Genomic DNA, 288358 nt, shown 5'->3' with positions numbered 1-288358 from the left:
GGCCTGCGACATCATTGTGGCATGTTTAGTTCTCCATAATATTGCCATTTTTAGAGGGGAACCACATCCTGACCTAAATAAACAAGCTCCAGAGGAAGACCCCATCCACCCTTCAGATTTCCAGGATGGAAGGGTGGTCCGAGACCTTATATGTCATTCATTTTCAAATTAAATCAGCCACCACAAAAATAAAAAAAATAATTAAAGAAATAAATCAACAAGTTACAACAATTTATTTGGTCTTCTTTATTTCCTACAAATTAAAATGCAACTGTTAAATTTCTATATTCTTTTAAAAGTATAATCCACTAAAACACAATATACACCTTACCTGTAGCTTGTGTTTGAGTATCTCGATTTCCAAATCACTCTTTAGGATCTGCCGATCCAAGTATATAATTTCTTGATTACTTTTTTCGATTTGTTTTAGCAGATGCAGCCTATATAACTGCTTTACTGGTAACTGAAAACACAGTAGTTTAGGGTTATGTCATGTTGTACATGACTTCCATTGAATTAAACTCTGGCATTTACTGTACATCACTGAACTGAGTTCATGTGCGCAGAAGAAATAGATGGACCCTCCTCCTCCTCTTCCTGTTGTTCCTCACTCTGGAGGGTGGTGATGGGGAAGACAAGAATATGTTTATACTTAGAGATACTTACATACCTTACTGAACACAAAAATGTGAAGAGTTGATTGTAAAAATTGTTTGATGGCTACAGACAAAACATTACCTCTATAGGCTCTTCTGTATGAGCAGAAATGGTGTCGTCATCCACTACATCCTGAGAAAATGAGCATTTGGTTGAGCACACTTTATACTATTACTTAGCCTACTCAATACATAAGAATTTAGGATATTTACAACTGCCTGGGGATTTGTTAACAAAGTAGGCTCCAAAAGGCAGATATTGGCATCACAATCTATTGAGACCAATGCAAAAGTGAAAGTAAATTAATTAATTAATTTATATATATATATATATATATATATATATATATATATATATATATATATATATATATATATATATATATCTCTGTGTGTGTGTGTGTGTGCGCGCGTGTAGCCCTCTTACATTGTATGTAGGCACTTGTGTCCTGGGGAGTGACGGGCTCTGAAGAACACCCTGTAGGTATTCCCTCAGCCACTGGCCTTCCAGTGTTCAGACTCAGGCCCATCTCCTCAGCATTTGTAAGGGGTGGTGGTGCAGGGCCTCCTCCTGTCTTGCGAGCCTCTGCCTTCTTTCTGTTGGCTGAAGAGACGTCCATTAAAAAAGCACCACATGAATACTGCATTAGACATGTATTGGCATTTACATGATAAATGTCATTTGTTAAAAAAAAATTATGACATGCTCAAACCTTACCTGATTGAATTATGTTTTTATATTTCATTTTCAGCTGCTGCCATGTTCTTTTAATGCCTGCAGGATTGCACCTACATGAAAATTACAAATATTTTATATTTAATACCATAGTTAAGTTTTACCTTTCATATTATAGCAAAAAAAAAAAATTATATATATATATATATATATATATATATATATATATTATAATAAATAATTAGCTTAAATAAACTGACCTTCGACTGGGACATGTGCTGTAAATAGATTAGGGGATTACTACTCTTCTAAAAACTATTTTTAAATACTGCTTACATTCTAAATGTCATATAAACCTATATCACTCGATTCATAAAAAAAGACAGGCACACACTTTTAAATGTCAATTTTAAAAAGTTTATCTTAAACTGATCAACGTTTGTAAAAGTGGGAATGTTAAATTAAACATTTCTACTGAACAGTGAGTTAAAGTTATAGGCCTATGCATTCTTGTTTCGTAAAAAAATTGTTGTAGAAACTATGCAGTAGCCTATTTAATGTAATTTAATGCAATAACATCTGCTTCAAATAAATAGCTGCAAAATTACCCTCGTTTTCAAATAAAACTTCAACATAAAATGCTTAAATATTTAAATACTTTAAATATTTTAAATGTTAACTTACGCATTAACTTGAGCAGCTATGTTTTCCCATGCTAACTGTCTCTGTTTTGCTGATGCAGTGGTGTAGCTTTTTTTTTAATATAAGCTCATACTTCCTATAGGCTTGCATGAGCACATCAAGTTCCGCTGGAGAAAAAAAAATCTCTTTTTTTCAGATCTTTCCATGGTGACTCGTAATATCTGCGCTCCATTGATAATGCCTTTTTATAGTCGCATTGTGCGCGCTTAACTCTGAGTTGGTCTACTCAAAGTTGATTGACCCAACTCAGATCAGCTGTTCTGAAACCGAAAACTCAAAAGAGTTTTTAATCACTCGGTAAATCAACTCAGAGTTCAAGTTTAAACTCTGAATTGATTGAACCTCCTTACTGAAACAGGTCCCTGATCCGCAAATGCAAAACTTTCTTTTCGCACATGTAAATTAAGATGCATGAATGCTAAACATATAATTTGTTTTCACGAACATGTTTATGTTTGCGCAAATCTTAAATTCACAGACTCAGATGGAAAGCCATTCATTTGTGGATGTAAAACTGCAGAAACAACATCAACAGAGCACGTGGATGACGAGTTTGTGTTTGCAAATAATATTGATACTAAATTCATCAAATACATATCCACTAAACACAAGTAGTTTTGCGCACAAACCTGGGAGATTTGAAACCTGCGGCCCCGCCCACTAACACAGAAAAAAAGCCACACACACACACCAGTCAAATGTGAAGTAACGCTGTGCAGATGGATATTATTGAGTCTCTAGGCAAGGCAAGGAAAGTTTATTTTCTACCCAAAGATGAAACCTCAGCATTATAGCCCAGCCTTGAGCAGTTCTTCTGGAAACTACATGCTTACAAAGAAGACTTTACTGGCTGTTTGTTAAAGTAAGGATTAGTAAAGAGTACTGATGGACTATGTCAGATTATGGATCGGTTTCTTCCTCCATTTCACAAGAGTAAGTACATGCGATTAAAGTTGTTACCTCATTTACTCTAGCTTGCAATTGTATTTAGTTTTGATTTGTTACTTGTAACCGTGTGTACTGTATCAGGTTAACTCGCTATATTCTCATTTCGTGTGTAATGCCACGTTGAAATCACAACGCATGCTGCTTTGTTTACGGACCTCTGAGGAGGAGGGTAATGTGTGTCTGTGTGTGTGTGTTTTGTCCTCTGAGGTGGAGCGTAATGTGTGTGTGTTTGTGTGAGCGCATGTGTGTGAAAAGAGCAGGTAGAGTGTGCTAGGAGATCTCCTTGCCAGTTCTTGGAGTTTTTGCTCATAAAAATAGTTAGTCGTCGGTATTTTCAAGTCCATCGTCTGTATTTACATTCACCCACTGGCAGCCAAAATCCATGCCTTACACTATGAAGCGCGTATGCACTGTGACTACTTTTATATTTTGAAATGCTGGACATTTCACTCTGTCTCGTGCTGAAGGCTGACAGTGTCGACGAATTGCAACAGGCTGTCATCGTTCTAATCAGCGCAGATTAGCTTTGCGCTAAGAAAGGGTTTGGGAACAAATGAATCACTGAACGATTCATATGGGAGTCGCTGGAATAATTAGGTGAAAATAAATGCAGATTATAAGACCATGAAAGTGTTTTTAACCTTGCATGGATATTAGACTGTTGTTAGAGACCCTTTCAACCAAAATATGACCCTATTTCATGTATAATAGGGGCTCTTTAAATGATCCCATTGTTGAGCCTTTCCTTTTGAAGTGTGTTTTGCAGGAGCTCTGTCAGAGAACTGGAATTGGACGTTTCTCTCCCTGGTGAATTAATTCCTAGGTGAGAGGAGTGGAAAAAATAATTACTTTAGAAAATAGATAAAAATAGATATTTTACTGTTCCAAGATGTTACCATCCTCCATTCTTTAGTAAGATTGTTTGGACAGAGTTACACCATTGCTCAGATGCAAGCAACTTTGGTTATGATGCATGTTCTTACTTAAGATTCAAGAGTGACAGAGATGAAGTAAATTGTTGTCTGGTAATGACCAAGGCTCAAGTGGCACCTATAAAGATCAAGAATACTCCAAGACTGGAGTTGGCTGCTGCTGTGGTTTCTGTTACACTGTTTTTCTAAAAGCTGAACTGGAAATGAAAATTGATCAAGAGTTCTTTTGGACTAATTCACAAGTTGTCCTTGCATATGTCTATAATGAAGCAAGAAGGTTTCATGTGTTTGTTGCTAATCATGTTCAGTTGATCAAAGAAATCTCAAATACAAGCCAGTGGTATTGTCAACATATCTCAAAATCCTGCTGACCATGCCTCTAGAGGCAACCTCATTTCACAACTGGGATCAACAAACTGGATGACGGGACCTAAATTTTTATGGAAGCAAGTGTGTCCAGTGTGTCCAGCTCCAAACACTTTAGCTGAATTACTTGTGGGAGATCCTGACTTCAAACTTACACAGGTATGGTTGACTAAGGCTGCATTTACACTGCGGATCTTGATGGTCAATTCCAATTTTGTGACTGTATCTGAATTTTTTGATGATCCGCTTACATCATCTTTTAAAACTGACTTGTATCCGATCGTCTGCATTTACACAGCACATGGCAAAAGGGCAATGACCAGGGTGCTGACTCGTATTCATTGTGTATACTGTACACAGCAACGCAACGCACACAGCCCGGAAAAGGAAGTGAGCGAGTACGCAGTGACGTTGCTGAAAATGGCACGAGATTCAACTCAATGCAATGGATGAATCTGAGATGATTGTACAATGTTTTGCTTTCCATACCATATTTAAAGGAAAGCAAAACAATAATTGTACAGCAAAAAAAAAAGAGAAGAGCTGTGGCAGCTTGGGCGAATGTTGCATTTATCATTGCAACAGTACAAAGAGGCGTTTGGATGGAAGATCTCGTGACTGGTGGGATCAAGTGCTTGGAATGTGGGGTCAAGAACAGTGGGTCAGCAAATTTTGTATGAGGCGAGAAACGTTTGATATGATGTGTCAGCGACTATCACTGAGGCTGTCATGAGGACACCAATTTTTTACAGAGCAATACCTGTGCAGAAGAGCGTCGCAGTGTGGTGGCTTGCCACCGTCACTGGTTATCACACACTGGGAAATCTATTGGGCATAAGTGATGCGTCAGTATGCCTTATAGTCCGGGAGTTTTGCCAAGTAGTGCGAGACGAGATGATGCGCGAAAACATCAAGCTTCCAGAAAAGGAGCAACTCCAGTCAATCTTTCAAGGTTTTTAGAATCACTGAAGTTTTCCTTAGTGCGCGGGGGCTATCAGCAGGAGCCACATCCCTGTCATGGCACCACCGGAAAACCACACAGATTATTTTAATCGTAAGGATAGCATTCAATGATACAACAAACCATTGTGGACCACAAATTCTGGTAGGGACAGTTATATTTAATGTTACCTACCTTGTTGTCGTCACTTCCCGACTTATGTAACATTTTACACACTCTCTTTCCTTAGTCGTTGCGTTGTATTCAGTTTATCCCCCGAATAGTTTCACAAACATCAACATCGGCTGGCCAGGAAGTGTACACGACTCCAGGGTTCTTCGGAATTCCATAATTTACGAGAAAGCAGAAAGCAGAGTCCTCTTCCCAAATGTGAGTATTTTTCTTCATCTAAACTGCCTACAAGTGTTAATGTCAAGTTGTATAAATAAACTATCAATTTGAACGCATATTATTAATATTTCAAGGTAGACTGTGCATAAAAAGTAAAATTATGTCTTGACTACCCCTGCTTTTTTGTAATCACATTACTTGTCATTGTGTTGTCATTCAGTTTTAGTTTCTAATTACTTTTTACTCAAATTTGATACTTTATTTAGTTTCTATATTTATTTACATAGTCAAGTTTACTTGTAATTTTTTACTCATTTTACTATTGTAAGATCACTGAGGAGATCCAAGGCACCCAGGTTCCAATCATGCTGCTAGGTGATCCAGCATACCCACTTCGGTTCGGGCTTATGAAGGGTTACACAGAGACTGGCAACATGACTGAGGACCATCGCTGCTTTAACAAGGCGCTAAGTGGAGCCAGGATGACTGTAGAATGTGTTTTCGAAAGGTTAAAGGGTCGCTGGAGGTCCTTGGCAAAACGTCTCGGTGTGGACATATCACTGGTTCCCACAATTTTATCAACATGCTGCACACTTCATAACTTATGTGAAAAACCACATCAAGGCCTACAACGAAGATACAACTTTGGCTGAATCTCTTTATGTACCACCTCCAAGGGTAGTTGACTCCCTGTGTAATCCAGAAACTGAGCCGGTACAAATCAGAGAAGCCCTGACCAAACATTTTTCTGAGATACGTTTAAAATGCAACAAAAGAGGTCAACATTCAAATTATGTGTTTAATAACCTGTTTATTTAGCTTGTAATCTAAATTTTTCCCAGTGTTATCAAAATCGTAAATGGCAAAAAAATAAATGAAAAATAAAGTTAAGAACAGAAATAAAACTGGCATTAAATGCACGTGTATACATAACCCCCAGCACCCCCAGTATTTCGAACAAGGTTTTCCAGAGCTGTTGAAGAACTGTACAACTGTTTTAACATTACAGTGACTGAACATTTTACCATATTTACTAGTAATATTGCCAAAGTGCACTTAAAACGAAGTAGCAAGGTAACAAGATCTATAGCTCGAGGCAATAAAGCTCATAAACAAGAACACAGTTCTTACAAAGTAAGAACAAAGACTTACTGAGCTACACTACGATACATGATACTAACTACATAATAAGCAAACAACAAACAAACGTGCACACACACATTCACATATACACACAGAGGCAGTTCAGAGGATGCAATGAGTTGACAACCGTCCCAAATTTATTCTAATACTTCTTACAAGATCTTAGAATAACACCCGAGAAACCACAAAAGCAGAGATATGGCTTATCTTTAACTCAATCTGCACCAGATCAGCAAGAGACAACGTAAGTTTGTTACTTGCGCCCTTTTACTGGAAGTCGAATCTCCCTCAACGGCTGGCCTTGGGGAAACACAGTGCTCCTGATTGGCTGTTGGCTTCGGTGACGTCCTTGGGATTCCCTCGCTCCTGAGTGGGTCGTTCTGGGTTACCTAGGTGACAGACTGCTGAGAGTCGGTTTGCAGAAGTTCGTGCAGTTTCAGTGGTCCAGAAACTTAAGAGGTTAAGGGTCCACGGGAAGTTCGTGGTGACCCAATCGCGTGGCGGCGCTGTGTCTGAGCAGCCGAGAGGGGGCAGATAGCAACAGCAGGTGCGAGCCAGCTAATGCAAAAAGCAAAGTTTCTTTGTTGCAGGGTGTTTTTAAATGACCTGGTTCGGTCCATCGCCATGGCACTGTCTGCCAATGAGCAGCTGCCATGAAGGGTGGGGCCACGCCCTGTAATGACGTAGGAAAGGTCAATAAGAAACAGACTGCATGTAGATTTCACGTGCTAAAACTCTTGCAAGATTAAAACTATCTTACATCAAATGTTACAGGATGAATACTGTTTGTACTACTAGTTTTACATTCACATCAACGTATTGCAAATGTCACTAGCTTTCATTCAATACCAGACATCATACATTTCAGACACATACAGATAATTTTAATCTGCTATAACGGTTAAAACATAACATTGATTAACTTGGTTGGTTGGAATAAACAGCATATAAGGAAAATTATGGCATATTATTCAAAGATACATTTGCCTTAGTTCTAACATTTTAAGAGATTGTCTTTCATTCATATGCATTAATTTTTCTTTATCTCTATGAAATTGTACATCTAGCAAAATGTACCATATTACCAATGCATGACCGCGAGTCATTCAAAAGTCTCGTAAGGCAGTTTCCTCTGAAAATCCTGTAAAGCCCCTTTGTTTAATTTAAGTCATTTACTAATCTCGCTGAAGGGTACCAGAACATCTGCGGCCAAAGTACTGGTCAAAACAGTCAAAATCAACGTGCGCTCTGTTATCCTGATGGTATAAGCCCTCAAGTTAGTTCAATGAATGAGACAATTTGGCGACAAGTTTTTTGGGCCTGATTGATTTGAGTTCCAACAGTTACGTGTATATTTGCAAGTGTTGTGACTGATTTTTTTTTTTTTTTTCAGTTTGTGTTAGAATTTGCAACACGTGTGCTGTCAAATTGATAAAGATCATTTCTTTATTTTCTGGGTTTTTTTTTTGTAATTACATGTGCTTTCCTAAATTGCAGTGCGTAACACTCTCAGTCACCGTACATTACAAAACTAAAGTGAGAAATTAATTAAAAAATAGGGTTGGGGTATTAATCTTCTAATTGTGGGGGAGATGCATTTTTTAACTGTTGCTGTGGAGAATTGACTGACTGTGTGCAAATGCGGCTCTAGTGAGAGAGACCAGGTTAAAGGGTGGTGAAGTTTTGTTGAGGTGACCTATTAGGAGGAAAGGTTTTCGCTCAGCTGCAAAGCATGGGGAACGGAAAGAAAAACCTCAGCATTTCGTGACTGGGTGGTCCTTTAAGGTAATCAAAAATCTCTGTTTTTACATGGTGGACTCTTAATAAGAGTATTATCTTAATCATATTAAAATCAGAGTATTGGTTTCCATGTAAGTGAAGTCAGCGCATTCCTCTGCCTTTCAGCATGCGTTCTCCAATGTTTCATTAAGTTTGACGTGTTTCCCGCTTTAATGCAAGTTTTGTGAAATGTCTGCTTTGCGTTGTTGTGTCCGAATCCTTGTGAAATAGGCTACAGCCATACTTTACAATGCTTAGTTTAAGCAAATTTGGTGAACGTAATCATGCGTGTTGAATCTGAAAAGAATTGCTCCGGCTGCCCTGTCCTGCGTGCTGTTTGTGCACGCTTTGGTGTGAGACAACGCATACCTGTATGCCATTGATGTACCGCTTGATGCTTCTTACGTCCTTGTCGCAGCACCAGTGGCCACAAAAATAAGCACGGAAATGCATACGCTGATTCAGTAATCCTGCTTGTGATCCTGCCTGTTCTCACTCTCAGCTCACATCATTCAAAACAAAAGGTCCACATTGACCCCTGATAATGTAAACAGACTGGACTGTCTTAGCATCTGTCTGAATGTAAAGGAGGACTAAGCAAAATTGTTTCTGCTTTATAATTAATGTTCTTAACTCACAGCAATACAGCTTTTTAATGAGTACAATTGTTTGTATTCAATAATTTATTATTAATATAATTTTACATATTTGCAATGCCTGTAATTTGGCATTTTTTTGCAGTCCACTTAGAATCTAACTTGGAAATCAATTTTTTTTTATTGGCATTGATTCTTTTGAAATTCAAATAGCAATAACATGCCTGTGTTTTTATTTCTTTAATAAATATGGCTGTCAAGCCAGGATCTTGATGGTTTATTGTGGGTATGTTGTTTACATAAATAAATCTGTGTTACTAGTTAAACAAAAATTCTATTAAATAATTATATTATTAATTTATGTAATTGTTGTCTTGTGTTTACAATAAATTTACATTTGAATAGCCAAAATTATAAGTTTCATTCTTTTTAATGTGATTAATCATGATCAAGTTTAAAAAAAAGTGTGATTAATTAGTTAATTTTTTAAATCGATTGACAGCACTAATATATACAAATATATATATATAATATATATATATATATATATATATATATCAATCACTATATATATGTTACATGTCATGTGTAGTTTCCCTAGTAATGCGCAAGTTACACATTTACAAATAACCTAAATAGCCTCAATTATAATATTATTTTCCTTATAATACCTATTTTTCATGCAAATATAGGTGGTTTTTGTAAAACTGAAATTACAGTAGCTAAGTTGGTAGTTGGTGAATGTTTAGCTATCGGAAAGAACATTACCTTGCTTGTCAATGCCTTAATTATTTGCTTCATGCTTACCTTTTACCGTGGTATTATCAGATTCCAGCCCTTCGCAGTCTAAAGATGAACCAATGTCCTCTTCTGTGACACTATCAGGTGGTCGACAGCTAGGCTTATCACCTAATATGGCATCAATTTGATCGTAGAATGGAAATCAGGGCTTGACAACTTTTGGCTTTAGCTTGGAGTGAGAATTTATGCCCAGCCTCTATGCCCACAAGCCACGCCCCCATTTATTTATAAATCTATAAAAAATTATATTATTTTAATAAATACTTTTTATAAAATATTTATTTTAAATAAAAGTATTATTATTATTATTTTTATCCAATTATTATTCTTTTCTAAATAAATTTAATAAAAAAATCTATTCTAAATGTAACTGGAAAACAATGTAAAAACTGAAGTAACATACTAAGATCATTTAAGATTTTTTTGCATAAATATATTAATTTCATTAAAATGAAATTCTATAGACTATTGTATAGAACACAAAAAATATGTTTTATAGAATTGTGTGTTGTGTTTAAGACCTGACTCATGGCTGAGAAATTAGGTTTATTAAGTCTTAACTCCAAATCGCCCCTTGTAATCGTGTGTGAATGAGAGTGTATGGATGTTTCCCAGTGATGGGTTTCAGCTAGAAGGGCATCTGCTGTGTAAAACATATGCTGGATAAGTTGGCGATTCATTTTACTCTGGCGACCCAAGACTAATAAAGACACCGAAAAGATTATTAATTAATGAATGAATGAAGTCTCCCTGACCTCATGCCTTCTTTCTGCTTCATACAAAAAAAAATCTATCAGGAGCCATTAGTCAAAATAAGATTATCACATTGTTTAAACTTTAGACCAGGGGTGTCCAATTTTTTTGGGCCGAGGGCCAGATACAAAAAAATTTTACATACATCACACACACACACACACACACACATGTATGTATGTATAATATATATATATATATATATATATATATATATATATATATATATATATATATGTATATATATATATATATATATATATATATATATATATATATATATATATGTACAGATGTTACTACTTCAATGTGTTCCTTGTGCCGCCATTCATGCCGCGGCGACGGCGGTACTTGATGCGCCAGCAGCATTTGACCGCTGGGTGGCACTTTAACCACAGATATTCAGCTTTGCCTTTTCACAATGCTAAACAGACTGTTCTGTAGGCGTAGCTTACTGTATGTGATGTGATGTGTTCAATTAAAATATCATTTTAATTTAGTTTTTCTGGTAATAGACATGCTCTTACACTATACTATGCTGTAGAAAAGATACATGGTGAGAAGTCAAAAAGCAAATATAAGAATTAAGTTATTAGCCTTCAGTGCCCGATTAAATTGCGTTGGGGTGAAAATAATGTTTGGATTTCTTTGACTATCATGGCAATGTTATAATCTCAAATCTTAAACGTGCGCATATAAAAAACAGCAAAATAATATAGATTATTCTGCCGGTAGAGCACATCACCTCACAGTTGTGAACTTGCGATCACCTCAACTTACATTTAAAATTTGTTTACCTGGTTTATTGTAAACTTTTTAAGTGCAAAGAGGATTCGTTTTGGAAAATAGAATTGAAGAAATGAAAGACAACTAAAGTGAAAGCACAAACATTCAGTACAAATAAGTAGTCTTAAATAAATAAATAAATAAATAAAGCAGTCTTTTAGTCTAAATATAGAGAGATGTAGTTTGTTATTTTGATAGGACTAAGACAAGATATTTTCATTTATGTTTTTAATATACGTTTTTATTTACATTTTCGTTGTTGATTATATTTTACTATCTCATTTTATGTTTCAATTATAGTACATAATAATAAACGAATAATGAAAATAAATAAATAATGAAAATAGGACATAAATTAAGTCTGGCAGGTTTATTTTTAATAATTTAGTATCAGTTCCGTTTTTTTGTTTCAAAACGTCAATGTTCTGCTTTAAAGTATAACTGTTTTGTTTTGTTTTTTTACTTAATGGCTCAGTAAGTTTTGTATTTTAATTTCATATTCAGTCACCTTGCATATGCGTGTGAAATATAATGCCGCATAACCGCGGAAAAAGAAGAAAAGGCTGTCAGTTAAAGCTAATCAAAATTAGCTATATTAAAATACAGCATTTATGTTAATACAGGCAGAGTGTGAACAAACTCAAGGCTAAGATATGCGCTTGTTTTTTTAATGCATTTAAAAATAAATGCTATATAAATAAATGTTTTTTGTTTTTTTTTACTTTTTTTGTATGGTAAAGGACAATGCACATTATGTTATTGATGTAAACTTAGGCTAAAACTTACCATTGATTAACGTGACCTACCTCAAGCAGATCACTTAAAGTGTAATAAAAATAATGTTGCCGCAGGACATAAACGAAGTCCCGCAAGTTTATTTTTAATAATTTAGTTTCAGTACTGTTAACTTTTTTTTTCTCAAAACATCAATAGCACCTTCAATAATCTAAACATTAAAGATAGACCGCAAGATGTGTTGAGTGGCTATATGTGGTGAAGAACGATGGCAAAGCTAAGTGTGATTATTGTAATAAACTAATAAGTTATAAAGCAGAGAGTCCCGACCAACAGGACTGACTTAGCATATGCGGTTGGCTCATTCTTCACGAATATAGAATTAAAATAATGGCGCGTTAGGTTCATTGTGCATCCCGCAGGTGCAACCAACAAGAGTTGTGCATTTTAGTTTAACTTTTTTGAGCGTTATAAGCAGCTCGGTGTTAGTTTTTAATTAAATATATCGAGCCGAAACTAAGCAGCGCATTCTCTCCGCCTCCTCCTTTATAACCAGCGGGACACGCTACTGAAGCAGGAGAGACACTCCGTCGTTCATAATCTTAGCTGATGTGTCGGAGTCGAAAGAATATATCAAAGAGGAATGTTCTTTTTACAGTGCCGATATGTTTAATCTTTTTTCCCCTGTCATTTCTCTTCAGCAAATTATATTTTTAAAGCTGCTTGATTCTTTTAAAACCGAAAGCAGAGCCCGTCAATTGGTGTTTTTTCATAAGATACTCCTTTATTAATGTTTTATTTTATGAGTGTCTTTAATGTGCTTTTTAATAGTTTTATTTTATTCAAAGCAGCGCCTAAAAGCGAATTTATCCTCAAATCGTGGCATGAGAGCGATGTCATGTCGCATATATTGCCTTTTTTTCTGATCTTTTTGCATAAAGGTTTTAATCAAAAGACAGGTAATTTAATTACTTTCGATGTGCTAAAATATTTGTTAAATAAATGTTATTAAAAAAGGCATATGCAATGTGCTCTGACGGGTAAAATCAGATTCTTTCTCTCTTTCAAGTTCAAAGCAAATTTGAATGCCAAAGGATTTTAGATGCATATACAAGACTATATGTAGTATATCAACAAATTAATAAAATAAGTAGCAAATGAGAAATAAATGACAGACAAGTTGATAAAAACAGACATTATCTCTAAAAGTTATCAGAATTGCAAGATTAAAACAGCTGAATATAGGCCTAAAATAAATCTAGAAAGCTTGCGCACTGATATTTATTCTTTTTTTTTTCGAATAACGAACAATTTCAACCGCGGGGAGATACCGACAGCTTGATTTGCAGTATTTTCTAACATGTTAGAAGAGGGCAGCGGACATGGCTGCCGGTGGGGAAGCGGCTGTGCCCTCAGCAGCTGATTGAGACGGAGCTGCATATCAAGTGCACTAAATACTCCGAGACAGGCACGTGCACACACAGGGCTCAACCTGTGCAGTGCACATGCCCTTTTTAGTCTTGGATAGAAAGTGCCCTTCCAAAATGATCAAAAGTGCCCCCGCGACGCGGCACACCCTCGGTCCCGCCCTTCAGTAGGCGCGCAACAACACCGCTCTTGACAACACCACGTCAACACCGCTCTTCAGTACTCGCGCAACAACAACCCCCAACCCCTAAATAGTCTAGGCAACAAATAAATAGTAGTCTAATAATAACAAAAAATGCCCTTTTCATTTTCATACAATAGGCCTATGTGTGGGTTTTGACAATATGTGTTTAATTAAGCTATAAAGATTTGCCTATCAGATGAAATGCATAGTAAAATATGAAATAAATGTCTCTTTTGCTGAATATTTAATTAATCTATATATTTAATATTTTAAAAATCAACTCCTTTTTGCCCAGAGAAAAAGGCGCGCGGCACTAGCGGACATGGGGTGCTTTCCCAAAAAAAGACGTACAGTAACTTGCGGCTGAACTATGCACAGTTTGGGGGAAAAAAGGATATAGTGATGCATGTTTCCCAAAACCCCTAGTTTCTCTGTCGCAGATCCATCATTTGAATCACGTTATAAGTAAAACGCACATAATGATAAAGCACACCATCATCACGAGGGCAATTAAATAAAGACAACCTAAACATATTTTTAATTGTTTATTTATGTAATGTGAGTTTTTATAACTTTGTTCTTTAAATTATTTCAATATAACTTAGGCTATTCTATCGTGATGACACCATAAAAGGCCTTCAATGCACTGATATAGGTAATAGGGATACAATGAAAAGCCGATTTCACTATTGACCCTGTTTTTATTCATTGACGGCTTCCCAACGCCGCATTTCTGTTGCGCGAAAAAAAGCTGCTGCAAATAAGCAAATTTATGACAATACACATTTAATAGTTTCATGAAAGTAGTTGCTGGTGTGCTTCATCTGCGTGATACTGATTTGACATTCTTCCGCTAAACTTGCTCTGTGTTGAGGTGTGAATGGGCTGTGCTCTTTGCTATTGAGGCTAAGGTGTATCAGACATCAAGGTGTAAATGAGCTATAGTTCTCTTTGCAACTTTCAATTTTGAGGTGGGGGAAGTGGGAAGAGGCAATTCAAATGTACCATCTCTAAAAATAAAATGGTCGCTTACGCGGAATTTGTGTTTAAAGATTATTACCTTATTTTTATTTTATTATTATTAATTTATTCATTCATTCTTCATTCATTTTCTTTTCGGTTTAGTCCCTTTATTAGTCTGTGATCGCCACAGCGGAATGAACCGTCAACTTATCCAGCATATGTTTTACGCAGTGGATGGCTTCGGGACGGAGTGAAAGGAAAGGCGGAATTTGCCCCGAGTCTGGGAAAGATGGCTTGCCGTAATTACACTAGTTTTCCTATCGCACACATGCGCCAAACACATAAACAAATAAATAAAAAAGGGAAAGAAAACATCTAGCCTTGAGGTCTTTTTGCTTATAATCGCCCTTATGTTTCCGTTTTAAATGTAAGGCTGTTGCATAAAATAATACAATTTTACAAAGTTACTTTGCTGCGTCCCCCTTGATGTTTCAATAACGCATAATAATCTACACACCATATTAAAGACACAGCAGACGTAAAGGTTGTGTGTGAGAGCCCGAGCAAAAAAGGATCAGAAATTGATCACGCACGCACAGGAAAAAAGGCAATTATGCAACACATGACATGCATCGCTCTCAATTGACGGGCTCTGCTTTCTGTTTTAACATAATCAAGCAGCTTAAAAAATAATTTGATGAAGAGAAATGACAGGAAAAAAAGTAATAAAAAAATTAAAAGATTAAACATATCAGGACTGTTAAAAGAACATTCCTCTTTAATATATTCTTTCGACTCAGATACATCAGCTAAGATTATGAATGACGGAGTAGGCTATCTCTCCTGCTTGCCTCAGCAGCGTGTGTCCAGCTGGTTATGAACGAGGAGGCAGAGAGAATGCGCTGTTTAGTTTCGGTTTGATATAAAAACTAACACCGAACTGCTTATAACGCTCAAAAAGTTAAACTAAAATGCACAACCCTTGTTGGTTGCACACGCAAGTTGTGTTATTTATATTTGTGGCTGTGAAGTTTATTACTATATATATATATATATATATATATATATATATATATATATATATATATATATATATATATATATATATATAGCCTATATATATATATATAGCCTATATATATATATATATATATATATATATATATATATATATATATAGCCTATATATATATATATATATATATATATATATATATATATATATATATATATATATATATATATATATATTGAGATACTGAGCCATTACAAGTAAAAAAACAACAACAAAAAACTAAAATTTTACTTTAAAGAAGAACAGACGTTTTGAGAAAAAAACTGAACAGAACTGGAACTAAATTATTAAAACTAAACTTGCAGGACTTCGTTTATGTCCTGCGGCAACTTTATTTTTATAACACTTTTTTTTTTTGCCCCGAGTCTGGGAAAGATGGCTTGCCGTCATTACACAGATCGCACACGAGTTACATGCGTCAAACACATAAATAAATAAATAAATAAATAAATAAATAAATAAATAAGGGAAAGAAAACATCTAACCTTATAGGCTGAGGTCTTTTTGCTTATAATCGCCCTTATGTTTCCGTTTTAAAGGCTGTTGCATAATACAATTTTGATTTATAAGTGACTTTGTTGCGTCCCCTTGATGTTTCAATAACGCATAATAATCTATACACCATATTAAAGACAACAGAAAGACATAAATCTTTACAAATTACCTGTCCCCTTTTGTAGACTCAAAACAAGTGTCAAATCTTGAAAAAATTGCCTGAGCCATATTAAAATATAATTTAAAGAATTATTATCGGATAAAACCGCATTAAATAAATAAACCAATATAAAACAAGCAAAAGCAAGCTATAACAGTTTAGGTATAGGTCTATGTAGCCTACATAAATGAAACCGTTAAAGTCAAATTAAACTTTCATTTTACAAGATATTTTTTTTTAAAGATTTTAGATATTTTCTAAAAACAATAAACACCAGAGAAAGTTTAAATAATTATATAGTGGTTACGATGATAATAATTAAATCGTTCAAACAGAGCATTTTTTGGGGAGAGTGAAAGCAGAATGCGACCTTTTGATGAATTAGCTCTAACCTTTGACAGTTTTTTTTTCTTTCCGCGGTTATGCGCGCATTATATTTCAAATGCATATGCAAGGTGACTGAAATTGAAATTAAAATACAAAACATACTGGGCCATTAAGTAAAAAAACAAAAAAAATAACTGAAAACTATTAAAAATAAACCTGCGAGATATGTTCTGCGGCAAAATTATTTTATGAAGCAGTATTCAACTTAAGCTCTTTAGACCATGCGCCTGACCGTTTCTTAGTGTTTCACCACATGTCCTTAAATACATAAGGCCTATTTTTATTATTTTTCATTATTCGTTTATTATTATGTACAATAATTGTGACATAAAATTAAATAGTAAAATATAATCAACAACGAAAATGTAAATAAAAAGGTAAATTAAAACATAAATGAAAAGGTCTTGTGTTAGTCCTACCAAAATAACAAACACTGAAAATCTCTTTACATTTAGGCTAAAAGACTGCTTTAATTTTTTAATTTAGGCATACTTAGAATATTTGTACTGAATGTTTGTGCTTTCATATTAGTTGTCTTTAACTTCTTCAATTCTATTTTTCAAAAAGAATCCTCTTTGCACTTAAAAAGTTTAGAATAACAATAATTAGTGTTAACAAATTTTAAATGATTAATAAAGGAATTATAATGCTTTGACTTATTGTTTAATCTCATTTACAAGCACAATAGCATATTTAAGGCTGCTGTGTGGGCTATTTCTGTCGGTTCGCATCCCGTCCCTTTGCGCCCCCTGGCGGCTCATTCACAAACTGCGGTCATACACTATAAACAAAGCAGCTCCTATTTCAAACGGCGGCGGTATATGACGCGGCGGTAATAGTCACTTTGAACTCTCACCTACTGTATGTATGTATGTATGTATGTATGTGTGTGTTTGTGTGTGTAGTTTTATGGAATGTAACAGAAATTAGCTCATTTTATGAATATTAATAATCAACAATAACGGTTTTTTCTTAATTATTAATATTCCGGCTTAAGCTTCAGTCAATTTGGTCGAACAAACATATGATTGTATATAATCCTGCCCGCTTGACCGAGCGGACTCTCAGATTATGAATATTAATTATCAACAATAACAAATTATTATTAATCATTAATATTCCGGATCAATTTATTGTTAATTTGACCAAATAAACAAGCAGAGCTCTTCCGAGCGGCCACGGCAATAGTCTATTCATTTAGAAAAAGGGAATTTAATTGCTACTTCTTGTGAAGTAGATTAATCATTCAAAAGTTTTAAACAACTTATAATAGCAAGGCAGGGGAATCTGTATTTCAGTGACATTTTCTCGTGAGGCAAACAATACAATTCATTTGATTATAATGGAATTTATTGACTAGTCAGACGTAACGAACAAACAAACGCACAAACATACATTAAACACAAAACAAAGGTAAACCACGTGGAGATATCGGGTCTATAGAACGTGTAAAAGCAAAGAGAAATAGTAAAGCTAGAAAATATAGATTTCAGATTAAAGAGTGACAACTTTCAGTTCCACCCGCATCATTAAGGACCACCAAGGTTATAAAAAACACCTTTTTGATAAAAGGGGCACAGCTTAATCGCATAACTAAAATCACCTGGTTTTTCATGTCTGGAGGTCTCTTTTATGCGTCTCTCTTCCGTCGTGATGAAAACTACTCTTGATGTCCTTTGATGCGTGGAGTTTGTAATGCAGTTCGGACGAACACGATCGCAAACTTTAAACTGAATTTACTTTGCCGGAAAATAAAGAAAACGTGGCGGGAAAGTCCATGCGGCTGTGAAGAGCCGTGTGGCCCTTAAAGGGACCACCGTCGATGATGTTCCTTTTAGGGACGTTCTCTTTCTGCCCAGATGTTTGGGAGGGCAGAATGAGTTATACCTGCGGGTCACGTGACGACCCGTACAGCATTCTGACCAATGATTTCAGGGGAAAGTTTGCGCGCGAACCTTCCTTTGTCTCTGGGCTGCTCGTATGCAAATTTGAGCGTCCGCCTAAAGCATGCGGACAGGCATTTAATACAGGGCTTTAAAGAATAAAGCAATGCGAGTTATGGTCTCGGTCTATGCATCATGTGTTGTAAAATGTCAGCAGAAACCCATCGGTACCAAACATGGGGGGGTTGAGAGTACATCAACATAATTTTTCATATCCTTACAATATTTCTGCTTTACAAAGGCCTAAATGGAACATGCATACAGGTTATAAGAGATGTTACACAGGTAAGAAAAGTCAGAAATGAGATACAAAGTTTACAAAACATAACACATTGGTTTTGTGCTGGTTCTGGATTTGATGAGTTCATTTTCTTTCTTATCTTATCTGTCATGTTCTTTTGAAGTAGGCAGAGAGTGGTTCTGTGAAGTCTCCCAGACTTGTTAACATGTCACCACGGATTACTAAGCCAGACTTTTCGTCGCCAAGTGATTTTATTGTCCTGGCGATTCACCCAGATTGTTTTCTGGAATGTTAAATGGAATGTTTATCTCCAGAATGCAGGTTACAATATGTTACATTTCTTTAAATACAGATTTATTTCCATAACAACCCTGCATTTTTGTTTGCACTCCCTCTTCTCCCAAAAGGTTTAAAAGACATAAAACCTCTGAGCAGCTCCACTGAAATTAGCTTTCATTCTTCATTGCGGCATGCGATGATACAGTATTCCGCAAATGCATACAGACTCCTGGATGCCCACAAATGAATAAATGACAATCTCCTGGAAATTGCGCTTCTCCCGCCTGGTCCTTAAATATGTTGCACACCCCTCTCTCCACCGCATCCCTCCTAGCTCTTCAGGTTTGTTGCACGCAACTTACCCCCACTACTCTTCAGGTACGTCTCGTACGCACAGATTTCAGATTTGTCACTCACTCACCCCCCTTTAGACACCCACTCTTCTACCACCTACAGCAAAACAACTCTGTATCCCCCGGCAATGACTTTTCTTAACTTGGGAAGTCTGCAGTGTGGCGCCTAGTGTTGACGTCGCTCTTTCAGTAGCATACAACTCACATTGAGACCTGATTGAGACATAAAATCCGATATACCTGCTTACATTGCAGAAACGAAATTTCCACATATGAACAAGTCCTGAATCTGATTTGAGTCATTCGTAATCCGTGTGATTTGTTCCTGCTTACACGTACATGGGCCATATCCGATTTGTGCCACATGAGAGAAAAAAATCTAAATTGGGTCACTTGAACAGTGCAGTGTAAAAGCGGCCTAAAGGTAATAGTACTGCTGACTTCCTTAATCGATTTGGTCACTTCTGTTCCCTGAGAACTTTAAAGGTGCAGTAGGTGATCTGCCAAAATGCTAACCGATTAACATATTATCTTTGGACGGCGGGGAGGGACTGTGATTCAAAGCCACACCCACTGATATTGCGAGCGCGCGGACCGCGTCACAACAGCAGACAGACAACCCACTAGTTCGTGTCATTCGCCAGTTAGTTAGTGCCAGCGCCGTGCAGGAATTACATGAAATACTTTGCCACACTTACATGCTATTTCAAAGCAAATATTCAGAGTAACGTTAGCGGTAAACAGTATAGGAAGGGTGTCATTGTTTTAAAAAAATTACCCAATGTGAAAATAAAAGCAACTTCAGCTCAATAAAGCAGGTTAGGCGGAATAGCGCTATTTACTGGTGTTTTGTCGTTAAACTAAATATAAATATACATTATAGATGCTGTAAAAGGACCTTATGAAACTGAAAATAATCACATAAATCTTTCACTGGGAGATTTCAGTGGCTGAACAACACGTCTGTGCATAGAAGTCATTCATAACAGAACACAATCTAACATAAGCTTAGCCTGACTAAAATAGTTTTAAAACAGAACATTACCTGTCTAACAGTAATACTTCACCCATGGTCTCGTCCTTTGTCCAGCGTGCGAAAGTAACTCCAATACTGATTCAGGATTTTCAAAAGTTTCAATGCAGCATTTGATTTCTCCCAGTCCGTCTTGTGACCGCGTGGTCGCTTTAAGGGCGAATTATACCCGCGCCTGGCTTTACAGTAATCGGCCTGAGCTCGGCTGTCCTTTGGCGCCTCCGGCTCCAACTCGGCATCTGCGAGCGGCCCGCAGCTTGCTCGCACACATGCGTTTGTGATGCAGACAGGCACGCGCTTATAGTGGATCTGCGTGAACAGATGCGCAGAAGTCGGAATCTACATTTGTTGACAGAGAGTCTGACCTGCCTATCGGAATTAGGGGGGATGACGGTCCGACTCTATTTAATTGGATGAACATTTTTTAGTTTTATGCTTTACCCTGAATATAAGAATACATATAAACAAATTTAGATCATTTACTGTAATCATTACTATTGGACTGTGAAGAGACTTTCAACCAGCACAACAAAAAATGTTTCTGAAGACAATCACCTACTGCACCTTTAACTAATGACAACCAATTAAATTCTTATTTTATCTAGTAATTTTTTTGTTTAAAGATAATTTGAGAAAATATCCACGGTACGACAGCAACAAAATAATAAAAATATTTAGTGTGGATGGTCAAAACAAAACAATATTATTTATAAATTAATGAAACATATTATCTAGGGGAAAATGGTGTAAAATGCGCTTATTTTCGAGATGGGATGCTAGTAAAAGTTAGTAAAAACTCCTGATCCAAACTCCAATCCAGGTGGTGGCGGTAATGCTCCAAAAAGCTGGTTGCCAACCGCCACGAAGATCACAAGAAGAAAAAGAAGTTTCGTTGTTCAAAACATTGGATGGTCAGATCTTGGGGCGAGACTCTCGAGGCGGTTGGTGAGACGAGCTGGATTGTGACTGGTGCGCTAATGGCGGAAGGTAGTGTGGATTCCGGAAGTGATTCGATAATGGAGGAGGAGAGGGTAGACGGAGATAGTGGAGGTAATGCTAGTAATGAATGGAACGTTGTAGAAAATCGTAAAAGAAAGAAAAGTTGGGCACAAATATCTGAATCGAACAGCGAAAAGGGAAGTCACCAGGCGAGAAGGAGAAGAGAAGAGTATAAGGTAATGCTGAAGTTTGCTAGCGACTCTGTGAATACCATCAACCCTTTGAAGCTTACAAAAACTCTTAAAGAAATGTTAGGAACGATCGAGAGTGTTAAGACCTTGAGAGACGGGAAAATGATTCTATACTGTAAAGATCATAAGCAACAGAAGATGGCCTTGGCTATGAAGACATTATTAGGGCATAAAGTAATATGTTCTATCCCAGAAGAAAAAAAATGGTTTAGAGGAGTAATAACAGGAATCCCTACTGATGTTACAGTTGAGAAAATCAAACGAAATATCACTGGGGCAGCAGTAAAAGAAGTCAAATGGCTAAAATGCGTTAGAAATAATGAAAAAGTAGACAGTCTGTCTGTAATGATTCATTTTGATGAAAACAAACTACCGGAGAGGGTGTACTTAAGATATTTGAGCTACAATGTTAGGCTATATGTCCCCCCGCCAATACGCTGTTACAAATGCCAAAAGTTCGGACACGTAGCGGCAGTTTGTAGAGGGAAACAGAGATGTGCGAGATGTGGGGGAGACCATGAGTATGGTAAATGTGGGCAGGAAGTAAAGCCAAGGTGTTGTAATTGTGGTGGGGAACACAGTGCGGGCTATGGAGGATGTCAAGTTAGGAAAAATGCAGTACAAGTCCAAAATGTCCGAATGTCTGAGGGAATTTCGTATGCTGAAGCTCTAGAGAAAGTTAAACAGACATCAAGAGAACCAGAAACCAGAGTAACAGAATCTCAACAAAAAGCAACGATGAAAGAACAAAATAAAGATAATGAAGTATGTATTGACAAAGTATCGTTCGTCACATTTATAGCAGAAGTAGTTAATTGCTCTGCGCAGACGGAGAGCAGGACCGAGAGAATTAAAATTATTATCAGAGTTGCTTTAAAGTATTTGGAATTAGAGGGTGTTACAGTAGATATGATAAACGATAGACTCAAGATATATTCAGGAACTAGTCAGACAGTATATAGTCAACCATGTGGAAGTATATAATGGTATTAACAATACTGCAGTGGAATGCAAGAAGCCTAATTGCAAATGGACAAGAATTTAAAAAATTCATAGTAGATCATGAAAATAGCCCTGACATTATATGTGTTCAGGAAACTTGGCTTAAGTCACATTTAGATTTTGTAATTAATGGATACACTTCGGTAAGAAAAGATAGAGACAAGTCTAATGGTGGTGGGGTAGCTACATTTATTAAACAGAGTATTGGGTATAGGGCAGTTGAGATCACTGGGCAACAAGAAGCTGTGGCAGTTGAAATATGCGATGGAACACAGAAAGTTTGAATAATAAACTATTATAATCCATGTGATAAATTAAGTAAGGACAATCTAGAACATATCCAAGGGAATGGAAATCATAAAATCGTGTGGTGCGGGGATTTTAATGCTCACAACACTTTATGGGGGAGTAAAAAAACAGATTACAATGGACTAATTATAGAAGATATGCTGGATTGGGGAGGATTAGTATGTATCAATGATGGAGGTTACACAATAGTAGAGTTAATAAAAGGAAAATACTCAAATTTAGATTTAACACTAGTTTCTGAAAGCCTAGCTGGAAGATGCGATTGGAAAGTATTAAAGCAAAACACAATTGGTAGTGATTATTATCCAATTCTAAGTTCAATTGGAATACAGATAATTCGAACTGTGGTAGAAAGAATGCCAAGGTGGAAATTTAGAACAGCCGACTGGGAAAATTTTAAGGAATTGTGTAATAATAGATTGTCTGAAATAGATAGATGTGAGGATGATGTGGAAGTTATTAATTCTAAACTTTGTGAAGTTCTTAAGAGCACTGTGGAAGAAGAAATAGGAAGAAAGAAAGCTAATGGTAAGAAGAAAGCAGTTCCTTGGTGGAATGAAGAGTGCAGCGAAGTAGTAAGTAAAAGGAATAAAGCATTAAAAAAAGTTAGAAAAACATTAAATTATAATGACTTTATAAATTATAAAAGAGCTCAGGCAATAGTGAGGAAAATAATTAGAAGGGCAAAAAAGAATTATTGGAGAGAGTACTGTGACAGTATTGGGGAGGATGTCAATGTATCTGACATATGGGTTATGATAAGGAAAACGGCAGGAAAACAAAGAAATAATAATATTCCTACATTGACAGAAAATAACAGATTAGTAATTTCTGATATGGAGAAAGCTGAAGTTCTAGCAAAAAAATTTGCCAGAATTCATAGTAACACTAACCTATCTGAAGAAATTAGAAGAAATAGGGAACAGATCTTGATCAGGAATCCGTGGTTGTTGGAAAACAAAGGGCCATCTGAAAGTTCATTAGATAGGGAATTTACATTATTTGAGTTAAAAAAAGCATTGGCAGAAGGTAAGAAAACCTCCCCTGGAAAAGATGAAATTTGTAATGAAATGATTAAGCATTTATCAGATAATTCATTATGTATAATACTAAAATTATTTAATAAAGTATGGGAGTCAGGGATTTTACCAGCAGAGTGGAAACACGGTGTCATAATACCAATTGCAAAACCAGGTAAGGATCATTTACAACCAAATAACTACAGACCCATAGCATTAACTTCTAATATTTGTAAATTAATGGAACGCATGGTATTGAGCAGACTGGTTCATGCTATCGAGAAGGAAAACTTTTTTGCCGCATATCAAAGTGGTTTCAGGAAGGAACGTAATACAATGGATTCAGTGATTTGTTTGGAATCAGAAATAAGAAAGGCACAAGTAAATAAGGAAGTGTTGGTGGGAGTATTTTTCGATATTGAAAAAGCATATGACATGATGTGGAGAGAAGGACTTTTAATTAAATTAGAAAAAATGGAAATTAATGGGAAAATGTATAATTGGATCAAGAACTTTTTGTTAAAAAGAACAATACAAGTTAGAGTGGGTTCTGCATTCTCCCAAATATATAATGTAAGGTAGAGAACGGAACACCACAAGGGAGTGTTAGTAGCCCTATTCTATTTAATATCATGATAAATGACATCTTTTCAAAAATGGAGTTGGGGATCGGGAGATCTTTATATGCAGATGATGGTGCGCTATGGAAGAGGGGAAGAAATGTAGTTCATGTTGAAAGGTGTTTGTAGAATGCAGTTACATTACAGTTACAGTACAAGATTGGGCAGATGAGTGGGGGTTTAGATTTTCTACTGATAAAACTCAGGTTGTTTTTCAAAACAGAAAGTTAATCCAAATATAAATATTAATATATACAGACAGAAAATAGAACAGGTATCAGTAATTAGATATTTAGGAATGTGGATGGATGTAAAACTGAATTTAAATATGCATATTTAAAAAATAATAGATAAATGTAAAAAAGGAATTAATGTAATGAGGTGTTTGGCAGGAGCTGAGTGGGGTGCATGTCGTTTCTCGCTTAAAAGTATCTATAATGCACTGGTAAGATCTACTATAGATTATGGATGCATAGTATATAGTTCCGCAGCTAAAACTCAGTTGTTGAAAATAGATGCGATTCAATCTCAGGCACTAAGAATATGCTGTGGAGCATTAAAAACTACACCCATTATAACATTACAAGTAGAGATGGGGGAAATGCCTTTAAAAGTTAGAAGAATTAAGTTAAAAATTAGATATTGGGTTAGCATTAAAAGCCAAGAAGAGAGGCACCCAGTAAAGACAGTACTAAAGGAATGTTGGGAATATGGACATAAAAAGATAGATAGTTTTGGTTGGACAGTAAATGAGGAGGCTCAAAATATGGGCATAAGAGACATCAATTTAGCCCCTACTGTGCCAACCTCTGCGATTCCGCCTTGGCTTTTCCATATGCCAGTAGTCGATTTATTACTACATGAGGAAAAACACAAAAATAATATGTTAAATAAAAAAGAAATACAACAATACATAAATCATGCATATTTAAATTATTTACAGATATATACAGATGGGTCAAAAGATCCTAAAGATGAAAAAACGGCAGTAGCAGTTTACATCCCAAAATTCAATATTAAAATATCAAAAAGAATATTGGACCGACTTTCTGTGTACACTACAGAAATAGTAGCTATACTTCTTGCTCTTCAGTGGATAGAAGAAGTGAAACCATTAAGATCAGTAATATGCTCAGACTCTCTGTCAGTACTAAACAACTTAATTACTGGAACATCTAAGGCAAGACAGGACATAATGAATGAGATAATGCAAAATTTATTTAGAATCAGACAGGGTGGACTTTTTGTAAGCTTCTTGTGGATTCCTGGTCATATGGGAGTAGTAGGTAATGAAGAGGCAGACCAACTTGCAAAGGAAGCATGACAACATAATCAAATAGAAATAAAAATAAAAATAAGTAAGTCAGAGGTAAAAAAAACAAAATTGCAAAAGAAACAGGTAGAATGTGGCAAAGGGAGTGGGATAATGGAGAAAAAGGCAGACATATGCATAATATTCAAGGATGTGTGGGTGGTACTAGAAATAAGTTTGGTAATAGAAGGAATGATGTGGTAATAACTAGGTTGCGTGTTGGTCATTGTTTGCTAAACCAGTAGGGATGTAACGGTATCAGAATTTCACGGTATGGTAATACCTCGGTATGAATGTCACGGTACGGTATTTATTGAATCATTTACAGGAAAAACAAAACTTATGAAAATACTCCAAAAAAGTGCCAAAAGTGTCAATGACATACAAATTAGCCATCTATCTGTAAGCTTTGAAACAGGAACTTCAATTTTAATAACAAAAAAATATTAAACCATGTAAAAAAAATAAAGTTTCAATTTAGTATTGTTGAAAACTCATCACATTCAACATTTAATCACTCACTCACTTAGATAGAGATGGGTTTAAAGGAAAGTTATCATATAAATATAATCTAGTAAAAGCTGGTATCTCTGGGCATTTACAATGTCCCCTGCAACAGAAAAAAACCCTCTCATTTGGGACTGAGGTTTCTGGGACAGAGAGATATGACTTGGCCCAGGTTGACAGCAGTGGGTAACGTTGTGCATAGTCTTTCCCCCACTTGAGAGGACAAACCATGAGTAAGATAGAGGTCTCATGTCTGCATCAATCTGAACAGTGTGCTGACAACACCGCTATTCAGTATGCGCGCGACAACACAGCTGATAAGAACTCGCGTGACAACACCGCTATTCAGTACGCGCGCGGCGACAACACCCGCTTTAGAGTTTTCCAGCTCTTTTTCATCCCCGCTTCTAGCAGCACACTCCATTTCCGCATTACTGGATCTGTAGCGACAACAGACCGCAAGGGATGATGGTCAAGCATGGGCTGATGGGAATTGTAGTTTTCGCTACCTCCCGTTCGCTTCATTCGCCTGAGCAAATTTTCTCAGAAGACCTATAGTTTTACCGAGTCATGCGTACCCGCCTCCTATTTCGTATGATGAAAACGGAGAAATATTAGAAGACCTATTAGAAGAAAAGAATTTGGTTTGTATAAATGATGGTAGCGGAACTAGATTAGATCTATATAGAGGAAAACTATCAGCATTACATTTAACTATTGTATCAAAGAATTTAGGAGATATATGTAATTGGGAAGTATGGGAAGAATCAACATTAGGTAGTGATCATTTTCCAGTGATTAGTAAGTTAGCATGGAAAGGGGAGGAAGAGCAAAGAGGAAGAATAGAGAAATGGATATTCAGTAAAGCACAATGGGTTAAATATATGTATTTATGTAGTGTGAGAAGCGAAGAAATTGATTTAAATGATGAAATAGAAGAAATAGATAGAAAGATCAGAGAAGTTATAACAACAGTTGCTGAGCAAACAATTCCTAAAAATGAAAGTAATGAAGAAGAGAGCAGTTCCATGGTGGACAGATGGTTGTAATAAGGCTGTTAGGGAGAGAAACAAAATGTTCAAGATTTTAAGAAAAACGCACAATATTCAAAATTTAATAAAGTATAAAAAAGCACAAGCTTTAGTGAAAAAGACTATTAAGGAGGCAATGAAGCAAAGTTGGAGAGATTATTGTAGTAAAATAGGAAGAACAGTTCCGATTGGAGAAGTGTGGGGTATGATAAAGAGTATGCAAGGAATTAAAAAACAATGGCAATATCCAGTGTTAAAAACAGGGGAGGAATTAGCGAGTACAGAAGAGGGAAAAGCAGAAATGATTGCAAGAGAAATTGTTAAAGCATATAGTTCAAATAATTTGACAGAAAAGGGACTGAGAAGTAGAGAAAGAACAAAAGTAAAATATCCAGGCGTAAGTGATAAAAAAGAGAAAACAGATCGTTCAATGGATGCTCCGTTTACTTTAGGAGAACTGAAGAGGGCATTAGAAACATTTCAGGCAACAGCACCAGGTAAAGATAATATATGCTATGAGATGGGAAAAACATTTAGATGTATTAGCTATGGGTAAGTTGCTAGGATTGTATAATAAGGTATGGGAGGAAGGAAAAATTCCTATGAGCTGGAAAGAGGCTATTATTATTCCTATTAGAAAACCAGGAAAGGACGCTACAAATCCAAGTAATTATAGACCAATAGCACTTACTTCTCACATTGGAAAAATTATGGAAAGAATGATAACAGAAAGACTAAACCATTATGTAGAAGGCAGAGGTTTTATATCAATGTATCAAAGTGGATTCAGAAGAGGAAGAAGTACTATGGATCCTATAGTTTATTTAGAAACAGAAATTAGAAAAGCTCAGGTAAACAAAGAGGTAGTATCGGCAGTATTAATTGATATAGAGAAGGCATATGATATGGTATGGAAAGAAGGAGTATTGATTAAATTAAACAAATTAGGAATTACAGGAAGAATATTTAACTGGATAAAAGACTTTTTATTTGGAAGAATTATTCAAGTTAGAATAGGTAAAGCATTATCAAAAAGATATGTGGTAGAGAATGGAACCCCACAAGGGAGTGTAATAAGCCCAATTCTCTTACAATAATGATAAATGACATATTTTCCAATATTCAAAGTGATATCGGACGGTCACTGTTTGCAGATGACGGAGCTCTGTGGAAGAGAGGAAGGAATGTTAAACATGTTAAACAAAAGATACAAGAAGCTGTAAAGTTAGTGGAGGAATGGTCATATTCATGGGGTTTCAAGTTATCAGTTCAAAAGACAAAAACTGTATTATTTACTAGGAAAAAAATCTGCGACATAGAAATTAATATGTATGGACAGAAACTGGAGCAGGTAAAGTCAATTAAATTTTTGGGAATGTGGCTTGATACAAAATTATCTTGGAATGAACATATTAACAAGCTAGTTAACAAATGCAAAAAAGTATTAAATATAATGAGATGTCAGTCTGGAACTGAATGGGGAGCGAGTAGAAATGCGTTAAGAAACATATATGTAGCATTGGTTCGATCAGTATTAGACTATGGGTGTTTCATATATGGAAGAGCTTCTAAGTCTAATCTGCAAAAAATAGAAGTTATACAAGCCCAGGCATTAAGAATATGTTGTGGAGCTTATAAAACTACTCCAATCTCAGCACTTCATGTAGAAATGGGAGAAATACCACTGGAGCTAAGAAGGAAACAAATAATGATGAATTATTGGATAAATCTACAAGGGCAGGAAATAAATAGTAATCCAGCAAAAAGAGTTCTTATTTCAAGATGGGAATATGAAAAAAACAAAACTCTCTTTTTTGGAAGGGATAGCATGGAAGTAGCTAAAGAGATGGAATTAATTGATAAAGGCTTTAACAAAACAGTACCAATAGCAACAACACCACCATGGTTATATCCTTTAGGATTAGTTGATTTTGAATTACTAAGCAATAGCCAGGACTATAGAAACATCGCTAATATGTCTGGAATAATTGAAGATAAAATTATGACAAAATATAAGGAATATACTGAAGTATACACAGATGGGTCAGTAAATTTGGATTTGGGCAGAACAGGGTTTAGTGTATTTGTACCAAAATTAGACATATCAATTAAGAAAAGAACAACAAATTACCTAACAATATATACAGTAGAACTGATGGCTATAATTGCTGCGCTTTATTGGATAGAGGAAAGTGGATTAAAGAAAGTAGTTATATGTTCAGATTCCTATTCAGCATTAAGTTCAATCAAGTCAATGACATCAAAGAACAGACAGGATTGCATATATGAAATATATGAAATTTTATTTAGACTTCAGAGAGCAAATATTAGAATAGTATTTATGTGGATTCCAGCACATATAGGAATTAAAGGTATTGAAACAGATTTTTTAGCTAAAGAAGCATGCAAACTAGACAAAATTATGAATATCTTGTTAAGTAAAACAGAAGCAAAAGTTATAGTGAAGAAGGATATATTAAAACAGTGGCAGTATAATTGGGATAGGGATATAACGGGTAGATATTACTATAGATTACAAGAGAAAGTAGGAAATTGGAGGAAAGGTAAAGGAAATAATAAAATAGAAGGAATAATAACACGGTTAAAAATGGGACACACAGGCTTAAATAAAACATTACATTGGTAACAATTTAGAATAACTATCCGTTATAGCTAGTTTATAAATCATTAATAAACTGTTAGTTAACGGGTTATAAGTGACTTGTTATATAATAGTTAATAGTTTGTTAATTGTTAATAGCTATCCGTTATAACTAGTTAATTGACTATTATTAAACTGTTAGTTAACGGTTTATAAATGGCTTTTTAAATTATAGTTAATAATTTGTTAATTGTTTATAACTATCCGTTATAACTAGTTAAGAGACTATTAATAAACTGTTAGTTAATGAGTTGTAAATTACTTATTAAATAAAAGTTAATAGTTTTTTAATTGTTTATAACTGTGCCTTGTAGACGGCCAATAGATAACTTACAAGCTGTTAGTTAACAAGTTATAAATGACTTGTTAACAGTATTTTAATGATTTATAACTATACATAATACATTAGTAATAGATCATGAACAAGCTGTTAGTACATTACTAACTAAAGGATTGTTAAGTATCAGTTAATAGTTTATATATGTTATTGGGACGTTATTCTAGTTGCAACTGTTCATCATTTATTAACTGTTAGTAAATGAGGAATAGTTGCAACTTTAGAATAACGTCCCAATAACACACATAAGCCAATAACTAACACTTAACTTATATATTAACTTACACTTTACAGATCAGTTGTTCATAGTTTGTTAACCAACTACTAATACCAGTGAAATATTTTAGAACAGCAAATGATGGAACAAGTTCAAGCTACAGAAATTTGATGTGATATTTAAAATATTATTTTTTGTACCTTAATCTTGTTCCACTCATAGGCTTTTCTGTGTACTGTATTTTACAAAAAAAAAAAAACTCCACAGATGAAATGTTGAACATTGTGTTTAATGTATAGAAACACACATGGCAGAACAGCAGTATACAACAGAATACAAACCCATGAGGTTTGGGCACTTTTGGTGCTAAACTCTGCATAAACAGAAATTCTGAGGTACATGTCCATACATCACAGCAATGTCATGAATTATCCTTCCTAATGGCCCTTTGCGATGTTTACGGGCAAGCCACTCATGCCATTCAATAACTCTGAGATGGTCTACCAGTAACTCCTCTGTACGATTCCCCCTGAGTCTCCACACATTTTCCTTAACCGTTCTCCAGGCCCTCTCTATGTGCTGAGTATGTGCACCTGTTTGGGCATCAACATATGACACACTGTGATTGACAGTGAAATGGGTGTAACCTAGCTGAGGTAAAGCATTGCGATAAGCCCACCACTCATCACTTATTATTGTCGATCCTACTTTGACATGGTGAGCTATAAGTGGCACTAGATCTCCCCTTCTTCTTCTCTCGACTGAGCGAAGAACAGTCTTTGCATGTTTTCTCCCTCTCCGGTTCACACCTAGCATCCCAAACACCCACTTCATCTTCCACCCACCAGCCATTCGTCCCCGTCCATACTGTTGAAGCATAAAATATTAGGAATTATTGTTTTTTTTTAAACAAAATTAATAATCTAGTATTCAATGGTAATTTGCATTATTATCTTAATAATAGTGATTGCCTTTCTTTTGTGTCTGAAGTGGCTCTCATCAACGGTGACAAACTGCTGGCGCCCCCCAATGTATTGGCCTCTTGCTTGCTGATATCTGTCCATTGCAGTAATGCATACATCTCGCAGCTTTTGAGCCATCTTGGACAGGGTTGCTGAGCTTCCAGAAATGTCATCATTGATCATGTCCACTTGACGTAGATGCAGGCCTTGTGCAAATCTGATAGAACCATGAAAATAATTATTATAGCACAGGTATTTTGATCTTTTTGGTTTGAAAGTCATAGTTTGCATCAACTGCACTTGATGTGAAAATTGTCCACTGTTGTGTAAACAAAAACAGCATCAATGATGGAAAATATGTTTTGGAATTCTATACAGAGCTCTATCAATACATTTAGGACTTATAATACTGTAGGATATTTGTAAAATCTTTTTTTATATTAATATTCATTGCCAGAGCGTATAGATTGAGAATGCTAATTGTCATTGAGCTTCAAGAGGCAGGGTCAGACACTCATGTTGCCCCACCAGGCCTAATGCTGACCGACACAGCCTCCTATAAATTACAGCAATTAAACATATTTCCTATGTTTCCTATCATAAACATTTTCCATTAAACTGTTAAGAATTCAAGCTGTAAATTACACCGTTTAGCAAAATTAATCACAAAAGTGAAAAAACTCCAAGCACCTGTTATCATCATGAGTCTAGAGATGCTACATAACATAATAATCACAAGCTTTAGTACATAGTCTCCAGTTTTTGTTTATGACAGCATAGTTATACAGTATTTCTATTGAACTAAACACTTTTTTTATCATAGACAGACAGACTAAAACTCTATAACTGTCCCATAGCATACCTGTACACAAAGCGCATCCAGTTGAAGAGGGAGACCTTTGACTTGCTGAACATAGATTTGTGTCTAATTGACCTCTTCAGTTTCCTCCTTCTCTGTGTCTTCCTAGTCTCTGTGACTAGCTAGTAGCTCCCGCCGGATTGTTTGAATTTAATTTGAATATTATAGGTCGGGGGTGACGAACGTGAAACAAGCCAATCGTAATTCTATTCGCGGGCTGGAGGAGGAGCCATCTGGCCTCCTCCATCATGTTGGCTCGTTATCAACTTGTCAATCACCAACCTGTGAACCTACACAGACACTCCTATCCTACGATTAGCTCGCATTACCATTGATGAAGAATGAATAGGCGGTCTGGTAAAATGTCCGGTACCAGTGTTCCCCGCGGCGACGTGCAAAATAGCGAGATAAATCCAGGTACTGTCTGGAGAAAGAAATCAACAGCGGGTACTTCCAGTAAAAAGAAAGCCACGCGTGTGGACCATGCTGTGCACATGGACAACAACGATGACGGTAAGTAACGTTAAGACTGTTTGCTCTCTTTTCATTACAGATGTAAAGATGATCAGGATAACACGGACTAATAGATATGTACTGCATACAAACAGATTAGTGAAGTGTCCAACTAATTGTGTGTGTGTGTGTCGCGCGCTTTTTATTGCGTCTGTCGTGCGCCAGTATGCTGTATAAGGTCGAGCTGGTAAAACTTAGTCTAGACTAACTGAATTGGTTGCAAAATAGTCAAACAATAATATGCTTTAACTTAAGGTTTAGTCAAAATATCAAGATATATATTGTACCATTACCATGACATATCCTAAAATACTGTATACTGTATGTATATAATGATAGTACATATCCATTCATATATTCACTGATGATGGATGATAGTTATACACTTATGTTCACTCATCCAGAGAGCCGGTGCAGATATCTAGAGCCAGCTGCTCATTATTTTGTTTTACCTTCATCTGGCCCTTATGATTAGAGCTTTTTTTTAATGTTCTATCATTTCTATCTATTTATTCCAGATACTGAGGCAACAGTAGCTCCAACAGCATTTTTACATATAAGGAATAAGCAGCGTGAGGCCAAGAAGAAGCAGCACACAGTCACAGAAAAAATCAGTGACCTGACTAAGGAGACAGACTCCCTTCAGCAACAAGTTGGTCAAGTTTATTATTGTATTTTCTATTATGTTGTAGGCACAGATGACGGTTGGACAATTGACACATCTTCCTCTGCCAAGTTGTCTCCTGGTGCATCTTCTTTCTCTTTATCCTCCAGTCCATCCAGCTCCTCTTCGTCCTCAAGTCCATCCAGTTCCTCTTCATGCAGCTTATCATCCTCATCAACTGATTCTTCTGATTCAGACAAGAAATCAAAGAAAAGACGCAAGAAGAAAAAGAAGCACCACCACCAAAGTCACAAGAAAAAGGACAAGAGGAAGGAAAAAAGGCACCATGGCAAGCGCAGAGGTAAGTGTAAAGAGAGAAAGGAAATAAGGCTGCTCCCCTCTGTGTGTGTCTCTCTATCAGTCTATCTATTTCTCTTTGTCTCTCACAATTGAATTCAATTAAATTCAAAGCGCTGTATTAGTATGACCGTTAAAATACAGTGTTGGCAAAGCAAATAACAGCAAGTCAGACAATAGACATCTGTGTCTGTCTCAATTCAGTTCGATTCAATTCAATAATTGCTTTATTGGCATGACAAATGTTACAAATGTACTGCCAAAGCATTTATAAAGTTTACATTAAAAAGAACGGAGTGACACAGTGGCGCAGTAGGTAGTGCTTTCGCCTTACAGCAAGAAGGTCGCTGGTTCCGGCCTTGACTGGGTCAGTTGGCATTTCTATGAGGAGTTTGCATGTTCTCCCCTTGTTCACGTGGGTTTCCTCCAGCCGGTGCTCCGATTTCCCCCACAGTCCAAAGACATGCGGTACAGGTGAATTGGATAGGCTAAGATGTCCATAGTGTATAAGTGTGATTGAGTGTGTATGGATGTTTCCCAGAGATTTAACCAAAATATGAAAACATATATTTTGGTTAAATTTTTCATATTTATATAAATTTTTCATATTTAACCAAAATATGAAAACATATGCTGGTTAAGTTGGCGGTTCATTCTGCTGTTGCGACCCTAGATTAATCAAGGGACTTAGCCAAAAAGAAAATGAATGAATAAATGAATAAACATTAAAAAGAGCACACGTGTGTGTGTGTGTGTGTATATATATATATATATATATATATTAGTGCTGTCAAAATTAGTACGTTAACGCATGCGATTCATTTAAAATAATTAACGCTTTAAAAAATGTTAACGCAATTAACGCAGTTGCTGTTTTTTTAACTTCCTGTTGTGCTCGACGTGTGGTAAACATGCAAAGAAATATGGATAAAACCAAGGAAGCATTTTTTGAAGGCAAGTTTCAGTATAAAACAATTAATGTCGCATCACCAGGCTCTCCAGAGTTTCATGCAATTTAATTAAGTTGATGAAAGTTTCATTTTTAACTTTCGACGTTTGTTTTAATGGAATTTGATACCGCATACCGAATGGAAAGAAAAACCTCCGCATTCTGTGACTCGGTGGTCCTTTAAAGTGATCAAATCGCTGCTTACATAGTAGACTCTTAATAGAAGTATTATCTTAATCATATTAAAATCGGAGAATTGGTGTCTTATGTAAATGTAGGCTACAAAGAAAGTGTCAATGAAGTCACGAGCTGTCAAAGGCATTCCAATGCCTTTCAGCATGAGCCCTCCAATGTTTCAGTAAGTTTGACGTGTTTCCTCCTTAAACGCAACGAAAGCGTGTTATACGCGCTGTTGTGTCAGAATCCTTGTGAAATACAGCCATACTTTAGAACGCTTAGTTTAAGCAAATTTGATGAACGCGATCATGCGTGTCGCTCCCTGCGCAGTCCTGCGGGCGTTATGTGTGTGTGTCTGTCTTTGTGTGTGTTTGTCAGGCCCATGCACAGAGCACAGACCCTTACAGGAGCAGGTGCTGCAATGCGATCGCAAAGTGAAGAGCAAGTGCCTCCTGAGAGGGGCACCTAAGCCAATGAGGGCAGAGGGGTACGTGGCTCTAGCCACCGGGCCAACCCTCTGTGCACGGCCCTGGTCTGTGTGTCTGTGCGCGCAAACAAAATTGTTTCTACTTTATAATAAATGTTCTCAACTCACAGCAATAAAACTTTACAATGAGTACAATTGTTTGTATTCAATTCTTTATTATTATTATTATTTTAATTTTCCAACTTCCCTATCTGCAATGCCTGTATTTTGGCATTTTTTGCAGTCCACTTAAAATCCAACTTGGAAATCAATTTTTTTTTTGTTTTTGTTTTTTTTTATTGGCACTGATTGTTTTAAAATTCAATTGGCATTAACATGCCTGTGTTTTAATTTCTGTAACAAATATGGCTGTCAAGCCAGGATCTTGATGGTTTATTGTGGTGTTGTTTACATGAAGAAATCTGTGTTACAAGTTAAACAAAAATTCAAATAAAGAATTGTATTTTGAATTTAAATAGTTTTTGTCTTGCGTTTACATTAATTTTACATTAGAATAGCCAAAATTACAATTTTCAGTCTTTTAAATGTGATTAATCGCGATTGATAAAAAAAGTGTGATTAATCAGTTAATATTTTTTAATCGATTGACAGCACCACTATATATATAATAAATCAGAATAAACTGCATTTAACAATCAACATTTTAGGATAAAACAGTAATAATATTCAGTAAATTTACAATGATTAATTTATAATAATCTACGTGTGTGTGTGTGTCTCTCTCTCTCTCTCTCTCAAATCAATTCAATAATTGCTTTATTGGCATGACTAATGTTACAATTGTATTGCCAAAGCAGTTTTAAAGTTTACATAAAATATATATAATAAAAAACAGTAAACACAGTAAATAGTAATAGTAAAAAATATATATATTTATATATAATAATTAAATAAAATATCAACATTACATCATATTATTCAATATATCACAATAATATTCAATATATTATTTTATTATTCAACATATCATATCATTCATACAAATCAATACAAAAATAATAATAGATTAGAATAAAGTGTACATTTAACAATCAACATTTTAGTATAAAACAGTAATAAAAACAATAACAGTTAGTATATTTACAGTGATTCATTTATAATAATCTAGGTGTGTGTGTGTGTGTGTGTGTGCTCCTGTTTTTATTTGTCTGCTCTCACTTTTTGTGTCAGGCAATAATATATTATGCCGCTAGAAGGACACAGTCAATTTTTTCCATTAGTAAATATCGAAGCTGAGTTTTATTTTCTAACTCTGTAAATTGTGGGTAAATGCTCTGTGGTTTGGGGTAAAATGTTTCTCTGATCTCCGTCTCCACCTCTGCCTGGGCACAGTGTGGGCAGATGCGTCTCTCTCGAGGTTGCCAGTTTTGTCTGTATCTGCCCGTCTCTACAGTCAGACTGAGCACTCAGCCTGTATTTGGTCATTGTTGTTCTTAGTTTACTGTCCTTTACTGCGCTCAGATATGTTGCTGTGGTATAATCTCTATTTAGGTTTAAATAACATTTAAGTTTACTTTGTTTTCCAGCTGCTTCATTCCAGTAAATCAGATACTCTTCAGATACTCTCTCTCTCTCTCTCTCTCTCTTTGTCTCTCTCTCTGTCTCTCTTTCTCTCTCTCTCTGTTTAAAATTTATTTTCCTAAATGCACTTCCTGGTGGGTATATTATCTTGGACCCTACAATTGCTCGGTGCTCATGTAATCTTCATTACTTTATGCAACGCCTTTGCATCTGTTTGCGTGTTTCACTTTTTCAATTCACTACTTGTATGCTTGTTATACTAAATTTCTATCCGTTTCAGCACGTCATCCTGAGGAGGTCATCAAGAGATATAGCAAAGTCCTTAAGGCGTACAAAAAAGGAAAAATGCTGAGTGTGGCATATCTAGGATGGTGCCCTAGAGCAGTTTGGTTGTGGCTCGGGTCTGGTTTACTCAGTATAGAGGGTCTAAGGTGTGATTAAAATATGTTCATATCAATATTGCCAATGGCTAGATTTTTATTTTTTTTGTTTTCATGTTTAGCACCAAAAGTGCCCAAACCTCATGGGTTTGTATTCTGTTGTATACTGCTGTTCTGCCATGTGTGTTTCTATACATTAAACACAATGTTCAACATTTCATCTGTGGAGTTTTTTTTTTTTGTAAAATACAGTACACAGAAAAGCCTATGAGTGGAACAAGATTAAGGTACAAAAAATAATATTTTAAATATCACATCAAATTTCTGTAGCTTGAACTTGTTCCATCATTTGCTGTTCTAAAATATTTCACTGGTATTAGTAGATGGTTAACAAACTATGAACAACTGATCTGTAAAGTGTAAGTTAATATATTAGTTAAGTGTTAGTTATTAGCTTATGTGTGTTATTGGGACGTTATTCTAAAGTTGCAACTATTCCTCATTTACTAACAGTTAATAAATGATGAACAGTTGCAACTTTAGAATAACGTCCCAATAACATATATAAACTATTAACTGATACTTAAAAAGCCTTTAGTTAGTAATGTACTAACAGCTTGTTCATGATCTATTACTAATGTATTATGTATAGTTATAAATCATTAAAATACTGTAAATAAGTCATTTATAACTTGTTAACTAACAGCTTGTAAGTTATCTATTGGCCGTCTACAAGGCACAGTTATAAACAATTAATAAACTAATAACTTTTATTTATTAAGTAATTTACAACTCATTAACTAACAGTTTATTAATAGTCTATTAACTAGTTATAACAATAGTTGTAAACAATTAATAAACTATTAACTATTATTTAACAAGTCATTTATAACTCAGTAACTAACAGTTTATTAATAATCTATTAACTAGTTATAATGGATATTTATAAGCAATTAAAAAATTATTAACTATTATTTAACAAGCCATTTATAAACCGTTAACTAACAGTTTGTAAATGATTTATAAACTACCTATAACGGATAGTTATTCTAAAGTGTTACCTGTTACTGCAAGAAATTCATAACAGAAAGAGAAATATTAAAGAAAGAAATTATAAAACAAAACTTTTCAGAAATCAGCGTAAAAATTATACTTGGAAACGATAACAATGAAAGTTTAGTGAAATATCTAAGGAAAACAGGATTAATTAACAGGATTTAAAAGAATAAAGATGTAGGTAAATGTTAATAGGAATTTTATTTTATTTTTTTATTTTTTTTCCTCCGGGAGGTAGCAAACTCAGGCTCACACTCCAGTACAGTAGGTGGCGGTAATGCACCAAAAGTTGGTTGCCGACTGCCATAAAACAGCAAAGAAGAAGAAGAACAAAACATTGGATTTCGGTCAGAAAGGTAAGGTTTTTACTGCTTGTATCCTGTATACTATATAAATTTATTGCTTAAAACATTTTTCACAGTGTTAGGTTGTAACAGTGTGTAGTATATTAAAACAATTTGATGCGAAATGCAACTTGTTTTAAAGAAACACGACTGAAGCTAATTGCTATACAAACGTGTGAAAGTGCCTGTTCCTTTGTTAAGTTGAAACAGTGTTTAGTAACTGAAAACTATTTAAATTATTTTAAAGAAACATGACTAAAAACGAATTGGTGTGTATGCTAGTTTCTGTAGACGAATCTGTTAACACTAACATGGCAAAACATGTGCTTTTAACTTCTGAATTAACTAAACATTATAAAGTACTGCGAGTGTTGAAAATTTTTTTTTACAGGCGTGTACTTAAACAACAGTAATAATTCTGTGATTGTGTACATAAAAATGAATCGTTTTGGATTCATACAATATTATTGTTTAACTTTTTTATGCAGTGCATCACGAAAAGTGATCGAAACTCGACACTGTTTACTATTCTCTTTAAATTATCTAAGAGAAATATATTAGTATGTGCTTTAATTCATATGTGTTAGCCTATGTGAATCAATTATATCTTATGTTCAAACTGTAATTTGCGCATGTAAAACTGAAAGCAGATTTTTATGTTTTTTTTTGTTATTGACACTTATAAATTCTGATTTGAATGAATAGGTAACAATATTTTTTCAGTTAAGTCTTATTGTTCTTGTTTAAAAAAGGTTTGTGAGGTCATTTTGCAGCACATCACAGAGACAAAAGATGCCAGTGGCATGCTCGTATGAACATGTGAATAGGCATGTTATAGTTGGGTGCTTAAAGTCCGTTAAAAACTGTAAACTGCTTATACATTTTCAACATACATAAGCCTTTCAGACTTTACTAATTGCTTCACAAACAGCAGAAATGGTTTATTGTTATTAGGTATCATCATCATTAAACATTTTCCACCATGGTAGGTTAACAGTGTTTAGTAACTTACAACTATCTGATCCAAAAGGTTTCTTATTTTAAAGAAATATAACTGATTGACTTAATCTGCTTTCCTATTGGTTTCATAAACTGGTTTGTGCATTGTGTCACAAAGTGATTGGAACATTTACTGTTATTGGCTTTCATCTGACTCGAAGTAAATCAAAAGCATCTGTATTCATCAAGTAATGTCTAGGTTTTAAATAGATTTTTTGGGCTTATGCTAATTAGGTATACTATATTTCAGGCTTTTCTAAATCGTCATTATTAATGTTTATATTGATTCTAGTGAAGATAAACATTTGTATAAAACGTTGTATGTTGGTTTGTTTGACAGTCCACAACAAGATCCTTGAGCAAGATCAAACAAGCTTGGCACAGAAGAGGTCAGTATATGCAAGTCATGGCTGAAATCATGCATGTGCTTACTAAAATGATGTTTTGTTTTGTAAATGTATCTGATTATGGTACATAAGGCACAACAATAGTGACAGTGCTAAAAAAAAAAATTATTTAAAACAAGGAGGCTCGAGAAAAAAAAAATGCAGATATGAAGATTTCAGGAATCGATGCAGCACCACAAGTACCATCACCACCAGAAATCTTAAGACCACCATCAAGATGCACAGATGCTGAACATTCTAGTATGCCTATAAACATTTACTGTCCTTGTTCCAGTGCAGTTGGAGATCAAGACAGAACTTGTTGCAACTCGTGTGTGTGTGTGTGTGTATATATATATATATATATATGTGACCTTTATACTTCACTCCCGAACCCACTTCATTCACCCTTCAGCAATACACACACACTGGACTTGGATGAGGAGGATTTTATTTTGCCCTGCACACAGAGCAGTAACAGTGAGATCAACACGGTTTAACTTAGCATCCACATCCACAGCAGTTCTCTTTAACTCTGCTGCAGTCTATATTGAAAGCTTATATTATTATTATATAAAACAAAGACAGAAATATAAAAATACAGAAAATGCGTAACTAATATCACTGAATAAACACATTTAATGCCTTAACACAAAATATAATAGAAAATTACCTGCACACAGAGCAGTAACAGTGAGATCAACACGGTTTAACTTAGCATCCACATCTAAAACACATATAACTCCATTAGCACTTGCTGTATAAGCACATGGGGGAAAATATCAAGATGAGATTAAAAGTATCAAAATCAAACAAATATGTAAAGAAAACCCACTCTGTCGATCAATAAATGTATATAAAGTGTGATAGACTTTTAAAGCTGCATCCAATCAACAATTTAAATGATATTTTTATATTTTAGTGTGGAGCTAACACAAACCCGACTCACCCACAGCAGTTCTCTTTAACTCTGCTGCAGTCTATACACAGACTCTGTGCGCAATAGCGCCACCGGCGAACTAACAGGAACTGCACTCCCATTAAAGCAGGATTTAATACTGAACTATTAACATGGTATATATTTATTTCGTTACATACACCCCCCTTAAATCCTGCTTTATGGGGACATGTATGTTAACCAAACAAACTAACATTGAAGAAAAGAAAATTTAAAAAAAATTCAATACATGGGACATCTACTTCATGTATTCAATCAATAAAGGAAGAAGGGGAAAAAAACATATGGAGTATGATTCTGTCAATCAATATATTCTCCTATGAGGAGTACAATAAGATAAGGGAGGCGCCTAACCCCAATCTTATAGCAGACTAAAGAGATGCCTGTTACACCTCAAATATTTTATCATATATTAACTCCTTGCTAGATCCCTAAATCTGTTTCAACCTGTTTCTCCTTTGTTCCTTTCAAAAAAAAATTTGTATCAATTCTATGTGAAAAAGCTTTTAACTAAATAAACAAAAGAACTCACAGTAGAGTCAGAACTGTCCATGTGTTGTTCATTCATTTCACAAATTAGTCTTTTAGGAGGCTTAATGATTCTACCAACTCTGGTTTGAGCTACTGCTGAGTCCAAGCACTTAGGTTGAGTGCACACCACAAGTTCCTCAGTGGCCTTTGTGAACTGCTCTCTTTCAGTCAAATTAGAGAGATTTTGATCTCCTTCTTCAGGTAAGTCAACATCACCTGTCACAGTTGCATCACTCCTTTCAACAGTATTTATCTCTTCAACATCATTTTCATTCAAATTCCCAGCATCAAGGCTTGCAGAGTCCAACATATCTAGAGAACAGTCCGACACATTGGTTAAGTTTGCATCCATTGATTGATCAACGTCCTCAACAAATTCCTCTGGATTACTCAATATCCAGTTTGCTGTTCTGCCATCAATATCAGATTCCTCTCCACAGGCAACAATGTCATCATTCCTGTCATCCTCTTGTTCATCCTGTTCTTGGGGTTCATCAACTGGAAGAAAGTTCACAGGTAACAGCAGATTTCTATGAACTACCCTCACTTTGTCAGAGTTGACTTCCCGAATCCTGTAAACATTGATATTAGGATACACCGTTATGACTTCATATGGAGATGACTCCCATTTGTCAGCAACTTTTCTTCTTCCTTTTTCACCTCTGTTTGCAACCAACACTCTATCCCAAACAGCTAATGGGCAACCCTTCACCTTCCTGTTGTAAAGTCTGCCATGTCTGTCCGTTTCTTTCAGAGTGTGCATCTGAGCTATACGAGCTGCTTCTCGCAAGTCACTTCTCAGTGTGGACACAAAGTCCTTGTAATCCACAACATCCTCATTAAGAAGCACATTCTGAAATAAAACATCAATTGGGAGACGAGGAACTCTGCCAAACATGAGAAAGAATGGCGCAAAACCCGTTGTCTCATGTTCTGTGCAGTTATAACAGAAGGTAAGTTGCTGTAGCATTTGTGGCCATTTTGACTTTGTTTTAGGAGGCAACGTCCTGATCATACTTCCAAGTGTTCTATTGAACCTTTCTGCAATGCCATTACCCATGGGGTGGTATGGTGTAGTGTGTGACTTGTCTACACCTGCCATGGTCAATAGTTCCTTGATTAGTTTACTCTCGAAATTAGCCCCTTGGTCAGAGTGAATTCTTTTGGGGAATCCATAAACCAGAAAGAAGTCATTCCAGAGCCTCTTTGCAACTTGCTTGGCCGACTGATTCTGACATGGGAATGCATGAGCCATTTTTGTAAAATGATCAGTCACTATTAGCACATCCACGCATTTCCCATCTCTGAGCTCTGCCGACCAGAAGTCAATGCAGACTAGTTCCAAGGGTTCAGATGTTCGGATACTTTCCAATGGAGCACAAGCATTGGGTTCTGAGGTTTTACCAACTACACATCGATGACAGGTTTTCACATAATCATCAATATCTTTTTTCATGCCGATCCAAAAGAACCGTTGTCTTGCCAGTGATAGTGATCTACTACGCCCTTGATGTCCTGCTGCATCATGGATTCCATGAAGAACTTGAGCCTTCAATGAAGCAGGTACAACAACAAGGTACAATTTCTTGTTCAGTTTTGGATCTCTTTTCACCTTATAAAGCACTCCATTACAAATAGCCAGTTTGTCATGATGTTTTAGCAGTTGTCTAACACTTTTAGTCTCCTTTGCTTGTTCTTTCTTAGATGGTTTTCGACGTCGCTCAATATAATAGAGAATCCGATGCAAAGTGGTATCCTGCCCCTGCTCACTAATGATGGTACTGTGTAGCAAAGGAGGACTATCCTGTTGTGGTTGAAAGAGAGGAGGGACTGCCCCCATCACTTCACTCAAACCACCAGTCGAATGTGCTGCTAGTACAGCAGAAACTTCCTGACTTCCAAAAGATCCTGAATGCAAGGATTCATCACTGGTAGAGTCACATGAATTTTCACCAACTTTCTTTACTGATTGATGGTTATTTACGCACTTGAAAGCATCTTGGACTGAATTATCAACAACACCACTGACATCCTTCAAGAGAGATAAGTATGGTTCAGTAATGAGGCGGTGTCCTATGCAAGACTCAACAAATGGCTCACGGCTCAGAGCATCCGCAACAACATTTTTTGTTCCTGGGACATACTTTAGATCAAAGCTGTAAGAAGCAAGTTTTGCCACCCACCTTTGCTCACATGCATCAAGTCGTGGTTTAGTTAAAATATATGTTAGAGGATTATTGTCAGTCCATGCCGTAAAGTGTCTTCCTCTCAACCAGTGGCTAAATTTCTCGGTGATTGCCCACTTTAAAGCAAAGAACTCCAATCTGTGGGCTGGATAGTTCATTTGCGAGCGAGATAAAGTTCGGCTAGCGAAGGCTATGGGTCTGGCAATATCCTCACCTGGCAAAACTTGCGACAATACAGCTCCAACACCATCAAAAGATGCATCGACAGCCAAGATAAAAGGTTGGTCAAAATCTGGGTGAGCCAATGTTACATTTTTTGTCAAGTCTACTTTCAGAGTCTGTAAAGCCTCTTCACATTCCGCTGTCCAGTCGGCTGGGGAAAGTTTGAGGTAAGTAACTTTCTTTTTTGGTCTGCATCCTTTCATTACAGGAGTCTGTTTGACTGTGCCTGATGTCAACTTGAATAGAGGCTTAGCTTTTGCAGAACATCCTTCAATGAAATGTTGATAATATAACACCATTCCAAGAAAGGATCTGATTTTTTTTTGACAGGGTGTTTTTCCATCAGGTTCCATTAAATCAGAAGCTTGAATCATGTTTATTGCCTCGACTTTCCCTGGGTCAGTCTTAATTCCTTCCTCACTAATGATGTGTCCAAGGAATTTAACAGAGCGTCTCAGAAAACAACATTTCTTTGGAGCCAGTTTCAGATTGTGATGGGACAACCGTGAGAGAACCATTTCAAGACGTTGAAGGGCCACAGACTCGGAAGGGGCAAACACCATCAAATCATCAAGGTAACAGAGAACACTGCTGAAATTCTCATCTCCAAAGACTGACATCATCATTCTCATAAAAGTGGCAGGGCTATTAGAGAGACCCTGAGGAAGCCTATTATACTCGTGAAGTCTAAATGGGGAAGAGAAAGCGGTGTACTTTTTGTGTCCTTCTTCCAGTGGAACATTATAATACCCCGAGGTGAGATCCATTGTTGAGAAGAATGAATTTCCACCCAAAGCAGCCAACACATCAGACTGATGAGGTAACGGGTAGGCATCTCTAACAGTCCTCGCATTTAACCACCTAAAGTCAGTGCAGATCCTGAGATCGCCATTTTTTTTCCAAACGAGTACGAGTGGGGACGCATAGTCGCTATGCGACTTGCGAATTATTCCTTTTTCCTCCATTTCATTTAATGCTGTTCTCAGTTTGGCATACTGGCTTGGTGGTACACGCCTGTATGGAAAACGAAAAGGCTTTTCATCAGTGAGGTTAATTCGATGGACAAATCCTATTGCCTCTCCACAATCCATTTTGTCTCTAGAGAAAACAGACTCATACTTCTCAATAATGCTCAACAAATTGTCTTTCCAGCGAGCTGACACTTCACATGACTCCAAATCAAGGTCCCCAAGATTCAAGTCACTCAAGACCTGCTTCATCTCATCCTCTGACCTAACCGGTAAGGGTTTATCAGTACACTGCAAATTTGAGTGAATCTGTCTTGGCAGCGGTAAATCTTGAACGGCAATACAAGGTGACACATCAGCTATTTTTGCATTTCTCTTTAACACAATTTTGCGATTAGTGGGGTTGATGACTTTTAAGGGGATAGAACCATCTCCCCATAGTGGTGTTATGATCCTCCCAACCAGTATGTTTCTCGGTCTTGATCTGAACATTGTCGGCTCTACAACAACAGTACTGCCAACTGACAAGACAGTAGACTGCGGCAGCTTACCCCAAACCAGATGTTCAGTCTGTGGCTCTAAAACAACAATCCTGAGTAACTTTACAGTACCAACTTTGTTTGGTATGGATTCTCCTCTCCATCTTTCCGTATTAGAGAGAAGAGATAGAAACATAGAGCATTCATCACTCTCATTGTCATTTGACTTAGACATGAGCCTCCAGTAGCCATTAGTTTCTCTCAAATGCATCAGAAGTTCCTTTATGACATTTGTGCCCAAAATCATCTCTTCAGTTTGTCCAGGCACAACCATAGCAGGAATTAACATGGGGCAGCCGTACACTGTAGCTTTGAGATCATAAACTGCGGTAGGGGTAATATGGTGACCACCACAACCAACTATAACAATGTCTTGTGCTGACTGACTGGTAATTGTTGGGTTGCTTTCCAGTAGCTTTTTTTCAGTGGACTCGCTAATAGTACACGCCATTGATCCGCTATCGATTAAAGATTTAAGGATAAGATCTTTTTCAACTGAAACAGACGTGTGGAACAAACTATCAGCTCTTGGAACTTTCTGCACCCCCTGGAATATAACAGTTTTATGTTGAGATGTTTCACTGATCATTTGGCATAAAGACTCATAATCCATTACATCATCAAAATCAGTTATGGGAGATTCACTCTTAAGATCTACGTGATCCTCCCTCACACGTAGATCATTTAGTTTGCCTGCTGATTAACTGAGGTAGAATTTCTCCTTTCCTTTGGACACTTGTTTCTGGCATGGCCAGATGAGAAGCACAGAAAGCACAGCCTGTTATCTCTACAGTGAGTAAAAGCAGAATGTGAGGGGTCTTTGCACACAAGGCATGGTGAATCATTCAAACCCGGAATTCTGGGCATGTTGCTTCTTTTCCAATTCTGCTTAGTAGCCTGTGCATTGCTACTATTCGTCAGTACTCTTTCCAGCATATCAATCACCTTTTCTAGAGCCATGTTTTCAGATTGTTTAGACTGAAGTGAATCCTGTTCAACTTTTACTGTGCAAGAGCTAGGACTAACATGCATCTCATTCACAGAAAATTTCTTCTCACATTGAGAAAGCCCATGTGCTTTTCCAGAAGCTCTGAGGTTTCTTTCCAAATGATACTCATTCAGAATCTCATGCACTTCATGAGCTGTCCATTTGTCGATGGTTTTTGAGCGAAATGTCAGTGCAAGCTCTGAATTTGGACAATTCCGAATGAACATGCGTGTGACTTCGATTAATTGATCGTCTAGCACCTTTCCTTGTTGTTTTAGACACTCAGCTGTGATATCTGCAGCACGGTTTAAACGCAGCCAGTAATCGAAGGGATCCTCCTGAGGTTCTGGAAGTGTAGTGTAGAAATCTTGTAACGGAATAGGAGAATACTGTTGGCAACTGAAATGCTTTCGTAATATAGTGTAAACTGCATCAGGATTTGATTTGATATCCAAAATGCTTGACAGCATTCCCACTTTAACAACATCTTTGGCTTTGCCCCTCAAATGTATCAAAATTTCCTCCCCCTGTTCATCAATAGGCAAAACTCCCTTCCTTATAAAGTTTTTCATGAGCTCCACCCACTCTTCGATTGTAACAGTGTCTGTTTTGTCGCCTCTGAAAATCGGAGGGTCTCTAATTTCCCTTTGCCGTACTACTTGGATCTGTGATGCATTTAACATGGACTTTTGCTCAGGTGTGTATTTACTACCATGATCAGTTTGAGTATGCCTTGATGCCCCTTCTGTTTGACTGTGCAAATTCAAGTGTGCAAGTATGCTATCCGCTAACTGTTGACCTACTAGCTGTACTATATTACCCATCTGACTCATCATGTCATTGGCAGAGACTGGAGTTGAGGTGTTAATTGGCTGGGCACTGTCAGAACTAGTATAATTAACATAAACAGGGTCCACATTAGAATCCTGACAATGAATTACATTCGCTTTTAACCCAACATTATTGTTTACACCACACATAGTAGGGCTAGGGCTAATGTCCGGGAAGGGAATTGGTGTTGCTAATAAACCTCTTCCTCGACCAATACCAACAGGAGTGCCCACATAATGGGATTTAGTCAACTTTGCGTGCTCCATAAGCAATTAATTAGTGCATTCAGTGTGAAAAAGAAAGTAAAAAAAATTATAAAATTGATGTGCTGTAAAGTTTCAATAATACCAAACCACTTTTTGGTGTAAACTTGTCAGATAGTCCATCTATCAGTGCTTTTTTTTTCCGTTTGTTGTTTAAAGTCCTTGATATAAAGTCCTGGATTAACTAATAAAAGCTTAGCTGCTGGGCTTGTGCAGTGAAGGATGAAGACTGGCCCACCGGTTCGTTGTTTGGATGATCTTCGACCACCTTGATTGAAGTCCTGAGTCACGGCACCAATGTGACCTTTATACTTCACTCCCGAACCCACTTCATTCACCCTTCAGCAATACACACACACTGGACTTGGATGAGGAGGATTTTATTTTGCCCTGCACACAGAGCAGTAACAGTGAGATCAACACGGTTTAACTTAGCATCCACATCCACAGCAGTTCTCTTTAACTCTGCTGCAGTCTATATTGAAAGCTTATATTATTATTATATAAAACAAAGACAGAAATATAAAAATACAGAAAATGCGTAACTAATATCACTGAATAAACACATTTAATGCCTTAACACAAAATATAATAGAAAATTACCTGCACACAGAGCAGTAACAGTGAGATCAACACGGTTTAACTTAGCATCCACATCTAAAACACATATAACTCCATTAGCACTTGCTGTATAAGCACATGGGGGAAAATATCAAGATGAAATTAAAAGTATCAAAATCAAACAAATATGTAAAGAAAACCCACTCTGTCGATCAATAAATGTATATAAAGTGTGATAGACTTTTAAAGCTGCATCCAATCAACAATTTAAATGATATTTTTATATTTTAGTGTGGAGCTAACACAAACCCGACTCACCCACAGCAGTTCTCTTTAACTCTGCTGCAGTCTATACACAGACTCTGTGCGCAATAGCGCCACCGGCGAACTAACAGGAACTGCACTCCCATTAAAGCAGGATTTAATACTGAACTATTAACATGGTATATATTTATTTCGTTACATTATATATATATATATATATATATATATATATATATATATATATATATATATATATATATATATATATATATAATTATCTCACTCATGTCTTGCTGTTTGTGCAATTTATTCTGGTCAAGTTTATTTAAAAAATTAAGTTTAGGTCTTTATACTTCTGCAATTTTACGTTTATATATTTATTTATTATTATTATTATTTTAATGTTTTATTAAAAAAATGTTTCAAGATGTTTCTTCAGAATTCAACATTTCTTTTTACAATTTTGACTTGTATATTTTATGTATTATCAGGTATTTGTAAGATGTTTCCTGCTATACCTTAAATTAGATTCTATATTCATGTTTCTATAAAATGTAGCTGTTTTAAGATGTGTCTTGTACAAATTTTTTAATTCAAGTCTATTGGGAAAACAGTGTTGTTTTAAAAACTTGTGTATGTGTGCACTGTGCAATTTTAGTTTTCTTTGAATCTTCCTGTGTGTCTTAATTGTGTAGTTTTATTTTTTTATATATTGATGTTTTTGTGCACAACAAAATAATTTATTCAATTTTAGTATTATTTGTTTCTTGCAATCAATAAACGTTTATCATCTATTTATTTTGTCCTTTGTTTGATTATTTTCGTCATTGGATATGTATGCAGTTTCCTGTTTGCATTTCATCAAAGGTTAAATGCAGTGCCTACACTTTGGCTGTTTCTCAATTCCAAGAACGCAGAGAACGGACTTGTGTTCTTGTGGAGACCGGTCTTGCCAGGTGTCCTCGAACTCAGGAGACCGCGAGGGCAGAGAACGCTTCCTTTGAGAATTGAGATGCTGCGATCTTCCTGATGGTCACATGACCTTCATGTGTTTTAAATGGTAAATTATTTAAACATTACAGCCTTCATACAATGATTTATTGTTTTTCCCTTTTTTCAAAATATATACTTTGCATTAAAACATTATAAATACACTCTGCACAATATAAATAAAACAGATTTTAATACGAATTTCAGCAAACAAACACCCTTAATGTGTTTATTCCTTTATTAAGATGTCCATGGTAATATTTTTTTTCACCGTTTCATTTAGGGAAACTCCTGAGGTAAATAATTTATATTTATGAACTTTAATAATAAATCTAGATAAAATGCAGCGCTTCCCACCTCCAGTCGCAATGACTTCTGGGACTTCCAGAGCGAGTTCGGTGCTCAAGTCTGCATCGGTGCGTCCTCGATATCAAGAACACATCCGGGAAGTTTCACGCGTCATCCGTACTTGCGGTCTTGAGTATTGGAACTGAACTTAGGCAGCTGATGATGACGTTTCTAGAGAACACGAGGACGCAAGACCGCTGAAGAACGCATATTGAGAAACAGACTTTGTGTTTACATTATAGCCTTCTTTGTGTGTGGGGCTGGGTTTTATGTCTCTCCGGCTGATGATGTCCGGTTGTGAGCGATCCGGTGCTGATGAGGTGCCAGCTGGGGTGAATATGGGACCAGGGCGACGTAGCATCGGTATACTCGCTACAGTACATACACACCAGCGCCGCATGTCGGTAGCTGTCAGCGGCGCCCAGCCACAACTTAACATAGCTTGTGTTCACAGCACAGTAAACATTATCATCAAGCAGGTAAGGCTATTATCATTAATTTATCCATACATATTTTCCCCTAACATATTTATTGGTGGGACGACGTGGTGGCAAAGTGGGTAGCGCTGTCGCCTCATAGCAAGAAGCTCCCTGGTTTGGCTGGGTCAGTTGGCATTTCTATGTGGAGTTTGAATATTTTCCCAGTTTCCTCCAGGTGCTCCGATTTCCCCCGCAAGTCCAAAAACGAGGTATACTGTAGGTGAAATGGGTAAACTAAATTGTCTGTAGTGGATGTATGTATGATGTGTATGTGTGTTTCCCAGTGATGGGTTGCGGCTGTAAGGGCATCCGCTGGAAATGGATGAGTTGGCGGTTTGCGGATAAGTGGCTATGTCAGATTAATAAAGGGACTAAACTGAAAAAAAATGGATGAATAAATAAACATATTTATTGGCATGTTAAAAATTTAAGTTGTTTTATTAATTCAACTCCACTCTTGGCTATGCATAGTATTTACAATAAATTACGAAAGAATGTTTTCATCAGAGGGCAGTATATTCAATATTCCCCTATATTTTCATTATTATTATTTATTAATATTATTTTTAAATAGGGGGTTTATCATTAAGCTTGCCTAGGGTGACAAAAAGCCTAGAAATGACCCTAAGGCCAGCGTTTGTTTTGTCTAACTTCATTAAAACACTAACTTATAGGCCATCTATCCCTAACAGTCTTGTGACTTATGCAATCAAGCCAGCCAAGCATTAAAGGATCATGACACCCCCACCTTTCAGTTCAGGTCCACCACAAAATTTTGGTCTGAATGCAGACTCATTGCTGCAGGTCTCTACCCTGTCTATTTTAACCATTAGCCCTGCTCGTAATCTGGAGGATTTAGGGAACATTGCAGCATGGCGATGTGTCTAAATGTGAACGAACGCCTGATAAAAGACCATATCCGCCATTCTTCAATTCTTGTACTGCTCTCCCGACAAACATGCTTGCAGCACACACACACAAGTTTGCTGTATTGGCCCTGACAAGGAAAAACATGCAACAAACCCCGTGGATCTTGAAAACATAAATACTGCGTGCCGTGTGTCCGCGGACGCCTCTCACCCAGTCATCAACGTAGGATTTCACAGCTGAGCTTGGCACTTGCAGCCAAGTCTGCTTTGTCTTCGGAAAGCATGTGCAGTCATGAATAATTAAGAAGCCGGCTCTTCTCATAGGATAAGAAAACTCTGTTATGAATAATGATGAGAAACCGACCTGTCATCTTTGCACCTGCAGTTCTGCGCTACGTCGCCGATTTTGATCCCGCCCCAAAAATCATTTCAAACCCGGAAGTTGAAATTAGCTGACAAAAGTTCAAAGTTATCCAGTTTTTTCCCATAATTAAAGCTAACAGGTGCTAACATTGTCCTTACTGATGCTCAACACACACAAAGCTATTAAAATCTCAAAAAAGAACTTGAGGGTTTCGTGAACCTTAAAATTAGTGTGCATACATTGGTATTGGTTCCCACTTCAAAGATAAAATAGTAATTTACATTAAATTAATGCGGAAGAACCGTTAGTTGCGTAAAGCAGTTTCCGGTCTAAACAACAATGGCTGAAGCAACATTGAGATGTCACTGTAGCGTCCCTTATTGCTCCAGCAATAAGCGTTGTCAACCATATTTGAGTTTTTACGCGTTCCCAAGCTGCAAATATTACAGGAAGAAGTGGGTGCATGTCATTAGACGCGATCAGTCTCTTACTTTTTTTAACATCCTTAGAGGCAGCACATATGTTTGCAGCCGGCACTTCACCGAGGCGGAATACACTTCCGCCACAGGCAGAAAGCGCCTCAGAATAGGGGCCGTTCCATCCCGATTGTACTGGAATAACGGAAGACTCATCGCTGGAGTTGGTGTACGACAGAGTAGTAGATCGACGGAGACTTGACCCTTCTCCAATCCGTTCTTCTGATGATGTTCAAAACGGTGACATCGTTCCTGAAGTACCACCAAAAGTTGGAGCAGACCACGACTATGCAGTCGCTCCGCTTCCAGGTGACTTACATTTATTCCTGAAAAGAATTTGTTGAGGAATATTTTTAATGTTTAATAAAATTTATTATTTTCCAAAAATATTTCGTTCTTAATCATAGTTTCCATTTTATCCAAGACAATTTAACGTAAAAAGATTACTGTACATTGTCTAATTTAAATCGCTTCCATAAATAAGGAGTCAAAACTCAAATTAACACAAGTCTGTTAACTTAAAGTGTTTGTTATAGTCGGTTGGATTTTTACAGATTTTACAGTAATGTTAATTTTGCAATACGTTAGGGATAATGTCAGCTTTTGAATTATTGCATAGCATGTTACAATTTTGCACGTTTGACAGACTTCAGACAAGTAGGTAATAATTCTTTTTTGCCCAATATTCAAATGTATTAATTTTTGTGAATTTAGGTGCACAGGACGCAGCAGCAGCACGTGAAGAGGAACTTGAAGCTTAAGTCAGAAGACTAGAAACTGAGCTCGGGCAGCTGAAAATAAACCAATCTCTGTCACAGTTTCAGAGGTTTTGTGCTTCAGATGAAGACATACGTTTTTACACAAGGTTTCCATCTGAAGAAGTCTTTCAAGCATTCTGGAAAGCAATTGAGCCCTCTGCATCCATGAAGGTCTATTGGTCTCTGGCCCAGTAGAAGGGACATACAGCAGAAATGAAAGCTTCTCAAAGTCATCAGCGAAGCTTGCCACTAATTGATGAGTTTTTTTCTATACTGCTGTCATGTTTCTGCAGGACTGAAAGAGAAAATGTTAGCAGATATTTTCAAATTTAGTCTCCACAGTAATTTGCATCGTCATAACCTGGGCTAATTATCTTTACCTGATCCTTGAATCTTTGCCAATTTGGATGAGCAGAAGGCAAGTTAATTCTACAATGCCTGAAAAGTTTAAGCAGTTCTGTCCAGAGGTGCCGATCATCATCGACTGCACTGAGATAAGGTGCCAGAATCCATCTTCCCTCACACTCCAGTCTGAGGTGTTTTCCTCGTATAAAAACACTACCACCTTTAAGGGTTAATTGGTATTGCCCCATGTGGAGCAGTCACATTTGTTTCCAGCTTGTTCACTGTTTCCATTTCAGATCAAGACTTGACGAAATAGTCAGGTATACTCGAATTGTTGGAACCAGGGGATGCTTGCATGGCTGACAAAGGATTCACCATTGAGAACATTCTGGCGGAGCAAGGAGCCAAACTCATCATACCACCCTTCAAAACAGCAGCTCACTTCAGCAAAGAAGATGCTGAAAGAACGCAAGCCATAGCACGCCTTCGAATTCTTGTTGAAAGAGCCATCAGAAGAGTGAAGGAGTTTCACATCTGGGACACCCCTGTACCTTTACCATGTCTGGAACAGTTAACCAGCTGAGAATTGCTGCCTGATGAGCAATTTTCAGTGGCCGCTTGATGTTAAAGGTCACAAATCATCATAGCCAGCTAATGTGTGTGTGTAGATTCATATACACACACACACACACATACATACATACATACACACACACACACACACAGTAGTTGACATTTGAAGCGGATCACAACCTTTCATCAAAGTTTTCCTAAAACTATTGAACAACATCCATTCTTGTAAAATGTTGATTAGTGTGTGTGTGTATAAAAACCCAAAAAAACACGCACATATGTACATATATTTACACATGTATATACATATATACATACATGCATATATATTTTTTTCTTTAAATATTTCCCAAATGATGTTTAACAGAGCAAGGAAATTTTCACAGTATGTCTGATAATATTTTTTTCCTCTGAAAAATGTCAAATTTATTTTATTTCGGCCAAAATAAAAGCAGTTTTAAATTTTTTCAAAACCATTTTAAGGTCAAAATTATCAGCCCCTCTAAGCAATTTTTTTTCGATAGTCTACAGAACAAACTTTTTTTATACAATAAGTTGCTTAATTACCCTGACCTGCCTAATTAACCTACTTAATCTAGTTAAGCCTTTATGTCACTTTAAGCTGTATAGAAGTGTCTTGAAAAATATCTAGTGAAATATTATTGAATGTCATCATGGTGAAGATAAAGTAAATCAGTTATTAGAGATGAGTTATTAAAACTATTATGTTTAGAAATGTGATAAAAAAATCTGCTCTCCGTTAAACAGAAATTGTTGAAAAAAATAAACGGGCTAATAATTCTGACTTTAACTGTACACATACATATTCGCATAATGCATATACTCATGTATAAATGTCAACAAATGTACATTATGTAATGTATGATACAAATCTTGAAAACAATACAGTGAATAAATAACATATGTAAAAACAATTTCAGACAGACTTATTTAAGCAATTAACATTTTATACATTTACACAGTTCATGAGTCAAATGAGGCTTATTGCCCTCCCTTAAGATACTTATCCATGTACATACAAAAATAATAAAGGTCCAGGTTCCCTCTCATCTGAGTTATGATGTCACTGTCCCTCCACACTCTTTCCACTGTAATGTCCTCGTTTGTGTTAGAAATGAAGTCACACCAACTGAGTCCAGTTATACCAAGCTGACCTTGAACCTGCCAGTAGTATTTGTGGGATTTTTTCAGGGTTGCTTGTCCATTAACAAACTTAATATGCTTAGTCTCAGAAACTGTATGCACATCTGGACATTTCACCTCAGCAAGACCAAAACAGGGATCTGCATTAGGGTCATAAACTCTGGCATTAGGACTGGCACCAAGGTAAGGGGCATCTGGATGTACCACAAAACCACAAGGTAACACATTAACATTAAATAATAATAATAATAATTCCTTACATTTATATAGCGCTTTTTTTGGGGTTACCTAGGTGACGGGTTACCTAGGTGACGGACTGCTGAGAGTCGGTTTTGCGGAAGTTCGTGCAGTTTCGTGAGTCCCGAAACTTAAGAGATTTGCGTGGAAGTTCGTGGTAACCCAATCGCGTGGCGGCGTGGTGTCCGGGCTGGCGAAAGGGGCAGAGAGCAAAAGCATGCGCAAGCTAGCTGATGCAAAAAGCAAAGTTTCTTTGTTGCAGGGCGTTTTTCATGGTTCGTCCCCATGGCACTGTCTGCCAATGAGCAGTTGCCATGAAGGGCAGGGCCACGCCCCGTACTGACGTAGGAAAGGTCATTAATTAACAGACTGCATGTAGATTTCACGTGGTAGAACTCTTGCAAGATTAAAACTATCTTACATCAAACGTTACAAGATGAATACTGTTTGTACTGCTAGTTTTTCATTTACACCAACGTATTGCAAATGTCACTAGCTTTCGTTCAATACCAGACATCATACATTTCAGACACATACAGATTATTTTACTCTGTTATAAGGGTTAAAACAACACATTGATTAACCTAGTTGATTGGAATAAACAGCATATGAGGAACATTATGGCATATTATTCAAAGATACATCTGCCTTAGTTCTAAAATTAAGAGATTAGCTTTTATTCATATGCATTAATGTTTGTAGAGATCTCTTTGTCTCTACGAAATTGTGCATCTAGCAGGATGTGCCCAAGGCGAGCACATGACCAGGAGTCATTTAAAAGTCTCGTGAAATGGTTTCTGCTGAAGATCCTGTAAGGGCCATTGTTTTTAATTTAACTAATTTATTTAATCATTGGCTAGTTAGCCGAAGGGTACCAGAACATCTGCATAGAAGTACTGGTCAGAGGAGCCCAAAATCAATTGGCGCTCTTGTAAGAATCAGCTCTTTGGTTTAAATCATGTTTAAACTTTGGGGATTCGAATCAAAGATTCGAACATGATTCACATAGAATTATTTAAAGCTTACACTTAACTTAAGTATTTGTCCAGCAAATAGAACGTTTAGTGTAAAGCAATTCTGTATTATATTATTACGTGGCCAACAATAACAATATAAAAACAGTATCTAATTATTTAATGAGCAAGGTAGCAGTATCTGAAGCTGAGGCATTAACTTATAAAGCACACAACACACCAACATGGATCTTAAAACGAAACAAAAGTTTATTGCTACTCTATAACACAAAGTACTAATCTACGTAAAACAAACAAATGCACATACATACACACACGCACAAGCAGTTTGAGGAGAGTTTTGGCTGAGTGGATTTAACTTCTAGCCTTTGCTAAGTTCTTAGCATTGCAACCTGAGAGACTTGACTGGTCCAAAGGGAAATCCCGGCGAAGCTGATTGGTCAGCGTAGCAACTTCAGTGACGTGATGGAATTCCCTTGTCGGTGAAGAGGGGTTTCCTTAGTCGGTTGCTAGGGATACGTATGTTGGACAAGGCGGCGTTCGAAGTCCTTCCTGTGTTCCTGTAGTTATGATGAGTTTCAGAGTTTGGATGTGTTGACCCGATGGCTGGTTGTTGCACAAGCAGATCGGGGGTCGAGCCGGTAGCAAGTGAAGGTCGCTGTAACGAGGCTTCCGGCGAGGCGATGTAACGGCCACAGCACGAGAAGAGCGACGTCCGGGCAGCAACGGCGGTGACGACTGGCAAAGATGACCGGCAAAAGACGACGATGAAATTCCTTTGTTCAAAGTTTTATAGGCTTTGGTAGAGGCTGGGTCTACACAATACTTATCCAATCAGATAAGGTGCGGGGTGGAGTCACACCCCAATTCTGCCCTCTAGGAGGCCGGGTTGACACCTGGTGTGGGTGCTGCTTTGATAGCATAGTGGTTAAAATAAAGTCTCATAACATGGACACTTTTCATAGTATGGTTTCTTCATATAAACTAATGCATTTGAAATGTTCCTAGCTTTCAATCAATACCAAACATGAAGTATTTCACAAACATTCTGTAGATTTCATTTGTCACTGAGGGCTATTACTCAATAACTATCCATAACAGTTTTGTTGAACACATGGAACATGTACACACAAAAACCTACAGAAACATAAAGCAAACGTACATTACTCAAATAAACTGTTTAACCTAAATGTCCATTAAACTTTGGAAGCGTTTCTGATCGCTTCTGTGTCTGCCTGAGAATGTGTATTCCTTGCAGACGCCAAAGGACACGCGAACCAAAAGGTACTTCTCAAAAACCGGTTTGGTGGGTTTTTGATTGTAGAGCCTCTTATTGTTTTAAGGTGTAAAGTTAATTAACACGCAACTGTGATGTTGACTGGCTAGTCATCCTGTGGATTGCCTTTTGCTGGGTGCCTGTGGGTTGCTTTGAAAATGAAATCAAAGCTCAGACATGTAGGCACCAACCAATCTTTTAAGGATAACATGGTCTGTGACTTGTTCGGTTCTGGAACGATCCGTTGACTCACTACACTCTGTTATCCTGATGGTATAAGCCCTCAAGCTAGTTCAATGAATGAGACCATTGGAGATGCCCAAGATTTCAGATTCAACTTGTGTTGACCACTGCAATATGCCGATAAGTTCCTACACTATGCACCTGTGTTTTGTCCCCAAGAAAAACCCTGTCCCAGCTGATTCAACCGCTCTAAGGATGACTGTTGTGGAGACAGATGGTAAACTCTTGTCTGCTTTAATAGATACTGGCAGTGATCAGACTCTGATGGACAGGAGATTTGTGCCACCGGCTTTGATCGATCAGAGAAATCAGCTGCCCATTCGTTGTGTGCATGGAGATGAGAGGTTGCTGCCCACAGCCAGTATCAGTATGAAGGTAAAAGGGCAAGCATATGTGCTGAAGGTGGGTGTGTCTGACAGCTTACCTTTTCCAATAATTCTGGGTTGTGATCTACCTGTATTATTTGAATAGTTGCATCCAGCACAGGAGTGTAATATGGTAGTCACCCGATCAATGGTAAAACGAATTGTAAGATGAAGTGTTTTAAAATGCTTATTTATTCACATAAAGGTTACAAAGTAAAGAAGAAAAGTATTGTGTGTTTGTATATTTATTTTACTGCCTTCAAGATTTTACATTGTAAACTTGTCGGGGTTTTTTGTGACTTCTCTGTCTCCCTCTTGTGTATTATCATTTGTATGCAGTTTCACCTGTTATCAATTTGCTTGTTTCCCCATCCCCATTCCTCTCACCTGTTCTCCCTGATTATTGTAGCTATTTAGTCTCCCCTTCTCCCTCGTTCTGTGCTTGTTAATTGATTCTGTGTTCTAAGAGCTACGTGTGCAACTGGTTCTCTGTTCAAGATATCTACACATTTACTATCCGTCTCGTCTAGTCCTGTGTTGTTTAATCTACCACTTATCATCCGTTTACCTGTGCTCTGGCTCACCTCTGCTCTGCCCACAGTCCACGATCAGGTGAGGTCTCATCTTCTCGGGCTCCCTGAGGTCTGTCCCTACTTTTCTACTGCTAACCCAAGAGGGTCTTTTGAGTTTGATCAGTCCTACAACGCCCAGAGGAGGGTCGATTTCTGACTGCCTGTGTTATTTTGGAGTGACTGTTTTCTTACTGCCCAGAAGAGCAGAATTGTTGATTTATTTCTGTTCAATAAATCCTTTGAACTTCTCCTTTGCGCTTGGGTCTCCATATTTCCTGACAAAACTAAAGGGAACAAGGGGGGAACAAATGTTGTATTTACCCTTTAACTACAGGTAACAAGGGAGGAACAATGCTTCACTTTAATTTACAACCCTCAAATGTGGTATTTACCCTGTAAGTTTAGGGAACAAGGGGGTAACAAGGGAGGAACAATGCTTCACTTTAATGTACAACCCTCAAATGTGGTATTTACCCTGTAAGTACAGGGAACAAGGGGGTAACAAGGGAGGAACAATGCTTCACTTTAATTTACAACCCTCAAATGTGGTATTTACCTTGTAAGTACAGGGAACAACGAGGGAACAAATACTTTTTTTTACCCTTTAACTACAGGGAACAAAGAGGGAAGAAGCTGAACTTTAACACACTAGTGTATACTTGAACACTAAGAACAGAGTAAACTACAGCAGCAGTTTTTATTGATTGAAGACCAAATTACTAAATTACTGAAATGCAACAGTTAGCCCCCCTGTGCAAACAGCATTAAAGATGCGAGCCTGTTTTAATCTGCATTGAACCCTGACGGTAAGCCTATATCATGCAAAGTTATTTGTTGATAGTGAGTTATGGAGACATTGATGGCTTTGGTGAGATCGACGAGTAAACATACGGTAAGTAGTGTATGGAAATATATTTTATATTGAATTGCAGATTTAAAATACAGTTTACAATAAGGTTTCATAATTTCACAGGTTGTAAACCTTTTATTCATTAAACACCTCATATAAAACCCAAGCACTGAATAGGAGTACTAAAATACTCACGCAGGTGCATGTACAGTACATTTGCAGATAGCAATAGGTTGTCACCATCCTTGCATAATTCTTTATATGTATACAATACTTGAAAAAAAGTACATCGTAAACGTAATATACTTACACGGTTCTTTGCGTGATGAATATCTTATTGTTACTCCCCTATTACGCAAACGCTATGGTTTGTTCTTTTGCAATTTAAAGAAAAGTACAACGTTATTTCACTGTACTTACATGGTACTTTTCATGCTGAATATCTGGTTGTTACCCCCTTATCACCCAAGCATTACAGTTTGTTCCCTTATACCTACGTAAACGTTATTTATACTTACACTATACGTACAGAAAAGTACACCGTTATTTCACTGTACTTACGCGGTAATTTTCGTGATGAGCATCTGGTTGTTACCCTCTTATTACCCAAGCATTACGGTTTGTTCCCTTATACCTACACATCCGTTCATTATACTTACACAGTACGTACAGAAAAGTACACTGTAATTTCCCTGAACTTACGCAGTATTTTGCGGGTTGTAAAAGAAAGCGTTACCTTTCCTTTCAAAAAATTAGATTTCATGCGTGTACATTGGGCTATGGATGTGTTCCTAAATAGCATAAACTATAGAGTAAACATGCTTCATAAACGCCTGCCTCAATAGGAGGAACATTATCTAATTTCCCCTAATGGTATTTTGCTTTAGTACCTGTGTATGCTCTGTAAAGCGTGAATTTGCATACACTTCATGAAGAGATTCTCGGTTTTTTAACAATCAGCTGATCTGTACACTCTGCAGCAATTCCCTGGAAATAATGACAGAAACACTTTCCTTACAATAACATTGCAACACTGGTGTATAGCTTGGCTTGTAGTTGTTACCTTTGTCCTTGGTCTATGCCAGGTTTGCAGCAGGCTTGTAGATGCCATCGTTGGTGGCAGAGTGTGCATCTGCATCATGCTGAAGTGAGATGTTTGAAAGAGCATGGCTACAACATGGTTACACAGTGCTTTGCCTGCAGTGCATGTGCAGCATGTCATAGTGAGGTCAACAGGCACTGTGTTAGCTTTTAAACCTATCTGAAGTAAATGACAAAAAAACAATATTAGTACAATTTTAAAAAGTGACCCTTAAACTACAGAGAGAACATTGATGAGAACCATTAAACAAGGGGAAGGGGGGTAGCTGCAACCGCAGCATGAACAACTATCCCTTAAGGCTGATTTATACTTCTGCATCAAACACCAGCGTATGCTACAGCGCTGACACATAGCTCTTCGCCGTGGCCGTCGCCGTCACTGACGTGCACCTCTCAAAAAATTTAACTACACGTCGCAATAACGCGTAGCACAAGCTCTGTGATTGGTCGGCTTGGTAGCGCTGACGAGTCGGGGCGAGACCGAGAGCCGCGCGAATGTCGCATACCCAATGTAGCGATTGTTTACAAGTGTGTTTTGTTTTGTGTTTACCTCATAGTTAAAGTTGCTGCATGTCCGCCGGTTGCTGCCTCAAAATGAGCGAGTTTGAGCCACTTGTACATCCCGGAAGTGTTCAGGAAAAGCAAAAAGGCAGCGAAGAAACGACACAGGGGAACATTTACACCTCACTGACAACTAGTGTTTCGGAAGTGTTAATGCAGACCAACAGAGACAGCGCGCAGAAGTATAAATGCACAGCCACACGCGTTGCATGCGCCGTGGGTTACGCCGGTGATTTGACGCAGAAGTATAAATCAGGCTTCACACTGTAAGTTTTATTTAATCAAAAGCATAAATTTACCAAGTTGCAAAATGTGCAAGGATTGTGTAATCCTTTCATTTATTAACTTGTAGTGCAAGAGATTAGTGTTATGAACAGATTTTTCCAGTTTCTGAACAGTGTTTTTTTTCTATTTGCTAAGGTAACCTGAAGTGAATGTGGCTCCTCGCACTTCCTCATAGACCTAAAACATCTACATCTCAAGATAACCTCCCCGTTTCTCACATTGGAAACTGAACATTGCATGACAAAAAGAATGTATCATTACACAGCATAGCATCACATATTTAATATACATTTACATACTATACGTGCATTTAAACATTACATACGCTGCCTCCCTTATTTCTCTTAATTGTTTAAAACTACTTTTGAGCATATGCTATGATAAATGTACATTTCGCATTAATGTAAACAGCCTTGCTAAACCATGCTAATGTATAGATCGTCACTCACCTTCGTAGTTAAAAATGTAATTTTCGTAGAAAAACTTATATCCTTTATTAAGTTTAGAGTGCGGAGTGATAGAATGTTGGTCCACAAGACGATAAACATCCGCTGAGGTAAATGTTGGCACCGATTTTAAGGAGGTAGTGAAAACTAGGGTATCTGACTCCATTACTGCCGGAAGTATTGTTATGCAACTATCGCTGTACCGGATGTGCGGTCGACCATCCGTGAAAAAGGCCTATTGAGGAAACCCAGCATAAATCTGAGTGTGATGTTAATATGCAGGGGGCTCATGCAAGTTTAAATTCGAATTCTGATTCGAAAGCTGATAATGCAGACTCGAATGACAGCCATTCTTTAGGAGTTAAATTTGCAGAGTGGGCCAATGAATTTCAGGTCAAGCATAATGCAGTGGATGGCCTTCTTAAAATTCTTGGTGAGTGTTACAACCCCTTTTTGTCTAGGGGAGTGGGGTTGCACATTTAACAGAGGAATTGGTAATTGCGAAAAACTCAAAAACAAATTGTGATACAAAGTAAGGATGGACAGCAAGAATACGTTAAAAAATAAGTGATTCATTTACAACAAAGTAAGGGTGAATCAGTGAGTGAGGTATTTACAATATATACAAGGTTAAAGACAATAAACAAATGTTAGGAAGACTGGCTATGGGTGGCGCTAAATAAAAGAACCAAACGAAAACCAAACAGTCTTACTAATATTCACAACAAATCCCCTCTAATCTATTCTAACAAACAAAAGATATGAAAAAGAAATCTTCAACGTCAATGACGTCCTATCTAATCTACACTAACAATTAAACCAAAAATACACAGGTTGGCACACACCCTCTTACCTGGTGTATCTAGACTAATGTTAATCTACGTGCTGATATGTATGTCACGTGACGTACTTACCTACCAGTCTTTCTAAACTCACAGGGAAACATGAGGTTAGGGGAGATATGGCAAAACAAAGGTAAGAACAGACACTAACAAACTTCAACAAAGTGTAAATCACATAAAGACGAGCAATACTAATAAATGGGGATAACAAACTATCAAACACTAACAAATCAAACCAAACAAACAAGCCAAAATACAACAATCAAGCAAGCGAGCAAAGTGTCAAACAGAGTCAGAGAGTCTGCTCTAGAACTAACAAACTGAAGGCCTTTTAAAGGCCAGGTGGCATGCAGGGATTGGCTGGAGCTTGGGCAGAGTGGTGACCAATCAGGTAGCAGGAGAGATGGGATTGGTTGCAGCAAGAACAAGTGAAACAGCCATTTAGAGATGAGTGTAGGCGGAGCAAGCACAGAAGTGGACTGGGTGACAAACAGAAACACATGATGAGACACAAAAAAAAAAATAAACAAAATAACCAAATAAGTGCTGGCATGTAACACCCTCCCACTAAAGAACAAACATATAAACATATTGTTATTATATGTTTGTTCTTTAGTGGGAGGGTGTTACTTACAAGTCATGTCGAGACAGTGTCAGCAACAACATTGTCTTTCCCTTTCTTATGGCAAACCTCGAGGTTGTAATACTGTATAATCAGTGACCAGCGCATCAACCTCTGGTTCTGATTATACATTTGTGACAGGAATACAAGTGGGTTATGATCAGTGTAGATTACAACTGTAGTTGAACTGGAGCCCACATAATCCCAGATATGTAATTGTAGCTTGGGCAAAATCACATTTCGATAAGTTCAACGTCAAATTTGCTTTAGCCAATCAATCAAACACAGTGTGTAACTGAGACATATGTTCAGGCCATTCTGAAGAGTAGATCACCAAGTCATCCAGATATACATTACATCCCTCAACATCTGCCAGCACAGTAGTTACCAATCGTTGAAATGTTGCAGGTGCGATACGAAGTCCGAAGGCCATTACATTGTATTGCATAAAGTGATCAGGTGTTACGAAGGCAGATATGTCTGATGCATAAGGTGGCATGCAGGGATTGGCTGGAGCTTGGGCAGAGTGGTGACCAATCAGGTAGCAGGAGAGATGGGATTGGTTGCAGCTAGAACAAGTGAAACAGCCAATCAGAGATGAGTGTAGGCAGAGCAAGCACAGAAGTGGACTGGGTGACAAACAGAAACACATGATGAGACACAAAACAAAATAACCAAATAAGTGCTGGCATGTAACAGTGAGCATCACATAGAACTTCCAAGAACTGCTAGGACTTTACTTGGAACATGTGGAAATGTCAACTTAGACATGAAATCTGGAATGCAATATATCTACTTTGGATGCAAAGAACAGCTGTGTAAATATCTACATTTTTACCCCACTGATGTTGTCACTCAGACTGTCTGGACATTACTTTGAATATTGATGGCTTGCCTCTATTCAAAAGTAGCAGTCAGACACTGTGGCCACTGTGGTTTTGTGCAAAATCAATTTGGCTCCTTCCACTGTCTTTCCTCTTGCTCTGTTTAGGTGTCTCAAAGCCTACAGATCTTAATTTTTTGACAGATGTTGTAAATGGCCTCAGGGACATTTTAATGAATGGACTAGAGACTGAAAGGGGTAACTTGCGTGTTAATCTTTGCTGTATCAGTTGTGATGCACTAGCGTAAAATGGTTGTCAAGTGCACAAAGCAGTTTTCTAGTTATTATGGTTGTGATAAGTGCACACAGAAAGGCTTCTGGGATGGCAAGCGAGTTATATACCCAGAGACAAATGTTTTCCTGTGAACAGATGTATCTTTCCATGAGCAGGTTCAGGAGGAGCACCACCGGTCATCTGAGGTGTCTCCTTTTTGCATGCTTTCAATAAACATGGTTCAACAATTCCCTGCAGATTACATGCATCAGTGCTGTCTTGGAGTGATGTGAAAGCTGATTGTTTTGTGGTTGCTTGGAACACTTAGAACCAAATTGTCTTCTGGTCAGGTAAAAGAGATAAGTTCCAGGCTACTTGGTTTGAGGCCATTCATGCCTGACCTGTTTGCAAGGAAGCCACGTGGTCTAAAAGAGATTGACAGATGGAAAGCTACTGAACTGAGGTAGTTTACACTGCGCTTTACACTGGCAAAATTGTGCCAAAAGGTGTTCTGTCTGAGCATTCTGTTCTGAACATTTCATGTTGTTCAGTGTGGCATTGGCCATACTAGTGTGCCCACAGCTAGTGAAAGAGTACAGCTCTTTCGCATCAGATATGTTTCTTCACTTTGTAGAGGAAGGCAGAAAGTTGTACGAGGATGAGTTCCTTGTTTATAATGTGCCCTCTATGATTCACCTTGCTTCTGATGCTCATGTGTATGGTGGGCTAGATGAGTGCAGTGCTTTTCCCTTTAAAACCTACCTGCACCAGCTAAAAAGGTTAGTTCGTTTTGGCAAAAACCCACTCACAAATTATAAAAACGTCTTGGAGAAATTGACAAGCCTGCAGCTGTAGTGAAAACACAAAAACCAAATAACGTCTTTGTTGTCAGTGACTTTTAGTGTTGTGAGGTCGTTTCTGTGGTAGATGCTACGGGGGAAATGGGTAGAGTGGCGCTTACTAGTAGAATGGCAATTACAACAGAATAGTTACTAGTCACTATTAAATTAAGTACATGTTTCTAATAAATAAGAACTAGTGTCTATTTAATAAGTACATGTTTCTAATAAATAAGAACTAGTGTATATTAAATAAGTGCTAGTATCTAATGAATAAGTACTAGTATCTAATAAAAAAGAACCAGTGTCTAATCTGTAAGCACTAGAATATTTTTATAAAGCACTAGTATCTAAATAAATGGCACTAATATCTAATTAATAATAAGCACTAGTAATTAATTAATAAGTACTAGTACTTAATGGAAAAAATACTAGTATCTTAAAATAAGTACTAGTAAAATGAAATAGATACTAGTACGGGCTATAGATTAAATGTCAAAAAAGCTTGCCATACTGATTGTACATTCTGTAAAAGCAAATTTTTGCTAATTGAAAATGAAAACAGAACTGAAAATTAAAAACTAATTTTACCTCAGCCCTTATGATGCTGCAACTGTTTATAACTTATTTTTATAATTAATGCATAAGCATCATTTTGAAGAATGAGCATACTGCAAATAGGATATTTCAGCTGTGCTGATTTGCAGGTGTTCCCATGGTCAACTTAATAATGCATGAGATTTAGAGGATTGGTTCACTTTCAGAATAAAATTTTCCTGTTTCTCATTCCCATGTCACCATGTTCATGTGTTTCCTCAAATGATTTTTTTTTTTTTGAGGGAAAACATTCCAGGATTTTACTCCATATAATGGACTTCAATGATGAGCAATGATTTGAAGGGTAGCATTGCAGTTTCATTGCAGCTTCAAATTACTCTACAAAATAATAGCAGAGGAAGAGCTTTAAAATAGAATAACTGTTTTAGTTTTTAGATTCCTTTGAAGCAACATTGAAAACATTAAGAGGAGAAAAAATGTTGGAATGTTAACCTAAACGCTTGTATTCTTTTTGACAGAAGAAAAACATACAATTTGTGGATGACATGGATTTTTTATTTATTTATTATTTTGTAAGCGAACTTATCCTTTAAGTGCAATAGCAAGGTTTGTATTTTATCTTAAGCATCTTTCATGCTGGACCACGAGGTAGTTCTTATTGTTGCCCTGGTGTACATTTTGTACTTTAAAATTTTTTATGGTAAATATTTTTTCTCTGAATAAAACTTGTCCTTACCTCATTTGTGGCAAAAAGCAGTCAGACTGTGCTTCAAATTGTCTATTTATATGCTACATAGAATAAGGTCTTGATTTATGAGGGTTCTTAAATGATAATATTTTTAATTTTCAGAAATGTTTTGAAATTAGTTAATTGTTAAACTGTGAATTCTGGAGATATTTAGTTAAAACTGTAAAGGAGTCTGAATAGTTAGGACTTTTTAAAATAGTAGAATGCCAGCTAAAGTTAATGGTGTGACTGAAATATTGGAATTATGTTATAAGGAATTAGGGACACTGATATAAATATTTGTGTATATACTTGTGTATACTTTTTAGTGTGCAGTACCTCACTTATCAAGGGTTTGTAGCCAAAGGGGTTTTAAGTGCAGATCATTTTATTCACACTTTTGCCCCTTTGGCACCAAACCCTTATGCTTTCCTTGTAGAATTTCGCAGTGGTCAAGTTTCCGCAAGATGACACTGTTGATGTAGTGCCTACCAACTGGCTTGAACAAACAGAAAAGATATTTATAATTACTTATATACTTTTTACATAAAGCTCAAGTTGTTTCAATACTGTGTGTGACCAACTGTATCTAAACCTAATCTAATATTTTTTTCAGCTAAAATCTAATATAAAGGGTTAATCTGAATATCTGTCAACAGGATATATATTGCTACTGGCCAAAAAAAAAATTTACTGCCAAAGCAAAAAGACGAGCTACACCAGACACAGCGCTTTGGTCAAAACATGTTGTGGTGGTTTTGGTGTATCCAGGTATTTAGGAAGTATTAACATATATTTGTTACCTATTGGGGTTGGGCGATGTCGACCAATCTGGCATTGTACGATGTCTAATGTGACACATCATGATGGATAATGGCATTGTCGTCATAGGCAGTGGTGAATTAACTGTTTATAAATAATAAATTAATTCATAATGAATTAATCATTTGTAGCCGACCGTTTCAACTACCTGACCCACTTGGTCTGTGTTTTACTCATAACCAAATCATCAATAAATAAAGAGAAGTTACACACAAATTACCACCTGTCAATCACTTTTCCTGCAGGACTCTGGCTTAAAAAGGGAGAGTGATCTATGTTGTTATAATGAGGTTTCACTAAAATGACTAAGTACAAGCGTGAAAGCGAAAGATTGAAGCAGTGTACTGACTGGCACAGCATCTTGACGTCTATCGGCCATCGGTGATGGACGATGACATTTTCTATCGACCCAACCTTAATACCTGTGTAATTAGAGGATAGGTTTACTTCAAAAAAATAAAAATAAAAATCGGACAATTTTCTCACTTCTATATCATTCAAAAAGTAGATATATATTAACGGTGTAACGATACACATATTCGCATTAAACCGTTCGGTACGAGACTTTTGGTTCGGTACGCTTTATAAATATAATAAATACATTATATATATTATATAATATATAATGTTTTCAGTGCAGCAACGCTCAACATGGCATCCTAAATGACGTGGCAGACAACATGCTGCCTTCTCGCTGTCATGTTAAGCAAAGTAGAAGATCGCTTTTGAACTCAGAATATCACTTTATTAAAGCATGCACTCAATTGCAATCTTGCTGCTTTCTGTATCAGCCTGAGCCTAATCGTGCTGGCTCCGCCCCTGTTATCCCAGCAACCCTGGACCCCGACACTGAATAGCCAATCTCAATAACCTGTTTACATATCGCCACATCCTCCTACCTCCAAACACTACTCCTGTCAGGCATGCGTTACACTAGTTCGCAAAACGGCTAGTAACGTTAATGTAATCCTCCTACAGACCATTTTCTTGGCAGCTGCATGGAGGGCGCCATAGCGAACAGCGTCTTTAGGAAGAATGTTAAGAACTTCCGTTTACAGTGTTTACAACTGGTAAATTGTATTCAGAAAACAGGTTTCAGTAGCGTTTTGAGTGAATTACGGAGTGTTTGCGTGACACAACTTTGAAAAGTGTGTTAAAGCCGTCATAAACTGTCAGATGTAGTTCAAGCATGAGAGGAAAACTTTCTCCTAGTTCTTGTGTCTGCTGTCAGAAATACAAATCAGGCTATTGTACAAAGTATGATCTTCTGACAATGCATACCAGCTGTGTCATTCTTTCTAAAATGCCTGGTGCATCAACTCTATGCATGGAATCATTGATGCGGATCGACTGAACTCTGTGTCCATCTGCTTGCAAGCAACCTTTCACCATACTATATCCTGCACTTGGTATTTTTTGTTTGATGGCTAAAATGGCACTAATGGCACATCTAATTACTGGTCAGCAAGGTTACTGTAGGTATTTTTTGTAGAAAGACCTAGTTCACGCATGCGTCTGAGGACAGTTGACTGGTTGACTCCTAAAATATTTGCAAAACATGAAACTGGCAAAGCCAAGTCGATGAGTCTGGTCAACAGTTCAGGCATGTGCAGGATAAAATATTTGAAGACCGGGGGGTTGTTGTGGGGGTATGTTTGACGGTTTTTGTCACGGGGGCACTTCCGATCAAGGGAACTTTCTTTCCAAGACTAAAAAGGGCATGTGCACAGCACAGGTTGAGCCCTAGGTGTGCACATGCCTGCTCTGCAAGTTCAGAAGAGTCTCCAAAATATAATTTGGCATCTCAGAAATGGTGGATGATGTAAAAAGGAAAATTTACTGATTTAGGATGTAGTTAAAATAGTTAAGGTCCATCTGATGCCCATCTTAAAACTGTTGTTATTGTTGACCTGAGGCATTTTAATAAAAGTGTCATCCGTGAAAAAAATCCACAGAAGTTTATATGTTAATTTTATTATCAAGAGGCCATTTCAAGTTGTTTTATATTTAAATAAAAAGGCAAGAAAGAATGCAGGGGCATGTGTCAAAATCTGACTAATGACAGTTTATGCCACACCCCTTTACACAAACACACACACACACACACACACACACATATTATATTTACACACACAATAATTACATTCTTATCAATTTCAATTTAAATAATTATTACAATTCTGGTAATTATAATGTAATTAAACTAATCAAATTATATATTATAATATGGGCAATTAGATTCTAATCAGTTCTACTAAATTATTTTATTACAAACATTATAAATTATTTTAATTATTCTAATATACTATATTATTAAAGTTATATTATTTTTATTAACCTATTAATTATATTACTTTGATCAAACTATTAATACATGTTTGTTATATTGTATTTTTATACTATAATTAAAAAAACTATTAGCATACACACACCTTTTAACCTTATAATATTCTGTGTGTTTCTTTCTCTGTGTTTGTGTTCTACATTGGTGATTGGTGATTGTTTGATTACCACATATCTTTTGCTTATTCTAATTTATTTTAACTTGCAATTAATGAATAAAAGTAAAAAAAAAAAAATATATATATATATTTGTTTTATCTACCTATACTGGATAAATCTATCTAATTTGGTTTGTGTTGTCTGGTGATCTGAGGGTGTTGGTGAGTTAGTTAATTGAAAAGTTTTCTTAATCAATAAATGTCATGTTATAGTTAAACACTATTAAGTGATTCCCATTGAAATTCTATGTTCACTACCTGTAATGTTAACGTAAATTATGCTAGCTCACTATCCTATCCTCTGCTCGTTCTTATTTTTAATTCTGTAAAATGTCCAAGAAACACAGCGAAAATGGACCTCATTATGTCTCAACCTTTTTTACAGCTCATGACGGACATTTCTCAAAGAGGGAATTACAAAAATCTTACCTGAGACAGTGTGTGGGAGCTTGACTGCCCAGCCATTTTGCTCGGCAGGCTTCCTTCAGTCTGGATTCAGTGTCTCATCACGCATGCGCATTGTTGCAATCGATGGCTCTCGCTTGTTGCCTGTGACAGCGGTAATGTAATTTTGACAGTGGAGTGAAGCTGTTTGATTTGTATTCGTAGGTTGACGTGTCCGTGGTGAAACTGTATTCGTTTTTGTAAAGTACACCCACACATTGTAAATTTATAAGTCGTATACAAACAGACCAAAAAAAATTTAATTTGTTCTAATCGCAGATTTTGGAATTGTACCCTTGTCAAATTACGAGTTCGTTTCATTTCTCTTTACGTTTTAATAATTACAGATGCGTGAATTTTATTTATGCATAAAATATTTGTTCACGCACAAAATATTTATGACAGTGATTTTATTCTATTACTAATCTTGTTTACATTATTTCCATGGCCAACGATAATAATGGTTGTCTGGTATGCCCATAGGGTGCATTCCCCTGTTTAGGTGATGCCTATGGAATATTTACCACTGTGTCTTCCACCTTTCAGGCGGACCAGTGTCTTTCCCTAACCGCTAAACATCTTATCATATGTAGCACTCCCCCTCATTAGGTCTAGTCCATATACTCTATTACCATCAAGAGTCCTGATGGACGTCCTGGTTACGTCCGTAACCCAAATTACCCGAATAGGAAATGGGAAATCTCCACTGCCACAGCATGTGAGTCTCCAGCTGGGAGCTGAGTGATCGGCTTTTCAGCGGGCAATTCTGGAGCTTTACTCCAACAGCTGACTGATATAGCGTTGATGAGCTCATCAGGTTGGGCTGTGGAGCTAAGCTCCGGCAATTCAATTGGCATTTCATTGGCCCGTTTTCTTATCTTCAGAAGTGATTGGTCATCTAACGCACTCTCAAAGTCTGTTTATCTACAGACACACGTCTCTGTTCCCTATTCGGGGACCGTTAGTTACAGACATGACCAGGATGTTACAACTTTCCCTCTACTAAATGGTTTTGTGTTGCACCATTTAGCTTTAAACAAAACTCTATGTTCCGACTAAATATTTGTGGATGCCTTTGCTCATGTGAAATACAGAAAAGAGTTCACAGCAAAATTACATTGATGATCTCATGCTGATAAGGAAGGACCACCATTTTTCTGTTCCTTCATCTCCTACTGCACACATACTTTTTATGTTCTGCCTAATCTTACATTTTAGTTTAATTTTGCAAAAAGTGTTTTGTGGTATTTTCTATACATTAATTAAACATAAATTTCTTCATGACAAATTTTAAGCAAGTTCAGCACCAGTCTGCCAAAAACTTGCCAAACATCTTTAAGAGAAACACATGCTTATGCCACAGAAAGGAACTGTCATTGTAGTATATGCCCTAATGGATCGCAGTGCAGAGGCTATTTAAATGTCGAAATCATACACCAAATTATAGGGTTCTGTTGGACCCTTAGAATCATCCTAATCAAATCATTCTGGATGCTAATTGAATCGCCCTGGCTCTAATTGAATCGTGCTGGATGTACATTCCCAGAATATAATGAGAAATGCAAAGGACCTGCTGAGAGGCTGTTCTTTGTCTGTCAGTAATAAGAGTTTCGGCCCAGCTGGGAGAACTCTGGACATGGAGATCTCATCTTGTGAACAGACCCTTCATTTGCACTGATTACTTGTCCTCTTCAGCTGTGAGCATGAATATTCACCAACACTTTTGTTTCCTCCTGTCATGTGGTGGCTTAACATTTAGTTGCCTTTGCATGCTACAATTAACAACTGCACATCTGCAACAGCCTTCATTGTAATCTTATTTATGTGTAAGTTAATACAACAAAAGGTTTTTATTTATTTAAACAAATAAAAAACAAAAATAGCCTCATAAGTTTAAACAATTTGTCTAGTTTTAAGATATGTAAGTACACAAACTTAGATAAGAAGAGAAATTGTTGTAAACTATTTTTTTGACATGAAATGAACAACTGACATTTCCTCCACAATATACAGCTGTTAATCATTCATTTTCTTTGCTTAGTCACTTTTTTAATCAGGGGTCGCCACATCGGAATGAACCGCCAACTTATTCAGCATATGTTTTACGCAGCGGATGCTCTTACAGCTGCAACCTATCACTGGGAAACATCCATACACACATACACTACAAACAATTTAGCTTACTCAATTCACCTATAGAGCATGTTATTGGACTTGTGTTTGGGGGGAAACTGGAGCACGCAGAGGAAACCCACGTGAACAATAGGAGAACATGCAAACTTCACACAGAAATGCCAATGACCCAGCCGAGGCTCGAACCAGAGACTTGCTGTGAACCAATCATGCTACTCACTGCGCTGTTATTTAAAAAGGAAATCAATTATGGCATTTAAAAAATGTCTAAGATTATGTTTGTAATTAGTTTACCAATTCTTTCCTTATTGTACATTAGTTATACATTTGTCAATGAAACAAATTATTCCCTTAGGACCAAATGCTGAATTGTACACCTGTCACACTCTAAAATTTAATATTGATTTGGATAATAGCCTATTAGAAAGTAAATAAATTGAATATGATTTTAATGTGTGATGAGAAATATGTTAATATTTTTAAAGAAATTTGTGAGGTGATGGATGACAGGGTGGTGGTAGAAATTACAGGGTGTTGTGGAAATGACAATGAATCAATGTTAATGTAGAGAAACAGTGGATATTTATTGAACCAAAAAATGTAACTCTTAAATTCACACTTATTTAACTCAATTTACAAAATTATTTAGCATAACCACTGTAACATAACTGGTAACACATATTGTAACATATATTTTGGAGGTAAACATTCCGTTTAACATTCCATGAAAACGGTCTGGGTTCAATTTCCAGGACAATTCAAAGCACTCGGAGATGAAAAGTCTGGCCTAAAAAAATCCCTGCTGACAAGTAACGAGTTTGGGACACTTCACAGAACTGTCTTAAACCACTCTCTGCCGACTTCAAAAGAACATGGCAGATAAGATAAAAGAGGAAAAAAAAACATCTTTAGTTAACCTTCTGCTCACAGACAAAATACATTTCTCAACATTAAACAAAGACATTTAGAACCCAAATCTCTTGTTTAATTACACTTAACTTTTGTAATGTGTACAAATCCTCATAGTTTATACAAATTCATACTTTCAGGCCTTTTAAACGCATCAATGATGTAAGGATGTGGGAATTATGTTGATGTATTTTGATGTACCTCAATTGTTGATGTACTTGTGGAGTGTTTGGTGTCAATAGAATGCCCTTGAAATTTTACAACACATGATGCGTAGAGTATGATCATAATCACCACTGCTTACATTCTTTAATTCCCTGCATTAAATGCCTCTCCGCATGCTTTAAAGTTTGCGATCGCGTTCCTCCAAACTGTATTGCAAACTTAGCGCATCCAGAAGGACATCAAAGGAGTTTCATCATGACGGAAGCATACAGGGAGAGACCCCAGACATTAAAGTCCAGGTATTTTTAGTTATGCGATTAAGCTGTGTCCCTTTTATCAAAAAAGGTGTTTTTGTTTTTATAATCTTGGTGATCCTTAATGGTGCGTTAATCCTTAATCTCTATTTCCTCGCTTTACTATTTCTCTTTGTTGTTATATGTTCTATAGACTAGTATAGACCTGATATCTCCACGTGGTTTACCTTTGTTCTATGTTTAATGTATGTTCGTGCGTTTGTTCGTTATCTGTCTGACTAGTCAATAAATCCCATTATAGTCAAATGAATTGTATTGTTTGCCTCACAAGAAAATGTCACTGAAACACAGATTCCCCTGCCTAGCTGTTATCTACTTCACAAGAAGTAGCAATAATCCCCTTTTCTAAATGAATAGATCATTACCGTGTCCGCTCCGAAGAGCGGCGGCTCTGGTTATGTTTGTTTGGTCAAATTAACAGTAAATTAATCCAGAATGTTAATGATTAATAGTAATTCGTTATTGTTGATAATTAATAATCATAATCTGAGAGTCCGCTCGGGCAGGATCAAATACAATTTGTTTGACCAAATTGACTGAAGCTTAAGCCGGAATATTAATAATTAAGAATAAACCGTTATTGTTGATTATTTATATTCATAAAATGAGCTAATTTCTGTTACACAACACACTTTTTGCATGTGTAGGGCTGAGATTGATCTTTAAAAAAAACATGTTTTACATTTGTCTAACAGATTAACAGTAACAGTGCATACTATGAACTTATTTATTATTTAAGTATTGTTTAAATTACTTTTAAAATATAAGTATTACACGTCTAAAGGGAACAATGGAAACTGAAAGGTGTGGTTTTAGAGCACAATAATTAATTAATATGTCACCATATTACATAATGTGTGTATTGCAACATTTTAAGCAAAACCGTGCTATTACTCTGCTAATTAAACCTTTACATTCTGCTCTTACTGGTGGAATTTGCAGTCAATAAAGATTGACTGCAGGCTGGTCAAATTTTGCCATGAAACCTCCAACACTAAACTGACCATTGTTTCAGTTTCCTTGTCCAACCCCTATACTCATTCATTAATTTTCTTTCAGCTTAGTCCCTTTGTTTATTTGGATTCGCCACAGCAGAATCAATTACCAACTTATCCAGCATATGTTTTATGCAGTGAATGCCATTCCAGTCCCAACACAGCACTGGGAAACACCTATACACTCTTGCATACACAGGATCATTTCAAGTATATTGATTTCACTATATTTTCCTCCTGTTTAGTTACTGTTAATTTAAAAGTGTTCTATGTTCATAAAAATGTAAAAAGAGTCTGTAAAATGTTAGTAGTTTCACCTCTTCATCCCCTTGGGATTAACATCAAGATGGTATAGTCTAAGCAGTCATACCTGTTGTACTATTGTTTAAGCATGCTTTTCCACCTTTTCCCTGAACTAAAGAGGTATGTGTAACAAAGGTTCTTTGTGTGGGAAGAAGAAGACAGGGTCGGCGTTGAGGTAAGTAACAGATCTTTTTATTTTTTAGTCACAACTGCAAGGACAGCTCCCACTATGTGGCCGTCGTTCAGCTCTCTCTCCCGACTGTTCCTCCCGTTCTCCTTAAGACGGGTGTCTCTCCGGTCCAATCACTAGAATAAACAGGTGTTGCTTATTATTTCGGATTGGCCTGCTGATTAGCCGCCGGGCTCTGAGCATGCTCTCCCCCTTTATTGGGTATTCGATCATGCTTACCTCTCCACATACCCCCACCGCCCGCCTCAGGCCGGGGAGCCGTCCGGCCTGCACCCCCCCCCCCTCCCCCCGCCCTGGAGAGGAAGTCGGCTACAGCCATCTGCGCCCCCGGTCTGTGGATCACCTTGAATTTAAAAGGCTGTAATGCTAGATACCAACGGGTGATCCGCGCGTTGGTATCCTTCATACGGTGGAGCCACTGGAGAGGAGCATGATCTGAACAGAGGACGAATTCCCTACCCAGGAGGTAATAGCGAAGAGTAAGAACGGCCCACCTGATCGCCAAACATTCCTTCTCTATGGTGCTGTACTTAGCCTCACTTTTATTTAGCTTGCGGCTAATGCACAGCACCGGCCGTTCCGCTCCTGCCACCTCCTGGGAGAGAACCGCCCCCAGACCCCGATCGGACGCGTCCGTCTGTAAAATAAAGGGGAGAGCAAAATCAGGAGCGTGCAATAGCGGCCCCCCACAAAGTATAGATTTTACCTTTGAGAAGGCCTGTTGGCACTGCTCCGACCATTGGACGGTATCCGGTCCCTCCTTTTTAGTGAGATCAGTCAATGAGCTGACAAGGGCCGAATAATTAGGAACAAACCGCCTATAATATCCTGCCAGCCCCAAAAACTGTCTCACCTCCTTTTTGGTCTTGGGTCTCGGACAGGTTGCAATGGCTGCAGTCTTATCAATTTGGGGCTGCACCTGCCCGTGACCTAAGTGGAAGCCCAGATACCTTACCTCCACTCACCCAATTGCGCACTTCCGTGGGTTGGCCGTGAGCCCGGCCCGTCTCAGCGCCGACAATACCGCCCTCAGATGTTGCATATGCCGCTGCCAATCATTACTGTAAATGATGATGTCGTCTAAATAAGCAGTGGCATATGCTGCGTGAGGGCTGAGTATTTTGTCCATCAGGCGCTGGAACGTCGCCGGCGCCCCGAACAGCCCGAACGGAAGTGTCACAAATTGGTGCAATCCAAACGGCGTAGTGAAGGCTGTTTTTTCGCGGGATATTGGAGATAAGGGGATCTGCCAATAGCCCTTCGTTAAATCCAATGTCGAGTAATATCGAGCAGCACCTAACCGGTTGAGCAACTCGTCAATACGCGGCATTGGATAAGCGTCGAATTTCGACACAGCATTCACCTTGCGGTAATCCACACAGAACCGGACCGAGCCGTCCGTCTTAGGTACCAAGACAATCGGGCTGGCCCAGTCGCTGTGGGATTCTTCTACTACTCCCATTTTCAACATATTATTCAATTCTTCCTGAATCACTTTTTTCTTGTGTTCAGGTAGGCGATAGGGCCGGGTCCTAACGACCACGCCCGGTTCGGTCTCGATATGGTGCTGAATCAGGTTAGTACGACCGGGCAGGGGCGAAAACACGTCAGAGTATTCACGTTGGAGGTGACGGATGTCGAGGAGCTGGCTCGCTGAGAGATGATCGCCCCCGGTGACCAGAGCGCTCGGCCGTTCTCGGCCGGAGCTCTCCGGCCCCAGGTCATCCTCGTTAGTAACAAGCGTAGCCAGCGCCACATCCTCCGGCTCCCTCCACTGCTTACATTTTACATTTACATTTAGTCATTTAGCAGACGCTTTTATCCAAAGCGACTTACAAATGAGGACAAGGAAGCAATTTACACAACTAAGAGCAACAATGAATAAGTACTAAAGGCAAGTTTCAGGTCTGTAAAGTCTAAGAAGGGAAGTGTTAGTAGTTTTTTTTTTTTTTTTTTTTTTTTGTACAGTTAGTGTGATATTCAAATAGGCAATTGCAGATTAGGAAGTGAAGTGGAGACTAAATAGTTGAGTTTTTAGTCGTTTCTTGAAAATAGCGAGTGACTCTGCTGTTCTGATGCAGTTAGGGAGTTCATTCCACTAACTGGGCAGATTGAGCGTGAGCGTTCGCGAAAGTGATTTTTTCCCTCTCTGGGATGGAACCACGAGGCGACGTTCATTCACAGAACGCAAGTTTCTGGAGGGCACATAGATCTGCAGAAGTGAGTGCAGATAAGAAGGTGCTAGGCCAGAAGTCACTTTGTAGGCAAACATCAGAGTTTTGAATTTGATGCGAGCAGCAACTGGCAGCCAGTGCAAACGGACTAGCAGCGGAGTGACATGTGCTCGTTTAGGTTCATTGAAGACAACTCGTGCTGCTGCATTCTGGAGCAGTTGAAGAGGCTTGATAGAGTTAGCTGGAAGCCCAGCTAGTAGAGAGTTGCAGTAATCCAGTTTGGAGAGAACAAGAGCTTGAACAAGGAGTTGAGCTGCATGTTCAGATAAGAAGGGTCGGATCTTTCTGATGTTATAGAGTGCAAATCTGCACGATCGAGCAGTTCTAGAAATGTGGTCAGAGAAGTTTAGTTGGTCATCAATAGCTACTCCAAGGCTTTTCACCATTTTGGATGCAGTAATGGTTGCCCCATCCATCTGGATTGAAAAGTTATGGTGTAGAGTCGGGTTGGCAGAAACTACAAGCATTTCCGTTTTTGCGAGGTTCAGCTGAAGATGATGATCTTTCATCCAGTGTGAAATATCCAACAGGCAGGCTGAGATACGAGCTGGAACCGAGGGATCATCAGGATGAAAAGAGAGGTATAGCTGGGTATCATCAGCATAGCAGTGGTAGGAGAGTCCATGTCTCTGGATGACTGGTCCTAGAGATGATGTGTAGATGGAGAAGAGAAGTGGCCCAAGAACAGAGCCTTGAGGTACCCCAGTGTTTAGATGCTGTAGGTTGGACACCTCTCCCCTCCAAGACACCCTGAATGACCTGTCAGAGAGGTAAGATCTGAACCATTGTATAACAGTGCCCGCAACGCCCAGTGACTCAAGCGTAGATAGCAGGATCTGGTGGTTGACAGTGTCAAAAGCAGCTGACAAGTCCAGCAAAATGAGGACTGATGATTTAGAGTCTGCTTTAGCCAGTCTGAGATCCTCCACGACCGAGAGCAGGGCAGTCTCAGTTGAGTGGCCTTTCTTAAAGCCGGATTGCTTGTTGTCCATGAGATTGTTTTGAGTAAGAAAGTCCAGGACTTGATTGAACACTACTTTCTCCAGAATCTTGGCCATGAATGGAAGCAGGGATACTGGTCTGTAGTTTTCAAGTAGCGTATGGTCCAGGTTGGGTTTCTTTAGCAGTGGGGTTACCCTAGCCTGCTTAAATGTAGTGGGGAATAAACCAGAGTCAAGAGATGTGTTAATTATGTGAGTCAGTGTTGGTATGACTGCAGGAGAGATGGCTTGCAAGAGATGAGAGGGAATGGGATCGAGTGGACAGGTGGTTGCATGGCTAGATAGCACAAGTTTGGACACCTCAGACTCAGAGAGCTGAGAAAAAGAGGTGAGTGTGTTTGGTGTTGGTGTTGTATCTTGCGTGTTTGTTGTAGGTGCAGCAAATTGAGCACTGATTTTTGCAGTTTTGGTGCAGAAGAATGTAGCAAAGTCATCAGTAGTAAGTGTGGAGGATGCGGGTGGAGGAGGAGGATAGAGGAGGGAGGAAAATGTTTTAAAAAGTAGGCGAGGATTAGTGGCATTGTTGATTTTCAGACGGTAATACGTCTGCTTTGCAGAAGTAACCTCAGCTGAGAAAGAGGACAGAAGAGTTTGGTATGTTAAGAGATGTGCAGGATTTTTAGTTTTCCGCCAAATTCTCTCCGCAGCCCGAAGTTTTGAGCGATGCTCACGGAGAGCATCCGAGAGCCAGGGTGCAGGAGGACTGGCACGGGCTGGCCTGGATGCAAGAGGACATAATCGGTCTAGACATGATGCTAGTGTGGAGCAGAGTGTATTAGTGGCACTGTTCGAATCAAGTGCAGTGAGTTTGCGAGATGGAGGAAGAGAGTCTGAAACAATGGTGGATAGTCTATTGGGTGAGAGAGATCGTAGGTTTCTGCGAAAGGTAACCAGTGTAGGAGTGTGTGGCGGCTCAGGAGTAATGTGGATGTTGAGAGACAGAAGGAAATGATCAGATATTTGTAGTGGAGTTACTATTGTTTGATCAGTGAAGCAGTGTCGTGTGTAAATAAGGTCTAGCTGATTACCTGATTTGTGGGTAGCAGAAGTAGGTGCTCTTTTTAGGTCAAAAGAGGCAAGCAAAGTCTGAAAGTCTGCAGCTTGCGGTTTGTCAACGTAAATGTTGAAGTCACCTAGCACCAATAAGGGAGTGGCAAAATTAGAAAAAGATGAGAGAAGAACATCCAGTTCATCTAGGAAGTGACCTAATTTACCTGGTGGGCGGTAGATGACAACCACATTTATGTAGAAGGGGTGGATAATGGTGACTGCATGGAATTCAAAGGAGCTGATTGTTGGCAGGGACGGTATCAGAGTAAATTTCCATTCTTTGGAAATTAGTAGTCCAGTCCCACCCCCTCTCCCTGTCTGACGAGGAGTGTGGGAAAAAGAGAAATTAGCAGAAAGAGTAGCATGTGTAGCAGTGTCCTCCGGCCTCAACCAGGTCTCAGTTAGAGCCATGAGATTATAGTCAGAATATGTAGCTATGGAGGTAATAAAATCAGCCTTGTTAACAGCTGATTGACAATTCCAGAGGCCCACGGAGAGAGAGAGTTGTGAAATAGTAGATACATGTATTGAACGAAGGTTGTGAGGATTACGCCTGCAGCGCACCTCCCGTGTTTTGCGAGTGTTAGTAACAACAGGAATTAGAAAACACATAATAAAAGTGCACTGACAACAAAAAATAAGTGTAAAGTAAAACAATACAGTAAAGTACTCAAGTGCTTTGTCGGTGTCTTTGCTCGGTGGAGTCGCGCAGGTAGAGTCGATGGTCTTTACCCTCGTCGGTCTTCACAAGAGGCGGTCTTCACACGAGGCTGCCGCGACCGCTGCCGCGGTGAACTAGTTGTTTATATAACCCCAAAGCACTAGCTGATTGAATTCAGCTGGACACGCCTCGAGAGTCAAAACAAGGGCCGAAACTGAGGCGGACGACGCGAAACCGCGTCTGCGTTCGCTACACAAGCTCTTATAGTAACCAAGGAAACAGTGGCTAAACAACTTCTAGTATTATACACAACTGAAAGCAAGTTTAAATGTCCTACAACTTTACACAAACAGCTGGAAACAAGTCCTCAAACCATACACAACAACTGAAACAAATCTTAAATGTACTTACAGGCTGCTGGTCTAGATGCTGATAAAGTGCTTCCACATTAATCTGCTTAAGCAGATTAATGTGATAAATCTGACGCGAGTCAGCCCTGTCCGAACGAACCACCTCGTAATCGAGATCACTGACTCGTCGTGTGACCACAAACGGCCCTTGCCACTTGGCGAGTAATTTAGAGCTGGAAGTGGGTAGCAGTACAAGTACTTTATCTCCCTGTGAAAATTTACGGAGTTTAGTGCCCTTATCATATCGCCTGCGTTGGTCATCCTGAGCCTTAAGCAAATTCTCTGTAGAGAGCCGCCCCAGTGTGTGGAGTTTTGCTCTTAAGGTCCAGGATATACTGAATTTCATTCTTACTATTAGAAGGCTCGTCCTCCCAAGCCTCTCTAACAACATCCAAAACCCCTCTGGGCTGTCTGCCGTAGAGAAGCTCGAAGGGGGAAAACCCCGTGGAGGCTTGGGGAACCTCTCGCACAGCTCCAACCACTTATCCCAATTTTTCGCGTCCTCGTGAACGAATTTACGGATCATTGATTTAAGCGTGCGATTAAATCTTTCCACCAGCCCGTCTGTTTGTGGGTGATAGACGGTGATGCGAATAGATTTAATGCCCAATAATCCATAAAGCTCGCGCATCGTGCGTGACATGAACGCGGTGCCTTGATCAGTGAGAATCTCCTTGGGGATTCCCACACCGGAAATGATGCGAAACAGTGCCTCCGCAACGCTCTTTGCTGAGATATTACGGAGCGCGACTGCTTCCGGGTATCGGGTTGCATAATCCACCAGAACTAATGCAAACCGATGCCCGCGTGCGGATCGCTCTAATGGCCCGATGAGATCCATACCAATTCTCTCGAAGGGGATCTCCATAATTGGTAAAGGGCGCAACGGCGCTTTTGGGGTGGCCGGCGGATTTACCAGCTGACATTCACTGCACGCAGCGCACCATCTGCTGACGTCACCGTGAATGCCCGGCCAAAAGAATCGGGTCATGAGGCGATTTAGTGTGGCCGCCTGACCTAAATGTCCGGGCATAGGATTAGAATGAGCCGCCTGAAAAAGCATTTCCCGGCGGCTCTTTGGTACTAATAACTGGGTTGTGTCTTCTTTTGTCTGAGCGTCTTGGGTCACTCGATACACCCTATCATTAATAACCGCAAAATACGGATAGGAGAGGGGTCGATCAGGCTGGAGGATTTTCCCATCAATAACTTGCACTCTTTCGAGTGCATGTTTTAGTGTATCAGGGGAAAGTCTTTACATCGGGAAATTCCCAGCCCTTCCCCTGAGTCAGCGCATGACGTCACTGCTTGGGATTCCCCCAGCTGAGCGACACGTCCCCTATCCGGCGATTTCTTCTTCCAAGAAACACCCGCACATAAAACTCCCAATAATCTATTGAATCCAGGCCAATTAGTTCCCAGAATTAGCGGGTGTTTGAGGTGCGGGTTAACCGCTACCTCCACTCTATGCTTTTTCCCCCGAAATTGAATGTCTATTGCCGTTAGCGGTTAGTGAATTACATCCCCGTGTACACACCTTACCCTTACCGTGCGGCTCATATCCAAAGCCGGGTCTTGAAGCAAGCTTTGGTGGATGGAGGTCTGATAACACCCCGAATCCACCAAAGCTTGATATGTACCCCCTTTAATACTCACAGGTATCCGGTATAGCCCGTCGCGACCGGGGGCGACTGCTGGCACATCGGGCAGGCGGACCAATGCACCCACCTCCATCACGGAGCAGTTCTCTGGTGCATGATCCGCCCCCCCACAATGCCAATATGCCGGCCCAGACCTTCCCGTTATACCCCCGAGGGCAGCAGGACCAACTGATTGGGCCGGAGAGAGACCCGTCATAGCTGTAGGCCCACCCATGCCACGTGCCTCCCCGTCTCTATCCCGATAGGTGCCCCAGCGATGCGTGCTGCGCTGGGGCTCCGGGCCTGGGATCTGCCTCCTGGGAGTCGGTATGGGCGGTCCTCTCGATCTGGGCCTAGGGATAGGAGGAGAGAGAGAAAGAGGAGGGACAGGGGGAGAGAGAGAGAGAGAGGTTACTTCGCCAACCCTGGACCTCGCTACCAGGTGATCCTCTGCCAGCTGGATGGCCGTTTCCAGATTGTCTGGTCGGTGGCACTGGACCCACTCCGATGTTCGGGAGGGAAGGCGGGCGATGAACTGTTCCAGTACCACAGCGTCGACGATCTGATCGATGGTCCGGTCATCCTGCACCAGCCATCTGCGGCAGGCGTCACGGAGCTGCTGGGCGAATATGAAGGGCCGACCGCTTTCCTCCAGCTTCAGCGACCGGAAGCGCTGGCGTTGTTCCTCCGGATTGCGGCTGGCCCGCTGAAGTATGGCTCGTTTCAGGTGCGCATAATTCAGGAGATCCTCGGCCGGTAGCTGCTGTGCGGCGGTCTGGGCTTCGCCCGACAGCAGCGGGATGACTCTCACCGGCCAATCGGCCCGGGGCCACCCACACGCTCCTGCCATCTTCTCAAACAAGTCTAAGAAGACTTTCAGGTCATCTTGCGGCCCCATTTTGTGTAGTGTGATGGGAGGGTGGGTGGCTGATGTTGATCCGGGCTGGATCCCCTGCTTCAGCATGCTCCGGACGAGCTCGCGGTCCTCGCGCTGGGCCTCCACCAGGACCTTAAAGCGCTCCTCCTGCTCAGCTCGTATGTCCAGGATCTCCTGGTGCTGTTCACGGTGGAGGACCGCGAGCGCCTGGATCACTTCTGCAAACGGACTGGTTGACGGAGTGGTCATCTTAGCGGCGAGGTCTCTTCTTCTTCCCGGGTTCCGGCACCACTGTAACAAAGGTTCTTCGTGTGGGAAGAAGAAGACTGGGTCGGCGTTGAGGTAAGTAACAGATCTTTTTATTTTTTAGTCACAACTGCAAGGACAGCTCCCACTATGTGGCCGTCGTTCAGCTCTCTCTCCCGACTGTTCCTCCCGTTCTCCTTAAGACGGGTGCCTCTCCGGTCCAATCACTAGAATAAACAGGTGTTGCTTATTATTTCGGATTGGCCTGCTGATTAGCCGCCGGGCTCTGAGCATGCTCTCCCCCTTTATTGGGTATTCGATCATGCTTACCTCTCCACAGTATGCTATACCTGTTTCACATTGAACTTAGCACTGGTCGTAAATAACACACAAATACATATTTAAGTTTGATTTTAATCATTTATTTTATTTACTGATAAAACAATTTGTTATAGTGTAGAATATTTTTGTTGACAGTGTGCATTTAATGTTATGAGCTGAGGCTGCCGATCTGTCACAAATATAATAACATTCTCTGTGCAGGTATGCATTTATGATTTTTTATTTTAACAATGTAATATGAGGATTGTCACAGCTCATACGCTGGTTTTTGTAATTGTGATGAGGTCATAAGTTAGTTTTCTTCTTTCCTGTCTTTGTGTCCTTCAGTTGAGCCTCTCGCTTTGTTTTCCACTTTTTCCCTGAACTGAAGAGAGTACATTTAATGGCATGAGCTGAGCCTGCCGATCTGTCACAAACATAATAACATTCTCTGTGCAGAATAAAAAATGGTGTCCTATCATTATTAACAACACAACACAGCACAGCACAAAAGGGAGTACGGTTACACATACACTACAGCCAATTTAGCTTATTCAATTCCCCTATACCGCATGTCTTTGTACTGTTGGGGAAACCGCAGCACCTGGAGGAAACCCACTTGAACATGGGCAGAACATACAAACTCCACACAGAAATGCCAACTGAACCAGCCGGGGCTCAAACCAGTAATCTTTTTGCTACAAGGCGACAGTGCTAACTGACCCATTATACAACTGGCTTCTATACTCCTGCAATCCATATTGTAAAATTACATATTTTATGATTTGTTTATTCTCCACAAATAAACAGGTAGCACATCATAATAATAATGTAGATTAACTTACACGCATATCCACATTAATAATCTGTGACGAATTATAATGTAGATTAGAGTGCTCGCATATCTACACCATTATTACTGTAGTAAATTAGCTCAAGGTTATTCTTCCCGCGTCTTTCCCGTTATAATGTTGCTAGTTATGATTTAGCTTTCAATGCTCGCGTACCTTCTGGAACATTATATAGCGGAATAGCTTAGCGGGAGGAAGATTCATTTGAACGGGGCTTCAAATGAATCGACTCTTTTGATCCGAACAACGAATCGTTCAGCGATGCAATCAACCTAAAATTTGAGCAGGGTAGCAAGATCAAAGTTCAAGACATTAGATTCATTAATATACACAGGCACCTTTCTTTATACAAAATTAAACTTTATTGACTAATCTAACAGAAACTAACACATTTACATTTAGTCATTTAGCAGACGCTTTTATCCAAAGCGACTTACAAATGAGGACAAGAAAGCAATTTACACAACTAAGAGCAACAATGAATAAGTGCTAAGGCAAGTTTCAGGTCTGTAAAGTCTAAGAAGGGAAGTATTAGTAGTATTAGAATTATAATTTTTTTTGGGTACAGTTAGTGTGATATTCAGAGAGGCAATTGCAGATTAGGAAGTGAAGTGGAGACTAAATAGTCGTTTCTTGAAAATAGCGAGTGACTATGCTGCTGCGAAAGTGATTTCTTCCCTCTTTGAGATGGAACTACGAGGCGACGTTCATTCACAGAACGCAAGTTTCTGGAGGGCACATAGATCTGCAGAAGTGAGAGCAGATAAGAAGGAGCAAGGCCAGAAGTCACTTTGTAGGCAAACATCAGAGCTTTGAATTTGATGCGAGCAGCAACTGGCAGCCAGTGCAAACGGACTAGCAGCGGAGTGACGTGCTCGTTTAGGTACATTGAAGACCACTCGTGCTGCTGCGTTCTGGAGCAGTTGAAGAGGCTTGATAGAGTTAGCTGGAAGCCCAGCTAGTAGAGAGTTGCAGTAATCCAGTTTGGAGAGAACAAGAGCTTGAACAAGGAGTTGAGCTGCATGTTCAGATAAGAAAGGTCGGATCTTTCTGATTATATAGAGTGCGAATCTGCATGATCGAGCAGTTCTAGAAATGTGGTCAGAGAAGTTTAGTTGGTCATCAATCGTTACTCCAAGGCTTTTCACCATTTTGGATGCAGTAATGGTTGCCCCATCCATCTGGATTGAAAAGTTATGGTGCAGAGTCGGGTTGGCAGAAACTACAAGCATTTCCGTTTTTGCGAGGTTCAGCTGAAGATGATGATCTTTCATCCAGTGTGAAATATCCAACAGGCAGGCTGAGATGCGAGCTGGAACCGAGGGATCATCAGGATGAAAAGAGAGGTATAGCTGGGTATCATCAGCATAGCAGTGGTAGGAGAATCCAAGTCTCTGGATGACTGGTCCTAGAGATGACGTGTAGATGGAGAAGAGAAGTGGCCCAAGAACAGAGCCTTGAGGTACCCCAGTGTTTAGATGCTGTAGGTTGGAGCCTGTAAGTACATTTAAGACTTGTTTCAGTTGTTGTGTATGGTTTGAGGACTTGTTTTCAGCTGTTTGTGTAAAGTTGTAGGACATTTAAACTTGCTTTCAGTTGTGTATAATACTAGAAGTGTTTAGCCACTGTTTCCTTGGTTACCATAAGAGCTTGTGTAGCGAACGCAAACAGTTTCGCATCGTCCGCCGCAGTTTCGGCCCTTGTTTTGACTCGGGAGGCGTGTCCAAACGCCAGGTAACCACTATATAGTGAGCACGCTAGCTTAGTCGGCAGGAGAAGCACTTTACCATCGAGACCAGCAGCCTGTAAGTCATCCCTGGCACCTCCGCTGTGCGTTTTGAGTTAAAGACAGCTGATCTCAAAGCTTCAGAAATTTGGAAATACCAAGTTGGAAAACATCATTTAGCAAGACAATGAAAAGCCAGAAGTCACATTAAATGAGCATTAAAAGAAGTAGCAAGTAATTCAAACTTATTTTTCATATCCGAAAAAAGACCATTTTTGTTCCATTAGAACTGTTATTAGCCAAAATAAAAAAAAGATCTTTCCAGTTGAGTAAACGCAGGCACGTTTTGGCTGCCGCGGGTCACCATGGTGACTTATTTTAAATTCTTTTATCTAAATATTTTATTTGGAATTCATTTCATCTTATACAATTTCTTCTGAAATCCATCTGAAATTTTATCTGAACCCTGAATTCTCATCTGAAAACTCTGTCACTGCTGTTTGGCACATTGGCAGTGCATGATTGACATGGACGTTTGCTGACAGACATACTGACAACTTTTCTGGCTCTGTGGGCTCGTCCTCACTAACTTACAGAATTCCAACATGTGGCTGTTTAGGCTGCTCCTATGGATTTAAGTGCTCTGCTGTGATCAGTGTCGCTCTTTATCTGATGTACTCGGTGCTTTTATTGAAAGCTCTGGGGCTCTGCTCTGTCTGGTTTGCACAGAACGCATTTTCTCTTTTAAAAAATTTTATATTAACAGACATTTTGAAACCTACCATGCAGCTTTTGCAGCAAAGTACCCGCTGGGTGAAAGCCAAAAGAAAGCATGTTAGTCAATGTAAGCTGCAAACTGGACAGAAACAGCCGCAGGCCCGTTTTTTTAAACACTGCTCTGCTGTGATCAGTGTCGCTCTTCGTCTGATGTACTCGGTGGGGGACCTCTACAAACTTAGACCCACAACTTTGCAACCTCCATTATCACTTCTCAATCACCCAGCTCTTACCTGCCAGCTGAGACCGAAATACATACATCGGGGATCTCGTCGGAATATTTCTTCATCCACCAATTCTGACAGGAATGCTTAAATTGGTCTTTTTGGTCTAATACAAGACTGCCTAGAGTCGTCAGAAGGTATGTTAACCATGATGTGCTTTCTTCACTGCCCAGGTCAGATTACATGTCTACTGTTCGTTTTATGCTTTTTAATGTTCAATCTCTCAGCAATAAATCATTGTACATCCATGAACTCATTGAGAACCAAAGTATAGATTTTCTGTGTCTTACTGAGACTTGGCGGAAGCCTAATAACTTTATTTTGAACCAAACTGTACCTTCCGGATACAAATATATAAGTAAACCTAGCTGTATAGGGGGAGGTCTTGCACTAATTTACCATGATTGTTTCAAAGTCTCTCCGATAGAGATAGTAGAGCCTACTTTCTTTTCTTTTGGAGAACTGGCTGTACTACTTAAAGGTTTGACTCCCACTGTTCTAATTAAATCTAGTTGTAATTTATAGACCACCAAAGTTATCTGCATTGAATGTCTTTTAAGGGAGCTTTCTTCTATTTTAACACATGTGTGTACCTTATCTCCTAATATTATGTTGATGGGAGATTTCAATATTCATTCTGATAACACTGCCAACACTCAATATAAGGATTTTAAACTGGTCCTGGACAGTGCTGACCTTGGGCAGTATGTTCACTTTCCAACACACTGTAAGGGGTATATTCTAGATCAGTGGTGCTCAACCCTCCTGGAGATCGACCTTCCTGCAAAGTTCAGCTCCAACCCTGATCAAACACACCTGAACCAATAGGGTATATGCCTGAGCTAGTGTTTTCCCCATACTAATAAACTTCTGGTGACCTGTTATTGAGAAATTTTTCATTTTTTTTACGGTTCCTTTTACAGCATCGATGTTGTAATGTCATTAAAATACATTCAGTTAAATAAACTTTGGCATTCATTTAGTTGCTCAAGCGTAAAACTGGACAAAAAGCCATTTACTCACACTTGCCCATCAGAATCAGCAGGCTAGCGCAGTAGCTTCTTTGAATATACTGGGGTAAAATTAATGCTCATATTACAAAGACATGGCGGGGGAAAATGTAATTTAATGCAGTGCTTCTTGTACAATCTGAGACCCACTTTATATCGTTTATCACTCAGCTAGTTAAGATCACTGATTTTTCAAGAAAACAGACCTTAAACCCGGTTTTTGCATTGGCACACAGTTCGCCGGAAACGCTTAACCCAGGTTCTTGGAAAATTAAAATTCCCATTAGCATGCTTCGCCATATACCCTATTAATTAGGACCTAAACAGCACTTGATAATTACAGGCAGGTGTGTTTGATATGGGTTGCAACTGAAATCTGCAGAAAGGTCGATCCCCAGGAACAGGCCTGGGGTCTGTTCTTCGTACCTCGCTTAAATGATCTAAGATGATTTTGCCGATCTTGGATCTTTTAATCTTGATAACTGATCTCTCGCTAATTTGGTTCTTCAAACAAGTTTGCGAATCAGATTAGAATGTCTGGATGAACTGATCTGAGATCGCTGCGTGTGTTGTAAAGGACAGATCTAACGATTTTCGAAATCATGATCAGCATTGCAACGAATGGCTGACGGCACAGCAGCGTAATGACATCATCTGATTAATATTCAATTATCCATGTGAGCAAAATTACATCAAATTAGCAGTAAACGGTTTGTTAAATATGACACGCAATAACTTTCCACATATGTTGTGAACTGCAGGCTTTACACTTTCATGGTGTCAAGAGTATTTATCATGTATTTCAATGCATATCAATGTATTTAGTTCTACATTTAGAAAATATTTTCTTTATTACTGTAGCCGTTTTTTTAATCGCTGTATGGAATAACTGGATGTTTACAAAAGCATTTTGATATTGGTAAAGGTGTCTGCAACTTTTGTGAAGCATAATCACTGGCATATTAACTGTCAAAACATGTTTATGACGGCATAAATGTATTATTGCTTCAAAAAAAGTCACATATTGTGCATTTATATTATCATACACAAATTGAACTAAAGCGATCTAAAAAGTTCATATCAATAAAATTTCTCTTTGTACTTTCATTTCGAGGGTGCAGATTGCATAAGTTTTGTTAATATAACTTTATTTTATTAATAACTATAACTTTATATATATATAGTTAAATTTTTTTTTTTACTATTTTCCCAAGTGTATATAACTACTACTGTAAGAAAATATAATTCGGTACTTTCTCTATTATCTTTGCTTGAACTGACCCGATCTAATCCTGTTTATATGAATTAAACCTGCTTCCGATCAGGTTTGAGCTAGCAGAACTGTTGCTATGACAACAACTCTCAGATCAGCTTTGAAAAACGAAACGATCATCCAAATAATGATAACCAAATGATATCCAAATCCAGCTAATGGAGTTATCCACGTACAAAGAACGGACCCCTGGTCACGCCTGTTTTAAATCTTGTGTGCTGTTCTGGCGTTGTCCCTAATAATATCTCTACAATTGATCATTTAATCTCAGATCATAAATCTGTATTTTTATGTTTTTCTTTCTCTGGTTAGAGTTAACCCTCTACGCTCAGCCTCATTTTTCATATTAAGAACATTGACCATCATGCCCTGGAAGGAATGATTGATCATCTGTAAACCAGTGTTTGTCCACTTCTACTTCTGACTTGGAACATTTTTATAATAATAAATTGTCTCAAATATTAGATACTGTGACTCCTTTTAGAACCCGCACTGTATCTTACATCAATCTCTCTCCATGGTTTACTCCTGAACTTCGTTATCAAAAAGCTCTAGGTCCTTGCCTGGAGAGACTCTGGAATAAAACTGATCTTAAAGTTCATAAGCAAATGTATTCTGAGCATCTTGCTTCCTACATGGCTGCAATAGAAAGAGCTAAATCAACATTCTACTTAAATCTTATCACCACTGGACACCCAAATATAAGAATTTGTTCTGTATTGTTGTTAAATTGTTGAAACCAAATTATTCTGTTTCACTTGATCCCACTCAGTGTGTTCCCTACTTAAATGCTTAAAAATACTTAAACTGGTGCTGATGCTAATGAACTAAACAATTTTAGGCCAATTGCCAACCTTTAATATTCCATAAATATTTGGGCACAATTCTAACATTTTTGGCTCTATACACCAACAATGGATTTGAAATTAAACAAACAATGTGTGCTTTACCTGCAGACTGTCAGCTTTCATTTAAATTTACATTTAAATTTTGTATTTTAATCCAAATCAGGTGAACGATGTAGGAATTACAACAGTTTGTATATGTGTCTCCCACTTAAGTGTCATAAAGTAATTGGACAATTGACTTCTAAGCTGTTCCATAGCCAGGTGTGTGTGTTATTACCTCATTGTCCCAACTACAATGAGCAGATAAAAGGTTCAGAGTTCATTTCAAGTGTGCTGTTTGCTTTTGGAATGTGATACTGTCAACTCTCACGATAAGATCCAAAGAGCTGTCACTATCAGTCAAGCAGCCATCATAAGGCTGAAAAAAAATTAAACAACCCCATTAGTGAGACCGCAAAAACATTAAATGTGGCCAAAACAACAGTTTAGAACTTTCTTAAAAAGAAGGAATCAATATCAACTTGTAGCAGAGAGATTGGAAGAGAAGAGTATGGAGAAGAAAAGGAACTGCTCATGATCCAAAGCAGTGAAGCATGGTGGAACTAGTGACTTGGCTTGGGCATGTATGGCTGTCAATGGAACTGGTTCTCATGTATTTATGGATAATGTGACTGCTGACAAAAGCAGCAGGATGAAGTGTTTCAGGCAATATTTTCTGCTCATATTGCAGTTGTTTTGGATTGCTTAAGCACAATTTTCATAACAGAGCCCGGGTTTTCAAAACAGTACACACAAGTAGCTTAACCACACACCCAATTAGCAAAACACTACAGATCCTTTGCATAATTAAACATTCTTTTAAAAACTATACACTTGTTTAAAAATCACGCCTTTTTACCATAAGACATTTCACTTTTTCTATACTCTGTTTGCACGAATTACACTCTGCTGTGATAAACCTAAAACACTTTTAGCACTTCTACTTCCCTATGAGTAGGCTACCATCAACAAAGTACAAATAGAAAGTAAATGCACCGAACTCTACACAAGACCAATGCTGCACACTAAGGTAACTCATTTGTTTCTCAACATGGGCAAAATGTTGACATGGAGATTCATTGTATTGTAACAACATGTCACTTTACGTATTGTACTGTAAGTTTCCGTTACAAAAAAAAAAAATAGAAAAGGAAAAAAAAAACTTGAACATTGTCTCTTCGCCTAGCTGGATCTGGCCAGAGAATTTCATTAACATTGCAGGCAATGGTGCCCTTAGCAAGACACCTTGAAAAGAAATGTCTTAAATGACGAATTAATCCTTGATTGCTGCCATCTCTATCTGATCACAGGAGTCCTTCATGGCTTGAGGTGTACCTCAGCCAGGAAACCTTGATCATATACCTTCCACCCCCATGCCGAGAGTAACTCTTCTATAGGGTTGATGAATGGAGAGTATGGTGGTGGAAGATAAAGGATGGTGAAATATGGCTGTTGCTGAAACCAGTTCTGAACACGCTGAGTGGTGGAAAGACACTTTGTCCCAGACAACAGTGTGTTGCATATGATCGATTTGATTTGCTGATTTGCTTACTCCTTCTCTTGGACTCTTTCCATTGTGCTTGAAGCCAGATGAACTCACGTGCTGCTTTTAAAATGCTTAAACACCTGATTGGTGTGTCTACAATTAGTTTTTTTGAATTGCTTAAGCACAATTTTCAAAACTGGCCCGTGTTTTCAAAACAGTATACACAAGTAGCGCATCCACACAGCCAATTAGCAAAACATAACAGATACTTTGCATAATGAAACACTCCTGTAAAAACTATACACTTTTATATTAAAACCACACTTTTTATATCATAAGAAACACACGTTTCACATTTACTAAACTCTGTTTGCACGAGTTGCAGTCACATTAGAGTTGAGCATGCGATATTCTGTTGTGGGGCGCTGCGAAAAGGGGCGTGATTAAACAAGCTTATTAGACATTTAAAAAAGCAAGCGATTGCTCCATGTTTTAAATTCCTGTCCAGAGAGGTCATGTGTTGATCTTTGATTGGTCTCACACCGTCAAGTGATGTGATTTCGCAGGTCAGAGTTCACCAAGCTTGAACTTTGCACCGCAGCAACCTGCAAAACTTATCGCATGACCCAGCGCTTTCGGTCTGATGCATTCGTGTGCGTTTGAATGGAAGTCTATGGGAGGAAAATCCCAGTGTGACCGCAGCTTTACACTCTGCTGTAATAAACCCAAAACACTTTTAGCACTTATAATTCCCTACAATTACAGTAGGTTACCATCAACAAAGTACAAATATAAAGTAAATCCACCAAACACTACACAAGACCAATGTTGCACATTAAGGAAACTAAATGTCCAAAATGTTAACATGAAGATTCATATTACTGCAACATCGTCGTTTTACGTATTGTACTGTAAGTTTAAAAAAACACCAGACATTGTCTCTTCACCTAGCTGGATCTGGCCAGAGAATTTCATCAACATCACAGGCAATGTTGTCATTAGCAAGACACCTTGGAAAGAAACGCCTTGAATGACGAATCGATCCTTGCAATGCTGCTACCTCCATCTGGTCAAAGGCCTCCTTCATGGCTTGGATGAGGGGTACCTCAGCCTGAAGACGGAGATCATATAACTTCCACCACTATGCAGAGAAAAAAACTTATAGATGTTACGACCACGGTAACAACATCAAATAAGGGAAAACACAAACGGATCTGTCTTGGGGTTTTATTTACTGAATAACCAAATGTAAACAAAGTGTGGCCGCTCAAGTCACTGCAGCGCAAGCTCTTAAATCGCGGATAGTCAATGGTCTGCAGGTGCGGAGGAATCAACTTAAAAATCAAAACACAAACATCAACAAAATACTAGAGGGCGACAAAGTAACAGAAATAAATAAATAATAAATACTTGGACATGTAACGTAGAGTTGATGAAGGGAGTTTATAGTGCAAGACAAAGGATGCTAAAATGTAAATGTTACTGAAACCAGTTTTAAATCAGCAGAGTTATTGTCCCAGACAACAATGAATTGCATATGTTTGATTTGATTTGCTTACGCTTTCACTTATTTTTTCCATTGAGCTTAAAGACAGATGAACTCACCTGCTGCTTTTTATAGTGCTTAAACACCTGATTGGTGTGTCTACAATTAATCAAACAAGTGTTTGCACACCTGATGACCAATTGGTTGGAAAGTGCAGTAATTTGACAGTCAGTGCTTTGGTATTGAAAGGAATTGACTTCCTTTCAATCTGGAGCGACGTCACTGTCGCTGTTACGGTAGCCTCACTGCGGTTAGCCTCGCTGTGTGTTAGTAGTTTAGATTCGCAATTTACATTTTTATCAAAAAATACCTCCTCATTTGCTAAGGATTTGTCTCTCCTACTTAGGGTGAACAAACCCTTAATACATTTATACAAACAAATCTACTTTAAAATGTTCTGTCTCTCAAGCAGCCGCTTGTTGTTTGTAGCTTTAGCCTGCTAGCACCTCTAATCAGCTAAAGCTACCGACCTCTTTCACTCATTTTTTCACTTAGTGGCTTTGCTCTTCACACTGTACAATGTAGCTTGTGTGTCTGTCCTTGAGTGCAGAAGAAGCATCGATGGAGGCGGTGGAGCTGGGAGCAATGGAGTCCCAGATTCACGCCCTCAAGATGAAGCGAGCCCTGCTTGTTGTGCTTACCACATTAAACCTAAACTGTAAGTGTGCTTAACAGGTGTAGTATCGTGAAGGCGAATTTTTAGCTGGAGGGATGGAATACATCCAATTTTGTTGTCATCATGGGCAAAAGCAGCACTCTCCTCTCTAAAAAGCTGTTTTACATCCTGTTGCTGTTCTGGTGTTAGGTGGTCAGTGTGAACAGGAGGGATAGCTCTTTCCCTTGGGCTGTTGACATTGTTCCAGAATTTTCTGAACATTTATTATTTTGTTTACTGTGTTTGATGGGTGGAGTTTGTGAGGTGTGTGTGTGGTAGTGTTATGTACAATTTCTTGCTGGGTAGTTGCTAATTTCACCTGAGCAAGGTAAATGTCTTTTACTCGCTGTATATGACCCACGATCCATGCTGCAAACGTTACATTACAGTTCATCTTCATTGATGGGGTTGGATTTAACCTCACAAAAAAACAAAGGCTGGGAAGTAGTGTTGAAGTCCCTGGCCAGTGTGGTGGGAACATCACAATGTTTGCAGCAATAACTAACCATGGTGTCATCCATCGCCATGCTACACTTGGCCCCCACAGCACTGACCCTCTCATAACATTTCTGGAAATCCTACACAACACGGCACGCTCATTCCACTAGATCAGACAAATGGCCCAGATCAGCTCAGATATGTTGTCATTTGGGACAACGCAAGTTTCCATTGGCCGCTCTGGTTCATAACTGGTCCACTGCCCACCCACGTTTTTTGCACAACCATATTCTTAACTGTATTCTAGCAACAGAGTCTGGATGCAGCCATGATGCAGTCTCAGACCGATTCAATCTCAATCTCGGCCACGCATGGGCATTTGAACACCTGTATTCTCGTGCACATGCACGTTGCGGTGGGTCAACTCAAATACGGTTTACAAACCCCAAAATACGGTTTACAAACTAAAGGTACGACAGACAAAATAAATACCTAGTATCTATACACATAATTATGTCAGGAGGTAGCCTGTGAACTTCTATTATAAAAAGATTCGGGTCGCGGCACGAATTTTATTTAAAATAATAGCTGATAGGAATTTCCAATAGTATCTTAATAACTTCATTACTTTACACGTCTAAAATGTGTTTATATTGGCAAAATGCATGACATGTTAATGAACTATTAAATAAAACATCTATACACATTCATTCATTTTCTTGTCGGCTTAGTCCCTTTATTAATCCGGGGTCGCCACAGCGGAATGAACTGCCAACTTATCTAGCAGATTTTTACGCAGCGGATATTCTTCCAGCCGCAACCCATCTCTGTGAAACATCCACACACACACTGACACTCATACACTACGGGCAATTTAGCCTTCCCAATTCACCTGTACCGCATGACTTTGGACTGTGGAGGAAATCGTAGCACCCGGAGGTAACCCACACGAATGCAGGGAGAACATGCAAACTCCACACAACTCCAAATGCCACCTGAGCCGAGGTTCGAACCAGTGACCTTTTTGCTGTGAGGCGACAGCACTACCTACTGCGCCACTGCGTCGCCCTTTCTACACATTCCTCCCACATAAAAAAAACGTATATAGACACGTAATAGTGCTTTATCATTTCAGTAGTACAGTACTATACTATTTATATTACAGTATTTGAAACTTTTATGAAATTACATGCTACAGCTAGAACTTATTTTAGTTGACTTTTAATTACATTGGAATTTAAAAAACACCCATTTATATTTCTTCATCATAAAAAAAGACACATAAAACTGTATTACTTATTAAATGATTACCAAGGACCTGTTTATATTCCTTTATTGCAGAAAGAAAAACACAATAACTGTAATCAAAACTTTCAAATAAAGAATATTTTTGATGATTTCTAATCACAGTGCAGTGATTAGCACGTTTACCACACAGCAAGAAGGTCACTGGTTCAAGTCTCTGCTGGGTCAGTTGGCATTTCTGAGTTTGCATGTTTTCCCCGTGTTTGTGTGGGTTTCCTCCGGATGCTCCGGTTTCCTACACAGGTCCAAAGACATGTGGTATAGGTGAATTGGTAAAACTACACTGTCCGTAGTGTGTCTGTGTGTGTGTGTGTGGGAATGAGTGTGTATGGATGTTTTCCAGTGATGGGTTGCAGCTGGAAGGGCAACCGCTTCATAAAAACGATTCTTTCCGCTGTATAATATTCATTCCCCAGAATAATAAAAGTACTAAGCCAAAATTAAAAAGAATGATTTATAATGATTTAAAATGCTTCTGTCAGAATAAATGCTAATATGTTTCCATAACACACAGCAGTTGGTATAGATGTGGATGTCTGAGAAGTGTAGATGCGGAGGTGGGATGAGTGTAGATGTGGATGTCTGAGGCCCCGTTTACACTAATGTGTTTTAGTTTGAAAACAGCGTTTTAGATCAAAAACTATCCGCGTCCACACTAACGTTTCATCTAGCATTTCTGAACATATCTCTGTTCACACTAGGCCACCAAAAATGTATATCACGTGACCATTCGCGAACTCTGGCCATGCGTGTCCTAGTATAAATGGTAAGCATGTGTCTCGCTCAGCATTTGGTTATTGTTAGTCAACAAACACAAACGACGAAGTCGAATTGTTACTAAACGTAACAGATGAATTTTAAACGGCCATGGCTATCGAAAATGTCGACTGGGAGTCATGTCAGAGTAAATACAATGACATACTCAACCGATTTTAGAAGAAATATCCGACATCAGAGGAAGCCATGGCTACAGGAAATGATTTTCCTCACAAAAAGGAAGACATAACAAAAGGTACGTTGTTTGCTCACTCGTTTTTTTGCTGAGAAATACTGCAAATGCTGACAAACATATGTACATTTTAAATGGAAAACTATTAGTTATGCCACAAAACCTCTGTTGTGTTGTCGGGATGGAGAAAGGGGCTAGACCACGTCTTTGTTTTTATCTGTGCGTGTTTGTTTCAATAATTATTACAGTCCAATAATATAAACATCAAAACGTTTTGCTTTGAAATCTAGACTGCACACACACTGTCGTGTGATCTTTATTGTATAAATATATTAAAGGTAAATATGAGAAATATACCATTCTCTAATTTTATCCTTACAGCATGGGTATTTTACATTGTTCAGGAACAAATAGTAAAAAAAAACAAATTTAACCAGTTTGTGTAAGTGTGTGTGTTTGTATTTATTTAATACTTATGTAATATTTAGTATTTATTTAAATGTGTATTTATTATCTGCCCTAGTTCAATTGATTTGTGCTTTGTGCTTATAGATCACGTGACTACAAAACTGAAATCAATACGCCTGTTATCGGCAAGCTGTTGATTGTGGCCAAAAAAGTGGGCATGGACGGGTGGTCCTACTCTTCTTTGAGCTTTGTGAGTCGGTTTGAGGAGGATCTCCAGCAACAGTAGCTTTGTCGGAAGGTATAGAGACTTCTAGCATTCGATCAGAAGTCTCAGAACTGTCGTCTACAGGGATGTTGATCTCTGCTGGAAAGTGTCATAGAGGGTTCTTCGTCCACAGTAAGTGGTCATCGTCACCAGAGACTCGATGCCACTATCAGCCGTCACAGAATCGAAAGGTTAAAAGCACAAGCCCTCCTCTGATGCCTTTGCTCAGCAGGACCTGGAACTGAAAAGACGCCTTCTTCAGCAACTCGGGTCTTCTGACAACGAGTTTGTTAAGACAATGAGCAAGTGGTCATCAACCATGGATCGCCTAAATACAAAAATTGAAATGCTGGTGCAGCATATTGTAGATTTGGGAAGCCGTGGTCACATGCCTCCTCCACCACACACCCCATTTCAAAACCAGTACCCATATGACCGCACGCCTACAAGAAGACCACTCGGGGAGTACAATCCACCAGCGCATACAAACCAACACAGCACCTCGCCTTATAGTGACTACAAAAATTTGTAGTTTTTTGTTTTGTTTGTGAATATATAAACACTTATGCAAACTTATATGCACAGTTGTACATAGTTAAAAGTGTGATTTGTTTATAAATGTTTAAAGTATTTTGTTTATATTAAAATTTTTATTGTATACATTTGATGTGTAATGTTTACATAGCCATTGTTTATTGTACTAACTTGCACATAGTACATACTTATTCACAAACCAACAACCAACTTGCACATTCTCTTTCTATATATATATATATATATATATATATACACACACACACACACATACACATACACTTCTGCAAGCTTTTATGCAAACTTATAAGTACGCTTTTGTTTCAAAATGTTATAAGTATAATATTATATTTTCTTCGCATTTCATTTAAAATGTATACATTTTTGTAGTTTTTTTGGGTTGTGCATTGTTTACATATCAAAAGTTTACATACCATATGCAAATTGTCTGACAATAAACAACTTTCTATTTATTTTAGTGTCCATGTCGTTTTTGTAATTAGATCTTCGTGGTCTGTCCTAAATGAACTGCAAAACTGTTTTGTTTTAATTTCATTTTGTATTTATACTCAACACGTCTCAGTGCTTGTCTTGCGATGTTTCATGTTTACTTATATTCAGTCTGCTTAAGCTTATGTTCATTTCACTTTACAAAAACTAATTATGTTGTCCATGTAAACAGGTTTAATAGAGACAAGCACACATCAAATCACTTTGTCACAACTTTATTTTGAAAATATATTGACATTGTAGTAAAAAGAAAATACACAAGTAAAAAGTTAATACAAATTTCACATTTAAACATGGACTTGCTTTTAAAGAAAGGCAGACAAATGGCTCAGGGGTCAAGAAATCTTGTCAACACGCATCTCACTTGTTTCCCTTCAGCTTCCTTGCTCTCTCAACTAATCTGTTGGATGGCTGAAAGTCCCTTTAATATTGTAATGCAGCATCTATGCAGTGTTCAATTATGGGTTTGTTAAGCATTTCACAATAGTTGTGTAACACAAAGCACGCATAAATAACAAAAGGAAAGATCATTCATATTTATGTCCATTGCCCTTCTCAGAGCCAAAACGTCCAAACGCATACTCGATCACCATGTGTGCCTTGCAAAGTGATAGCCCATTGTAGCCTACTGCTCTTGTGGTGTAACTCCACCGTTTGGGTACTCGTCCATGAGATATGGCATCAGAGGATAAGCTGGCTCACCCAGAAGAAACAAGGAAACAGCTTCCTCATCATCCAACAACTTCTTAGGACAGGGGGTATCGTTCCATCCTTTAGGTCGCTACTCAGTTGTGAATTGGCAAATATACGCGCGTCATGTATGCTCCCCGGCCATTTTACAACGTCCATGAAACGGTACTTATAGTCACACAATGCTTGTATATTTAAAGAATATTTACCCGTTTTCCCTTTTTATTAATAAAGTCTGTGGAGTTGGACCAACGTCTTCTGATCTTGATTTGTGTGCAGTCAATTGCACCCAAGCACTGTGGCATTCCGTGTGTCTTATAAAAGTTGGAGACCAGTTTATTAACTTTGGCCTGTGTTTTCAGTGTCTTGATGTATTCGGGGCCCAGGGTGGTGGTTATGCTTTACAAACTTGTTGAATGATGGTTAAAACAACCTATCTGGAAAGTCCAAATGCATTTGCAGTTTTTCTGATCCTTCCCTTGTCACTCGGGTATTACAAGGTACAAGCAACCTTTGTGAGTACATCCACATATTGTGTTTGCTTTTAGAAAGAGGGTTAACACATGTGGGCATTTTCTTCTTTTCTTTTTGCTTTTATTGAATTAGTCTACAAACAAGCAGATGGCCAACCAAAAAGTAACTCAGGGCCATACCAAGAGTGGCCAACACAAAACACACACACAACATATGTGAGTTCCATTTCACACTCAATAAACCACACCACGGGCACCCGCAATCTCGTCGTCTCTCCTTCCATAAACGAACTAAGTTTTTCGCTGAGGTGGATCATGCCCGACCTAGACATCCAAAATTTTTTATGCCAATACTCAGGAACAACTACTTCACTTACAAACATGTTCCACCATGCACTGGTTCCTCCCGGTGTAACCCAAAATCGGCCTTCTAAATAGGGCTTGCATCCCTTAAAACGAGAGCAATGAGCGAGAGCTCGAACAATAGCTTACCTCTTGCGAATATATGCAGCTGCTGTATTAAAAAAGGCAGAGTTTAACTGCACAATGGAGCCTAAAACAGACAATAGTGCAAACACTCCCATTTCCGTGTCCATGTAGTTTACAGAGAAGGCTGGTCAGCTGTCTTCATGTGTTATAGTCATGTGATAGGGGCTTGACAAATAAGGGAAGGATACGCAATGGCACAAAAGCCCCAATCCGGTAGCGAATCTCAGCAGCCCCGCCTCCGTTTTTCCCCATTCACACTGAGAAGGAGCAGCAGCGTTTTAGAATGAAAATTGCCTCTCCAGTGTTTTCAAAACGCTCCATTTTCGGAGCTCGAAAACTCCGGCATAGTGCGGATGGATGGCATAACCTAGCAAAACTTAGTTTTCAAACTAAAACGCACTAGTCTAAACGGGGCCTGAGAAGTGGAGGTGTGATGAGTGTAGATGTGGATGTCTGAGGAGTGTAGATGTGGAGGTGTGATGAGTGTAAATGTGGATGTCTGAGGAGTGTAAATGTGGAGGTGTGATGAGTATAGATGTGGATGTCTGATGAATGTAGAAGTGGAGGTGTGATAAGTGTAGATGTGGATGTCTGTTGAATGTAGAAGTGGGCGTCTGATGAGTGCAAAAGTGGATGCCTGAGGAGTGCAGATGTTAACATCTAAGGAGTTAATGCAGATGTTTTATGACTGAGTGATCCACCTGTAAGGATAAATTGAAGAGACAGATGTAAAAATTATATAATTTTTGTATTCCACACATTACTTTACAACTGTTGTATGACAGTTCCTATAAAGATCCATTTATTAAATAATGTTAAGTAACACCAAAACAAATTATATAGAGCAGGTCACCTGCAAACTGAGTAAGATATTCATGGTTTTCATTATTGTCTAAACCAGTGGTTCTCAAACTGTTGTATGCAGGCTTCTGTCTAGTGGTACGCTGAGGAATTCAATAGTTAATATAAAGCATAAAATTCAATAAATATTAACATATTAATTACATATAATTAGCACTGGATAAAATATTTAGCACAGCTTTGTATGGTTAAATTAAAACAAGAAAAAATATTCATTCTAATGTTATAGAAAGCAAAAATATGACTTTCTTAAGCATCAACATATTGTTACACAAGCTTTTTTTTTTTGTATTTCTTGAAAAGTAAAGGCCAATTTGCAAATGTAAGAGAATTCTGATAATTTACATTTAGAGTACATTTAGGGTCTCTGTCATGTTATGTATGAAAGAGAACTGTTACACACATATTGTTTGCTATATAGAATGCAAAAACTTTGAAGCTCAATATCTCAAAATCATTCAGAATCAGATATAACCTTAAAATTCCAAGGTGACAAAATATGCTACTACAGAACTATATGTTAATACTTTACATTTATGTACAGCAGTTTTCTTTTTACTCATTTATTATTAATTTTTGAAAAACACATTTTAGATTGATCCGTTGATGTAACAGTACAGTGTTAATACTCAAACTATTTATAATGTTTAAAGTGACTGACAATAATACATATTCTTAATAATAGGAATTCATCTGCCACGTTTTTAAACTATCCAGTGCTGTAGCTGCCTAATTTGTCCTACTACGCTACTGTATTTCAATGCCGGTCATTATGGTGGTACTTGGAGAGACTATTCTTTTCTGAGTTGGTACTTAATGAAAAAAGTTTGATAACCACTTGTCTAAACAAATGAATTAAGATACCAAATTATGAAAAACGTGTTATATCAGATAATATTTAGATATATATTTACATGAATTTAACACGAACTGATGGTGAACAAAGATTTTTACATAAGCTTTTTTATGTTAACATACTCTTAATAGGATATTTTAATGTATCCCTTTATATTAACAGCTTAATTAATGTTTACTTTCACATACACTTATGTACTTGCTTGTGGGTTAGATAACATGACCAAACAATAAACAACATGTTTATTCAGTAATAGTGAATCTTGGTTAGTTTAAACTTATTAATATTATAATATGTTAGTTACTGCATTAGTTAACATGAAAAAATAATGAACAATGACCCAGATTCAGTGCTATACCAGCCTGATCTCACGGGAAAACGTAGGAATTTGTACAGTTTAGTCATACGTAATTATACGATTTTAAAAAGGAGTACTCACCTAACCCCACCCCTAAACCCAACCTGGGAGATGACCAGCTAAAACCAGCTTGACCAGCCTAGCCAAGCTGGGAGTCCAGCCAAAACCAGCTATATCCAGCTTAAACCAGGCTGGTCAAGCTGGTTTTAGCTGGATTTGGCTGGTCATTTTTCAGCCTGACCAGCTAAGACCAGGCTTAAAATAGCTGGAAACCAGCCTGGAAATGGCCAAAAACCCTCTAAAACCAGCCTGGTCGACCAGCTAAAACCAGCCAACCAGCCTAGGCTGGTTTAAGCTGAATTTTTCAGCAGGGATATCGGAGGATATATAAATTTTTGCTAGCCAGGAATTAATACCTGCTATTTTGATTAAGGAAATGGCTGGGTCTATATCGTGGTAGTTGAGCGAATATTCTTCTAATGGGATGGTGCTGTTGATGCCAGAGAAACAGGAATCATGAGGTGATGAAAGATCAATGATTAGGCGTTTTTTATCTGAGAATTTGCGGGTTGCTATGCCTATTGGGCTAATGCGTGAAATGTTGAAAGGTGGGGCAGAAAATGGTCCAATCATAAAGTGGTTGTCGATCTCTTTTTTTAATAAGATGATCAACGGTTTCAGGATCTGCTGTAGCTAAGTGCAAATTAGGACAAAAAAGGTTTAAGGAAGGGAGCGCAGCGACGCCCGAGTGAAATCCGTGAGTTAGACCTGAAATGAGAAAATCAGAAAACTAGAGTAAGGGTGAGAACGCAGTTCTCTAGCAAGGTGCAAAATATTCAAAGGAGTCGACAGGTAATTTTTCACATTTTTATTGGCTCTTAGGACTGGCCAGATTACCCTAGCATGGGCCCCTCCACAGTAAGAGCACAGGTGTAGATATCTGCATGGTTTCCTGTGGCATCTAGAAACGTTAAAATTTAAGCAGACATCTTGTTTAGGAAGAGAAGGTTTGATAGAGGGGGAAAGAAGAGAAGGGATGTTATAGCTAGGAGGGCGGGGAACGTAGCTGGTAGATTTAGCCTGAAGAGGGGTAAAGGGCAAAGAGGGTGATACCAGAGGACAGGAAGTGGTGGGGTGCAAGCTGGAGCGGCAGACTGCACTGGTCAAATTGCGGCATCCCAAAAAAACCCGGTTATGAAGCTCAGTGTCTAGAGCGCCCCAGTAGACGCACTGGTTCCACTGGGTCACTCTAATGGCACATTTTGCTGAAAATAACTTGTGGTAAGTGAAAAAATTTGTGCCTCCATAGGAAAGCGTGAGTTCGGCGATGATGGCCATGTAATCATTCAACTCGCGTCACCTATGGGGGAAAACAGAACAGATTACATTAGTATAGTGGGAAAAAGCAATGAAAAACTCAGAAAGTGTTAAAATGCGGGACTGAATGTTACCTGAGGATTTGAGCGAAACTGAAAAGTCGCCGCAATTTACCTGGTGGTCTGCTGCAGGCAGGGCCAGAGCAAGCTGAACTGCCGCTCTGGGCAGAGGACGATCACGCCGCCCTCAACCCCAATGTGAAAACGAAAGTGACCAGTTATGAAAATTAATTGAGGTGTCGCGGACCTCTTTTCCAGCGCTCTATGCGCGGATATAACCGAGGACGCGCAGTTGCTGAGGGAGGGAGGGAGGTGTCGCGGACTGGCGGACACCGCCCTCTCTATTTTGCCGCCCTATGCGTGGATATAACTGAGGACACGCGGGTGCTGAGGGAGGGAGGTTCGCGGACACTGCGCTCTTTATTCTGCCGCCTTATCCGCGGATATAACTAAGGATGCGCAAGTGCTGAGGGAGGGAAGTGTCGTGGACACTTCGCTCTTTATTCTGCCACCCTATACGCGGATATAACTGAGGACGCGCGGGTGTCACGGACCTCAATTCTGCCGCCCTATGTGCGAATATAACTGAGGACACGCGGGTGCTGATGGAAGTGACACTGACACATGCCGCCCTCTCTATTCTATCGTCTATGCGCGAATATATCTGAGGACGCGGGGGAGGTGTCGCAAACATAACTGAGGGCGCAGGTGGTAAGGGAGGTGTCGCAGACGCCGCCCTCTCTATACTGCCGCCCTAGGTGGCCGCCTAGGTCGCCTCTATGGATGCGCCGGCCCTGGCTGCAGGGGGTGCTATTGGTGAAAGGAGAGTGATTAAATCAATATCCGTACCTGATAGGATTTGGTTGCATGCGGCGTTGGAGATGGGTGAAAGCTCCATGGCGAGTGCATTGTGCAGCGGAGGAAGGGGAGTGGCGGTGTTAAGAGTGAAAGGAGGACGTGCACAAGAACCTTGTGACTATAGTGCTGGATACTGGGCTGGGATGTTGCTGGGGTGAGCTGTGGGGAGAGAAAAAGAAGGGTGGGTAATAGCAGGGTTTTGAGAAGGAAAAGGCAAGATAGAACACATAGGACCTGGGGCAGGGGTTTGAGACAGAAAAGGGAAGTTTTGGTTGCTAGAAGGAGCGAAAGTCGGAGGGTGAGCTAGAACGTTTGAAGTGGAAGGGAAATGAGGGCTGTTAGTAGAGCTAGGTTTTGATTTTCTCTTTCCTGCTGTCGGTTGAGGGTAGGGTGTGAAAAGAAAGCTGCTTTTTTTGGATGGCTGGTCTGGCTGAGGGGCTTGCGGAATGATGAGAATCTGATGTAGCTTTGTCGTAGAGTTTGATGAGTTCCGGTTTGTTTAAGGATCTGGGAGCGTGAATACCAAGTTCGGAGAGGAGTTTTCGGAGCTCGATGACGGTGAATCTTCTCGGCGGGTGGATGGAGGATGTGGCAGACACGTAAGATGAGGTGGGTGAGTTATTATTTCTTCGTGAAAAGTGTCGTGAAAGTCTGGTGTATGAGCGGGTGATGCGACTGCCTCTCTCTGTGGCCTCTGCGGTTGGGAGCTCGGCGGAGCTGATAGTTGTGGGGCTGCGGTCGGAGGGTCGAGAAGAGTAGGGCTGTTTGTAGGGTTCTTTGTTTGAGGATTGAAAGTGATGTTGATGTTATTGTTGTTGTTGTCCATTTCTTCTTGATTGGGTTGGGATTTGTTATTGAAAGGACTGGAGCTGAAGATGTTGGTGGAGCTGGTGAAGCTTGAAATCGTTGTAAAGTTAGTTGGAGGATGAGTGGATACATTTCTTGTTTTGCTAGGTAGTTGTTTCATAGTGGTCAGGCTATGAGATATGAGCGGTCTTCAAGACGAAGATAGTTGTAAGTGGAAAAGGAGGAGATATATATAGGAACTAGGGATCCTTGATTGAAGGATCGTGATTAGCTAATATGAGCCAGCTGGTTTAATCATGCAAACCACAGTTTGCTATTTTCTGGCAGCACATGGCTAAACTGTGCAGAGGACTGAATTTGATTTCCTTTGTTTTCCTGTGTGCATATTTGACCATGTAAGTGGCTTTTGTATGATTTAAGTTTACTTAAGTGCTCATATGTTTCATGTTTACCGTATTTTCTCTTTAGATATGTACTTTGCTGTTAGACTAAATCATTGTATTTCTGTTATTTCCTTACTGACTTTAGACACATTGTATTTCTGTTATTTCCTTGCAGAAAACCACACACACTCACCGACACAGACACACACAAACACACACATGCATACCTTTCCTCCTGAGTACAAATCCTTGCCAATGCTAATAAACACAACTAAATGGAGTGACTAGACTGGACCTCTGTTCTTACGACTGCACCACTGGCTTCAAGCTAGCTACCTAAACAGTTACCTACTACCCTCCTTTTCATGGTCCTTCGAGCTGGAGCTCATTAGCCGCATTTCCACTATCGGGCCAGTGCGAGCCAGGGCTTTAATCGGGCCGGGCCAATAGCCCGCGAGGTTGAGAAATGAGGCCGAAATCATGTCGCGTTTCCTCTGTCGGGCTAAAAGCTCACAGCGCGTCACGCAAACACCGCCCACAGAACGTCCCCGAATCAAACGTCACACAACCCGCCCACTCCAGCGGGAATGAGGCAGATAAAGCAGACCATAGAATCATCACGAAACGAAACCATTAAAATGAAGACAACCGAAACAAACAAATGACACGTTACTGTACAGCAGAACATGAAATGTCTATACGCACAGACCTGTGTATTTCCATTCATTACATTTGTTTACTCGCCGACCGACTGTTGGCATTGTGCATTGCTCTCGCCACTAACGGACCCATCACAGAGAGCGCACCCGTCCATAGTATAAAGCCACAGAAATTCTCCTTTATAACTCGATATAGCGCGTCTTAAGTATTTCCGACACAAGAAGAGCGAGTAGCCTAATAAAATATAGCCATATTTGTTGCGCTCAGCAGCTATTTACTGAAGCTCTTCATTTAAAGTTTAATTTATAAATTTAACCACATCATATAAAAACATAAACAGTTGTTTGAGTATATAGAACACATTTTGTGTATGGGCTTTCCCCCAATGCGATTAAAGCAGCGAGCGCTGCGAAGGAATGAGTGACAGAAAAAAAGGTAGGCTAGATTCTGCATTCACTCACCCAAATATTGCTCTGTTTGCTTTGTTAACCTTCTCCGGTGTTTATTGTTTTTAGAAAATATCTAAAATCTTTTTTTTCAGATAGGTCTTTGTAAATTGAAAATTAGGCTATATGTGGCTTTAAAACGGTTTGATTTATGTATTGTATATAGGCTACCTACATTGTTATAGCTAGCTTTTGTTTTTTTTATATTGGTTTATTTATTTAATGTGATTTTATATATAGCCGATATTTGTAATTCTTAAAATTATATTTCAATATAGCTGAGAGAACATTTTGTCCTCTTTCAAGTGTGCTTGCATGAGAAGCAGAAGCTCCTGTGGTTTTTTGTATATGTATGTGTGTGTCAGAAATATGAGGCCATGGTCTGGTTTCAGTTTTGCAGGTGTTAGAAGTCTGAGGCCATGGTCTGGTTTCAGTTTTGCAGCTGCACCCACGCTGGAAAATTCCACTGTGCTCAGATATGAAATATGCTGATTCATGTTTAGTCAAAATGCTGTATGACTTGCCCATATATGGAGCGCCTTTATGCTCTTAGCCCTTGTGTATAAATACCCCTGCCCATCCTGTATTTGTCAGACTGCAGAATAAACCATTCTAACTACAGTTTGGTCTCTTCTCCTGTCTCCAAGTCGACTTGCTGAACCACGCTGAATCTAGTGCCTAATATAGGGGAATCTTACAATAGCTTAGGCTATTTTATCAAGAAATGACACTATTGTTTAAAGTCTACGAAAGTGGGCACGTAATTTGATAAGTTTTATGTCTTTCTGTTGTATTTAGGCTATATTGTGTATTATCTCAATATCTGCCCGCTCGCGGCATAACAGAGCTGTGAAGGAGCGCTCTTGCCCTGTCTCACACACAAATACAGGCATTTAAACGCGCACAAACACACCTTTTAAACTTGACAAAAACTCTCGAAAACCTTTATTGTCTGCTGTGTTTTTAATATGGTGTAAAGCTTATTATGTGTTATTGAAACATAAAGGAGGACGCAGCAAAGAACGTCACTATAAATTAAAACTACTTTATTATTTTATGCAGCAGCCTTACATTTAAAAGGGAAACATAGGGGTGATCATAAGCAAAAAAGACCACAGACTATAAGGCTAGATGTTTTCTTTGCCTTATTTATTTATTTGTTTGGCGCATGTACTCATGTGCGATCAGAAAACTGCCCGCCTCTCCTTTCACTCCGCCCCGAAGCCCCAGCTGGCCCTCCTTGGCCCAAGGTATTCGGCGGGCCGAAAAAGGCCGGCCGCTGGCCCCAAGAAAGCCCCGCTTTGGCCCGATTAAGCCCCGAAAGTGACAGTGGAAACGCCACTGGCCTTGGCTCACCCTGGCTCGCTCGCTTTAGACGCGGCTATTGATGATCAGTGCATATGTCTAGTCACTCCCTGCCCTCATTGTCTCAGCATGAGCGTCCACGCCACCAGATTCAGCTCCCTGCACGTTATGATGCTTTCATCCTGCAATATCATCAGCAGCCACGCTCTACAGCAGAAACCCTGCAAACTCTTAATTCAACGGATATGCCTGGCACTGGCCCTCACTACCAACCTTGGACGAAAGTGGAATCTGAGGATGGTTTAGATGAGCCAGACCAACCTATGGAGGACAAACAGGAGCATGCTCGACACTCTACAAGCTCTCACTCACTCAACCTATCTGAGGGAGCACAAACCCCTGATTCTGAACACCCCTTTGCATCCCCAATGGGTCCGGTTTCTGATACTCAGACCACCCTGTTACAGCAGTTAATAAAGGAAGTTAGAAATCAGGGTAGATTAATACAGCATTACATGCTTAAAACTAGTACCCTTCCACCTCCGCAACAGCTTCAATTTCTTTCAAGCCATGCACCTCCTACCTCATCCAGGTTGCAGTCGTGGCAGCATATGCATCCTCCTGGTTATAATGAATTGCCTGCTGCACGCCAGAACCCTCTCCCAGTGGTACCACAACAGGCCTGTCAGACTACAGGTAACCATAGTGCCCCTCCTTATCAAATACAACAGTATTCGTCTCCACCACCTGTAAGCCGGGCCTTTACCCAATCTGTGCCACAGCTCTTGCAGCTCATGCATCCTTTCAGTCATGGTCAGTTTCCTGCTACATATTATGGATCAGCCTTGTATAACTCAATGTACCCAGCCCCTACACTGCCAAATCAACCACTGCCTGGTGCTACATTTTACTCTTCTCAGCCAACAAGTAATGTGTAGCCTCACCATCTCACATTTGCACCCCCTATAAGTCCGCTAGTTCCTCTAGCTGCCCCCCTGTCAAACTATAGGAGGGCAAAAGGTCCTACTTTCCCTGATCTCACTAGAGAAGATGAAAGTCAGTATTTGATGTTAAAGATGGCCCTATCTAACTTGTTGGATCCAGGAGAGTCAGAGAAGTATAAATATCACATCTTATTGGATCATCTGAAGGTGGACCAGGCGAGAAGACTTGCATTGGCTTATGTTTATGCCCCAGATCCTTATACTCAAGCTATACGGGCCCTAGATGAGCATTATGGTCAACCTAGAAAACTCGCTTTGAAGGAGCTCAGAGCTATAATGGAGATGCCTGCTATTCACATAGGAGATGGTAGAGGCTTAGACAAATTTTCACTTAGAGCTCAGGCACTAGTTGGCCTCCTTCAGTCTATGGGCTCTGAAGGTCTAGCTGAACTTACTTGTGGTTCACATGTTGAGCAACTTCTAGAGAAGCTTCCTCATGAGCAGTTCTGCCAATTCAAGAGAAGCATGAGTTTGAAAAGATGTCCGCCAGAAGCCTCACTTTCCTCATCCTTTGAGAAATACCACTGTACTACTGCATGGTTCCAAAACCCTCTCACATGTGACATCCTTTAAAACCCAGTCTAAAACCCTAACACTTCAGCTGAACACTGTCCAGTGTGTGCCTATTGTAACTCTGCTGAGCATCATGTTAGCAAATGTGATGATTTCCTCTACCTTACCAAAGACCAGAGAATTAACTGGATTAAGGAACAGCGATGTGCACGGAAGCACTATGCAACCCAATGTGACCTGAAGGGATGCTGCAGCCAGTGTAATGGAAAACACTTACAGATACTATGCACCATTAACCAAAGGCAAGTGCAGAAACTTTATCTTGATCATCCTAGTGATTGCAATAAAGTCCTACTGAAGGTAGTTAAAGTGACATTTACTCAACCTATCTGAGGGAGCACAGTATAGTTATGACCCGTCTTGATAGCTGTAAAAGGCGGCTCCTTCAAAACCCACAACGAGCAGAGACTTATACCAGAGAGATCCAAAACCTAATTGATGCTGGGTGTGTCAAGAAGTTGCCCTCCTCTGAAGTGGAGAATGCCTCTGAGTCCTGGTACATACCCCACCTTGTGCATCACAACGGTAAAAAAAGCATTGTATTTGATTGTTCCTTTTCCTACCGAAATCAGTGTCTGAATTCACAGTTACTTCCTGGCCCCATCCTTGGGCCTTCCCTCCTTGGAGTTCTACTTCATTTCAGGCAGTATAAAACAGCAATAAGTGGAGACATTAAATCAATGTTCCACCTGTGACGGTTAAAAAACAAGAGGTGGAACCCAATTGCGAGTAAAAGTCTTTAATGCTGATCTTTAGACAAAAACAGGAAAATGGTGAGTGGCTGGAAGTATTGGAACAGGTAGAAATAATTATAGAAATGGTCTGGTTCGGCCGCGCCGATCAAATGTTCATAATACTCATCAACAGAGCAGATCAAACATTCGTCGTAGAAGAAACAGGGATGTCTCCGATGTACTCATCAACAGAGCAGATCAAACATTCATCGTAGAAGAAACAGGGATCATCAGAGACAGCAACAAGGAACTCAACCAAACCACTCACCACCAGCGATATCAGCGAGAGGAGCCTGACAAAAACACAAAGGACCGTGAGCAAACAGCGAACTAACAAGGTAAGACAAGAACGCTGAACATTTATAGGCACATAAATGCGCTGCACCTGCAGCGCGCTGATTATCAGCTGAGCGGTGCTACGCAACAGTTCCGGTGACAATGATCATGTGACCGCTCAGCTGATGACATGAAAACAAACACCCACTGACAGCCACGCGACTCCCACACAAACACAGAGAGAAAAACACACATACTTAGAAACACATACCATGATAATGAACTGTCACACAACGCAGAAACTTCAAATAAGGAGCAGATGGATCCACAACCGTGATACCACCAGGTACGCCTAATACCTCAGGATAAACCTCTTCTGCGATTCCTCTGGCGTGACCTGGATTGTAAAGCACCTCCAATTGTCTATGAATGGCAAGTTCTCCCCTTTGGCACGACCTCAAGCCCTTGCTGTGCTATTTACATCCTCCAAAAGATCATCGAAGATGCACAAGCAGCTGAGTGCATTAGCCGTTCCATACACAATTGCTTTTATGTGGATAACTGCCTGCAAAGTCTACCCACCCCAGAGGAAGCCAAAGAACTCCTTCAGAACCTATGCACTATCCTCTCCTCTGGTGGCTTTGAAATTAGAAAATGGGCCAGTAATGATCCTCAAGTCATCAGTGACCTACCTCCTGAAGCCAGGTCAGAACAAACGGAGCTCTGGTTATCACACCACCCATCTCTTGATCCCTCAGAATCCACATTATGCCTTTTCTGGAACTGCCACAAAGACATCCTCAGATACAGGCACAGAGCCATTGAACCTACTACCCCAACAATGCGTCATCTTTACAGAGTTTTTGCTAGCCAATATGATCCTCTTGGCTATATCCTTTCTTGTACAACAAGAGCCAAAATTATTATGCAATTATGGGGAAAGACATTGGGATTGGGATGAGATTGGGATGATCCAAATCTTCCTCATAATCTCATGTAAGCTTGGCTTTCATGGGAAGGTGAATTACCTGCCCTTTCCACCATCACTTTACCTCGCTGGTTCACATGGTCTGTAGACCCCACCTCAGCCATCCACGAACTTCATGTCTTCTGTGATGCATCAGAGCAGTCCAACAGTGCAGTTGCTTACATGCGTACAGAAGATGATTAGCAGGTAAATGTGTCTTTCCTAAGGGCAAGGTCCCACATGGCCCCAAAAAATGGCTATCCATTCCACGACTTGAATTATGTGCTGCTCTGGTGCTCAGCTAGCTAATCTCCTGCAAACCGAACTCAACCTCCATATCAGGAAGACTACTTTGTGGACTAACTCTATGACCGTTCTCTGTTGGCTGGTCTCTGATTCTTGCCGCTACAAGATCTTTGTTGGAACCAGGGTAGCTGAGATTCAGGATCTCACTAAGGGCCAGGAGTGGCATTATGTGAATTCACAAAGTAACCCAGCGGATGACCTAACTAAAGGAAAGCTGCTAACTGATCTTGGCAGGCCCTGTAGGTGGAATCAAGGACCTGCCTCTCTGTTTCAACTATTAGAACTATGGCCCATTAACCCCAATGTAGATCAGTCTGATGACCCTGTAGAGCTGCGCAAGTCCAGTTTCTATAGTGCAGTATCAGTCCATACCCCTCTGTCCCTGACCTCAGTCAATTTGCCACTTTTCAAGACCTCTTTGACTGCACAGCTACCTTCCTTCAGGGGGCAGCAAATTCTCCATCAGCAGAAAACTACCATGATGCAGAGACTGCCATCCTAAGACAAGCCCAGATAGAATAATTTAAGGACGATTTGGCCTGCCTTCAAAACCAAAAGCCCCTTCTATCTTCAAGCCGTTTATTGTCCCTGAATTATATCCTACATTAGGACTCATTTGAGTAGGCGGAAGGCTACGTCAGAGTAGTGATCTACTTCCTGATGCCATTCACCCAATTGTCCTGGATCCTGCACATCCTATAACAAATCTCATAATTAAGAATTATGATAATCACTTACGCCATCCTGGAGCAGAAAGACTTTTTGCTGAGTTAAAGAGAAGGTTCTGGATCTTAAGGGTTCTTGAGATGGTACGTAAACATCAACATAAGTGCCCTAAATGCCAGCAGTTCCGTGCTCATCCTATTGTTCCCAGATTGGCTGATCTTCCTCCAGCCCGTGTATGCCTTTGCAAACCTCAATTCTACTCAACGGGGGTAGATTGCTTTGGGCCCTACACAGTAAAAATTGGCAGACAAGCTGAGAAAAGATGGGGAATAATTTTCAAATGTCTGACTACTAGATGATCTACTCTTTCACATGAACACAGATTCCTTCCTGATGGCACTCAGGCGTTTTGTTGCTCGTAGAGGGAAACCAGCCAAGCTGCTTTCAGACAGAGGAACCAACTTTATTGGAGGTAATAAAGTTATTGGAAGCCTATCATTCCCTAACCAATGACCTTCAGGCAACCCTGGCCAAACAGAGAATTACTTTCAAATTTAATCCTCCACATGCACCCTACTTTGGTGGAACTTGGGAACGTGAAATACGCTCCATCAAAATTGCCCTGGAAACCACCCTAGGTGCTCAAACGGTCAGTGAAGAGGTACTACGCACAGTCATGATTAAAAACGTAGGCATTCATCTGATGTTGCTGATCCTGAACCTGTGACCCCTAATTTGCTTCTCATGGGGCGGCACGATGCTTCCCTTCCTCTTGTAACATACCTGGACTCTGAACTGTGCATTCGCCATCAATGGCGTCATAGTCAAATCCTTTCTGATCATTTTTGGGCTCATTTGTTCAGAAATTACCTCCCCTCGCTTCAGTCCAGACGGAAGTATCGTACTGACCAGCCTAACTTATAAATTAACACTGTTGTTCTTATTCTTGATCCCGAACTTCCCCGATCTCAGTGGCCAGTAGGAAAGGTAATCTCCCTCCATCCCAGCAAGGATGGCCGTTATAGGATTGCTGATGTTCAGGTTAAGGACCGGATCTACACAAGGCCAATTGCCCGGCAGGTTCCTCTCCTGGCTTTACCTGATCCCCCATAGACTGTCGAATTTGCATTACAAATTTGGGGGCGGCTGTTGAGAAGTTTTGTTCTGTTGGACTTCAAAGGGTCCAGTGCATGTTCAAAAATGGGTTCAGAGTCAGTCAGTCAAAAATTATACGTTTTATTTGCTCAAGCAGGAAAGAAACCAAAAGCAATACACTGCGCAGGAGAGGTTCAACTCTGAACTCTCTTTCAGAGACACATCCTTTTTATACCACAGTTGTTTGTCTTCCGTGCATCTTCACTCAGTTTAAACTTTTAAGGCAAATGTCTCCTTATAGCACACACACGGCTCATACATCTTGTCCTTTCTCAGAACTCTTTGCCCTTTCTATGCACCCTTGCGACACTTCTCTATTTTGTGCATACGATTTGCAGCACTCAGCAGTTTGCAACACTTCTGACAGTTTCACAATAATTAACACTTTCTAGGTTAATTGATAAAGCATGGAAAACATGTAAAAATTTTATTTCAACTGAAAAACACCACAGTTCCTAAACTGCCAATTTGGTGTCACACCCCTGCTCAGATTATGGTACACTCCAATCTCCTTATTCAATCTCTGGCCAATCAGGACTGCCTGAAGGGCTATATTAACTGCACCTATGCCCACAGTTTGCTATTTTCTGGCAGCACATGGCTGAACTGTGCAGAGAACTGAATTTGATTTCATTTGTTTTCCTGTGTGCGTATTTGACCATGTAAGTGGCTTTTGTATGATTTAAGTTTACTTTAGTGCTCATATGTTTCATGTTTACCATATTTTCTGTTTAGATATGTACTTTGCTGGTAGACTGAATCATTGCATTTCTGTTATTTCCTTACTGACTACTGACACATTGTATTTCTGTTATTTCCTTGCAGAAAACCACACACACTCACCGACACAGACACGCACAAACACACACACATGCATACCTTTCCTCCTGAGTACAAATCCTTGCCAATGCTAATAAACACAAGTAAATAGAGTGACTAGACTGAACCTCTGTTCTTACCGACAGCAACACTGGCTTCAAGCTAGCTACCTAAACAGTTACCTCCTAGCCTCCTTTTCAACCATATTGGTCAAAATGACTGCATGCATGTCTGATACCTTTTGCTGACTTTAAATATGTGTGCATTTTTTGCCTAGCAACTTCCTGCTAACATAAACAAATCTTTCTGATAGCAAAAACATAAATTTACTTCAGATATCTTTTAAAACAGCATATTCTGTGCTGCGAAATAGCTCCTGTTTGAAAGTGAAAATGAAAGCCAAGAACTTTGCGTGTTCTAGTATCTTAACTACATATTTATAGGCTGCATAACCAAAAAATAATGTTTTTGGGGTAATGGTGTCATTAAATATGATGCCAGACATCCAAAGCTTAATTTTATTATCTCAATAGAAGCTTTGAATGTAAATATGATGCGACAATATGGCGTTTTGTATGAGAACGGTCAGAATGACCAGTATGGTAATTCTTATAGTTACAGAATTCTACAGTAGTTTCACTGTTAATATATCCTACTCTCATGTAGGGCTGGAGGATTTTATCGATTCTGCGATATAAATTGATTTTTTTTTCAAAGAAAGTATTGATTTTTTTAGCCGTGAGTATCGATACAACAGCCCCTTCAAATCCCCCGTGTTGTTTACCCCCGTTCGCGTTGCAGGAAGAGCGATTTGGTCAGCCAGTCACTAGTGTTGCGGTAGAGCAAGTTACCTGTACTAACTTTACACAGACGCAGATGTCTACCTCTTCCTGGTTACCAAGGAAGAGCGTGGATATTCAGATAATGGTGGCGAATATTAATCCAGCACCTGCCTGCTTAAAATCAGATGTGTGGGAGCACTTTGGTTTTAAAAAAAGAAGGAAAGCAACGACTTAGATAAAAGCATCGCACTTTGTAAGCTATGTGGCACTAACGTTAAATATTCCGGCAATACCACAAATTTACGAGCGCACCTAAAACGTCACCACCCGGACAAGTTAATGCTTACGAGGGAGGACCCAAAGCAGCAGCGGCCGCCTGACCCAAAACAAACTACGCTGGACATTAGGGATGTAACGGTATCAGAATTTCACGGTACGGTAATACCTCGGTATGAATGGCACGGTACGGTATTTATTGAATCATTTACAGGAAAAACAAAACTAATGAAAATACCCAAAAAAAGTGCCAAAAGTGTCAATGACATACAAATTAGCCATCTATCTGTAAACTTTGAAACAGGAACTTCAATTTTTCAATTTTAATAACAAAAAATTATTAAACCATGTAAAAAAATAAAGTTTCAATTTAGAATTGTTGAAAACTCATCGCATTCAACATTTAATCACTCACTCACTCACTTAGATAGAGATGGGTTTTAAGGAAAATTATCATATAAATATAATCTGGTAAAAGCTGGTATCTCTGGGCATTTACAATGTCCCCTGCAACAAAAAAACCCCCTCTCATTTGGGACTGAGGTTTCTGGGACAGAGATATGACTTGGCCCAGGTTGACAGCAGTGGGTAAGATTGTGCATTGTTTTTCCTCCACTTGAGAGGAAAAGTCATGAGTGAGATAGAGGTCTCTTTGCGGTACAAGTCAATGTCTGCATCAATCTGAACAGTGTGCTGTGTTTCTGCAGTCCCCATGACTGTTATTAGGCGTATTTCCCAACTTGCAGGCACATGCACACATAGGGCTCAACATGTTCAGTGCACATGCCCTTTTTAGTCTTAGATAGAAAGTGCCCTTCCAAAATGATCAAAAGTGCAGTGACAACAACAACACCCCCAGAGAAACTGAAATGCTTCCACACATCCGATTTAAAACCCGCTTTAGGTTCGATCATTTCCAGCTCTTTTTCATTCCCACTACAAGCAGCACACTCCATTTCCGCATTACTGGATCTGTAGCGACAACAGACCGCAAAGGATGATGGCCACGCCTGGGCTGATGGGAATTGTAGTTTCCGCTACCTCCCGTTCGCTTCATTCGCCTGAGCAAATTTTCTCAGAAGACCTATAGTTTTACCAAGTCATGCGACTACGGTGATATTGAAAAAAATTGCTATTGCGGTATGACGGTATTTACAATACCGTTACATCCCTACTGCTCATTGATGGATTGTTGTCCCCACAAGTTTCCATCTGCCTCACCAAGGTCGCAGAAAATTACAGAATCCATTGCCTACTTTATTTGTCAGGATTTGAGACCGTATTCAGTGGTGGAAAACCCCGGCTTTAGGCGCATGGTGAACGCAATGGAGCCCTACTATCCTATTCCAACCCGCGAACACCTCAGCAGATGCTATGTTATATAGCATTTATATACTATATATCAGGGATCTGGAACCTTTTTTCCGCAAAGAGAAATTTCAGATTTTTTGAAATTTCAAGGTTTGCATTCCCCGGCTGTACGCACAGACAAGGGCACATGTTAAAGCCTCCCTGGCCAGCGCGGAGAGAGTTGCCCTGACGTGCGATGGCTGGACCTTGCGCACAACTGAAGCATATATCACCATCATGGCCCACTTTATCAACGAGCCCTGACGTGCGAAGGCTGGACCTTGCGCACAACTGAAGCATATATCACCATCATGGCCCACTTTATCAACGAGGAATGGGAGCTCATTACGTATGTTTTGCAAACCAGGGACATGCCCGAGAGCCACACTGAAAACAACCTGGCAGAAAATATGAGTGGGGAATCGCAGAAAAGGATCCGGTAATCATCACTGACAATGCGTCAAATATGACAATTGCAGCTGAGAAGGCAGCATTACACTTCATGTCAAATGTTATGCTCATACGCTAAATCTAGCTGCTAACGTGCCCTCAAAATCACAGCAGTTACACGGCTGCTGGGAAGGGTGAGACGCATTGTTAGTTTCTTCAGACGGAGCACCACAGCCAACCACATGCTGAAAGAGAAACAGAGGCTTCTACAACTACCAGAGCACAAGTTGATGACGGATGTAGTTACCAGGTTAGTATGTGGTTACTTTTCAGTAGTTTTTGTTTTTTTATTAATTATTAATTACATTATTATTAAATTTGTTTAGTCTTTTATGTAAAGCATCCGCGCTGTCTATAAATAAAATATAAATAAAGTATATTTCTTTTATTTAACTACAGATGGAATAGTGTACATGACATGCTGGAAAGATTCCTGGAGCAACAACCGGCCATCTGCACAACCCTGCTCTCGAGTGAAGTCAGAAAGACTGAGAAAGATCTGTGCACACTGACTGAGTCGGACGTGACAACAGCAGAAGAAGTAGTCAGCGCTTTAAAGCCCATGAAAGAGGCTACACAGTACATGTCCAAGGAAAAGACCCCCACACTGTCAGTCGTCGCACCCCTCCAGGACACACTGATCAACGGCCTGATACCGATCGAAGGTGAATCTACAGTCATAAAAGAGATGAAGGCTGCCATGGCTGGGGATCTTCAGAAGAGGTACATTGACCTTAAGGCAACTCTCCATGCATGTTCAGCGATGGATCCTAGTTAAATCTAGGATCCAAAGTCTTCCCTTTCTGACTGAAGATGAAAGACAGGAAGTTTATGATGGACTGATTGCAGAGGCTGCAAGACATGGCATGCAGCCATCAGAGGTATGGCAATGGTACTGCTAGTTTAAAAGGCAAATCCTACATCATTTTAAAATAGATAAGTATTAAATAGTTTTAAAAGCATAATTAAATACTATAATGTTAACAGGTTTAAAGGCATATTTAATATAGTAATTAAAAGATGTATACAATAAAACTCATGAATTTAATTTCATTCAGTCACTTTGGAGTGTGGATGAAGAGGGCACAGCAAATGCTCATGCTGATGATGAGGGTATGGCATCTAAAAAAGATGATTAAGACGCTGTGGATGAAGGAGAGCAATTCATGGAAGGAGTGAGCAGTCAAGGTCAGTAGTATTACCCATTGTTATCCAGTGAAGCACACTGTGTTGTCTGAACTTCTGTGTAGGAATTATGGAATGTGCTTAACTATAAATATATAAATATAATATATAAATATAAGTAATATTTTATTTTTATTTTTTTTAATTTATTTGAAGGTTGGAATCCAAGGCCGTCTTGTCCACTGGCTGCCCTTCTTGGTGAACAATACGGTGGTGGTGCAGCACAAACCAAGAAAAATACCCAAGAGGACGAGGGCAAGGAGCAGATGACACGCTACAAGGAGGCGGACCTCCTGGAAGTGAAAGAAGATCCACTGGTCTGGTGGAAGGAGCACCAGTGTCAGTATCCACTATTGTCACAACTAGCTAAAAGGTACCTCTGTATCCCTAGCACCAGTGTTTCCTCTGAGAGGGTCTTTCCCCTTCCGAATCATCACTGCTTAGAGAAGTGCACTTCTCCCAGAGCATGTGGATCAAATTATATTCCTGAACAAAAATCTGAAGATAATGTAGATCACTTGGTCTGCAGTTATGTGGAGAGTTGAGTTTGTTTAGTGTTCACTTGAGGCCTTAAGCTACTTTGCTAAGATGGGTACAATTTCATTCAACTTGAATTTTTGTCTGGCTGCCACGGTTTATTTTTTTTGCTGGCTAGACTGGCTACCTCACATATATGTAGGCTTACAGGCCTTAAAATACTCCACTAAGTTTTAAGTTAAATGTTCTTAGTGATTTAAAATTATTTGATTTTTTGGAGAAGCCATGGTACTACTATGTTTACTTTCATGGCAGCTAGACTTGCTACCTCATGTTTTTTGTCAAGCTAAAAAGATGTCAAAGAAACTGTTCAGAACAGAGAAGTAAAGAAACAAATTAGTACAAGCTCTGACGGTCTTTAATAAACTTTACATTCTTCAAAAGGAATTACAAAACCATTTTTTTTTACTAAATGAAACAACAGTTTTTAGTTGTCACCATTGTAAACAATACTCTTGCAATAAACTCTGTGTAAATGAATGTTTATCTATAAAATAAAGTCCTTGTATCTTTGTGATCCGATGGCATATGTACTATTCATTTTATTAGGCATTTAATATACTGGATAAATGTAAACAATCATATTATACTGTTACAAATGCTTCCTTTTTTAACTCACACATTTAATTTACATACTGTTACAAATGCTTCCTTTTTTAACTCACACATTTAATTTACATATATTAAGATTATGACAAAACATGAACATTAATATAAGAGCCAAAACATGAAATTCAATGCTAATATTTCTTTATACTAGTCTGCCTTTTTGTTTCATTTTGTTTCACATAGGCGCCACCATTTTGGCTCTAACTCACATTCTGTTTTCGCCATTTTGGCTCAACACTGCTACTTTTACCATCCATTCATCTTACGACGATTTCTTACTATAATTACAATTGTTCACACCTTAATCTTTTCAAACACACTCACAAACTCATTTTGTGTACATACTTGCTTATACTGCGATGTTCCCCTTCGGTTGGGGAACTTCAGTGCCATAAAGTGGAGTGATTGAAATCCACGAAATGGTAGGATTCGGTTCAGAAGCCGCTTGTCTGAAAGAGTATTGAACGGGCCAATGAAAGCAATGAATTGGCAGCGTAAGCTTGCACAGGTGTACTTCATTGCCAATTATCCCAGCATATAAGCACACCTGGAGCGAGCAAACGTCTGTACTGTCTGAGAGAGCTCGACAGTAAAATAGTGGTCCCACTGAAACTATTTCAGAGGCTCCTGGGGCATATGGCATCCGCAGCCGCTTCATGCCGCTCGGATTACTCTATATGAGACCACTTCAGCACTGGACACGCATGGCACGCGCACGCACACCGAGTCTCTGTTACTGCGCTGTGTCGCCGCGACCCCTTGTTCCTACAGGCCTGGGTGTCTCTAGAACAGGCGTCTAGTCTTGTTGTCGTTTCACCAGACGCTTCCAACACGGGCTGGGGGGATGTGCGTTGCGGGCATGCGGCTGCGGACCTGTGGAAAGGTAGCCAGTTGCATTGGCATATCGCCTGGAGCTGTTGGCAGTGTTCCTCGCTCTCCACCGTTTTTTTTCCGGTGCTGGAGAGGCAACACGTGCTGGTCAGGACGGACAGTACGGTGGCGGTGGCGTATATCAGCCGTATGGGGGGTATGCGCTCTCGCCGCATGTCTCAGCTCGCCCGCCGTCTGCTCCTCTGGAGTCATCCACGGCTGAAATCGCTGCACGCCATTCATATTCAGGCAAGCTCAACCGTGCAGCCGATGCGCTCTCAAGGCAGCCTTACATCCTGGAGAATGGAGACTCCGCCCCAAGTCTTTTCAGCTCCGAGTCCGAGATCGCTCATTGCCAGTTGTTCTTTCCCTGACCGAGTGCTCTTGGCACGGATGCATTGGCTTACAGCTGGCCTCGGGGCATGCGCAAATACGCGTTTCCCCCAGTGAGCCTGCTCGCGCAGTTACTGTGCAAGGTCAGGGAGGACGAGGAACAGGTTGCTGGTTGCGCCCCTCTGGCTCAACCGGACCTGGATGTCAGAGCTCTCCCTCGCGATAGCCCTCCCCTGGCAGTCCCTTCGAGAGAGCACCTACTCTCTCAGGGACAGGGCACCATCTGGCACCCTCGCCGATCTTTAGAGGTCCTTAGACGCGAGGAAGACTTAGGTAACCTCCGATTGCGGTGACTAATACTGTCACTCGGGCTAGAGCCCCCTCCCCGAGCGCGCCTATGCCCTGAAGTGGAGTCTATTCACTGATTGGTGTGTCTCTTGCAGAGAAGACCCCCGTAATTTGCCAGATCAGCGTTGTGCTTTCTTTACGCCGAGAGAAGCTGGAGAGCAGGCTGTCGCCCTCCACACTCAAGGTGACGCGGTGGCTGGCAGCACCGTGGGAACGCATAACCTCATCATCCGGTTCCTCAGGGGCACTAAGCGAATTAATCCACCCCGCCCCCTCTCATGCCCTCTTAGGATCTCGCCCTCGCTACCAGATCCCTTCGATCCTCGACTTAGTATCTTTCTGTCCCTGAAGACAGCTCTGCTGGTCGCGTTGATATCGATTAGAGGGTCGGGGACCCGGAGGCATTTTTCGGTCAGTGACTCGTGCCTGTAATTGGGCTGGCTTTCTCTCACGTCCTTAGACCCCGCCCGCGATATGTGCCCAATGTTCCTACCACTCCGTTTTAATACGAGGTAGTGAGCCTGCAAGCGCTGTCCTCGGAGGAGGCAGACCCAGCCCGTCTTTATTGTCCAGTTCGCGTTTTGCGTATTATCCGGACCGCACTCAGAGTTTAGATCATCTGAGCAGCTCTTCGTCTGTTATGGCGGTCGGCAGCAGGGAAGTGCCGTACCGAAATAAGTTCCCACTAGATTGTGGATGCCTTTCTTTCGCTATCAGAGCCGAGGTGAGCCGCGTCCCCCGAGAGTGCGTGCGCACTCCACTCGGAGCTTTGCATCCTCTCGAGCACGCGGCGCCTCTCTAACAGACATCTGTAGAGCTGCGGGCTGGGTGACACCCAACACATTTGCAAAGTTTTACAATCTGCGAGTGGAGCCGGTTTCCTCAAGGGTATTACGTAACCCTTGGTGATTGAGGAAACAATTCGGTAGGGTGTTGAAACACGCTTGCTGCGCCATTCTCCCTAACACGGAGGTACGTGCGCCTTTTTATCTGTCAGTAAAGTTCCCCGTCAGGTGAGCCCTGCAGATTCCTCCATGGCCCCCGGCACTGACTCAGCAGAGGAGTCACTTGCTGGCCCACTACGTTGTAGGTCTGCCCGCTGGTCAGCCCGCGTTTTGGGTAAAGGTGCCTGCTTTGCGTGATCCCCACTAGGCGATCCCATATGCTTATTCCGCCACGGTTAAGTCCCCCCCCCCCTTGGGCGGATCCGTGTCTTCCCTCTCCGCTAACCACTCTTTTGCTATGCGTACTCCCCCTTTTAGGGCTAGTCCATATGTAATTCTGCCATCTATCCCCCCTTGGGTGACGAATGGCCTCCGCAGCGTCCTCCCTATCGGGATTGCACGCTTCCCAACGTACTGTCGTATTTTCCTAGAATTATCTAGATGCTCACGACTTCCTAAAAAATATATCTAAATCCGTAAGACTTCTGTTGAAGTAGGATAAATTAGGGCCAGGGACACGTTGGAGGACCGCGCCTCCCATGATGTGGGTGCGTCACGCTTGCTTGACAATCCCCTCATCGGGGGCGTTGGTAAGGTGCAGTCATTATGGCGCTTTCCATACTTCTCCCATTTCGTGGATTTCAATCAATCCACTCTATGGCACTGAAGTTCCCCAACCGAAGGGGAACGTTCGAGGTTACAGAAGTAACCCTTCGTTCCCCGAGGAGGGGAACGGAAGTGCCATACTCCGTCGCCATAATGACTGTCCCTTAGCTGTTTGAAAGTCTCTTCAGCTTAAAAGGATGGCGTTTGCTCGCTCCAGGTGTGCTTATATGCTGGGATAATTGGCAATGAAGTACACCTGTGCAAGCTTACGCTGCCAATTCATTGCTTTCATTGGCCCGTTCAATACTCTTTCAGACAAGCGGCTTCTGAACCGAATCCTACCATTTCGTGGATTTCAATCAATCCACTCTATGGCACTTCCGTTCCCCTCCTTGGGGAACGAAGGGTTACTTCTGTAACCTCGAACGTTTCTTTGCACATTAGTTAACAGATTACACAAGTTAATTACTAGTTCACTAAAATCACACAAAACAACCAATTAATCACACAAGACTGCATAAATCTGCATTCACATGTGTAACGAAGCCATCATAACTCATTTAACTTAATTTTAAGTGTTTATACAAACTATATTTCTTTTACCTGCAGAGAAGTAAAGAAACACATCAGTACGAGGTCTTTAATGAACTCTAATCCGAGCTGCCCTGTTTAACGTCTTTTATGCATGTGCTGTACAGGATATACAAAAAATAACTTTGGGATTAGCCCAACAATACATTATAGTTAATGAATTCACAATAAATCCATTTATTCAGCAAAATTTTTGTAGGGGGGTCCCTTTTTTATTATTTATATATATGCACACATTGCATATTTATTGACCCTTTACATGTACATCACTCCAACATTATGTGTTACTAACAGTTGTAAACTTTTTATTGATATTTTTTAAATTTTTAAATCTGCAAATTTTCTCCCTGTTATGTAATGTAATGTCTTAAAGGATCTGAAAGGGATGTGTAAATGGTTTTTACTGATTCGAGATGCAGTAAAATCATTAGTCACTGCTTTGTAATAAACCCATAAATGTTAGTAACACATCAGTTATAATGTTGGGTTAGTGGTATAAGTAGGGTTGTGCCGATAGACGATAGTATTGTGTATCGACGATATCGTCGAAAGCTGAAACTTATGACGATTTTAAAGACAACATTTAGCTTGCTTCGCACTAATATTACATGTTTTAATTGCATTATTGAATAATATGAGTAGTATTGTTATTTTTAATCATCATCATTAATAATAAATTAACTATGAATAATATGAATGCTTCAGCTGTTTACATCAACATTACCTGACTGACACTTTTGGACAAAAATAAATTATTTTGATTGCTCTCTTGGGTTCTCTCTGTCTCAGCAGCAGCAGTTGAAGCGCAAGCTGCAAGTGAGGGTTAGAATTATTATCCAAGATCAAACGTTATGCAAATGCAATAGGTTAATAAATGAGTTTAAAAGTCAGCCGAAAGGTAATTGAATATGCTTAGATATTTGTTTAATTATAATGATAATAATAATATTATAATAATTGCCGTGCCCCCATGCGATAGTGTCGTGTATCGCAATCTCACAGGGGGGCAATATGATGATCTGAAAATTTCGTATATAGCCCAAAACTAGTGTTAAGTCAGCATAGAGTTTATAAATGTAACACGTTGAAGTAGTATACATTTTACAGTAAGGTTCCTATATCCCTCAACTGATGCTTTGCTAGGTATCAGTCATATTAGAAAATATTCTTCAAACAAGAAAAACATGCAAGTTGAAGATTGTGAAGTGTTGAGCCTGAGCTATTGTTCATTATATGATCACGTTAACTGCATAAAGTAACACATGTATAAGTTTACGTTAACAGCGATTTAGTATTATGGAATAAATGTGTTGTTTATTGTTTAGTCATGTCATTTAATCAAAGAACAAATAAATTAGTATATGTGAAAGTAAACATTAGATGTTAATGTAAAGAGATACAACAATGAGAAACTTTTTAACTGATGCGTATGTTTATTTAACAGTAATATTACTGTAACATGTAACATTTATTAACGCTTAACATATGTGTTGTTTACGGTAAATTCGTGTTAATGTATTAATTGACATTATCTAATGCAATCTTCCTGTAAATGTTACCCTATTTAATCTCATGAATAAGTTAATTTACTGTCAACAAACTAGCGGTCGCTAAACTGTTCATCTCAAAACACACGGTAGCATCTGTCTCACAGAGAGCAAAATCATGCCCGCATGTGGCTGAGTGCTGTCTGATTGCGCATGTCCGGCTGAGATTGCATCACTCTGAATGTGCATGTCTGGTTGAGATTGCACCAGTCTGAGACTGCCTCCCATAAAAAGCCCATAGATAAAAAGTATGTTAACACGGACCACTCTATCTGTTTATGTGTCTGTGTTCATTGCTGATTTATGCAGCACAAGGAAATATTGGCACAGAGACAGGCTGCTGAAGCTGCTGTAGTTGCTGTGCCAGGAACTGTACAGACAATGCAGTGCCAGGTGCAAGAGACCTGCAATAGGAATTGCAGCAGGTTTACTTGTGCAACACGTCAGAAATTCACCTGTGCCAAATGCAGGGAAGATGGACACTGAGTCTGCAAACACGGAAAAGTTTGAAATACTTTTAAAAATATAACCGACTTGTGTATCCATATATTGTGAATGTGTGTCTTTTGTATAAATATGGCAGGCATATCTGAACAAACACAAAGGTTCAGCCTGCCCTCGTTTAAGCTAAAAAATCCAAATGTGCCAGGCTTCACAGGTAATGAGTGTGTTTGCACAACAAAAGCAGGTGAACAATGGAGCTGAAGGCCTGTGCAAATCTCAGCAGGGGCGCTAGTAGGTGTTACAGTAGGTCCAGGGAGTTTATGCAAATTTGCGCATGTTTAGTAACGTTTAGTAAGTAGTAATCTAGTCTTAATAAGCCATTCATATATCCCTTCCACAATTTACAGAAAACTCTGAATTAGAATAAAAGTAACATCCCTTTTTTTAAATCTAAAATAAAAATGATGTCCAACCAACACAAAATATTTTTTTTTTCAAGCTTACTGGCTTCCAGAGGTTGAGAAAATTGACATGTTAAATGGGGAGTATTTATCAACTAAAATTACAGGCTAATAAAAAACTTGGAGCATATAATGTTTAACCATAATATAAAATTTACATAAAAGGTCATTTGTGTGCTTAAAGTCCATACTGACCATTAGTGAGACTAATGCTGTCGATTAATAAACCTGAAACACATGTGGTTGTTTTTCAAGCTGCATCGGCCAGCCCACTGGTTGTTCTCCAAATGCCCTTATGCTATTTTCATGCTACACGCAATAGTGATATGGCATCTGTAGTGTCTCAAGTCAGACAAAATTTTCAACCAGAATGTACTACTTCAAGAAATAATTCACATAATTCAATTGCTTTCTACAGCATTGCATGAAGTTGAACACACAGACACAAGCTTGCAACACATGCTTGTAGAGAATATTTATTATAATCACAGTAACATTTCATTTTATTTTGTATTAATGTTGTATAACCCCTTCAAATGTAATATTATGACCAAAAAGAAAACAAATCATACAGTCAGTATCGATACATGAGATACCATACTTGGTACAAAATCAGTAATAATTACAAAAATATAACATTTACCACAGAACATCAATGTTAGGTGATTAATACTGAAATATGTGATTCATCTGCTAAGGCAATTTATACAAACACACATCTATGGGATAAATTAAAGGACCAGTTTAACATTGTTTGCCTGGATTTACAGGTGTTATCAGGTAATCGTATAATTATTTTATAATAACATAATTTCAAATGAAACTATGCTTTGATACTTAAACAAATACCTAAGTTTTTATCTTTCTGCTAATATAAAGTATTTCTATAGCAAAACTGGCCCACCTCCTGGTACAGTATGACTTTAAAAAAAGTGTTTTAAGCACATAAGCCTTGCTGAGAGTTTGGATGACTAAAATTGTTTGTGCACACAGCATAACTAATCAATATGCAGGATTGATGAATCACTTTTAGTGGGTACAGTCCCTTACCATTTTTCCTATCCAGTTAGTGTTTGGTTAGATAAATCTATAAATCATTCTTTCAGAACTTTGCGTGTCTTTCCAAACTAATTTAGCATATCATGGTGAAAAGGGGTGTTGTTTTTATGTGTGTGTGTTAAAAACAATCTTTAATAACTTTGTGGTTGAAAAATTGACCCTTCGCTGGTAATCTGGCCAATCATAATGCCGATATTGAACTAATTTGTTCTGTTATTGGATTAGGACAGCCTGCATAATTTTAGTTTATGGGTATGTGATGTGACAAGAACCAGTAAACTACCTGAGGACCCAGAAGCTGACAGGCGAGATGAGCTAACTTAACCTGCATAAATACCCAGATAAACAATGAATTCATCTTTACTGTCTCCTATATATTCATAGATGCATTATTGATTTATTTGAGATGTCACCGTTTGCTTTTGTTTGTTATTTATGTTAGTGAATTAATCTGTAACATTTTATTTGTATTCAAATGATCCCAACTTCCCATTATTTTACTTGAAGGCTATAGAGTTGAGATTAAGTAAGTACACAATACTAACCTTAAAATTCACAATAGCACATTATACGTGGCATAGACAACATCTGAAAAGTCAGTATATACTATATACTGAGTTATTATGTATAAAACAGGGTACAAGAGAATGACACATTTGATAATGAACAGATTTCAGTCTCACTTCTTTCAGAATTATTTTCTTTTACCTTTTCATATTACATCAATTGTTTAGCTAGCCAAACTTATTGATCACAGCCAGTGTTATCTTATGTGTGTTGATTGTGAATGTGCCAGGCCTTCTCAGACTGCTGAGCTGGATAGTTTGACCCACCCCACTTCAGTATAGGCCCCTGTGATATGCCAGTACAATGCTGCCATCAGTTTGGACCAGGAAGTCTGTACCTCTGGTGTAAAGCACTCTCCAAACTCCTCTGCAAGTATCTCCAGAATAACCCCACTTAAGATCTGTTGTCAAAAGAAAAAAATTAATTGTTAAAACAGAGCTTAAACAGATTGATGTTGGTTTAGTAAATATGCAGCAGCTTTTTCATGGTTTACAGTGACTATTGGTAAATAAATACAAAGGTGTTAACTAATGAGCAAAATGTATGTTAATGTTTTTATTTATTAGTATGGGCGAAATATATCTTTATTGTCAATGAAGAAAAAATTGAAAAAAAAAATGTTACTAAGGTGGCACCCTTGCAAATATATTCCAATATATACCCTTCATGTCGTAATATATGAACCTCAAGCACTCAAACAAATAATTGTTTGCAACTCATCCAAACTACTTATTTAAAAATGAACTGAAACAACACTATTCTTGAGTATTTTGGGGACAACTTAGCTGTTTTATATTCAGTTTGCTTCAGTCCATTACTTAATCGATTTTTGTTGGGGCAACATGAAGGAATTGTGTGCTCATGTGCAATGTGCTGCAAAAGACAGGTCACAAACATCAATCATCCATGCTTACATAGAAAACAGAAAATATTAGATTCTGTCTCATCTCATGCACATGTATTTCAGTCTGATTTCCATGAATACACACAGGATTGAACAGTTGTTGTCTTCTGTGCCCACTGTTATGGAATGGTAGGATTTTCAGTAAAAAAAGATGCAGTTTTGAAGTTTACTGAATCTATGCACAATTATTGTTTTTATTTTCTGTTGTTTTAGGAGATGTTTGGGATCAATCTTTGAAAGTTTAATACACAGTCTCCTAATAAAATTTTATTTTTCATTATTCTATTTCATACGCTTGCATTAAAAGAGGCTGTTCAGTTCTGTAGTTGATCATGACAAAATACTACCTGTTGAAAATAAAGAAAACATGCACTGGAGAGAAAGATGCAGTAGGTGTCCATACTGTGGGATCACATATTCCAGTCAAATAACTGGTGGCCAAAATTCATTGATTGCACTTTCCACCAGCAAAAGCAGAAGGTGAAGGTTTAATTAGCGTTATGACACAGTTTTTGCTTAAATAATTGCAAGGAACACAACATTATGGGTTAAAAAAGTTAAAAAGAGGACAGATTATTGGTGTGTGTCTTGCTGACGCATCTGTGACCGAGACAGAAAGTCTTTGTGTTACGTCAAGAGCCACGTTATCCAGGGTAATGTTAGCATACAACCAAGAAGGACGAACCACATCCAACAGGAGTAACTGGATGAAAGAGAAAGCTGTCTGAAAGGGATGTCCAGGTGCTTATTTCCCGGACACAGGAGTATTGAACACATCACCAATTTTTTTCAGAAAACATATTTTCAATGATGCTGTTGACTTGAGTGTTTCACTACATGTTGGTAACAAACAAAGAAATCCTCATATGCAAAGAAAAACAAAAAAGTAGTTGGAAAGCAACCCTCTGCCCTTTGTCTGTCATGGGTCAGGTTTGATCAGGGTTTCTAGTAGGTAGTGAATGGGGAGCAGATAGGGTAGCATTAAAAGATATTTATTGTGGGTTGATTAGATGAGTGCTAGATTATGGTTGTGTGGTATATGGGTCAGCAGCAGAGACATCTCTTGGAAAATTGGACAAAATACAACATGAGGTATTAAGATTAAGTATAGGTGCAATTAAAACTACACCAATTGCACCACTACAAATTGAATTGGGGGAAATGTCTTTGGAAATGAGAAGAGTCCAACTGTCAGTAAGTTACTGGGTAAATTTGAAAGGGCAGTCAAGAACATCCAACACTAGAAACACTAAAACCTTGTTGGAAAAAAGAGGAAAATAAAAGTTTTGGGTGGACAGTGTTAAAAAAAGCAACAGAAATAAAAGTCAGTCATTTAAAATTAGTCCTACTGTACCTTTACCAGTAGTTAAACAATGGTTACTACCAGACGCAACAGTAGATTTTACACTATTAGAAAAGAGAGAAAAGGATGAGGAATGTAATTTGTTTTATGTACAAAAATATATTAATGAATTTTACAGTTATGTTAATATATATATAGATGCCTCTAAGAGCTTAAATAGACTAGGAGTGGCCTTTACAGTTCCTGAATTTGAAATATTGGTCGGGAAAAAGATTAGTGATGAAGTCATGGTATATACAAGAGAAATTATTGCATTTGTATTAGCAATACGATGGGTAGAGGAGATAAGGCCTTTGAAATCAATCATCTGTTCTGACTCAAGTACTTCACTGGCAAGTTTATGATATAGTAATTCAGAAAGTAGACCAGACATTTTATTAGAAATAATGCAAACATTGTATGGAATTCAAATGATAGGTATAACAGTAATATTTTTATGGCTACCTGCGCATATTGGTGTTCAAGGTAATGAAATTGCAGATAAGGAAGCAAACAAGCTGTTAAAAATAATGACATCAGTATAAATTTAAGTATAAGAGTGAAGTCAAGTGTATTATTAAGAAAATAATGAAGGAAAGGTGGCAAAAACAATGGGGTAATGAAAAAAAGGGCCGTTGTTTTTTTAAAATTCAAAAAAAAAAAGTTGGAAATTAGAAGTGTAGGAAAAAACAGGAGAGAAGAGGTAATAATATCTAGGATGAGATGTGGACACACAAAGTTAAATAGTACACTTTTTTAAAATGGGTAAACATAGTACAGGGCAATGTGAGTTTTGTGGACAAGAAGAGACGGTAGAACATGTTATATTATACTGCATGAAGTATAAAGATGAAAGGAGAGAACTTAGCAAGAATTTAGAACAGATAAAAGTTCAATTCAAATTAGATGACATTCTACAAAATAACTCAGGAAATAAATGTTTTACCTTTTTATTGCAATATCTTAAAAATTCTCATTTATGGGAGAGGATTTAATAGAAGAAAGCAGTAGGTGAGGGTTAAGTCATACTGATCCACACTTCATACCAGTTGGTGGCGGAAATACACCATTTTGTTGTTTGTCAACCGCCATTAAATTGAGGAAGAAGAAGAGAGATCAGCTGCTGTTGTTGTTTTGGCATATGGTCTGTTTGGTGGTGTTCGTTTGTGTTTGTAGATGTCACTGATGTTGACTTTGAGTGAGATTTGTTTGAGAGTTCTGATGTGTGTTTTCATTATCTCTAGTCCACTAATGCTCCATTCAAAAACCTTCTGTGACTTTTGACAAGGGAGATGTGGAACAACATAGTAAGTCACGTGACTTACATACTTTGCACGCAGGATTATTGATGTATAGACACACTAGCAAAGTGCGAAATTTGTGTGATAGAAAATTGTATATAAGTTCAGGGCGCCTTTGCGCTAAAGACTTTTTCTAATATTGTTTTTTTTGTTATATTGGGGAGGAGATTAAGGGAATTTTTTTGTTATATTTATTTCTTTGATTTGCTAGCGCAAACTTTAGTTCCCTCTCCCATTTGTCTTGGTTCTTTTCAACATGATATTATTGTTTGTAAATATTGTAAATACTGTGGGAGCAATACATCTTGTGCGGTGCTAATTTGTTGTTTTGTGTTTTCTCTTGCCATCCTTCATCGTCAGTTTATACTTTGGTCATCTTTGTTACACCTTTTTATTCCCTAGACATATTGCTATTAAGGATTGTAACAGTCTCAAACAATGGTCTAATATGCATGCAAGGTCAAAAAACACTTTCATGGTCTTATAATATGCATTTATCCAAGCGACTCCCATATGAATTGTTCAGTAAATCATTTGTTCCCAAACCCCTCCTTAGCGCAAAGCCAATCTGCACTGATTGGACCGATGACAGCCTTTTGCGATTAGTCGATACTGACAGCCTTTAGCACAAGAAAGAGTGAAATGCCCAGCAGCTAATCAATTAAAGAAGTAGTTAGAGTGCATACACACTTCATAGTGCCAGTGGGTGAATGTAAATACAGACGATGGACTTGAAAATACAGATGACTATTTTATTAAGCAAAAACTGGGGAGGAGATCGACAAGAGTCTCCTAGCCTCGACATACTCTACTTGCTGTTTTTTCACACACACACATTACCCTCCTCAGAAGAAGAACTGGGGAAGAGATCGACACAAGTCTCCTAGCCCCTCACACTCTACCTGCTCTTTACACACACACACACACACACACACACACACACACACACACACACGCACACACTCACACACACACACAACGTGTATTGCTGGAAACATTTTAACCCCAATTAGGTCTTCACTTAAACAGAAAATGTCTACATGTTAGTTTTTCTGGCAAAGAATTTAATACATGAATAGAAAACAAAAGGGGAGAGAACCTACGCTGTTTTTTAAACATCTGACTTATGTTGTTACAAGTAGGCTTATATTTTTGTACTTCTTATAATTCTTACTATTTATATTATTACTGATAAGTAAAGTGCCATATAGGCTATTTGTGAAGTTCTTAAAAATGTAATGTTTAATTATTATTATACGGTTTCAAGCAGTTAGTTATTTAATATATAACTACAATATTTATAAGCTGTATTGTGTTGTTTTATTAACGAAAGTTAAAAAATAAACATATATTTATACAGATGTTATTTTAAATAATATTTAATTAAGTTATAAATTATTCCTTAATTTTTACATAAAAGGTAAATTAACTTAGGTAGGCTACTTTATTTGTTAGTGGAATGGGGGGAACATTTTTGGCAGTGAATAATGTTCTCACCACTTAAAAAAATAAATAGATAAATAAAATAACTTGCAAAAAGGATGCAATAAAAATTGCAAGCTCTTAATTATTTTTCATAATCTTATTCGTACATGCCTATATTGCGCCGACAAGAACAAGCCCTAAAACAAAGTCTATAGAAAGGAGTTATTAATATGCTATTGATATTAGTTAATTTTAATGATCATAAACACAAACTGCGTTGTATGATAAACGCCTTTACAATGTAGTGTCTACGATCTTTTCTGAAGAACAGATAATCCATGTTATCACCTACTCCCCAGCCAGGTTTTCATCTCTTTTTTTTTTTTTCTCGCTACAAACAATAAAGTATCATCGCCAGACCAGTGGATTGAATTATATTTAGCTACTCCTTATTTATTTCCGTTTCATTTCAAAAAACAAAAATTTTGTATTGCATATGTTTTTTTAAAATTAATCATTCAGCCTACCTGCAGCGCATATGAGAGGTTGATGCGTCAAATGCCCTTTACTCATGCATTATACCTGTTTCATTTATGGCACTGTAAACTTGACTTCACAGGCTGATCATCTTCAAACTCAAAAGGCATTTTTAAGTGTCCTAACTTGAGACTGCTGCTGCATAATGAGATGTTTCTTAACTGTTAGCGATGTCAAAATGAAAGCAAACATTAAAAAGGGTTTTGCGTTTTATCCATTGCATACCTTAGTTTTAATAATAATGAATATAATAAATTATAATATTAATCATAGTGTAGACTACTGTGCAGTGTACAACAAAACATTTTTATTAGGTTACTCTAACAGACCTAATCCCTAACTGAAAAATGAATGTGAAAATGACAGGCAGTTGCATGTCCGCTAAAATTGATTTAACAACATATTTCTTTTGCTTTCTTTTCCCCTTTAGAGTTCAAGAGAGTTTTATTTAAACACACCTGACCTGACCTGATGCGGGGGCCAGATCTCTGCACTATTGCTTTAGTTTCACAATTTTCATAATTTCATTACATTTTCATATGGTAAAATATCTCAATTTATGTTCTGAAAGTAGTAGGAATGACGGAAGTGTTTCACTTTCACTTTTGAGTGAGCTTCTGTCATGGATTATTTTAGTACCATTGACCATTTCATTCATGCCCTGTGACAAACTGGAGTATTAGATGCAAATTCGGAGTAAGGACTGGTGAGGGTGTTATGGAATTTAATAATCCATGCCAAATGGAAGGAAAAAAAACATACGCATTTTGCGATGTGTGTGCGTCTGTGTGCGCCGTATGTGTGGATCTTGTTGAAAAATATGGCAAAAATTCCTACATGACGATAATAGTTTGATTGTAGTCTTCTACTTCTTTGGCCTTAGTCCCGTATGGTTGCGGGGTCAGCTCTTTTGGAACAAGTCCTCCATTTAGACTTGTCCATATGATAACGACTTTTTTTTACACATTCCGGCCGGCCTATCGTCTGGGCCTGTCACTCTCATACACTCACACACTCATACACTACGAACAATTTAGCCTACCCAATTCACCTGCAGCATGTCTTTGAACTGTGGGGGAAACCAGAGCACCTGGAGGAAACCCATGCAAACCAAGGGAGAACATGCAAACTCCACACAGAAATGCCAACAGAGCAGAGGTTCGAACCAGCGACCTTCTTGCTCTGAGGCGACAGCACTACCTACTGCGCCACGGCTTAAGATGCAGATTGTGATGCATTTTGGAAACAGATGAGCCCCTGGTCTAATGCACCACCTGACTTGAGAAACCCATTCTCAAAGATTATTTGGGTAGCACACATATTTTGAATGCCTTCGGAAGAATTTAAATGAGCCATTTTAATATAGATTAATTCCAAGATTATAATATATAAATAAATAAATATATATATATATATATATATATATATATATATATATATATATATATATATATATATATATACACACACACACACAAACACATACACACACACACACACACATACATACATAATTTACCTCCTGGTAAACATCATTTGGGAAAAAAATTCAAAGGGAGATAATAATTCTGACTTCAAATATATATTAACTTTGTGTTTTATCACTTTAAGACAAATGTATTAGTTCAAATTTGACATTGAAGGCTGATTGCTACATATTTGCTCACCGGCATATATTCAAATACAATTTTCCTTAAATAAAACTTAAAATAAATGCAAAACATTTATATAGGACACTAAAAACAAGGCTACATTTATGAAACCATTTAAAAAAGTGTGGGCTCAAGTGGGCTTTAACATTATCATACTTACTTTGAAGTATATTGGTTCCACTTTGTATTTAAAGGCATGTGCTTTTCCCACCAGTACCAGCACAGATGATACTTTCTCTGGGTCATGTAGGTTCTCCACAACTGTGTTAATGGCGTTCATGACACGTCGGGCATGTTTTCTCAGCTGAGAGCTTTTCTCCATCTCCTCCGGATCCTCCATATCCTGGAACTGACTGAAATACTGCTTTGCTGAGGGGAAGTTAACAAAGAATCTGTAGAAGACAGAAACAAGATTAACTGAAAAAATGTAAAATCTAGTATTGAAAGAAGTGTTTAGTGAAATTCCAAGTGAGCATTTCAATAGTAATGTATAAATATTCGTATTTAACAGAAGAACAATATGCTCCTCAAAAAATAAATAAAATCAAATTTTATTTGATGTTTCATTAACAATAATGTTGTAATAATTTGTTTTTAATTGTTTTTGTTTTTACAACCTTGAATAAGTACTCCTTCTGTCCTTGAAGAGCATCATCAATTTGATTGCCAGTATTATTTAAAAACATATTAGCACGGATGCCAGTACATTTGTCTGTCTTTTTTCAATGTTGTTAATGGTAATGGTAAAGCGATGGTTGTGGATAGAATAAAATTTCTATAGGCAGGGGTGCACATAAGTGTTCTACAAGTCTGCCTTCCCATCCCCACAAGTAATAACCTAAAAGTATAATATTTCAACAGATTGGGAGTCATCTAAAGACACTGTTTAGATGTGATATTGCAAGACATTTTACACTTTTTTTACACCACTTTCAAGACTAGTTGAGCTATTGACCTTATTCTAAAACGCGGAAGTGCGCCTGTTTTCGCGATTGTCTTAGAACTTCCGATTCAGTCGCCTATGGGAGAAATGACTAGGAATAATAAACGGCAGAAAATGGCCAAACTACTTGCTCAACAAACAAATGTTTGCATGACTACACAGACCAAGAAGCATAATATAATAAGAAAATATTAAATTGCAACATCAAGCAGCGTAACGAGCAGCTGTTAACGTCAAAAAATGAATGGAAGTGAATGTGACCGGAAGTCGCGAGACAAAAAGATTCAAATGGCAGCGCCCGCTCGACAGCTGAGAATAAGGTGAATAGGCTGTGACCCTGATGATACAGTAGCTGCTTGCAGTTATTCTTTCATCATCAACATCATCATTTTCATCCGCTTATGCGGGGTTAGGTCGCTTGGGCAGCAGTCTTAGGAGAGAACCCCAGACTTCCCTTTCCCCAGACATTTCTTCCGGCTTTCGGGGGATCCCAAGCCGTTCCCAGGCCATCCGAGAGACATAGTCCCTCCAGCATGTCCTGGGTCTTCGCCGAGGCCTGGAACACCTCCCTAGGTAGGCGTCCTAGAGGCATCCGAAACAGATGCCCAAGCCACCTCAGCTGACTCCTCTCGAATTGGAGGAGCAGCGGCTCTACTCCGTGCTTCGTCCGGGTGACTGAGCTCCTCACCTTGTCTATAAGGGTGCACCCAGCCACCCTATGAAGGAAACTCATTTCAGCTGCTTGTATTTGAGATCTTGTCCTTTCGGTCATGACCCAATGCTCATGACCATAGGTGAGAGTAGGAATGTAGATTGACCAGTAAATCGAGAGCTTTGCCTTTCGGCTCAGCTCATTCTTAACCACAACGGGCCACTGCACCGATCTGCCTGTCAATCTCACGCTCCATCCTTGCCTCACTTGTGAACAAAACTCCCAGGATACTTAAATTCCTCCACCTGGAGTAAGGACTTTCCTCCAACCTGGAGATGGCAAACCACCTTTTCCGGTAGAGCACCATGGCCTCAGACTTGGAGGTACTGATTCTCATCCTAGCCACGTCACGCTCGGCAGCAAACCACCCCAGTGCATGCTAAAGGTCCATGTTTGAAGAAGCCAACAGAAACATATCGTCTGCGAATAACAGAGATGAAATCCTGTGGTCCCTAAACCAGACCCCCTCCAGCCCAAGGCTTTGCTTTGAAATTTTGTCCATAAAAATTATGAACAGAATTGGTGAAAGGGCAGCCCTACCGGAGCCCAACATGCACTGGAAACAAGTCTGACTTATTGCCGGCAATGCGAACCAAACTCCTACTCTGTTCCTACAGGGACGAGACAGCCCTTAACAAAGAGCCTCTGACCCCATACTTCTACAGCACCCTCCACAGAATGCCACGAGGGACATGGTCGAATGCCTTCTACAAGTCTACAAAACACATGTGAGTACCCGGAGGAAACCCATGCAAACACGGGGAAAACATGCAGAGTCCACACAGAAATGCCAAGAACCAGCGACCTTCGTGCTGTGAGTCGACAGTGCTAACCACTGTGTCGCCTGCTTGCAGTTATATTTATAATTAATAATTGTTTAGTTTTATTTAAATTTTCAATTAATTGCTACAGTTTGTGTGTTTGTTAGTTCATGTAGCATTTTTATATTCATATTGGTCTCAGTTTATTGCAATGTAGTCTCAGCCTCAGATGCACTGCCTACAGACATTTGGCTAAACATCAGATGCTTATGGCACACTTTTTTGGAAACACTTTTGCAGATCTTCAGTTGTCCTCTGATTGGTTTAAATGTAGAGAATTTCCAGGAGTTGAGTGTGCAGATATTTTCATGCTCCTAAACATGACATGGCACAAACCGAAATGGTTGGTTGGTTAACCTTTTATTCACATAACATAGTGGGTGGTCCTTGACCATTCAAAGCGGCTATAGTTCTTAAACCTTCAGCCTTCAGTCAGAGGTCTGGCTGCACAAGACTAATTGCAATGCAACTATACAAATAGCATTAGGCTTATGATTCTAAAAACCATGACTCTTTGTGAACATTTTGCTCATGGGTACACTTGGCATATGAGTGCCTTTATGCCTTTAAAATCCAGAGAGCACAAGCTCCATAAATTAGATTGGCACAAGCCAATAAATGCAAATTATGGAACATGGTAGATTGAAAGACTGAATGAATGAAGAGAATTCAAAAGAGAGAAAAATTTGGGGAATGAATGCCAGTGTGGTGTATGAATGCAGTGCAGAGCTGAAGTGGCTCTGATGAGAAGCATGTCATTAAGTCACAGCAGGGAAAATGAGAAGCAGGTGCAGAGAGAGCGAGCGAAAGAGAAAGATTTATTATTTTTAAATCAAACTTACAAAAAATAAAATCAAATTTGTGAAGTGAAGTTTGTCATCAGTAACAGAACATAAAACTCCTTCAGTGAACCAAATATTCTGAAATATTTTTCCTAAACAACATGCACTTTTATCCAACTTAAAGTAAATAAAAAATCTTGACTTAACTAAAAACACCATATTAAAATATTGATTCTGTCTCCTTTGTAGTGATGTAAATAGCCATCTTGTTTTCCCCAAGAATGAAATTCAATAAATCACACTCTGATGTCTTTTGAAGTATTTAACATCAAGAATGAAAATCTGTGAATTGAAATCTTCATCAAATTGGATCAAAATCTTCATCAAATAAAAAAATATCTTTAAAAACATCAAATAGTAAAAACTGTTTTTCTGTTAGAACAGTAAAGACATTGCTTATGTACATCTAATTCAGTACAAAAACAAAAGCATTAACAGCGATAATATGGAGACAAATTAGACTTTTTTTCAATTGAATTGAATTGAACAAATTAGACTCAATAATAATTCATGCAAAAGACACGATGTACACATGCGTAGCCAAATTCACATGCATAAAACCAAATTCACGAAGTAAAATATTTATTTAATTCACAAAAAATGTTCATGTGCACAAAATAAAAATACATTTTCATAAAATGCGTTTCACAAATGCAAAACACGATTTGCAAATGTATAAGAGTGTACAAAAAGTTTTGAATGCTTAAAACTTGCGAGTTCATCCTGAATGAGAATGTGCAAATCCTCTTTCACGTACGACTCCCCCTGGATGCGTGTGTGTGTATTTTTGAGACTTTCTCCCACTTTCCATTATTGATAACTAAAACTGATATTTTGCAAAAGAGAAGGTATGTTTCGTATTTTCAATGAGAATGAAAGGAGACAGTTATGTTATAGGCTTCGTTTTCTTACAAATATGCTTACAGTGAAGATGACAATCATATACATATGCAGCGCGACGCCTCAACATTTTTGCTATCTGTTAAGTTGCTAATATCAAAATGAAAATAGGCAGTTCCTTATATCATGTTTCCATTTTATTGTTAAGATAGTGAAACATAGCCTGCAGGATGATGTGAATGAGGTTATAATGTACACTGTTCCCTTTGAAGATTTACCCGTGTCCTCAGGAGTTTGTTTTTCATATCAAAAAGTCTGAACTTACAAGGAGAGGATGCAGGACTGAACTGTTTGTTTGAACTGACATCTGAACTGAAGATGTCTCTGTTTTCCCCCATCCACACTGAGATGGAGCAGCAGCGTTTTAGAATGAAAACAGCCTCTTCAGCGTTTCCAAAACGCTGTTTTCTGCACTCGAGGACTCCGGCGTAGTGTGCACGGATAGTTTAACCATAGCAAAACTTGTGCGTTTTAAAACTAAAATGTATTAGTCTAAACGGGGCTATAAAAAAGTTCAACTTATCACCAAAAACAAAAAAAAACACACACACAGTAGTCCAAGTTGGGTGAGATTGATAATCTTGGAAAGGATTCTCTGTCAAAGGGAACAACTCTTCCTTAGGCTGAGTTCAGACTGCATGATTTTTAAAGAAGACGTTTTCACACTGCATGGGCTAGCGTTCCGTCGGTACTTTGTTTACACTGCAAGATGTACATCTTCCTGCCTAAACCACGGCGAATGAAGCTCTGCACAAGACTTTTGGCCAGCGGAGAAATTAAAATGGTCGTGCCCAACTGAGTCTGGTTCCCTCAAGGTTTTTTTTCTTTACTCCCATCAGGTGAAGTTTTTTTTCCCTCTCCGCTGTCGCCACTGCCTCGCATGGTTCAGGATTGGTAGAGCTATGCATCGATGAATTGGCTCTTCAGTGTTTGAACTCTCAGTAATGATTAAATCACACTGAACTGAGCTAAACTGAACTGAACTGAACTTAAACACTAAAACCCGAACCACACTGTTCCACTTACTATGACCATTTATGTGAAGCTGCTTTGACACAATCTACATTGTAAAAGCGCTATACAAATAAAGCTGAATTGAATTGAATTGAAGATGTATAGACGACAAGGTGGTTCACACTGCATGACTTTAAAATAGGAAGAATCGCAGACAACTTTGTACAAACTACGTTTCACAACCAAACACATGCGAGAAGACATGGAAACAATTTGAGGTCACTTAATATACATCATGGGCGAGGCAGTGGCACAGTAGGTAGTACTGTCGCCTCACAGCAAGAAGGTAGCTGGGTTGCTGGTTCGAACCTCGGCTCAGTTGGCGTTTCTGTGTGGAGTTTGCATGTTCTCCCTGCCTTCGCGTGGGTTTCCTCCGGGTGCTCCGGTTTCCCTCACAGTCCAAAGACATGCGGTACAGGTGAATTGGGTAGGCTAAATTGTCCGTAGTGTATGAGTGTGTGTGTGTGTGTGAATATGTGTCTGGATGTTTCCCAGAGATGGGTTGTGGCTGGAAAGGCATCCGCTGCGTAAAAACTTGCCGGATAAGTTGGTGGTTCATTCTGCTGTGGCGACCCCGGATTAATAAAGGGACTAAGCCGACAAGAAAATAAATGAATGAATGAATGAATAATATACATCATGTTATTAACTACATAATGATAAATCCTGTAGTGGGGTAGAAAATGTACTTATTTTGCTCACCTGACTTCGAAGGGAGCAATTACTCTTAACCTTTTTTTTTCGACACGGTTATTCTTATTGCTCAGATGACACATCAAACAGACGGTGCTCCTGACAAATTTTAAGTTGTTTTTTCTCAATTTCTTGGGTTCAAATAAACTGAAAATTGGGGCTTTTAAGTTCTCCCCTAACCTTCTGCTGGCCTGCAGGTGCCCACAGTAGTGAATGCTGCTTTCTCATTAGCTGTTGGTGATCGTTGATGTTATTTTTAATCAGACCTCATTACCTATGGCATGATTTCAGGGTTTTTGTGGGGTCTTAAAAAGTCTAAAATTTAAAAATCTAAATTTAAGGTCTTAAAAAGTGTTAAGTTCGCTGTTCTATTTCTTAAATATTTTTGCACAGGTCTTATTTTTGCAATGTCCATGTAACGCTACATCGAATGCTCATTTAAATTCTTTTTTTGTTGTTGTTGCTAGGTTTTTGCGGTGTTGTAGGTGTTTATTTCACTAGTCCAATTGCTATTTGCGGTATTACAACTACAAAATGGTCAACTTGCAATAGCCAATCAGCTTTCTTTTATAAAACTTACGCGTGGCGAATGTTATGTCATCGCCGTGTTTGCGGAAGTTCGCTTTGAGTGCACGCAACATGATTTCAGCTGGCAAAGTATGGTGTTATTGTATGGAACAAAATCAATGCCAAAAGTCTTGAATTAAAAAGCTTGTTGAATATCACAAACTGAAAAAAATAATACACCGTATTAACAAGTTCTTGCATTTTAATGACTTGAATTCCAGGGTTTGTATTTTTAGGGCCTGAAATTTAACATATATGTTTATTTAAGCTGTGAATATTTCAACGAAAAATATTTCAAACACGTTTTCATACTAAAAAATTTAATAATTCATATTCAATTTTCAGATTTCACTTACAAAATATTCAATACCCTTTAAAAATACGATGTATAATATTCAAAAGGTAATTTTCAGTTCATTTTATTTCAGTTCAAATATTTGCTTCCATAAATTCAGTGGATCAAATTCGACTGTTAAAATTCAACATTACATCCAGGAACTGCAGGAGAAGCAATAGATTGCAGATTGAAGATCGCCAGCTGCTCTAGCTTTCACCAGCAGGTGGAGATGGAATAATGTAAGATTTTGAGCTTGCCTGGAATGTGAATGGCGCGCAGCGATTTCAGCCGCGTATGACTCCAGAGGAGCAGAGGGCGCGGCGACACAGCGCATTAACAGTGAATTAGTGTGTGCCCGCGTGCCATGCGCGTCTGGGGACTCGATCGTAAAGCCAGTGCCGAAGGGGTCACATATGGAGTAATCCGAGCGGCGTGACAGCGGCTGCGGATGCCATATGCCCCAGGAGCCTCTGAAATAATTTCAGTGGGAGCACTATTTTGCTATCGAACTATCTCAGACAGTTCAGCATTAGCTGAGTGCGCTCTCTGGAGAGGCGTGCTGCCATGGTGACTGAGTCTAGCTCCAGCCCGAGAAAAGAGATCCTCCGCACGGGGGCGAGTTTGCTCTTTTCTCGGTTGACCTGAAGCCCCAAAAGGTGGAGGTGCCGGAGCACCTTGTTAGGGATGCAACGGTATCAGAATTTCACGGTACGATAATACCTCGGTATGAATGGCAAAGTACTGTATTTATTGAATAATTTACAGGAAAAACAAAACTAATGAAAAGACTCGAAAAAAGTGCCAAAACAAATTAGCCATCTATCTGTAAGTTTCGAAACAGGAACTTCATTTTTTCGATTTTAATAACAAAAAACTAATAAACCATATGAAAAAAATAACTTTACATTTATTATTGTTGAAAACTCATCAAATTCAACATTTAATCACTCACTCACTTAGATAGAGATGTTTTTTTTTTTTAAGAAAATTATCATATAACTATAATCTGGTAAAAGCTGGGATCTCTGGGCATGTCCCCTGAAACAGAAAAAAAAACCTCTCATTTGGGACTGAGGTTTCTGGGACAGAGAGATATGATTTAGCCAAGGTTGACAGCAGTGGGTAACATTGTGCTTTGTCTTTCCACCACTTGAGAGGACAAGCCATGAGTGAGATAGAGGTCTCTTTGCGGTACAAGTCAATGTCTGCATCAATCTAACAAGTTTGTCTGTTCTGCAGTTCCCATGACTGTTTTTAGTCATATTACCCAACTTATATTTCACCACAGTCTGGCAGTGCCTGCATACCATTATTTTCTTTGTCACCTTTTCTCCTTTTTTCGTATCTTTTTAGTAAGAAACCGAAATGCTTCCACACATCCGATTTAAATCCCGCTTTAGGTTTGATCATTTCCAGCTCTTTTTCTTCCCCGCTACTAGCAACACACTCCATTTCCACATTACTGGATCTGTAGTGACAACAAACCGCAAAGGATGATGGCCACGCCTAGGCTGATGGGAATTGTAGTTCCCGCTACCTCCGATTCGCTTCATTTGCCTACGCAAACTTTTCTCAGAAATATAGTTTTATTGAGTCATGCGCCTACGGTAATATTGAAAAAAAAAATACTATTGCGGTATGACGGTATTTACAAAATTTGTTACATCCCTACGCCTTGTCTCTGCATAATCAATTGCTCCCAAGAGTGGGCTAAAATTAGCCAGTCGCCGAGATAATTGAGTTTGGGGATGCCCGCGAGCCGAAGAGGCGCTAAGGCACCCTCCGCGAGCTTGGTGAAGACCCACGGAGATAGAGAGAGCCGGATGGGGAGGACTTTGTATTGCCAAGCTCGACTTTCGAACGCAAACCGCAGATTTTTTAACTGACGGTGACGTGGAATAATAGAGACATGGGAGTACATGTCCTTCAGGTCTACCGCTGCAGACCAATCCTGAAGACAAACGCACCAGAGGATGCGCTTCTGTGTAAGCATTCTGAACAGCAGCTTGTGCAGACAGCGGTTCAAATCACGAAGATCTAGGATTGGCCGTGACCCACCGCTATTTTTGGGCACGAGGAAGTACGGGCTGTAAAACCCGCTCTCCATCTCGGCTGGAGGGACCAGCTCGATTGCATCCTTCGCCAGGAGAACAGCAATCTCCTCTCGCAAGACAGGGGCGGACAGGGGGCTGACCCTTGTGAAATACACACCCGTGAACTTGCGGGGCCGTTCAGCGAAATGAATTGCGTAGCCGAGTCTGATTGAGCCACCTCAAATGGCTGGTCCGCACTAACCAGGAAGGCAGAGCCCTCACTGATGGACTCATCACTATAATCCCTGACGTATCAGCAATGGGGCAGCGCGGAGTGGGTGTGCTGATCCAGGAAGTGCGAGGGTCCCGCGGAAAAGCTGGAAGCGAGAGATTCACTCACCCTTCGCACCCAAACTCCGGAGGGGGGGCTCGAGGGGTGGGAGAAAGGAGACCATTCTCCCAGCGCCTGTGAGCCAGAACCTGCGAGCTGGAAAGCATAGCGTACCAGACTGGCAGGGTTCAGGCTGTCACATCTGGGGAAGTGGAAAAGTGCTCTTTCATTGATGTTCGCGTGGCAGTGAAAAGTGCCATTGGAAATGGGGCCTGCCCCTCCAGCGGGGAAAGAGCAAGTTCCCTCTTCTCCGGATAACCTGTCCCAGGGACGCTTCGTGGTCCGTTTACCGGACTAAACGTTGCTCTGGGCAGGGGGGCTGCCTGCTTTCAAGGAGCTCGACATGCCCACTTTGTCTGGGGCGGGGCAGCCCTCGTAGGCAGGCGCCTTCGGCGAGGAGCAGCAGATATGGATGGCTCGGCGGGCGGAGCGGGCTTACGTTGCCGCCGATAGGTGACATTACCCATCGCATCAAACTGCTCTCTCACCGCCTTGAATTCCTGGGTGAATTCACAGACGGTGTTGCTGAACAGGCCAGCTTGGGATATGGGGGAGTCAAGAAAGCAGCCTTTGTCGACTTTGCGCATATCAGCCAAGTTTAGCGAGAGGTGGCGATCCTGGACCACTAATGTGGACATCATCCTCCCAAACGCACGCGCAGCGGACTTAGTGGTCCAAAGAGTATAGTCGGTTGTGTTGCAGAGCTCGTGAAGTAAGCTTGGGTCGGACCCACCCTCGTGCAGCTGGGCCAGCGCCTGCGCTTGGAAGCACTGGTAGGTGGCCATAGCGTGCAAGGCAAGAAGAGGCGCCACGCAGACAAAGATTGTTCGCAGTGGCGCACTGGACCTGAGGAATCGCTTCATATCCCATGGCTGCTCCACCGTCAAGAGTGGTGAGGGCGGAGGGACACGCAGAACGGGCACAAAAAGGTGCCCTCCAACACTGCGTGAGCCTACTGTGAATCTCCGGGAAGAAGGGGATGAGAGGCTTCGAAGGCTTGGCTCTCTTGTCCTCTACATAGCACCTATCTAGTGGGTCTGACCGCAGAGCTGGGGAATAAACCATCTCCAACCCCACGGCCGAAGCAGCCCGGGAAAGCACGGCTAACATGTCCGTTTCGGGATCCGTTTTGACTGCGCTCACCTGCCCGGAGGGGGCGAGCGGGTCTGGATCTTCGTTCGACAATGAAAGCCCACCCTCCGATTCAGCAATAGACGTCTGGTCCCCGGTGTCATCCAACGTAAGGGCTACCATCTGGTTAGACGGATCACTTCCTCCGCTCGAAGCTTGGATGGAGCGCTTGGTGGAGCGGGAGGTCTGCGGACCCGGAGGTGACGGATAATCTCCCAATGGAACCCTCAGATCTGCCCGAGTGCCCACTGCAGTGCAGGGGGACAGCTGGGGTGGTTCGCCCTTTTGCAAGGGCTAGCCGCGATCTGAACTGCGCAACAGTCATGGCATCGAAATGACAACATGAACTGCCCGTGAACACTGCATTAACATGCTTGACCCCCAGACATGCAACGCAGTGCTTGTGCCCATCATCCGGGGACAGGACACCACCACATCCAGAAACGCACGGTCGGAGCGCCATCCTGAAAAGGACGTGCTGCACGACTGTGTTGCTCTTTTTGTCAAATTTGCAACTTTATACGCACCGCTCTGGAGGCCTGAACCCAAAGAACGCCAGGCAAGAGAGAAACCCAGCTCGACCGTCGCGTGTACACACTCTGGACCGGGAGACCCCTCTCATTCGCTCGAAATCGCTGGATATCAGCAGGAGGAACCCTCATCGACTCTCTCAGAAGGCTGTAATAGTCTCTGAAGCGAAAAGGATGGCGTTGTCTTGCTTTCCCTGTGCTTATATGCTGAATTGATTGCAACAAGCATCAGGTGCGCAACCTTACGCTGCCAATTCATCTGGCATTTTATTGGCAGACGATTGGCTTTCTGAACGAAATCCCCATATGTGGATTAAATCCACTTATAGCATTGAAGTTCCCCATCCGTAAGGGAACTAAAATTACTAAATTTACAATAAATATAAAAAAAAGTGCTGAGGCATGAATCATGAAGGTGACTAAGCTGATGAGTTGTGATTAATAACACTGTTATCCACCTCTGTTATCTGTTATCCTACTCTGTGTAAAGACAAGCTAAAGTCGGATAATATAAAACTTATTCTAAAAAAAAAAAAAAAACAGCTGAGGAAGTTTTTGTTATTAATAAATATCAATTTTAAAAATATAATTAATTACAATATCTTTTACTAAAACACTTTGTCTCGGATAGAGGTTTGGAAATAGTTGGTTCTTCCTGCAGGTCTTGATGCATGGACCAAGCAAACATGGGTCTCTTAGGATGCTTTCACACCTGGTTCGATTGCCTTTTCCAAACCCAAGTTCATTTGTCCTCCCTTGCCACCTTCTCATCTGGTTTGTGTTTTGGGTTGGACGTGGTGGGAAGCAGACTGCTAATTTAAGTTTTTTTGTGTGTGAAAAAGGAGCTCAAATCAGCTGATAAAGAGGTGGTGGAGGAGGGCAGAACAGGGTATTAAATGTTCTGAATAGTTTGTGGGTGTGTGGAGTAGGGCCGTCACGATTCTGACAAAAATATGAATTATGATTTTTTTTTTTTTTGCTTAAAATCAAGATCATGATTCTATCTCACGATTTTGTAAATGTAAAATAAAGGTTAATATGAGTAGGCTGTTATTATTGTTAATTCTCAACCATATGGTAAAACAACAATAATATTAGGCATATGTGTAGGTGTACTGTTGCTTAAAATGCTCAATTTTGTATTATGGTGGACTTGAACAGACTTAAATATGTCCTTTTTGTTAATACACAGTAAAATGATGACATCAAAATATAACTGTTTATAGTTCTGAAGTTGATTTATTATGTTTAAGACATGTGCTTGTCATCTGTCATTGACAACATTATTAGATCATTATATTTCCCCTTATATATAGGCTAGGGTTGTTATACTGACACAGTAAACATTTATTTTCATCCACAACACTTTGTGTTTGCTATGAAAGAAAAAACGTACCAAATGCTTGTTGTAATCAAAACTCTAAAATGCGATATCATTATTTAAATGATGTGCGCACAGGTTTCAATTTCCCTTCCGAGTGCGGCTCATGGCTGCTGTCACTGAGAAAAAAACACATACATGCAAATCAAACCTCCCGTGCACTTTCACGTTCTCTGCAGTAAACAAACAGTGCGTCAGCTCACCTGCAATTTCGCGACCGTTAATACATCATTACATAAAGACAGAATTTACATTTTGGCTGAATTATACCTTCTAAATACAGTAAGTGACAATTTTAACGCCATTTCAATGTGTCAATGTTGCTGTGAAGTCTTGTGCGGCTGCCTTTTCTTCTCTCCTGACCTTGAAAATATAATTGGTTGAATCGTAGAAAAAGCTGAATTAGTATCATGTGTAGAGTTGAATCGAGATCGTGATCTTTTTCTGATTAATTGTGCAGCCCTAGTGTGAAGTACTGTTAATTTTGCTAGGTATTGCAAGTAGTTGTAAGGCAAATGATGCAAGCTGGGCTTGATACTGTATCTGCCAAGGTCAGCGGTGGCTTTTGTTTTTCTGTTGTCTTGAGGAATTTAGAGATGTGGTTAATTTGTTTTTGTTCACTCATTCATTTTCACAGCGAAATGAACAGCCAACTTATCCAGCATATGTTTTATGCAGCCAATGCCCTTCCAGCTGAAACATTCATAGACACTAATTCACACACATACACTACGGACAATTTAACCTACCCAATTTGCCTCTACCACACGTCTTTGGACTTGTGGGGGAAACCCAGCACCAGAAGGAAACCCACGCTGCCACAGGGAAAACACTTAAACTCCACACAGAAACACCAACTGACTCAGCCAAGGCTCAAACTAACGACCTTCTTGCCATGAGGCGAACGTGCTACCCACTGCACCACTGTGCAGCCCTTGTTTTTGTTTTTATTGTAAAAATGTATATGAGCATAAAAAAGGTTTGTATTTGAATGTAAAAATGCCAACAGTAAAATGTATAATGTACAGTAAACAGGTCTGTGTGTGTGTCATTTTGACACCAGTACCAATTTGAAAGTATAGATTTGCCACCCAACCCTATGCACTGACCATATTTTCATTTTACACTAGTAATTGAGTAAGTAAATAACGTGCATTTATATAGTGCGTTTATTGTGGATTACCAAACACTCAAAGCATTTTACAGTCATTAGGGGATCGCCGTACCAACACCAGTCTGCAGCATCCACTGATGTTGCAAAAAGATGATAAATGAAACTGTTACAGTGTTTATGCACTGTGGCATAAGAAAGCCGTGTGAAAGTGGCAATAACCTAAAGCACACAACTAGTATACCAACAGGATGCAAACTGCAACAACCAACAGCTGCATGTATATGTAAGCAGCCATTTCCACCAGAATCAGAGCAGGCTAAATCTAGTGATTTAGAGCGATTGCCTACACTTTCAGGATGATTATCGCGACATATATATGGGCCATATTTTGTTGTGGGAAACAAAGATTTTAAAAACCTGCTAAAACTGCTTGAGCCACGCTATAAAATACCCCCTACGCACATACTTCAGCATGAAGATACAGCATGAAAAACTAAATCGTTGCAGACTTATCAGATGCATCCTATAGCAATCACCACAGATGGGTGGACAACAAGAGCTACAGAAAGCAATTAATCAGTGACTGCTCACTACAGAGCGGGGTGGGAAATGCGAAGTCCAGTGCTACAGACACACCCCTCCATAATATTCACACAAGCACAAATCTACAGCAAATACTGACAGAATCATAAGCTGAGTGGCACGAGGCACAATGCATGTAGCAATATACCAGTCACCAAAGATAATGTCAAAAACTGAGTATATGCAGTGACAGAGTCTGGACTGGGGCCACAGATATTTTGCTTTGCCAATGTTATAAATGTAGCATGCCAAAGTGGAATCTCAGTGAAACAGATAGATCGTCTTCTTGGAAGGATCAGGAAGGTACAACCGCAGCTCATGTGCTTAAGACCAAGAAAGAAATGCTACAGAATTCAACCCACAGGCTCATATATGATGTTACAACAAGATGTAACTCCACGTGACATGTTGGAGCACTATCTAGAGCAGGGGTGTCAAACTCAATTCCTGGCGGGCCGAAGACCTGCACAGTTTAGTTCCAACCCTGCTCCAACACACTTACCTGTAGGTTTAAACAAGCCTGAAGGACTCAATTAGTTTGATCAGGTGTGTTTAATTAGGGTTGGAACTAAACTGTGCAGAGCTGCGGCCCTTTTGGAACTGAGTTTGACACCTGTGATCTAGAGCAACAGGCAGCAGTATACTCTGCACTGACAGAAAAAACACTGAAAAAAACATAAGTGACATTCCCACTTTGTCTGATGTAAACGTAGTAGAGGAGGTCCTCAAGGGGCTTAAACTTCTCAAAACCCTATTGAGCACTGAAAATTTACCACCTTTGTCTATGTTCTGAAAACCAGAATTCTACAGTCACAAATCAGAAAAAGTTGGGACACTATGGGGAAAAAAGGGAAGTGATTTAGTGATTTTTAAATTTACTTTGACTTGTATTTCATTGTATTCTTCATGATTTTCATAATTTTGTTTTTCAAAATAAACATTCCATTTTGAAACATATTTCAAAAAAAGTTGCAACAGTAAAGCATTTACCACGCTGTAATGTTGCCATTCCTTTTCACAACACTTAAAAAACCATTAGGGACTAAAGACACCAAGTGATGAAGTGTTTCATTTTGTCCCATTCTTCCTGCAAACAAGTCTTTAGGTGGGCAACAATATGAGAACTTTTTTGCACTTTAAATTGCTTCAAACCACATTCTCTATTGGAGACATGTCGGGACTGCAGGCAGGTCAGTCAAGTACTTGTATCCTCTTGCTCTGCAGCCAGGACTTGTGTATAGATGTGTGTACAATGTGGTTTTGCATTGTCTTGTTGAAATATGCATAGGCGTCCCTGGAAAAGAAGCCAGCATGTTGTGCTCCAAAATCTTTATGTACTTTTCAGCATTAATGGTGCCATCACAGTGCAAGTTATCAAGGCTACTAACACAACCCCATACAATGACAGACCCTGGCTTTTGGACTTCTAACAGTCTTGGTTATCCTTTTCGTCTTTGGTCCAGAGCACGCATCATCCATTTCTTTCCAAAAGTACCTGAATTACTGATTTATTTGACCCCAGAACACAATTTCACTGTGTGATGGTCCATCCCAGATGCCTCCGAGTCCAGAGAAGTTGACACTGGACACTGTTAACATAGGGCTTCCTCTTGGAACAGTACAGTTTTCACTGGCATTTATGGATGTAACTACATATTGTGGTACTTGAAAAAGGTTTGCCAACGTAGTCCTGAGCCCATGGGGCGATATTGCATATAGATAAATGGAGATTCTTGATGCAGTGCCGCCTGAGGGATTGGAGACCACAGTTTTTTTTTATCTTAGGCTTGTGCCCTTATCCTCTACGCACTGAAATTCCTCCAGATTTCTTGAATCTTTTAATTTCTTTGGGTAATATTGTTCTTAAACATTTTAATAATTTTCTGACATAATTGTTGACAAACTGGCGATCCTCAGTCTAGGTCTCAAGGACTAGATAGATTCCTGGATACTGCTTTGAACCAAATCATAGTTACAATCACCTGTTGACATCACCTTTTTCCAATCACATCAATATTTAACCATTTTACCTGATGGCTTGGAATAAATTGCAACTAAAAAAATTTTTCCAACTTGTTTTAAAATGTGTTGCAAGAACCAAAATTGGACTACGTGTTTATTTATTATTACACCAGCTTTGCTAAAGGTATCCAAACCTGCCCTACGTGAGATGACATACAGTAATCTCACCACTGTGATTGTGGCTGTTGAAGAGGTAAAATTGCAATACTTTTTTTTATGTGAACACTTGTTCTTTCTTTTGAATAATATTTTCATATTAACATTTACAATTATGTGTGTTATAATTATGTCATTTTTTCTGCAGGCTCAAGCTACAGAGACAACGCCTACTGGAGCAGACACAGAGTCAAAGGCATCTCCTCCACAAAAGAAGTCAGCAATGGAAAAGATTTTTGGCAATACATTTGTAAAGAAGTCATACACAGACAAGACCTGACACAGGGCAGCAAGCAGTACGTCAATGGACGGTGTTAATCTAGTGGCATGGTGGAAACACAATGAGTATAAATTCCCTCACATTGCAAAGATGGCAAGACATTACCCTGCTGTGCCTGCCACTTCAGTTCCGAGTGAGAGGTTGTTCTCCACTGCAGGTGACATAGTGAGTGCTAAGAGGTCTACTCTCCCAAGAGAATGTAGACGTCACTATTGATTCATTTTCCTTTGGCTTAGCCTGTTAATAATAAGGGGTCACCACATCGGAATGAACCACCAACTACTCGGGCATATGTTTTTCACAGTGGATGCTCTTCCGGCCAGTGCTGAGAAAAACCCATACACTTTCGCTATCACACATGCACACATACATCAAGGCCAATTTTGTTTATCCAATTCACCTAAACCTCATGTCTTTGGACTATGGGGAAACAGGAGCACCCAAAGGAAACCCACACAAGCACAAAGACATGTAAATAAGCAATGAGCCACCATGCCGCCCCTAGACATCGTCCTCAATGAAAATAAATGCCATTGTAAGATTTGGTCTATTTTAAGTCTCAGTTTTCTCTGCCTATAATACCTCGTTCATTAACTTTGTAAAAGCCTTTGACATCACGCATGACCCTGGAAGATTCTACCACATATTGCATTTTGACGAATCTGGTCAATGTCATCCAGTTACTATACAAGAGCTTTATATGTTGTGTCATCCACAATAGTGATCTGACAGAACTCTTTCTAGTGGGCACTGGAGAGAGCAAGGGTGCCCTATACTTAGCCATTGACCGGCTTATTCTCTTCTGGCTGAACAACATCTCCAATGATGAAATGACGGCCAAAATAAACATGGCAAAAACAGTTGACAAAGGGTTGAAAAGCAAAGGGCTTACTTTCTAAATTGCCCTGCGGATATTGGTAGACCGAACAAAATGGAGGACCCTTCCTGATGCCTCATGCAGCAGATAGTGCAGAGAGGATTAACTTAAGTATTACATTTCGAAATGCATTATAAATAAATGATAGGCAATTCATGTAACATCATGAACAAAAAGTGCTTTTGTCTAATTCTTGACAAATAGTAAGGAATTTAATAATGTATATAATTTAATTATGCAGGTACACTGTGACATTTTTGAAGATGTTTACTAAGACATCGAGATTCACATTTGAAAGTTAATCAAAGTCTGCAAGAAAGAAAATAATTGTGCAAATGGTAACTCAAAGCAAAAGCACAGCCTGTTAAAATTAAATTTAAGACAGCCGATTTTAGTTACTTTGTTTGTTAAATTTTGTTAGTTTAAGTTAATGTATAACAGACTGACTAAAATGATACATAATGACGGTGCAAGAAAGCAATCATAAATAAATAAATAATATGTGGCCATCAGGAGTGTGAGAGACATCGTAGTGTGCCAACACTGGGTGCTGAAATTCACAGATAACACACACTGACACACACACACGTAACCTGAAATTACAAAATGATCCCTGACAGTTGTCCTGGCAACCCTAAAGGATTCTATTTTAATGAGTCCTGTAGATTTTGCCTGTTTAAAAGTGATTTATTTTTGCTTATGCGTATGAACAGAATACAGCCAGAAAATCATGGATACTGTCTTATCAATTTATTTAATATATAATATATTATTTCTAACAAACGTTAACATTATATATATAAATTATATATATATATATATATATATATATATATATATATATATATATATATATATATATATATATTCAGTTTATGCAATGCAACATTAATGTTTGCATTATTGTGCATCATTATATCCTGCTACGAAATCAACAGAACTCTCAGATACTATACAATTATTTCTAGACCTGTAAAATACTGTTTTTTTTTTTTACTATTTTTTGTTTCTATAACTGCTAAATTAAGTAAAGCAGTTGTTAATACTAAAATGATGGATAAATTTGCACACTGTGTTTACATCAAACATTAGGCTAAGTGCAAGATGTACAAAGATGAAAATAAAACCCATAATGATTCTTTAGTAAATTACTGCACCTGATTAGTATAGTGACGCCTACATCCTCACAACTTGCATAAACACGTGCCCAGGTGTCCTTAATGATGCCCCGCTCCACATCCGTCAGAGGCTCTGGTCTCTCCCTCCCCTCCGTCTCTTCATCCTCCCTCTCTTTCTCCATGCCACAGACACACCACGGGGTACTTGCTCCTGATGCGGGAACAGATGGTGAAATGAGAGGCTGTGGTGGTGGGGAAGACTGACGAAGTTGGCGGAGGGGGCAACAGAAATCCAGGGCAAGAGAGTAGAGAGTGTGCATCCGCCCCCCTCTCACTCTATGCCCCTCACTCCCTGGTGCAGGCAGGATGAATTCACTTCTGGCAATTTTCCGATGAATGTATCTGCTGTCTCTGTCTCTGTTGTCAATCTCATCGACACCTTTTGTGTTCCTTGTCTTACGAGCTGCTTAGGTCTCTATCTACCCTCGAACACAGATGTTGCCTGTGCTTGGAACTGCTGGATTTGTTATGACTTCAGATATGAAACGTTTGGAGGAGAGGGAGGGAGCTGGAGAGAAGAGTGACAGGGAGGGGGTATTTGGTTGAGAGGGGGAGGGAGAGCATGAAAATTCTTGCTCCCAATCAGCCCTTTCCAAGCTTTGCTTTGCCACAGATTGCAGACACATACAAATTATCAACAATTATTCAAAACCCTATGTGTATGTGTGTGTCGGGGCATGAGTTACTATTAATATGGTTATTAAAAATTAAAAGAAAATAATAATTATGTGAATTTCATTATTAAATCGATCTCAGAGCTGGTAAAGAACTATATTGTTTCAAATTCCAATTGTTCATGTGTTTTTGGTGTTTTGCTCTAAGGCAGGGAAGAGAGCAAGCAAGGGAAATGGAGAGATGAGCACAAAGAAAAATAAAATAAAATGCAGACATATAATCATGACATCTGACATTGTTCATATAGTGAGGATTATTTAAATGATTATGTGAGTACACCTTCAGTTATATTTTGTATTTTCTTAAAAAGCTCCATTTCCTAGGATAACCCACAGAAATGAATTCTACAGTACCTTTTTGTTAGGACTCAATGCTGTGTCTGAGTGCCATTGTCTGAAACATGTGCAATCTTTATAATTCTAGGCAAATGAAAAAATGTATGGTAATGCAGCATGATCAAGACCATGATAGGTATCCCATTTGTAGACTGAATAATCTATTGACAATAATTTAAGAAATTGCAATCAAACTAATGCATTTAATTTATAAAAAATGTGAAAACAAAAAAGTCACCTTTCAGTTTTAATGTAAAAGGGGCAAGTTTCCTTAATAAATGGAGATTTCATTTCACTGGAAAATAAATAGCATCTTATGTTAGCAAAACTAAAGTTTTAACAAAACATCAGTAAATTAAATATTTTCTATTTTTATTTTTTCATGATAGAATGTGACAATGATGGTAGTTCATTCTGCTAAGACGCCAATGGAATGCATATGAAGTTGCAAAGTAATCGCAGCTCTCACAGGTGCAGCCACTTTGCAATTAGGAGTATAAAAGGCTGCCTTGAGAGAAACTCAGACTCAGTAGTATTAAGCTGTGGTCACCCTAGAGTTTGTGTGTGCAAAATTCTGTCATACAGCTCTGCGAAAAGGAGAGTTGCGGGAATAAACAAGGTTATTAGACATTGGAGCAAGCGATTGCTCCATATTTTATATATTCCATATTTTCCAGAGGTCATGTTTTGATCCTTGATTGGTCTCATGCTGTCAAATGATGCAATTTCGCAGGTCAGAGTTCACCTAGCTTGAACTTTGCACTGCAGCAACCTGCGAAACTTGACGCATGACCTTGCGTTTCTGGTCTGACGCATTCGCTTGCGTATGAATGGAAATCTATAGGAGGAAAAGCTCAGTGTGACCGCAGCTTTAGCCTTTTGCTTCAGAACCTCACTTCTGCTACATTGACCTAGAACCATTCAATCCAATGGCCATTTTCATTAGGTATTAGAGTTTATACCTATTGGTTCTACCAAGAGGAATCCCGTTATTTGTTTTCTTACAGTCATTTGACTACAACATGAATTTAAAACCTTACTGTACTCTGTAAAGTTTAAATTTTCAAACTGACAAGCTGTGGCATAATAATCTTCTGCTGGACGATGATCATGATATTTGTCCATCATGTTTGGGTATTCAACATTTAAAAGATGCGCTCACAGACCCGTGTTTATATTGTAGTCTCTTGATGTTGTCGCGCCTCCGCGATGGTCAGCACCCATTTTCCAGCAAAAAAGACACGTCACGGAGTGCAGAAAGCCCATGTCCTGAGGAGACTTCACTTTCTAGTGCTTTAGCTATTCTTTCTTCAGAGATGGAAGAAATTAAACGTTTATCCCCTCTCTGTAACCCATAAAGACAACACAAGAGGATGAAAATTATCAGAAGGAAGGAAATGTGGAGGAGTCCCTTGAATCACCTTGTCTTTCTCATTCTGAATTATGTTTTTTTTCCACATGTACATGTGATCATGAGAAAAGATGTGGTTGCTACTGTGCATCCTTCACCCAAAAATACTATGACTGGGGGTTTTCAGCAGGATCTAGCAGGGGATCAGTTCAGTCATCTGAGAAAGGCCAAATACCTTCTGATGACTCACTGGCCAAGCTCCGAATGCAATTGCTTGTCTGGGGCTTAATGAGGCACATACTCAGTCTGCTCAGACTAATGTATTTTTTCCAAACAGCCCTCAACTACAGAATCCTTTGCTATGCCAGCATGTAAAGATTTTGTGACTGAATTTTTAAATGCACTCACCGGTTCTGGCCTACCTAAACGCCACTCAAAGACTGCTCGTACATTAGCATCTATGGCTAGAGCAGATGTCATAGGGGTTAGCCGTTCCCCAGAAATAGAACAGCCTGTTGCAGCCTTTGTGGTGTCTCCTGATGAAACTTCACAGGGTAATGTGTGATGTCTAAGTGTGCAATGCGTTCCCAAAGACACTGCTGAAAAAGGCATACGAGTCTGTTCCATACATACAGTAACACGCACTGAAAACACTACTAAGACACTGGAACCAGCAAATGCTGACCCCTCTGTTTCAAAGTTCCTTGAAACAGCTCTTTTAGCAATGGGTCACACGACACACGAATTGACTGTACCCTTACAACCACGCTCTTAGCAGCCCGCCACCAGGTTTTAAAACCTTTAGAGACCTTCCCTTAGTTGCTGGCCATTTCTTTGAACCCACAGTTTCTAAATTGGTGGAAAAGACGGTAAAACTGTCAGACCACTCGCTGGCTGACACAGATTTAGCTCAACTCTACTTTCATGCCGGCCTACTGGAGAGACAAAACATCAGACCCCTCGGTTTTGAAGACACTGAGCAGTGGGTACGCTTTTAAATTTCGATGTCGGCCCTCCAAATTTACAAAGATTGTCCCAACGATAATCAGTGTAATATCTGGTTAAAAAAATGGCAGTTTATGACCAATTCTCTATTTGAAAAGTCTGAATACGTCTCTAAAGGTTCTGCCCTTTCACATGCTGCGCACAACCGCCGTTCCCCTTCGGGAATGCTATGTGGAAAAACTTCCACTATGGGGATTTCGTTTAGAAAGCCAATCATCTAAAAGAGTATGTAAACGGGCCAATGAGTTGCCAATGAGTTGACAGCTTCAGCTTGCGCAGCTTGCTCGTTGCAATCAATTTGGTAATATAAGTACAGAAAGTGCAAAGCTAAGCATCCTTTTCGCTTCAGAGACTTCAAAAGCCTTCTTATAGAGTTATGGTTCCTCCAGCTGATTTTCTAGAGAAATCTTCCAGAGAGAGTGAACAAGAGCAATCTCCCGGTCCAGAGTATGTGACATGCCGCGCAGATGGTCGAGCTGGGTTTCTCCTTTGCCTGGCGTTCTTTGGGTCCGGTTCTTCAGAGCGGTTTGAATTGTTGCCAATTTCCTTAAAAAGCAACATGGTCGTGGAGCACGTGTTTTTCAAGGCGTCGTTCCGACTGTGTGTTTCTGGATGCGGTGGTTTCCTGGGCACTTGGGCAGATCTGAGGGTTACAGTGGGAGTAAATCCGCCGCCCTTGGGCCTGTAGACCTCTCACTCCTCCACTCATTTCATCCAAGCTTCAAATGAGAGAAGCCCTACGTCCTCGGCTAGCAGCCCTCTCACTTAATGACACCGTGGCTCCGATATCCACCGCTGCATCAGAGGATGGGCTGTCCTTTGGGAGCAAGCGCAGAGACGGATCTAGAAAAAGATATGATAACTGTGGTTTCCTAGGCTGCTTCGGCCTCAAGTCTGCTGCGTGTGCCCTGGGAAGGACCATGGCCACATTAGTGGTCCAGGAGTGCCACCTTGGGCTAATCCTGGCAAAAGATATGTGCAGTCAACAAAATTTGACTCCCCAATGTCCCAGGCTGGCCTGTTCGGCGACACATCGGTGCAGTCGAATACGATGCGGTGCAGTCGAATACGATGGGCTGAGTCATCTATCAGGGATGTAAGACCGCTCCCCCCACCGAACCATCCACATCCACTGCTTGTCGCCAAGAGCGTTCATCTACAAGAGCTGATCTGCGCCTCCAGCCAAGCGGCAGCATTGAGCACCTCGCAGGCAACCAGCGCTCATCCCCTTGCATTCATCCCCGGGATTGGTCTGCAGCAATAGACCTGAAGGACGCGTACATCTTGTCTCCATTCTTCCACGCCACCGTCAGTTTCTGCGGTTTGTGTTTTAACAGATTCTTAACTACTCATAAACTCCTTATGCACGTCCAACTAGTGAGTTTACACTGAATAACAATAGAAAAGTGTTCTGTCAACATCAACATGAAGAGGAGTTCATAAGTAGTTAAGGATGAGTTAATAGTGATGTGCCCCTCCAAGTAAAGTCATGACATAACTATACATTAATAGCTCATGAGTTCATGTTGGTTACATTTAGCCTAAACTTAAATGTTAATTAATACATTAATTAACAACATGTACTAACAAGTAATTAAGGTAGTCGTTATTTACACATGAACTCATGTGACTCATGTTGTAATTAAAGTTAATTCATGATTAGTGCATACCTTAACTCATCATTAATTCATAATAAAGTAATGTTTAGTTTACATATTAATACATCATTATTCATGTACTGTTATTGTAAAGTGTTACCAAACAAAGAAAGCTTACATACCTGCTTACATACCTGCAGATGCTTTATCATGCTTTTCAATAGCTATATAAAAATTCTCAAGAGCAATTTTTTGAAGATTTTTTGAAGGGGACACAAATAATACAGCCAAATTGTGCTTATAAAGATTTGTCCCCACAGTCAAAAATGGTTTTTGTCATTCATATTATAGCATGGAGACTACGACATTATGATTATTTTCAACGTTTTTTTTTTTCAGGCTCAATGACAAAGCAACTTTTTCTTCAAAACTATTTATTGCATTGTTTGTTGTTGACTCCTGAAGCAGAATAAATGCAGCAAAAGACATTTTCCATACTCATAATAACTAACTTGTTTACATAACACTTGTTAATTTGACAGAACATATTGTAAATTGGTGAGCATGTGAGGTTCATCTGCTTGCATCTCCAGCAGAAACTTAAAAAAATTGTTTACCCCAAAGGAATTGTCATTATCCTTTCAATAAAAGCACAACACCCTTACCTGACACTACATCTGACTGATCCTGCTCTGCCTGTTCCTCAATAATTTCTTTCTCCTTTGCCTGTGATTTGATAATGTGACATTATTATTTTCATAAGCACTCATTCTTAAAGCCAAATTGCCTTAATATGTGAACTTTTTGTATTTAGCGTTTAGGTGCACTGAAAAATGATCTTATGTCCCTTTTCCTTTTCTCTGTCATTTCATCATTGAGGTAAAGTTGGTTTTATATTCCCATATTCAGTCTTTCTCATGAATAATATAATCTCAGAAAAGTATTAATTGAAAATTTTAAATAGTAAAATCATATTAGCAGCCAACAACCATCAAAGTACAGCATTGTTGATTGTTCATCATCAATTAATAGTGCTAATATTATACTGGTTTACCTAAAGGTTCTACAAAGACATTGCAACTGATACAAAATACAGCAGCCAGAGTTTTAATGAAATTGAAGGCACGAGAACATATCACACCAGCAATAATATTCAATTCAATTCAATTCAGCTTTATTTGTATAGCACTTTTACAATGTAGATTGTGTCAAAGCAGCTTCACTTAAATGGTCATAGTAACTGGATCAGGGTAGTTCAGTTTTTAGTGTTTAGTTCAGTTCAGTTTAGGTTTCAGTTTCAGTGTGGTTTGAAATCATTACTGAGAGTTCAAACACTGAAGAGCAAATTCATCAATGCGTAGCTCAACAGATCCTGAACCATGCAAGCCAGTGGCGACAGCAGAAAGGGAAAAAAAAACTTCACCAATAGAAGAGTGAAGAAAAAAAAATGTAAGAGTAACCAGACTCAGTTGGGCATGACCATTTTAATTCCTCCGCTGGCCAAAAGTCTTGTGCAGAGCTGCAGTCTCAGCGGTGGAGGCTGGAAGCTGGCTTCAGCGACGATTCGTCTGTCCCTGGAGCGTCACTGGAATCAGTCTCATGCTCTCCACTCCCCCATGACCAACATAGCAGCAGCTCAGGATACTGCCTGGTCCCGGATTATGGAAACCTTGGGATCATCTCGTCGCTGGTCTTGGATCCAATCAGTGACTCCGCATACTCTGAGGACCTCGGGATGAGTATCCCCTGGTGGAAATGGAGAATAAAGAGAATAAATATAGCCGCAAACGGCAATTGACGGGATTCGAGCATTTGGCAACCTAATTGCCATTTAGGCAATTTAGATATAGGACAACCCAAAATTTAAGGCTGACCCAAAAGAAATACATGATGGAATGTAATAAATGGAAATGTATAAAGCGTAAATGAATGAAGCAGCAACCTGGGACTAAAATAGCTTTTAAATGCAATAACAGAGTTTATACCATGTCAAGATGTGATTCAGAATGATCTTTAATAGAATTTTTGTGATTTTGAACCAACATTATGAGGTCTTATGCTGTCATCTAGTGACTTAAATTAGTAATGCATGTTTAGACCCTTTGCAGAAGCATTAGATAAATATATCAAGCTCATTTATGCACAAAGTTTAATTATTTTTCATAATTAGTGATTTAGACAGTCCAGACAATTGTACAACACTGGTTTTGTTAAATTTGAGCAAAAAGGCAGGGACGAGATCCTAAAAGTAGTTTTTTTGAAAAAATGGTGAATAAGGAATAGTTTGAGTTACAGCAGTGGATTTTGTGCCAGTCATCGGAATGAGCAGGCCTGTGATATAATGTCAGTAAGTGTTTTTGAGACCTTTTCTACTGTTATAGCGGCACCTATTGACCTATCTTCACAAACTTTTGCATGCTTGTTAAGAATCACATCTCAGATGTGCATACCAGTTTTCATGAAGTTTTGAGTTTTCATTATGGGTTTGCAGGCATGTAGGTTCATGCGGACACGCCCCTTTTGTACATGAGCCTGTTACAGCTATTCGAAGTAAAAAAATCTACTTTTTTTTTGATAATTATTGATCTACTTAGTCCAGAGATTGTAAAAACACTGGTTTTGTTGCGATTGAGCGAAAAACCAGGGACTAGTTCGCAAAAGTAGGTTTTTTTATATATAGATGAGTATTTAATGAACAGTGTGAGTGACAGCAGTGGTTTTACTGTCAAACTGTTTGGTATGAGCAGGCCTATCATATGATATGTATTTTATGTTGCTGTGCAAAACTTTGTGTAATCAATCAATTACAACCTCAAAAAACAAAATCGCTCCCTAGTGAACGATTTCTTTCAAAATTCTTACAGACCTCTAGGACCATGAGTCGAACATGCCCACTGAGTTTCGTTTTGATCACTCATCGGTTACCTAGTTTAACGGCTGCTCAATCCTAATTAGCTAATGGCGCCCATGTTTTTTGGGATATGCCAATATCCTTATAGCATGTTATGACAACTTGGTCAAAGACACTGCATGCCAAATGTCAAGCTGACTGGACTTATGGCTGTAAGGTTAGGGTCATTTTATGATTTTTAAACCTTATAGCGCCACCATGTGGCCAAAGTCCGCACATTTTGCACTGTGACCTCAAATTGACTTTACACATGTTTGTACCAAGTTTGGTGATGATATCTTATTCCGTTCAAAAGTTATGGCTATACGTAGCATTTAGCTTCAATTAGAATTGAACATTTTTGCTTACTGTTTCATGCAAAATCAAAACTTCAACTTTTTTTTTGATAATTATTGATATTCAGTGTCCAGAGAACATTTCTGAACAAGTTTAGTTCAGATTGGGCAAAAAACCTTGGACTAGTTCGCAAAAGTAAGTTTCGAACAAATCGCAATGTAGCGGAAAAAACTTTCCAACGTTCCAACGTCACTCCACTTTTGTTCGGGCTGACCGAGGGATTCCAAATATGTACGTTTTTTAAGTCTATGGTAAACGGTCTGCAAATGGCACCCAAAAATTGTCACAATGTTGAGTGTGGGCGCCATTGGTCTATGGTCTGATTTGGCTGATTTTTGTTGAGATTTTTGTTGATGTAGTGTAGCGGAGTACCACCAGCTGAGCTTCAGCTCTCTAGGCCTTACGGTTTGGTCTGTGCAATAGTAACTTCGGCAGAAAAAACATAATAAAAAGAAGAGCAAAAATTAACAAAAACAATAGGGTTTCAGCGCCTTGCGCTCGAACCCCTAATTAACGAAGCTGCTGTTCATAGTCTATAAAAGCAAGATGTAGAAACTTGTGTGGAAACTCACTAAGTGATGCATTGAGTGTATGCTTTACTAAACAGATAGGTCTTTAATCTAGTTGTGAACTGAGAGAGTGTGTCTGAGCCTCGGATGTTATCAGGAAGGGTATTGATCAACAATAAAGGAGAAGGCTCGACCTCCTTTACTGGACTTTGCTATTCTAGGTACTACCAGAAGCCCTGAGTTTTGAGATATTAAAAAGAGCGAGTTGGATTGTAGCGAGACAGAAGGTTGGTTAGATAAACAGGAGCTAGATTATTTAGAGCTTTATAGTTGAGAAGTAATACTTTAAATTCAATAAGAAACTTAACAGGCAGCCAGTGCAAGGAGGAAAAAATTGGGGTGATATGATCATATTTTCTAGACGTGGTAAGAACTCTGGCTGCTGCATTTTGTACTAACTGAAGTTTGTTAATAGAGGATGCTGGGCAGCCAGCAAATAGAGCATTGCAGTAATCCAGCCTAGAAGTCATAAAAGCATGGACTAGCTTTTTATGCATCTGAGATGGATAGCATAATTCATAACGTAGCAATATTTCTCAGATGAAAGAAGGCAGTTTTTGTGACATGGGATATATGATTTTCAAAAGTTAAATTGCTGTCTAATATGACACCCAGATCTTTTATAGTAGAGCTAATGCTAACTCTGTATCCCTCTAATTGTAGATTGAGTTGCGAGATCTGCTGTGTACAGGATTTAGGCCCAATAAGTAATAATTCTGTTTGGTCTATTTAAGAGAAGAAAATTGTTGGTCATTCAATCTTTAACATACACTCAGTTAGCTTAGACAGTTCAGGCATCTCATCAGGTTTAGTTAAAATATATGTGGCATAACCAAGGGGTTCAATAATGTTCAACAGCTAGCACGACTACACCACCCTGGAATATGGCCAGGGACATACATTTTATTTTAGAAAGGCAACACAGGTAAGCTTGCAGTAAATGACAAGAGACGTGGGTAGGAAAAATATGTGCAAACTTTATTTAATTCAAAATTTTGTCAAAAAGTGGGACAATGTATACTCTTAATTCAATAAAACCATCTACTAAAAATACACTATACACACACACACACCTGGATTTAGGAGTGCAGGAGCTGAGACGTAACAGCAGAGAGTAAGGGCACAACAAGGCCTCCACAGCAAAGACAACCAAGACCTGTGATGCACGCACACACACAGTGCACACACACAGCACACGTGCAAGAAAGACCTCCACCAGGAATCCACCCTGCCTTAGATGCTCTGCTCCTGAAAACACAAAATCCAGTTACTACAAATTTTAATAAAACAACAGTCACTTACACTCCAACACACACACAATCACTCGGGCGCACAACAAACGGAGGGTGAAATGCTGGTAAATAAATGAATTGTAACCCCTCTCAATGAGTCCTCGGCTGAGGAAAGCAACCCATAAATACAAAATATAAAAGAAACACAAAAAAAAAAAGTTAAACAGTCTCAAATATACATACAGAGACCGTTACAAATGAGAAAAACATACAATTTCAATAAAACAATGTAATAGAGAAAAGAAAATCTTAAATTAGGGAAAATACAAAATTTCAATGAGACCAACAAAAGAAATAACAAAAACTAGGCAAAATTACCCATACATAACTAGAAAAAAAGAAAACAAAACAATGACAGCATTCAAAATCAGTCAACCACAGCCTTCAAATATACTGTCCAAGCAGTGTTCACTACATTAAAACGGCATCATTCCAAAAAGACTAAAATAGCATCGGGGCAGCAGTTAAGCAGCCTCCTAAAAACACTCAATCAGCAGTGAACCAGTCCCTCAAAGCAGCAGCGTCATTTAGAAACCTCCCACGTAGCTAAAGCAGTGGCGTAGCGGACGGGCTCGCAGGGCACGCACCGCGGGGGGGCCCCGCGTGATTAGGGGGCCCCGCGTCGTCGCGATTTTCAATAATTAAAATCCACCGGCAACCGCAATAATCAAACTTTTGGGAACAACTGTGGTCGGAACCAAAGTTCACAGGTCTGTGTTCTCTGAACACCTCTCAAGCGGTGGACTTCATTCTGATTGCTTGCCGCCAATGTTGCCAACTTAGCGACTTTGTCACTAGATTTAGCGACTTTTCAGACCCCCCTAGCGACAAATCTAGCGACTTTTTTTGTGTTATTGGAGATTTTTTTAGACTGTCATTTGTCCATACTGTACCGTCCCTACTCTTCTCAACGAGCTGCGTGTGATGCTGCCGGCCCCTCCCCCGCCTCACAGCACTGACAGGCGGCCCAGTCAGTCCTCGTAAGAGAGGTTTCCGGGCACTTTGTGTCAAGATGATTGATTGTTATTACCCTCATAAAAATATTCCCCCCTCCCTCCCCCTTCCCTCCCACCCTCGCGTGTCCCAAATCTGGACACTTGGACACCTGGCCATCTGACCCCTAATTCACCCCGCTCTGAACTAGGGATGTTTTTGATATCAAAATACAAATTGATATCGTAGCGGGGGAAAAAGGTGTTGTTATTAGTGACATTGTGACGGTTTTTGTGTGTGTGCATTGGGCAGTTATGTGCTTTAAACATTTAAATGTGTATATGTTTAGAAAGAGGGGGAAAAGGTTGCTTTTATTTCAAGAAAAGGTGTACATTTTCACATGAAAGTTTTTTGACATGTTAAAATCCGACAGTTTGTTTCGTTTTTCTTTCTTTCTTGTTTAGTTCAGTTAAAAAAAAAGTGTTAAAACGTATTATTTAAAAAAACAAAACAATGTTAGAATTAAACTGTTAGTAGAGTAAATAATGTTAGTAAGAGTTTTTGTTAAAGAAGAAACGGAGATGTATCTTACGGAGACTCGGGGAGCGAAATCCGTGTTTATTCCGTGTCTCTCTTTCCCTCCGGAGAGGGAAAAAGCAGACAAAAAGCGGGTGTGAAAACTCCGTGCGTGCGCGCGCATACATAGACCCTTAACTTACACAGCCAGATTTGAGATAGACTTTAAACAGTTTGAAACAAGTAAAAAAGTTATTTTTTAAAAAGTTAAGAAAAATAATTAAATAAAGAAAATAAATAAATTCTTAAACGTAATGAAAACACATTTTAAGTTTTAAAAATGAGTAGAATAGTTTTAAACAAAACGACAGCTTGTAGCCTAAGTACTGCAAGTGAAATGTTTTTTAAAAAAGTAAGTATATGTTAAGAAAAACGAAGTAAGTTAGGAAACAAAAAGATTTAGTTGATCTTACGGAATATCCGGACTTAGATCCTCACTCGTTGCCTGTTAGAGAAGAAATGATGACAAAACTAGTCTAAGACACCGCCCCCCAAACTCCGCCTCTGTACCACCCTCAAAATCAAAATCTTATCCGAGAGCAGTGAAAAGTGCGACCACTCTCTCCTGATGTCAAACACATAATGATTAAAACGTGAGAAACAATGAGACACACGTAACCCCGCCTCCAACTCCGCCTTTAACCACCCCCCCCCCACCCCCCCAGATTCAGCCAGCCAATCACGAAAAGGCAGAAAGGGGGTTGGTTCTAGGTTAAAACCAATGCTTAAAATAAAAATACAAAATGTTTTAAAACAATTTAACTAGTTAATAAAACATTTTAAACAAATAAATGTTTTTCACAAATACTTGTTTACTAAGTTTTACGAAAATAATAGGCCTATGTTTGAAAATGATTTGATAACTATGATCATTTGAATTTATGTGATAAAAACAATATACTATGATATTGTTATAAGAGATTAGATTGTTTTGTATGTTTTTATTTATTATTTAAATAAATGTGTTATTTTCATTTAACATTTTTATTTGTTTTAATAGAATGAATTATTATTTATTTTGTAACAGTTTAAAAAGTGAATCTCCCTATTTACTCTTAGACGGACATACAGGCAAACGCACACACGCACGCACTTTCTGTTATCAGTCTAATACCAGATTCTCTAAACCTAATTTAAACAGGAATGTTGGGTGTTTTACAACAGGGTGTCCTGCATCTCTAACAAAGATCCATGTGGTAGGGTCAGAAAAAATGTTTGGCACAGAAAGAAAAAAAAAACCTCAGTAATAGTAAATTATCTGTGTTTTTTTCCTTTTAAATGTTTATTTTCTGATCTTATACCAAATTCTAAATATAATTCCACCATGAGTAAAACATTTTCTCATTAGGAATACATAAATTATATTGTTTTAAACATCATTTATTTGTTTGTGTGTTTGTTTGTTTTTGCAAAATAAGTTACTAAGTAAATCTAAGTTTTGATCAAGTTTCTAGCTGTGCAAACAAAGTTACAAGCTAACTTTGTCTAATGTAAATACAAACTATGTTACCACTTCACTACTAATGTGTATTATAAAAGCAAATGCATAAATCTAAGTTAGTAAACAGTTAAACACAGATATAATTACATCAATAATTAAACTATTCAATCTCATATAAGTCTAAAACATGAAGACTATGTTTATAAATGTATTCATTAACTTTGGCAAAGTAGTCATATTTTTTTTTCATTTTTTAGTTAGTATTATTTAATAAGACTATCAACTGTTTTTAACTTTGAAAACCCCCACATTCCCCAACATTCACACCCCCCTCACAGCACACACACCAAATGCATGCACACACACACACACACACACGCACACCCACACCCCCGCGCATGAGCACTCTCTGTTATCAGTCTAATACCAGATTCTCCAAACCTAATTTAAAAAACAGGAAGATTGGGTGTTTTACAACAGGGTGTCTGCCACATCTAACAAGATCCATGTGGCAGGGTCAGAAAAAGGTTTGACACAGAAAAAACTCAGTAATAGTAAATTATCTGTGTTTTTTTTTCCTTTTAAATGTTTATTTACTGATCTTATACCAAATTCTAAATATAATTTCTCATTAGGAATACATAAATTATATTGTTTTAAACATCATTTGTTTGTTTGTGTGTTTGTTTTTTTGCTAAATAAGTTACTAAGTAAATCTAAGTTTTGATCAATTTCTAGCTGTGCAAACAAAGTTACAAGCTAACTTTTGTCTAATGTAAATACAAACTATGTTACCACTTCACTACTAATGTGTATTGTAAAAGCAAATGCATAAATCTAAGTTAGTAAACAGTTAAACACAGATATAATTACATCAATAATTAAACTATTCAATCTCATATAAGTCTAAAACATGAAGACTATGTTCATAAATGTATTCATTAACTTTGGCAAAGTAGTCATATCCTTATTTCATTTTTTAGTTAGTATTATTTAAAAAACTCTCAACTTTTTTAAATTTGAAAAACCCCACATTCCCCAACATTCACACCCCCCCCCCCCCTCACAGCCCACACCAAATGCACACACACACACACACACACACACACACACACACACACACACACACACACACACACACACACACACACACACATTTTACTCCAGATACAAGCTGAGGTATTTACAATAGGTGTCTGGCAAATTACACCCCCATCCCCAGATGAGGTGTTTTTTTTTCCACACAGACAACTTTTTGACTTTATTTAAACTTTGTATTAAATAAAATTGATGATATTGTTAGAATATACAACAAAAAGAATTAATAAACTGTTTTAAAAACACATGTTCACGTATGTGTAAACACAACACACACACACACACACACACACACACACACACACATTTTAAAATAATAAAAAATAAATAATCTATAACAATTAAACAAATTCTATTACGTTTTGAATGTTTTAAATGACCGTGTAAAATTAAATCTAAACTACATTCATAAATGTAATATATATATATATATATATATATATATATATATATATATATATATATATATATATATATATATAATGTATATGTAAGTTTTACATCATGTACTGCACTTTATTAACTGAATTTGCATAAACATCAACCCCATGCCGTTTTTACAATGGGGGAAGACAACCTCCAAATCATCATCCTTAAATTGAGCAGAAAATGTTTTAGTTTTTCATACTGCTTTTGTCTTCGACTTTAAAACGCATTGAATCCTTTTTTTCAACTCTGTTGAATTTACTCAACGATGGCTGCCAACTTTGAAAGTAGGTCCACTTTTCTATTTCTATTTTATGTTAATTACATTTAGCTTTTTAATTTCATTAAATTACGATTATTCTTTTAATTCATTATTTTTTTTTCTTTCTAGCTCCAATTGAATTTGATTCCAATCTCGATTTTGGTATCGAATTGGATATGATCCTGGAAACAATTTGTAAGTGGATTCTTTATTTTATTTTATTTTATATATATTTTATTGTCTGTTTTTTTTTAGTTTTTATGTATAAATTATTATTACATGAATGTTAAATATATTTTGTTTTTTCCATTTTATCTTATGGTATTACTAGTTGATGAAGGCCAACTGTTTAGCTGTGATGAGCCAGCAACTACGTCACAGGCTGTAATAGATACAGATTTGGTAGAGGTTGTGGTGGTCAGCGAATCAGCCGCTGAGACGTCAGAGACTTCGTCGCGATCTGTTGCCACACAGACAGAGGACGCGTCTTTTGAATTGAACACGGACGAGACAACATCTCCGAGGTCTGGACACGCTGACGGGTCAACCACTGGATATGGTCTTGGCCAGAATAAGAAAATACTTTCAAAACCTGACAACGATTCTGACGAAGAGAAAGGTATGTATTAAATATTCATTATGATTTATCATTTTTATGATTGTATCATACGATAGGTAATTTATATATTTTTTTTTCTTTTAGAACAAAATTACGAATCCAAAGGAGCAGATCTCTGGCATGAGAATGAAGAGAATGTGATAGAAGGAGCATATGATGAAGAGTCTTGTGATATTGAAAAACACGTACCAGGAGAAATTTTAGATTTATTTAGACCGAGAGATTTAGCACATTTGAACTATGAAATTATGTGCCGGGCAAACCGTAACTTCGAACGAGTTTTACGATTGAATTCAGCGGCGCTGACCTTCGAACAAACCACTGATGCTGTGAGAACTGGTCAGGATCTGGTTATAAACATTTTACAGAGTGTTGTCAACTTCCAACATCAGAATGCAGAAGTTCTAGCACAGAGCGCCTTATTTTGGAGGAGCTGTCACGAGGAAAACCAACAACGGTTTCAAGATTTGTTTCAGTACATTTTCGGTGTACCAGAAAAGGTAGAGGAACACAGAAACGATATCGGCTACTTGTTAACGCGGTCACCCTTGTAGGTGAGAGATTAAATGTTATCCAACGTATGACAAGTGACATGTACAAGATACTTACAAAATAACAATAATTATACCATTTGTATGCATGTATGCTTTTTTCTATTTTCTGTTATTCGATTTTTTTATTGTTTGATTATTGTGTGATTATTTGATGTTATAGTTTTTCTTTTGAACTTATTCCCAATTAGTCTATTTTTATTATCGTATTATTACGTTTATTGATTGTATTCATCTGTTGTATATTTCTGGGTGAAAACACATTTGTTTTGTTTGTTACTTAAACCTTGGAATCTTTTTTTCAAATAAATTTCAAAATGGGTACTAAAAGATGTCAAACTGATTTAAATGATAATGATGATGATGGTACACAGAGAGCAGCTAGACTCCGATATGATAATGAAAGCAATATTGAACATTTACAAAGGTTAATAAATAATCAGTTAGAAATGTTACAACCTCAAGATCTTAACATCACTGATCAAATTCAGAATTTCATAAATGACCAATTAGAATGGTTAGAAATCCCTAACAATCCTGTACAAGTTGGACAAGGTCCCAACGATCGGTTTAATTATGATCCATCGCTACCTCAGATGGGGTTAAACCAAATTGAAATCGATAGATTAATTACAGAGGGTGGTAGTGTTGGTGGTTTTAGAGTTACCCCAAGACTAAATTTCAATGCTCTAGAAATTCACAGAACACTTAATTTTCGTGATATTATCACAGACAATCTAGCAGCAGACAATATTCTTTTTACAGATATTTTAAATGAGATTGTAACGTTTTCTAGATTATTGGCTGGGCAGAATGGAATTATTAATATATCTCTGAGGGGGCATGATTTACCTTCTGATATTAACTATGTACTAAGTCCAGAAAATGACTACAGTGTTGAATCATTTGCTGATGAAATAGAAAAAACTCTCCAAAGTAATATAGACATACCGGTAGACGCACCGTTAGAGTTGTCCGTCTCAATTGTCAGAAACAGATACGGTGGTGTACGTAGAAAATTAACTGATCTGGTACATAATGATGTTATCAGAAAAAATAAAATGAATCTATTTTGTCCCATAAACATCTCAAACAACATTTGCTTTAGCATGTGTCTAGCTTATTTCTTAAACCCACAAGCTCCCGAAAACGAGCTGATAACACAAGCGACAGACATTCACACCTCTGCGGGGTTTGGCATACAAGACCAAATAGCGTTCAGTGATATTATTAAATTTGAAGACCATCTCAATGTTAAAATCGTTGTTTTTCATCGCTCTGTTAGCGGTAAACTAGAGGTTTTTCAAAAACAGTGACAATTTGCACCCTAGAACAGTACATCTGTATCTATTCGATAATCACTACTATATGATAAAGAAATTGAATAGTTTCATAGGAACATCCTATGTATGTGATTTTTGTTTTCATGGTTATAAAGACAAAAGAGAACACAAATGTAAATTCATGTGTAACATATGCAATAACCCCGAATGTGTTAGTTTCAGTAAATCGAAAAAAACATTCAGGTGCTTGGACTGCTCTAGATTGTGTAAATCGGATTTTTGCTATGAGATGCATAAACAAAAGACAGCCGATGGTCGACGATCACAGTGTGAACTGATAAAATTTTGTGACAAATGCCACAGAGTTTACAGAGCCAAATTATCTGGGGTTAAATTAATCCAGCACAAATGCGAGCCAACACGTTGTATTCATTGTAATGAATTTATAATGAACGATGACGAACATAATTGCTATATTCAACCTATCGAACTGGATGAAATAAGTGAGAAATATGTATTTTATGATTTTGAAACCATGTATGAAAATGGACGACACATCGCAAACTTTGTTTGTGCAATCACGTACGACGGTGAAGAATTTACAGCCGAAGGCTTGGACTGCGTTGAGCGTCTAGTGAAGTATTTTAGACGTCCGAAATACACAAACTACACATTTATAGCACACAATGCTTCAGGCTTTGACTCTTATATTTTATTGGAATATTTCTCCAGCGTCGGTCTTGCGCCCGAAATTATAATGAGAGGGGGTAGACTAATTTTTATTTATGATAAAGCATTCAAAATCAGATTCATAGACAGCTATAACTTTCTAGCTATGAAACTATCAAAAACAACTGCTGCTTTCAATCTTACTACAACTGAAAAAGGGTTTTTCCCACACAAATTCAATAGATTAGAAAATGTGAATTATGTTGGCCCCTATCCACCAAAATGTTATTATGATTATGACATGATGAGTGCGGACGATCAAGCTAAATTTGACTCGTGGTACAATGAAGTGTGTGGTCAAATATTTGATTTCAAAAAAGAGATCGCGCTGCAGAAACGATGTGGTTTTACTGCGAGAAGCGTGTATGAAATTCAGAGAAACATTGTTAGAATGTACCGGAATTGACCCGTTTTCAACTAATACACTCCCTAGCTGCGCTATGAAAATCTATAAAACAAATTTTTTGACAAGAGACACAATAGCTTTAACACACGACAAAGCTTACATTAACCAGTTCAAGTCTTTTTCAAATGAATCAATTGAATGGTTGGAATACATTAGTAAAACCAGAGGTGTTGATGTTCAGCATGCGTTAAACACAGGCGAAATTCAATTCGGACCATACTTTTTGGATGGATTTTACGAGAAAGATGGTGTTAAAATTGCGTTAGAATATCTAGGTTGTTACTTTCACGGCCATTGTTGTAAATTTAACCCACACGACCGACACCCTTTTATTAAAAAAGCTACATTCGCAACACTCCGAGAGCAGACTGATCATAAACTGGAAACATTAGAAAAAATTCATGGCTTGAATGTTGAATACATCTGGGGGTGTGAATGGGCAGACGCTAAGAACAATGACCCTGCTGTGATAACCTTTATGCAAACCTACAACGCAACCAAGCGGCTTAACCCGAGAGATGCACTTTTTGTGGTAGGACTAACGCGTTAAAGTTACATCATAAAACTGAAGATGATGAGACGATCAAATACGTCGATTTCGTCTCTCTATATCCGAGCATGCAAACAAAGAGACAATTTCCGATTGGACATCCAACAATAATTTTAAAAGACTTTGAACCGATTGAAAATTATTTCGGGATTGTCAAGGCATCAGTTTTACCACCACGGGGTTTATTTCATCCAGTTTTACCTATGAGGTGTAATAAGAAATTAATGTTTCCTCTGTGTCGAACTTGTGCTGAAAAACAACTTGAAGAAAGTTGTTCACACACTGACGAGGAACGTGCTTTACATGGAACGTGGGTTACTGCGGAGCTACACCAAGCCATTCAGAAAGGCTATAGAGTGATTAAAATTGATGAAGTGTGGCATTTTCCAGAAAAATCAGACACGTTATTCAGTGATTATGTGAATACATTCCTAAAAATCAAACAAGAAGCATCTGGCTTCCCCCCAAATGTAGTGACGGAGGAAGAAAAAAAAATTTTGTCGAAAATTTTTTTGAAAAAGAGAGAGTCGAGCTTGAACTTGAAAAAATATGTCTAAATCATGCACGTAGATCAGTATCGAAGGTCTTTTTGAACAGCTTGTGGGGGAGGTTCGCCATTAAAAATAATTTTACATATTCAGAATTAATAAGAGATCCTGAACAATTTGCCAGATTCATATTTGGAAACGGTCGCATAGTGAAACATTTCTCATTTGTTTCAGATTCAGTCGCATTGATCCAGTGGTGCTATCCAGATGATGTGCCTTGTCAAACAAAAGATGTTAATGTATTCATAGGTTGTTTTGTTACAGCCTACGGGCGTTTGGAGTTATATAAACAACTTGATAAATTAGGTGAACGTGTACTATACACTGATACAGATAGTATTATATATGTATCAAAACCCAATGAATGGCAACCTGAAACAGGTGTCTTCCTGGGTGATCTATCTGATGAAGTGGGTCCAGATGATTCAATTTGTGAGTTTTCTGCATCCGGTCCTAAAACGTATGGATACAGAACTGTTAAGGGAAAAGTGTGTCTTAAGGCTAAAGGAATCACCCTGAATGCTGAAAACGTTAAGCAGATTACGTTAAAAAATCTGATGTGTCTGGTAGAAAAATATACAACAGCGGGTGAAGTGTCACAGCTAGTAGCAATCACAAACACGATTGTTAGGGATAAAAAAAGTTTACTTTGCACAACAGGTCATTAAAGAAAAGATTCCAAGTGGTTTACAACAAACGTGTTCTCTTACCCAATTACACCACATTACCATATGGGTACTAATGTTATGTACAATGCTTATGATGATGAAGATTTTTTTGATGTACGTTTGGAACACCCCTTTTCCTGTATTATTTCGGGGCCCAGTAACAGTGGTAAAACATTTTTTGTAAAAACGTTATTGGTTAACTCTGACAAAATGCTCAATGTGAAATTTGATAATGTGGTTTTTGTGTATTCATGTTGGCAGAATATTTACAGTGAACTGATGTCATTGTATAATATAAAGTTTATTGAAGGTATTCCTGAGTCCTTGATTGATTTACTGCCTGCAAATAAAATTTCTTTACTGTTTTTTGATGATGTAATGGCTGAGTCATCTAATAATGAACAGGTTCAGAAAGCATTCACTCAACTTGTTCATCATAATTCTGTATCTGTCATATTAATTCTTCAGAATATTTTCTGTCAAGGCAAAGCCATCAGGACTATCAGCCTTAATGCCAACTATATAATTTTATTTAAAAACCCACGAGATAAAAATCAGATTGCAATTTTAGGTCGTCAAATGTACCCGCAGAGCGGGAAATTTTTCATGGAATGTTATGAGGATGCTACAAAAATACCATACGGTTATTTGCTAATAGACTTTAAAGCGAGAACACCAGAAAAGTTTCGCCTCAGAACATCTCTGCTTTCAGAGTATCCGGTTGTGTATGTGCAGAAAAAGAAAGCTCTGAAACACGGTATCAGATAAGAAAATGAGTGTGAGACTTTGCAGAAATTTACCCCTTTTAAAACTATTATATAAAGCAACACCAAAGCAGCGACGTGCTATTTTACAATCATCCTCCGATGAGCTCATATTAACGCTTTGCGAAGTTGCTTTAAACGTACTACACGGGACTATACCTTTAACAGCTAACCAACATCAGAAACTCAAAAAGAGAAAAAAGGAGATTAAAATTACTGCCGATATCAACGTCAAGAAGAAAAGACGAATTTTAAACCAGCGAGGGGGTTTTCTACTACCTCTGTTAAGCGTGGCAATTCCATTTATTACAAGTTTGATAACATCAAGACAGTCCTGAGAAAATGGAATATGCAGAAAAGATGTTCCTAATTCCGCAAAACCAACTTGATAAAATACGAAGCGGGGAAACGCGTGAAAGTATTCAGCAGGTTGTTGAGAATGATTTAGTGGTAAGAAAAGGTGATATGGATAACACAGGTATAACTCTAACTTTACCGCATCAAGAAAATCCACCTGTTGATGGACAAACACCTGCTCATGCACCTGTTCAGACACACGATGACGGTCAAGATGAAATCATGAATGAGGTGTTAAACAACGTACCGCAGAAGAGTTTTAAAAATATAAAATATATTTTGAATAAAATGTCTAATGCTAGACATTTAACTTCTTGGAACGAATCTGGAGAATTTATTCTTAAAGGACGTGTTATTTCAGGATCACACATGTTAGATCTGATTAGATGTATAACGGCTCCTAAAATCATTCGCCAAGACCGCAGACCTATTGGTTGGAATGAATTTCTCGAAGGTTTTGCTGCATTAAATATACCTTACTCGACTATTACCAACCCACATGTTAGAGGAATAATAGAATCTTATAAAAGAAACCCTATCACAGACACTGATGTTGCAACACCACCATCAACCTTACCGAAAAGATTTAAAAGATATATGCGAACCCACAGGGGTACATCACACTCATATGCGGCAAATGAAAATGTATTTCCTTCTCCATCTCCTGACAAAACTGCATGGTTATCTTTTTAACTGATGTTTGTGAACTAATGATTTTGTTGATTTTTTTTTCCACGGTAATAAAAAGAATAGAAACTGTATTTTGTGTTTGGTGTTTTCTTTATTCATACGAAATGACAAATACAATATGAGATAACATAAAGTGACATTCTTTTTTTTTTTTTTCATCACACATGCATACATATATTTAAGAAAAAGACAAAAACATTTTTCCAGTTTGAACACATTGAATACATTTAAATGTTTTATTGTTACAGGTCCTGGGTTTCAGTTTCTTCACAAAATGATCAACCATCTTATCATTTTTCATTAGATCATCATGATACAATTTAATAAAATTTTCATAATTATAACCCTTTGACATATGATACAGAAAAAACACACAATGTTGTCCACAGGTGTCTGATGTAAAATCTTGCACCTGTTTGTTAGAGTATGTTATACGTATAGAATTTGTTTTTAGAAAGTTCCGGATTGATGTCGGGAAGCGTATGTTATCTGGACTGTTTCCAAAACTATCAAAAAAGCAACTTTCACCCTCCCGACTTACGTAGATAGCCAACCAATGTTCCCCGGGCATATTCGAAGGATCTGTATTTATTATAACCGTGGCTGGAAGATCTTTTAAAATACGTTTGGGGAGATGATCACATGGTAGCGTCCCTAAAAAATGAGTACCGCAAGATATTTTGTCCATAATGTTAGTCAGTTGAACCGTATTCATTTTTTTTTTTTACGCAGCAGGGGTGTCGATCAGATAGGTTAGTAGTAATCTACCAACACCTGTCTCCTGTTTGAAATTTCAATAACACTGTCAAATATGGCATACACGATCAAATTTATCGTGCTTGTAAGCGGTTGTCTGAAGCGTGCTTCGAGTCTAATGTTTTCTGATTTAATTAAGGATACGTGTTGACCACATTCCTCATCTGGTGCGAGGTTAAACGCATATAGCGTATAACCGTTAAGGAAATCCTCTCTGTCTATTGCCAGAGCTTGATTTTTAAGGTGTCTTCCGGTGGATAGAACGAGTTGGTAAAATTTTCTCACAGCAGCTCCGTTTTCATATTCTGGTTGCAGGGGTTTACAGGGTAATGCTAATCCGTCTTGGTAAATTGATAAATATTCAAGATTAAAATGTTTAAATGCGAATGGGTTTTTATCGTACGCACCCGAGAAGGCAGAGTTCTCCGTCATTGCTAAAATAATAGATTTCGGTAGTGTTCCAAGAAAAAGATTCTCATGATTAGAAACTCGTGCTCCAACAGGTATTGAAAAGTTTTTTAAACATACTCTGTCTATAGGGTATTTAGCCGTTGTTGAAAGGAGCGCCTGTGCATGACCCATCCGAACTGCAGGTGCTACTGTGACTTTTTTAACAAAAAGTGATGCTGATAAAATCTGTAGTTTATAAACCGTCGCACCAGATTTCATCAGACAGAATTCATCTTTAGCTCTCATCATACGTATTTTTATATCTATACCGTTCAGCATCAGTTTTTCTTGAAAGAAGATGTCACTGTGAATTGGGGCTAGTAAGTGAACAACATTTCCACCAGTGGTGAATACAGCACGCTTACGCAACCCTGAGTTTTCACCGTCAGGATCGGTTTCATCCATGTGTCCTGCTGTGTCTTTGTAAAAAAGTCCTGCAGAAAAAATTGATTCAAGGGTATCCCGTCCATAGTTGATCAAGGTCTCTATTATACAACGATACCCATAAGTTGAGGAACTTTGTGAGATTAAACGATCACCCAAAGACACATCCACCTGCGAGAATATTGTAGCTCCAGGGTAGTTAATCAGACCAACAGGTGCACCGTCTGCTATGTCGGTGCCGTCAGCGTTTACAATTTTAACATGCGTGTATAACATTGTATTATTCAGATCAATGTAATCTTCACCAGTACCGGCTATAAAAAACTCTATAGGTGAAGTATCTGTTATTGCCGAGAGCGGTGGGATTTCCACATAATTATTTTTTTCTATGGACGTCTGTGTGAAGGGGACTGTAAACAAATCTAATTCAGACTTTACACATTCTTCCGACATGTTATGAAGCAGAGCCATGGTTTAGAAAATGGTATTGAGTGGTCTTAAACGTTTACAAGTTTTCTTTACACGTTTCACACGTCTCCTCTGCTTACGTTTTGCAACTGATCGTTTTTTACTTGTGCGTCTTTTTTTCTTTATGGGGAAACCACTCCCACTTCGTCTCCTCCTCACCCCTGGTGGCTTACGTTTTCTGTTTGTCATGACCATCAGACCGTTACCATTTTGACCATTATTGTTATTATCCGTGTAGGATTTAGTTAGAGCTGTAGTTACAACATCACTGACTATGCTTTTTGCCGCTGTTTTTAGATGAGGTTTAGCTATACTGAAACCTCTTTTTAACAGCGGTAACGCCGCTCTGAATAAACTTCTAAATATACCTCCAAGACCAGCCCCATACATGATCGGTCCTCCAGCATATCCCGGCATTCCATTTCCGGCCTGATTCTGGTAGTATGAAACGTAACGTCCGGGATCCGTATTGTATGACGTAAAATGTGTCATTTTAAAATAAAGACTGTTTTACCGGTCTAAAGTGAAGTTTTACAACAACTTTGCCGTAGGTAAAAGGTATTTCTTTGTTCTGATCGTCTTTGACCTCGATTGCTATTTCTGTAATATGTGATTTATTTACTGGTAGGTAATGAGGCTTTTCGTATCGAACATTAATAATATGATTGTATTCCCCTTGTATGTGCACACACCTTAACAGTGGGACGTACGAATCACCAACTGATTGAAATTCTATTACATCAGAATATATATAAAATGAATAACATCCGGCTTTGATATCGCTTTGATGTGGTGCATACGTCACTACTGGTGCTCCGGCACCTCGATAATCTTTTGGGTCCTTTAAGGTTCCTATAGATAGTCCTGGTTTTAACCCCAAAATGACAGCCAGTTTCCCATAAAATGTTAAAGATGTCTTAGGCGGAGCTTTTAGAAATATTTTGTTTTTAATATGATCATATCCAAGAGTGACCCGTAGTGGTAGAGTTGAATTTATTTCTCTAATTAGAAATAACACATCCTCATAATATCCACACTTTAACGTTTTACGTAGCTTAGATATGTTTTTATCATATGCATCATCAATGATAATATTAACCCCATCATCTATATTATAATACCGTTCATCCGCCTGTAGAACGTCTTTACTCGTCTGGATGATGAATGAAGCGTCTTCGTCGCAAAAATTATACCAACTATAAGGGTAATCTATTTCAATTAATCCAACCTCCCATGCACCTTTCAGATCTATAGTTTTTGCCAATCTTGTTCTGTAGTTAGATATTCTGTTTTCAGGATATATATAACTCGATGCATTGCAGGGTAGAGTGACGTAAAATCCACCCTCTGCCATGGTTAGATTTTCATAAATGACCTGTAGTGTATGCTATCCATATCTTTATGGCTTCTGTAAATCCACCACGTCACGTTCGGGAATCCATGAAGAGAACTTATCATCCCATCCTTTCCATCGGACCAAGTAAAATACACCTTTTTTAGTTTTCTTCTTATCCAAAATTTTATCTATCTTAAATGTTTTATCCTTATCCACAATTATCTTTTGCAATTCGTGTTCATAAAAGCATCCGTCGATAATTTCACCGTCATAGTCTTTTAATCTGTAAACAGGTGGTTGACGAGGTATACACTTTGCTATAGTGAAAAACTCTTCTGTATAATTCTGTTCATAACCCTTAGAAAATACATTTCTTACTTTAGAAACTCTAACAACATCCCCGACTTTATATTTAAACACCGGTTTAGTTTTTCGCATGTCACCGTACAAGTTGTGAAACACCAGCGTTTCATTTTCTTTATTCACATCCACCGGTTTCATTTTAATACTTTTATGGTAACTGTTGTTATAACCATGTAAAAGATCTTAAAGAATGTCGCAGTAACGTTTTGAATTCACTGCTGTTAAATATCTCCACATACGTGTTTTGAGCGTTCTGTTAAAACGTTCAACCACGCTGGCTTTTAAATCACTGGCTGTGGAAAAAATGATGTATGTTGTATTTTTTAATCAACTCTTGAAAATGTTTGTTAAAAAATTCTTTTCCTTGATCGGTTTGTATTTTCTGTGGGATGCGTCCCTCTTCGAGAATAGATTGGAAAGCTTTAGTCACTTCAACACCAGTTTTGTTTTTTAATGTGCGACACCATGCATATTTCCCAAAAACATCTATACAAGTCAATAAAAATTTTATATTATCATTTTCTTTAGAATAAGCGGTCATATCAACCAAATCTAGCTGAAATTGTACATCTTTTCCATACACAACCACTCTATTTCGTTTGTATTTGACGGGAGCAGTTCTGTGTAATGTATAGGCATCTTGAGAAGCTAACCATTCTTCCACCTCTTTATCTTTTATTTTAACCCCATATTCCTCTTGTACACCACTTTGTAAGCCTTTTTTACCTCCTAACGATCCATGATGTGAGGGGTTGTAGTAAACCTTTTTCATGAGATCATGAGACATGATTTCTCTACGATGACCAGACAATAATGACTCAAATATTAAGATGAAACATGATTTTTATTTTCAGAAACGTCATGCATACATATGTGTAACATGTGTTAAAAGTAAAAGAAAAAAATGTGTTACAGATCATCTAAATAATAGAGAAATTTCACACACATAACAAAATTGTTTTCAATCACATATTCGACAAGTGTGTCAATAATTTTATAAACATCACATGGGTCATTTCTTGATAAAAGTGTTGCGCATACATCGGTTACATAAGTACATAGACATAAAATATTACCTATTTTAAGGTTTTCCTTACATTCAGGCATTAGTTCCAGAATATTTCTCACAAATACATCGGGTGTACAACTGTCAGTAATACACATATTTGTCATAGCATCCCATTCATTAGATAAGCTTCTCGCTACACACATTTGAATCCTTAATTTTGTTAAACGCTTGTTATCGATATGATATTCAGCATCAACAATCTTGTACAATAAATCAGTGATTTCACATTTAATACGTTGTTTAAAAATACATTCTACCAGAAAGTGTAGACTGCAGAGGTTCCCCATGTTCAGACTTGCTCGGTGGTTTCAGGATGACTGTTCTTCCAACTGTCGACAGCGTTATAAACGGCCTGTTCGCAGGATTCATCCACAAGCTTTTCTCTGAGTGCTGACAGAGCGTGTACAATGTAGATCTCGTTTCTGAGTTCACACAGAACAGTCTCAACAACGCCTTGAATCTTTTGCAGGTGTGGTGTAATGCCAAACGTTTTCAGGGTGGTGGAGAGAATCAGTTTTAGTTCAGGCTTGAGTAGTTTTCTGGACAGCTCCTCGAAGCATCCCAAAAAGTAATAAGCCGGGGCTTCAAAAAGGCATGAGTGTTGCGTTTGACTCGGGTGATCAACTTCGCATCCATAGCATTCATTCTTTAATTTTTTGTCTATCAAATGTTCCAGAATCACAGCAACCACAGCTTTGATGACCTTGTGTCCTGTCACTCCTATGCAGCCATCCACAGCGTCAGAGCTGTCAGCGTTTGTATTGGCGGGTACGTAGTTTGCGAGGAATGATAGGTTATGATAGCCGAGATCAATGCAGAATTTTGTCAACCAGGCTTTGTCGAAAACTTGTATGGACAACGTCTGTGGTGTCGCGTTGTCATCCGGCATTGCAGGTGCTGTTTCGGGTGTGTTGCTGTAGCAGCAGCCAGATGTAAATTCTTCAGGCATCCTTGATGGTACGTAACGTTTGTTTGAATGTCAGAGGGGGTCTGGCAGCTTCCCCTTTTTAATGGCTGTAATAAGTGGGCGGAGTTGCTCTGAATTTAGGGAGGGTGGGGTCTTTCTCATCAGGCTTAAACAATTGCCTTCTTACAGATTTGTAAGTGTCATACTTGTCACACCATTTAAACATTTTGTTGATGCATGAAAAAATACTGTCCATCATGTGAGCATCTTTCCATTGGAACAGGAAACTGAGTTTATAATGAAGATTGTGTTCCGTTTCGGGAATAGGCCACACACGACACTCGAGCTTTGTGTGATCATTGCAGTAAAAAAAATATACCCAGTCATTAGGTAGTTTTTTATTATGATCAGCAACCACACGAAATCGACCCTTTGGATAATCAGAATTCCATTCAGCAATATAAAGCGGCCGATCACAGCATTCTTTGAGGTCGCTCCACACGTTGCAATAAAATAATTGCCAATCTTTCTGTGTAAAAACCAGTTTTGGTGTATGCCATGTAAAATCGTCTTCAAAATCCGTACTGTAAAGAGTCAGCAACCGTCTCGCTTTGTCAAACCTGTATCTAACGACACGGTCTTCAAGCATCTTAAAATCACGTTGAACAATGTCTCTGTAATCATGGAGAAATGTTGTCAGACAAACTCCTTCTGTTTTCTTCGGTGCCCAAAATGGTGGTTGATCCATTTCCACACGTCCTCTTGTAGGTGAAATACACATCAGTTTTTTCGTTTCTTTAGGAGTATGTGTTGGTGGTGGTGATTCCATCGTAGCAGAATATTTTTCCCAAAACACAGAAATGTAGCCTATATAATTTGTATTTTCATCATATAGAAGTCATGTATTTATACTTTCCAAAACACATACCCGCCTAACAATTATTATGAAGAACCAACCCCTTTCTGCCTTTTCGTGATTGGCTGGCTGAATCTGGGGGGTGTGGTTAAAGGCGGAGTTGGAGGCGGGGTTACGTGTGTCTCCTCGTTTCTTATGTTTTAATCATTATGTGTTTGACATCAGGAGAGAGTGGTCGCACTTTTCACTGCTCTCGGATAAGATTTTGATTTTGAGGGTGGTACAGAGGCGGAGTTTGGTGGGGCGGTGTCTTAGACTAGTTTTGTCATCATTTCTTCTCTAACAGGCAACGAGTGAGGATCTAAGTCCGGATATTCCGTAAGATCAGCTAAATCTTTTTTCCTAACTTACTTCGTTTTTCTTAACATATACTTACTTTTTTAAAAAACATTTCACTTGCAGTACTTAGGCTATAAGCTGTCGTTTTGTTTAAAACTATTCTACTCATTTTTAAAACTTAAAATGTGTTTTCATTACGTTTAAGAATTTATTTATTTTCTTTATTTAATTATTTTTCTTAACTTTTTTTAAAAAAATAACTTTTTTACTTGTTTCAAACTGTTTAAAGTCTATCTCAAATCTGGCTGTGTAAGTTAAGGGTCTATGTATGCGCGCGCGCGCACGGAGTTTTCACACCCGCTTTTGACAGCTTCCCTCTCCGGAGGGAGAGAGAGACACGGAATAAACACGGATTTCGCTCCCCGAGTCTCCGTAAGATACATCTCCGTTTCTTCTTTAACAAAAACTCTTACTAACATTATTTACTCTACTAACAGTTTAATTCTAACATCGTTTTGTTTTTTGTTTTTTTAAATAATACGTTTTAACACTTTTTAACTGAACTAAACAAGAAAGAAAGAAAAACTAAACAAACTGTCGGATTTTAACATGTCAAAAAACTTTCATGTGAAAATGTACACCTTTTCTTGAAATAAAAGCAACCTTTTTCCCCTCTTTCTAAACATATACACATTTAAATGTTTAAAGCACATAACTGCCCAATGCACACACACAAAAAAAAAAACCGTCACAATGTCACTAATAACAACGCCTTTTTCCCCCGCTACGATATCAATTTGTATTTTGATATCAAAAACATCCCTAGTTCAGGGCGGGGTGAATTAGGGGTCAGATGGCCAGGTGTCCAAGTGTCCAGATTTGGGACACGCGAGGGTGGGAGGGAAGGGGGAGGGAGGGGGGAATATTTTTATGAGGGTAATAACAATCAATCATCTTGACACAAAGTGCCCGGAAACCTCTCTCTCGTACAGCAGCCTCTCCCACCTGCAGCCCGAGAGCAGATCACCCCTCTGCGTACCGACGACAAATGATTTAGGACAGGCAGTGTGAAGGTATCTCCCTTGTACAGTCAAACCGATCTACTTCTCCTTTATTTTAACAATTTAATTGGACCGTTTATTCTTTTCTTGTTCACAATCACAGATATTTTAGTGACAGTTTCTGAACTTGTCTGAGTTTATTACATATGAGAGATTACTGCACATTCACTACACATCTATAATGACATACTGTATTCAAACAGCAATAAATTTAGTTAAATAAACATGCATATATAAAGTGTAGTGCAATTATAAATACCCCTTTATTAACCATAGGCTGTTAAACAAACAGAAACGGTAAAACGTGATGACGTCAGTGATATGCAAATTGGCGTATGACGTATCCCCCCTTCATCAGGGGGCCCCGTCAGCGATCCCTGCAGGGGGGCCTCTGCATTTTGCGCTACGCCACTGAGCTAAAGGTTGTCAAATGACACCCAGCAATCACTTTCGGTCTGTAAAATGGTAAAGGAATTTAACCATTAGATCGAATGCACGAGCAAGATAATCAAAAGGATTTTAAAATAACTTACCACAAACACTCAATTTCACCTTCTTAATAGAGCACCGGAACACCAACACAGAGGAAAACGGGCTCGATCAATCATTAATAAACCCTAGACATATCCGTTTGGTTAAATGCAGTTTTGTAATGCAGTGAAACAAACTGCTGACTGCAAGGGAGGAGGAAACAAATAACGATATCACCACTTTACTACAATCAACTTTCCATCAAAAAACAACGAGCAAAAGCAGCCAGTTACCTGCAGAAGGGCAGACGTAGATGCAAACCAACACCAGGATCCCTATAAGACGCAACACTAAACAAACATACAAAACATGAGCTTTCCCAATGAAGCAACCTGTACACAGACGAGCTGTCATCCACATACCTGCCGGCGAGTGACTGAAACCGGGAAGTGACCAATCGGAAGGAGCGGGACTCGTGACCCATACCATCCTTTTTGTCATTTTATATCTTCCCACACTGATTACTAATAGGGTAGGGGGTTTGCCATCAGCCACCACAGAGGGGCGTTGCTTATCTGGCCACATATATTTGAGTACCACCTGCATAGCAGTGAAAGCTCCCATGTCTTCAAATAATGTCTCCCAGGGGTAGCATGTATATTGTAAACAGCAAAGGACCTAAAACTGATCCTTGAGGCACCCTAAACTTTATTGGGCTGACTTGAGAAGGCTGTCCATTAATATTCACAAACTGGTAACGGTCAGTTAAGTATGACTTAAACCATTGTAGAGCTTGTCCCTGGACACCTGTAGACTTCAAGCGATTTATGAGGATATTGTGGTCAATGGTGTCAAATGCCGCACAAAAATGGAGTAGAACTAATAGCGAGATGCACCCTTGGTCAGCAGTTAAGAGTAAATCATAGGTTATTTTCACTAATGCGGTTTCTGAACTGTGATGAGCTCTGAAAACTTACTGAAACACTTCAAAAATATTGTCTGCATACAGGAGCATAATTAAGTAGAAACAACTTTTTCTAGTATTTTAGTAGAGGTGTGAACCTGCACTAGTCTCACGGTTCGGTTCGGTTATGATTATCATGCCATCGATTCGGTTCAATTCGATATTTCGGTGCTTTCCATACACAGTTTTATATTTTCTTCACAGCAGCATTTCTTGTATTAAAATGTATGAATATATTTATATTTATATACTATTTGTAATACAATTTTGTCATTTAATACAAACAGTCAGATATATAAACTGTAACTTTAAACAAAACGAGCATTTAGCAAATAATATAAACAAATATAAATATCCAGCTCAATTTCTGATCCTTGTCTAGTTCTCTTACACCCCTTTGATTGGTCACACCCTCAAAAAAAAAACGGTTGCGATTGGCTCTTGCGCGCTGCGTTCTTCACAGATGAGTGATGCTGATAAGCGACAGGCGGCAGCAGCGATCTCAAAGCTGATGCATGATAGACACGGTGGAGAAAACTCTGCAGACACGCGCTTGTTTCTGGATGCAAAAGTAACGCTGTAAAACAGCCGAGAAGAGAAGAAAAACCACGCCAGCAGGTCAAATGGGCCACTTTGTTTGTGTGTGAGAGAGAGAGAGAGAGACAGACAGAGAGAGGCTACTTTCATTCTCTCGATCTCAGTGAAATAGGGGCTATTGTTGTATATGTCAGTGAAAGACTAATCCAGCAAACACACACAGTGAAATTGTGCACAGTTTATGAGTTTTAAGTAGTTAAAGCGCTGTATATACTCGCGATCGCCTCCCTCGCGACAGAGCGCATATGAGGTAAATGACGTCAGTAATAACCGGTTATGATTATTACTGATCCGATACCGAATTGTCCGCGTCTGCATCGCAGTGCACAGAAAAAACGATTATTTTTGACACCCCTATATTTTAGACATAAATGGAAGATTTGAAATGGGCCTATAGTTGTTGGTGCCTAGTTGCGGTTTTTTTAATAATAGGCTTAATAACAGCTAGCTTGTAAGAGTTTGGAACATGGCCTATAGTTAGAGAAGAGTTGATAATGTTAAGAAAAGGTTCTCCTATAGCAGGCAGCAATTCTTTCAGTAATTTTTTATAGCTCTTCCTGTTCTATGATTTTGAAGCACTGTAGGTTATTATTATGATTCAGTGAAATATTTACAGGATTTGGAGAATAAGCCGGTGCAGAAAGTTTAACATTGCCTTTTTTCTGTCTAAAGCCTTCTATTTTATCAAAAAATTCATGAAGTCATCACTACAAATTAGAACAGATTTTAAGATTCTTCTATTAATTTATAAGGCACTACAAAACATGACACCTTCTTACTTTTCTGACTTTTATTTTTTATATCTAAATATAATCCAAACCGTTTGCTACGCTCTTCTAGCACTCGACTTTTAGAGGTTCACTCTGTAAATCTGATGTAATCTGGCAGCACTTCTTTTAGTCACTATGCTGCAAAAATTTGCAATTGTCTTACGAATGAAGTGAAAGAATCCCCCAGCATTGTTTAAAAAAAAAAAAAAGCTTGTTAGGACGCACCTTTTTAAAATTGCGTATGAATATAACAGTTTGTAAAGTTCATGCATTTTATATATATATATATATATATATATATATATATATATATATATATTAGGGGTGTAACGATTTATCATTGTACGATTTATTTGGATGCAAAAATGTCACAATATGCATCGTGGCTTTATGATGATTTGATTACGATATGACGTCTGTTTTCTCTTATTAGTTGTGCTGTTTGCACGTGAGCTACGTTCCACCTGCTGTCGCAGATTGCAGCAGCACTAATGTTAGCAGACCAAGATGAGTGGAGCTGAAATAGAGGATGGCCCATCCTCTTAAAATCAGACGTCTGGCAACATTTCGGTTGTACAGTCATTGCTTTAGACTCGTCTGCTTTTTGACACGCATACTGGGTCAAACATAGCCGAAGTTTTAAAGTCTTCACAGTGATTTACATACTTTGCACAGCGACATGGATTTCTAATGGTGTTGAAAGAGTCACATACTGTATTTATAAGGTACAATTCACCCTAAAATATCATTCTGTCTTCATATAATGATGTATTGGCGGCCGCAAAATCACACATGACGTGAGCTGACCGTGAGCTGTTACTACAGAGGGCAGATAGACGCGCGCGTATGGCAAGCCGTTTTATCATTTAAACCTTTGTTCTGACTATCCATAAATTATTTAGAGATATCTCTAATTATATTTTGACTAGTCATAATTATAATTCGACTAGTCAGAATGACAATTAGAGATATCTGCAATTACAATTGTACTAGTACAAAATCAGATTGGAGATATCTGCAAATATATTATGACTAGTCATATTCCTCCATTGACTTCCATTAAAAAATATTTGCAGATATCTCTAAATGAGTTTTGACTAGTCACAATTGTAATTAGAGATATCTCTAAATGAATTTAATTAAATATGAATTAAATATATTTATGGATAGTCAGAATAAAGGTTTAAATACTAAAACGGCTTGCCATACGCGCGCGTCAGCTTCAGTGAACAGAACCTGCAGGTTGTGACGAACAGGTAATAAAGTAGTAAACAACATTCAGTTTGTGGAACAGAGTGATTGTTCAGGAGCCGCGTGGGAAGTATAAACAGTGTAGTGGTTTTCTTGGTTATTCTCTTACTAACTCAAACTCAGTCTGGAGGTTATGAATATCAGAAGAATATACTTTATTGTCGACAACAAAGGAGAACTTTCAGGAGACCCCCAGTAGCATCTCTGTCTGAAAAATTCTGCCTCACTCCTGTTCTTGGCTTATTTAAATACCCTTTTACATCCGTTGTTTTCCTTTGTTCTCCATATATTACACAAGATACCTCCTAGTTTAACCCCTGACCCCAAATACCACCTCTGACATCTGTTTCCTGAGACACCTCAGGCTCTTTTACCACTCTCTTTTCATCCCTTCTTTTATGACCCCTAGTTGTTTCCTCAGGCCATTTCCCCTTTCCAATTGTTTTAATGGTATGCAAGTCTACAAGCAGATTATACACATATAACCTGAATATATAGATTAACTTCACACTCCAAAGAGCACAAAATCCACCTCATATAATCCCTCCTCTTAAGACTTTAAGTCTTAATATTCTTGCTTTTGGCCCATAGTGCAACTTCATGATCTAGCCCTCAGCCATATTACCTAATGACAAATATATGTCACAGTATTATTACAAATGACCAAATCATGTAATTGCACTTTGGAATAGAATCACGCCAAACCTCTGTGTCCTGTTCTGACGAGGACACAGTAAAAGACTTGATTCTATTTTGTTGATATCATCATAAAAGTAGTATTTTAAGCATACAATTAGTTATCTATTTGCTTCTGGGGGTCATGATTATTTAACATACAGTAAAGAATAAAACTAAAACAAAAAATTAACATGCACAATCTCCCAATCTAGGGTCACAACACAATATTCTAATCTAACACCCACAAAACATAATCCGTAGAGTACGTTGATCTTCAGCCCAGATACTTTGCGTATCGTAGAGAGCCGCCGTTTTGGGGTAGAGGTTACTAGCACTTAACACCCAAGGCATGGATCCTCTTCATCATCCTCTTCTTTATCTAAACTATAAAAATTTTTAGCACTAGTTCATCTTTTTGACCCTAAATCTGCACATACTTGCGAGCATTCTTTGTTTCGTTCTAGCCTTAAAAAGTGTTGCTAAAGACTTTATGTTGAGAGTCTATAACCTGAAGTTGTGGTGATTATCATCACTTGAATTTGTGGCACCTTCTGTATTTCTCACTCAGGTATATAATCAGAATTACTCTTTTAACTGTTCTGATGAACTGCTTCTGCCACACTTTGCAATTCGTTGGTTTGAGCTTTGGGATTTTCTGCCTCCTCTGTTTCCCGTTAGCTTTCTCTTGCTGGAGCTTTTTTCTTTAGCTATCTTGTGCTGTGGTCCAGATGGTATCCAGTTGATGGCATCCCCTTTGGTAACCTTGGCATAAGGTCCATTTCTCCTGATTTCACTCCACTTTCTCCAGAAAACCTCAGATATACTCGATCACCGGATTAATCTCCTGCTTCTGGTCCTTTCTGGTTTCCTGTACAGATATCGCTTTGCACATGGCAGTTAGTTTCCTCATAAAAGACCAAACCTCTTTCCAATGCATTAGAAATGTTCTCCAAACATTCCACAAGGTTAAATAGGAGATTACATGCAAGGGTCGACCCAATAGTACTTCATGCAATGTTAGTTGCTTGTTTCTGTCAGTTTTCATGCAATCATTAATGCAAAAGGTAACAAATCAATCCAGTCTAGTATATTATTTTAACATATTTTGTTAAACTAGGCCTTGAGGGATCATCTTCAGCTCTTTCAATCATTCCTTACAATTATGTGTAATTGCTCAATTTTCTTTTCCAATTTCCAATACTTTATCAATACATTTACTTATCTATTCACTGAATCACATATCCACTTATTTATCTACTTAATTACCTTTATTCACTTTAATTGACTTTAAGTACTCTAATTTATTTTTAAATGTAGACACATTAAACTTATTTCTAAAGGTATTCCAAATCTGAGACTTCTCTTGTCTTAAATGTAATCACTGTTTCTTCTTCCCTGCTCTGCTGATGGAATTACCTTCACTCATCTACCAAAACTGTCATGCCCAAAAGTTTGTATCTCTTGCCCTAAGCTAGTTTCATTATTTCAAAACATCCACAATCAAGTTCTTGAATATCCCCTTAAGCCTATTGCTGATCTTTTACTCACATTCTACTTTGCACAAATGCCACATGTGTACAACGATTCACTAATCACTGCATTCAAAAAGGAGATCATTTTTTCAAATCATTTTGCTTGCTGCTTAATTTTCCTTATCATTTCACTCTTGATTCAATCCATGTACATCACCAATGACAATATGTAGAAATGCTGTTGTATCAACAATCTGTACTTCCTATTACAAAAATCATACCTATCTTTTTTTGCTTCCCTTTAATGCTACACATGTTCATAAAGACTAGTACGTTGTTTATTTGTACTATAATCTAATTAAGGTTGTGACTCTATACTATTGTTAGACCTGCTACTTTATTTTCTTTAATGAAAAATCAATTTTCTTATTTATCAGCTTATCAGTTATTATTGCATCTGGAATAGATACAGAATCTTGTTAACACTAAACCCGTCATCCCTAAAAAGTTTTATTTATGTCTTTTACTTAGCTTGAGCTAAATGTACCTGCAGACAACTAAGTCCTACACGTTACAATATCCATCTCGAAATATTCTAAATCCTTTTATGCATTCTAATGTATGTATAACAGCCTATTTACTTTAAGTGTAACCAAGTGTCTACCCTCCTCTGTTAATAACCTAAATAGAAATCAATTAATTACTTTAATATATTTGGTATCCAAACTAACAAATTTAAGTGCAGCGCGTGTTAGGAACCTCTGCTAAGAAATTCTCTATCACTGACTGTTCTTAAATCATAAATTTTACAACATCTACTTTTGTCTGCTTTGACTAATGTCATAATCAAAAATTAAATTCAAATCAAATTCAAATAGAATCCATTTTATTCTTCACCTACACAATCACAACTGAATTGAAATTGACTTTAATTAGGAATGCCATTACATATCTAAGTGTTTCTATTTTTGCTTTCTTCTCAAAAGTTTCAATAATGCCTATTCCAGCATATAACAGACCTGCATCTGGTTTAATTTTAATTAATCCTCCCTATGCTGGTTAATTTTGTTTTCCCTTAATGTCCTGAACTGTTAATCATTATTAAAACTTGACACCTAAGTAATTTCTTATTTCTGAGCTATTTCTTATTTTGCATTTTCTATTAATTAACATTTTTCACTTTTCAGCATTTTCAGCTCCTAATTCCTTTCTGTTCTCACATCAAACTGGTTATTCATAAACTTTTGTTGTAATTTTCTACAAGTTGACTGAAAAATCACTGGATTTCTTTATAGGTTCCTCTCTATCTGATCTGATTATTCATCTTTAGTCCTTAATCCTTTTTGCTTTTAATTATTTCTTCACATATGTAAAACAACCTATTTTCTGTTTTTAAACACTTTTCTCTTTCAAATATTCTTTTAGTACATTTAGAATAGTTACTTTTTGACCTATTCAGTACTGTGAGTTCATTTCACTTTTTTTTTTTTTTCATTCCCTTTAAATATAAATCACTTTTCTGTCTTAATCTCTGACATAATTTTTCTCTTAAATCTTGGTTTAGTTTACTCAAAATAAGTTTTCCCTAATTTTTAACTTAAATATTTAATTCCATCAACTTCTAACCCAAATTATTTTTTGTGTTATAAAAGCTGTCTCTTTTTCTTTTATTAGTCACCACTATGCATTATAATTTGTCCTCCTATGTTCAATAATCTCTATGAATTAACCTATGAAAATGAACCAAAATAATTTAACATTCTTCATAATTTATCATTTCAACCTTACACATTTAAAGTTTCATTGTACATTATCATCTAAGACTTTTCTTCCACTTTACATGATACTTTTCTTTTTATCAAATTGACAGGAGTCTGATTTGATACAAGAATGGGTAGCTACACTTTTGCTCTTATTTTGCCCTCTGAGTGGTCACAATGTACTCAATTTGGACTATAGGTCGACTGCTTTGAGATGGACTGCCAGACTCCCCCTCCTCACACCCTGAGAAGACAACTGGTTCATAGATTGGTTCAGTCTTTTCTGTGGTGTCCATATCAGGGCACAGTGTTTCCCCCTTCTTTCTTAGTGCTGGCTTCTTTTATTTTGTTGAGCTGATGTAAAGTTCTGGTGGAGCGCTTTTTCTCTTTGATCAGTTCATCATTAGCTTGTTTGCCTCTTTCAGTGTCTCTGAACATAAGTAGCCTTTCCAGTCCTCAGTAATTCCTGGGCATGCAGTGCCTGCCTCACTGCTTTCACAAATGTCCACAGCCAACAGTTTGTCCATTGTGTTTTTCAAACACCTTTTCCATTTGCCAGTGCACTCAGAGATGTCTGGTAGATAAGAGACCACAGTCCCCCACAGTCCATCCCTTTGTCCTCTTAATTAATATATGGAATTTAGCTCATGACCTATAAAAGTCTTTCCTTCTTTCCCATTTTTTTCCATCAAATCAAGACTCCTCTCATCTATTTTCTCCTCTTTACGGTTTAACAGTTTATTTTTCTCTAATTCACAATCATTTTATCATATGTAAATGTTTAATTTTCTATTTCTTTAGTGTTCTTCTAAATAATTTCTTTAGCTTCAGATTATGCTTTACTTTACATTTCTCCTCATCTATGCTAGTGTTCCTTGACTAGCCACTCATTTTTACATTGTAACATTTTCTATACTCAGTTTCTATTTTTTCACTGCTTACATCACATGTTTCTTCTGTTTGCCATTTGTCATTATCTTATCTTTTATTTTCTCTGTCACATATTTTAGTATTGCATTTTTTATTTCCATATCTGTTTTTCCATACCTGATTTAATTCAACAATACTACATGGTGGCCCAATATCTGGTATAACTATTCAAAATCATTACTGCTATAGCTCAAAGTTAATATTATTAATTAAATTCACATATTTATTTACTAAAAGCATTTTTCATTTTTAAAGTGCAATGTTTACTTATCAATTTAGCTTCTTACTGCTTAAACTTTAAAATTAATTTTTTTAACTCACTCTAATGCATTCTTTAACATTTACCTAGCTTCTATGATTTTCATCTGAATCACTGTACTTTACTACAAACAAATGACATAGCTGACTTTGAGAAAGATGACAAAACATTTTTTTTCCCTTAAATCCAATCAAATTCTCTAAAGTCAATTATTTCTTTAAATTGTTACTGCTTTTTTCTTTTTATCTTATCTGTTCAATGTGCCTATATTGTAAGCATATTTTAAACATCTAATTTTATCTATGAAACAGTGGACTTATTTTTTCCTATTTCTATTTTATTCTTTTTCCTTTCTGTAATTTAAGTTTTTAGCTCTTAGGTTTTCTTATACATTTTAAAACTTATTTTGTTACACATTTTATAATTAAATCTTCAGTTAATCAATATTAATTTTTCAAGTTTTCTTTTTCTTTCTTATTCTCAATCAAAGAACTAACTTATATGTTTTTTATTCATACTTATTTAGTAAATATATTTGTTTATTAATACATTCTTTTACTCCATACTTCCTTTATCTCTATATATATTGATCACTATGGCTTCATTTATTCTTTTTCATTAGTAAAGTTTCAAACTCTTTTCTATATAATATAACTCTATTATTAGTACTTTCTCAGTTCATTTATCTTACTATACTACTTTATAATTTGTCTATTCATTAATAACTTATATTCTATCCAAATTATGTTAAAGTCTATGTCATTATTTTATCTATAGTTTGATCTCCTCTCATTAACTCTCCTCTTCTCTGTTTTCCTAGTGCTGTAAATAGGCAATCTATTTATTGTTCACACATGGACACCATAAATCTCTCTCTTACCCCCATCCTGGAGCAGACTGTCTTTCACTCATTGCTATGTCAGGAATTTCAGTTCACTCTGCCTATTGTTCTTTTTTTTAACATATTCAAACTTAAAACACAAAGATAATTTCAGAAAAATGTTTATTCTTCTGCTTTTTACTCTGTGTTTTTTAAATGCACATGTTCCATTAGTTTTAATTTAGGAGACTCCTTTCTTTCTATCATAATCTCTTCTCTTAAACTGCATCAATCACTTTCCTTCTCGCTCTTTAATTCACACCACAACTATGCAGCCCTCCTTTTAGATAATCTACTACAATCAATCTTTTAACCAACTCTTTTTTGAAAACAAACTTTTTAACACATTCACACTTCTAATCTTATTACTTTTCCTCTTCTCATTCACTCCTCTCCTCCACTCAGTGTAACAGGAGCTGCATCCCCCCATCCTCATTTCATTCAAGGAGGAGGAAGGCAGTCTTCTCTGCCCACCAATGTGGACTATTTTGCCACAATCTGAAGCAGCAAATACACAAACACTTCAATTAAATAAATACTCTACACTACACTCCTCTTGAGTGACCTGTCCGAGCAGCCCTCTAACCTTAGAGCGGTAACCACAGGCTTTCGCCTACCCATGCAGCCCTTTGTTTATCTCCTCAAACAAAGCGGTATCGTAGGTCTTAGCGCGCATCTCTCTACTTTAATCTGCTTTAATCTCTTAACTGTTACCACACATTAAGGACTCTCACTTAAAACTTATACTCTATGCATATCTTACATCATTAATAATTTCCCAAATCTGGGTAACAGTTACTAGTTAATGTTTATCCTATCCATCAAGGCCCACTTAGGAAAACACAGATCATTTGCATGCAAATTATTTTTCTTCTGTTATTCAAAACCCCTTTTTTCTTTAATATCTTTTTTACATTTACTTTTAATTCTTTAAAGCTGGAGAAACAGTTCAAGTGTATTTACCTGTACAAGCAGGTCCTGGCAGAAAAAACACAAACTAATAAGCATAAAATCGCTTACCGTTTTTTATTGTGGCCACATATTTGTGTTTTCCCTCCAGTCCAGCATGCACAGCAACACCAGTCCTGCTCCTTTCCAGCCCACCCAGGGACGCCAAATGTAGTGGTTTTCTTGGTTATTCTCTTACTAACTCAAACTCAGTCTGGAGGTTATGAATATCAGAAGAATATACTTTATTGTCGACAACAAAGGAGAACTTTCAGGAGACCCCCAGTAGCATCTCTGTCTGAAAAATTCTGCCTCACTCCTGTTCTTGGCTTATTTAAATACCCTTTTACATCCGTTGTTTTCCTTTGTTCTCCATATATTACACAAGATACCTCCTAGTTTAACCCCTGACCCCAAATACCACCTCTGACATCTGTTTCCTGAGACACCTCAGGCTCTTTTACCACTCTCTTTTCATCCCTTCTTTTATGACCCCTAGTTGTTTCCTCAGGCCATTTCCCCTTTCCAATTGTTTTAATGGTATGCAAGTCTACAAGCAGATTATACACATATAACCTGAATATATAGATTAACTTCACACTCCAAAGAGCACAAAATCCACCTCAACAGCAGTGGAAATGAAACCAAAAACGTACACATTATTTAAACAATCATATCGCATTTTAGAGTTATGATTACAACGAGCATTAACCCTTTTGAGCACAGAGGTACACAAAAATGCACGTCAACATGATATACTTGATAGCGCCGACATCAGCGACGCCGAAGAAATAGTAAACCTGCCTAAATTGCTGAAAAGAGCCACGACTGTCCTGTGTAATGAAAAGACGGCCACCCTGTAACTCATCATGCCCAACATGAAGACATGGTTATTTTATAGAACTGCTGATTACCTGGAAATGTGGATTTTTTTTGCACACACAAAAAACGCAAGTGACCAAGCAAAGCCTTAAGCTCTCACTGTTAAATTCAATTGAATAGAAAGCTTCTTTTTTTTTTTTGCACCTTTACTTAAATTGTTCCTTAATTTTGTCTCTGTCATTTCAATAATATTTTTTAAGAAGTTTTTAAATTGTTTTATTTTCCAGAGACAGGCCTGTTTAATATATTTTCTTAAAGAAGGTTCAGTTTAACAAGTTGAAACCAAAGGAAATACATAAAAAATAGTTTACTAGGTAAAATTAGCATTTCAGTAAAATTTTCAATTATTATTCCAAATATCGTGATACATATCGAATCGTGAACGTTATATCGTGATACACATCGTACATGTATGCCTTTATCTGAGTATATATTTTGCTTTATTTGTCTATACATTTTTTTTAATTTGGTTTATTTTACAATGCCTATTTGCTGTTTGTGAAGAACTTTGACTTGCAAGTATGTAGGAAAAGTTCTATACAAATAAAATGTATTATTATTGTTAATGTTGTTTTGAAGTCATACTTAAAACTGATTTTACTGATTTCAGTCCAAATTTTCAAAGTACCATTGTAAACAAGGTATGGAGCGGTCACTGAACAAATGTGCGAATATAATACCAACTTTACCTCAATCATTTTATCTATTCCATGACACTGCAAGGCAAGTTTATTTATACTGTAGCACATTTTATACTGAATGTTAATTCAAAGTGCTTTACATAAATAATGAAAAACTATCATAAAAATAAATCACAACAATACAAACAAGGACATTTTATATTTTAAATTAATTTATTCACTTAAGAACAGAACAGTGGGGCTAGTTTGAATGTGTTGCTTATTTAACAAATACACAGCTAAACAATATGCTAATTGTGACCATCAATGTTAAGTTAAAACGGCTTTGGCATGTAAGTTGCTGTGCACTTTGCAACAAGATAATGTAAACAAGCTGACGTTAACTACATGGGTAATTTTAACCGCTAATACAGCAGATTCCTTGACAATTACAAATTATGAATGATTCTGCATCAACTACATTGAAGAGAATACCTTCATTTAGGTGAATAATATTCTATACTTAGAAATTTAACATTGAGCCCTAGCCGCACACCTAACTTGCGTGTCTGTCTGTCTGTGTGGACAGCGTCAGTATGTGAGACGAGATGGAAAAGCAGGCAGTGGGTCAAACCACTATGAGGAAGAGGGGGGAACTCTTTCCAAATGCATTTTAAATAATAATTGCGGGGTTTTATCTACTTAGACAATTATTTTAGTTATACATACATATATTTTTCACAATAGAGTGCGGTTTTTATACATATTTTTTTTGGTGAGGGGGACAATTAACATGTTCCCCCAAGGATTTACGCCTGTGTGTGAGATTCAAATCAAAAGCATCAGCGCTTTATTAAATGGCCTTAGCAGAAGGCATCATGCATATCAAAAACAGGCAAAGCAATAGATTATTATTATTCAACATATCCCAGATTTTAAAAAATATATTAGATGTAAAACCATTTGTAATATTTGACATTTTAAAAAATAACTTTAATTTAATTACACATTTTTTTCTCAGTAACTGTAACAAAATACTGTTACTTTTATTTTGTAATTAAATTACGTAATGCCGTTACATGTAACTAGTTACTCCCCAACACTGCCTGAGCTCATAAGATTTTTGAGCCCAGGGCTCCCTCCTGTTGCAAGGTGAGAGGGGAGTTTGAGCTCAGGTAAATCTTGAGAACTCCCCTGCTGTAGTAATTAATGGATAGATAATTATTGCTCTAAAAAAATGTCTATAGTGCCGATTTGAATTAATCGATTAACTTAAATTGCATCTTTTTGTACGGTGGGAGGAAACAAGGAAACCCCAAAATGCAATGGGATTGAGGGCATAAGCGGAAGTAAGAAAGTAGCGGAATAATCGATGCTGAAAGAAAAATTGTCTGTGGAGAAAACTTGACGCTGGAAGAAGAAATTAGAAGGATAAGGGGATAAGGTAGGAGAAAAAAAAAGGGGTTAAAAGGTAGCAGAAACTTTCCACGCTGTAAGAAAGTAAAGAAGGGGCAAATAATTGCCAGGCTGAGAATCTTGATGCCGGAAAGAAGAAAAGGAGAGTATATATGTAAATATGTATACATATATATGTGTGTATATATGTAAATCAACAAATGAGTAAGGGCCAGGGAGGGGCAATGATTGACTCCTGTGGGAGTTGAAGCTCGGAGCAACCCCTTAGAACTGATGTGGGCATTTCTTCTGTTGTTTGTAGTCTGGGAAAGGGAGGGGGTGGTGGAAACTACTGCAGGAGGTGGCCGGGCGAGCTACATGTATATCAATGGTCCTATTATAAAATTATTATTGATTTCTTTTTTGATAAACAAATCCGCTGTTTCAGGTTCGGTAGTTGCGGATTGTAGATTGGGACAGAATAAATTGAAGGAAGGGAGAGCTGAATTGCCCGGGTTGAATCAGTAGGTTAGACCTGAAATCAGAGAAGTTCATTTCTTGATTTTTTAAAAAAAAAAATTATTTTTAACACCTGGCATACAACCTTGGCGTGAGCGCTGCCACAGTAACTGCATATATGGAGGAATTTGCAGGGAGCCATGTAACACCCGCTAATATTAAAGTTTTGGCAGATTGCGTGATTGGAAGCAGGAGAGAGAGAAGAAGAGGGGAGAAGAGAAGGCAGATTATAGCTGGGTGGACGAGGGACGTAACTAGTAGATTAAGGAGGTTGTGCAGAATCAGATGGGGGAGTGGTGAAGGGGCAGGATGTGGTGGGGTGGAGACTGGAGCGGGAGACAGCGCAATATAAAGTGGCATCCTAAAAAGACTTGGTTGTGGAATTAAAAATCCAGGGTCCCCCAGTAAGGAATTTGATTCCGCTGAGTCACTCTGATATAGCATTTGGCGGAGAACAATTTATGATATGTGTAAAAATGTGTACCCCCATAGGAGAGCACTAGTTCGGTTATAATAGCCATGTAGTAATTTAACTCGCGCCTCCTATGGGGGAAGACAGAGCAGATGACGTCAGTATAGCATGCGAAGGCGATGGAGAATTCGGAGAGAGATAATGTGCATGATTGAGTGTTGGATGATGGTTTAAAGGGTACCTATGGTAAAAAATCTACTTTTCAAGCTGTTTGAACAGATCTGTGTGTTGGTATAGTGTATAGACCAGGGGTGGCCAACCCTGTTCCTGGAGAGCCACCTTCCTGCAGATTTCAGTTGCAACCCATTACAAACACACCTGCCTGTAATTATCACATGGTGTTCAGGTCCTAATTAATTGGTTCAGGTGTGTTTGATATGGGTTGCAACTGAAATCTGCAGGAAGGTGGCTCTCCAGGAACAGGGTTGGCCACCCCTGGTATAGACCGTCATACTGGGGTGATATGAACACACCCTGTCCTTTTTTTTTATTTAACTACAAAAAAAAGGGTCGGCCAATTGGAGCTGTTTTCAAATCGATCGCACCATTACGTAGGTGTGCGATCCCCCCGCCCACCAAATTGATTGACAGCTGCGCGCATTAACATGTTCCGGAAGTCACCTGTATATGTCAACAAGACCAGGCAGACATACGCAAAGCAACCGGGAATAAAAGGTCGGTTCTGTTCGCTAGGATCATTTACATGTTTAAAGTGTTTTAAAACAGAGTATGTGTGTAATTAATTACAGCGTTTTACTTCAGCTTTACTTCATCAGCACAGCCGCGTGTCAGAACAATTATAAAAGAGGACGCTTCAATCCCGGTTTGTGGAAGTTAAATCAGGTTTATTTTGTACATTAGCATAACCGATATCCACACAGTACTTGAGGTTAGCCTCAACTAAGCTAAGCGCGTTCTGTCTGTCTGCCTGCCTGCCTGTGTGTGTGTGTGCGCGCGTTAACTTTGTAACGATATTGTGTGTGACTCATCAATGCAACTACACAATACTGATTAGTAAAGGTTAGTTCTTACTGTAGTATCTCACAAACGCTACGTGAGACCTTTTTCTTTTAAGTCTGTCTGTTGTCTGACGCAGCTGAGCGAGGAGGCATGTAGAAACAGTAGGCGGAAAAAACTCGTCTTAAAGGCGCAGTACGACAAAACCACCCCCTGCTGGAAATCAGTATAAAACAGCATCTTGTAAAAAGTATAATGAAAAATCTCATGGGTATTTTGATCTGAAACTTTATATACACTTTATAAAGACGCAAAAGACTTATATTAAATCTGAAAAAAGGGGTAACCTAGGTGCCCTTTAAGAGAAACTATGAATTTGCCGCAATTTACCTGCCGTTCTGCCGAGGGAGGTGTAATGGGTGAAAGGAGTAAGAAGAGATCTATATCTGCACCTGAAAGAATTTGTTTGAGACTGGAGGTGATTCCATGGCTAGATCATTCCGATGCGGAGGGAGAGGTGTGGCTGTGTATAGTGTGAAAGGAAGGATGTGGCGTAAAAACTGATGTGGGGAGAGTAAGATGAATTATAGTTTCATTGTTGGTGCATGCGAGGGGAAGAGAAGAAGAAATAAGAAAGGGTTGAGTTGAAGAGGGTGGGTCTGATGTCAAATGGTGAGAGGTAGAAGGTTGAGGTGGGAAAGATTGATTTGGAAGAAAATGTGGGAGGAACAGAAATGTTGGGATTGAAATGAAAGGCTGAGGTAGAACGCATGTGTGGGCTGGTTTGAGCGCTAGGGGGAGCTGGTGGCCAAGAGAAGGGGGGGGGGGGGGGATCCGGGTTAAGTGTAGAAATGGATGGCGGGATTGTGATCCTGATTAAAGTCTTGCTAGTGAAAGGTAGGTGACGTAGTTTGGGGTAGCGGGGTTTCCTGAGAGTGTTGTCCTGAGGGCGTGTGGCTTGAAATGTGTCTTTGTTTTAATTTTCTTTTTCTGGTTTGTGAACAGGAAGGTTGAGTGTAAGGAGTGTAGCGAGAACTAGTCTACCAAGTGGTCGATTTGGCAGATGGGCTGAGCGTCTGAAGTGGCGTTGGTGAATTATTGTAGGAGTTCTGGTTTCAAGGGGCGTTAATGCCAAGATCAGCGAGGAGATTCCTGATTTCAGTGACGGTTATTCTTTTTGTTGGCAGGATAGAGAAGGAGGCAGTGACGTAGGATAAGGTAGGTGAAATATTATGGATTCTTGATGTAGCTGGTGATGGTGATCTGTGGTGGGGTGGTTTGGTGGTAGCGAAGCGGGTCGTTCTTCAACCTCTTGTCTTATCTTCGGGTTGCAATCGGGGGCCTTGCGGTGCTGGATGGAGTTGCCAGGGGGGTGTCGATGTTGGTAGGGTGGTCTTGAGGGTTGGTGTCTTGGTCTTCTGGCATGATGTTATTATTGTTGAGGTTATTATCGAAATTGCTCATGGTGTTGATTATTGTTGTTGTTATCGGAAATGTGACTATTGAAGAAGTTATTTGCGATAGCAGTTATGGCTGTAGCAGTAGAAGAAGCTGTAGCAATACTGGAAGTGGTAGTGGTAGCAGGAGAAGCAGTAGCAGTGGCTTTAGCTGGCAATAGCAGTAGTTGTAGCCGTAGATGTAGCAGTAGCAATAGCAGTGGTAGTAGCAGTTGCTGTACTGTAGCTTGTAGTTATAGCTGTGTTGGTAGCAGCAGTAGCGAAAGCTGGCTGGTACTGAGCGTTCTTAAAAATTGAAAATATTGGTGGTACTCAACCCAGGGTATTTGTAGTAGCTTAGAAGTCATCTGATTGGTGCATTGAGAATTGAATAATGCGGATCCAGCCGCTAGCAATCATAAGCACGTTATCATCTCAAAATTAGTTTATAAATAAGCTGCACAAGGTACATATTTATGCACAAACCAACTTGCACATCTCTCTCTGTATATATACTTATGCAAACTTATATGCAGACTTGCAAATGGTTGTAAGTGTAATTTGTTTTAAAATGTTATTTGTAATATAATATTTTCTTTGCATTTCATTTTGAATTTATAAATTTTTTATAGAACTTGCTGTATGATCTGCATCAATAAACCAAACATTCTTCAGTGTTCCTCAGATAAATATTCACCATTTTGCTTGTGAGTCTGACTCTTGTGCCTGTTGTAGTTGTAAATAATAGCCACAGACAAGACATATATCAAACAATCTATGCCCACCACCACCCCCTTCCACTTGGAAGGACATCCATCTATGCACTCATTCATATGCCTTTTAAGGATATTCCTGACCATCAGTGTTCAGTCATTGCTGAGGTGTGTGATTCCTATTTGTCTCCACATGCTGCACTCCAGTCTGGAAAAGATAAAGACACAATTAACAAAGCTCTACATGCTTGCTGAACTCCAGAAATGCACAAACTGTTAACCAGCGTTTTTCAGACAAATTTCCACCGATGCTCTTGTGAGTTTCCTTCTTCTGTCTGTTGTGTGTCCATTACAGGAAAAAGAAACACCTGCCACAGACAAGACATTTATCTGACTTAAAGAGATATTAGACCATCACCAAGTATGTACAAATGAAAGTATATAATTTTAAATGTTCTACAAAGTTAATTTGATTCAACCTAAAAAAATGTAAGGCTGTACCTAATTTATTACGATGTACTTGTCATTACTAAGGTGTGTTTCCCTGTTCCTCCACATGCTCCATGCCAACCTGTCAAAGAGAAAGATATCAGGTCTTTATTTAATCTCATTAGATTTCTTTAAATGCAAACTCCATTGTTCAGTCTGTTCAAGCAGATCTACCTGCTTCCTGAGCTCCAGGTCTTGCAGTATATCTCCACCATTCCGCTTGTGAATCTCCTTCTTCTGCTCCACTCCAATCTGCAAACAAACAAAGACAGTAACAAGTGCACAGTCCACACTTATTTTTAAATATTAAATAAGTGCATCATCCAGGAATTTAAAGTGAATGTTATCTTTTTAAAATAAAAGAATATTGTCAGCACAATAGCCTTGTGGTCAATGTGCTGACATATGGTGCAGTAGCACAATAGGGCATCCCGAGTTCAAATCCCAGCACAAAGACATTTCCCAACCCTACACCCTTCTCTCTCTCCCACTTCGTTTCCTGTCTCATTACTGTCCTATCTAATAAAGGCAAAAAAGCCAAAAAAAAAAAAGAATATTTCAGTGTGAATACACTACATACACCATTTACACTACAAAATGGCATAAAATAATGTACAAGTATGTGATTTGGAACACACCCTAAGACAGTACTGACAGAGCCCTACCTGCTGTTCTTTAGCATTTTTTAGATAAATGTCCACTGATGCTCTTGTGAGTCTCCCTGTTCTGCCTGCTCTCCATTAGCTGAAAAAGGAAAAACCTCAAACAGACAAGGGCTAACTATCTATCTAAACTAGTGGTTCTCAAAGTGTGGTACACAGACTTCCTTCTAGTGGTACGTGGAGGAATCACAGAATAATAATTAAAAATATATGAACACTCTTTTACCCTTTGATGCGTACGATAACACCCATGTGATCAGCATTGGCTGTTCCCTGTACTGTATGATTACACTGTTATGATTGGTATGTTTAGTGCATCATGTCATCGGATGCTAAGAATGAAAAAAACTGTGGTGCTCTCGAGCAGATACGCACTAGTGAAGTGCTTTTCAGTTACTGCAAACTCAGGAATTTCTACATGCTGCATCATTGGATTTATAAATAGCCTAGCTGTGTGGCTTTTGATTTAGTTTGTTAAATGGTGCAGGCTGAACAGACTAAAGTCAATTTTACCATGTTTGAAGCTTGAAAAAACACAAAATGGAAGTTAGTCTTTGTGCACAGACGGAGCACCTGCGAACCTTACCCGAGTCGACCTGAAAACGGTGGTTGGATGCACAGTTTACACAAACTCCACGGTTTACTTATGATATGTTCTCAATTCCACATAATCATGGAAATGCTGCATGTATGAATTGATAAATCATCTATGAATTATAATCACTCACTTTTCTGACACACATACTGTAAATGATGTGCTGTGAGCAGATCTAATCTCTAATTTAAATTGTAATTGTGAATCATATATTTAAAATACAAGGTAATGTTTAGATTTCAAGAGAGAGACCGGGGATAGTTATAACACTTACAATCTCTTCAACCAGGAACTAGTTACAAATCAGCTGATTCACTTCACACATGCTCATTTTAGTCCTCATACCACATTTGAAAAAGTCCTATGACAGACACAGCAGACATTAGACAGAAAAACTACACTTCAGCTAAGATTAGCTAATTAATTATTTTTAAGATATCAATGCCTGATTTGTATTTAAACCCATTTAATCAGTGTGTCAGTGTGTGGATATACTTAATCCACATTGTTGGTGATAATGTTTTAGCTGTTAGCTGTAAGAGAACAGATTCATGGCCACATAATGCTGGGTCAGTTGAAACAACAACAGCTAGTAACTTGCTAGTCACATCAGTGAAATGTTACCACCAACCCCAAGCAGATTTAAAACTGTATTTATATGATTTAATTTCAGTATTGCTATAGCTTATAAAAGAGAATGTCAAAAGTAGTTTAAGTTCAGTGTTTGACCTCTGTGGGCTCATGAAGCCGGCAAACACAAATAGTGTTCAATTGTTGAAGCTGATGCACATTTCATTCAGCTTTGTAACACAGAGACACAAACTATACTGAAAGCTCAATGCTGAATAAAAAGCTTTCAAATCCATTTTTATGTCGTAATTCTTATTTTATAATGTTACATCTCACCCCGGTGGAATTCATCATTTACATCTCACCACGGGGTGTTACAACTAACCCAGACTGTGGGCTGAATTGTAACATTTCACTCCTCCAGTTTGAGGGCTTACTCACACTATGCACAGTTGCCTTGAACCGGGCCGAAGCACACTTGTCCCCCCTCCCATCTCACCCGACGGCCCGCACTCACATCACATTTGGGACTGAGCATGCTTACGTCATCAATGATGCACAGTTCAATAAGAAGCGCTCTCACTCAGCACAGTGGAGATTTCTTTAGTTATATAATTTTCAAGAGTTCACACTTAGCTGATGACTGATTATAAGCAAGTTTAGCATGCTGTCCTGGGAGAGAGCCCTGAGCTCAAAAGGTCCTTGAGCCCTGGGCTCCCTCTTGTTCTCGACAACTCCCCCCTTGATAAGAGCTGATGACTAAAATGAATGCTATAAAGAGATATGCTGCTGGATGAGAGTTTGACTGTAGTGCTAAATTTAGATCGATCAATTCACTTGTATTACATGTTTTTGGAATGTGGGAGGAAACCGGAGAACCCTAGGAAAGCCCACACGAGCACGGGAAGAACATGTAAACTACGCACAGAAATGACAGCCGGCCTGTTAAAGGGTCACGAAACACCAAAACACATTTTTTGAGCTGTTGACAGTCGTATATGTGTCCCACACTGCTATAAACACTATTAGGACACCTATATTTCACTAAAAAGTGTAAATTGGTTGTTTTTGCGTTATTTCAAGCTAATTCGTACTTCCGGTTTGAAACAAATTTTTGAAGCTGCGTCACGGTCATGACATAATAGCGTTGTATTCCAGCGTGCAGACTGGGCGTCTGTGCCAGAGTGAGTCTTATTACGTCTTACAGTGTGATGCATTAATGCATGAGTAAGGCTTGGTTCAAACCAATCACTGCGCTTTATTGTGCAACTTCATTAATATTCATTAGTGTCACAGTGTTTTCACGACACAGACGCCACGTTGTGTTGGCAAAACAAGCGTGAAGTGTTGCTTTTATAGTTTTCTGCCGTTAAGTTTTGTTTTCATTTTCTCTCTGTGAGAGCGCATCTGGCATCACGTGTGGATTAACAGTGTACGCGACGCTCGACAACAATAACTTACGTGTCTAAGGAGGTTTATTGTTTACCTGAGAGCTGTTCTCATCTCCAAACGCTGAGATCTGGATTCACTTGTAGTGTTCTCTTCATAAAGACACGGCTCTAGTTACTGGTGATTGTCCTGTCTCTACAGATTTGGTAAGTGAGCGACCAGTACTCTTTGTTTATTCAGTTTGCTCGTATCGAACTAAGTTAACTATTGCACCGAGTCACCGAGTATAAACACGTTAGCATCACAACCAAACTTTAACCTCGTGTAGGGTTTTTACCGCAATTAGTGACCGGAATAACATACGCGGCTTTCTGACGCTACCTGCCGTGTGCATCTAAGTTTCCTGGAAATGCGGAGGTTTTTTTTTTCTCATTCGCCGTGCGGTATCAAACATTGCATGAAAAATACACGCTTAGAGCAGTTCCTCGAATCAAATATCTCGTTTGTCGCGAGGAGCATGAATGAATTCCCTGAATGAAAGAGCCAAACTGCAGTTAAAGTCCAACATTTAATAATTTGGCAAATAATTCGACTACAGATGTCCATGTAGGTTAAACACCATCACTTTCTCCTGTCTGTGTATTTTGACTCTGAAACTCGCGCGTGCCCAAATAGACACTCCCACACCATCCCACTTTAGTTCCTCCGACACTCCCTCCTAGACAGAGCTGGATACGCCCACTTTTCTGACTTTTTCCAAAGTAGAGGTGGGAAAACACCCTGCTGAAACGAGGGGGTTTCATGGCCCTTTAAAGGACTAGAACCGGTGACGCTCTTGCTGTGAGGCTGCAGTGCTAACCACTGGGCCACCGTGCCACCCTATGAAGGGAAAGGTGGAGAGGTAGGGGTGGAAGGAGGGATCCTTCAAATTGAAGATGACTGTAGTGAGAAACCCTGGCTCTTTATTGTGGGTTAGGAATGCCGTGATTGGTGGATCATGCATGCTAATGCAGAACCAGCCGTTCAATCAAAATCACGTGATCCTCTCGAAATTAGTTAATAAATAAACTTCACTTAAATCATTTGGGATGCGGTGAAACGCAGTTAATTATTTTGCCAAACAGATTAGCCACTTTTGAATAAAAATAATTTATAATACTTATACTCTTGTGAGTATCTCTCTTCCGCCTGTTGAAGTTTCATTACCTACAATGTAAATAACAGCCACAGACAAAAGATCTATCTAACAATCTATGCCCACCACCGCCCCCTTCTACTTGGAAGAACATCTATCCATGCACCCATACTTGTGCAGTTAAAGGATATTCCTGACCATCAGTGTCCAGTCATTGCTGAGGTGTGTGATTCCTATTTGTCTCCACATGCTGCACTCCAGTCTGGAAAAGACAAAGACACAACTAACAGAGCTCTACATGCTTGCTGAACTCCAGCAATGTACAAGCTGTTCTCCAGCGTTCTTCAGATAAATCTCCACCGATGCTCTTGTGAGTTTCCTTCTTTTGTTTGTTGTGTGTCCATTACCTGAAAAAAAAAAACACCTGAGGCAGACAAGACATCTATCTAACTATTTACTGTATCTGAAGAAAATAACCGACCATCACTTAGTCTTTACAAATTAAAGTATATAATTTAAAAATGTTTTATTAAGTTATTTGATTCAACTAAAAATGTAAGTCTTTACCTAATTTATTACGATGTACTTGTCAATACTGATGTGTGGTTTACTGTTTCTCCACATGCTCCATGCCAACCTGTCAAAGAGAAAGATATCAGGTCTTTAATCTCAATACATTTCTTTGGAAACAAACTCCATTGTTCAGTCTGTTCAAGCAGTTCTACCTGCTTCCTGAGCTCCAGATTTTCAAGCATATCTCCGTTGTTCCCCTTGTCAGTCTCCTACTTCTGCTCCACTCCAACCTACAAAATGACAAAAGCTGCGTCCCAAATGGCACGCTATGCACGATGAACTTATACACTATGTACTTATGCACTTACACACTCAACAGCATAGTATATAAATGTAGTGTCCCAAATAGAACACAATCGGTTATTTACTAACCGCAAATTCAAAGCGCTTCCCAGATTATGTTTGATGATTGCCAAATTAGTGAAACAAATGACCAAACTATCAAATAATACCTGCCATGAGTATAATCACTTTCACCATCAGGAAGCAGCATAATTACTCTTGTTGGACAATTTTGCTTTTTATAATCCAAAATAAAGTAATCAAACTTAAGCTCCTGATAGCTCCACACCTTCCGCTATGTAATTAAAATTGGGGCCGTTGAGTGTGTGAAGTGTCCAACAGTCCACACTTCTTTTTAACTGTTAAATAAGTGCATTATCTGGGAATTTAAATTGCACTTAATCTTTTTAGAATAAAATAATATTTTAGTGTGAACGCACTACTTACACTATTTACACTAGAAAAATGGCATAGAATAGTGTATAAGTATGTAATTTGGGACGCACCTATAGACAGCACTGACAGAGCCCTACCTGCTGTTCTCCAGCATTTTTTAGATAAATGTCCACTGATGCTCTTGTGAGTCTCCCTCTTCTGTCTGCTCTCTCTCCATTACCTGAAAAAGAAAAACCTGACAAAGACAAGGCCTAATTACAATCTTTAACAACCAGCACTCCTTCATCTTGGAAGGAGGTCCATCGATTCACACGTCCACCTAATTTTTTTAAATTAAATTCCTGACCATCCAGTCGTTGCTGAGGCGTGTGATTCCTTCTTTTCTCCATGTGGTGCCTTCAGATCTGCAAATTACAATAGAAAAATGTCAAGTCGTTCATTAATCTTAATACCATTCTTTGGAAGTTTCATCTACCATTGTCTCCAGTCTGGTTCTGTTCTAAAACTAACAAATAATATTTTACAGCTATAAGTAAATAGTCTACTAGATGACAATCTATAAACTTAAAAGAGATAAATGTGTTAAAATAATTAGTAAAACTTTAAATAAAACAAATAACAATCAAAAGCTGCAAATGTTCAACAGACCGACAGCATATATTATTAAAGAGCCCATATTATACATGAAATAGGGTCATATCCTGGTTGTAAGGGTCTCCAACAACAGTCTAATATGCATGCAAGGTCAAAAAACACTTTCATGGTCTTATAATCTGCATTTATTTTTACCTAATTATCCCAGCGACTCCTGTATGAATCGTCCAGTGATTCATTTGTTCCCAAACCCCTCCTTAGCGCGGAGCTAATCTGCGCTGATTGGACCGATGACAGTCTGTCGCGATTGGTCGACTGCCTTCAGTCAGAGAGGGAAATGGCCAATAGCTAATCAGCAATTTAAAAAGTAATCACAGTTCATACACGCTCGATAGTGTAGACGTGGATTTTAGCTGCCACACTATGGCGAGTGGATAGTGCTACGGATAACCGAACGAAGGAGACAGTCGTGTACTCGCCATACCACACACACACAAAAACACACACACACCACCGGATGACAACGCTCCCGCTTCCGCCCGCACCCGCCAGGTTTTAGCCTGAGAACCCGCTCCGTTTTCTGCCCGCCGCGCCCGGTCCCGCTAGAGCGGAGAACACAACCAAAAATCACCCAGTATACAGTCCAGACAGCCAAGCTGTCTGTATAAACACACACACACAGCACAAAGCACACAAAGCTCGTTCGTTCGTTCGCTCTCTCTCTCTCTCTCTCTCTCTCTCTCTCTCTCTCTCTCTCTCTCTCTCTCTCATACGCGCGCGTGCGCACTAACACACACACACACAAGCACCACGCAGACTCTCTCTTTCTAATTCGCATAGCAATATCCGTGATATTGCTAGACAGCCCGCTCCCGTCCCAAATTAAACCCGTTACTGACCGCTCCCGCGATTTATTCGGAAATTTATTCCCGCGGCTGTCCCCGCGCCAGATTTCTGCGGCGCGGGAATAAATTTCCGAATAAATCGCGGGAGCAGAACTCTAGCACGGAGCTCCATAAACAAACAGCACGCGTCGCGTTTTTAACGTGACTTTGCACGCGATAAGATAAAATATCCAGTTAACCTGATACAGTACACGCGGTTACAAGTAACAAATCACAACTAAATACATTTGCAAGCTGGAGTCAACGAGGCAACAACTTTAACCGCACGTACTTACACTTGAGAAATGGAAGAAACCCATCCTGACGTCCATCAGTTACTCTTTACTGATCCTTCCTTTAACAAACTCAGATGAAGTATTCTTTGTAGCATGTAGCTTCCAGAAGTTTCCAACTGCTTGGTTATAATGCTGAGGTTTCATCTTTGGGTAGAGACTCAATATATCCATCTGCAGTGTGACTTCAATCGACCGGCATGTTTGTGTGCGTGTGTTTGTGGGTGTGCGTGTGTTTGTGGGTGTGTGTGTGTGTCTGGGTTTCTGCGTCAGAGGGCGGGGCCGCAGGTTTGAAATCTCCCGGGTTTGCGTGTGCACGTGAATAACTTGGTTTCGTTCGTACGTCATGGCGAAACACCTAATGAGTCGGTATCAAGGCGACTCGTTTGAAGCACTATGAGTCGACTCTTTTATAGATGAATCAATAGTTTTAAACACTGTATTCTTACAGATTTAAGCCTTAGCTGGATACTTCACTTCACTTAGAGCTGTGTTACACACTACATGGAGGGGAATTTTCAAAAACCCATAATATGGGCTCTTTAATAAATAATACAACATTCAGACAATCTATCTGACAACAGATGTGCAGTAATATTCAATATGGTAGCGCTGACTGCATACAAATACTTTAGAACAGATCAATTTATGTGATGATATAACAAATAACAATCTGCAAATGTTAAATTAGATAGCGATATACAAATGAAGCATACAAACAAACAAATATTGTATCTATTTCTGTCTATCTGAAGGAAATATCTGACAACCACTTACTGCCCCATTAAGACCAGGTTTTCCACTCACTGAAGCACCACAAGCACATCTTCTGTGATTTCCAGTGTCTCTCCTAGTGAGGTGTTCCTCGTCTAGTCTTCATCCTGTTTGCCGTCTGTGGTATCCGTCTCCAGTCTTCAAGCCTGCATAATTAAATATTCAATTCAGGTTAATGGACTTATTATCTGCATATACTCACCTGCTTATACTCACCTGGCGTCCTGTTATATTACTAAACTAAATCTCGTCCCTTCTTTGACACTTACTCTGTGAAAATTGAAAATGTTTTATAAAGTTCATTTGATTCAACTTAAAATTTAAGGCTGTGCCTAATTTATTATGATGCACTTGTCATTACTGAGGTGTGTTTCCCTGTTCCTTCACATGCTCCATGCCAACCTGTCAAAGAGAAAGACATCAGGTCTTTAACTAATCTTAATAGATTTATTTTGAAACTAACTCCATTGTTTAGTCTGTTCAAGCAGCTCTACCTGCTTCATGAGCTCTAGGTCTTCAAGTATATCTCCACCATTCTTCTTCTGCTCCACACACATCTGCAAATAAACAAAGACAGCCCCAACAAAGCCCAAACTGCCGTTCTCCAGCATTTTTAGAGAAATATCCACCAATGCTCTTCTGAGTCTTCCTCTTCTGCCTGCTCTCCAATACTCGTATCGTACATGAAAGGCAGATACAACGCACCAATCCCACTCAACAGTAATTTACTACATGGATGTGATTTGTTATCCTACCTGACTTCAATGTCTTAATAATTAGCCTAATGTATTATATATTAATTGCTTAGTCCTTATAAAAAATCAGTTTAAAAATACATTATTAATGAATCTATAGGCTACTGAAGTGTAGAGAGTCAACGGATCGTTCCAGAACCGAACAAGCCATAGACCATGTTATCCTTAAAAGATTGGTTGGTGCCTATATGTCTGAGCTTTGATTTCATTTTCAAAGCAATCCACAGGCACCCAGCAAAAGGCAATCCACAGGATAACTAGCCAGTCAACATCACAGTTGCGTGTTAATTAACTTTACACCTTAAAACAATAAGAGGCTCTACAATCAAAGACCCACCAAACCGGTTTTTGAGAAGTACCTTTTGGTTCGCGTGCCCTTTGGCGTCTGCAAGGAATACACATTCTCAGGCAGACACACAAGTGATCAGAAACGCTTCCAGAGTTTAATGGACATTTAAGTAAAACAGTTTATTTGAGTAATGTACGTTTGCTTTATGTTTCTGTAGGTTTTTGTGTGTACATGTTCCATGTGTTTAACAAAACTGTTATGGATAGTTATTGAGTAATAGCCCTCAGTGACAAATGAAATCTACAGAATGTTTGTGAAATACTTCATGTTTGGTATCGATTGAAAGCTAGGAACATTTCAAATGCATTAGTTTATATGAAGAAACCATACTATGAAAAGTGTCCATGTTATGAGACTTTATTTTAACCACTATGCTATCAAAGCAGCACCCACACCAGGTGTCAACCCGGCCTCCTAGAGGGCAGAATTGGGGTGTGACTCCACCCTGCACCTTATCTGATTGGACAAGCATTGTGTAGACCCAGCCTCTACCAAAGCCTATAAACTTTGAACAAAGGAATTTCATGGTCGTCTTTTGCCGGTCATCTTTGCCAGTCGTCACCGCCGTCGCTGCCCGGACGTCGCTCTTCTCGTGCTGTGGCCGTTACATCGCCTCGCCGGAAGCCTTGTTACATCACGGAGCAGACCGCGACCTTCACTTGCTGCCGGCTCGACCCCCGATCTGCTTGTGCAACCGCTTCAACAACAAGCCATCGGGTCAACACATCCAAACTCTGAAACTCATCATAACTACAGGAACCCAGGAAGGACTTCGAACACCGCTTTGTCCAACATCCGTGTCCCTAGCAACCGACTAAGGAAACCCCTCTTCACCGACAAGGGAATTCCATCACGTCACTGAAGTTGCTACGCTGACCAATCAGCTTCGCCGGGATTTCCCTTTGGACCAGTCGAGGAAACCAAAAATTACATCAGAACGCAAGTAGCACAAACAAGGTTTCTACCCATTACTGAATCTGGTGTGAATTATGTTTAAGTAGTAAAGAATAGCAAAATTCTCTGCTTTTATGGTTTCTCTCAGGTTGCAATGCTAAGAACTTAGCAAAGGCTAGAAGTTAAATCCACTCAGTCAAAACTCTCCTCAAACTGCTTGTGCGTGTGTGTATGTATGTGCGTTTGTTTGTTTTACGTAGATTAGTACTTTGTGTTATAGAGTAGCAATAAACTTTTGTTTCGTTTTAAGATCCGTATTGGTGTGTTGTGTGCTTTATAAGTTAATGCCTCAGCTTCAGATACTGCTACCTTGCTTAATAAATAATTAGATACTGTTTTTATATTGTTATTGTTGGCCACGTAATAATATAATACAGAATTGCTTTACACTAAACGTTCTATTTGCTGGACAAATACTTAAGTTAAGTGTAAGCTTTAAATAATTCTATGTGAATCATGTTCAAATCTTTGATTCGAATCCCCAAAGTTTAAACATGATTTAAACCAAAGAGCTGATTCTTACAGAAGAATAAACAGAATATGAAAAATGATCCTTGCATAATGATCACAGCAAAACAAGCTAGCACTCATTTTAATATAAACTATAAATAAAAAAATTCAAGAAATTTTAAGTAATGGAACATTGTGTAAAAAATCTAAAGACTACAGGCTAAATAAAAGCACCTCATCAGAGCTAAACATTACTGCGGTCACTGTGCCCATCTCAGTTTACAGCTTCTGTAAAGATCAGACAGCCTATACAGCTCACACAATCTCAATAAATACCATGTAAGTGTATAAATATTTTGATAAGTATTGTTAATAGAATATTTATAACGATATGATTTTGCGTTTGACTATATCGATACTTGCACTGAGCTCTCACGGGCACGCTCTCTCTCACCAGTGGCAGTTGACATGCGCTGCATAAGGAGGCTATACACACCACGCAGCATACACTGCTCCAAGGGACCAGTTTTATGTGTTGCCGATTTCTGTGTTGTTCCTTTTTTAAAAGGCCTTTTATTTTTAAAATCTCTCAAGTTAATAATGGCTATCGGGTAACATAATCTCCCTCAGAGATATTTGAGCTCAATAACGTGGTGCGCAGCATGACTTGACCAACACCCCCCTGTAAGTAACACACTGCATAGACTGTAGGCCTACAGCGCTGGTGTGTTATGAATTGCATGTTTTGTGAATTGCATGACAGCGAGACATGCTACATATAGTTTTTCATGCAAAATATACATTATAACCCAGTACACAGTAAAATAATATTTTTTTAATGCCTTGCCTATTGGCTGCGTATATAACCGTTAAGCTTAAATAGGCTAAACACATTTTAATTAATATTAAAACACATTAACACAAACTAGCCACCCATTGTATATTTTTTAGCAAACGAAAAATGCAATGAATTGTTTGTTTTGGTTTTCTTTTTATTAAAATTAATATAATTATTGGGCTACACAACTTCTACATAACATTGGCTCTGATTGCGTTTTTACAGATATCCTACAGATCGACTTTTTGGGTCAAAGACATTTATGCCTGTTCATTTCATTGCTGTATTTTGACAGATTTTGCAAAGGCTTCAGCTATTCTACCTGTCAGCTGGTACCAGCCTCAGTTTTGCGACATGACTTATGTGGCGTCTAGGTATCATTATCTGGATGACAGCAGGAGAGAGATGAGATCAGACCTCAGATTCGATGTGTGGCCGCACGTCACAGTTACTTTACTGCAATTGTTGAATATTGGTTCATCTAAATCAATTTTTCATTAGATTAAAGCTGAAATGTTGCCAGAGAGACGACGCAACTTTTGGTTTTGGAAGAGGGCAGCTTCAGTGATTAAAAATAAGCACACACGCAGGATACACTCTATTCATTATTGATTTTTTTTAACATTAAACGCATAATAATCAAATGCAAAAAAGAACAGCTGAACTTCGGAAAAAAGTTGTCGCGATAGTTGCTTTATTTGATCTGCAGTTGGCTTGTCAGTGGCGCGGCATTGCTAAATCACTGTTGTTTTAAAAAAAATAAGATGAATTATTATTAAACTTTGTGAAATGATGCTCGCGTGATTTTTAAAATGAGAGTATGCGACGAATATGAAAGAAAAAGAATCGCGCATAACAGGATTTTATGCTACCTGAATATGCAGTGTCAAGAGAGTGACTCCATAAGGTAACATACACTGCACACACTTTATGTAATGTGTGAAGTCGTGGAGGGATATCAGCGCAAGGATAACTCATCATTTAAATGTCCACAGTTAATCTTTAATAGATAAGGTCTGGATTTGCAAGGTTATCAACATTGGGTCCTATCATTCACCCGGTGCAAGGTGGCGCAAGGCGCGGCGCAAAAGTCTTTTGCTAGTTTCAGCTTGGCGCAAGAGTCGTTTTGAGGCGTTGCGCTACACTGTTTAAATAGCAGATGCATTTGTGCTCATATGTGCGCCCATAGGCGTTCTGGTCTAAAAAGGAAGGCGCACTGAGGCGCACTGCTGGCGCATTGCTATTTTGAGAAACTAAAATAGATTTTTTATTAGACCAAAACAAACCCGGTCTAAACTCCGGCACAGAGTTGAGCCTCGCTTACGCACTGCTTAATACACACAAGAGAGCAATAGGCAAATTTCTTTACATATGAAAAAAATAAATATTAAGGATATATATAGGATATAATAAGAATAGATATAGGATATAAATATGAAGGATCAAAATATTACAAAACATATTATTTTCTAGCCTACATAAATATGAAAAATCACTACTTTTATGTCTTCTTCATCTCGGGAGGCTTTTCATTTCATTCATAACAATTTGCTTTTGTATAATGTTATTATTATTAGCAGTATTATTTATTATATCCATATTTATATTTGTCTTAATAAAAACAAGCTTAGATTTGCCAACCTGTCAGGTTTTAGACCATATGTGGCACAGCATGGGTTTTAGGATATAACTCAGGTTTTTGAACACACTTCGTTATTATTGTTCATTTATTCGTTTGCTGGAAATTAGAACTGAATTTAGAAATAGTTTTGAAACAAATTTTTGCGCTTAACAAACGCAATTAATTATTTATTTTTTAAATTATTTTTTTTGATGTCTGTGCGTGAAGGTTTCCCTATCCAAGAGCGAAAGTGAAAGTGATCCATTATCTCCCATTCTCATGCAGTAGATGCTCTGTTTAACAGTTTTCTGTTTAAAAAACTGTTAACTGTTTGCTAGTGAAATGCTCAGTTTTTCCACTAAGGTTACTTTACATCCTGTAAATAGTGAATGTGCTTATGGCGCGACGCAGCTGGCTGTTAAAGGAAATGGGAGACGAGACTCTGATTGGTTTATCCTCAAAACACACCTATAACTCGTTAAGAAAATAAACTTAACCCTTTTAGACCATGCGCCACGGCGCAAAGCGGATTTCCCGTCCTTAAATTAGCAAAAATGCATTCTGATACGCCCTGAAAGTGTTTGCGCCCTGCGTTTTGCGCTCTGCGCATGGACCGTCAAAATAGAGCCCATTGTGTGTATATTTTATTAAACATAAAGTATAGCATCAAGTATAGCCTACTTTACACCTGACCTGCGGATTAACGGCAGGACTCGTAAATATGAAAGAATCGCGCATAACAGGGTTTTATGCTACCCGAATATGCAGTGCCAAGAGAGTGACTCCGTAAGGCAACTTACACTGCACACACTTTATGTAATATGTGAAGTCATGGAGGGATGTCAGCGCAAGGATAACTCATCATTTAAATGTCTACAGTTAATCTTTAATAGATAAGGTCTGGATTTGCAGGGTTATCAACAATGTGTGTATATATTTGGCTTGGAAAAGCCTTCTCTTAAAAATTTTTGTGGTTATCCTTGCAACAAGCAAAAAATAAAAAAATGAATAAATTTCATCGAAACCAAATCTATGAATTATTGGTATTAGTCCTCTGTATCGGCTAGAACATAAATTAAAATACTCGTACTCGTATCGGTTTGTAAAAAAAAGTGGTATCGGTGCATCCCTAATAATCACTCAGTTTTCTAAAAGACATACTGTACATTACGCACTGTAAGCTGATCTAATCTCTAATTGAAGTATGCAATTGTGAATCATATATTTAAAAAACAAGTTAATGTTTAGATTTCAAGGGGGAGAAACCAGGAAATAGTTACAAATCGATCTCGCACTTCCTAACCCCTCTGGCCGTAGACGACTGACCAGGTCCTGTGGTGACCACAGCAGATATTAGAGAGGAAACACTACGTTTTAGCAAAGTTATATTTTTTACTTGAATTATTTTTAAAATATCAATGCCTGATTTGTAGTTAAAACCATGTAATCTGTGTGTGGATATATTAAATCTACATTGTTGGTGATAATGTTTTAGCTGTTTTAGCTGTATGAGAACAGATTCATGGCCTCATAACACTGGGTCATTTGTAAGAATAAAAGCTAGTAACTTACTCGTAACGTCGGTGAAATGTTACCACCAACCCCGAGCAGATTCAAAAATGTCTTTATATGATTTAATTTTAGTATTCCTATAGCTCTTTAAAGAGAAAGTCAAAAGTAGTTTGAGCTCAGTGTTTGAACTCTGTGGGCTCTTGAAGCCGGCAAACACAAATAGTGTTCAATTGTTGAAGCTGATGCACATTTTATTCAGCTTTGTAACACAGAGACACACATTCTACTGAAAGCTCAATGCTGAATAAAAAGCTTTCAAATCCATTTTTTGGTCTTAATTCTTATTTTATAATGATACATCTCACCCAGGTGGAAATCATAATTTACATCTCACCACGGGGTGTGTTACAACTTACCCAAACTGTGGGCGGAATTGTAACATTACACTCCTCCTGTTTGAATGAAACGAAAAACGGTTCACAATTTCTGTATGCGCTGAAAATTAACTTATATCCCATTTAATAGCAGACACTTGTAACGTAAGATCTCAAAGATCTGTAGAGAAATATAATAGAAGCACAACTATCCCTGGTCTCCCCCATTCAAATATATCATATGTACATGCAATTTGGTTTATATATGATATGAATATGATAACATAAATTTATGAGGCCCAAGCTACATTTTAAGGTTTTGGTGAGTATAGGCTCGTATACGCTAATACTTTACCTCTAAGTACAGCATTTATTTTTTTTACTTTTTACGAATGGTAATGATTTTAATTAACTTAATTTAAACGCATTTTATTTAAGCATAGGTCGTACTTCGAGAGACAAATTCTATCTAAAGTTAAAAAGTTTGAGAACCACTTATCTATACTTAACAACACCCCTTTCATCCTGGAAGGACTTCCATCGATGCAGCCGTCCATCTGTTTTTCCATTTACAGTCGTTGCTGTGGTGTGTAATTTCCCTTTTCTTCTTCATGTGGTTCCTTCTGATCTGCAAAATACAATTAAAAAAAGATATTAAATCCTTAATTAAACTAAATACCATTCTTTGAAGGTTTCATCTACCATTATCTCTAGTCTGATTCTGTTCTAACTAATATTTCGCAGCTAAAAGTAAATACTCTACTAGATGACAATCTATAAACTTAGAATAAATAAATGTGTTACAATAATTAGTAAAACTGTAAATAAAAGAAATAACAATTAAAACTACAAATGTTGAACAGGCCGACCACATTACAAATAAATAAATCAGTAAATAAATACAGCAGTAATATGGAATATGTGTTAAAGCTGACAGCAATCAAATACATTATAACAGATCAATTAATCTGATGATATAACAAATAACAATCTGCAAATGTTAAATTAGATAGCAATATACAAGTGAAGCATACAAACAAACAAAAACATTGTATCTATCGGTCAACCAACCTGACAACATAACAAATGGCATTCTACGATTATGAATAAGCTGCTAAAGAAGATAACAGAATACACAAACTTGAAAAATATATATAGTCAAAATCCTAAAATTGACAAGTCGACAAAATAAGTTAAGTTAGCAATCTCACAATCCAACCAACATTCAGTACAATCTACTAACTTCACCAAAAGCACGTCGAAACAACCAAATATAACAACTTAAAACGATACTTTTAGAAAGATCTTCACATACCGCAAATGTCAGCGATGGTCAGACACTTAATGCAGCTCACACTAGTTTCTCATCGTCACCGACGGCTTTTCAAAAACATTCTTTTTTAGAACGTCACTGACTACAGTAACTACAGCAACGCCATCACGTCATCACCAAATGCAATTTCCCTGATTAAACGTGTGCATGACTTCCGTGAATAATAATAACAATAACAATTCTGTTAAGGATTTGGGTCCCTGTAGCGCAATCTTTTGAGTATATAAGTAATAGCAACTTTGATTCTCAGTTTGACTTTATTTATGTTTATATTCTATTTTGCATATACGTCTTATTTTTCAGGCCCTTTTAATACTGTGGTCATGTCATTGGCCTATGAACATTTCCTGCTTATTGCCAAACTATGTCATAACTGTAACAAGATGAAATTTAATCATTAATTTAATCATTATCTTAATGTTAAAACGGCTTCCATTATATTATTAATCAATATGTGGACCTTTTTAGATTCCTGGGAGCTAATTAAAAATGTAATATAGGAAATAATTAGAGCCATTGTTATTGTTTACGTCCCTCAATAATCTGTATCTAAGCTGTATCTCTAATTAGATATATATTTATTTATATTTATTATATATATATATATATATATATATATATATATATATATATATATATATATGTGTGTGTGTGTGTGTGTGTGTGTGTGTGTGTGTGTGTGTGTGTGTGTGTACAGTTTAAGCCACCAAAGAACAATGTAGTCACAACTTTGTGTCTCAAAATATAGACAATTTGTGTTGACATAACACTAAATAAGTGTTTAACCTAATAAATTGCAAACAGCATACATGTCCTACATTGCAAATAATCAAACAGAGGACACAATAAATAATAAAAACATTTATTGATTAAACAAGTATTAAACAAATAACAATAAAATTAAATACATTTTGTACTGCTCAAGAATTAAAAATTTCAATATAGCAATAACAATGAAGCTGCACAATAATGACACATTATAAACAAATTTTAGTAAATAAGAAGATTTAAAGAAAATTCTGAAATTGCACATGCACAAAAGTTTCCAAATAGACTATAAGAAAAAGCTTTGAAAGTGCAAAGGCACTAAAAAAGTAAACAACTTAAAATACCCATGTAAAAATATATGAAATTGCACAAGACATCTTAAAATAGCTATTTTTTATAGAAACCTGATTAGAAACCAGTTAAAGAAATAGTAAATATAGTATAATGGATAATGCATTGTAAGAGGTGTTTTTAAAATTATAGCAGCAAGGCTATTATAGCAGTGTGAAATCTGTTAAAAAAACAACAACTTCATTTATATATTGATTAAATTAAAAGACTTTTCATTTCTTAAAGGTTAGTTCACTTCCAGAATAAAAACTACAAATAACTTTTTCACCCCTTCGTCATCCAGGATGTTCAGTTATTTATTTCTTCAGTCCTAAAGGAAGAAACTATGTTTTTTGATGAAATCATTCAGGATTTTTCTCTGACTTCTGTGATGCTTCCTTGTTTGAATTTATTTAAAGCAGTTTTTTATTTAAAGCAGTAGAATGTCTCTAAATGACCCCAGCCTAGGAATGAAAAATAAAAAGCCTAGCATAATGATTGGCCATTTTCTTAAAAAAAATGTAAATACTTTTTAAATTCCCTATGAAATTAAAAAAAAATTTTTATTATAAACATGGTAATTTTAAGGTTATCTATGAGCTAATGTGCTCCAAAACACACACATTGAGAAGATATAAACATTCAAAGCTTTAGGATTTGCCATTTCCTGCAAAATGAAACAAGAAATTATTTGATGTCACCTCATGCTTCAGATTCTCATCACATCTGCTGACCAATCAAATGCTCTTCTAGTATTTGATATGTCCCACCCCATTCAAGATGCTGAAATTGGTCATTGTCTTCCTGTTTCAGAATAAATCTGCACATTTTAAAGCATTGCACATTACCGACCCAGTGTTTAAAGTGTAGATAGGACTGCTCAATATGAGTATTACTGTATGTGATGCCTGATATTATAAATTCCCATAATTGATCATTTATTGACGACTCATCAACCTTAATAACCATGAAATGTGTCTACTTCAGTGGCACACTGTCAGGAGGTGAGTACATTATCTGTAGCGTTTTATTCTGGAAGTGAACTAATCATTTAAAGGGCACCTATTAATCACTTTTTTTTTTTTTTTTTTTTTGGTGTACCCAGATTTTGTCTTTGTTTCAGTTTCAGCTCAAAATACCCTACATACCTTTGTTTATATATATTGTTTTTGTTTTAAACGGTTGAAAAAAGTGTTGTTTCTGTGTATGTGCCTTAAAGGCAAATGAGTTGTTTCTCTGTGCCTCGTATTGGAAATAAAGTAGTGTTTGAACATGTCAACTACTGATCCACAATGACAGGCAATCACCCAGACACTGATGAAGCAGAGACCCAGTCTCAAATAACAATGTTACGGGACCTACAGTTTTATGCCCCTTTTTGATTTAAAATAAGTCTCTGATGACCCAGGAGTGTGTGTCTGATGTTTCAGCTCAAAATACCATACAAAATTATTTTATAACTCTTTGAAACTGACCCTTATAGGCCTCTATTTTAACAATCTAAGCATAAAGTCTAAAGTGCATGGAACAAAAGCATTAAGAGCATGTCCGAATCCACTTTTGCTATTTTAAGGACGGGAAAATCTGTTCTGTGCCCTGGAACATGGTTATTCTTTTTATGAGTTAAGGGTGTGTTTTCAGCATAATGTGCATTAAACCAATCAGAGTCTCATCTTTAACCTTATGTTTACACCGAAAGCGGCGACAGCGTCAAAGTAGCCAGAATTAATTCAATTTCAATGAGAGCCGGTGGCGAGGAGTAGCGCAGCGCGCCTTCACCGTTGTGGCATCGAAGAGAGTTGAAATCAAGTTAACTTTATGGTAATAAGCTATGATGTGGTTCGGCGGCAAGCAATCAGAATGTAGAAGTCCACCGCTTGAGAGCAGTCCAGAGAACACAGTCACTGTGAACTTTGGTTCTGACCACAGTTGTTTCCAAAGGTTTGATTATTGCGGTCACCGGATTTCCCATTATTTGCAATGTTTTCTTACAGGAACATACATTAAAAAGTTACTGGTGAGTTACTGATGTGAATTAATGTTATATATATTTTTCCTTAAAAAAGTGGGAATCTCAGTACAAAACAGTATTGCTACTTCAGAATATTTCAGACATATAAACACATTAGATAATTAAGTGCAGCAAAGCCACACCACATGCAACTTGATCTTCCATTATTAAATAAATTTGATAAAAAGTGTGCAACATTTTCACGCTTGAAAGCATGTTATATGTGGGAATGTAACTGATATGCTGCAACGGCCCCTTTAAATACAAGATCAATGTTGCGAATTTTGACGCTCTCGCCGCCAGAGCTGAAGGCAGACAGTGATGTCACCAAGGCGGTCAAAGCAACCTTTGACGCTCTTGACGCTTTCGGTGTGAACGTATAGTAAGAGTCAGTTGTGTTGCACCATGGCTCATTTTCTATATACATGGTGGACTTTGTAAGTGGAAAAACTAAACGCTTCACTACCAAGAAAACAGTTAAACAGATCATCTGTGCGAGGATAAAGACTGAGCCTCCTTCAGTCGGCCTCTACTTTCTCTTTACTTTACTTTTACTCTTTAACTATAGCTAACACGCTCTGCACAGGACTTTAAACCAGCATTCATCTGGTCAATAGCGTGGTCTATTTCAGTTCTTCAAAATGCGCCACCAATACGCCTTAGCACACCACCTTTTTAGACCAGAACACCCATGAAAGCACCAAGTAATGGTCCAAAGTGGCACAAATGGATTTGGTTAACAACATAGTGCAAAACATGAAAATTACAGTTGTACTGATCTGAAAATAGCAACCACGCCATACACACCTTGCACCTTATTGCGCCGAGTGTGTGATAGGGCCCTTAGGCTTTGATCCTAATTGTGTCATTTTGGTGACTGTTGCTTTCAAGATAATGTGAAATTAATATAATTTTTTTACATGTCAGTGAGTGACAAAATTTGTCTTTAGAAGATATAAAACTGATATAAGCATCCAAAGCTTGCAGTTTGTTACTGTCGTCTAAATGGATCAATGATTTTTTCCCCATCACCTCATACATCAGTTTTTCCTCAAATCTTGACCATTCAAATGCTCTCTAGTATTTAACATAACCCGTCATTTTTAAGACGCTTCCCATTTGCTTTTCATTTGATTTTTCATTTTGCTTGAGCTCAACCACTCTCACTGGCAGAGCTGTGATATGTGATATTGATATAAATACAATATTGGCTGTTTTTTTTCTTTTTCAAAAGGGGAAAAGCTAATCTTTCCCACCGTCTCTCCATGTTTCAGTTGAGATTACGTCAAACATAGAATAAAAATGTTGAATTGAATCATCCAACTATGATAGAAAGACATTTACTGAAATAAATTCCAACATGCGCATCAAAGAAAGTCATGTGATTTTGTTTTAACAGATTATGTGATAACCAGGAGTGATGGTACAGCATTAGGCAAACAAGTGGACCGACCAAAATTTAGAACATCTGAAATGTTGTTTTTTAAAATCATTCAGCCAAAGTTCATCCTCAGACTGGTTCAGTATTATTATATCCAGGCGCAAGTCATTTATTAAATAAGAGAAAGGACCAGTGTCTTCTCCTACCACAGCAAATTCCATTTTTTATTTTTATATTTGGTGCCGGTTTATCAGGTAGTGACCATTTTTGTTCTCTTAGATGGAAACAGTGCTTTATTCACAAATGTCTTATGCAATATTCCAGTTATGTGCATAAATCTCTTTAGATGGAAACACAGCTAAGGATAACTAGAGCTGCTTTTCCACTATCGTGCCAAACCATTCTAAGAACACTTCGGTACGGCTACGGTTGTTTCTCTACTGAGCCTGGAACGGCACGGCACGGCACGATTACAAACTGTTCTCGGCCCGGAATTCTCGGCACGGTTAGACAACCGTGCTGAACTGTGCTGACAGATTCTGTGTGTTAACGTTGCGACTCGGTTTCTAAGCTACCACATCTGGCTCAGCAAAAGCGCGCTAGTCATCAGACATCCTCAATAAACTACAGAACATTTAATATAAAATAATGATCCAGGTCTAAACGATACAGTTTGAAAAGGGTTTTAAAACCATAGAGCAGTCTCTGGCAGAGAAGTGAATAACTCATCACATTCTTAAGAAGATATTTTATTCATTAAAGTTATTATTTTATTGACTTGAATACAGACCTACTTCGCCTGCCTGAATGTGAGTTTATTGCACGCAGCGCTGTATTTCACAGCACAAAATTCGCTCTGATCCGGGAGAGACATGCCAGCGACTTGCGCTGCTGACTTTTTTTTCCTGCTGCGCATCGAATAAAGCGAATAAAGTCACGCTTAGCATCGTCGATGTCCAAATTCCACAACAACATCGCTATATCCATAGAACAAGAACTTGCAGACTTTTAACAACGAGGAAATAATTGCACTTTTTAATTCAAAGCCAGGACAGCTTGTTAATACCGGTGAGACCACGAAGGACGTCGTGTTGTAATGTCGGCCGTCCAAAAGACTTTGCTTGAAAGCTTTACGGAGCGGCACTGTAACTGTCCAAGGTGCTGTTGTATGATTTATATTATAGCATATGCACTAGAAGACTAAACAATTCAAAAGAATGAATTAATTAAATAAATATGGATTCTTAAATGTCAGTATTGTTTTTACTCAAAAAATACCAATACGTTTTGACAAATGTTTTATAAAAATAAAATGAGCAATTTTTATCATTTCAGCTAAAGGCAATTATATGATTCAGTTATACATAAGTTATATGACATTTATGAGGCATGTAACATGTTTCTGTGTTTTTGTTTTTTTTTGTTCTTGGTGATCTTTAATATAGCTACGCAAATATTTTCTAAAACGTCTAGCAATAATTCGCCTACAGCTTGTTAGTTAATTATGAAAAAAAAATTATAATAATAAAAATAAAATGATCAAAATAAAAAGATAATAGAGCAGCATTTTGCTAAATATAATAGTGCTTTATATGCTTTAAATCCTGCTATATATGTGTTGTTTCATATTCGTTTTTTATTTCACTTTCTGCATTCGTTATTTAATGTTTGAATAGTAAAACAAATAACAGCCATCACTTAATTGGTTTCATTTTACCATCAAAATGTAGTATATTTTATATCATTATCAACTTAATTGATATTGATATAAAAACGCAGTGTAATTTAATTAATTGTTAAAAATGAAATAATTTATGTGCTGTGTTTTTATAAGTGAAAGTGCCCGCTCACCTTTGACAGATATTATTTATTTCCCCTCCAATTATTTTAAATCATCACGTTACATTTTAAATAAATATAAATAAATAAGGGTGCACATGTACCTATATTTAGCACCCCTATTTGATAGAGCGGCATAACAGTGTTTAGTCACATGGTTGCTTTCGCTTTTATGAAAAAAAAAAAGTTTTGGCTCTTATTTAACTTTAATTGAACAAAGGGAGCCGTATACATGCATTACCAAGGCAACTACTGATGCGTTTTGTGTAATGTTTTAAAGAGCTTTGTCGCAGCAGGACAGTGGAAAATGAAACCGTATCCGTGCTGTCTGGCCCGGTTTGGCACGGAATGGAACAGTTCTGTTTAAAGAACGATTCAGCACGATAGTGGAAAAGCGGCTTAGGTGTCAGGGTTCTTGCCAAACACACACTTGGCATCGGGGCTCTAATGTCCTCAGGAGACATCCAAATTCTGACTGCACCAAGTAAATTAAATAAATAAACTGACCCAAGTGTTTCTAATCCCGCTGAGAGTGGACTGATGGATGTTGAGACAATCCCTCAGATCCTGCTCTTTCTTACCAGCGACAGGTAAACCAGGAACAGGAACCATTGGTCAATCAGTGGAAGGCATTGGCTCTGGTGCGGAGCAGGAGTCTTCATAACAAAAATTATGATCATTACCTGGTAAAGTTAACAGACATTAACATCTCTGGTGTATTTTGTAAATAAAACATGACTTCAGATGAACAACAAATTCCACTGTATCTCTCATTTCACAGTTTCATGGACAAACCTTATTATTATTATTATTATTATTAAAAACATTTCTCAAGTAACATCTTATAACAAACATAAAATATATCCCAAGTAAATAACTCAAAAAAGAAAATATAACATACCTAGGATTACATTCTACATTAGAATAAAATAAAATGAATATACTCCCATGATTTTTATATCTATTCAAGACAATACCTACAGAAATAAGTATCCCATTTTACAGAAGGGGATAGATTATTTTCACGTTTTATATGGCAAGGGAAAAAAATCAAGAATTAAAAATAAAACATTACAATTACAAAAAGACGAAGGAGGATTTTCATTGCCATGTTTGAAGAAGTATTACCAAGCGGCCCAAATACGACCATTACTGTGCTTATGCAACCCTAATTTTAAAGCCAGATGGAAGGAAATAGAAAATGCCACCCAAAATAGACCCCCAATTCAAGCCATAATGGCTGATGACAATTTGGTGAAAATCTACAGTATGAATAAGAAATTAACATATTGACAAACAATTCACTAAACACTTGGCAAGAAATATTAAAAAAATATGAATTAACAGAATCAGTATCAATACTGAGATGGCCAGCATTTGACTCCACATTTGCCCCAGACAAAACAGACACCAGTTTTAAAGTTTGGATTAAGCAAGGACTTACAGCATACTGCACTTTTCTACATAATGAAAGTGTTAAGGATTTTAAAGTTTTCAAAAATGAAAATTCATTGAGTGATCATGACTTTCATAAATATTCACAGATAATATTTATAGTTAAGACAAAAATTAACAACTTTAAAACTATGATGAAAACAAAAATAATAGTCTTCTTACAATATTGTATATAATTTTGCATTCTTACAAATATTGCTTGATCTCAGTGCTGCATTTGACACTGTCGATCACAGCATACTTCTAGATAGGCTGAAAAAACTGGGTTGGGCTGTCTGGCACGGTCCTCAAATGGTTTAGATCTTACCTTGAAGGTAGAGGTTACCATGTCAGTATGGGTGATCATAGGTCGAGGTGGACACCCATGACATGTGGAGTCCCACAAGGTTCGATTCTGGCACCTCTCCTGTTCAACCTTTACATGCTCCCTCTGAGCCAAATAATGAGAAAGAACCAAATCTCCTACCACAGCTATGCTGATGACACTCAGATCTACTTAGCCTTACTGCCTAATGACTACAGCCCCATTGACACCCTCTGCCAATGCATTGATGAAATTAACAATTGGATATGCCAAAACTTTCTTCAGTTAAACAAAGAGAAAACTGAAGTAATTGCGCTTGGGAACAGAGATGAGGTTCCCAAGGTAAATGCGTACCTTGTTACTAAAGGTCAAACAACAAAAAATAAGGTCAAGAATCTTGGTGTGACTCTGGAGTCAGATCTGAGTTTCAATAGTCATGTCAAAGCAGTCAGTAAATCAGCATACTATCATCTCAAAAACATAGCAAGAATCAGATGCTTTGTTTCTAGTGAAGATTTAGAGAAACTTGTTCATGCTTTTATCAGCAGCAGGGTGGATTACTGTAACGGCCTCCTCACAGGCCTTCCTAAAAAGACAGTCAGACAGTTGCAGCTCAACCAGAATGCTGCAGCCAGAATTCTGATCAGAACCAGAAAATCAGAGCACATCACACCTGTACTCAGGTCTCTACACTGGCTCCCAGTTACATTCAGAATAGATTTTAAAGTATTATTACTGGTCTATAAATCACTAAATGGCCTAGGACCTCAATACATTACAGATATGCTCACTGAATACAAACCCAACAGATCACTCAGATCTTTAGGATCATATAAACTAGAAGTTACAAGAGTTCAGTCAAAGCAGGGTCAATTAGCTTTCAGCCACTATGCCCCCCACTGCTGGAATCAGCTTCCAAAAATGATCAGATGTGCTCCAACATTAGGCACATTCAAATCAAGACTGAAAACACATCTGTTTAGCTGTGCCTTTACTGAATGAGCACTGTGCTGCGTCCGACAGATTGCACTATTATGTTTTTCTCTTGTTCTTCATTCTTTTATATCACATTTTACCTGTTTTTATGTTTTTTAATCAGTTTTTTTTACTTGTTTCTTTTATTCTTGTTTATGTATTCTGTGTTTATGTTTTATTCACTTTGAATTGCCACTGTGTATGAAATGTGCTATATAAATAAACTTGCCTTGCCTTACAATATTTATCTTAGCTTATAAAGGAGCTAACATGACCAAAATAGTTACTAAATATTTTAAAATCTACAAGACAATCAATTAGAGAACACATATTATATAAAAATAAATGGGAAAAAGAATGCATTATTGAAACTACTGAGGAAGAGTGGAAAAGAATTTTTAAAACAGTGGAAATCAGCATCCTCCTCAGTCTGGAGGGGATTTGGTGGAAAAAAATTAAATTTATTTTTTTTTGTCACCCCTAAACAAAAGAGATACTTAAACAAAAAGGCAGTCTGCTGGAGATTATGTGGCTCAAATAAAGCAAATCATTCACATATTTTCTGAAAATGTTTAAAAACCCAGGAATTTAGGCAAGAAATTCATAAATGTTTATAAAATGTATTCCATATTCCCATCAATTTTTCTTTCTCAACTTTATACTTAGGCCTAAAAAATTATATGTTAGAAGAAAAATCTGACAAAAAACTGCTGAAAATTTTGCTGATAGCCTGTAAAAAAGCTATAACCAAAAATGGTTACAGTTTGAAATACCTCAAATTAGTGACTGGTTTGATATAATTTATTAAATCTATAGGATGGAGAGGCTAACAATGAACCCTCTTTTACAGACTGGGGAGTTTAATGAGACATGGAGAAAATGGGTAGTACATATTCTTACTTTGTTTATTTTGTGTAGGATTTCTAGTAATGAGAGAAAACATAACAGAAAGATAGAAAGAAGAACACTAGCTATTTTAAATATTGTACATTTAAGATCCTAAAAGTAACATCCTCATAGTTCCATATGTACATAGTTTAGGTAATAAAAAAATAATAATAATATTAATAATAAATAAATAAATAAACAAATAGAGAAAAAGGGAAAGAAAAGGGTTGACTGGGTGCCACAACATGACAAAAAAGAAGCACACAATTGAATTGTAACAGAAAAGCAACAAATTAATTTGATCTCTTTTTTTAAAGATATACAAAACAATTATGAGTGTATTGTTTTTCTTGTTTCTTTTAATGTCCTCAAATCATTAATGTAACTTCCATATTTATTAATGGAAATTTTTTGTATTTTATAATTCTATTTATTTCTACAATTTTTGGAACCTGATCTTTGATTGTTTTGTGAATGCATTGTGGAAAACCCTATCTGTATGTGAATTTGGAAACTGCAATATAAAACTAAATGAAAAAAAAAAATGAAAATATAAATATGTAAACACTTTTGGGAAATAACAAACAGTTTTTTTCTTTTAAAAATACAAATATTAAATTCTTTTGTATAAATAATTGTATAAATAAAACTTTGTGGTACTTTTTGTTGAAAATATAAAGTAGTGGTGAACAAATTATTGTTTGAGCATTGGCATTGTCTGATGAAGAGCCGGGTGGCTCGAAACGTTACACGCTCTGTGTCAGCCTTTTTAATTTAATAAATTTGTATTTTTGGAGCCTTGGTGTTGCCGCCTTTGATTAACATTTAATTTGCACTTTTTGCGGTTTTGGCTGAGCACCCAGTTAAGAGAGATGTGCATGCTTTTGTACAGTTTTTAAATTTTTTTTTTTGAGCATCGGTATCACATTGGTCACATTGCAGGATTATTTTTTTATAATTATTAAAAGATAAAGATATTATCAAAATTTGACATTATTTATACAATGATGACCATGTTATTTTACATTTGATTGTTTCATTTCTGTACTTAAATACAGTTCCACTCTCCAGAAAAGCATAAAGCACTGTTTATTTATTCATTATTGCTTGTAATTTATCATAATTTATACAGATGAACTGCATAGAAAAAGTCTTGATCATCCAAGTCGATCTAAATTAATTAAATATTTCTAAATATAGCTATTTAAATCATCTGGTGAAACTATATTCCAATCGCAATGTATATCGCAGCAAAACAAAATAATGCAATGTCAGATTTTTTCCAATATTGAGCAGCCCTAATATAAAGCAATTGGCAACACTGCCAGAGAGTCTTTCTCAGCCTAACGCATGCTGGACGTGAGCTGGCTACACCTACATTCATCCATTCATTCATTTTCTTGTCGGCTTAGTCCCTTTATTAAACCGGGGTCGCCACAGCGGAAGGAACCACCAACTTATCCAGCACGTTTTTACACAGCGGATGCCCTTCCTGCCGCAACCCATCTCTGGGAAAGCTACACCAACATTTCGAGGTATAAACAGAATAGAAAACTTTTACGGTACACATTTGATTCCACGGTAATGATATATACATCATACCATCCAGCCCTACCGCATTTATTTATTGCCATATTTATAGCAGAAATAATACCTGGTAATTTATGTCATGGAAAAATACATGTATATTTATTATCAGTGTGTTACTGAAATGCAACATGATTATTTATTTACTGTACTCTGTTAGCCCTTGCTGTAGTTTATTATAAAGCAGATGTCTGTAAACATCATATGTAGCCCAAAGTAACTAATTGTAAACATTTGGAGTAAGATATTGTAACTGAATGTTGTGTTTACTTCAGAATGGTTTTCTATGGGAAAGTGCTAAGCATGTAGTTTAGCATCTTGTGCTTGTATTCTAGCAACACTTATTTGCTGTATAAAGCATGTATTATATCAATAAATATTTTGATCTGTGTTTCCGTTTCCAATAAAGGATCATGCTGATAGTGAGTGAGTCTTTGTTAAACTTAAAGTCCCCATTAAATCAAAATTAAGCATATGATTTTATTAGCTCACATTGCTTGTGTTGTGGTAAACTATTCATCTGTGCATGTCATTAAAAAACAAAAATTGTTTGCCCCTATAATCTTAATTGATATACAAAAATGCACTTTTTGTTTGTTTTTCTGTTAAATTGTCAGATTACGTATATCTTAGGAATTGGGCATGACTAACATATTTAACAACGCTGCTTTAACTGTCAGTTTTGACACTAAACAGAAATGGTAAGCAGGAGGTGTCTGTTAGGTTGTAATAACTTTGCCCAAACACTTTTCCCAATCTTTCTGAATGAAATGCCTACTTTACTACATCCAATCAGCTCGCAGTACAAAAAACAAGCCACGCCCACTGTTGTGTCATTTAATCTTTAGTTTCTCCAGGAACTGCGTCACAATACAAAAAAAGGTCGCAACTTTAAGTTCATGCAGACTTTAAACGTTTTGTTTACTGGAGGTAAAAAAAAATTTAGATTTATATTTTATTGAAAACAGTAAAGACTTTTGGGTTATTGAGTATAAAATCAATTTTATTGTTCATTTTCTTTGAAAAGGACAGAATTCTTGGACAGAATATATTTTTAATTATGAAAATCATTTAGGTTACTCTAGACTTGTTTTACTAATTTATATTCATTTTAAAAACACATACTAGTTTGCACTTCGAGCTGGTGTGTGTGCATGTGTGTGTGTGTGTCTTCAGCTCATACAGCTTCACACAGAGCCTCAGATGCAGCAGAGGAAGCTCAGGATGAGGATCTGTTCTCCTCAGTTCCTCTGCCCCTCCTGCTCTCCGTCTACAAATCATTGACAGCGTTTATAAACACTGAACCTGACAATGCAACCCAAGCCATGACTGCTGGATTCAGATAAGTGTAATGTCACTGGCCACCTGTGCAGTGCAACCAGGGATGACTCTCAAGATCATCTAAACTGGGCCGATCAGCCGGTGCTGCACTGAGACACCAGCGAATCAGCTGACGGCACTCTGTTACACACAACACCGTCTTCAGAACCACACAACAACACACTTCTGCTCGCTCGCCAGGCTATCTCTGAATGTGTCTGAATCTCTTACCTGTTGACAAGCTCTTAGGGAAGGTCAGTCTGCTTCTGGACGTGACCCTCCGTGCGCCTCTGAATGGGAAACGGTCACACAGGATGTTGTAGAGCGTCACTCCTACTGACCAGACTGTAGCTGGAGTGGCATTGTAGCGATGTCTACGAAACCACTCAGGAGGAGCGTATGCAGGAGTGCCTGAGGGACATAAGAAGACCACAAACATCTTCTCAAAATGCTCCAGTACAGACAAATTCCCTTTAGTGGATCAGCAGAAGTTCACAAACATCAACACAACGTTTCCTTCTGTAACTCAAACTCACCTGCAAAGTATTTGTAGGCCGAGCGCTTCAGCAGATCTCCACAGCCGAAGTCCAGCAGCTTGATGTCTTGGGACTCTGTGGAGATCAGCAGGTTCTCTGGTTTGACGTCCCGGTGCAGGACACCACGGCTCTTGCAGTGTTTTAGCGCCGCGATCAGCTGCACCAGCACTTTCTTGGCCAGACGCTCATCCAGACAGCCGTTCTCCTCACAGAAGCTCTGGAGGTCTTGGCAAGGATCCGGTCGCTCCAGGATCAGGATGTAGCGTCTGGGACGGTCAAACCAGTCCAGCAGCTGCAGGACACTGGGGCAGGCAGGAGCTGACGTGACACGGGTCATCAATGCCACCTCCAGCGGCAGCCGACCCTGACCATCCTGCAGGACAAACCCTCCATTATATCCATAACTGAATCACACATGGCAAACAGAACAGATTCACATCAAAACATACAACTTTCAGTCGCTCCGGGGTCCGGTCCTTCGACACGTACTTGATGGCCACCTGCAGACAGAAAAAGCAGAGTAAATCACACCTGCCTGATTGTGACACATCACATTTACTGACAGCAACATTTCTAAAGCATGTCTGAACAAAGGAGGGAAGAAAATCTCTTACTGGCAGTCCATCAGACCTGCGGATCCCAGCAAACACAGAGCCGAATCCACCTTGTCCCAGCAACGGGCCCTTCAGGTACAAGTCTGCAACACAGAAGAGCACAAGAAATGAAGAAAAGAGAGAAAGAGAAAACATGCTGGGGTCTCTTCAATGACAAATCATTTCGTTTCTGAGCCATAAGATCTAGAAGATGAGCAGTGCTGACCTCTGCGAGAGCGTTTGGCTGGTCTGCTGGACGAGGTGGACGGTGTTTGCTGGCTGCTGCTCTGCCTTTTCCTCTTGCTGTTCCTCTGGTCTGTGGATGCAGAATCAGCCAAATGTGAAGGCAGAGGAGCCAAAAAAACAGTAAGCTCAGTGGTGCTGTCCTGTGTATCTTCTGTATATCAAAACAATTTTAATAAATCTTTTTTGTTAACTTCTGGAATCCTTTTCATATTAGTCAAACATCATACAGCATCATACAGTGATATACAATGACAAATAAATGAAAGATTAAAAACACTTACCTCCTCTTTCTTCACCCATGTGGGACATGGACAATCTCCTCCAACCTGCAATAAAACAGACAAATACAGACAAATATGAAAATAAATGTTAAACAAAGTAAAGAAAAAGAAAAAGAAGAAGAAAAAAACGAAATGAAAAAAGAGCAACAAAAAATGTTTAAAAAAATAATCAGAAAAAGAACTAAAATAAAAATGATCAAAGAAATTGTGCTCTTTAAAATAGGTCTTCTCTCAGAAATCCTCCAACAGCTTCAGAAATCTCAGGATTCGCACAGAAATGCTCTGCAAAGTCGCCTCGTCTCTCAACCAACAGATTGCGATGGGTTCAATTGATTTTATATGCAATCAGAATTCATATCATAACACGCGTTTCTATAGCAACTAACACTGTAATAGCTTGACTTTGCGTGTCTGAGATATTTTTATTTTTACGATTATAATTCATGCAATTATTCGATTCCCTAAATCTTAATTATTAATCATTAATTAATCATAATAATTAATCATCATAGCCAGTGGAAGTGTGGAGTAAAATCGTTCACTTCATAGGCACAAACCTAATAGAGTGCACCTAACTTTATATTTATTTTTTCTCTTTTTCTCTTCTGTAAAATGTGTAAAAAGACAAAAGGGGAGATAAAACAGACTTGTTCTTATTTAAAGCTCGCTATAAGATTAAATAATTTTCAATAGGCCAATCAGCTTTCTGCAAAACTTCATTGCGTCATCACCCACATTCATCTTTACAATATATTTATATTTATAATCTTTACAGTTATCGAAAATCGCACAGAAATTCAAGAATAAAGTTTTTAATAAACAGTACTTAACAAACGAGCTCTTCTATAACGTTAAATGTAACTTACCATAATGAAGAAGTGGACGAGGATGATATTGTTCTCCATTCGGGATATCTACTGGCATTATAAACTGTTTTCAGAAAAATTATTGTATTACTTTCTGAGGAACACATTTCTAAGAGTTTATTTACGCTAAATTTCATATTATTGCCGAATCACGGTGAAGCAGGGCATTATGAAAGGTCATGTGACCGACGTCCCTGACGTCACTCCTTGCGTAATAAATGTATGGCCAACGCACAATTAAGGTATGTTAATGAATTATATTTTTAAATAAAATAAATTGTATGATAATAAAAACAACAATAATATTCAATTAAATAAGGCTTTTAGTATTTCATATGTGATCATGGTAATTTGGTGTCAACTGATCGTGTCTGTTATTAAATTGTAAATAGAAATTAAACTCCAGGAATATATTAATGCTTGTGTATATTGTTTTATTATGCTGAGATGCGAAGACAGCTGTTCAAATGAGCCATTTTTATTTGAGTTATAGCTCGATCAGTGTATGGTGATGACGCAGTATTGATGAAAGATGATTGGCCTTTTGAAATTTATCCCAGAAATTCTTTTTTTATACATTTTTAATTTAATAACAAGAGCTTTTAATTAGAACTAGTCGGATTTACACCCCTTTTTGTCTATTTGTCTTTTACAATGTTAGTTGCTATAGCAACGAGTGTTATGATAATTCTGACTGCATATAAAAACAAACCCATCGCAATCTGTTGGTTGAGAGACGAGGCGACTTTGCAGAGCATTTCTGTGCAAATCCTGAGATTTCTGAAGCTGTTGGAGGATTTCTGAGAGAAGACTTATTATAAAGATCACAATTTCTTTAAACATTTTTATTTTAGTTCTTTTTCTGATTATTTTGTTTTAAACATTTTTTGTTGCTCTTTTTTCATTTCGTTTTTTTTCTCTTCTTTTTCTTTACTTTGTTTAACATTTATTTTCATATTTGTCTGTATTTGTCTGTTTTATTGCAGGTTGGAGGAGATTGTCCATGTCCCACATGGGTGAAGAAAGAGGAGGTAAGTGTTTTTAGTCTTTCGTTTGTTTGTCATTGTATATCACTGTATGATGCTGTATGATGTTTGACTAATATGAAAAGGATTCCAGAAGTTAACAAAAAAGATTTATTAAAATTGTTTTGATATACAGAAGATACACAGGACAGCACCACTGAGCTTACTGTTTTTTTGGCTCCTCTGCCTTCACATTTGGCTGATTCTGCATCCACAGACCAGAGGAACAGCAAGAGGAAAAGGCAGAGCAGCAGCCAGCAAACACCGTCCACCTCGTCCAGCAGACCAGCCAAACGCTCTCGCAGAGGTCAGCACTGCTCATCTTCTAGATCTTATGGCTCAGAAACGAAATGATTTGTCATTGAAGAGACCCCAGCATGTTTTCTCTTTCTCTCTTTTCTTCATTTCTTGTGCTCTTCTGTGTTGCAGACTTGTACCTGAAGGGCCCGTTGCTGGGACAAGGTGGATTCGGCTCTGTGTTTGCTGGGATCCGCAGGTCTGATGGACTGCCAGTAAGAGATTTTCTTCCCTCCTTTGTTCAGACATGCTTTAGAAATGTTGCTGTCAGTAAATGTGATGTGTCACAATCAGGCAGGTGTGATTTACTCTGCTTTTTCTGTCTGCAGGTGGCCATCAAGTACGTGTCGAAGGACCGGACCCCGGAGCGATTGAAAGTTGTATGTTTTGATGTGAATCTGTTCTGTTTGCCATGTGTGATTCAGTTATGGATATAATGGAGGGTTTGTCCTGCAGGATGGTCAGGGTCGGCTGCCGCTGGAGGTGGCATTGATGACCCGTGTCACGTCAGCTCCTGCCTGCCCCAGTGTCCTGCAGCTGCTGGACTGGTTTGACCGTCCCAGACGCTACATCCTGATCCTGGAGCGACCGGATCCTTGCCAAGACCTCCAGAGCTTCTGTGAGGAGAACGGCTGTCTGGATGAGCGTCTGGCCAAGAAAGTGCTGGTGCAGCTGATCGCGGCGCTAAAACACTGCGAGAGCCGTGGTGTCCTGCACCGGGACGTCAAACCAGAGAACCTGCTGATCTCCACAGAGTCCCAGGACATCAAGCTGCTGGACTTCGGCTGTGGAGATCTGCTGAAGCGCTCGGCCTACAAATACTTTGCAGGTGAGTTTGAGTTACAGAAGGAAACGTTGTGTTGATGTTTGTGAACTTCTGCTGATCCACTAAAGGGAATTTGTCTGTACTGGAGCATTTTGAGAAGATGTTTGTGGTCTTCTTATGTCCCTCAGGCACTCCTGCATACGCTCCTCCTGAGTGGTTTCGTAGACATCACTACAATGCCACTCCAGCTACAGTCTGGTCAGTAGGAGTGACGCTCTACAACATCCTGTGTGACCGTTTCCCATTCAGAGGCGCACGGACGGTCACGTCCAGAAGCAGACTGACCTTCCCTAAGAGCTTGTCAACAGGTAAGAGATTCAGACACATTCAGAGATGGCCTAGCGAGCGAGCAGAAGTGTGTTGTTGTGTGGTTCTGAAGACGGTGTTGTGTGTAACAGAGTGCCGTCAGCTGATTCGCTGGTGTCTCAGTGCAGCACCGGCTGATCGGCCCAGTTTAGATGATCTTGAGAGTCATCCCTGGTTGCACGGCACAGGTGGCCAGTGACATTACACTTATCTGAATCCAGCAGTCATGGCTTGCGTTGCATTGTCAAGTTCAGTGTAGATAAACGCTGTCAATGATTTGTAGACGGAGAGCAGGAGGGGCAGAGGAACTGAGGAGAACAGATTCTGATCCTGAGCTTCCTCTGCTGCATCTGAGGCTCTGTGTGAAGCTGTATGAGCTGAAGACACACACATACACACACACACACACACACACAAGCTAGTCTACAGTAGACAAATGTACAGTTTCTAGACCACTTCGAGAAAAACGGAGACAGATGTTAAATAAATCATGAACAATAAAGTTATTTTATACGCAATTACAGCAGTTTTTTTTTTCTTTACTGGTTTCACTATAATGTAAATGTTCAAACCTACAAAAGCAAATTGTTATAAAAATAACTGAAAAAGCCTCCCGTGATGAAGAAGGCAAAATCATATTTATGTAGGCTAGAAAATAATATGTTTTGTAATATTTTAATCCTTTATATGTATATGCTATATATATATATATATATATTTATATATATATATATATATATATATATATATATATATATATATATATATTCTTATTATATCCTATATATAGGCCTATCTTTAATATTTAAATTTTTTTATATGTAAAGATATTTGCGTATTGCTCTAAATCTTGTGTGTTGGCTATTAAGCAGTGTGTAAGCAAGGTGCAACTCTGCGCTGGAGTTTAGACCGGCTTTGTTTTGGTCTAATGAAAAATCTATTATAGTTTCTTAAATTAGCAACGCGCCAGCAGTGCGCCTCAGAACGCCTTCCTTTTTAGAGCAGAAGGCCTATGGGCGCACATATGAGCGCAAATGCATTTGCTATTTAAAGAGCGTGGCGCAACACCTCAAAACGACTCTTGCGCCAAGCTGAAACTAGCAAACAAGTATTGCGCAGCGCCTTGCGCCACATTGCGCTGGGTGTATGGTTGGGCCCTGCGTGTTTTTCCTCATCTCAACATTTTATATAATGAAACACACAATAATTTAATATTTGTTTAACATATAAAGCTCATAGTGTTAATAACTCTGTTTACTCTACACTTTGTACCGTGATTTTTATGAATGTTTATTATGAGCAGGGCCGGATTTAGTGATTTGGGGGCCCTAAGCAATTCGAGTCATGGGACCCAGAAGTCCTTCAGTAATAAGCACTTTTCATATTTGCTTATTTATTTAGCTGTCTTTATCTTAGATCACTCTGTCTTGCTTTCTATATTTTTATCTTAACACAATCTCTACATTTAAATAGATTTGTTTGCTTAAAAATGAGTTCACAACTAAAAATAATGAATAAACTATTTGGTTTTTAAAACTAAATTTTCATCTGATTTGACTGCTGGACTGATCCATTATTGGGGGTGGGGGGACACAATTGCACACATACTAATTAAGGTAAATTTGTATTTCTTAGAGCCTTATTCTACAAAGTATGACAGGAAATGACATTATATATAATTTATAGAAACTGTTATTAGTATTTATTGTCGGCCTCCAGACTTCCTTGGGGCCCTGAGCGGCTGCTTACTTTGCTTATTGGTTTAATCCGCCCCTGATTATGCACTGTAACCCCTGCTGTTGTCATTACTAAAGATATTAAGTTAATACAACTTGACATTACTTAAAATACCAAGTTTTGGCATCAAAGGTGTGTTTAACTTACTCATTAGGCAGCAAAAACTTTTAATTCATATTTTAAGTTCTCTGAACTTAACATTTTAATTTCTTTAAATGATTCTCCATGTCTCTGTTTAAAATGATTGGTTGTGCTTGAGATTCTGCCTTGACAACCGTGCTGATTGGTCCATATACAGTATGTTATATGACACAAGGTGGTTATTTTGCTTGTGATGCTGAATTTTCCTGAAGCGCAGCAGGACAGAGGCACTACCTGAACCCATCTGACGAAAGAGAAAAGTTAAATTAGTCAGTAGATATTTAAATGCTGATAAACATTTTTCCTAATTGATATACACGCTGGGGCAACACAGTAACTCAGTGGTTAGCACTGTCGCCTCACAGTAAGAAGGTCGCTGGGCCAGTTTGCATATCTGTGTGGAGTTTGCATCATCTCCCCTTGTTCACGTTGGTTTCCTCCATGTGCTCCGGTTTGCCCCACAAGTCCAAAGACATGTGCTATAGATGAATTGGGTAAGCTAAATTGTCCGTATGTGTGTATGTCCTGGTCCTCCAGGTTGAGGGTTGATCGTTGGGCTAACAACCCACCTCGTAAACATTAAACGTTACGAAACACCAACATGGTGTGGCTAAATATCAACTTTGATATAAACGACTCTGGGAGTAATAAGTAAAGAATATAAAAGCTGATTAGTCATTTTAAGTTATCTATACTTAAAAATTTAAGTTAATTTAATGAACAGACCACATTTGGTGAACTCAATTAATTGAGTTGTAGAACAACTCAAATGAACTGAGGGAATCACTTTCCTCAAATCATTTGAGTAGTCTCAACTTATTAGTGTTTACAGTGTGAGTCAAAGAGTCATTCTGTGATTCTGCAGTGATGCTGAGTAAATAAGAGATCAGCTAAATCATCTAATAAGAGTTAATACAATTTCATACATATTTAACACAGAAAACAAACAAAACCTACGTGAGACCAAGAGACTTTATTGAAAGAAAAAATCATGAAATGAAGTCATACAATGCGTCATTCAGCAGCAATCATAACTTAAAGATTGTAGTCAGTTCTTGTTTTCTCAGACCTATAATAAATGATTATCTTTGCAAAACGCATGATCTATTTTGTATATGGTGACATAACCTGTTATATGATGTTATACTGGATAAAGACTGCCAAGGGTGTTAAGACATTCAGAATAACAATATTTCAGACTCAGAATATGGGCATGGTTGTACAATTATGTCACTGGAGCACAATTAACTGTCTTTAGAAATAGAAATGACAGAAGCAAATACATATTCATTTTTTACCTTCATAAGTATCCTTGCAATGACGTGAAAATGAGATCGCAATAAAAAAAAAAGAGATTTTATGTCATATTGTTTATCACATAAAATCGTACATAGCAGTCAACACTGAAATCCATACATAATACATTACGTTTGAATGAATCCCATTTCTGTGATATAAATAATAAACATTCTGAACAGAGAACTGTAACATTGAGCAAATACAGCAGAGATACAATAGAACTCACAATGTAGTCACTATCTATTGAAACCAAGTTTGAAAAAAAAGAACTTGAATATATTTATTATTTATTATTATACAAATTTAACAACAAATGACCTGTTAAAATGTCACAACATTACATTCAAATCACCATCTGTTACTTGCTGCTTACTTTTATTACAGTTGCGTTGCCTAAAAGGGTCAGTTCTTAAATGATTAAAATAATTTTTCTCAAGTATGTCTGGACAAATGTGACAACGTCACACTTTCAGTTATCCAAGTCACTGCAGCACATCACGGTAATAAACAAAGATGTAAACAAAGTACATTGCTTTATGAACTATTACAATTACTTGAAGCACAGTCAACATCAATGAAGTTGAGCCAAGTAAAAATGTCAAAGATTAAACAATGAGGCCCTTCTGAAGGCTGAAATAAATGATTAAACACTGACTGTCATCTGGTTTGTAATCAACAACTATTTTCAGACCAAAGAATATCATGCGCTGAATGAAACAAACTTTGTTACAAAGAATAAATCAAGAATAAATGTCACCTTCAAATGTAAAACATTATTTTGTTTCCTATAAAAAGTGATTAGTTACTTAAGTGAAGAGATCAAAACTGCTGCCTTAAAAGTGACCAATTGACTTCCCTTAAAAATATGAGGACCTATTAAGTTGACTTAACTTACCTTTTTATAGTCAACTAATTGCTTTTTACAGCGTAATTAAAATGAGAGTCATTTTCTCAAAATCACAACATTTATGACTGCCCGTTTTGCCACTTACGAATTTAAAATGAAGCATATTTTCATACAATTTATTGCTCACATTACATGTATGATAACTTAAATACATTTGAATATACTGTATAATATGACTAAAACAATTAGTTTGAAATAAATAAGAGTAATAACCGCTAGACATTAAGTATGCTTAGAAACCCGACATTGTCACAAAAGTAATACCTTGTTTGTAACATAGATTAGTTTAGATAAGTTTATTTACAATTCTTTTTCATAGGCAATCATATTGACAAATGATACAACACACTCTCTACTGTAAACAAACAGCTTCAGATCTGTGGATTTAAACACTGTTACATTTCTTTCACACACAAACTGTTTAATTTCAAAAGGCTTCAATTTATTGTCAAGAGCCATGGGTACTGATTTAGTTTTGCTTGTGTATGTTTTATCCCAGCATTCTTTACAATATATTCTTTTGTGTTCAACAGAAGACTATTTTTATTTTTAGATGAACTTTCCCGTTTTATATCTAATATACTGTTTATAAATGTTCAATTTTTTTAATTCTCAAAAAATACACAAGGACCATGGGTTGCCAGGTCCAAGAAAAGACAGCTTAATGATAGCTGTGCTCTTTTGCTCACTTGTAGTGGTTTTTGGGTTGCCAGTTATGCTTTCCAGGATCAATGTCTATTATGTAAAGAGTTTTCATTTTGCACATTATGAAAGTATCCCCAAAAAGCGCAAACTGCAACTTCAGATTTTTTTCCTGCAGCTGCATTTTCAAAATAGCCCAATTGTGCAGGAAAACTGCAATCCTGGCAAAACTGACCACCACCAAATTTAACCACACTGCTAAGAAAAAAAACTGCTGCTGCTGCTATTTTTACTACTACTATAAATAGTACTACTACTACTACTACTACTAATAATAATAATAATAATAATTTTCCTGAATAGAAATCAGTATAGAATTATTTTGAAGACAATATAGAAACATTGGTAATGATCTTTGAAAGCTGAGCTTTGGCCTTTAAAATAAATTAAATCTATTAAATTACATTTCTTTAAACTTTTGCATTCTATTATGATTGATTACAGAATGTTTTAAATAAATATGTTGAAATACATTTTATTCAGAACTTACACACATCTGTGTTTAGCATTTATTATGTTGCTTGCTTTGAATCTCACCTGGCATTTATAAGACACTGTGCCAGGCTGATGTTGGCAGGTGTTCCAGTAATGGTGATCTGGCGGTCTGATGACCCCTCCATGGCATTGGCAATTTTGATCTGAGCTCCAGACATTTGACGGATTTCATTAATTTTGGTGCCCTGACGTCCAATTATACAGCCTATTAGCTGAAAATATAGTTAGGCAGATTAAAATGAGTTCCATGCCTGTTTCTTCTTTGATTAGGGGTATAACGACTAATCATAATGTAAAACTGTGAAATATAAATGTGCCGATGTGCATCGCTTATGTAAACAATGGGTCTTGCAATACTGAACTTGTTTTTTTTTTGCAGAACTCGACTTATTGTATAAGGTATATTTCACCCAAAAAGGTCAATTCTGTTTCCCTGTCTTACACTGATAATGGTGTTTCAAGGCTGTGAAATCACACGTTTGTTTACCACAGAGATATTACAGATGATACATTTGTAAATGATGTTCACTTTGTTTTCACAGAGAGAGATTCCTTTGCTTTATGAGACCTCAGTGCATCGTCAGGACTTGAGTGTATCGTTACAGTCCTATCTTTGATACAGTTACCCCAAAAACTGGCACACAAAGTTCATGAGTTCTGGCCTGTGAACTGGCATCCACACCTATTAACAGAACAAATGCAGGAAAACTGAGAAATACAGAGAACACTGAACACAACATTAAGCATGTTTAAACTGTGCAACTGTCCAAATCTGTTATAAAACTCTTAAATCTAATGCAAAATTTCCTGATTTACAGTAAAATACTGTTCATTTTTCAAAGCGACTGACATTCCAGGAGTTTCTAATGGCACTTCACATTTAACTTTTTATTCACTTTTATTTACTGATTGTTCTTAATTGTTCTTATTATAAACAGGTTCATGTTAAATTTTGTTATTAATTTTAGGTTTTTGGTTTTTGTCTCAGGGATGTCAACGGCAAGCACCAAGGAATATCATGCAGCTCACACTCCCAGTCCAACTTCACCCCAAAGTACTCCAGCGGATATGGGGGTGTTTTAGAGAAACTCAGGTTTACCTGTTTGCTTCAGCCAAGACCGGCCACTGCTCCGCTCAGCACAGATGCACTGGCTCACTGCTGGCTTCGGACATGTGTATCAGGCAAGTTTGCGTTTCCCTAGTGAGTCTTCTTGTACAGACCGTGTGCAAGGTCAGGGAGGACGAGGAGCAGATCTTGCTGGTTGCACCACACTGGCCCACCCAAACCTGGTTTCCAGAACTCACACTCCTCGGGACAGACCCTCCCTGACAGATTCTCCTGAGGAAGGACCTTCTTTTTTTCAAGAAAAAGGAGAAGGTAGTTGGAATTTTTATAGGTTTAAAGAAGGCATTTGACACAATAAATCATAATATATTGGTAAACAAATGATAAAGGTATGGTATTAGAGGAGTAGCCTTGGACTGAATAAGCAGTTATTGAAAAAATAGGCAACAGTTTGTGGAAATTGGCAACCAGAAATCTTCATATCTAAATATAAAGTGTGGCATAGCACAAGGATCAGTTTTAGGTCCAATATTGTTTATAATTTACATTAATGATATGTGTAAGATATCATAGTTGTTTAAGTTTATATTATTTGCAGATGATGCAAGTATCTTTTGTTCTGGGGATAATTTACTAAAACGTATGGAGTTGATTAAAACAGAAATTAATAAATTGAAATTATGGTTTGACGTAAACAAATTGTCATTAAATATAAGTAAAACAAAGGTTATGTTGTTTGAGAAATTAAAAAGTCTAATACAGGGCTCGAAATTGCCACCATTTTGGTTGCATTTGTGCCCGAGATTTAATCTATGCGACCTCATAATATATGTGGGAGCATTTGAGCGACTGCATATAGTGGCTGTAGGGCGACCTGTTAAGATGTTTTCTAAAAACGTGCTGAGTTGCTCTTCCCTGCTGCTATATTGGTTAATATAAGCTGTAAATCACTCAAGGGTTTCGCCTGTCAGATGATGGAGCTTTTGTTACCGCGGGAAATGCAAACAGCTGAAGAGTGAAAAGTAGCCTACACACAGATTTGCAAACTCCACCTAAAGTTACAACATAATGGCGCCGATGACAGCGATCATGACATGTGGTGAATGTTGATCCGTCAGCCGAGATCACTCGAGTGTTTTCGGATAAGGTGCCCGAAGATTGATGCGTTGCATTCACTGCGTGTTCAGCGCAAATGTCCGCTAAATGTGAAATCTAACACTGTACACATCATCGCCAAAGAAGCTCGCCTTTGCTAAGTTTTAATTGAATCTGTGGCTCATAGCAAAGAGCGGTATTGCGCCAGTGGTCATCACAAGAATCCTGCTCTGCCTGCTTATAAATTGGTGCGCTGACTCGCCTGCTTTCCACAAACACAGAAAAAAGAAAATCAGTTAATAACAAGACTGAGCATTTAAAATGACACAAACCCAGATCAAAACCTTTAAAGAGTGATAGAAGTGAGACTTTTATTACTTTCTTTTGTCCATTCTTTCTTAAAATGTATATTTTTATTTAGTTACTAACTAAAAAAAAACTGTTTTGCAGCTTTCAGCCTTGAATTGAATGATTTAATACAATCTTTTGTTTGTTTTGTAGCAAAAAATATTATTTATTAGATAAAAACAATAGTGCAAAATAAATATTTCTTACTGCAATGCTTCATTTTAGTTTGATGCAAACCATAAATTTATTTTTCATAAAGTAACAGACTTTTTTAGCAGATAACTTACATTCAAGCACATTCAGGGCAGCATGATCATGGGAGATGCAATTCATTGTTAGTATTATTGTCATCATTAATATTTAATAATGATTAGACATACATTCTGGAATTATTGCTCACAAATATCAATAAGTCATCTCAGCATTAGTTAGATAGTTGTTTCTGGTTTTTGTTAGTCCTAATTGATGTAGTTTTCAAATACAATCAGTCCCTTAAAATACAAAAAAGTCATTAGACTGATGGAAAATGTGAGGTATTAGGAGCATACAAGTCCTTTACTTTTTTAAATGAAAGATACTCAAGTTCAATAATTTGGTTCAATTTAAAACAGCACAATTTATGTTTAAAGCTAGGAATGAATTACTTCCAAAATGCATGCAAAAGTTATTTAAAGAAAGACAAGGGGGATATAATCTGAAAGAAGAACTAAGTTTTAGGAAGTTAAAAACAAGGACAACTTTAACAAGTTTGTGTATGTCTGTCTGTGATGTGAAATTTTTGATTGGACCACTGACCAGCCGCCGGTGTCTCCGCTTGCTCTCCCCCCTTTTTGGGTGTTTGATCATGCCTTCCCCACCACACTTACATTTATAGAGCAAGAATGAATACGACTCATTCCCTCCTCCCAGGTAGAGGATGAAATGTCAATTCCTAATTCCCTCTCCCAAGAATCTTTAAGGTGTGCAGTAGAGACCGAAACGTGAGAAGCATCTCTAAATCTATAAATTTCAAGATCTAATTTCAAAATCAGATCTTTAAATTTGGTCACTAAAGGTTTTTCCATTGGGCACTGCCTCAAAAGCTTGTACAAATCATGGTCAAGAGAGACTTCCTCGCACTGAGGAAAATTGTGTTTGATAAAATGACGCACCTGTAAATAACGAAAAAAGTGTGATTGTGAGAGTCCAAAAGTTTTATATAAGTATTCAAATGTGGCCAGTTTGTTATCTACACAAAAATCCTTCACTGAACTCAGTCTTTTGTTACTCCAAAAAGTAAAGATCTTATCAAGTTGTCCGGGCACAAAATCATGATTTTTGCAGATAGGTAAATAAATTGAGGGATACTTAATCTTTAATGCCATTTTCACTTGTCAGGGGTGCATTTCTGAAAACAATAGTTAGCCAACTAAGGTCCCAAGTTCCATCTTTGTAATGAATAAATATAAGGCAAAGAAAAAACATAGCTTCTGGTCAGTTTAAGGGTGCTTTCACACCTGTGAATCGATTCAGTTGTTCCGAAACAGAGATTAAAATTGTTACATTGTTGCTCTTTGCTCTTGGAGCGGTTCGCTTTCACACTGCAAAGTTTCTAATCGGACCAAAAGAGCTAAAGCAAGTCACGTGCGAGTAAACTCTCCTTACATTGGTCAGAGTGTCAGGGTTTATTTTGCAGCTTTCCGCTCAGCTGTCAGGAGAGGTGGTGGTTTGGTGGTGATTGACAGGGTGCGCGTGTGACGTGTCTGAGGAGAGACACGGTGGGGAGGGGTGAGAAGGGTGCGCGACGATGCCTATTTGAGGACTGGGAGAGAGACGCGAGATTACCGAGAGATCATCACTCGTTTGCGGGCATCCGGAGACTCGCGAAACTTCCCGCCATACTCATAATTCTCTCTTTATATAGCCGTAAGCCTATTACATATCCATAAAACACTGTGATATAACCGCGCTCGGATCTGATCGCTTTCTCACTGCAATCGAACCGCTCCAGGGTTCGTTTCAATCGAGCCGAGACCACCTCATTTAAGCGATCTCGGAGCGATTACTTTGGCGCGGAACAGAGCGCGATTGCCCTGTTCACATATGCCAATCGAACCGCGCTAACTGGGCAAACGAGATACGTTCCGAAACAAAAGTGTAGGTGTGAAAGCACCCTAAGATATTCCATAAAACACCTTATAGACTATGAGTCTTTTTTAGCTAAAGGTTGCCCTTATGTTTCCCTTTTCAATCTAAAAGTGTTGCAAAAAATAACAAAGTAGCTTTAATGTAATAAGTTATAATGTATTGCTTTGCTGCGTCCTCCTTTATGTTTTAATAACACATAATAATCTTTACACCACATTAAAGGCACAGCAGCCAGTAACTTTCAGTTGTCGTAGAGTAGTTGATTACTGTTACTTTTTAGGTATTTTAATTACAGTTACTTATAATGCACTTGCGCTACATTGTAAAATAATTAAACTTGGTGAATATCACTATAAAATTTTATCCATTTTTCTTCTAAAAGAAGAGAGCTTTAAAATCATCGTAGTGCAGGTGCACATGATTTCGTGCCAGTTTGCTGTACAGTCATATTCTAAAGCAGATGTCAGACTCTACTAAAGCCAGTGGCTGTTTTACGAAATGAAAATATTCAATTTACTTCACTTTTCTGAAACAAGCAGACAAGAACATTACAGTAATATGCAAGCTATGTCCTGGGGAGAAGAACTATCAACCGCCTTCAACAGCACAAGTAATTTACTAAAGCACCTGACATGGCAGCATAGACAAACACTTCTGAGTGATCCCTGTTCATCATCAACAGATAACACTGCGGCAACAAAATCAAAACTTGATTTTACTTCACCAGCGCAGATAATGTCTGAAGGTGAACTTAAAAAAGTTATTCCAGGCTAAGTTGTGGAAAAGATGCTACCGCTGCTTACTGTAGAATCTCCGTTTTTTAGGAGCATATTAAACAAAATGCCTGTGTCTGTCAAAAAAACAGCACTGCCTGATCGAAAAACATTTTCGACTTACTTAGATAAGCGTTATTCTGACCTAAATATGGAGCTTAAAGGGACATTTAAGAGTTTGGAAAATAATTTTATAATTGCTGACATTTGGACCAGCCATAACAAAAGTTTTTTTTTCTTTTCTGAATGACGACGCATTGGATTGATCCTTCTACTTTTGTAAGAGGACATGCAGCACTAAGCTCGTAAAAGAGCTTGGGGAAGACACAAATATGATGTGATCAGCAATGAAATCGAGCAAGTACATTCGGCTTATGGACTGAATTCTAAAGTGACAGCAACCATGACCGGCAACGGGTCTAATTTGATCAAAGCTTTTAGAATGCTCCAAAAATCACTCTGATGAGGAATCCAAAGAAGATGAAGAGGTGACATTTACTGATGTTGAGCATACCCTCTTCACAGAATCTGAAGGACAGTTTTCCTATCCCTCCACACTTAAGGTGTGCATCGAGAAATGGCTTCAAGCAAACAAGTAAAAATTCATCTACAGAAGTGCAACTTCAAAGTATTCTACAACAAAATCAAAAGCAAGTTCTTCTGTTACTTCAGTATTAGTAGATATTTGTAAAAAAAAAAAAAAAACTCATAGTGCCTGTTTCAACACGATGGAATTCTTTTCATGACGCCCTGTTTAGGATCACGGACATTCCCCTTTCTAAATTAAATACCGTCTGCACTCAGTTTGGAATCAAATGCCTCACTGATCGGGAGTATCTGTTTCTAAAGAAGTAATGTATTGTGCTGAAGCCACTCACTTTTGCACTAGACATATTGCAAGGAGAATATTTTTGTAACCCTTCTTCCAACTCTGGAGATTCTAATGTCCAAAAAATTGTTGTTTTATTTTTCATGCTATTATGTGAAGTGTCTGAATAAGTGTCTGATGTTTTTTTTTTTGTCTCATAGGCGATCAAGGTGCGCTTTTCCTCAATGATGGACAATAAAGAAGCTCTCCTGGATGCAGTCACTTTGCTTAAATTTAAGTTATGATGGATCAGAAAAAATGAGAAAAAAAGACATGGTTAGGGCAACGATAATTACAGAGTGCCGTGGGTTGTCTCTTGAAGACCAACAACATGCTCAAGATCACAAGAACACTGCTGACTCCAGTGATGATTTTTTTCATTTGAGGAGGATGACTGTACCTACTTTGCTGAAACAGAGGTGATGGAATATTTAAAATCTGCTGGGTTTGAGCTGGGTGTTTTTAGCCAGTTTCCCAGGATTAAGGCCACTTTACCGAGGTTCAACACAGCCACACTATCAAGCACACCAGTCGAAAGGCTTTTAAGCCAGAGCGATCTTTAGCCAGACTGTCAATTGAACGCTTTGAGAGATTTACATTAATGAGATACAACCACTTTTTCAAAAACAAGGCAGCTAAATAGTACAAAAAGGTTTTTGGAAAATATGAGTGCTTACAGTATGCAAGAAATATGGTGCTTGTTGGTTTAAGCAAGTGTCAGAGGAATACTGTTTGTTAATTAAAGGGTACAGTTAACTTCACTTTGTTTAAACAGTTCACTTTGTTGAAACACATGACATGATTACATACAGTACATTATGTATAAATATGGTAATCATTGCTTTGAAAGTAAGCTTCATGATTACAGCTTAATGCATGTCATGTTTAACATTTCATAAATTTAAGCTTTTTTGTAATTCAGATATGCAGAATATTTTTTGTTGTTGTTCAAGAATTGTGTTTCTAAAGGTTACATTTCTTGCAAAAAATATGTATTTAATTATAGAATGTTTTTATAGAATGTAATAAAGATGATTCAGAAATCTAAAGGGCTAAACTATTTCATGTTTGATTCATATGTTTTGCTTGTTCATTTATTATTTACAGAGTATTTACGTGATGCGCGCTATATAAAATGAGAGTCTGCATAGGCCCACATTCGTGCCAATCTGTCAGATAAAATTGGTTAAAACATCCGCAGATATAACGGGGATCTGCGCATAACGGGGTTTTATGCATCCCGCAATATGCGATGTCAAGAAGCTGACTAAATAAGTAAGGTAAACTGCACACACTTTATGATGTAATGCTAGATAGACCCTTCTCTCAGTGCAAAGCATAACTAAACCTTTACATGTCCATGCTTAATCAAAGGCCTAAAAAAAGGTCTATCAATTAAAGGATTATTAACAATCAATAGATCATCAAGTAATTTTTAGCATCATTAAATAAAATATATTAAAGGATATTTCACCCTAAATTTACCATACTCACCATTAAAAGAAGAATTCATCCAAAACTGAAAATTCTGCGACCATTAACTCACCTTTTACTTGTTCCAAACTTGTTTTATTTTTTTTCTGATCTTGAACAATAATATCCAATAACTTGTAATGTCTTTAGTTCTTGAAAATGTGAACAGTAAATGCTGAATTAAGATTGTTCTTTTGCTTATTGTTTTATTTATATTATCAGACAGCTAACGGGATTGGTATGCTGAAAATCCTATACAATTGATTCAAATAAATATTGATAATGACCGATATGAAAAAAGACTATCGTGATAATTTCTTTTGCCATATCGCCCAGCTCTAGGCACAACATTAGAGACCTGTTGATTTCTGGCAATTACTGACTTAGTATGATTTAATCTAGTGGCTAAATCAAACTTTCTTTATGTATGAGCAAGCATGGGGAGGCCTAATAGTATTTAAAGGAAATTAGCTTACAGTAATATCCTCTATCTAAGTACCAGAACTGGAGAGGTTGTGTCCGTGAGCAGATGTAATTGGCCAGCATACTGACTCTTAAGCGACTTCGGGTAAACGAATTAACTGAAAATAAGGATTTATTAGGTTACTCAATCTAAATTAGACCTAATCACAACCTATGAGGTGATCCGCTTGAATTTGATAAATCTAAATATAAATAATTATAAATTGGAGTGAGTTTAAATTCAGAGCTGGAAACAAATAAATTAACTAATAAAAATATTTATTTTCTCATTGGCTAAAAAGGCTTACATGCATTTAACCTTCACCCATGTTGTTAGTTCCGTCATCGGACTAATAGATTGAACCTAACTATGTTTTAACTAAGAGCTGTTGGTGCCCCAAAGCAAAAAAAAAAAAACTTTTCACCTCGCTCACCACGACGTTTTGGCATATGCCACGAATCAGAGCTTTGATGCTGGACCATGGTCTGGATAGGGGTGCTGGTGCAGGTTGTAGACTTCCAGCAGTCTGGCCGCCTGGGGGCCACGTCAAGGGAATGACAGCGGTGCTGGAGGCCACCTCCTCCACAGCTCCTGGTAATGGTAAACGGCATGTGACTTCACCCAAGAAGAGAGAACAGATATGTGTGGCTCCTATGCCACAGCAGCTGGGTCTCCAGCTGATAGCTGAGCGATCAGCTCTTCAGTGGCTTAAGCTGCGGTCACATTAAGCAGGTCGCACACCAGAAGCGCTGCTCGGCGCCGCAACACGGCGCGCACATGACAGTTTAAAGTATCGCACACCAGACGCGCACATTCGAATGATATTTAACATGAAACTAATCAGATGGCGCTCTGTGGCGCGGCTAAAAAATCCTGATAGAAACCTATGTTTAGAATTCTAAAATGCATGGTGCTGCGTGGCGCTGCGCGCCGCCGTGCGGCGCTTCTGGTGTGCGACCTGCTTTAGAGTTTAAGCATGCGATATTCTGTAGTACGGCGCTGCAAAAAGAGGGTGGGATTAAACGAGCTTATTAGACATTTAAAAAAGTGAGCAATTGCTCCATGTTTTAAATTTCTGTCCAGAGAGGTCATGTTTTGATCCTCGATTGGTCTCACGCAGTCAAGTGATGCGATTTCGCAGGTCAGAGTTCACCAAGCTTAAACTTTGCACCGCAGAACCCTGCAAAACTTGACGCATGACCCCGCGTTTCCGGTCTGACGCATTCGCGTGCATATGAATTGAAGTCTATGGGAGAAAAAGCCCAGTGTAACCGCAGCTTATATGTGTAACTGCTTGCTGTGTGTGCACTGGTTATATACTCTACTAATGATTAATCACCAGCACCTGCAGAGCTGAATTCTGACAACTCATTGGCCTTCATTGGCCTGTTTTCTTAAGCTGTGATCACACTAGAGTTTGAGCTTGTGAAATTCTGTAGTACGCTGCTGCGAAAAGGGGTGGGATTAAACAAGATGATTAGATCTCACGCAATCATGTGTTACAATTTCGCAGGTCAAAGTTCACCAAGCTTGAACTTTCCAACTCAACTATGAAACTTTTTTGCCTGAGCTAGCATTTCCGGTCTGACACATTCGCATGCGTATGAATGGAAGTCGTATGGGGAGAAAAGTCCAGTGTGTCTTTACTTTTCATAGAGATTGGTCATCTAATGATCTCCCATTTGTGTCAGAAGACACACGTCTACATTCCTCCTTCAGGGAACATGGGTTGCGTTAGTAACCAGGGGCCTCATGTACGAAGACTTGCATTGAAATCAAACTAAAACATTGCGTACAAACAAAGCTGTAAATAAAAAAAATTCAGATGTATGAAACACTGCGTACGCCGAATCACACGCATATTGTCTTTGTACATCCGAATAAACGTAAAACTGAGCACATCATGCACGAGCGCAAAACCCCTCCCTGCCTCCTCCCCCGTATGAATATGCTAATGATTCTACTTTGGCAAAACCCAACGAAAAAGCAATGGCAAAAGCTAGCAAAAAAAGAAACTTTGAACAGAATGTGAATTGGAGGTGCTGCTTTCAGAGGTAGACCGGAGAAAAATGGTGTTATTTGCAAGTTTGTCCTCCGGAATTAATGACAAAAGAAAAAAAAAGTGGGAGAGATTAGCTGATGCAGTCAACACAGTGGAGTCTGAACATCGTACTGAGTGGATTAAAAAAGAAATAGTATGATGTAAAAAAGTAAAATTTTGTGGTGTCTTTAACAGCATGAGTGGCGTAGCTCGTAAAACGCATGACAAACTGTTTTGACACGTTCGAGCATGAACTCGGTTCGAATCCAGCATCTGATGAACTCATTCTTCTTCCCTCTTCTTCTTCTTTAATGTTTGGCTGGTCAACTGCATGGTATGGAAACCTTATATACCTTATATGCGGATGAACCAGTTTCATACAGCTGCCATTGCACAGCTCAAATACACTTTGTAGTGTGCAATTTAACACAACTGCCTCTAGGAGTCACTAATGGAAATAAAACAGACAGAAGAAATGCACGTACGCCAGGCATGACGTTGGCGTGGACCAGCGGACATTCCCATGTTCATTCAGCATTAGTAAATCCAAACGTGAGCATGAAACCTGGCGTACGCAAAGTTTTTGTGCGAACGCAGCGTTAATACATGAGGCCCCAGGACTTTCAGCTCAATGTATAATTTTTTCGACATTGCCTGTTGCCCTATTTAGCAACTTGTTAGCAAACGTCTTTTTAAAGAAGCGCAACTGATTTTTAAAATATCAAGAGTGGGATGTAACTGGTGTTTTTTTATGTCAGAATAAAATGTGAGAGTATCTGGAGATTTTGTTAGCCATGAACATTTTTCAAGCAAAAACCCAGAGTAAATGGGGAGAAAACCAGAACTTCTAAAATGCCAACTCGCTACGAGGTTTTTGCATACAAATTGACATCATAGTTCCTCTACACTGTTTGATGTTATGAATTTTTTTCATCTTGAAAACTTGATATGGTACAGTATTTTTACAAACTGTATATCTGCAGTCTAGCCAAAAAAAAATCTGTCTGAAATGCATCTATAAAAATCTGCCTTAAAAAATAAGTTGTCATAAATATATCAAATGTTCAATAGTCACGTTTAAAATAAAAATTACATTTAAAGCCATTTTAAATGGTATATAAGATTCAGTTTCAATAACTTTTTTTAAATACCCCTTGTCAGTAATTAAGATTTACACAATTCAAACTTAAATACTTTTGTCATTTTATAAGCTCTATTCACCTTATTCTGCAATGTGGTAGTGCACTGATTTTTTTTGAGACCTGAAGTTTTGAGCCAAAAATGAACCAATGGCTGCGTCCACTTGTACGTCAAGACTAAGGTCAATAGATCTTATAAGGCTTGTTCACACCAAATTTATTTTTTGATTATGCTTTTATTTTAAATTTTACCTTATAACCAGAAGGTGTCCTCAGTGTGCTATTACTGCATCAGCACTATTGAGCTTGTGACGTATAATTAAACAGTGAATTTAGCAATCATAGTCAATTTCACAGCATTTTCAAAGAAGGCAACACAATCACACTCAAAATATAGCACTGGAATCCGTTGGTATTATACAGCAACAAATGCACTTTGCAGGGCAGAGGGAACCTGATCTGTATAGTAACCATCTGTATGTCAGATTATACGGCAGAAGAACAAACTTTTTTTTTTTAAATGTACAAAACAGATTGGTAATAGTGTATATTTGTGTCATATGATGTTGAGTGCCATTATTACAGTTTTGAGACACAAACGATTTTCTTGTAATTCAATGAATAGTTTAACTGCACAGTAAAGCCAGCTGTAACAACAGCATGGAAAGTTGTATTACATTATGGATTTGATATATTAGGGTCAAAGCTTACAATGATTTCATGAAAATGTGGAAAAAATAAACTGCTGTTCAGTTTGCTTTGAGTTTTAGAATAACCCTTAGCAGCTTTCTCTTTACTTTCTTTGTATTTGTACACAGATGCTTGCATTTTCATTAAAGGACATTAAATTATTAAAAAGTACAAGAAGATTAACATTTATTTAATTTTTATTTCTTTTTAACAATGAGGTTTACTATCAAGACTTGTTCTGAGACAGGTTGAATAACAATTGTAATAGGTTCCTTACACAAAGCTTTCAGCACAACGTAGTCAGTACTGTAAGTTAATATTTGTTTGCAAGCTTATTGTAACATACCTGTTCTGAAAAGGACCAATATATCAGTTATTTCCTAGGAAAGTTAAGTTCAATCAATCTATGACACAGTAGTGCTACCAAAAAGTGATGTTTTCTATAAGCTTCTGTCAAACTGGTGCTGCCATTGCAACATCTATAATTAAGCCATTCCGGTAACACTTTACAATAAGGTTCATTAGTTAATGCATTTACTAACATGAACTCATCATTAACAACACATGTACAGAATTTATTAATCATAATTGAACAATTACTAATGCATTATTAACATCCAAGCCCGTGCTTGTTAACATTAGTTAATGCACCATGAGTTAACATGAACTAACAATGAACTACTGTATTTTCATTAACTAACGTTAACTAACATGAACGAATACAGTAGTAAATGTATTGTTCATTGTTTGTTCCCGTTAGTAAATGCATTAATTAACATTAACTAATGAACCTTATTGTAAAGTGTGACCGCCATTCCAGTGGCTACTAATGCAAAGTGTTAAATTAATCTCTAGATTTCAAGCATTTCACTAGGCATTTGCTCATTGTATCAATTCAACGACAACTATAATTTATTGGATTTATATTATTTCATATAGGGGACCAAATCAATCCGGTAAATCAAAAGCATTGCATTAGTTAAAAGAAGAGTTCAAAATAAATTGCTGGAAATAAATACATCTAATTTTAGTCAGAGTTCCGTTCGTTCTTTAAGACCTTTTCTTTCAACAAATCTAATATGACCTGCCTTTCCTGACTCTCCAGCTCAAATCGACGTTCCCGTTCTTTTCTTTCTGCTCCAAGACGCTCCCGATCCAGTGCAATTTTACTCCTCTGGATTTCTAGCTCCTCTCTTCTCAATGCCATCTCCTCCTCTCGCAGACTCTGTTCTGCTTCAAAGCGTTTTTCCAGGAAGCTCAGGATCTCTGAGTAGGTCTGGCAGCAGCACTGGCATGGCCTTTTGGCTGTTGGAGCTGTAAGCTCTGCCTCCTCCTGCTCTTCAGGTTCTGGACTGGCTACAACTATTAAAAATGGCACAAATGTGCTAAAATTAGTGTGATTAAAAGCTAACAGTCAACAGACTTTATGCTGTTAGATGATTTACACACATTTACAACTTCATTAAGAGCACAGTGGGTAAGATCTACTGATCAATAATAGAGAACTGTATTGCTCATGATGTCATAAAAAGCAGAGCCAGTTAACCACAAGGATACAGTTCCCTACATTGTCCATGAGCCATATTGAATTAAAAGGAAATTATGACTTATTACATGAGAAACATTGGCTTTTAGTATCAACCCTGCTTCAATACACTTACTGTAGGTTTTAAACAACCCAGAGGAACAATTAGTTTGATCAGGTGTGTTCAATTAGGGTTAAAAGTAAGCTGTGCAGAAATCTGGCCCTCCAGGAACTGAATTGGACAAATGTGATGTATATCGTTCTACTATACAAATTCCCAAACATTAAATTATTTTGCTATTTTATTGTTTGATATTGGGACACATTTGTGCTATCAGTAAAAGAAGCTCTAATATTGACAAGATGATCTATACCACAACTTTCATTCCAGAGGGCTACTATCCTGCAGGGTGCAGCTACAACCTTAATCCAACACCCCGGCATGTAGCTTTTTAGTTATCTTAAAAACAATGATTAACTGCGTTTGATTAGTGTGCCTATCTCTGATCTAGCAGAATGAAAAAAGAATGTCTGTTTTTAATTAAGAGCAGGTTGTAATAGTGTATAATATTATTTGTGATCCCCTTTTAAATTAAGCGAAAAACAACTATTATCACTAAAGGTGAGATATGATGTTTATTTGTTCAGACACTTTGTAAACCTGACCATTTATTTATTTTAAATACATATAATGCATTGATAGTTTTCTTCAAGGAATACAAAAAAGGCTGTACACAAAAGGTCAAATAAAGCTTTATGTAAAATATTTTTTTATTACATACCTTAAATTTAAAACAGTAAAATGGAATGATGAACAAGAATCACTGAATAGAAATTTGTTTTCTATGTGTGGTAAAATATATATAAAATATAGCTTTTTTTTTTAAAAAGGTGCCATTGTCAGGGTTTTGTCATGTAATGATTTTGTTTTGCCACTAAAGGTCCTCATTGAATTCACTTATCTACCTAGGGAGTACTCACACTATGTGCAGTTGCCTTGAACTGGGCCGAAGCACGCTTGTCCCCCCTCCTGTCTCCCCAAACGGCCCACGTTAACATTGCATTCGTACCCGAGCATGCTTATGTCATTAATGATGCTCTGTTCTGTAAGAAGCACTCTCACTCAGCACTGGAGATTTCTTTAGTTATATCGTTTTAGTCGTTGGGATGCAGTGACACGCCGTCAAATATTTCGCCGAACACATCAGCCACTTTCGTGGCTCATAAACAATCATAAAGTCCTTATGCTTCAAGAATTAGGAGTTTTGCTAAAGGTGCAGCTGTCGTGCAGTGAGGAGTTTGTGTCTTTAATAATCTACAACATTTTGCGTTCATTAAACACTAAGAATTATTAATAAATCCATATGAAAAAGTCCAGTAAAAGTCACATTTCTTCTTAAGTTTCGGGCTCAGGCGCACTTTGCACTCACACTACAAGCGTACCGCGCCAAAGCCCAAGTGAACCGCGCTCTGGCACACCTCTTCCAACCGGGCCAGGGCCAGCCAACTGAACCGTGCCTGAGCCTGATTCACCGATTCAAAGCACTCACACTTTTCAAATTATCCAAAAAAATGGGCCTGGGCACGGTTCTTATTCCATAGTGTGAATACGCCCTTAATTACTTAAGTAATTAGCGGTGTGTATTTAAGTTGACCCATTTCCCTTGCTTCTTTGCTTGGTTATCGGTCGTTGTCAGTCACGTGCGTTTGTTGTGTGTGTGACGTCACACGTGCGCCATTTTGGTGGTATCGTTTCTATGAACAACACAACAACTCTCGAGAGACAAAACAGCGTCGTACAAGTTTTGTATACATCTGGATGGAAAAACACACGAAAACGGAGAGGACGTTGTACCACAACAAACTTAACCAAGATGCCAAAGATCGCTATTTTGAAAAACTGTCCTTTATTCAGGACATCAATCCATACGAAATTACTTCAAAACAATGGAGTGGCGACCCCTCGTTGCTTCCTCCTACTTCCTACCTGGACATCGTAAACTACCTTGTTTATGGTGTAAGTGCATACACAAGTGAACAGTTTAGAAACTACAAGTCTTTAGAAGCCCATAGACACTTCACAAACGGCTGGGTACAGGATTTGTACTCATTTCTACAGACAGACTGTCACAACTCAGTTGTAACAGCAAAGGTAAGCTGATAATATTGTAAATAATAATAATATAAATGACAAAAGTCATAGTATTTGTCCAGAATATTTAAATAAACGTTGTTTTGATTACATTTATCGCTCATATTTGTAAAAATACCTTCGACAGAAGCATCTGTGTAATGATTTGTAAATGTAAATATTAGATTGTTGTTATATATTAGAACATTGCAATACATAATTAGAATGTATTACTGTTTAATAGTGTTCCAATAATTTTTCAATATACATTGCTTTAGTTTGAACACTATAATTGAGTAATGAAATCTAAATGTGTATTGCAGTTTTCTAATATCTAAATACAATGTAATATTTACATTTGCAAATCATTACACAGATGCTTGTGTCAAAAGTATTTATACAAATATGAGCAATAAATGTAAGCAAAGCAAAACAGAACAAAAAAGTAACATAATATTGTGTTTTATTAGCCAAATACATTACAGAGTTCATTGTTAAAAAGTGTATTGAATCCAACATTAATATGTTTACTCTTGTATTATATACAGGTCTTGCACTCACAGCGTTTAAATGACACGCCACTCAAGCCTTGGGCCATCATCAATTTAACAGGTGCTATATCCTGTTGTCACTGCACATGCATGGCAGGAATAGCAGAAACATGCACACATGTGGCAGCTCTACTTTTTAAATTGGAGGCAGTAGTACGATGTAGGAAGACAACCACTGTGACTGGCCAGCCTGCATACTGGATGATACCTACGAACATTACAAAAGTGGGAGCGGAGGCAGGACACAGAATAGACTTTACTTCAGCAAAGGCAAAAAGAAAGTCTTTAAACAGCCTTTGGAATGGTGACGTTACCAGTGTGCCAGTATTACGGACTTCAGAGAACAAGTGTAAGTTTGTCATTGCAACACAGGAACAGTGGGACTCCTTCCTCACGCAGATAGAAAAAGCATGTCCTAAAGCTGCTTTTCTGTCCACCATGCCTTTTTCTTGTGAGCCATTTGTGGACCCTGTACAGCCGTTCTCAGCACCTGAGTCTCTGCACAGTCTGCGGGATAAAAAAATGGACGGCAGTGAACTGTCCGTTTTGCGCCAGCACTGCAAAACCTTAACCTGCAAGGCTGATGTTTCACCTGAGCAGGCACACAGCATCGAAGGACAGACAAGAAAGCAGCACAGATGTGCAAGTTGGTGTCACTTTCGTGCTGGGAGAATTACTGCATCTAATATGCATGCTGTCTTTGTGGCTGACTTAAACAATCCTGCACTATCAACAGTTAGGGCAGTGTGTTACTCCAATACTACTGCAAACAAGTTTCCTGCTACTGCTTGGGGAAGGAATAATGAGGAAAATGGGCGAAAACAGTATAAACTGTGCAATGCCAAACATCATACTGACATGAACATAACAGAGTGCGGGTTTATCATTAACCCCAAGTTTCCTTAGGTTGGAGCATCACCAGATGGCTTAGTGAAGTGTGCTATCTGTGGAAGAGGCTGCATAGAGATAAAGTGCCCTTATAAGTACCGGGACAAAATAGAGGAAGCATGCAGTGACAAAGACTTCTGTTTGACAGTTGTGAATGGCAAGCTTCAACTAAAAAGATCAAGTCCATATTACATTCAAGTCCAAACTCAGATTTTTGTGGCTGAAGCACAGTATTGTGATTTCATTTTGTGGACTTTAAAAGACTGTGTCGTGTTGCGTATTACACCTGACCCCCAGCTGTGGAGTGCCGTTCTCAAAAAAGCACAGCTATTTTTTGAGTGTGTGTGTCTCCCTGAACTCGTTGGTGCTGCCTTCACTCAGGTTTCAAGCCAGATGCCTCTCAAAGACAGTTTTGTTCCAGCAGAAAATCTCCGCAAGAAACAGCGCACCTCAACAAAACCAAAGATGGGCAGGAGCAAAACAGCTGTTAAGTTGTGGTGCCTTTGTCGTGGACCTGAGAGCAAGGACAACATGGTAGCTTGTGACAATCAAAACTGCAAAACAGTTTGGTTCCATTTTAAATGTGTGGGGCTGCAGCTTGCACCTGTTAAAGAAGCCAGTTGGTTCTGTCCCAAGTGTTCGACTTAAAGTGATATGTGTACATAATATATGACATATTTATATCGCAATACATTTATTTGTGTTCAACAAACGAAAGAGACTGATTAAGGATTGTCAGTACTTTGCGGGCAAGTTGTTTCTGTCCCAAAGTGTTCGACGTAAAGTGACATATGTACATAATATATGACATATTTATATCGCAATATATTTATTTGTGTTCAACAAACGAAAGACACTGAGAAAGGATTGTCAGTACTTTGCGGGCAAGTTGTTTCTGTCCCAAAGTGTTCGACTTAAAGTGACATGTTTACATAATATATGAGATATTTATATCGCAATATATTTATTTGTGTTCAACAAACGAAAGAGACTGATAAAGGATTGCCAGTACTTTGCGGGCAAGTTGTTTCTGTCCCAAAGTGTTCGACTTAAAGTGACATGTTTACATAATATACGCCATATTTATAGCAGAATATATTTATTTGTGTTCAACAAACGAAAGAGACTGATAAAGGATTGCCAGTACTTTGCGGGCAAGTTGTTTCTGTCCCAAAGTGTTCGACTTAAAGTGACATGTTTACATAATATATGACATATTTATATCGCAATATATTTATTTGTGTTTAACAAACAAAAGACACTGAGAAAGGATTGTCAGTACTTTGCGGGCAAGTTGTTTCTGTCCCAAAGTGTTCGACTTAAAGTGACATGTTTACATAATATATGACATATTTATAGCAGAATATATTTATTTGTGTTCAACAAACGAAAGAGATTGATAAAGGGTTGTCAGTACTTGCGGGAAAGTAACTAGCAAGTACATGTAAATGTTACGGTGAACTTTCAGTTTAAATAAAACTACAGTTTGACAATGTTTACCTTTGAGCAAAGGCACTTCAGTTCTTTAAAGCATTATTTTGCTCAAATAATTACTGTTTACCTTGTGTTTTGTTTGAATATACAAGTGTCTTTTGTGATTAAAACAAAATAATGATAAAAACACATCTTCTGTTATTCTCCTTTTATTTACATTTGTTCGTGCATATTTATTCAGAAAGAAAAATCACACACCAAACACACTCTAGTAGTTAGGGGGAAAGTAAAGTTACAAAAATGCAAAGGAATTAGCTGTGAATCTATCAAATTTTCAAGGAATTCATTTATACATCTGGCTTCTTCAACCCATGCTGAAACTAAAACTCTACTACACAACAGTAGGACACAGGTTTGTAAGTGCACAACAGACAGTTACAACCTTATCTAAAAATTTAACTTCTTCACCATCACATGGAAGTATCATGTTGATGGGCACAGTTCCTGTTAAGATTTTGTATTTTTGACAAACATTCCCGATTACCCTTTCCACATGGATTCTCAGATGTGCTATTTTTCTGGTCTCCTCCACATCTCTAGCAGCTAGCTGACTGTAACCCTTTGTAAAGGTCGGTAGTTTGACTTCTGCACACAACATGCCAACAGATTCTTTTATGTCGAAACCTCTGTCAGCCAAAACAATATCGCCTGGCAGCAAATTGTTGAGAAACCCACTATGCTGTGTAATGTGTTTGTCACTTGTACGGCCACCCCACCCTTTTGATAGGAAACAAATTGAACCTTTTGGTGTAATACCTATTAAATACTTCATTGTGTGATTGTGCTTATAGCTGGAAAACATTTGTGCACGTGCTTTAAGATTTGATGGTTTCTCTGTGAATATCTCAAAGCAGTCAATAATTACTGCTACTTTGTGTCCAAACGATTGCACAAACTGGTGAGGCATAACTTTGTGCAAAGTTTCTCTGTCTGGCCATACAATGGAGCACTTCAGGTTTGCGTGCAGAAAAGAAATCATTTCACTAAATGTTCTGTAGACTGTCTTTGGTGAAACGTGAAAGAGGTGGGCTAAGTGTTGTGCAGGCAAATCCAGTCTGAGGCGCATAAAGGTTAGAAGCAGCATCTGAAATGGACTAAGAATTTTGTTTTGGTCAGGCATAAGGGGCACCAAAAAGTGAAATAAGGCCATAAAGGTTCCTAGGTTTGGGAGACCGGTGTAGTACTTTACTTTGTCATCATTATTGTTGAAAAATCCTTACGACATCCTGTATTTGTCCAGTTCACAACGCAGCTGTCGGTTCTCTTCCAAAAGACGGTTTACTTCCACGTACCTGTCAATGCACAATTTACATTCAGTTTGTGTCTCATGTACCTCAGTGTGTCTGTCACCATCTTCAACCTCATGTGTCACATCCTCTTCAGTGTGTCTGTCACCATCTTCAACCTCATGTGTCACTTCCTCTTCAGTGTGTCTGTCACCATCTTCAACCTCATGTGTCACATCCTCTTCAGTGTGTCTGTCACCATCTTCAACCTCATGTGTCACTTCATCTTCAGTGTGTCTGTCACCATCTTCAACCTCATGTGTCACCTCCTCTTCAGTGTGTCTGTCACCATCTTCAACCTCATGTGTCACCTCATCTTGAGTGTGTCTGTCACCATCTTCAACCTCATGTGTCACCTCATCTTCAGTGTGTCTGTCACCATCTTCAACCTCATGTGTCACCTCATCTTGAGTGTGTCTGTCACCATCTTCAACCTCATGTGTCACCTCCTCTTCAGTGTGTCTGTCACCATCTTCAACCTCATGTGTCACCTCCTCTTCAGTGTGTCTGTCACCATCTTCAACCTCATGTGTCACCTCCTCTTCAGTGTGTCTGTCACCATCTTCAACCTCATGTGTCACCTCATCTTCAGTGTGTCTGTCACCATCTTCAACCTCATGTGTCACCTCCTCTTCAGTGTGTCTGTCACCATCTTCAACCTCATGTGTCACCTCATCTTGAGTGTGTCTGTCACCATCTTCAACCTCATGTGTCACCTCCTCTTCAGTGTGTCTGTCACCATCTTCAACCTCATGTGTCACCTCCTCTTCAGTGTGTCTGTCACCATCTTCAACCTCATGTGTCACCTCCTCTTCAGTGTGTCTGTCACCATCTTCAACCTCATGTGTCACCTCATCTTCAGTGTGTCTGTCACCATCTTCAACCTCATGTGTCACCTCCTCTTCAGTGTGTCTGTCACCATCTTCAACCTCATGTGTCACCTCCTCTTCAGTGTGTCTGTCACCATCTTCAACCTCATGTGTCACCTCCTCTTCAGTGTGTCTGTCACCATCTTCAACCTCATGTGTCATTTCTTCTGTGTCTCATTCCTCATCAGTGTGTCTCTCACAATCTTCAATCTCATTTCTCACCTTCTCTGCACGTCGTTCTCCCCCATGTTCAGCTGAGTGCAGTGTAGACTTTATTTCCCCCCTCCTGGTTCGTCTTGCAGAGCGTGCAGTGTCAGTCTGTTTAATTTCTGTGTGGCCCAGATGTAGAGATGGTGCCCAGTCTGGGTCAGTGTCCATCATTTCATAAGCAGGTTGGCCTGCATATGACAAAAATAGAAATGTAATTACAGCGAAACATTGTTCACATAGAAAGAATAAGTACAATAAAGCACTACATTGCTACATAGGGCAGTATGTCACTTATAAGCATAAGGAACCTGATAGGTGTAACGCTTAACCTCTTAAAGTATTAACTCAGTCATAGAATTAAATTTTCTTATAATTGTTCAATTACTTAAATTAGATTTTTCAACAGTGATTTCCAAAATGATAAAAAAAAAAAAAACAGTTTCATAAAGCTGAGATGTGGAGTTTTTAAACATTTAACAAAAATGCTCTACATGAAGAAAAATTCTGGAAGGTTTTCAAAAAAATAAAAAAAAACATAAATAAAGCGTTTTACAAGGGGTGAGTAAATCAGCTGAAGTCAGTTATAACTTCCGTGAATTTAAATTATTTTCACAATTAGCTTTACTATCAGATTGTAAAATGTTGTACACTCAAAACAGAAGTGTTACATTGAATTAACATAAGCATTTAAAAGCCCAATCAATGATAATCGTAAAGTAGCTTAAAAAGTGCTTACCTTTGTGGAAATGTCGAGAGCAAACATACATATACGGAGATATGTTTGCAAAACATATTTTTGCGTCTCACTGCAGCAACCCAGGCCATCCGACGTCTCTTTGTTATTTCTGCCACATTCTTTCCATATCCTTGCTTCCAGGTGGGAAACTTAAAATATTTGTCGTCGTGATTAATTCTGTTTCCTTTTCGATCGTGCGACTTACTGTTACAGTTCTTAACGCAGCAAGAACGTACCATCGTGTTTGTTTTGAAAATCGCTTAGACCTGCAAACTGCTCTCGCTAACTCTGATACAACACAAATGGCGGCCAACACCCATAATGCAATTCGGCGGTCGCGAGGGTTACGTCACCTGACAAAGACCGATTGTTGATTCTAGCCAGTGTTTGCTGTAAGATTGGCCTTAAATTTTTTAAAGAATTCTTTTCTGAAGTTTTTAATGTTTACCATTTTGTGATAGTTTTGCTTTTTTTTATATTATCCCTAAAGTTTTGTGCCTCAGATTTTTGCCTGTTGGCATTTTTTGTACATTTTTGAAATATAGATTTTTTTTTCTGTTTTTCTAATGCATTTTGACAATGATTTGAAATTTATTTTTTGTAATGAACTCTGAAGAAGTAGTGTCTCACTGTTGGGTTCATTAACTTTCCGTGGCTCAGTGGTGGAATATTAACACTGTAACACCGGAGACCTGGCTTCTTATCCTGACTCTGACAGAATAGCCAAGCCAACATCATGAACCCAGATGCACTATGACCCCAGGATCTTCTTGCCACAGTGGCTGATCATGAATCTACTTTTGCGATGCGGCCTCGGCATCCCTTGCAGAAGCTCAAGTGATCTCCCTTCTGACAGAACCTTGCCTGACCACCCATTCAGCAGCCAGCAAGAGACTTCTCACTCTTTGAAATGATAATGGCAGTGTGGCTGAATATAATGAGGCCCTTATGGTTTGTTTCCAAAATAGTTTATCTGAAATAATCAAAAATGATCTGGCTACTAGGGAACCTGCTCTTGATCTCTAGACTCCTATGGATCAAGCAATTAGGCTAGATACTCATCTGAGGGAGAGAAATCTGAACTGCTTCTCTGTCCCCACAATGCCCTCCACTCCAGCTCCCACTCAAATGTTACAGATACCCCAAGATGTTTCAGAACCTATGCAATTAAGTAGGACTCGCCTTTCCTCTATAGAAAGAGATCACTGCATGAGAGAGGTGTTGCCTTTATTGTGGATTATTTGGTCATTTTTGTTCCTCCTGCCCTCAGCTTTCGGGAAATGCTCCATCCCATACAGGCAGGAAAGGACTGTAACGGGAGGTACATCCAGTTCTTCACCTTCCAAATGTGGGTTGCTTCTTCCCATCACAGTCACTTGGGCAGACCAAAAATGTCAACTTCAGGCCTTTGTTGACTCTGGTTCTGCTGGAAACGTCATAGATCTCACCCTAACCAAAAAGTCTTAAAGGGCACTTATGGCAACAGTGTTGCCAGTATTCCACTGTAAAAAAAAATTATAATTTTCAGCCTTATAACTTAACGAAAGACATAATAAAGTTGAACTAATATGCTAATAAAATTCCTTAAACAAATTCTGCATGGCAACTTGGTGAATAGTTAAAGCTGCTGTTAATGCTAACTGAGTATTTATGTCAGCGCATGTCAGGTTTGATGTGTTGCCTCTGGCTTGCTTGGTTGTGATTGGTTCAGTGTCTCTTCAGTGGTTCATTCTTCAACAGTAGCTATGTTTCCATCCAAAAATGCGAATAAACTTTATGCACAAAACTGGATTATCACATAAAAGTTGTGCGAATGAAGCATCGTTTCCATTTAACGAGTCAAAGCGAACAAAATCGTCACTTCCTGATTAACTGGCGCCAAATATCAACAGTAAAAACTGCATTTGCTGCAGTAGGAGAAGCTGCATCAATCTTTTCTAAATAAATGCACCTCAGAAGACAATCCTGACAAGCAGTGAGCGGGCAGTGGCGTTTGAAGGTGTCAGACGCGGAGCACAGGCACTCTTGATTCTGGAGGTCATTAATAATATAATAACATTAATACTGAAATGGTAAGGCATTTTATAATGACCAAAACAACATTTCAGATGTTTTATATTGTGCTAAGCCTGACATTTTGTCCATTCACACACATTTTAAGCATCACATGATATTTTTTAACAAAATCACATGACCTTTTTTAATGCGCATGCTGGAGTTTGTGCGGTAAAAGTGTTTCCATCACAGTTTATGCGCATCTTTTCTTTCCGAACAAAAAGTTTATCCTACCCAGTTAGGCGCATACGTTTTTTATTCGCATTTTCAACAATTATGCGCATCATGGCGTTTCCATTAACTGGTTCCATCCATCAACAAGGTGGATGGAAACATAGCTAGTGACAATTGAATTACACTGAACTGTATCAGTTTTAGGACCAATAACAATTCTAGCCCTTCCCCTTACCCAATTCTCTTTAGCTTAAGGCGTAGGACTAAGGTATAGGGCTAGATGCCCGTTGAAATGGAGATTTTTCAGGACCACACTCGAAACCAAGGGGTAAGAATGTTCAGTGTTACCAACTTAGTTGCTAGATTTAGTAACTTTTCAGACCCCCTAGCGACACATTTTTAGAAAAGCGACTAGCGACAAATCTAGGGTCTTTTTTGTGTTACTGGAGATTTTTATAGACTGTCATTTGTCCATACTGTACTGTCCCTACTCTTCTCAACGAGCTGCGGGTGACGCCATCGGCCCCTCCCCCGCCTCAGAGCCCTGACAGACGGCCCAGTCCTCCTCGTACAGCAGCCTCTCCCACCTGCAGCCTGAAAGCAGATCACCTCTCTGTGCACCGACGACAAATGATTTAGCACCGGTAGTGTGAAGGTATTCCCCTTGTACAGTCAAACCGATCTGCTTCTCCTTTATTTTAACAATTTAATTTGACCGTTTATTATTTTCTTGTTCACAATCACAGATAGTTTAGAGACAATTTCAGAACTTGTCTGAGAGATTACTGCAAATTCACTACACATCTATACTGATAAACTGTATTCAAACAGCAATAAACTTAGGTAAATTGACATGCTTAAATAAATCGTAGAGCAAATATAAATACCTCTTTTATTGACTAAAGGCTGTTAAACAAACAAATGGTAGAGCAAGATGATGTCAGTAATATGCAAATTAACTTATGACGTAATCTAGCATCTTTTAGCGCCTTTTTGGGCAAAGCTTAGCGCCTTTTTTTGAAAAACGTTGGCAACAGTGAGAATGTTTCCCAGAATACACCAGCTACAGTGGCAACATGGCTGCACACGGAAGTCAGGAGATCCACAAATAAGTATTTTTGTCATTATTATGTATTTTTACAACAAACAAGCATATGTTTTAAAGAGCATATTGTAGGTTAAAAAACTGTTTAAAAAAAAAGGTAGAATCGTTTGTGAAAATATTCTATAATACCATAAAATACCATATTAAAATGTTTTACGAAGTGCAAGGGCACAAATTTTAAAGAAAATGTGTCTGTTTTCCCACTTCCGCTTTTTTTTTCTAACCATCCCGGTGACGTCAGTGCAGGGACTTATCTGACAGACGCGCGCTGTTTACAGTGGGGCAGAGGAGCTAATAGCAGAACTGGTTGTTAGTTTTGGCGTAATTTATCATCATCGTGGTATATTATTGCGTTTATGTAAACTGCACAAACTCCAGCCTGTCAACAGATCAAGTCCACAAGTTTCCTCTTGCTCTTTTGGTTCGTGAAATGGGATGAATCCGATAAGAGTGATAGCTGACGCGAACGGCGAAAAACACTCCTGGATCAGTCAGAGATGCAGCTCGGTGAGCTGTACACGGTAAGACAACTCATTTTTCGTTTATGTTTGTCAACTTTCAAGTCCGTAAGCATTATTCTTTGAGTAATTTGAAGCAACGTGATATTGTTAAGCATATTAAATATACTTTTTTAAAGCGTGTAAAAATGTACACATATGATAAGACGGCTAGTAGCATCAGTTTGCTAATATAATAAATGTCTTGTATAGTTACAGCGTTGTGACTTTGTTTGCTTTGGGGTGTGTTTATTAGACTTTGGGAGACAGATGATGACCCGGAGCTGAAGGCTTTCTCTCCACTGGCCTCTCGGTCAACTGTGCTTCACTTTGGCTCACAGAATAACCTCAACTAAGGTAAAGTGGATTTTATATTCGCACATTCGATTAGTGACAGCTTGTGTGACACACTCTCAGTATTGTTTACCATAGTACTTTTATTATAATGACTGAAATCACACGTAAATATGACTTAAAAACCACATTAGCACTATTAAACTGACAGTGAACAATGTTGTACTTTGATAAGTCATTGGCTGCTAACATGATATTAGGGATTAGCAAATAATAGTCTTCTGAAATTATATTATTAGGGAGAAAGTCAGAATGTGGGAATATAAAACCAATTTTACCTCAGACATTGACCTCGTTTATCGGGTAAAATATTATGACCCCTATCGTGAATTATTTGTGCATGGTATTATTTGATAACAAAAACTAGAAGGTCAAAGAATTACTACAATATTTCTATATAATGCAGGCAGGTAAACTCACACTATCTTTGACTTTTTTTTTTTTAAATATTGGAAACGTGTTACCATTGACTTCCATAGTATCTGTTTTTCCCACTATAGAAGTCAATGGTTACAGATTTTTAGCTTTCTTCAAAATATCTTGGTTTGTGACCAACAGAAGAAAGTCAATAAGGTTTGAAACCACTTGAGGGAGAGTAAAAATATTCTGTCCTGTCAATGAGGAAAGGCACTTTTTATTCACATAGGAGGAATATTCATCTTGTAGAAGAAAAACAAATAACATTCAAAAAATTGAAGTTTGTTCTTACATGCTCACTTTATAATGGGTACAGTCTACTGTATATGTGAGATGGTTTGCAGTTCACTATCCAGGGGTCTGCAAATGTGGTTGGGTTTTCTGTATTGTGTTATATTAAAAATCATATGGTGAATTTTAAAATATACAATATTAATTAACATGATTTAAACTTTTGCATTATTTCCCCAGAATATATGCATCAGCCCTCACTGCGTGTCTGACGGTGGACTACTGGAGTTCATCACAGGCTCGACTTTGCACAACATTTGCTCTCCTTTCTAGATCCTTCCAGCGGGTTTACAAGGATGAAGCTGTTGGCATCTTTTTACACAGCATTCACAATTTAACACACATTAAAGACATGATGGTGTGGTACCCACATAAACGTTGGCCAACTTACTGAAAAATAATTTTAGGTTTACTTTTAAATGAGTCAGATTATATATTTTCCTTTCAGTATACACACACTCACACAGATACTTATGCATATATAAAGAGTAAAAATGCTGGGTATTAACACTGCTTATGATTTTGTGCTATATAAATAAAACTTGAGTAGCATTAAGAATTTGAACTTGAATTAGGGTTGAAGTTTATTTAATCATAATGCAGATCAGATCTGTTGATCAAATCTTTGTAAATATTTTATACTATTAAAACTGTACTTGTCTTTTTATGGATTGTTGCCTAAATGGGATCTGATACAGATAATCTTATACCCAATGAAAAAAATGACAAAAAGAAATATTTAAAAACTTATTTTAATTGTTTTAATATTTGATGTTGTTTTTATTTTAATACAGACGCTCTGAAAACCTTTTGTAAAATAAAAAAGATTTTCCAGTACCTTGTTTACATGTTTCTGCATTATTGCAGACTTTCTGTGTTATTTGTGTTTTGTATTCACTTATCTACTATTAAAAATAGTGTCAATGTGGCATAACTGTGTTAAATGCTCATTAGTTTCTGTTACTGGTAAGTATTAATACTTATAGATGATCAATACTAGCTTTGCTGTTGCCAGATAAGATTTTGTTATCTTACATATCTCTCTGTAAGCCAACACTGTTCTCCCTAACAATAGAGTTAAATTACACTTCTCAGACTGCTGGTCTGTCCACAGGCTTATAATTGTATGGCTGTGGTCTGTCGTTTGTGTGAGTCTCTCAAAATATCTTATCTCGGCATCCAAACGCGCACCACGATCAGTTGTCTTCATAGTGTTTATATGCGCGAACTCCCTGATCCTACGTCACTTCCGGTCTGGCGATTCAAACGCGGAAGTAAATTTCCGTGACTTAAAACGACTCCAAACGGCTTAATAATAAACTTTTACGTTTATTTTAAAGAAAATCTAATTCTTACTTTACTCTTACACACATTGTCTCACTGGGGTGTCTAACCTACAATATGCTCTTTAACACATTCATAATGGTGTTCGTGTTTTACCATCATGCTTTAAAAAAAATGCTAAAATAAAAACCGCTAAATTTCGCTATCTATAATGCCTAACAAAAACTCCTGTATAGTAATCCCACAACATTCTATCACTCAATGACACTTGAATACCCTATTAGACAAGTCTAGTGGCTAGGAATAAGCTTTTTACAGTGTCTGCTATAATGTTGATGTAGTTTTTGTGTGTTTACATAGATGAATATGGCCACGGTGTAAATGCACAGTAGTTATGATCTTATTGCTACATTATACCATTATGATAACATGATATATGCCTTCAGTCATTTCCTGGAAACAAATGCCAAAAAACAATGAAACTGGAATAACTACAGCAGTCATGATAGTCGATCTCATATGAAGCAAGAGAGCACGATGACATGATGACGGGTGCAGGTGCTGTAGTGGTGTTCCATTTCTTAGGATAAAATGTTGAAGCCCTTCTTCACAATATCTTAGAAGGGCCCAGGGGAAGGGGTGCAAAAATTAGAAATGCACCGATACTGATACCAGTATCGTGTCAATACTTGGATAAAATACTCATACTTGTATCGTACATGAAAAGCCAAGACCACACACCGATACCAATCAACAGTAATTCACTACATGGATATGATTTGTTGTCCTATTTTACTTCAATGTCTTAATTTATAATTAATGTATTATATATTAACAGATTAGTCCCTATAAACAATCTGTTTACAAAATACATTATTAGGGATTTTTAGTCTACTAAAGAATAAACTGAATATGAAATATGATACTTGCTAAACATGAAATACGATCCTTGTTTAGCTGATCACAGTAAACAAGCTAGTGCTCATTTTATAAATAAACTATAAATAAAAAAGGGAAAGAAATTTTTAGTAGTGGAACATTCTGTACAAAAAACTAAAAACTACAGGCTAAATAAAAACGCCTCTTCAGAGCTGAACATCACTGCGATCACTGCGCACGTGTCAGTTTAAAGCTTCTGTAAAGATCAGACAGCCTATGATCGCACAATAAACACTTCATGTAAATATATAAATATTTCCTTAAGTATTGTTAATTTAATATTTGTAACGATATAATCTTGCTTTTGGTTATGTCGATACCGGCTTTGAGCTCTCACGCGCGCTCTCTCTCTCACCAGTGGCAGTTGACCTAGGCCTACAGCTGTGGTGTCTTATGAGTTGTGTTTTAAATGACAGCGAGACATGCTACATTTAGTTTTTATTGTAAAATATACATTTTAACCCAGTACACAGTAAAAAAAAAATTTTAATGACTTGACAATTGATAGTGTATAAAATCATTAAGCTTAAATAGGCCAAGCATATTTTTATTAATATTAAAACACATTAATACAAACTAGCCACCCTTTGGTTTTCTTTTTTCGTTTCCGTAGGCCTATATTTTTTATCAAACAAAAAATGCAATTAATTGTATTTTTGTTTTAATTTTATAAGAATTAATGTAATTATTAGGCTACATAACTCTGTGCTCTTGAGAGAGGGGGTAACATAACGGTTGCAGGTTTGTGCGCTTTTCCGGAGTGTCTGTTTGATCACGTTGGTTTGTTTTTGTTCTCCTCGTGTATTTGTTTTGATCACGTGTGATGACGGCACTCAGCTGGCTTGATGAGCTCGCCAGCTGAGGCTCATATTCGGGTCTATATATGGGCCACGTTTTCTGTGTGTCTTTGTCAGTTCGTTATGTGTGCTTATGGTGTACTGTTCTGTCTGTGTGCTTAGGATCTGAGGACTAATTTCTGGACCCTGTTTCCCATTCTGATTCCTGCCCGATCTCTCCTAGCATTAGCACCATTCATTACTTGATTTTTGTTTGACTTTGTCAATAAATATTATTTTTGTTTAACTCGCACTTGGATCCCTCTGAACATTCATTTATTCGTGACAGAACGAACTGACCTTCACCATGGATCCAGCGAGTGCATCACAGATTTCGGAGTTCCTCACAAACAGCAATGCCCGGATCGATCGCCAAGATGAAGCGTTAGCCACCACAGCACAGGCTATCCAGGCCCTGGTTGAGCAGGTTTCACTGCTGACTACGCAGGTTCAACAGCTGGGTTCTGGAGCAGCTCAAGCGACTCCTGCACCAGCCCCGGAGGTGATACCTGCGCCAGTTATTGCTAACGCTAGCCGCTCTGCTGAGCCTCGCCTTCCTCCTCCGACCTGCTATGCTGGAGAGCCGCACTTGTGTCGGTCCTTCCTGGCCAAATGCTCCTTGTACATCACCCTGCAGCCATCCTTGTTTTCCTCTGAGCAGTCCAAGGTGGCGTTCGTAATCACGCTCTTGTCTGGAAGAGCAGCCCAATGGGGTACCACAGCATGGAAGAAAAAGCTACCGTGTTGTTCATCCTTCGATCTTTTCTCCAAAGAACTCAAGAAGGTCTTTGATAGGGCCGCCTCAGGGAGAGAGGCCGCCCGAATCCTTGCTGAGCTCCGCCAGGGGAATCGGAGCGTGGCGGACTATTCAATCGAGTTCCGCACGTTGGCTGCTGAAAGCGGTTGGAACGCGGAGGCACAATGGGACATGTTTCTACATGGGCTTTCGAATCGGCTCCAGAATGAGATCTACTCTTTAGATCTGCCTAAGACGCTGGACGAATTAGTGGATCTGGCTATCCGGGTGGATTCCAGACTGCTCCGCCATGAGAGTCGCTTGAGGCATGGCAGATTTCTGGATCCTGTTCCTGAGCTTCCGGTCTCGGCGGTGGCGCCGGAGATGAGTAGCGCTGACCCGGAGCCCATGCAGGTGGGCAGATCCCGCTTGTCCGTGCAGGAGAAGCGCCGTCGGAGAACTGAGGGACTCTGCCTTTACTGCGGGGGGGCGGGGCATCGGGTGGCTTCCTGTCCCGTAAAAGACAACACCCATCAGTAGGTAAGAGGTTACTGATGGGTGAAATCAGTTTGGACAAATCCTCTGCGGCGGCCACATTACTACCTGTCACCATAACATGGGGTTCCGGAAGTCAGAACACCCACGCCCTTGTCGATTCCGGGGCGGAGGGAAATTTCATAGACTCCAGTTTTGCTTTCAGTTTTAAACTTCCGGTTATAGCTCTGGCACAACCCATTGCAGTACGCGCACTCAGCGAACTTTCCCTTCCCACTATCACTCACTCCACTAAACCCATAAAACTGATCACGTCTGGAAATCATGTTGAAAACATTTCATTTTTTTAACAGACTGTTCCAACACACCGGTGGTTTTAGGTCATCCTTGGTTGATTCTCCATAAGCCTCATATTAACTGGGGTCTTAATACTATATTTTCGTGGAGTGAGAACTGTCATCAGTCTTGTCTTTCGTCTGCTCATTCTGCTGTTTCTTGTTCTGTGTATCAGGAGGAGCGCATGGACCTGTCAAACGTGCCCAGTGAGTACCTCGACCTGAAGAGAGTGTTCAGTAAGTCTCAAGCTGCTTCTCTGCCTCCTCACCGTCCCTATGACTGTGCAATAGATTTATTGCCAGGTACGTCTCCGCCCAAAGGCAAGTTATACTCTCTTTCTATTCCTGAGAGGGAGGCCATGGAGAAATATATTTCTGATTCTCTAGCGGCCAAGATCATACGGCCCTCTTCTTCACCGGCGGGGGCGGGGTTCTTTTTCGTGAAAAAGAAGGATGGGTCTCTTAGACCCTGCATTGACTATCGAGGGCTGAACAGCATCACGGTGAAGAATACGTATCCTTTGACGCTGATGTCTTCAGCGTTCGAGCGTCTGCAGGGGGCTTCGTTTTTCAGGAAATTAGATCTCCGTAACGCATATCATTTGGTTCGCATGAAGCAGGGTCATGAGTGGAAAACTGCGTTTTTGACCCCCAGGGGACATTTTGAATATTGTGTTCTTGCGTTCGGGCTTTCTAATGCTCCTGCAGTTTTCCAAGCACTCGTAAATGACGTGTTGCGAGACATGATAGATCAGTTTATTTATGTCTACCTGGATGACATTCTAATTTTTTCTCGTTCTCTCCAGGAACATGTGCAGCACGTCAGGCGAGTGCTTCAGCAGCTGCTAGAGAATGGGCTTTTTGTCAAGGCGGAGAAATGCGTGTTCCATGCACAGTCTGTTCCCTTTCTAGGACACATTGTGTCAGTCGAGGGGGTGCGCATGGATCCAGAGAAGGTTCAGGCTGTGGTAAATTGGCCAATTCCGGAGTCTCGTAAGGCCCTGCTGAGATTTCTGGGCTTCGCCAATTTTTACCGGCGTTTTATTCGCAATTTCAGCCAGCTCGCCGCCCCTCTGATGTCCTTGACCTCCTCCAAAACTCCCTTCAGGTGGTCGAGCGCAGCGCAGGCTGCATTCTCCAATCTAAAGAGCCGCTTTGTTTCAGCTCCCATTTTAGTGACACCTGATCCCCCCCGGCAGTTTGTGGTGGAGGTTGACGCGTCAGAGGTGGGGGTGGGCGCTATCCTGTCCCAGCGCGCCACCTCGGATGACAGAATTCATCCGTGCGCGTTTTTCTCTCACCGATTATCTCCCCCGTAGAACGAAACTACGACATTGGTAATAGGGAGTTGTTGGCTGTCAAACTCGCTTTGGAGGAGTGGCGTCATTGGTTGGAGGGTTCGGGGGTTCCCTTTATCGTTTGGACCGATCATAAGAACCTCGAATACATCAGGTCCGCCAAACGACTCAGCTCCAGGCAGGCTCGGTGGGCATTATTTTTCGGACGTTTCGACTTTACCATCTCTTATCGGCCGGGTTCCAAAAACATCAAGCCCGACACGTTATCCCGTCTTTTTGATTCTTCCGAGCGCAATACGTCTCTTGAGCCCATCGTTTCCCAGAGGATTTGTATTTCTGCAGTGACATGGGAGATCGAGAGCAGGGTCCGCACAGCCCTGGACAGGGTAACGCCCCCGGTCGGATGCCCACCTAGTCGATTGTTTGTGCCTGAGGGGATTCGGTCTGACGTCATTCGATGGGGACATTCCTCCAAAGTGGCTTGTCATCCAGGGGTGAGTCGTACATTATTCTTAGTTAAACAGCGATTCTGGTGGCCAGCTATGGCACGGGACATACGCGAGTTTGTTTTGGCCTGTTCTGTTTGTGCTGTTTCTAAGACTTCTAATCGCCCTTCTGCTGGACTCCTTCAGCCGCTGTCAGTGCCTTCGAGACCCTGGTCGCACATTTCGCTAGATTTCGTCACCGGTCTACCGCCATCTGGTGGCAATACGGCTGTTTTGACCGTTGTGGACTGGTTCTCGAAGGCTACTCATTTTATTGCTCTGCCCAAATTACCCTCAGCCAGAGAGACAGCGGATGCTGTCATTAATCACGCCTTTCGCATTCATGGCCTCCCGACGGATGTGGTTTCTGACAGGGGACCCCAGTTTGTCTCTAAATTTTGGAGAGAATTCTGTCATTTATTGGGAGCGACTGTAAGTCTTTCTTCTGGTTTTCATCCTCAGAGTAACGGACAAACCGAAAGGGCCAATCAAGATCTCGAGCGCATGTTACGTTGTTTGGTTTCCCAGAATCCCTCCTCTTGGAGTCAGCAGCTCCCATGGGTGGAGTACGCACACAATTCATTACCAGTGTCGGCTACGGGCCTTTCTCCGTTTCAGTGTAGCTTGGGTTACCAGCCACCAGCTTTTCCCAGTCTGGAATCCGAAGTCGCGGTCCCCTCCGCCCACGCCTTTGTCCAGAGGTGTCGACGCACTTGGAACAGGGCCAGACCGACCCTCCTCCAAGTGGGTGCGCGCACCAAGGCTAAAGCCGATCGCCACCGGTCGAAGCCTCCCGTTTACGTCGTCGGTCAAAAAGTGTGGCTTTCAACTAAGAATATTCCCTTGCGTTCCGTATGTAATAAACTTGTACCTAAATTTATTGGCCCATTCACTGTCATCAAGATCATTAGTCCGGTGGCAGTCCGCCTTAAACTTCCTCCAGCGTACAGGAGAATACATCCCGTGTTTCACGTTTCTAAATTAAAGCCCGTTTTTCATACGGCGATTAACTCGCCCACTCCGGTCCTCCCCCCGCCGCGTCTCGTAGATGGGGAGACCGTTTATTCGGTTAAGCGCATTCTGGACTCGAGACGGAGGGGGCGAGGATTTCAGTACTTGGTGGACTGGGAAGGTTACGGTGCGGAGGAGAGAACTTGGGTGCCTGCAAAGGACATATTGGATCACTCTCTTATCGATGATTACAATCGCCAGGTAAGCGCTTCTGGGAGCACCAGGAGGTGCTCTTGAGAGAGGGGGTAATATAACGGTTGCAGGTTTGTGCGCTTTTCCGGAGTGTCTGTTTGATCACGTTGGTTTGTTTTTGTTCTCCTCGTGTATTTGTTTTGATCACGTGTGATGACGGCACTCAGCTGGCTTGATGAGCTCGCCAGCTGAGGCTCATATTCGGGTCTATATATGGGCCACGTTTTCTGTGTGTCTTTGTCAGTTCGTTATGTGTGCTTATGGTGTGCTGTTCTGTCTGTGTGCGTAGGATCTCAGGACTAATTTCTGGACCCTGTTTCCCGTCTGATTCCTGCCCGATCTCTCCCAGCATTAGCACCATTTATTACTTGATTTTTGTTTGACTTTGTCAATAAATATTATTTTTGTTTAACTCGCACTTGGATCCCTCTGAACATTCATTTATTCGTGACAGAACTGCCAATTTCAAGTACTCCGGAAACATCCTCCACCTGGAGTTGAGCCTGTCAAACTCTGATGTACTAAGTATGTCACGGTTGCAGGTTTGTGCGCTCTTCCGGAGTGTCTGTTTGATCATGTGGGTTTGTTTTGTTTTTGTTCTCCACGTGTATCTGTTTTGATCAAGTGTGATGACGGCACTCAGCTGACCTGATGAGTCCGCCAGCTGAGGCTCATATTCGTGCCTATATATGAGTGACGTTTTCTGTGTGTCCTTGTCAGTTCGTTAAGTGTGCTTATGTGTGCTATTCTGTCTGTGCTCAGGACCGTGAGGAGTTTCTTCTAGAGCCTGTTATCCTGCCTGATACCTGCCCTGTTCTCCTAGCCCTAGCACCGCACTCATTTCTTTCACTTGTTTTTGAGTTTGACTGTGTCAAATAAATACTTTTTGTTCACTCGCAATTGGATCTATCTGAACATTTATTTGAGTGTGACAAAGTAGTGACATGGGCAAGTTCTTAAATCGGGGATCCAGTAGGGTGGCTTTAAAGTAATGACCTGAGGAGTTATCAAAGACAGCCTGGAAGCACTGAGCCAACTGAGACTGCAATGTAGTCAACATTTTAAGTGCCTCTGGAAGAGCCTGTACATCATCATTCACCTTTAAAGGGCCATGAAACCCCCCTGTTTCAGCAAGGTTTTTTTCACACCTCTATTTTGGAAAAAGTCAGGAAAGTGGGCGTGTCCAGCTCTGTTTAGGGTGTCGGAGGAGCAAAAGAGGGAAGGTCTGTAAAAATTTGCATAAAAATGGGAGTGTCGGTTTGGGCACACGCTGATTTTCACAGAGGCAAAACAAACACACACACACACACAGGGGAGAAAGACAGTGACTGTGTTTACATGGATATCGAATGATTTGACAAATTATTAAATGGTGGACTTTAACTGCTGTTTGGCTTTTTATTCCTGTCACGAAATACGCCGAAAAACCTACACGATGGCAAGTTTGATAGTGGTGCTAACATGTTTACACTCTGTGTAATAGTTAGTTCGATACAAAATAACATTGCCATCTGAATACACAAACAAAGACCACTGGTCAAGACAGGACAATCAACACCAACTAGAGCCGCAACTTTATTAGGAGGAGACGAGCAGCAAATCCAGATTTCATCATTTACAGATTAGAAAAGCTCTCAGGTAAAAAAATGTTCCTTAGGCGACGTTCACACTGCGAGGCTTAGTGCTCAAATCTGATTTTTTCTCAGATTTGATTTTTTTTTGCATGGCTGTTACACTGCTCTTATAAATGTGGCCTATATCAGATTTGTAGTGTAAACAGATCATGGTCCTAAACTGACCCGCATGCGCAAAAGTGCATTACAGAGAACACAAAATGTCTAATTATGCACACGTGTGTGCTGCATGAGTAAGCACCTTGTCAGATCATACTTATATTATTATTATTACCCATTTCACAGACAACCGTGGTGTATTTCATGAACTGTAAATGATTGTTCTGCTACTACTAAGGTGTATATTTCGGCATTTGAGACCTAAAATAAGCCTCCAGTGTTAAAAAATACAGATCATTTGTGATTCATGACAACCGCGGTGCGTGGCGCTCTGATCACCGGTGTAGTGAACTCATTCATTCATTCATTCATTCACTTTCTTGTCGGCTTAGTCCCTTTATTAATCCGGGGTCGCCACAGCGGAATGAACCGCCAACTTATCCAGCAAGTTTTTACGCAGTGGATGCCCTTTCAGCCGCAACCCTTCTCTGGGAATTCACCACCAGAGGCGATGCAGTGGCGCAGTGGGTACCACGTTCGCCTCATAGCAAGAAGGTCGCTGGTTCGATCCTCGGCTCAGTTGGTGTTTCTGTGTCAACATTTCTTTTTTTTCTCGGAGAGAAAGTTCTTCCTCCTTTGCACACGGATCCTCTATCGCAACACCCATAAAGCTTTTTGGCTTCGCGATCAACTCTTGCCTCAATTTGGTAACCAGATTAGGTAACAAGCACCAGTTATGCCTTGAACATCTTTTTTAATATGAATAACCAACTTTCTGTGATACTGTAATCGCCCTGTGTGGAATTCTACCGTGCTGCTGAGGGGTAGATTATGTTTGCAGCACAGAAAGATGACGCATGTCACTCAAAGATGTAAAAGTCACATGAAATCCAACATGACCGTTCACACTGTGGTCGCATTGCAAAACATCAGATCTGTATCTGATTTAAGACTACATATGAAAGTGGCACAGATCTGACCTGAAAAGATCAGATTTCATGCGGTTTGGGATGTTCACACTGTCTTCACCTGAGTCTAATTCGTGCCACATTTGCCTGCAGTGTGAACGTAGCCTTAGACAAGTATTGTTGTCGAGCATCGTGTGCACTGTAATCCACACAAGAGTCCAGCTGCGCTCTCATAGAGAGAAAATGAAAACAAAACCTTCACTGCAGCAAATTATAAAAGTGACACTGCACGCTTGTTTTAGCAAGACAACATGTCATCTCTGTTCCGTCTGAACACTGTATCAGGTCTTCGAGCTATCATGCATATTAATGAAGTTGCATCGCATACACAATAGAGCGTGCTTATTGGTTTAACAACGAGATGGTAGTTGGTATCGAGGTACAACCACATTGAGAAGCTTGCGAAAACCTTTATTCTCCACTTCTGAGATGGGCATCAGATCAAGGCAAATCATTTCTCCCACTCTGTTTGTTATTTGCTTTGCAGTGGGGTGGTTGGGTGGATAAGCCTGTTTTGCACTAAATGCAACTAATATAGGTGATTGAAACTGACTTGCAGGGAATCGTGGATTAACGGCAGGATTCATGAATATAAAAGAATCACTCATAACAGGGTTTTATGCGTCCCCGATATGCGATGTCAAGAGAGTGACTCTATAAGGTAACGTACACTGCACACACTTTGTGTAATGTGTGAAGTCCTGGACACATGTCAGCGCAAGGATAACTCATTTTTAAATGTCCATGCGTAATGGCTAATAGACAAGGTCTATGGATTTGCAGGGTTATCAACAATCTGTTTATATTTATGGCTCGGAACAGCCTTCTGTTTAAGATTTTTGTGTTTCTTGTGTTCTAGTGTAGACACTACATGCAAAAAAGAAAACAAAACAAACAAATGAAATGCACTTTCATTGAAACCAAATCTATGAAGTATAGGTACTCAGTATCGGCGAGTAAGCAAATTAAAATACTCATACTCCTATCGTTTTTTTAAAAAGTGGTATCGGTGCATCCCTAACAAAATAGAATTGGGAATGGTCCTTATTTAACTAATACTACACCAGCATTCTACCACTACTCTCATGCCTGATAGGTTAGAATATTTCCATAATTTGAAACTTAATGTTTTATTATTCACTATTCTTCATCTTTGGCAGTCTACATTGTAAAAGTGCTAAAAATAATCAAAAAGTAAATTTCATCATGTTTGTAAAAGGAGACAAGTATGTCAGCAACCAACTGCACTTGCATCTGCTTCCAGGATCAAACCAAAATCTTATTTTAATGTGTCTGTTAGGATGTAAAAATAAAAGATTTATAGGCGAACATGCAGCAGAAAATAGGAAGTCTCACACATCATTTTAGAGTTCAGAGGTGTAAAAATACTCAAAAGTTGAGTGAAAATGAATAAACACTGTGAAAATTAAACTCAATTAAAGGTATAATCATTTGACAAACCATACTTGAGTAAAAGTAAAAAAGTACCAGATTTGAATTGTAATTGCGTTTTGGAACCGTAAAAGTAACACTCAGAATCCATCTAGAGATTCATGTTTAAACTTTTAAGCAGTAAAAACAATTAAAAGAAGCACCTAAAATTATCTAGAGATTGTTGTTTATTTTTTTTTTATGTTTCACAATACAATGTGAATAGAGCTCATATGATGCTTTATCCTGCTTTAAAACTGTTTGTGTTTAATTGTATTTACCTATGAAACTAAAAGCCCAACTTTTATGCAACCAAAGCAATAACCATTATGCAACATGCTCAAAGTTTTAAATCCTAATAATTAACTTGTGCAGACACTGATTTTTAGAATTTTAATTGTAGAATTGTAAGAGTAAAGCCTAGCTCTTTTAGGGGTGCAGAAGCAAGGAAAAGTCAATATTTCCTTGTTTAGTAAGACAAGGAATAGTATATAAAAGTACAATTTTAAATGTAACAGTAGCAAACCTTAAGTGCACAAGTTATACATGTACAAGTCCACTTATAGGTATACTACAAATTTACTCTTACTTGTAGTAAATACTTAGTTAGTGAAGGAATAGGGAATTTGGGTCTGCATTTAAACCATTCGAATGCACGCATAGTAGAAACAGACACCACCTCACCCCATCCTTTACCATATAATACCATATTATTACCATATTACAGCTGTTCTATGCTTCCTACATTGACAACTAGTTTGTTTTAGAGTTGCCTACCAAATTCTGTTATTCGTTTACAAAGCTTTGAGTTATCCCTGCGATGTCTTTTGGACTACTCACTAAGTAGTTGAATAGATATATTAAGTTTTAAGTGGGTGGTGAGTGTGTGGCCATTTGTTATAATAATTTCTTAACTAAGAATTTCTTACCAGTGGGTGGAGCTGTTGTAACTGACAACGAAGCTGTTTTGTCAGGCTCTGGCAATGATAATTCCTCCAGTGCTCTCTTTCTGAGCTCTTCATCATGATATTTACTTTCTCCACTTGTCAGAAGGTTCTTCTCTGCCTCCAACTCTAGCACTTCATGCAACAGGTCTTCTTTTTGTGCATAGAGACGCTCCGTACCAAACCTGCATACCAACAAATCAGGCCCTATTAAAAGGTTAGTTTACCCAGATATGAAAATTAATTTTATCAATTGACTCACCCAAACCTCTGAGACCTTCATTCATCTTCGAATAACAAATGATGATATTTTAGATGAAATCTGACAGCTCCCTCATCCTACTTAGACAGCAATGGTCTCGGCTCATTCAGTCCAGATAAATACAAAAAAACATCCTCAAAACAGACCATATGCCTCCAGTGTATCAATTGGATTATCATGAAGCTATGAGAATTTTTTCTTTACACATAAAACAAAAATAATGACTTTATTTTTAAAAAATGCTTCTAAGTGTAAGTACAGAGTGTGTATTTACAAGAGCACTATGCTTTTTATGCATGCTATACAGCTTATTTATACCTCGTACGTGCCTATGCTTTGTTTTCAAACACAGAATGTTGTCTATGTGGATTTCTGGCATATACATCAACTGTTTAATAAAATAGTAATTTTTGTTTTATTTATTAATTTTCAATGCTTTTCCAAGGCCGGGTCATTGGTACAGCAGGAGAAAACCCCAGACTTTCCTCTCCGCAGGCTCTTCCTCCAGCCAGCTCCTCCTGGGGGGTTCCCAAGGTGTTCCCAGTCCAGCCAAGAGACATAGTCCCTCCACCGTGTCCTGGGTCTTCTCCAAGGCCCCCATGGATGGAACACCTCCCTAGGTAGGGGGTCGGGGTTTTGCTTTATGTGTGCACAAAAGTATTCTCATAGCTTGAGAATTCTCTGATTGAACCACTGAATGCATGTGGGCTCTTTTAAGGATTTTCTTCTGCTATGGAAGATGAGGCTACTGTCAGATTTCATCTAAAATATCTTCATTTGTATTTAGAGGATGAACATAGGTCTCAGGGCTTTGTAACAACTTGACGATAAGCCATTTGATAACAATTTAGTGAAAGGACCAATTTTCACACCTAAATAATGACTTATTACCTGCCTATTGTTAAAATATTGGCTGTTCGGTAGTACTTACAAAGTATGTGTCTTTATTTAATTTATTTTAGATATTTTTAAGAACCTTGAAATGAAATGTGACCCACAAATTTCACTAATAATAAACCTAAATCTTTTTTCTTAAAACATTTTATGCAGTATTTGAGCTATTGAGCTTTCTGACATGTCCTTAAACCAGAACTATTTTTGTTCTTTTTTATTTATTTTTTATTACACTTTACATTTCAGCAGAAAAAAAAACTTATTGCAGCTTATAAAATAATGTGATCTCTTCTAACCTGCGCAGACTAGCAAAGTCCTGTTTTTTGTAATAATCAAGTAGCAGCATGGTCCTCTCTCTGCATCTGCGTCCATCCACTTCAAAGCTTTCATCCTGCAGGGTTGCAGTAATAATTTCACCCACCCTTGCCCAGATCCGGCCTGACTCTTTAGAAGTGAAAGGATTCTGTGCTATCACTTCACGGAGGAGCAGGATGTCATGACGTGCTGAAAATCGCACCTGTCGTTTACGAGGATTAGAAGATGGTCCTGCAAGAGAGAAACCTGCATATGAGCAGACAGATGTCAAAAACTTTGGGCACCTTTCAAACATTTTGAATGTGTTAACTTCCTTTAACATTATTAGGATTTTCAATTTGACATATGTACATGCTAATATACTGTAAATATAAAATTAAAATGTGTGTAAATTTGTATACATTTTTGTTTTGTTTCTGTCCATCATACTTTTAATTCATTCATTTATTTAATTGATGGATTTTTATTTTCTGAATAACCACCCCTATATTTGTCATAAGCTTAATCGTTTTTCTTTTGTGCTTCTATTGATTCTAATTTTTTTAATTATTATTTCATGGCGCTTTATTGATTACCCCCAACAACCCAGACGTCGATTAGCATTCCAATGCAATGCAAAACACGCGCTAAAGAGAATCTGTTGCAGCTTACAATGACTCTTTTTTCAAGAATGGTGAAAGTGAGTTTAATTCTATTCAGTCGTTTTGAATATATTTATATTATAAAGTCAGATTCAGTAACATAATCGATAGATTCCATCCCATTTAAAGAGTGCGGCTTTTCGGCAAGTCTTACCGCGTTCCATGTCTTCTCGCCTTTATGTATGTCAGCTGATACGCACAAACTGCTGAGGTCACTGTACACGTCCGCTCACAAGTACAGGTTCTTTTCTGACGTGTACCTCAACTTCTCGAGAAGTCAGACATAACTGGAAGAAAATGGACTGCATGTGTATCTTTCAACCTCAAGAGGGCAGAAAAGGATTATAATAAGGGATTTTGGTTTCAAACGGGTTCAACGCTCTTAATAGCACATTTAAAACAGCTGCAAAGTAAAAGTTTCTTTTGAAGATTCCACCACTTTGCAGTTAATACTTTTCTAGTAGTTTAGATTATCCTCAATATGATAATATCACACCCCCCCTCCCCGTGTGAACCTTTTGTTGCAGTCAAAATCTTTAAAAACCCTTTCATGCGTCGCTGATAGACCAAAGTCAAAAGTGAAAAATGTATCCTACAACGGAGCTTCACATTCAAGACATAAAGGTAACAACACTTTAGTATAATATTCCATTATATATATATATATATATATATATATATATATATATATATATATATATATATATATATATATATATATATATATATATATATATATATATATATTAAACATTAGGCTATGCATAATCTTGTACAGCATTTTAATCATAGTTTATTATTCATGTCACCACTGGCTTGCTTGGTTGGGACTTGTGGAACTGGATGGATTTGCTCTTCAGTGTTTGGACGTTCAGCAGTAAAATTTAAAACACGCTGAACTGAACTTTAACTGAAAATTGGACTGACACAGTTTCAATTTACTAGAACTTCTGTGTTAAGCTGCTTTAACACAATCTATATTGTACAGCACTATAGGCTATAAATAAACATGAATTGAATTGAATAGTTCAACATATTTACCAATACATTATTAAAATACAAAAATTGAGCTTGTTAACATTAGTTAATGCACTAAGCTGAACTAACATTGTGAAAATGTTTCATTAAATAAAAGCATGGCCTACCAGTCTTTTTCTCATTGAAGTAGTAATACATTTACATTTTACTGTACTTTAGTGGGTTAAACGTAATACTATTGTTTAGGGCTTTACTGTAAAATAAAGGGTGGCATGGTGGCTCAGTGGTTAGCACTGTCACCTCACAGCAAGAAGGTACCTGGTTCCAGTTGCAGCTGAACCAGTTGGCATTTCTGTGTGGAGTTTGCATGTTCTCCCCGTGTTCATGTGGGTTTCCTCTGGGTGCTTTGTTTTCCCCCACAGTCCAAAGACATGTGTTATGGGTGATTTAGATTAATTAAAATGACCATAGTGTGAATGTGAGAGTGTATGGATGTTCCCCAGTACTGGGTTGTGGCTGGAAGGGCATCTGCTGCGTAAAACATATGCTGGAAAAGTTGGCAGTAGAGATCTGCGTGGGACTAAATTTTGAATCCCGCTCCCGCCCGCACCAGCCAGGTTTTAGCCCGAACCCGACCGCTCCCGCTTATATTCAGCATTTGTTATCCCGATGCGCGACCTGCTCTGTTTTCTACCCGCCGCACCTGTTCCTGCAAACGGACGGGGGGGAAACAAAACTGAAAACCACCCAGCTGAGAACAGACAGCGTATAACACGCTGTCTGTATAAACACACATACACAAACACACGTACAAGCAAGTGACACACACAGACAGCGTCTCGCTCTCTTTCATTCACACACACACACACACAGAGAGAGAGAGAGAGAGAGCACAAAGCTCTCGCTCTCATTCGCATGCACACATAGACAGCAACAAACAAGCTAAATGCAGCATCATGCTGGCTCTTTCACACAAATACATGCGCATGCTCGGGAGTGGGGAGCCGGTAGCAATATTGTTGAACCGCCCGCTACTGTCCAAAATTAAACCCGTTACCGACCGCTCCCAATGCTTTATTATATTATTATAATACAAATATTCCTATGCCACAGAAATGTGGTCGGGTCCCGCGACTCCCGCGGTACAGCCACGGGAATGCAGACCTCTAGTTGGCAGTTCTTTCTGCCGTGGTGACCCTTGTTAAATGAGGCACTAAGACGGAGGAAAATTAATAAATTAATGTAAAATAAGGTAACCAAAACAAACAACTATGTTAACCTATATACAGCCCCTAAGAGTCTTTTATAAAACCCACCTGAGCCCCATCATAAACCCATGTAAGCAGTTTTAAATGAGTCCCTCGTGGATTTTCCAAGATCCAATGGTGTTCATCAAGGGCCATTAACCCACCTGGGCTAACACATGTGGGACCACTATGAAACCTGACGACAAAAGTATCAGCCCAAGTGAAACCCATCTGGGCTCCACATGTGTTGGCTGAGGCTGGAACACCTCACCCTGGATTCGATGAATCTGCATGATGAGTTCAGACACCTGAATAACTAGGGCTCGAAGGGTTGGTGGCCTGCTCATCCTGTCAGTCAGTGTGTGACATGCTGTGTTCAAACAATCTTAGAGTTTTGATGCACTCGCTGGATCCATAATCTGGTCAGTTTGTTCTGTCATACTGGAACAAAGATGTGGAGTCCAAATGCGAGTGACAATTTATTTTAAATAAACAGCAAATGCTGTAAACAGTCAAACAAGAAACCCTTAGTCTGTAGAAGTAATTTATGAAAAAAAGTAATCCTTTTTCACTTTTATTTAATGATTACAATGCAAATCCAATTACATCCACTTTATTTGGTAAACAAAGCAAGTCTCTCATATATCTACTAAAAAACAGAAAATGTTACCTTACAAACTGTATTGTAAATAAATCAGATGAATATTTTCATATTAGTCAATATTATTACTGTAATGAATAAAAAAACTGAATGAATATAAATTTACACACATTTACAAAAGTACATAAACACAATCAATATTGGGCAAAAAATCTGTGGAATTCTGAGCGTGCAGATTCTGTGTGGGACTACTTATGGCCAAGAATTAGGTTTATTAAGTCTAAACTGCCTGACCTCATCCCTCTTTTCTGCTTCATACAAAAAAAAAATCTATCTGGAGATATGCTATTCAAAATAAGATCATCATCATATTAGTTAAACTTTAATTTTGTTTATTTCCAAAACTCACTGCGCATCTATACATTAAAGGCTGTTACCTCTGTCATAAAACGCAGCCCCTCTGAAATGTGCAACTATTAACTTAAATTGATAATTTTTTAATAACATCATTATGACACTAATGAGAGTGAACTCTTTTCTTACAAATGCGTCTAATTTATTGTTTTTGCTTTATCCATCAATATAATAATCATATTACCTTTTTTATCAATTATGGCCTTTGGTTTTCATGTAGACTGAGAATCTAAATGAAAGTCCTTGAAAGGCAGGCCCATAAAGAATTCAGAGGCCCCTGAGCACAATGTCTTGGAGCCTCCCTAGCTGCCCGCACCCCTATAATTGAATTTAAAAATATGATTAATTAAATATTTTTTAAATGAAATGAATCGTTAATGCATTGTACGAATTTTAAAAAAAAATTATATATAGTAAAAATTTAAGGCACACTTTAAAAAAAAAAAATATTGATACAACTAGTGAAAATTAATGGATTTTAATGTACATGTTCAAGTTCACAGAAGCAGTACTTAAATTTATATTTAAGGGTATTTTAATGTATAACTTCTACAAACTTATATGTATATTGGATAAAACACCAATCCAATCCAGTTCTAAGAATCTGAGACTACCATAATACAAACACTTATTAATGATTCCTACTTGTCTTCCTCGTGATGAAGAGTAGGCAAAATCTGATATGTAGTGGGGGAATGTGTTCATCAGATGCTGGATTCAAACTGGGTTCATAATCGATCATGTCAAAACATAATGCCATGTGCTTATCAAGCTATCCCACTCAAACTGCTATTTGTCGCTCTCATTAGTTATGTTGTCTCTGTCAATCAAACAGTGATGAGCAGGAATCATTCAACTAGCTTATTCCAACGAGGTGTGCTATTTGCACTTGGCCTAAATAAGGGTGCTTTTCTCAGCACAACACCTGTTGCAAAACACATGAGTGATGCGTGAGCAGCTCCTATTTTTTTTCGCATGCATGTTCTCAACCAGGATTCATACCGGGAGTGGCAACGTGAGCAGCACATCAGCGTCAAGCAGAGGCGGTGCAAAAGGCGCGCAGGTATGTTTTCTCCACACATGCGTCAGTTTGTTTTTGATTACATTGCTTTTACCAGCGTTGCATCGGTTGCACATGACATGATTTTAAAACATTTTAAACTTGTAAAACTCATTCTTGAGGTAAAACTGATCACAGAGAACTGAACAGATGTTTTAGTCCCAATTGCTGTGTAAAAGGCCTGTCTTGTAGATTTGTTTATAAATGTTACTATGGAAATATGGTAATATGCGACTGTCAATTAATTTGGTGGGCGGGGGAAACTGCACTCCTGCATCATGTTGCAGTGTGACTTAAAATTGCAGGAATTTAACTATTTTATTGTCCGGAATTTAAAAAAAGATAGACTTATTGTGTTTATATCATTCCAGTATGACTGTGGACAGACTAAACCTACACACAGTTCTGTTAAAACAGCTTCCAAAAGTTGATTTTCATCATAGATGCTTTTTAAAATACATACCTGGCACTCTGAACATTCCTGCTGGTCTACTGAGTCAACATCCCTTTGCTAGAACACTGAACATCTGTGAAACATTGGAAAGCCATTGTGACTTCAGAATAAGTACAGGAGGCGTTACGATTATCAGTTAATGTACTTCGTCAGAACTCTTAGGCTAGTATTTAGAATGTCCAAGTATGAAGTTTGAGCCAAATAAGTCCCGAAGCAGTGAATGCTATTTTTGAGTCCTGTCTTGATTGGGACCAGTACGAGGAGTGTTCTAACTGCATTATCCAAGGAGGGATGGATACTCTGCCAGTCTGGAGGAGATACAGAAGAAATCAGGGAATGGAACCCCTCATTGCTCAGATAATATTCTTTGTTAACAGAAGAAGGAGACATCACGGAGAGAGAGATAATGAATCTGCCTTAGTTCTCAGACTATTGAAAATTTGGGAAAGATTAGAAACGAAGGATAATGTTTTGTATCGAAAGTCTAAGCATAGTGTGGGAAAGTGCAGATATCAACTTGCACTCCCCCATTCTCTAAAAGCTGCTGCCCTGAAAGGAACTCATGATGATGCCAGTCATCAAGGACAAAGTAGAACTCTTCATTTGGTGGTCAGATATTATTTTGGTCTGGAATGGACACAGACATCAAGAGATGTATCTCTTGTTGTAAGTGTTGTGTTGTGGAAAAGACACAAGAACCTGAGGCAGGAGCCCTTCTTGACAGTGTTGGGGAGTAACTAGTT

At 38.5% G+C, this 288358-nt stretch overlaps 7 protein-coding genes, 3 long non-coding RNA genes and 3 pseudogenes across 17 annotated transcripts in view; 4 read left to right on the top strand and 9 right to left on the bottom strand.

Annotated features, from left to right (window-relative positions):
* LOC147843492 (uncharacterized) overlaps positions 1 to 1447 on the bottom strand; it is a 1653-nt gene extending 206 nt beyond the window's left edge. The window contains exons 1-4 of the long non-coding RNA XR_015494453.1: positions 1375 to 1447; positions 1084 to 1260; positions 739 to 789; positions 1 to 612 (exon numbers count right to left, since the gene is read on the bottom strand). The exon at positions 1 to 612 is cut by the window's left edge and continues 206 nt beyond it. This is a non-coding gene — a long non-coding RNA (uncharacterized LOC147843492). The remainder of the gene's footprint in view (positions 613 to 738; positions 790 to 1083; positions 1261 to 1374) is intronic.
* Positions 1448 to 31225: 29778 nt separating this feature from the next.
* LOC147836314 (uncharacterized) lies at positions 31226 to 32982 on the bottom strand. Its single transcript, XM_087256238.1, has 4 exons — positions 32971 to 32982; positions 32736 to 32854; positions 31857 to 32090; positions 31226 to 31707 (listed from the first exon to the last, which is right to left on the bottom strand). Exons 1-4 carry the CDS (start codon positions 32980 to 32982, stop codon positions 31278 to 31280), a joined length of 795 nt encoding a protein of 264 aa, XP_087112364.1. The 3' UTR covers positions 31226 to 31277.
* A 23642-nt stretch (positions 32983 to 56624) lies between these two features.
* Positions 56625 to 199712, bottom strand: LOC147843488 (uncharacterized). The gene is made up of 2 exons (XR_015493595.1): positions 195425 to 199712; positions 56625 to 57926 (listed from the first exon to the last, which is right to left on the bottom strand). It is a non-coding gene; the product is annotated as an uncharacterized LOC147843488 (long non-coding RNA).
* Positions 60915 to 65522, top strand: LOC147843491 (uncharacterized; annotated as a pseudogene).
* LOC147843490 (uncharacterized) lies at positions 77516 to 80601 on the bottom strand. Its single transcript, XM_087257114.2, has 2 exons — positions 80003 to 80601; positions 77516 to 79921 (listed from the first exon to the last, which is right to left on the bottom strand). The coding sequence occupies exons 1-2, from the start codon at positions 80448 to 80450 to the stop codon at positions 77652 to 77654; spliced, it is 2718 nt and encodes a 905-aa protein (XP_087113240.1). The 5' UTR covers positions 80451 to 80601; the 3' UTR covers positions 77516 to 77651.
* LOC147843489 (E3 SUMO-protein ligase ZBED1-like) lies at positions 118836 to 119455 on the top strand (annotated as a pseudogene).
* cygb2 (cytoglobin 2) lies at positions 126693 to 153992 on the bottom strand. The gene is given in 3 exon segments (NM_001024224.3): positions 126693 to 128258; positions 135180 to 135411; positions 153503 to 153992. Coding segments are annotated over 3 exon segments (540 nt in total). The 5' UTR covers positions 153646 to 153992; the 3' UTR covers positions 126693 to 128093.
* A 590-nt stretch (positions 199713 to 200302) lies between the features above and the next one.
* Positions 200303 to 214616, bottom strand: LOC147836309 (uncharacterized). Its single transcript, XR_015493590.1, has 10 exons — positions 212677 to 214616; positions 210590 to 210954; positions 210457 to 210497; positions 210312 to 210365; positions 210099 to 210241; positions 207897 to 207954; positions 207688 to 207785; positions 202123 to 202200; positions 201961 to 202030; positions 200303 to 201827 (listed from the first exon to the last, which is right to left on the bottom strand). It is a non-coding gene; the product is annotated as an uncharacterized LOC147836309 (long non-coding RNA).
* A 14533-nt stretch (positions 214617 to 229149) lies between these two features.
* LOC147843487 (serine/threonine-protein kinase pim-3-like) lies at positions 229150 to 233106 on the bottom strand. Its single transcript, XM_087257126.1, has 9 exons — positions 233069 to 233106; positions 232796 to 232840; positions 232495 to 232665; positions 232290 to 232372; positions 232125 to 232175; positions 231676 to 232048; positions 231371 to 231550; positions 231185 to 231280; positions 229150 to 231089 (listed from the first exon to the last, which is right to left on the bottom strand). The coding sequence occupies exons 2-9, from the start codon at positions 232821 to 232823 to the stop codon at positions 231061 to 231063; spliced, it is 1011 nt and encodes a 336-aa protein (XP_087113252.1). The 5' UTR covers positions 232824 to 232840; positions 233069 to 233106; the 3' UTR covers positions 229150 to 231060.
* A 1279-nt stretch (positions 233107 to 234385) lies between these two features.
* LOC137490198 (serine/threonine-protein kinase pim-3-like) lies at positions 234386 to 249334 on the top strand. 6 transcript variants are annotated; one of them, XR_015493585.1, is made up of 8 exons: positions 234386 to 234692; positions 234823 to 234993; positions 235116 to 235198; positions 235313 to 235363; positions 235440 to 235812; positions 235938 to 236117; positions 242385 to 242774; positions 247835 to 249334. XR_015493585.1 is itself a non-coding variant. In XM_087257125.1 (8 exons), exons 1-8 carry the CDS (start codon positions 234665 to 234667, stop codon positions 236425 to 236427), a joined length of 930 nt encoding a protein of 309 aa, XP_087113251.1. In that variant the 5' UTR covers positions 234386 to 234664; the 3' UTR covers positions 236428 to 236635. The 6 variants fall into 6 exon arrangements, 2 of the variants coding, with proteins under 2 accessions (XP_087113251.1, XP_087113250.1); XR_015493586.1 differs by having other exon boundaries at positions 242385 to 242578; positions 247835 to 248732; XR_015493588.1 differs by having other exon boundaries at positions 234904 to 234993; positions 247835 to 248731.
* si:dkey-45d16.4 lies at positions 238949 to 283048 on the bottom strand. 2 transcript variants are annotated; one of them, XR_015493589.1, is made up of 7 exons: positions 283016 to 283048; positions 282202 to 282451; positions 280735 to 280934; positions 254568 to 254841; positions 242496 to 242750; positions 240137 to 242078; positions 238949 to 240077 (listed from the first exon to the last, which is right to left on the bottom strand). XR_015493589.1 is itself a non-coding variant. In XM_087257127.1 (4 exons), exons 1-4 carry the CDS (start codon positions 283023 to 283025, stop codon positions 254507 to 254509), a joined length of 810 nt encoding a protein of 269 aa, XP_087113253.1. In that variant the 5' UTR covers positions 283026 to 283048; the 3' UTR covers positions 253659 to 254506. The 2 variants fall into 2 exon arrangements, 1 of the variants encoding a protein (XP_087113253.1); XM_087257127.1 differs by lacking the exons at positions 238949 to 240077; positions 240137 to 242078; positions 242496 to 242750 and having other exon boundaries at positions 253659 to 254841; positions 282202 to 282466.
* On the top strand, positions 256796 to 259805 carry LOC147843486 (uncharacterized; annotated as a pseudogene). Its single transcript, XR_015492914.1, has 2 exons — positions 256796 to 257156; positions 257684 to 259805. The product of XR_015492914.1 is annotated as an uncharacterized LOC147843486 (transcript).
* On the bottom strand, positions 260202 to 261218 carry LOC147843485 (uncharacterized). Its single transcript, XM_087257115.1, has one exon. It carries the CDS (start codon positions 261216 to 261218, stop codon positions 260400 to 260402), a length of 819 nt encoding a protein of 272 aa, XP_087113241.1. The 3' UTR covers positions 260202 to 260399.
* Positions 283049 to 288358: the final 5310 nt, after the last annotated feature.

Source organism: Danio rerio, chromosome 6 (genome assembly GCF_052040795.2).
Source record: "Danio rerio strain M-AB ecotype USA chromosome 6, GRCz13ab, whole genome shotgun sequence".
NCBI lineage: Eukaryota > Metazoa > Chordata > Actinopteri > Cypriniformes > Danionidae > Danio > Danio rerio.
This window is presented reverse-complemented; position numbering and strand designations above follow the sequence as displayed.

What these genes read in the sequence shown, in the direction of transcription:
- LOC147843485 (XM_087257115.1), bottom strand. Translation starts at nt 261,218, where the DNA reads ATGGCCTTATTTCACTTTTTGGTGCCCCTTATGCCTGACCAAAACAAA.
- LOC137490198 (XM_087257124.1), top strand. Translation starts at nt 234,665, where the DNA reads ATGTCCCACATGGGTGAAGAAAGAGGAG. An exon ending in CATGGGTGAAGAAAGAGGAG is followed by an intron (nt 234,693 to 234,822) that starts GTAAGTGTTTTT and finishes TTTGATATACAG; the next exon opens with AAGATACACAGGACAGCACC. An exon ending in TCCCTGGTTGCACGGCACAG is followed by an intron (nt 236,304 to 236,398) that starts GTGGCCAGTGAC and finishes AATGATTTGTAG; the next exon opens with ACGGAGAGCAGGAGGGGCAG.
- LOC147843487 (XM_087257126.1), bottom strand. Translation starts at nt 232,823, where the DNA reads ATGTCCCACATGGGTGAAGAAAGAGGAG. An exon ending in AGCCAAACGCTCTCGCAGAG is followed by an intron (nt 232,373 to 232,494) that starts GTCAGCACTGCT and finishes TCTGTGTTGCAG; the next exon opens with ACTTGTACCTGAAGGGCCCG. An exon ending in TCCCTGGTTGCACTGCACAG is followed by an intron (nt 231,090 to 231,184) that starts GTGGCCAGTGAC and finishes AATGATTTGTAG; the next exon opens with ACGGAGAGCAGGAGGGGCAG.
- LOC147836314 (XM_087256238.1), bottom strand. An exon ending in TGGATGCGCTTTGTGTACAG is followed by an intron (nt 32,091 to 32,735) that starts GTATGCTATGGG and finishes TGGTTCTATCAG; the next exon opens with ATTTGCACAAGGCCTGCATC. An exon ending in ACTATTATTAAGATAATAAT is followed by an intron (nt 31,708 to 31,856) that starts GCAAATTACCAT and finishes TGTGAACCGGAG; the next exon opens with AGGGAGAAAACATGCAAAGA.
- si:dkey-45d16.4 (XM_087257127.1), bottom strand. An exon ending in GACTTTGCTAGTCTGCGCAG is followed by an intron (nt 280,935 to 282,201) that starts GTTAGAAGAGAT and finishes GTTGGTATGCAG; the next exon opens with GTTTGGTACGGAGCGTCTCT. An exon ending in TACAACAGCTCCACCCACTG is followed by an intron (nt 254,842 to 280,734) that starts GTAAGAAATTCT and finishes CATTTTTAATAG; the next exon opens with TTGTAGCCAGTCCAGAACCT.
- LOC147843490 (XM_087257114.2), bottom strand. Translation starts at nt 80,450, where the DNA reads ATGTGTTTTCTAATTCCTGTTGTTACTAACACTCGCAAAACACGGGAG. An exon ending in TGTCATCTACCGCCCACCAG is followed by an intron (nt 79,922 to 80,002) that starts GTAAATTAGGTC and finishes TATTGGTGCTAG; the next exon opens with GTGACTTCAACATTTACGTT.